This window comes from Mya arenaria, chromosome 14, assembly GCF_026914265.1.
Source record: "Mya arenaria isolate MELC-2E11 chromosome 14, ASM2691426v1".
In the NCBI taxonomy this organism is placed as follows: Eukaryota; Metazoa; Mollusca; class Bivalvia; order Myida; family Myidae; genus Mya; species Mya arenaria.
In genome coordinates, this window is record NC_069135.1 from 52,665,181 (window position 1) to 52,929,850 (window position 264,670).

The 264,670-nt window shown below is 35.3% G+C and overlaps 6 protein-coding genes and 1 long non-coding RNA gene across 11 annotated transcripts; 3 read left to right on the forward strand and 4 right to left on the reverse strand.

Moving 5' to 3' along the window:
* The first annotated feature begins 6,508 nt into the window (after nt 1-6,508).
* On the forward strand, nt 6,509-16,324 carry LOC128216241 (tafazzin-like). Its single transcript, XM_052922810.1, has 6 exons — nt 6,509-6,533; nt 13,063-13,163; nt 13,841-13,945; nt 14,831-14,883; nt 15,341-15,418; nt 16,088-16,324. The coding sequence occupies exons 2-6, from the start codon at nt 13,106-13,108 to the stop codon at nt 16,322-16,324; spliced, it is 531 nt and encodes a 176-aa protein (XP_052778770.1). The 5' UTR covers nt 6,509-6,533; nt 13,063-13,105.
* A 10,016-nt stretch (nt 16,325-26,340) lies between these two features.
* LOC128217734 (cyclin-Q-like) lies at nt 26,341-34,279 on the reverse strand. The gene is made up of 6 exons (XM_052925083.1): nt 34,175-34,279; nt 33,030-33,127; nt 32,264-32,352; nt 30,197-30,329; nt 29,190-29,417; nt 26,341-27,671 (listed from the first exon to the last, which is right to left on the reverse strand). The coding sequence occupies exons 1-6, from the start codon at nt 34,230-34,232 to the stop codon at nt 27,573-27,575; spliced, it is 705 nt and encodes a 234-aa protein (XP_052781043.1). The 5' UTR covers nt 34,233-34,279; the 3' UTR covers nt 26,341-27,572.
* Nucleotides 34,280-38,407: 4,128 nt separating this feature from the next.
* Nucleotides 38,408-54,087, forward strand: LOC128216696 (POC1 centriolar protein homolog A-like). Of its 3 annotated transcripts, XM_052923339.1 has the most exons (13): nt 38,408-38,541; nt 39,569-39,653; nt 40,737-40,816; nt 41,021-41,112; nt 41,523-41,631; nt 42,008-42,078; nt 42,606-42,713; nt 43,679-43,794; nt 46,110-46,312; nt 47,082-47,237; nt 48,097-48,180; nt 49,459-49,632; nt 50,213-51,810. In XM_052923339.1, the coding sequence occupies exons 1-13, from the start codon at nt 38,527-38,529 to the stop codon at nt 50,315-50,317; spliced, it is 1,398 nt and encodes a 465-aa protein (XP_052779299.1). In that variant the 5' UTR covers nt 38,408-38,526; the 3' UTR covers nt 50,318-51,810. The 3 variants fall into 3 exon arrangements, with proteins under 3 accessions (XP_052779299.1, XP_052779301.1, XP_052779300.1); XM_052923341.1 differs by lacking the exons at nt 49,459-49,632; nt 50,213-51,810 and adding an exon at nt 54,025-54,087; XM_052923340.1 differs by lacking the exon at nt 48,097-48,180.
* Nucleotides 54,088-54,315: 228 nt separating this feature from the next.
* LOC128218022 (protein rolling stone-like) lies at nt 54,316-142,525 on the forward strand. 3 transcript variants are annotated; one of them, XM_052925531.1, is made up of 5 exons: nt 54,316-56,346; nt 138,782-138,910; nt 139,174-139,273; nt 139,706-139,834; nt 140,413-142,523. In XM_052925531.1, exons 1-5 carry the CDS (start codon nt 56,254-56,256, stop codon nt 140,871-140,873), a joined length of 912 nt encoding a protein of 303 aa, XP_052781491.1. In that variant the 5' UTR covers nt 54,316-56,253; the 3' UTR covers nt 140,874-142,523. The 3 variants fall into 3 exon arrangements, with proteins under 3 accessions (XP_052781491.1, XP_052781490.1, XP_052781489.1); XM_052925530.1 differs by lacking the exon at nt 54,316-56,346 and adding an exon at nt 97,977-99,285 and having other exon boundaries at nt 140,413-142,525; XM_052925529.1 differs by lacking the exon at nt 54,316-56,346 and adding an exon at nt 102,775-103,985 and having other exon boundaries at nt 140,413-142,522.
* LOC128218023 (uncharacterized) lies at nt 111,958-113,292 on the reverse strand. The gene is made up of 3 exons (XR_008258303.1): nt 113,194-113,292; nt 112,395-112,533; nt 111,958-112,029 (listed from the first exon to the last, which is right to left on the reverse strand). It is a non-coding gene; the product is annotated as an uncharacterized LOC128218023 (long non-coding RNA).
* A 23-nt stretch (nt 142,526-142,548) lies between the features above and the next one.
* Nucleotides 142,549-176,033, reverse strand: LOC128218021 (kelch-like protein 12). Its single transcript, XM_052925528.1, has 11 exons — nt 175,522-176,033; nt 170,515-171,270; nt 151,294-151,405; nt 150,810-150,911; nt 149,999-150,095; nt 148,574-148,760; nt 147,907-148,023; nt 147,402-147,582; nt 145,933-146,136; nt 144,338-144,561; nt 142,549-142,969 (listed from the first exon to the last, which is right to left on the reverse strand). The coding sequence occupies exons 1-11, from the start codon at nt 175,958-175,960 to the stop codon at nt 142,743-142,745; spliced, it is 2,646 nt and encodes an 881-aa protein (XP_052781488.1). The 5' UTR covers nt 175,961-176,033; the 3' UTR covers nt 142,549-142,742.
* Nucleotides 176,034-178,072: 2,039 nt separating this feature from the next.
* Nucleotides 178,073-183,259, reverse strand: LOC128215826 (protein rolling stone-like). The gene is made up of 2 exons (XM_052922436.1): nt 183,148-183,259; nt 178,073-181,965 (listed from the first exon to the last, which is right to left on the reverse strand). The coding sequence occupies exons 1-2, from the start codon at nt 183,244-183,246 to the stop codon at nt 181,150-181,152; spliced, it is 915 nt and encodes a 304-aa protein (XP_052778396.1). The 5' UTR covers nt 183,247-183,259; the 3' UTR covers nt 178,073-181,149.
* Between the last annotated feature and the right edge of the window lie 81,411 nt (nt 183,260-264,670).

The following is a 264,670-nucleotide window of genomic DNA, read 5'->3' on the forward strand; positions in this document are numbered from 1 at the left end:
ATTTATTTATAAAGGCATGTGTATTTTTTTTTTACTTTTTAAATGATAAAACATATTCTAAAGTTATTAAACGTGCTTTAATAGTGAAGTTTTTACGTACCGATGCCGTACACGAAATTTCTGAGCTGATAAATAATCATACTTTACTCAAATATACGTTTAATTTGCTTTTTATTGTCTATACATACATTGTATAATTATATGTATGAGTCAGAGTACTTAAAGTTAGCTATTAAATTTGTTATTCTTCTTTGTCTCCAAGTTGATCATGGCTCCGATTTGGCTCTCAATTGTAATTTGGCTATTTTTAATAACAAACAAAGGCGATGAGCGCTAGCTATTAAAAACGACAAAAAAATCTGATAATTATCCGTGGCGGATCCATGGTCTAGTGGTAGCACACTTGACTGTCAATCCAGGGGTCACAGATTCGATTCCCTGCCACACCACTAAAAATACTAATCGTCTTCCGTGAGGGACGTTAAATGGGGGTCTCGTGTGACGGTTCTATACACTGGTACACGTTAAATGACCAAGGTAGCTCTAACCGGGCCGGTTACAGTCTGTCTGTACACTATGCTCCAAAAAACTATTATAACTTAAATTCTTATCGGAGAACTCGCCGAATGGGCCTTGCCCGAATGCGAATAATTATAAATAAGCTTACATACCTAATAATGACTGATGTTATAAAATAAGTTGAAACTGGCTGACACGTCCGAAACGTCGAATAGGCGTCATGTGAATAAAGATAACAAGTACCCATGCAAATATTAAGACTTCGTAACCATTTTGTCCATGGTGAATTGACATCCTGGACTGAGAAGTTATGGGTTAAATGCTAAGTCAAAACTAAACTTGTCATCTTAGAATAATACTCAGACTGGAATTATATAGTTTCCGTTAAAATAGTCTAAGACTCTTAGTCCGGTTTATAATTTTTACAGCGTGTCTGGCTTGTGTTGATTTAAATTAAAGCATATTGCTTATAGTTAGCCAGGACCTTGAAGAATAAAGGTGATATAAATACATGTAGTGACAACATTTAGCTGTAAGAATTAAGTGTTTACTTGAGAATCAAACATTGAAGAAAAACGGAAAAATACAAAATGTATCAAATATTGTATACAACATCACAGTACAATATTATCATTTATATAAATGATCCACTGTTACCCCCCCCCCCCCCCCCCCCCCCCCCCCCGGCCATAATTTCTATATCAATTATGTCATAATTTAATGAAACTACCAGTGAAGAAAATATAATATTTGTTATTTTGGTTTTTGGTTGGTTCGAATATTGTACAAGGACGGGATTGTTTTCTTACTATATTTATAGATACTTCGAGCTAAAATATAACAAAGGTCATCTTTAATCAACTCAGTGAAGATATAACAATACTAAACTAATATCTAGTGTTTAATAGCAAACATAAACATAAAATTGGACTCGTGTATGCTGTACAGATCTCATTGATGCGCATTTAAACGTTTGTGGCCAATCGGTCGCAATGAACAGCGACACGCTGATCCCGATTCTGAACAGAAACGTTATAACTTCATTTACCGAGCTACAGACGAAGTAAAATCGCGCGCAAGTGATCGTGGGTTACATTCGGAACTCCTCGGCCATTTTATCGAAAACAACCTCGGATGTATTTGGATGGTTTACACACTCAAAAAGTGGTACGTTTAAGTCCGCTGCAAGTAGATCGCGTAGTAATTTTATTTAGCAGTTAAACTTTGAGACTTAACTCTTGGGATTCTTCATTATGTTTGCTATAATACAATTCAATGACAATAAATTTAAACTTAGATCAATAAATACAACTCAAAAACACTACATTTAACTAATGATATAATTCAAAATTTTACGAACTACTTCAACAGATGTACCGGCATACATCCGAGGTTGTTTTCGATAAAATGGCCGAGGAGTTCCGAATGCGTGGGTTACTGCCTGTGTAAAATGGCAATTATAAACTTATTTAATATAGTTTCAGCAAAGAATGCTTCATTGACATGGAAACTAGTTTCGCGGCTGATTACAACATTTTTTGTGTGTATTTGCAAAATTTACCTCGGTGAGTTTATTTCGAAGATCTACTTATATTTTATTTCGAAGATCTACTTATATTTTATTTCATATTATTTACTTATATTTATTGTAAATATCACGGATAAACTATACGATTTAAAGGTATGTGTAAATATCGATATTTGAGTGCATTTAACTTAAGTCAGTATAAAAATGAGCACAATGAAATTGAGTTGCCATTTATTTGGCTTATATGGATTAAAAAAAGCCAGGACTCAAATCCTTTATTGAAAAGGCCCGTTTTATTTGCAATAAAAAAATAAAAAAAATATTGAACGAGTGCAGCTGGGTATTCTACATGGATATACTTTAGCTACAGTAGTACTGCTTGCTGGCTTTAATAGCAACACGGTAAATGGTCCCCCGTAGTTTGACAAAGTTTTAAGCAATCGCCACTGGTATTCTATATGTATATACTGTAGCTGCATTTTTATGCTTGCTGGCTTTAATAGCAACATGGTAGAGGGTCCCCTGCAGTCTGACAAAATTTTAAGCAATTGTCACTGGTATTCTATGTATATACTGTAGCTGCATTTTTATGCTTGCTGGCTTTAATAGCAACATGGAAGAGGGTCCCCTGCAGTCTGACAAAATTTTAAGCAATTGTCACTGATATCCTATTATGTATATATACTTTAGCTGTAGTTTTATGCTCGCTTGCTTGAATAGCAACATGGTAGATGGTCCCCTGTAGTTTGACAAATTCTAAGCAATTGCCCTTGATATTCTACATGTATATACTATAGTTGCCGTTTTATGCTCGCTGGCTTTAATAGCAACATGGTAGAAGGTCCCCAGCAGTGTGAGAGGTTGCTGGTTCAAACCTGTGCAGAGGCATTTACAATGTATTAAGCGGAGATTGTACTTTTGAGGCACAGTGAGTATCTTTGTGAAATCAATAAAGGGAATTGATATTGAGTAAGATCCATATATTTTTTCAGCCATATTCAACAGAACAATTGTATACAACAGGAGAACACTGCTTGATGTACTAAAAACTACGACTCCAGAGAGAGGTGTGATCACTGTCAGTAACCATTATTCCTTCATTGATGACCCACTGATTTGGGGTAAGCATGGTCATATAGATTTGGAAATATTGGTTGCCTCTTGAGATTATTAGCCTTAAATTAAAAAAAAAAAATGAAAATGAGTTGTTGACCTATTATTACTGGTTAACTGATAGTTCAATTAATATCAGCCCTATTTCCAAAACAGTCTAGTCTGCATTTTAAAATCACTAGAAAAAAAATCTCAATCTTTTTTTTTTTCTCCATAGAAAAGATAAAATTTAAATGAATTAACTTGTTTTTTAAAGGAACTCGATCATTTTTTTGGACCCCCCCCCCCCAAAAAAAAAAATTCCCTGTGAATGTACCTGAAATCACTTATTTTAGAATTGTTTTACTCTGTGAAATAGAAATTTCAGAAAAAAATGCAATTATTGTGTGAAAAAAATATTTGGGTTTTAGTGGGGTGCATTTATTTAACCTAGGCGGCGGTAAAGTCAAGAAAGAAATAGAAAACTAAAACCTTAAACACAAGGCCACCAGGAATGATACAATGGTGATGGATATTTTGACCTTCTAACAATATATTGGTAAAATAGCGTGATAGTGTCAATTAACCTATCACGCAACAACAAAGCCGTTTTTAACGCTAAGAAAATTGTGGTATTCAAAGACGATATTTGAGCAAATATTTCGTTATATAAAAAAGAGTGCATTTTACAATACATGAGCGAGTCCCATTAGGGCCTTAAAAAAATACATTTGATTCGGGTTACCCGACCCTACCTACGAAATAGGCGCCGACCCTACTATTTTTATAGTCAGTTTGAAAAATAAAAATAAAAAACTAAACAAAAAAACATTTTTTTTTATTTATTATTTTTCTTTTATTGCTTTTCAATATGTAGTTTAAAACCTTGAATGCCTTATACAGAAGATTACTTTTCCAATGATGAAAATGACATTCTTATATTAAAAAGCCCAATAAAAAAAGAAAAAAAAAGAAGAAAAATATGTAACCCTAACCAAACCTTCTTTTTTAGGCCTTTGCAGTTTTAAACACTCACACTCATTATTTTCTTTTTTAAACCAAATTGTTTTGAGTATAATTATAATATCTAGGGGTCCTTTTCCCAAATTAAGCGGAAAAAAAACCTTAACATGTCTTTTTGTATTATAAAGATTTGGGACTAAGGAAATTATCCAGACTCTTGCTTATTTTGACCACAGCATAATTAAAAAACTATATCATTTTTATATGTCCGTTTATGAAATGTCTAATCATCAACATTTGGTCAGAATGTGTAATTGCATAATGTCTTGGACAATTTCGATAACCAGCCATATCGCTGTTGTCACTCGAGAGTTATAGCCCTCTAATTATAAAAATTGCCTAAAATTGGTCTTGTCAGCTCAATAACTTAAGAAGCCTTTGTCCTGTGAGTCAAAACCAAATTTGGTCAGAATGTATATTGGCATAATATCTCTGACCAGTTTGATAACCAGCCAAATCGCTTTAGAGTTATCGCCCTTTTATTACAGAAGTTACCTAAAATTGGTCTTATCTTTTCAATAACTTTAGAAGCCTTAAAATGTCCAATCATCACCAAATTCAGTATGAATGTGTATTGGTATAATATCTCCGACAAGTTTGATATCTAGCCATATCGCTCTTGTCACTCAAGAGTTATCACCCATTTATTATAGCAAATTCCTTAAATCAGTCTTATCAAATCAAAAACTGAAGAAGCATTTGTAAAATCATTACCAAATGGGGTCAGACTGTGTATGGGAAGAATATCTCAGACAAGTTTAATAAACAGCCATATTGCGTGAGTCACTTGAGAGTTATCACCCTTTAATTATAGAAATGTATAACCTTTGTTCAACCATCACCAAATTTGGTCAGAATGTGTTAGTCGGGGATTGAAAACCAGCCTTTTTGCTTCAGTCACTCCAGAGTTATGACCCTTGACTTGGCAAAAAATGTTCCTACAGTGTCTGCTTTCTAAATTTGGCATAATGTACAACCATTTATCACCAAATTTGGTCTCCTAAAAGGCTCTCTTGATAAACATCATCCCATGCACTGACATGCTTTAGTGAAAAATATGTTTTTCTTCATGGTTTAGGAGTTACACAGTTATGAAACTTGGAAATCAGCAATCTGTAGAAACTTAATTAATCAGTGACATTTTGCTGGAAGGTTTGTGGTTCTCATCTTAAAATTTATTTATTAACTTTTACTTGCAATTTCAAAGTTTATCACTTTTGTTCCCTTTGGCAAATTAAAAGTCATAAATATACTCACAAGATAATTTTATTCATAAGTAAATGTTATCTAGATCAACTAATTAATTGTGACATGTATGTTGTCATTTTGTTAACATAACTTCATAAATCTAATTACTTTGACCTTCAACTTATTCTCATTGGTTTAAATGAGGGTCACATTGCATGTATGTATGTAGTTTTGTCATAACCCTTCTAGAAAATCTATACCGCTTCTTACCAAAATGCACTTAAATGCAGAAAAAAATGTGCTTAAAATGCAGAAAAAATGCGCTTAAAATGCAGAAAAAAATGTGCTTAAAATGCTGAAAAAAATGCGCTTAAAATGCAGAAAAAAATGCGCTTAAAATGCAGAAAAAATGTGACATTAACGCAGAAAAAATCAGCTTAAAGTTAAGAATAATATTAAGCGCTCTTCAGTTATGAAGTTTTCTGTTTTTTACAGTAATTCACTCAGTAAGAAAAATTGCGCTTAAAATAAGGTGCTAAATATCACTGCATAATGGTGTTACATGCACATTTAACACCCTTTTTGAATTTTGGAAAAAAGCTTACAAATGTTTTAAACTTGTTACCTAAAATTGATGAGAACTTGCCAAGGCTTTTAAAAAAAAATGTATCAGTTTTGAGTATGCCTCTTTCCCCAAAATAACTGGATAAAACCATGAACAAGGTTTCTGTAATACTGAAAAACCTTGCAACAACTTATTTTTTTATATAATTTTAGAAAAATTGCGCATGTCCCCCTAAAATTATCCAAAATTACTGTTTATTTAAATATGGGAGAAAACATGTAATAGAATATTCCCAAAATGCACCATTTTGGACCAGAAATTGTTAAAATTTTCTTGGCCAAGTACCCCCAAACCCCCATGCCAACACTTCAAACCAAATGAATTTGGGTGCTGAGAGAGGGGCGCATGTCTAAAGGTACCATCCCTAAGTTACGACCCCTCTAATTTTGAGTCCTGGATCCACCCCTGTTGATGTTATATCTTCTGTTTTCAATTTGAAGGTATTTTACCGTGGAGAAAACACATTTTTGGTGTTGGTATGTGTCACCGATGGATTCCTGCCGCGAGGGAAGTTTGCTTCTATTCGCCACTGACGTCTCTCTTCTTCTATCTTGGACAGTGAGTATTGTGTTCAGGGCCCTGTTAAAGCTGCACTCTCACAGATTGAACGTTTTGACAACTTTTTCATTTTAAACTCGACTATTCAAAGAATAGGTGGGCTTAATACTACTCGCCCCAGCGTCGGCGTCAGCGTCCGGTTAAAGTTTTAGGGCAAGTTGGGATTCTCACTTATAAGTCCAATACCTTTCATTCAATTGAGTTAATACTTCACACAGTTGTTCAGGGCCATCACATGAAGAGGTTAGATAACTCCATATTATTATTTACACAGATTATGGCCCCTGATTGGCTATGAAACTTAGGTTAAAGTTTTAGGGCAGGTTGGGATATTTATAAATAACTTCTATACCCGTTGTTCAATTGACTTAATACTTCACACAGTTGTTCAGGACCATCACACAATGAGGTTACATAACTCCATATTATTCTTAATACAAGTTATGGCCCCTGATTGACTTAGGTTAAAGTTTTAGGCAAGTAAAAGTTAAGGGCAAGTTGGGATTTTCTTTTGACAGGCACATTTTTACATTCTTAACCAGTTTTTTACCAAGGGAAAACAAGGAGGGCTATACTATATGGCCCTTGATTTTTTTTTTATTAATTTTTTTATTTTATTTCTTTTGAAAGGCATATATGAATATTCTTCAAGTTATTTGAATGACCTGCGTCATTTTTCGGGTGGTGGGAGGGCAGCATCAGAGTCACCTTATGTATTGAATAATTTTAGTTAGGTTTGACATAAATAGACCAAACTTGGTAATATTACATTGTTATTGTATTCACTTCTAAGTCTAAGCGGGGAAGTCGAGCGCGCTGTCTTATGACAGCTCTTGTTTGTCTTGGAACGAGCAAATTTTTGCAAAAATCAATGGAAACCAGTAATATAAGACTGCTGGCAAAAAATTGGATTGCAGATTTTAAATTCAAGTTCATAAATTGATATGTTATGCATTTTTTTAAACCCATAAAACATTAATTTTCGAATGGAAATATGAAAATCTGCGATCTGATCTTTTTTCAGCAATCTTTTATCATTGGTTTGTAGATATTTACACAACAATTTGCTCTTTCCAAGACAAAAAATAAAAAAGTTGTAAAAATGCTAACTCTTTAAAATAATGATTTTAATCTTAGCTTTATAATCTTAAGTGATGCTCGTATGTAGAACCGATACATACACATGTATAACAAGCATACATTCTCAGAGTGATAAATCTTTAATTACTTACTAAATAATGCATTTATGGAAAATACTAATTACTGATAACAAGATTGTAACCATGTAAATAATAGCTGAAAACTCACAAATATTAAATGACTGATGAGTGCTTAAAGAGTTATGTAGTGAGAAACTATTTTCTCCCACCTCAGATAAACCATGCTAGAAATTCTTATCTTGCCCACCGATAAAGATAAAACAACCGTATGGAACTCCTTTTTAATGGTCATCACATTGTAATTACCTCCCCTGATAAAGACTGTCGTCTGTAGCATCATAGAAACCTTGTTTTGGTGCAATATTTAGAAAGCTTATTAATTATTTCTCGCTTCAAATGTCAACATATAAAGGTTTTCACAAAATTATGCTTCACTCTTCTCAGAACTATTTAAAGACCGAGTTCACTATTAACATAATCTGGATCACTGCGCGCATATCCATGACAACCACGAATGATCACATATCCATATGCATTTATTTTCACTACGCTTTAAAAACCGCAAAACACCCTACGCTCGGGTCGGAATGAACCTATCTTACACTCTCGGCCATGGAAGATACTTATGGTCTCATAAGGTAGAATAGCGTGTTTTCTGCATGTTTGTTTCAAATGAAACTCGGTATCCTTCATAAGAACCATTGTTTTCGATATTTATTTATCATTTTCGGTTAATTCAAAACAAATGTATTAATCATGGTATATACATCTTATTTGGGAGTATTACTCAGTAAGAGTGCATTTTTAAAACTGTATAAATAAAACAAATGGTAATACATGGATTTTTTTCCTCAAGTCTGTTTTTCATTTCTTAATACTGGCTAAAGTTTAATTCACACAAATAAACAGTAAAATACCTCAAAATATAACAGTCAGATAATTTCAGTTTAAAAGCAAGGTCAACTTCAAAGTTTATTGAAAAGAGCCCCCAAGGCCTAATGTTTCAATGAAGAATTTGGTTGTAAATTGAAATTACATTAGTATTGTTTAATCATTATTTTGCTTAAATATTTGTGCAAATTGAATGATACTGAGTTTAAAATTGAAACCAAGGATGGAGGAATTGGAAAAAAATCACTTCGCCAGGTGTGAACTTCCTAACGAAATAAAGGCGCACATTATAGGATGATGCCCAATTCTATATTTTTTTTATTTTAATGCATTATCATCTTTAACTCATTTGACTTTAATGATCAAATAAACATGTGGTGTCTTTAGAACTATTAGTATGATGTGACCTTTTCTTTAGGTTCTTATATTATCTTGTTGCTGATTAAATGGTTAAACGCATGGCGTAGTTTTCTAGTTGCGTGGTCCTCAAACCTACTTACACGACAAAACACAAAAGCATATGATTGAAGTACAGATAAAAAAATATTAGCGATAGTTTGCACTTTTTTGACTGGAGAATTTTTAGTAAACATAGCTATTAAATTTAAAAAACAACACCAGGCTAATAAAGGCTAATATATTTTTATCTGTACCTACTATTTTATGGAAAAACAGAAGTTTTTGAAAGTTAAAACAATTACATAAGGCGACTTATAAAATTAATTTCTAGATTTTCATCCCTGCCTGCTTCCTCTTTTTCGCTGCATATACCAGCCAGGAATGGATGTCACACTTCAGAGTCTCAAAAAGGTTATTCTATCCCCACACAGGGTTGTACCAGTGGTACACGGGGATGGTGTATACCAGCCAGGAATAGATGTTACGCTTCCAAAACTCAATAACGTATTCTATCCTCACACAGGGTTGTACCAGTGGTAAGCGGGGATGGTGTATACCAGCCAGAAATAGATGACACGCTTCCAAAACTCAATAACGTATTCTATCCTCACACAGGGTTGTACCAGTGGTATGCGGGGATGGTGTATACCAGCCAGGAATAGATGTTACGCTTCCAAAACTCAATAACGTATTCTATCCCCACACAGGGTTGTACCAGTGGTATGCGGGGATGGTGTATACCAGCCAGAAATAGATGACACGCTTCCAAAACTCAATAACGTATTCTATCCTCACACAGGGTTGTACCAGTGGTATGCGGGGATGGTGTATACCAGCCAGGAATAGATGTTATGCTTCCAAAACTCAATAACGTATTCTATCCTCACACAGGGTTGTACCAGTGATACGCGGGGATGGTGTATACCAGCCAGGAATAGATGTTACGCTTCCAAAACTCAATAACGTATTCTATCCTCACACAGGGTTGTACCAGTGGTACACGGGGATGGTGTATACCAGCCAGGAATAGATGTTACGCTTCCAAAACTCAATAACGTATTCTATCCTCACACAGGGTTGTACCGGTGGTACGCGGGGATGGTGTATACCAGCCAGGAATAGATGTTACGCTTCCAAAACTCAATAACGTATTCTATCCTCACACAGGGTTGTACCAGTGGTACGCGGGGATGGTGTATACCAGCCAGGAATAGATGTTACGCTTCCAAAACTCAATAACGTATTCTATCCTCACACAGGGTTGTACCAGTGGTACGCGGGGATGGTGTATACCAGCCAGGAATAGATGTTACGCTTCCAAAACTCAATAACGTATTCTATCCTCACACAGGGTTGTACCAGTGGTACGCGGGGATGGTGTATACCAGCCAGGAATAGATGTTACGCTTCCAAAACTCAATAACGTATTCTATCCTCACACAGGGTTGTACCAGTGGTACGCGGGGATGGTGTATACCAGCCAGGAATAGATGTTACGCTTCCAAAACTCAATAACGTATTCTATCCTCACACAGGGTTGTACCAGTGGTACGCGGGGATGGTGTATGCCAGCCAGGAATAGATGTTACGCTTCCAAAACTCAATATTTACGTATTCTATCCTCACACAGGGTTGTACCAGTGGTACGCGGGGTTGGTGTATGCCAGCCAGGAATAGATGTTACGCTTCCAAAACTCAATAACGTATTCTATCCTCACACAGGGTTGTACCAGTGGTACGCGGGGATGGTGTATGCCAGCCAGGAATAGATGTTACGCTTCCAAAACTCAATATTTACGTATTCTATCCTCACACAGGGTTGTACCAGTGGTATGCGGGGATGGTGTATACCAGCCCGGAATAGATGTTACGCTTCCAAAACTCAATATTTACGTATTCTATCCTCACACAGGGTTGTACCAGTGGTACGCGGGGATGGTGTATGCCAGCCAGGAATAGATGTTACGCTTCCAAAACTCAATAACGTATTCTATCCTCACACAGGGTTGTACCAGTGGTACGCGGGGATGGTGTATGCCAGCCAGGAATATATGTTATGCTTCCAAAACTCAATATTTACGTATTCTATCCTCACACAGGGTTGTACCAGTGGTATGCGGGGATGGTGTATACCAGCCCGGAATAGATGTTACGCTTTCAAAACTCAATATTTACGTATTCTATCCTCACACAGGGTTGTACCAGTGGTACGCGGGGATGGTGTATGCCAGCCAGGAATAGATGTTACGCTTCCAAAACTCAATATTTATGTATTCTATCCTCACACAGGGTTGTACCAGTGGTAAGCGGGGATGGTGTATACCAGCCAGGAATAGATGTTACGCTTCAAAAACTCAATATTTACGTATTCTATCCTCACACAGGGTTGTACCAGTGGTACGCGGGGATGGTGTATACCAGCCAGGAATAGATGTTACGCTTCCAAAACTCAATATTTACGTATTCTATCCTCACACAGGGTTGTACCAGTGGTACGCGGGGATGGTGTATACCAGCCAGGAATAGATGTTACGCTTCCAAAACTCAATATTTACGTATTCTATCCTCACACAGGGTTGTACCAGAGGTACGCGGGGATGGTGTATACCAGCCAGGAATAGATGTTACGCTTCCAAAACTCAATCACGTATTCTATCCTCACACAGGGTTGTACCAGTGGTACGCGGGGATGGTGTATACCAGCCAGGAATAGATGTTACGCTTCCAAAACTCAATATTTACGTATTCTATCCTCACACAGGGTTGTACCAGTGGTACGCGGGGATGGTGTATACCAGCCAGGAATAGATGTTACGCTTCAAAAACTCAATATTTACGTATTCTATCCTCACACAGGGTTGTACCAGTGGTACGCGGGGATGGTGTATACCAGCCAGGAATAGATGTTACGCTTCCAAAACTCAATATTTACGTATTCTATCCTCACACAGGGTTGTACCAGAGGTACGCGGGGATGGTGTATACCAGCCAGGAATAGATGTTACGCTTCCAAAACTCAATAACGTATTCTATCCTCACACAGGGTTGTACCAGTGGTACGCGGGGATGGTGTATACCAGCCAGGAATAGATGTTACGCTTCCAAAACTCAATAACGTATTCTATCCTCACACAGGGTTGTACCAGTGGTATGCGGGGATGGTGTATACCAGCCAGGAATAGATGTTACGCTTCCAAAACTCAATATTTACGTATTCTATCCTCACACAGGGTTGTACCAGAGGTACGCGGGGATGGTGTATACCAGCCAGGAATAGATGTTACGCTTCCAAAACTCAATAACGTATTCTATCCTCACACAGGGTTGTACCAGTGGTACGCGGGGATGGTGTATACCAGCCAGGAATAGATGTTACGCTTCAAAAACTCAATATTTACGTATTCTATCCTCACACAGGGTTGTACCAGTGGTACGCGGGGATGGTGTATACCAGCCAGGAATAGATGTTACGCTTCCAAAACTCAATATTTACGTATTCTATCCTCACACAGGGTTGTACCAGAGGTACGCGGGGATGGTGTATACCAGCCAGGAATAGATGTTACGCTTCCAAAACTCAATATTTACGTATTCTATCCTCACACAGGGTTGTACCAGTGGTACGCGGGGATGGTGTATACCAGCCAGGAATAGATGTTACGCTTCCAAAACTCAATATTTACGTATTCTATCCTCACACAGGGTTGTACCAGTGGTACGCGGGGATGGTGTATACCAGCCAGGAATAGATGTTACGCTTCCAAAACTCAATATTTATGTATTCTATCCTCACACAGGGTTGTACCAGTGGTACGCGGGGATGGTGTATACCAGCCAGGAATAGATGTTACGCTTCCAAAACTCAATATTTACGTATTCTATCCTCACACAGGGTTGTACCAGTGGTACGCGGGGATGGTGTATACCAGCCAGGAATAGATGTTACGCTTCCAAAACTCAATAACGTATTCTATCCTCACACAGGGTTGTACCAGTGGTACGCGGGGATGGTGTATACCAGCCAGGAATAGATGTTACGCTTCCAAAACTCAATATTTACGTATTCTATCCTCACACAGGGTTGTACCAGTGGTACGAGGGGATGGTGTATACCAGCCAGGAATGAATGTCATGCTCCAGAAACTCAACGAGGGAAAGTTGGTCCATATTTTTCCTGAAGGTACTGTAACTAAAGCAGAGATCCGCTTTTTCGGAGCACAGAATTCAGGGGCTTATAGCTTTTCTGTTTTTCGAAGAAATGAAAGTAACCTGGATTCCATGATGAGTGGCGTCTTTGTTGTATAGTGTAAAAAATCTTTAAAGCCTTGATGTTTGATCCATTGTGTTTGTTACTCATAGTTCGGGTAGATATGAACAGAATAAAAAGTAATTGTGCTTGGAAGGTACTGTATAATCTGCGCTGTGAATGAATAAATAATATTTTACTTATTTTCAATTTTATACACACCAAATTATTTGAATCAAAATTATGTAGTTGAAGTGTAAGTGACTAAAATAGACTAATATGCCTCACAAGTGGGGCTTGGAAAGAGTCACGTTTCCATGGATGACCAAATAGACTCTTAGTTTATATATATATATATACCAATTTCTTTTTAGCTCCATTGTGTAGAAAGCTAACGGCTTAATTTTAACACTCTTGTGTCCTCGTTCTTGGTCAACCTCACCAGTACTTTGTGTCCATGTAAAATACCACAAGAACGTTCCCTGAAGGTGGATCAAACCCAGAACCTCTTGGTCAGTAGGCAGACACTCTACCTCTTAGCCATCCCTTATCTTCGTACATTGAAGATAAACTTGCCATATCATGTTGAATATTTATAAATTATTTTGCAGGTAAGGTGAACACAACTAAGGAGCACATGCGTCTCAAGTGGGGCGTGGGAAGACTGGTTGCCGAGGCTGACAACACTCCAGTGGTGCTGCCCTTATTTCATCTAGGTAATATAAATTGTTCTCCATGCTAACAAATTTTGTTTATTGTTGAAGTGCACTTAAAAATGAAGGGTAACCTTTAGTTATCACACTGGCCATCAATGGATATTTGTTTTCAAAACTGTACGCATGGTCAAAATTTCATTGCTGTAGCTTCAAAAATAAGAAAGTAGGTGAAAAGGTCAGTCAAGGTCATTCAAGCACAACATTGATGCGTGTTTGCAAAACTGTACACATGGTCCAAAAGGTATTGCTGTGGCTACAAAATAAGAAAGTATGTCAAAATGTCACAGAATGGGTCATCCAAGGACACAATTGATATTTGGTTTCAAAACTATACACATGGTCCATATTTCATTCCTGTAGCTTCAAAAATAAGAAGGTAGTTCAAAAAGTACATGGTCCAAATTTCATTGCTGTTGCTTAAAAAAAGAAGTTTTTTGAAAAGGTACAACATTTGACAATACTAGATCATAGTTTAATCCCTAGTTTTCATACCTCAATTGAGTGATTCAGGCCATCATTGCCCTCTTGGTAAATAAAGTTGCACAGATGTAGTAAAGTGAGGTCCATAACTTTGGCTTTAATAGTTCTCAAGTTATACATATTGTTTGACAAAATGAAAACATGACAAGAATAGCATTGGCATTTACTCCATGTCCCACTTGTTTGGTGAAATATCTTGGGAAAAGCCCTTGAATTCTATAATGCCTGGTACTTGAGTATGCTTGCACCTCAAACTTAGTAGGTAGGTTGGTCATGACCAGCAGATGACCCCTATTTATTTTGAGGTCGAATATCTCAGATGTGATCTTCAAAAGGCGTGTCAAATTTATAACTAGAGTATTCTTAGTCTTACAGTCCTCAAACTTGTTTTGTGTTCTCTTTCAGGACTTGATTCCATCCTGCCACTGGAAAAACCAAGGATACCTAGAATGGGAAAGGTACATGTATACAAGGCCATACTTGATTCAATGTTTATGATCTGGTTTCATTTTCTAAACCAACCTTCTAGGTAGTAAAAAACAAACATAATGCAACTTATTTCCTGACTGGTATGATTACTGTTTAATCAAATATGCTCTAGAAACATATTTCTTTTTTGAATTTCTAAATAAGATTTTGGTTAATATTTTTTCTTCTATTTTAAAGGCTTAGAATCTACTCGCCTGATGAGGTTAAACAATTAGAAAGTTTGGCTTGACCTTATACTGTTATGTTTTTGGTCATTATTTACAGCTTCTCACAGATAACAACTGTTCCTAATATTTAAACAAGAATGTACATATATGTATGTACAAACACTCTGTTTCTTAAGCCAATAGGCGCTGGCGGGCCTTCATAAACTTAAACAATCACAAATGATTATCAGGACTAACATAAAGAATGTGTATATTTCAGGATGTGACCATTGTTATAGGAGAACCATTAGATTATGCCGATTTTGTATCCAGACTAAAAACACAAAACAAATCTCCGGTACGTTGAATGAAGTTTAAAGGGACTATGAAGTAATACTATTATTAACATGTGTTTGGGTGTTGGGTAAGCGCAGTCAGGTTAAGTCATTCGCTTCTCACCAAGGCGACCCAGATTGGATTCCCGGTCTGGGCGCACGAGAGTTTGGTTGGTAGTCGCCAAGCCTGACAAGTGGGTTTTCTCTGGCTTCTCTGGTTTCCCCCGCAACACAAGACCACACTCTTGCACAACATCATGCCTTTGAGAGTGACTTAGTATAAGCTATCATAGCTTTCTTCACAATCATTGTGAAATAAATAAAGTTCAAACTAAGTGTTTGTGATTGCCTTCTGTCCGGCATCCACACATAATTAGTTTGTTACAGCATCAGCATTTCTAAACCAATCTTATTCAAACTTTAACACAACCCATATGGCCAAAAGATTCTTGGGCCCAATTTCACCAGTACGTCAAGTGTTATTGCCTTGATGTATTGCTAGTTTAAAGAAATATCTTGGAAGTTAAAGACTTTAATATCCCACAAAAAAAATTCTTAATCTTTTAAGACTTTTGTAACTCACTGATAGACAAATGTTGGAATGAAATCTTCGTAACATGTTTGCAAAATGATAGATGCAAGACGTATCAGTTAATGATTATGACTTTTCATGATTCCACATTTATTTACAGATGGAAATTCGGAAAGCAGTGACAGATGATATTCAGGTCAAACTTCGGCAGTTGCGCGCGAAAGCTGAAAAGCTTCATTCCTTGAGGATAAAACAAGATCAAGCTTTCAACACGAATAGTAGAGCTATGACATCTCATGAGGACAGTGATAAAGACCTCAATGTTTGCAACAACAACGAGCCACAGAAGTGTGATGAAAATCAAAAGTTGAATCTCCGAAAATGTATATTTGAATGAAATTTTTATATTGATTGTTTGTCTGTCTTCCAAATTCACTGCATAAAGACTTATCCTTATGGCACCCAATGCGCAAAAAACGTGAAAGCTTGGGGCTGTTGACCAGCCCCATGGGTTTGTAAAAAAAGAATAGTTTTATATAAAAATGTTTAGTTTTTTATATATATATATATATATATATATTCTCTTTTGGCACCAGCTGGGGGCTATAGCCCTATCCAATAGATTGTAAAAACAAGAGGGCCAAATGGCCCTGAATCGCTCACCTGTCATATATTGCACATTCTTCCATTATATACAAATATTGAAAACCTAAGCCTATGAACACGGTGCGTGGCCAATTTTGACCCCAGGGCTAAAGTTTGAACAATCTTAATAGTGGTCCGATAAACGATGCTTCATACCAAATATCTAAGGCCTTCGCCTTTTGGTTTCGGAGAAGAAGATTACTTAAGTTTTCATCATATACATATATAAGGAAACCCATGACCGCCCGGGTGGGGCCATTTTTTGACCCCAGAGCCAAAGATTGAACAATATTGGTACAAGTCAACTAGATGGTATATCATGCCAAATATCTAAGCTCTTGTCACTACTTGATTTTACGTGTGTATCTATATATGTATATTTGTAATTAATTGTTGTATGTGGCCCATATTGAAAATTGGTATGTGTACTAAATATGTTATCCAGTTTAAATTAAGACGTTATTTGTCTTTGTGAGTTCGGAGAAGATTTTTTAAGTTTTCACTATAACCCATATAGAGAAAAACCATTAGCCCCGGGGTGTGGCCAATGTTGACCCCAGGGCCATAATTTGAACAAACTTTGTAGAGGTCCACTAGACGATGAATCATGCCAAATATCTAAGCTCTAAGCCACGTAAGTTCAGAGGAGATGATTTTTGAAGTTTTCACTATAAACATATAGAGAAAACCCATGACCCCCCAAGGGGGCGGGGCCAATTTTGACCCCAAGGCCATAATTTGAACAATCTTTGTAGAGGTCCACTAGATGATGAATCATGCCAAATATCTAAGCTCTAGTCCAAGTAAGTTCAGAGGAGAAGATTTTTGAAGTTTTAACTATAAACATATAGAGAAAACCCATGACCCCCCGGGGCGGGGCCAATTTTGAACAATCTTTGTAGAGGTCCACTAGACGATGAATCATGCCAAATATCTAAGCTCTAAGCAACGTAAGTTCAGAAGAGATTTTTGATTTTATTTACTATAAACATATAGAGAAAACCCATGACCCCCCGGGGCGGGGCCAATTTTGATCCAAAGGCCATAATTTGAACAATCTTTGTAGAGGTCCACTAGACGATGAATCATGCCAAATATCTAAGCTCTAGTCCAAGTAAGTTAAGAGGAGAAGATTTTTGAAGTTTTAACTATAAACATATCAAGTATACCCATGACCCCCCAGGGCGGGGTCAATTTTGACCCCAAGGCCATAATTTGAACAATCTTTGTAGAGGTCAACTAGACGATGAACCATGCCAAATATCTAAGCTCTAGTCCAAGTAAGTTCAAAGGAGAAGATTTTTGAAGTTTTCACTATAAACATATAGAGAAAACCCATTACCCCCGGGGCGGGGCCAATTTTGAATCCAAGGCCATAATTTGAACAATCTTTGTAAAGGTCCACTAGACGATGAATCATGCCAAATATCTAAGCTCTAGTCCAAGTAAGTTCAGAGGAGAAGATTTTTGAAGTTTTAACTATAAACATATAGAGAATACCCATGACCCCCCGGGGCGGGGCCAATTTTGACCCCAGGGCCATAATTTGAACAAACTTTGTAGAGGTCCACTAGACGATGAATCATGCCAAATATCTAAGCTCTAGGCCAAGTAGGTTCAGAGGAGAAGATTTTTTAAGTTTTCACTATAAACATATAGAGAAAATCCATGACCCCCGGGGCGGGGCCAATTTTGACCCAAGGGCCATAATTTGAACAAACTTTGTAGAGGTCCACTAGACGATGAATCATGCCAAATATCTAAGCTCTAGGCCAAGTAAGTTCAGAGGAGAAGATTTTTTAAGGTTTTCACTATAAACATATAGAGAAAACCCATGACCCCTCGGGGCAGCGCCAATTTTGACCCAAAGGCCAAAATTTGAACAAACTTTGTAGAGGTCCACTAGACGATGAATCATGCCAAATATCTAAGCTCTAGTCCAAGTAAGTTAAGAGGAGAAGATTTTTGAAGTTTTAACTATAAACATATCAAGTATACCCATGACCCCCAGGGCGGGGCCAATTTTGACCCCAAGGCCATAATTTGAACAATCTTTGTAAAGGTCCACTAGACAATGAATCATGCCAAATATCTAAGCTCTAGTCCAAGTAAGTTCAGAGGAGAAGATTTTTGAAGTTTTAACTATAAACTTATAGAGAATACCCATGACCCCCCGGGGCGGGGCCAATTTTGACCCCAGGGCCATAATTTGGACAAACTTTGTAGAGGTCCACTAGACGATGAATCATGCCAAATATCTAAGCTCTAGGCCAAGTAAGTTCAGAGGAGAAGATTTTTGAAGTTTTCACTATAAACATATAGAGAAAACCCATGACCCCCCGGGACAGGGCCAACTTTGACCCCAGGGCCATAATTTGAACAAACTTTGTAGAGGTCCACTAGACGATGAACCATGCCAAATATCTAAGCTCTAGGCCAAGTAAGTTCAGAGGAGAAGATTTTTTAAGGTTTTCACTATAAACATATAGAGAAAACCCATGACCCCCCGGGTCGGGGCCAATTTTGACCCCAGGGCCATAATTTGAACACACTTTGTAGAGGTCCACTAGACGATGAACCATGCCAAATATCTAAGCTCTAGGCCAAGTAAGTTCAGAGGAGAAGATTTTTTAAGTTTTCACTATAAACATATAGAGAAAACCCATGACCCCCCAAGGGGCCAATTTTGACCCCAGGGCCATAATTTGAACAAACTTTGTAGAGGTCCACTAGACGATGAATCATGCCAAATATCTAAGCTCTAGGCCAAGTAAGTTCAGAGGAGAAGATTTTTTAAGTTTTCACTATAAACATATAGAGAAAACCCATGACCCCCGGGACGTGGCCAATTTTGACCCCAGGGCCATAATTTGAACAATCTTGGTAGAGGACCATTTGGTGATCCTACCTACCATATATCAACGGCCTAAGCCTTGTGGTTTGGGAGAAGAAGATTTTTAAAGTTTTTCCTTTTGGTTGCCATGGCAACCAGAGTTCTGTATGGAATTGAATTCTTTGAACAACTTTGATAGAAGACAACCCAAGGAACCTATGAAGTTTTATTAATATTGGCCTAGCGGTTAAGGAGGAGATGTCTTTTAAGTAAATTGTTGACGGACGACGCACGCCGCACGACGGACAAAAGGCGATCACAAAAGCTCACCATGTCACAAAGTGACAGGTGAGCTAAAAAGGCAATTTCATAAAAAAAAATCTAAAAAGATATTATCATAAATTGGAAATAAAATTTAGTAGAATTACGTATGGTTATGTAAATCAATAATAAATCCAAAAATATTTATATAATGTGATTGTAAGTCTTAATAAGAACAATTAATATCTGCCATAAATAGAATGATACAAGAAAATCCAAATAGACATTATTTAAGAGTCGGTAGTTGCACTTGCAAAATGATAATCATATTTATCAGATATATGAAACAGCTGAAAGTTCTCAAACATAGACATTTATGTTCAAATATCACCGGTAAATAAAAATAATTGACCTAGTGACCTAGTTTTTGACCTGGGTTGACCCAATATGGAACTTGACCTAGCTTATGTTAAGATGATCATTCTGACCAAGTTTCATTAAGATAAGGCTAAAATTGTGACCTCTATTTTGTTCACAAGGTTTTTCTAATAATTGACCTAGTGACCTAGTTATTGACTGCGGATGACCCAATATCGAACTTGACCCAGATTTTATAGAGATGATCATTCTGACCAAGTTGCATTAAGATTAGCCTAAAATTGTGACCTCTATTGTGTTCACAAGGTTTTTGTACTAATTGACCTAGTGACCTAGTTATTGACCGCGGATGACCCAATATCGAACTTGACCTAGATTTTATAAGGATGATCATTCTGACCAAGTTGCATTGAGATTAGGCTAAAATTGTGACCTCTATTGTGTTCACAAGGTTTTTGTACTAATTGACCTAGTGACCTAGTTATTGACCGTGAATGACCCAATATCAAACTTGACCTACATTTTACAGCGATGATCATTCTGACCAATTTGCATTGAGATTAGGCTAAAATTGTGACCTCTATTGTGTTCACAAGGTTTTTCTACTAATTGACCTAGTGACCTAGTTATTGACCGCGGATGACCCAATATCGAACTTGACCTAGATTTTATAGAGATGATCATTCTGACCAAGTTGCATTGAGATTAGGCTAAAATTGTGACCTCTAATGTGTTCACAAGGTATTTCTACTAATTGACCTACTTACCTAGTTTTTGACCCCAGATGACCCAATATCGAACTTGACCTAGATTTCATAGAGATGATCAGTCTGACCAAGTTTCATAAAGATTAGGTCAAAATTGTGACCTCTGTTGTGTTCACAAGGTTTTTCTAATAATTGACCTAGTGACCTAGTTATTGACTGCGGATGACCCAATATCGAACTTGACCTAGATTTTATAGAGATGATTATTCTGACCAAGTTGCATTGAGATTAGGCTAAAATTGTGACCTCTATTGTGTTCACAAGGTTTTTGTACTAATTGACCTAGTGACCTAGTTGTTGACCGCGGATGACCCAATATCGAACTTGACCTACATTTTATAGAGATGATCATTCTGACCAAGTTGCATTGAGATTAGGCTAAAATTGTGACCTCTATTGTGTTCACAAGGTTTTTCTACTAATTGACCTAGTGACCTAATTATTGACCGCGGATGACCCAATATCGAACTTGACCTAGATTTTATAGAGATGACCATTCTGACCAAGTTGCATTGAGATTAGGCTAAAATTGTGACCTCTATTGTGTTCACAAGGTTTTTCTACTAATTGACCTAGTGACCTAGTTTTTGACCCCAGATGACCCAATATCGAACTTGACCTAGATTTTATAGAGATGATCAGTCTGACCAAGTTTCATAAAGATTAGGTCAAAATTGTGACCTCTATTGTGTTCACAAGCAATTGTGAACGGACGGACGGACGGACGGACGGACGGACGGACGGACGACGGACGAAGAGTGATCACAAAAGCTCACCTTGTCACTACGTGACAGGTGAGCTAAAAAATAAAAAAATACATAATAAGAAATATATTTATATGATATGTAACTATATTTTTTAATGAACCCTTACCGTGCTGTAGTTGCAAAAATGCTGTGCAAAAATGCAACACACTTGCAGTCTCCCAATGTCGCATTATTGCATACTTTTTATTATACGTTTGGCGCCTTAAGGGTTTATTGAGATTTAGATCCCAATGTGTTCATTTCATTTGATGCTGATGTTTTCTGATTTCTTTTGATAAATATTTGTTGATGTCAATTTTTTTTATCAAATATTCCAACAGGCCTTACATTGCAGAAATAAATGTTTTAACATTGTGTAATACTTCAATATATAATTATGATGTTTTTAATACTTTTAAGTCGAGATTTACATTTAAGATGAGGTTTAGTCATAGCCTTTGCTTCGTTGTCGGCATTTGACGCCAAAAAACTCCAACTTTAGCTGTTACCCTAAAAAATCATTCAAGGTATTCAAATGAAACTTGGTACACGTGTTCGCCAGTACAATACACACAAGTACAGCAAGACTGATACACATCATGGTGTATATCATTTACTCCAGATTAATGCCCCTTTTACATTAAAAATGTTATGTTTTTGTTATGTGCAGTGAGACAATACTTTAAGTATTTATTATCCAATCATGATAGAACTTGGTAAGAGGGTTTTATGGAAAAAATGTCCTTGTTAAGTTTGATGGTAAGGCCAATCACATAGGTAACTCGGGAATTCTGGATCTTTTACATTAAAAACTGGTAGAGGTATTTCATGTGAGGACAATAATTCAAGTACCATATTTATTATCCAATCATGATGAAATTTGCTGACATTGTATGCATACTATCTGGTGTTAAATTCTATTTGAAGTTAAATTGTGTGATAAATCACCATAGTAATTCATTTTATATTATGATTTGTATGACTGTGATAGAAGCTCCAAACAGGGATTCCAGTTTTCTGCCAAGTGCTTTTCCAGTGATATTGAGTTAATGCTTACCAACAGAAGTGAAAAGGATTTACAGTTGAATACCCTCAAACTTTGGCATATTATAATTATGATTTATATCAGGGGCATACCCACTCCAGTATGCCCGAGCGTACAAATGAATTAAGGTTTCCTGCGAAATGGCAAATACTTAAAAGTTCGGGAATAAAAATAGAAAACTTAAGTGTTTATGTATTTGTAACTTTGCAATTGTTAAGTGTGCAATCAGAATCATTTAAAATATTTTATTTATAAATGTATTCTTAAAAAATGTCTTAAGGCAGGAGATACTGGTCCCAGTACAACTCCATACAACATAATCAGATACTCCTTAACTTTTTGACACCTACCTCATGTGTTTGGGTGTACAGTTCATAATTCAGGTACATGTATGCAACTGTAAATGTAGCTTATATCAACATTAATCAGTTAAAGCTGCACTCTCACAGATTGAACGTTTTGACAACTTTTTCATTTTTTGTCTTGGAAAGAGCAATTTTTTGCATAAATATCTGCAAACCAATGATAAAGGATTGCTGACAAAAGATCAAATCGCAGATTTTTCATATTTCCGTTCGAAAATGTTGTATGGCTTAAACCGTTACTAATGGATGTCCTTGACTGTGACCATTTGACCTTCTACTGTCCTATTACTGTGATATATAATGAATTTGAAAATAGAGATTTATATTTTGTATAGAATATAATGAACATGAGCATGGCTCATAACAAATGCAATCTGCAAAGCAGTAATCATAACCATAAACTTATATTAAAATGTTTTATTAATTAAAAGTGTTCATACTCGTAATCAGTTTAGATGTATTTGAAAATCTGCTCAAAATTAATAAATTATTTTCATTACGTTTTCAGGCGGTGTTCAACACTGTCTTATATATTTTTACTCGGATGTATTTTTTGGATGTTTATTTGCCTGTTTTTATTCATTAAAGGTTTAAAGATACATATTTGTTCTTTCTCGTTTGTCTAATTTGTTACTCTTTATGATGGTTAAGTATATTTCTTTGGATATTCTGATTGCCAAGAGTGACTAGACATTTTGATTGTCCTGAGTGACTTTAGACATTCAGAATGCCAAGAGTGACTATCGACATTCAGAATGCCAAGTGTGACTTTCGACATTCAGAATGCCAAGTGTGGCTTTAGAAATTTGGATTGGCAAGAGTGGTTTTAGACAGTCTGATTGCCAAGTGTGGCTTTAGACAGAATGTCAAGAGTGATATTAGACAGTCAGAGTGGCTTAAGACAGTCAGAATGCCAAGAGTGGCTTTATACAGTCAGAATGCCAAGAGTGGCTCAAGACAGTCGGAATGCCAAGAGTGGCTTTAGACATTCAGAATGCCAAGAGTGGCTTAAGACAGTGGGATTGCCAAGTGTGGCTTAAGACAGTGGAATTGCCAAGAGTGGCTTAAGACAGTGGGATTGCCAAGATAGGCTTTAGACAGATGGAATGCCAAGAGTGGCTTAAGACAGTGGGATTGCCAAGAGTGTCTTAAGACAGTGGGAATGCCAAGAGTGGCTTAAGACAGTGGAATTGCCAGGATAGGCTTTAGACAGTTGGAATGCCAAAAGTGGCTTAAGACAATGGGATTGCCAAGATAGGCTTTAGACAGTGGGATTGCCAAGAGTGGCTTAAGACAGTGGAATTGCCAGGATAGGCTTTAGACAGTTGGAATGCCAAAAGTGGCTTAAGACAGTGGAATTGCCATGATAGGCTTTAGACAGTGTGATTGCCAACAGTGGCTTAAGACAGTGGGAATGCCAAGAGTGGCTTAAGACAGTGGGATTGCCAAGAGTGGCTTAAGACAGTGGAATTGCCAGGATAGGCTTTAGACAGTGGGATTGCCAAGAGTGGCTTAAGACAGTGGGATTGCCAAGATAAGCTTTAGACAGATGGAATGCCAAGAGTGGCTTAAGACAGTGGGATTGCCAAGAGTGGCTTAAGACACTGGGATTGCCAAGAGTGGCTTAAGACAGTGGGCTTGCCAAGAGTGGTTTTATGACAGTTAGAATGCCAAGAGTGGCTTTAGGCAGATTGATTGCCAAGAGTGGCTTTAGACATTTAGATTGCCATGAACAGCTTTAGATATTCAGAACGCCAACAGTGGCTTTAAAAGTTTGGAATGCCAAGACATCTAAAATTTGAGGTCATCAGGTCAAGGTTAAAGTGACCTTTATAGATTAAATAGTATCCAACTAAACCAACTGACTGGGTCCTCGATTTCTTAGAGAAGTTGGTGTTAACTTAAAATAAAGGTCGAGAGGTCTAGTCAGCATCACAATTGCCTTTAGCAATAAAATTGTTTTTTAATCAAGAAGTTAAACTTCAAAACCCAGAGCCCATTCATTTACAGGAAAGTCCTGTCAAGTAGACGACCCCTATTAAGTTTATGCTTTATGTCACAGTGATGTTAGCAATAAAATAAAAACTCAACCTAGGGTAGTCAAATTTCACAGAAAGGTTTGTTTTATCACAAACTAAGTCAATTGTCAAAATAAAATTCTATAATACAGGGTTAGCGCACTCGCTTCCCGGCCTGGGCACATGTGAGTTTGGTTAGTCGTCAACAAGCCAGACAAGTGGGTTTTCTCAGGGTACTTCGGTTTCCCCCCACAACACAAGACCACACTCTCGTGCAACATAGTACCAACGAGAGTGATTAATTTAAGTCGCAATAGCTTGTTTCACAATCATTGTAAAATTAAATAAGTTGAAACAAATAAATACTGTTTATTCTTTGGTTTGATATAAGTTAAGTAAAATGTTATTATTTTGTGACTTTAATTACTTTTAACTATTCCAGACATATTAGTGTGCAAAGTAGCCATAATCGAACCTGTGGAAAAATTTAACTGCTACATGCCAAATATTCTACCCAGTCTCATCAAACTTAGTCAGTTCAATTAAAGCCACAACATAATACACTCCATATTAGAATCTGAGAATCATGCAGAGTAGGTCATCTTCCTGTCAGCCAATCTGAGTGTTCCTTCCACTATATATATATCAGTGTGTGTATACCACATGATAAATGACGTCATATAATATGCTACGTCGGAAGGCAAAAATTTGCTTAAAATGAAGACTTAAATCAAAGATAACTTTTCATTTACAACACCATTTTAAATGAAACAAAGGGCAGTCTATGCCGCTTAAAGAACCTCGCCTTCGTTTTATTACCAAAGTTGATATGGTGATTAGTTTCATCAAACGCTTTTCCCAAATAATGTGTTGACAGCGCTCCGTGAGACGACTGTATTGTGAAAAGGTTTGTCAAAGTGTTTTCGGAAACTTAACTCGCAATCAAATTCTGGTAAAAGACCGAAGGTGGGGCTCCGTAAGCAGCGTAGACTGCGCTATGTTCCATTTAAAATGGTGAAGAAGTAGTGAAGTTATCTTTGTTTAAAGTATTTTTTCAAATAAAAATATTGCCTTCCGACGTAGCATTTATAACGCAATTTATCACGTGGTATACACACACTTTATATTGAAAGTCAGCAAGGAATTAACATTTATTCAATATTCAACTGGTAATCCAAGATTGTTACCGAGATACAATCTTAGAAGTTTAAACAAGGAAGTATGTGTACTGTAGTCAGATTGTCTCCAGTTAATTTCGTGGACTTGTATGAACATGAAAAGCTTTAGTAGAGGGGCAGGGCCTTCAGTGAAGGCCCTCATGGTGTGTACATATAAAAGCCCAAGCATAACAAGTTTGACATTTTATTTCCTAAATATACCATATATGGATTGAATGTGTAAGTATCGCGGTTCATTGGTGTATGTAAAATTTGGTCATTCCACTATCCGAAGGACTTGACTTTGATCTGTGCAGTGACCAAATGTTTTCATACACAGATGCAATTATAAAATACTAAATGTGTATAATTACACTCATTTGCAAAATTTCACCGGGATAATCCAACTACAACGCTGAATAACAACACTTTCATGACAGTTTAACATAGAATGATTTTGGCTGCTAGAACAACGGCAGTGTCGAGAACATCTCACTTTTCATCAACATCATGTACATTTTACCGTAGTATAATTGTCATGTGACCAATCACAATCATTGTTTTATTAAGATGAAAGGTTTCCGAGCATGTAATATTAACTCAAAGAATGTCTATATCGGAGGAAGTGCAATAGGAATGTAAATATTACTAATTGTAAAAAGATTTGAACAATCAAAAGCAATAATTTTTTTTCCATAACACTCCGACAATTATTTTGCTTCACAATAATTGTAAGTTCCTATCATATCTTAATGGTTTCAAAATTAACTGTGAAAACTGAACTCAACATATATACTATCATTTATCAATTTTGCACCCTAAATCAAATGTATCTTTATTTTCAATTTAGTTTCTTGTCTAAATACCATGCCAGCCTCACAATGATTTATTTACATTTAAAACTCGTATATACAACACAAATACTGGTATGAACACTCTCTAGTATGGACAAATGTTTATGATAGTGCATCCTTCAATATCAGAATTTCAGAGAAAAAAAAGAATTCCAATTCAGTCTCTTGTCTAAATACCACCCAGTCTCCTAATGATTTATTCATTCACATAATTCACATTACAAACTCTTTATTTCAACACAATTATACACATTTTCCCACTTCCACTTCACTAAATGCACCACGTTTGAGTCCACACTTCATACAAGTCATGTGTCAATCTTTTTCTAAGCTCCTCCTTAATGAGCACATTGTAGATTAATAAAGATGAGAAGATTTAATGAATACAAGTAAAAATACAAGTAAAATTATCTTAAAAAAATATTGCTGCGAAACAATGCTGTATATTTAATAGTACTAGCACAGTAGGGCACACAGCTATGTATCGTTAGTCACACCCATATATCTAAGCCCCGCCTCTTCCACCTCACTTCTATGGTTGTAAATTTTAAACGGTATGCATTTAGCGACTCCCTATCATCCTGAGGTCTGCAACATTGCTTCCATATCGAATGTGAAGATGATCTCGTTTATAATGTCTTTGATTTCGTTCAATGTTATGTCCTCCTTAAAGACCTGAAATGGCAACACACACAGTTCATTTTGAGCAATAAAATACAGTTCGAAGCAAACGCAGGCTCTTAGGTCGAGTCCCACAATAAAGTAGGATTAAATAGGAACAGTTACTTTAGTTTAAAACATAAAAAGGACAAAGTAGGATGTTTTTGTGACAAAAAGTAGGAATACCGTAAAGGAATTTTGTACATCAGCTTAAGATCATTAATAACTATTTTCTATCACAACAAACATTTTTATTGTCTACCAGTAATACCTATTTCATCAAACCTGTGATGAAACTAAGCCCGTAACGACAGTTTCAAGATGTTAAAAAATTATGTCATCAGTCCATCAGAGATCAGCAATGTTTAGATTGACTAATACATGCCACTTTGGACTCCCAAAGTAATCAGTTAAAAATACTAACAATTGAAAATAAACACTGATAATCGGTGATTTTTTTAAACATTATTTTTACTGCCTCTGCCTTGCAAATTGGGAATAAAGTTGACTTTGGGAAAAATACAAAATCAGGCCAAAACAGCTAATATAATGGCAAATATACATGTTTTCACTTTTTGGTGCATACACTATGCTGTGAAAGACTAAGTCTTGTCAAGATTTTGTTTATATTTCAAGAAATTCATTGCTTTTTAATTCATTAACATCATCTGCATTTATCAAATTGGGAAAAAATTATAAAATTTTGGGGAAAATGAACAGTTTTTTGCAAGGGGAAACAGCCTTTAAAAGGCAGTGAATTGCACCAAAAAAATCACTGATAGTAAATCAACATTTTTTAAAACAAAGAGTAGGAATAATAGGTTTAAACTAAAGTAGGAGAGAATAGGTTTGTTCTCTGGAGAGTCAGTAAATGTGTGGCACTATGCTTGTCCCCTTGACAATTATGTATATTGTAATTGCTAACACAGTGTTCTCAATAAAAACCGGCTGTCGGCCAAAATGGACGGTTCAAGTGGCAAAAGGGCCGCTTCAAATTTGGAAAACTAAATTTATTTTTTCAGTAGAATAAGTAGAAGCTGGTCAGTTGCTTTACTATTTGAGACGGTTCAACCAAAACTTTTTGAGAACCCTGCTAACACTATTGACCAGGTTTCATGACCATATCTTAAACAATTTTGAGTGACCAATGTATTTACCACATTTCATGTAAACATCTTGAAATATTATTTTTTTAACGGTCAAGTATAATTTCATGGCATTATAAGTATAAAACCAAAGCAATATCCAGATAACAAGGTAGCGCAACCAGTTAACCATTACTATCTCGCTTTATGCACTGGATTATTGGAGACTTAATAATGTTTGTCTGATAATAATTCTATCACAAGGGGCTGTCACATGGGAATAATGGTGAATTAAGAGGGCAGCACGGCGCATTTCTGGCAGACAGAAGGACACAGGCGAAGCCCCATGCTCAAAACGCTTAGGCAATAGCGGAAACACTAAAACTGTGTTTGATTAAAGACACAAACAGATTGTAAGAATTAAGCTTCAAAAGCCATATAAACCTACCTTCCACCAGGGACGATCGGCAGTCCTGTTATGTGGCACCTCTAAGCCGTGACACAATATGGAGAAGTAAAGTACAGCTATTGCGATATGCTGGGGTTTGTAGCGGAGCGCGAGGGGGGAATGGTACGTGTCTCGCAGGATTCCCCAACATGTGCGCGTCAACGGAAATGTGGACCATGTCACAGGATCAAACCAGTCCTCAAGGTATTTGAGATAGTGAAGCAAAAACTGAAATGTTATTTGCAATGATCAATTTAGGGGTGAGATAGGTCTAGTGGTATAGGTGTCCGCCTCTCACCCAAGGGGTACTTTCCTATTGCCTCTCAAAAAGGACACAGTACAGCAGTGAGTTCAGTAAGGCGAGCGTTTAAATCCCTGTTGCAACGCAGTGCATACACTTCAAGCAGTGAACCAAACAGCAAACGTTCGCCGCAAACATATTTACTAAACGCTTGGCTGGTTTCTGCCAAGGAAACGTACTGGTGATTGATTTAAATCAGCTTTCAGCAGTCTTTACAAGCGAGCAAAAATAAATTATGTGTAGTATAAACCAATTCAGGTCCAATATACTAATGGCCATAAGCAACTTGACCACTAATCTCGGCTCAAACTGTGCAATGATGATTAAACTAAATCAGAATTAGAGTATCTGTCCCCTTTTCATCCTAGGACTGTATCACATGCAGCCATTTGAGTTGTATGTTTTACTGTTGTCAATCTATCACAAATGTACTTAAATGTGCCCGACAATGTTTTAAGCGTCAGAAATTTGCTTCAAATTGATATTAAAATCAAATACTCATTATCTTAAATTGAACTTTATGGATAAAACCTCTATACAAACCATACAATAGTCATGTATGGCAAGAAAATATTCCTATATCCAGAAGCATGAAACTACACAATCCTATTGGACTAATGGTACAGGTACTTCAATTAAGACACGCAGGCCAAATTAAAATTGCTCAAAATGTATATATGTTTGAAGCATTCCTAAGCATATGTACCTTGTGTGGATGGTAGACCACAGATTTAAATTGCAGACTGCGTAGTAGGAAGAGCTCACAGTTGACGACGGAGTCCCGATATTGCCAATACTTCTCTCCCATTTCAAGGGGCGGCTTATCACGATTTAACGTCCTAGAAATAAAACATCAAGCCCTACACACATATAGGCATCATCTTATCTAGAATACGACAAAATATCGTAATATAAAGAATTTCAATTAAATAGATTTTTTGAGTGTCACAAATAAAATTGAATATTTTACTTTTAAAATCCAATAAACTTTGCCTAAACTGACCATTTAAAATCTTAAGTTTTGAAATAAACATAATTACCGGTACTACTCAGAAATTTTAATTTGAAACAAGAGCACCGCGAAACGGAGCATTATACGCCCGAAGATGATTCGGCTTGAGGTCTTTAATAAACATTTAGCTGAGAATACAAGTTTAAAAGTAGCAGGACTTTGAAAGTGCTCACAACACATCCTTTTAATGTAGCAATAATTTGTTTAAAGTTATCTAAAAATTGCTTTATTGGTTACAAAGTTGTGGCTAGGAAACGTTTTCTAAAAATTCCTTTATTAGTAGTAACACAAAGTTGTGGCCTGGACACGCAATTACTAACGCCCCCCAGTGAAATTAGCCTTTGAGGTACGGACCTGGAAAGCATGCTTGACAAATCCTTTTAATGCAGAGATTATTTGTATAAAGTTATTTGAAAATTGCTTCAGTAGTAACCCAGTTATGGCCTGGACATGGAATTGCTAACGTCCCCCCCCCCCATGGTGATTCTAGTGTTTGAGGTATGGACCTGGAAATTGCCCGCGACACATCCTTTTAATGTAATGATGCTTTGTATAAAGTTATTTGAAAATGACTTTATTAGTGACCAAGTTGTGGCCCGAACACGGATTTGCTAACGCACCCCCATGGTGATTCTAGTCTTTGAGGTATGGACCTGGAAATTGCGCGCGACACATCCTTTTAATGTAGTGATGATTTGTATAAAGTTATTTGAAAATCGCTTTATTAGTTACCAAGTTATGGCCCGGACACGGAATTACTAACGCCCCCCAGTGAAATTAGCCTTTGAGGTACGGACCTGGAAAGCATGCTTGACAAATCCTTTTAATGTAGAGATTATTTGTATAAAGTTATTTGAAAATTGCTTCAGTAGTAACCCAGTTATGGCCTGGACATGGAATTGCTAACGTCCCCCCCCCCCATGGTGATTCTAGTGTTTGAGGTATGGACCTGGAAATTGCGCGCGACACATCCTTTTAATGTAATGATGCTTTGTATAAAGTTATTTGAAAATGACTTTATTAGTGACCAAATTGTGGCCCGGACACGGATTTGCTAACGCACCCCCATGGTGATTCTAGTCTTTGAGGTATGGACCTGGAAATTGTGCGCGACACATCCTTTTAATGTAGTGATGATTTGTATAAAGTTATTTGAAAATCGCTTTATTAGTTACCAAGTTATGGCCTGGACACGGAATTGCTAACGGACGGACAGACGGACAGACGATGAAGGCCATAACATAATACGACCCTTCGGGCGTATAAAAAGGGATAAGATGGGCCCATAGAGTTTTAACATACATATGTCAAAGACAGTGTAAAAATGTGAGCACTTAAAGGGAATGCAAACCCTTGTGCGCTTTTTTCACTTAATCAAAGAAAATGTCTAAAAAAATCACTACCGGTAATCAATATTGCACTTGTTACAGATGTGGTTATAATATGATAGGTCAGGAAACCAAAAAGAAACTTTTTTCATTTTCCTTAGTTCAGTATCTCACTGGTCACGTTATATTATAACATAACAATATCTTAAAAACAATATTTTCATTAATATTTTAATTATGTTATATAGATACTTTTACACTAAAAGTACTTGTACTTCTCTTTAAATTTAAAATGAAAATGTAGGAAATAAAAGTTAAGAAATGACTTAAGATGTTTTTGAATACCGGTCCTGGTTTTAAATGTATCATAAACATATGGCTGGGATTGATATTCAACTGAAGAAAACTTTATATAACAAAGCAAGAGTCAAACCTGTAAGTGACATTGACAACGTCACGCAGACTGATGTGTTGTTCTTCCTCAACTTTTCCAGCAAGGTACAGGCAAGTGGCAGCTATCAGCTGGGAAATAGATGATCATAAGTAAATATGTAACCAGTTTCAAAATCAACCAAGCAATACATGTAAATGTACTATAAATTAAAAGCTTTGATTAGCTTGAATACTAGGAGCTATGATTCAGAAATATGATATTCATTTCAAGTCAAAATAGTTGTGTGTGTTGGGTACTTCTTTAGACCTTGCGGTTAAGGATAACCCGTGAAAGTGCAAGCACTTATTTCCAATGGGGTCCTTTTTGTTTTTGCTGAAGGACAGCACGCAGAAAAGAAAGTTGTGGGATACAAGGAAGTCTGGGTGCGATACCCTAGTTCTTTTTCAAAGAGACACCTTGGTTCTTTTATGTGCTTGGTGTAAAGCACTGATACACAAAGGTACAACTTTCCTATTTTAAACCAGTACTGAGTGCACCACTTTTCCAAGCACTACCTTTTAAATGCCAAGTGCCAGGCAGCGGAGCTACTTGTACCAACTTTTAACGTCTTTCGGTATGAACTTTACTGTATATTCAACTTACATCTTATGTGTACAATGGATTAAACTTTAATAAAATAAATAAAATATGTTGGCATTTTATTTATATATAAATGTATAAATATTCATGAACTATTTAAGGCGATACTTAAAGCATATGGTTCAGTGACCCAGTAATTCGTAATAGCCATATTTCTATTACTTACATATGGGTCAAAATCATCCAACTTGTTTTCTCTAAAAAATCTGTGATACAGTACACAGGTCGTAGAGAGAGGAATTGTCTTCATGCGCAACTTCATTCCTGAAATATTTATAGCAGTGCATAAAATTGCCTCACTGCTTCTGTTCACAATTAACAAATACATGTAGCAAAGATTATGGAAGCCGTCATGGACCTATAAACCATGGATTGGCAACTCTCATCTGTGTTAATGCCATTCGCTCAAACTCACGCGTACAGCGCGATTTCATTCCAAGATCTTATCGTGTGGTCGTTTTCGAGACGTCAGACATCAGCCGAATATACATGTAGTAAAACATTAATTGAAACTAAATATAACTTTAATCAGGAACATTTAAGGTCCTGATTAATACTTCCATAATTAGAGAAAATGCAATAATGACAAACTACAAACATATTACATGCGACATGTCGATCGGTGTTAAAAATAACTATCAGCAGAGCTGGCAGAAATAACCGAAGATCGCCGTTAATCACCGATCTGAGATTCGTTGGAATTTTCCGATATTTGCTGAGCGCGCTTAGGATTGTGGGTAAATTATTATTTCTTATCGTTTCACCGATATTGGGCAGTTGCCAATCCATGGTTTATAGGTCTGTGAAGCCGCCAATATAAAAAAATCGTAAACATGCAGTTGTGCTAGGTTAGAGCAGGAAGTCAACATGAAAAGGACTCTAAGAACCCCTGCGCCTCCTCTTTGGTATGTGTTATTTACGAACTTTTAATGGTCTACTTGGGACTCAAAAGAGGTTACTCATTATTTGGTATGCAAACTCTCAGAATTTTTAAGTGATATTCGTTACTAGTATTTGGGTAGAAAATTAAGGAAGTATTAGGTGTGAGGGGAATACTGTATTTGTTCAAACAGCGTAACATAAAAACAATTGTACACCATCTAAATTTATTGAAAAAACCTCGTTTAATTGAAGATTTTTTTAGAATTTCCAATGCAACGAAGAGATAGGACATAACCAAAATAGTGGAATGTAGCCTGCATGTACATGTAACCCTTAGTAAACGCGAAAATATGTGACAAATAGAATACACTTCTTTTTAGGGATTATGATCTTATTTCAATTTATGCATCTACAACATTGTTTTCTTACCAGCCTCATAAATGAATCTCACAACACGAAAATGCACAAGACCTTCGTTATCACCCATTTTCGGGAAGTCGGCTAAATTAGGTCAGCTAGTAGGAGAACGGTAACTGGACAATTCGGCACCAAACGAATTCGGCATAGTCAATTTGGCACCAACACATTCGGCACCCAGTCGACTCGGCACCATAAAGCATAGTCAATGCGGCACATAATTCAAATTATCTTTAACTCAACTTTTCTCACTTTCATTCGTTATATGGTTCGTTTATTTCAATTAAACTACCTTTCAAAAAAGATTCGATCATCCAATATCATGTATCGTTTTTTTTCAGTAATAACAGATGGCTCAAGATTATGAACATCTGGGTTTTTTGTTATACAGTGTATTTTGTTGTGTTTTCTATATCTTTCTTTACGTCTAAATTTATTTCTGCGGTTCTTATTTTAAACGCCTACGCATGCATTTGTTTATTGGAGGATATTTTGTTTCTTAATTTTTGAACTATAATTAAAGTCAGTAAAATGCGTGCGCTCTGGGTAAGTAATGATTACAAGACACGTTCATTATCAAAAGTTTTATTCAAAATTTAAAGGCAATTCATAAATTATCATAAATAGTCATTTGTAAATACAATTGCTTCAAGGACTGTTCATGTTGATTTTTTTAACATGATATGTATATACATGTCCTTCCCTTTTGCAAAGGCCTCACAAGACGGCGACACTTTATGCACAAATCGTCGATCATTGTTTAATCCAAATACAGTTTTTCAACACCTAATCGAAACATTTAACAGTTAAATAGAAAAATTCTAAAACTATAACTGAAAATCATTCTGTCTGAATATATACGCACACGAATATCATTCAGAAAGTTGCCACGCGACCCCCGTGTACTCATTTAAACCATATGGTTATCAATTAACAATGGTATGTTAAAGATTATTATTAATTTTCACACGGATAGGATTGATTAACGAGACACATGCCGACACACTATTACATGTGTTTCTACAGCTAATAATCTCATCGCACAACAAATAACTCTGTAATAAATTTAAAGTCGTCAGTTTATTTTCATTATGTTTTTAGTAGTTCATGAAGATATTCGATTTAAGTATTCTATGCATACGGAATAAGAAAGCAATTTGTCAATAAAATGATTTAAGTTTAACTAATAATTATATTCCTTTTCGTGTAAATGAATTTACGTTTAAAATCAACTTTAACGAGTTCATTTTCATAAAAATCACATTAAATTGGGTTTTATATCATAGCATCTTTATTTCATTTTGCAAAATACTTTCATATGTTTTATTTTTTATTTTTTGAACAACGAAAGTTTCAGCATAAAGTTTTTATGTTAACGTTTTTATTATGTCACGTATATTGTTTGTTATCTCGAATATTCCTTTTGAATTCAGTATAACAAAAAAAAAACGGATTTAAATGCTTTTAAAATATTTGTACAAGTACTTAAAATTTATAAAACGGTACGGTATATTAATGACAATGAATACAGAAATAAGAATGGAAAACAGAATAAAAAATAAAGTAGCTCTATAAATATTTCGGGGATTAATTATTTTTCTTGAAAAACATTTAAACCCTTAATGCTTGAATACACGAGCAAAAAATAAAATAAAACGGTGCCGAATTATCTTGGTATCCAGTCGGACGGTGCCGAATTGGCGGTGCCGAATTAACATAGGGCCGAAAAGATATGTATGCCGAATTCATTTGGTGCCGAATTGTCCGGAAACCGGTAAAACAGCACACATTTAATTATCTGTTTATTTTGTGTTCAAAAACGCAAACTGTCCATCATCGGAGGGGCACACCTGGCGCCCAAATATTGTTCAAGTGATTTTTTCTTGTTAATATTGGAGAAAAAAAAAACACATTAGTAGACTACATCAGCAGGTAAACTTTTAGACTAAAAGGAGTCACTTCTCCGGAAGGACTCTAGAACTCCCATTGCCACATTGAACTTATATATATACATGTATATATATATATATTTTTAAATCGTATTCAATACCAAATCGTTTCTATGTTGAGCTACCGCGGACGAATAGGTACTGAGCTTCCCAATCGAATCAACAACAACAACAACAACAACAACAACACAATTTACATGATCAACGATCTTGTCGAATATTTATAATTTCCCTTTACTATAATTTCGACTACTAAACACAAGTGTAAACAACACACTTCACGTGTTCTAGTGTTCTTGGCATTTGATATCAGAAAAGTATGCATTCTGTGTGATTCCCATGGTCAACATACTTGAATGCAAGTTTTATTTGAACTAACTAACTAAAATGGACATCTACATAACAACTTGGAGTGGTCCAGAATGTACTAAGGAGACTCGATCAGATGTCTAAATTAGAATTAGAATTAATTTCAATTTAATTAATATTCGTTTTTTTCCGGTGGTTCGTATTTTTTTCAAGATAACTAGATGGGTTTTCGTACTTAAGGTTGACATTTAACATTTAACCGATTTAGTATGGCCAAATCCTCCACATCAAAGTAAGTAATTAAACAATAGTAATTCGGTAATTTTACCAAGATGAATAAATATTTCGGACATATATTCCTTCATAAATAAACTGTACTTCGTTAAATACTGAAGTAAAGCATACATATTTTATTCAAGGACAGACGCCGCGAGTTCGAAGTTGCGAGCCAAAGTAAAGCGCCAAAGTAATGCCTCCTCTATCACTAAATTCAGTAATCCACCCCCTGTATCAGTTGGCGTAAACAAACTATTACATGAAGTTTTATTCTACCATTTTTTTAGTTTACAACAAACACTAGTGTTGTACATTGCCTGTAACCCAGTCGTTTGAGAAACTTGAATCAAAATGTAAATTTAAATGTTAGTAATGTGAAAACCGCTGCCACACTCGTAAAAATATTGCTTCAACTCAGTGATCACTCGTTCTTATTCATCAGAGGTTTGATAATAAAAAAATCGGGTACGCAAAACATCATCACTCTGGCGTACGAGAATGTGATCACTCGGTGGGAAAAAAAATGATATTACAAATATCCGCTTTTTCAGTCATCATACAGACGTTTTTGTTGCTCGTTATCCTACGTAATTGGAAATGACGTCGTTGTTTTTCGTCAAAATGAATTCAGTTATTGTGCTCGTATTGTACATTTTTAAGCCCATGCTGTGAGCCGATGTCGCTGTTGTTCGAAACCTATCGACAGTACTTCCCCGAAAATCACATTTTTTAGGTACTACGTATTGATCAGCGTTTGTGACTGTGTTTGTTTCTCTTGAATTGTTTTTGCATTATGTACTCCGAATTGTATTCCTCCGTCTGCAGATAGAGATGGGGTTTCTAATCATTGAAGTACTTGGGGTTTATTAGTATTTGTTTCATCATTAAGTTTCCTCAAATTAATGAATACTTTGATACGATTTCCCTTTTACGTTTTTTTCTTTATTCAGGATTGTTGGGATAAGAGTGAGGTTGGGAACGTAAACTGGTTAAACTCCCAGTAAATTTAGGTTTTACTGACCGTTCCAATGTGGTACCTAACCACGTGATAAACATACCTAGTTTTTTTGTTGTTGTTGTTTTTTTGGCGGGGGGGGGCGTTCTGGAGGTTTCGGCTCCCTTTTTGGTTTCACAGTTCTATTTTATATGACTGCTTACTGATACTTTCAGTGTTTTACATTCACTACATAGTGTCGTCATCTTTTGCACAAACTTGTAACACATATCGAGTAGGTTGACATAAGGGTCGGCGGGGAAGGTGATTTTTTAACATAACTTAAAATTAGAGAATGTCACTACACCATTTATTATTCAAAAGGTATAGATTGCTTTTTTATATACGTATAGATTGTGGTCTAAATTCGCTCCCTGCGTATATTCGCTCATTGCATATATACATAGAAGGCCAAAGTTTATCAACGCCTTTTAATAACATATTATTACTTGAAGACGAATAATTACAATTAAATTTGCTGTTGTCCAGACGTCCAGTCCTTATCTTCAATAAAAAACGTTAGCATCCAAATAGTGTTTATGATTTATATTCGTAACGTCATCATTAAATTATTTCATCTGATGACTTGTACAAACTCACTGAACATATGTTTAATTTATCGCATTAAGTTCTGTCCTATATTTTCGGCGGTGACTCGCTGCACGGCAAATTTGTTCCTTCATTTTGTTGTACAAAAGTTCTTGCTATCTGACCTTTATTTACGTCCCCTTGTGAATCTTTCTGTGCGCATGCGTTTTAAGGACCCTACCGCCACTGTTTGAAAACAAACTTGATCAGACTTGTATTTTGACATTTTCCCCAACTGTCAACGAAAAATGACGAGTCCATTGGTATGACATTTTGCTTTTTAATTGCATGAAGTTAAGATAATTTTGCAATAACTCCGATACGTTCTGTTATTTTAGAAGCAGATTCACAAGACTTGTTTATATATTTGTTCTGTCAAAAATTATCATAACGTAATTCTTACTAAATTACAGTATGGTTGTGCAGTTCTTTTCTGTCAAATATGGTAACAATGAAAAGCAACGGCTATCACTAATAGAACTTGCCATCATTTTTTAAAGACACCATCTTAAAGCATTGTGACATGGTTAAGATTGGGTGACACAGGTCATGGCGGACACTAGTCCCCCTAAATTGCTGTCAACGAGTTTTGATGATTTTTTTTACTACAGCAGACTCAAGATGTCATAAGAGAGATACATAAGAAATGTTGAATTTATAGAATAATATCCCTGACGGCTCATTATTGTAACTAGACAATGTCAGATCATTGCCCTTTCCCGTCATTTTGCAAGATAAAGACATGAGCCCAGTCATGAAAACTGATAGTGCATGTGTATGCTAATGTTTGAATGTCATTGGCCAAACTACTGTCAAATCAAAGCAAAATGAAATATTTTGTAATTTTTTGAATGAAAGGAAATTGACTCGATTGACAGCACAACCCACAAATCTGTAAAAATATTAAACTGGGGTCACTCTGTAAGATTCAATGATCAAATTTAGCACTGCACTGGTAAGATGCTCAAAATCTTGATTTTATATAGTGAGGCTTGTTGTTGTTTTTTTACCAAGCATAATAAAATGGGCATTTTCATCGAAATTCTAATTTGAGATAATGAGATATTTAAAAAAGAAAATTAAAAGAAGTAACATACGAATAATAACTTTATTGATGTAATGATTCTTCTTAGATAGATATTTTTAACGGTGTATATTGCACTACAGTACAGTATGTGTAAGGTGATGAACAGTAAATAATTCAGTTACCAAAGTGGTACATGTACACATTTAATGATTTAACATGTACAAAATGTGACACGGGATAATTGTTACATATTTGTTTTGAAGGAGGATCCGTCGCTGGAGCGGCACTTTAAAGGTCACCGTGACACGGTGACGAGTGTCGACTTCAACCCCAACATGAAACAACTTGGTAAGCAAACATGAGCATATTTATAAATGACATTGAAATAATGTTCATTAAGCTGATGAGTAGAGTTAATAAAGGTTTTCGTAACAACTTGTCATCTGATTTCTTAAAACTTGTCCTATGTTTTCTTAACTACACATCCTTTTAATAACAAGTGACAACTAAGTTTTGAACTGAAAGGGTTAAATGCTCGAATATGCCTCTGAACTAATTTAATTTTGTATGGTCAAGGCTTTTTCTATAGTACCCACGGGTCCGACTATCGGACCCATTCCCAAAGCAAAATATAAGATATTTTTCCCAATCAACAGAAAAAAGTCCCAATCCAAAAAAAAAAAAAAAAAAAAAAAATGTTTTTTTTTTTTTTTTTTTTTTTTTTTAAATTCTTTTTACCTGTACTGGTTCATTTTCAACATCCTAATAAATTATGTGATGTGAAGTTTTTTTGGTAATTGAACTCAGAAATCATTGATTTGCATCACATTCAGATATATATGAAATATTATCTGTCATGATTTATTGCAATAGATATTTACACCCCAAGGATTGATATTTCAGCAATTGTGGGTCTTTTAAAGGGAAAATAAACTAATATTAAATCATTTCCTAATTCACAGGAGACTAGACAGCTTTTTCTTTTCACTGTAAAATTTCCCAATTTCTGCATTTTCACGACGCAAAATTTCCCAAAATGTCTAGGGTCTTTTTCCCAAAATGGGCAGAAAAAGCCCTGATGGTGCAAATTTTAACATTTTTTTTTACATAGCTTGTAATGCAAAGAATAAAATTGTTGACTGCAAACTCTAGGTTCTGCTATTGCCAGTCAAGATCTTTTTTGCAGAGACTGGGTTTAGTTAGATTTTTCATCAAAATAGCTCCAAAGACTATCCATATTCAGATGGTTTGAATCCCAATTTACTTCATGGTTATTTTGAATCGGGAGCTGAACAACTCCACTCCAGGTTAAAACCATCCTGTGCAAAATGCAGTATCAGGCACTAGAGTGTTGTCAAATAGGGAGTTGTCTATTGCGATACATGTATCTGGAACGATATGTGTATATAATATAATGGATCTGTATTTCAGCCTCTGGCTCAATGGACAATTGCTTGATGGTCTGGAACTTTAAACCACAGATGAGAGCATACAGATTTGTGGGGCATAAGGTATGTCATAATGATGATATGGATCTCTGCCTGGACTAGTGTTGTTTTTTTCTGACCAATTTGAGGCCAATTTTATTAAGCAATATTGTTAATTTCTAGTCAAAAATGGATTTCCTTATTTTAGTCAAAATAGACTACAAGTATAATTTTATGTTGTTGTTTTTTTAATGACTAATAGAGATGTGATTTGGTATTGTTTTCCAGGATGCCGTTATGAATGTACGATTCTCACCATCAGGACATCTGGTAGCCTCCGCATCTAGAGATAAAACTGTTCGCCTTTGGATCCCTTCTGTGTAAGAGATGATGAGATAGTGTATGAAAACATAAGAAATATTTTCGGTCTGCAAGATAGCAACAATACAATTTATGATAAGGTTTTAGGCGGATTTTTTTTAAAGCTGTACTCTCACACATTGACAGTTTTGATTTGTTTGTCTCAGAAAAAGTTGATTTTGCATCAATATGTTACTTTAGTTATTTAGATAACTCTCTATTGAACAGATCTCAATTCTTAGAAAAGGGCAAATATAGTAATTTTTCTTTGAGCTGTAGTTACATTTTTAGCCAAAAAACATCAATTTTCAACAGAAAGCTCACAATTAATACAATGTAATAATTTAGTTTTGGACTGTTCAAAAATAAAGGGATATCAGCAATTTAACTTAACACTTGAATAATTCTATTTCTTTGGACTCTTCAACAGAAAAGGGGAGTCAACAGTGTTCAAAGCCCACACTGCCACAGTACGATCTGTAGACTTTTCCGGAGATGGACAGACGCTTGTTACTGCATCAGATGACAAAACTATAAAGGTAAAACAGAATTAGGGTTAAAGTTTTAAAGAACTTCCTGATGAAGACTAAATTTATGTAATGAACATGTACATAAGTTGTACAGATGACTTGTACAATTGCAAACTTTTTTCACCATAAATTATAATCCAGCTTTATTTCCACTAATGTTGCTTTTAAAAATATTATTATTTATGCAACTTACTGTATTTGTTGTTCCTGGTATATGTTTGTATATATTTAAAGATATTATTATTTCATCAACAATTTAATTCTATGTTTTAATTTCCAAATATCACCACATATGGTGGCAAGATATGATTGTATGCAGAAATATTTTGTTTGGAATATCTTATACGTATGTATAATGTATTTATGCAAGTTTATGTTATTTCAGTTATGGACAGTACACAGACAGAAGTTTCTCTTTTCACTCAACCAACACATGAACTGGGTCAGGTCGGCAAAGTAAGTCAAACGTTGATTTTTTAAAGTGAGATCATTTTAGCTTGTCTTTTTCCTCATCATGATTGCTTTTGTCTTCCAAAAACTAATACATGACCATTACTGAAAGTTTTTTAAATGAAACTTGGTACACATGTTTCCAGAGACAATAAAATAAAGATTTTCAAGTTATGCCGCTTGTCGCCTGGTTAAAACAGAGAAGCAGTGTTCTTATTAAGAGAAGCAATTTGATTAATTTTTGAAAATTAATTATTAAAACTCATAGACAGCTTTTGGAAATAAGAAGTTGCTTGTAATGAACTGTGTTTTACATCCATAATATTTCATCTGCAAACAATGAGCAAAGAATATCCTATTTACATGAGTGGTCTACCACAAGTAAATATATCAACTTGCTCAAGATGTGCAATATATATGATATCTCACTTTAAAAACAGAAAATTGCTGGTATATTTTGCTTATATTATAAAAGTTTCATTTAGCAACTGGAGAGCATGTGATTAAACTAAATGCCCTTTGCTACATTGCAGGTTTTCCCCGGATGGCCGACTGATTGTGTCAGGTAGTGACGACAAGACAGTTAAACTCTGGGACAGAAATAGCAAAGAGTGTGTCCACACATTCCATGAACATGGAGGGTATGTGTAATTGGACTGATTTTACAATTGATCCTCCAATATTTTTAGCTCGTTTATTTTTTGAAGCCATCTGGCCACAAATTCTCGAAAAATCTTAAGTCTCTTATTACAAGATTAAGCTAAGCTCTCTATTCTTTTGGTATAATTTATGAAGTGTTTTAGGAGGTTTTTTTACTTTAAAAGAAAATTATCTATATGATAATCACAAATTCACAATAAACTAATTTGTATTTAAAAAAATCAAGATTAAGTTTGACATTTGGTTTAATTAAATAAATTAAGTAAACCTGTTATGCTTAAGATTTAAAAAAAAATTGGGGCCTGGCCTTCATAGCTGTGACTTCATTAGCAGCGGCATTGTGATGGAAATACTTGAACCTTGGCTATAACACAAATTTTGTGCAAGATATTAAAAACAAATTAAGTGCAAATGTTGCAAATTCTTTTTTGATTCGGTAATCTCTGGTAGAAATTACATTTATTTTAAAACAAAATGCTTGCTTGGACTTCAGGTTTAAATATTTGAATTTGCAAATTACACTTACCATTCTATTTGCGTAACTAAATTTTGGAGCTCAAGATTTTGTTGTACATTTGCTGATTGAATGGGGCCAGTTTGTATTCGGACAATAGTGAACTCCCCTAAATTCCTATTATTGTCTAATGTCTGTGACAATAAATAAAGAATGAAAACAATTTCAATTGATCAGATATTGAATAATTGATAAAAGAAGACCTGGTATGTTATACAGTAGAAACCTGTTGGCTTGATATTGCTTGGCTTGATTTCCTTGTTGGCTTGAACTGGATATAAAGGATCAATTTGGTTTTACTCTTTGTAAGCATTCTGGCTTGACTCGATATTCGCGAGACTCGAAGTATTTTGGCTGGTCCCTGGGATATCTGGCCAACAGGTTTCGTCTGTTTTCATTAATGTATATATTACATGTATATTTTATTGTCAGGTTTGTAAATCACGTGGAGTTTCACCCGAGTGGCACATGTATAGCTTCAGCTGGCACAGACAGTACAGTTAAAGTGTGGGACATAAGAATGAACAAACTTCTACAGCATTATACAGGTAAGTGTTCTTTTTATGTTGACTGGGAGTAGGATTAAATCCCAGGCCCCAATTTCTCGAAACTTAAGCCTCTTAAAACAGAATTTAGGTAAGCGCAATATTTTTTTTTTTATATGCCCCCCTTCGAAGAAGAGGGGTATATTGCTTTGCACAGGCATGTCGGTCGGTCGGTCCGTCGGTAGACCAAAGCTTGTCCTAGTGATAACTCAACAATTCCTGGACGTATGGTCATCAAACTTCACATGAAGGTTGGGCCTGATCAGTAGATGACCCCTATTGATTTTGGGGGTCATCGGGTCAAACGTCAAGGTCACAGTGACCTTTAATGGTAAAATAATTTTAAAGCTTGTCCGAGTGATAACTCAACAATGCCTGAACCCATGGCCCTAAAACTTGACATGGAGGTTGGGCCTGACCAGTAGATGACCCCTATTGTTTTTGGGACTCATTGGGTCAAAGGTCAAGTTCACAGTGACCTTGAATGGTAAAAGGTTGTCCGAGTGATAACTAAACAATGCCGGCACCAATGGCCCTCATAATTGAATTGGAGGTTGGGCCTGATCAGTAGATGACCCCTATTGTTTTTGGGGGTCATCGGGCCAAAGGTCAAGGTCACAGTGACCTTGAATGGTAAAAGGTTGTCCGAGTGATAATTCGACAATGCCTGCACCCATGGCCCTCATAATTGACATGGAGGTTGGGCCTGACCAGTAGAAGACCCCTATTGTTTTTGGGGGTCATCGGGCCAAAGGTCAAGGTCACAGTCACCTTGAATGGTTAAAGGTTTTCCGTGTGATAACTTGACAATGCCTGCACCCATGGCCCTCAAACTTGACTTGGGAATTGGGCCTGACCAGTACATGACCCCTTTTGTTTTTGGGGGTCATCTGGCCAAAGGTCAAGGTCACAGTCACCTTGAATGGTAAAAGGTTGTCCGAGTGATAACTCGACATTGCCTGCACCCATGGCCCTCAAACTTGACTTGGAGAATTGGCCTGACCAGGAGATGACCCCTATGGTTTTTGGGGGTCATCTGGCCAAAGGTCAAGGTCACAGTGACCTGGAATGGTAAAAGGTTATCGAGTGATAACTCGACAACGCCTGTACCCATGGCCCTCAAATTTGACTTGGAGGTTGGACCTGGCCAGAAGATGGTCCCTATTGATTTTAGGGGTCATTGGGCCAAAGGTCAAGGTCACAGTGACCTTGAATGATAAAAGGTTGTCCGAGTGATAACTCAACAATGCCTGCACCCATGGCCCTCAAACTTGACATGAAGGTTGGGCCTGCCCAGTAGATGACCCCTATCGACTTTGGGGGTCATCAGGCCAAGGTCAATGTCACAGTAACCTTTAATGCAAAAAGTGAACAAATCTTCTCCCACTGATATCTCAACAATGCATTAACCTATGATCATTAATCTTGACATGGATGTTAAGCCTGACCAGTAGATCACCCTTATTGATTTTAGGATTCAAAGAGCCAAAGGTCACAGTGATCTTGAATGGTAAAAGGTTGTCCGAGTGATTACTCAACAATGCCTGAACCCATGGCGTTCAAACTTGACTTGGAGTTGCATCTGACTTGTAGATGACCCCTTATGATTTAAGGGGTCATTGGGTCAAAGGTCAATGTCACAGTGACCTTGAACGAAAAAAAACTTGTCTGTGTGATAACTTGACAATGCCTGCACCCATGGCCCTCGAACTTGACATTTAGGTTTCTGGTGACCAGCTGATGACTCTGGATTTTGAGTTCATAGAGTCAAAGGTCATGGTCATAACACACTCTATCCTCACACTTTAATGGTCATAATCTTAAAACTGCCTTAACGGCAACAAATCAGCTGTCATTTCGGTCCATGCATATTTCATTCAATTGTCCATATAATCATGACAACATGGCGCTCAGGGGGGGCATAATGTTTGACAAACATCACTTGTTATAATTTGTGTTATGTTTACTTCTTTTAGATTTTTTAGGCTTTAACTAGGAAAAATCTTAATGATAATCACAATAAACCATTTTTCATTCATCAAAACTCAATTTAAGTATGTATTTCGGCCAATTAAAATATGCAACTTAAGTAGTTTCGAGAAATTGGGGCTGATGTTGTTGGACATTTCTGTCTTATATTCTGATACAAAAAGATGCTGAGTATAATTATGCTCACGGCAACACATCTTTAGCTGTGAACTGAATTTATATCACCGGTTCATTTTTCATCCCTATTAAAACAGCTAGATTCATAAAAGCTTCATATCTGCTTTTTTCTATTCAGCAGCAGTCAACAGTTTCTTTTCAAATCTTTTCAGCCCATTCCGCAGCAGTCAACAGTTTGTCATTCCACTCAAGTGGTAACTACCTCCTGTCTGGCTCAGATGATGGTCAGCTCAAGGTTTTTGACCTCCTCGAGGGGAGATTGTTTTACACGCTTCATGGACATCAAGGGCCAGTAACTGCGGTGGCATTTTCAAGGTCTGGCGAGTATTTCGGCTCAGGTGGATCAGACGAACAGGTAACTAGTGACAGATGCTATGCAGTGGTTACTTCCCTTATCAGTACAGAACGATTATTAATGTCAAACAAAAAATATGAAGATAATCAAAATCATGTAAAGTTGAAGGTGTTAATCTTTTTCCTTTCTTTTGGAATATATTTTGATTTTTTAAATTTGGAAACATTGAAAACAACATGATTTATTGGAACTTAAACAAATATTCTGTATATACTGCTTTAAAATATTTCTAAGTCAAGCTAATGTGTTGGTAGAGATTTCTTCTGCTCATCAAGGGAGATAACTGCTTTGGAGATTGGTGAAATGGCTATAGAAAGTTGAGGTTTGGAAAATGTATGTTGGTTTTTAGAACTTCGGTCACAAGCCAGAGGTCTCCATGAAAAAAAAATCAAATTGAATGGAATTATAATATTATAATTTATGTAGCTTGATTTTGCAAAAAAAATTGACAAGAAAAAATTATGTTTTGTGACACTTATGTTGCACCCATCCTACAATACTGCTTATTTGGATGAGCTCTGACTGAAATCTAATGTGAGTGTAAATTGCAAATTAAAAAATAAGTTAGTTCTGAAAAATGAAAACAAATGATAAATGATTTTACTTTATCTAGAACAACTGTAGTTAAATGAAATAAATAATAATAGTTATAAATTAGTAAATCTATCTTTGAGATGACATTAAATTCTAATTTTTGTTCTCAACATTTTTACCAAACTTCCCAACTCATTCCAATACAAAGATTCCACAATATTGTTCTTTTCTCTAGGTGTTGGTATGGAAGACAAACTTTGACCAGGTGGACTTTACCGAGTTGTTGCAGTCTCACAAACAGCGAGCTGGGGAGAACGGGGCCCCCACTGTGGCTGATATAGCACCGAAAGTACAGAGGCCTTCATCTGCAGGCGCAGCTAAATCAGCTAAGGTAGGCAATGTTGTAGCATGTTAGAATGAAGATTATTTGAGTATTGAATAAATAACTGACATGTCGAGGGGAATATGGTATTTTTTAATTGATTTTTCATCATTTGCATCAATTTTGTTATATTCGAAATCATATTCATAATTTTTCATGTAAAAAAACACAAAAAACTTTATATTCAAAACTTGCAAGTTTCAGTGTGGTAGGCATTAGTCTTTTCATTGTTTTTTAATGTGTTCTGTACCTATGGCCTAAAAAAAATAGTTTGGTTAGGGTTACATCCTTTTCAAAAATAGGTAGGGTAGGTAGGCTTTTTTTTTTTTTTTTTTTTTTTTTTTTTTATTAGACTTTATATAAGAATGTCATTTTCATCATTGGAGAATGGTGTTAAAGTTATCTTCTATATTATAAGCATTTAAGGTTTTAAACTTCATATTGAAAGGCAAAAAAATAAAAAGCAAAATTTTTTTTTTTTTTTTTTTAAGTTTTTCCTTTTTTTTTTTAAACTGACTATTAAAACGGTAGGGTCGGCGCCTATTCCGTAGGTAGGGTCGGGTAACCCAAACAATGAAACCAAATGTTGTTTTTTTCAAGGCCTAACTGACGATAAAAAGGTAGGGTTGGTGCATATTTTGTAGGTATTGTCAGGTTACCCGAACAAAATGTATTTTCTTTAGACCTTATGCAACTCAAAGATTTTTGTCTGATTTTGAGTCATATTGACCTTATTCGAACAACTAATTTGTAAATAAATTTCTCTGAATTAATGTGTTGCTTCTTCTTTGCTTGGTGTAAATCTCACTGCTACAGTGCTTGAACATGTATTGTGGGAGCATGCTGTACTAACCCATATTTACCTCAGGGTGGAAGGAGTGACATCAAAAGCATGGATGATGCAGCCCCTGAAGTAACAGAAATAGGACCCGCAATGTTCTCATCCAATGAGGTGAGAGCTGATAATTGCTGCATGAATTTAGTATTGGGTGCTTGGTTAAAATACATGTTAAAATGGACCCGCAATCTTTTCATCCAATAAGAATAGAGTTGTTATTTGCTGCATGAATTTAGCATTGGGTGCTTGAATATTATTGGTTGAAATACATATGAGAAATAGGACCCTCAATGTTCTCATCCAATGAGGTGAGAGCTGATATTTGCTGCATGAATGTAGTATAAGGTGCTTGATTTTTATTGGTTAAAAAAACTTGACAGAAGTAGGACCTACAATTTTCTTCTCCAATGAGATGAGGGCTTACATTTACTACATGATTTCAGCTCTATGTACTAGAATATCATTGGTCCAGTTAGATTTCTTAGATTATAAAAGATGTTTCTTCCATTTGTTTTTATATTTTTGAATAATTAGCATGACCTGGCATGAATGTTTGCTTGAAGGATTTCAGGGGTCAAATATAAATTTTCTATAATTTGAAATGATGGGTGGTGAAGTTCACAAGCCAATTGTATAAAAATGGTTAACATTTTGGATTGGTCAAAGTTATCCAAAAATGTTCATTGATTGGTCAAATTTATCCAATTATTACTATAAACCAATGCATTCATTTATATGTGCAAACCGGCCAAAAGATGACCTGTGTTGTTGACTCGTAAACTATTTGTGACACTAAATTGTATTAGCCTGGTTGTCATAACAAAAAAACCAACCTTTTTGTCTGTGCATCCATTAACGCTTGGTAATGCATTTGTCTTGAATTTTGAAAGTATCTTAATCAAACTTGTACAGTAGTAAGATGTCCATGAGAGCTCAGTTCCTTCCAAAACCATCCAGATCTGCTAATGAATGACTGATTTATGGCCCTTGAAATAGTGCAGTTTTACCTCCATATACAAAAATATTCAAAATTACCATACAAGTACTGCCAGTTGAGCATAGGCCCTCGTGGGCCTCTTGTTCATTACAGATTTAAGGAGTTAGGAAGTACTACTGCTTGGCATAGCATTTTTGAACTAGCCCAGCTGTATTAATCCCAGAATTTGAGGAAACCTGGAAAGCATTCTACCAGTGCAGGGCTTGTGGGCTAATGCTAATTTTGACCACTGCAATACACAAAAAATCACCTTCCCATTCACCCCTCAAACTGAAGGACAGGTATGGCTTAACAATATATTTTCTTATTTTTTGGCCCAAAGTATGAATATTTGTCATAAACTTAAAGAATGGTTTCTGTGATGCATTTTAGTTCATTCAAACAAACATTTTCAGCCAGCATCATTTGATGATGTAGAGATGCGGTCGAGTGACTCTCGGCCACGGTCACGGGGCGATGATTTCCAACCCCGGTCCACAACACAGCCCCTAGAGGAGAGAGGGACGATGCCTCCACAGTTGGCGGGGACCCTTGAGCACATTGTTGGGCAGCTTGATATTCTTACACAAGTAAGGGATTGAAGTTACAGTTGAATTTGTGTGGGTTTAAATAATAATTAATGAGTTAATTTCAATAGTTAATGTGCGCTATTTTTAAACGGGAAAACCCAGCTGAGACAGCGACAAAATATTATTTTCGTGTAATCATGTAATTTGATGTATTATTGGCCTAATACTAGGTCATATTGACAATTCTAGGCTTGTTTAGATGAAAAACTGTATTTGATAATTTTCCTATTTTGGGACCATCTTGTGTCTAGTCCCTTAAAGACATCTGTGAATATGGAGCCAGGAATTGGATGATTAATTTTTGTTATATGCTTTCTGGTGATTTAAAGAGATTTATCAGTGAAATAAAAACGATATTTCACTATTTCAAATAGTGAAATAACATTTTGATATTTTTACTGTTTTGAAGTTCTAGGTCGCCTTCAACCAATCAAACATCAGCACACACAATTCCGACACTTGTGGAGCTTTTGGTGGTCACTCAGTGAAATATATTACGATCTTACACTGAAAAAAACACAATTATTTTTTAAGTACTTGATGCATAGATTTTAAACAAAATTAATTGTCCTTTTTGTAGACTGTGTCTTTACTGGAACAACGACTAACAATGACAGAGGACAAGTTACGGGAATGCTTAGACAACCAACATCAACTTTCACAGCAAGTTCGGCAAAAGGACTGATATCTCTTGTGTGTTGCGCATTTATTTATATGAACTTTTTATATCAATTACCTTGGATATCAGTAGTTTTATAACAGTCTATAATGTCTGCTAGAATTAACAGAAAAAATAGCATGAACGGGTCCTCATATTGTATGTTGCCTTAAGTATTAAAGTTAGTGAAGATTGTTTTGATAACTTAATTTAATGTAATGTTTAAGCTGTAAGTTTTTATTTTTTTATTGACAAGACTTAAAATATGTGATGTCTAATTAGTAATAGCAATATTTAACACTTACTGTGAACATTTTGATTTTGAGATAATTTTCTAAATAACAGAACTTGAATTGAGTCTTTCTGAATGTCATGTCGCTACCATTGTCCATAGAAAAGATTCCAAAAACCTTCAGCTGAGTTAGTTTATGGCTGAAGTAAAATATCAATTCTTGTTGCATTACGAGCCATAACATTTTACAACAACAGTTAAATTTATGGAACTTGATATATAGAAATATCTGACAGGTTTTTTTTGTGGAAATACAGTTAGAATATGAACAGAAATGAAACTGCTTTAACTCACTTAACTTCAACAGAGTGCTGAAGAATCGACGCAATGTACAACATTTTTTCCAAGAGAATAAGTTCTGGTTGAATAAAAAACAACAACACAAACTCTCAGGCAATAATAAACCTGTAAGATAATATTTACGGTGAGAATCAATATCTGAATGTTACCATCTGACTGTAAAATTAATTGGCCAGTGCACAGAATGAAATCTTGTCTTTAGTTTGTGGATAAGTATTGTATTAGATATTGGCTTTGTCTCCAAACTTACTTTGCTTTTCCTTTAACAGTTTAATGTTGTTCTTGGCAATTTTTGCCCATTTATATTATATGCAACTTAAGGTTGTCCTGAGAATGCTTAGTTTTCCTTGCAGACTGAGCCCACGATTATGCAAATAAAGTTTTATGAATCCTTGCATAAAATTGATGTCCAAAAAATGACATTCTATGCTTTAATTATGATTTAGTGCAGTTAACTATACTAGTAGTTTAAAGAAAAAAAAGAGACATTTTTATCATAAAGTCTAGTTAGTCTTTTGCATTCTCTTAAAATAGCATTTAATGCTGTCTTATTCCAAAAAAGGATTTTTTTGGTCTTATTTTTTGGAATTAACTCAAACTTTCAATCTTGTTTTTATAAATTATGACTTGCTCTTCAAATAAAACAAAATAATTTTAACTACCATGGTACACTTAGTGGTATATACTGAAAATGTGAAAAAAGATAGCCCTGTTTTTTGTCTCATTTTTTCCTGTTTACTTGTTGATGTACTATTTTGTGAGTTCTGACTGCTTCTCAAAAATCTCATTGTTAATTTTTTAAATCTATTAAATCTTGTTTTGTCTATTTAAGTTGCCATTAATCTCATTTACATGCTATAAAAGTGCCTGTGATATTGTGAATTGTACATACATGTATGTGTACCCTTTGTATTATAGAGATTTAATAAATTTGATCTAAATGTGTATAAAAAGCTTTGTGATTTGCCATACAGTTTTATCTTCAGGGCTCTCGCGAGGGGGCGACTTGGGCGAAGTGGTCGCCTAAAATTCCCAGACTTCGCCTATTTGTATCATCAAAGCGACATTGACTTCGCCGAAAATTTTAGCACATTGTAAATCTGTCAATCAGTGAGTATTTGGCCAATGTCCCATTAGACAAAACATCACAATAAGCCATTCATACAAATTGGTAATCTCCTAATCCGATAATTGGGCCGTGTCATCCAATTACCAAAACATCGCCAGTAGGCGGAGCTATTGAAAGTTAACCAATCAGAATGTACATTCAGAAGACACTGATCAAATGATATAAGTTCGTTAAAATGAGATAGAATTGGAGACATAATTATGAAAAATCGTGTCAAACATTAATTTAAGTTAAAAAGTATTTAATATATGTATTGAACAAACAGATTCTTACAGAAAAATAATTAAATTACTGGACCGAAATTGACTTAAAGGGACCCTATGACAGATTAGTTTTTATGGCAACATTTTTTTTTAATTTGTTGAATTTTTATGTACGAACACCAAACAGCAGCTGGCAGATAATGATTTGAACAGAATTTTGTTGATCAAGCCTAAATAATTCTTCAGTTGAACCCTGTTGGCCTGAACTCCCAGGCACTGGCTAAAATACCTCGAGTCATGGGAAATTTGAGCCAAGGGGTAATGCTTACAATAAGTAGAAAAAAATGGTCCTTTACATCCATTTTAGCCAACAAGGAAATAGATGAAAGTGAGTTCGAGACAACAGAGTTTGACTGTATTTCCAGTATTGTAATGAACTCTTTTTGTCAAAGTAGAGCATTTTTTGTCAGATTTCTAAATAATGCTTGACAATAGAACTCTATCTTATGATATCAAGCATTTTGCTCAAATTTCTTATAATTTAAAATATTTAATTTTCAATGTTTTACCTGATGCAATGTGAACATGTCCCTCTTAAGCACAGCTTGAAACAATAACAAGAATGTAACAGCTGCAGAAGATGAAATAAGCCTTTGGTAATAGTCAGATTTTATTGGAAGAAAACTGCATTTTGTTTATGAAATCTGGCTTTGTAGTGATTGTAAAAAAACAACCTATGCCAAATGTGAGCTGTAAAATTTCTTTGCTTTTTACCTATTTAATCATGATTTGCAAACAGACTGTCCTTAATGACAGATGGATATCCTTTATAACAAACAGATGTCTTTGTGAAAAAACAGAATGTCCTTGATGACAAAACAACTGTCATTGATGACAAACAGAATGTCCTTGATTACAAACAGAATGTCCTTGATGACAAAACAACTGTCATTGATGACAAACAGAATGTCCTTGATGACAAAACAACTGTCATTGATGACAAACAGAATGTCCTTGATGACAAAACCACTGTCATTGATGACAAACAGAATGTCCTTGATGACAAAACCACTGTCATTGATGACAAACAGAATGTCCTTAATTACAAACAGAATGTCCTTGATGACAAAACAACTGTCATTGATGACAAACAGAATGTCCTTGATGACAAACAAAATGGCATTGATGCCAAACAGAATGTCCTTGATGACAAACAAAATGACATTGATGCCAAACAGAATGTCCTTGATTACAAAACAACTGTCATTGATGACAAACAGAATGTCCTTGATTACAAAACAACTGTCATTGATGACAAACAGAATGTCCTTGATGACAAAACAACTGTCATTAATGACAAACAGAATGTCCTTGATTACAAAACAACTGTCATTGATGCCAAACAGAATGTCCTTGATGAGAAGCAGACTGCCTTAATAGCATACATTCATCTTTAATGCCAAACAGAATGTCTTTGATGACAAGCACACTGTCGTTGGAGATTAACAGGCATTTTTGATGACAAACAGGTATCTTTGATGACAAATGATGAACATTTCTTCTTTGATAAAGACATCAGCAGCCAAATGTATTCACCATTGTTGTTAAGTTTTTAAGGAAACCATTCGCCTAGCTGGCACATTGATGCACTGATTTGATTGGATAATAATAACTCTTTGATAAATATTGACCAATCAATGAACATTTTGGCCTACTTTTTGGCCAACTTTTGGCAAAACAAAGAATGAAACAGTTTTACACAATTTACGCAATACTCCTGAAAAATAATCATTTGGCTATTCTTTTCCAGCGTGACTTCATCAAACCTCAAAGAATACTCAAAGTAATTGACACCTGAATAAAATTGAACTGCAAAAGGAAAGCGAGTACGATTTTTTATCATTTGTGAGTAATTGGAGCCAGAACTTCATTATGCAGCAGATCAATGTAGAAAATGAATGCAAAAACCTGTTACCGCATGCTACAAATCAATGAAGATACGACAGTTTCCATTCACCCCTCAATATGCGACATGAATCTATACACGTCCATTAATCCACGTCTTTCTGTGCAACATGTTGCGAACTGTCGACCGGATCCCTCTCTCCTATTAACGAGCCATGAGACTGTTAGACTGTTAGTCACATAGGAAAAGCATTATATAGCATATGCATGTACACTTCATAAAAGTATTGATGATTAGGACTGTTTAGCTTGATAGGAGGGCGAGAATAGAGGATAGTGATTGTTTCTAGGGTTAAAAGTGAATTTATAGAGGACTTTAAGCGAATGAACTATAAATGTGTGGTGGACATGATTTGTGATACGGATATACGTTTAACACGTGACACATACGTTTGACACGTGATAGTGACGTCAGTGACATCACGACGGTGGTGTGGCTACCAACGACTTATTTTCTCTGATGATTATTGACAAAGAAGTTAAATGTTGAATGTTTTTTTTTAAACTAATCATCAGTTAAGTTAAGCAATGAGGCTATAACCATTAGATATTTAATGTTATCAGGCGAAAGTTCATTGTGCCAGGGACGATAATAAAAGGTTTGATAGGCATCTGAGAGGGATTTGGAATTGTCTGGAACCATAAATTTCGTCTGAGAGAACACATAAATCACATAAAAGTAGTTCGAAACAAACAAAATTTGGCGGCGTCGGATTTATATGACTTAATTTGGTTTTTAGGATAATTAGGTTTCCATAGAGACAGTCAGACGGAGTCATTAAATTGACAAATGCACCGAAATCGATGCACTATAAGGAGTTGATAATGCATTGTTGAAGTATTTTCTTAGCTGTAGAATGTAAACTGTCACCACACTGAAGTAAAATAATACGGATCCATGTAAAAAGAAATACTGTTAAATATCTTAAACTATAATAGGAAAACACACCGTATATCAATGTAGAATACTGAGAAACAACGACAAATCATGTCAAAGTTACTAGTATTTTCACGACACTTTTTTTGTCGTTTTTACGAACTTGCTCTGAAATAAGTCCGAGAAAAGTTTTTACAGGTCCAATTATACTTTCCATAAAGAAATCTCTCCTTCTGTTCAAACGAAAGATAAAGGTTGTATAAAGAATAGAACATATAAATCAGCACATCCAGCAGGGTGTATACAGTAAATCAATATAAAAGGCAAATTAACATCAACAAAAAAGTTGTTCACGAAGGTACTAAAACGATGTAGCAAGTTATCGTCAAACTATAGCAAATTGGTCTTTGGGGAATAATTAACAAAGAGACATTTTTGTTTGTCACTTGCTTCTCTTTGGAAAAATTCTTGCTTTGTACAAGATTTAGTTTTTTTTTTGCAATATTTGGGCCTGAAATACCAAACAAACGTACTGTTTGTTAGTCTGATTTGAACGAAATATTTGGATTAAACATATTGACCTAGTCTAGTGGAAATATTAGAAAGAGCATACAGGCCTTAAGTTGTGTACAAGATTTGAACGAAATAATTGCAATATATTGACCAAGTCTCGGAGAAATACCAGAAAGAGCAGACAGACCATAAGTCGTGTACAAGATTTGAACGAAATAAATGCAATCTATAGTGCCAGAACAAAAACAACACATTGATCCTTTAGTAGTATAAACGACTCGAACGGAATATTTGCAATATATTGACCAAGTGTCGTTGAAATACCAGAAAGATAAACTGGCCTTAGGTCGTGTAAAATATTTGAACTGATTTTTTGCAATATTGACCTAGTGTCGTGGAAATACCAAAACCTTAAGTCGTGTACAAGATTTGCACGAAATATTTGCAATATATTGACCTAGTGACGTGGAATTACATGAAAAACATACTGGCCTTAAGTCGTGTCCAAGATTTGCTCGAAATATTTGCAGCATTGACCACTAGGCGTGGAAAAACCTGAAAATATACTGGCCTTAAGCCGTGTACAATATTTGAACGAAATATTTGCATTATATTGACCAAGTGTCGTGGAAATATCTGGAAATAACTCATATTGGCCCTAATTCGTGCACAAAATTTTAGAAGATGCGTTGTTGTTATGAGGACGTTCCAGAAGAGTGCAGAATGGACAGTTTCCTGTTCCAGTATGGCAACCCGTCCGAGTTTGTTACCCCTCAGGTTAGCTTTCTTACCTTTCCTCAACATAACACTGCTTTCATATTTAATATCGCATGGTTTACGATAACCTTTGCCATAAACACAAGTCAAAAAATGGTGGCTATTGATTGGACAATTTTTCACGGCGTCCTTTCTATGGTATTAAGTTTCTTTACCTGATTTTTCTTGTAATTTTCACCTGCGTCCTATCCACCCTATTGTTCTATATACATTGCGATTCGGTATTTATTTTCTTTAAAACAGAACAGCTCTGTAGTACTGGAGATGTTTGAGAGATATTAACCGGTCATGTTACTTGCTAGTATCCTTGATACCTGGGAGTAGGGTTTATTATATTACCCTTCATCATGACCCACTACATAACAGCCAGGTAGTTTCATTGCATGTTAAATTAAGGTCAAATAGCACCCAATAGATACGTGTCCCATAAGAGCAATACAACATTCTAATATATTTTAGTATCACTTAACATAACGTCCATATAACCTAAGTCCTCGCTATAGTGATCATTCAACTTGCATTCTCCTTCATTCCTGCCATTTGCCCTGCTTTGATCTTTCAAGAAGGCCATGACTCGTATATATGCCGAACAGATCACATGGTTTCTTTTAGTTGATACTTAATTGTGTTCAAGTTGATGTTGGCTCTGATAAGACTTTTGTTGAGTCCCCACACACGTTGTTCCTTAATTGTCTTTAAGTTGATGCTATCTCCTTTACAGTTTTCTGTCAGTGACAACTGCTTGTGTAATTGTGACGTCAAGTACCCATACACTATTTTACACCCCCCTTGCACTCCTGTGTCACTGACCGCTCCAAGGCGGACCCCCGACATTAATTATTTATGTCTATGTTGTATTGTGAGGTAATGTGTCTGGCCTTGAGTGTCTGTTAGACATTGATATCTAGGATCATCATTTCGTATTTGACCACTGGATGTGCCGCTGACGTTTTCCATTGTACTGTTATACATATGCCGTCATCGGATGTTTCATAAAAGTATAACTGTAAATTGTAATCAAGGTAAAACATGTCACCATATTTCACATGTTGGTTCATAATGTTTCATATGTTCACTGTATTGGTCATTATCTTAATTGTAATATATAATCGATGAACCTGCTGCAAACGCCATTCGTATTCTCACAAATATCGTGGTCATCGCACCATCTGCTTGTTTGGTCAATTGTTTTGATTATTTATCTGCAGTATACAACTGGTTAATTAAAGTAAGCTGAGTGTTTATTGATTGGTCAATATTTATCGAATACATAATATTGACCAATCAAATGCTTTAAATATGCAAACGACCTTTACGATTAACGTTGGACAATTTATTAAAGTTTCATACAGTTTGCTGCTGTTTTTTTTTGCATCGGAAGGGCATATAGTTAAATGTTATTCTGCTGGTGGTTTTGTCTAATGGTCTCTGTCTGCCCTAGAGTCCACATTTATTCATAGTCATATATGGACCACAGGCGTTACTCAGAGAGCAAAGCACATAGACGTGGACAGATAATTGTTGTGAATATTAACCGAGTGGATATTCCAGGAGATCGTATTTGCTCTGCACGAATATTAATGGACGAAGTCGTCGAAACTATTGTATTAATTATTCTGCTTTGTTGCATATGCTGGCGGCAAGGGAATCTCAAATAATAGTGTCCATGCAACGTTTTATCGGAGGAAAACTCAATAGTTCTTGTCCTATCCCAAACACATGGACTGCGATGAGAATTGTTTCCATCGCGGATGCGATCACGAAAATTTGATATATTTTGTCGCCCTTTTATATCAGTGAATTGGGACTTAACCCTTATATAGGTTGCAAAGTATCTGTCGCTCACTTGAGAGATGTACTGTCTTTCAGAAATGAAGTGATGGAGTGGAGACGCAGAAAATATATTTAATAGGATAATAATAATAATAATAACAAGATCAATCCGCGGCAAATTATTCAATAGACAGATAATGTCTAGCAGACGACAATGTAACAGACCACAACAAACTTGGATCGAAATCAGTACATTGAGCGTTTGGAAAAACGGACTGCCCTAAGACAGAGAAAAAAGGGGAAATAATATTCAAATAACTTGCTAAGACCATGCAACAAAAATGAATTGAAAGTATTTCCATAAAACTCAACTTCAGAATTACAAGAATCTTCTTTTAACCGAGGTAACATTAATTTTGGAACTTGATCTAAGTGCTGTTTACATAACTAAAATATTGCTTCAGCGGCGGATTTGCTGCAATATGGCGGGTATGGCTTTGATAAACTGATTTAGGGAACTCAAGAATTACATTTGGATACCATTCAAACTAGGACAATTGGCATCCTGATATTGCTGGTTCAACGGTGCATTTGGATCTTGGACGGTTTAGTTCATTTGGAACTTACCTTGTTTGAAATTCACCTATAAATATCGTGGAACAGTTTAGGACAAGACAGGGCTTACATTATGACGATCAAGGAAAGTTGTGTTGAGTGCGTAAACTACGAGTTTCGGGCTGAAAGTCTAGCACTGCAACATGATAATCCCAGACTGTTCTTCTTTTCACAGGTATGGCTTTGGTGATGATATGCGAAAATTTCAAAGGCAATTACACTTCAGTATTAGCATTTTACATTCAATTCCTCTTTTGACTCCAGACTTCAGCGGTCTCTGCTGCTCTCTGGTCCAAGCTCTGTAGTCATCATTTCTTGTCCTGTTGCAGATAAACTGTCGGCTTCGTACATGTACATGTACTTACAAATTGCAATAGTTCTTATCTTATATAACGGTTGGCACTATAAGCACTTTCAAAATTCTCCTCGTGATCATTTTTTAGAAAGCGTATGGATAGCAAGTCTCCTTTTTGACTTATGTTTCGTGCATATTGTATGGTGCGTTGCATACTATAATCTTCTTTTGCATCATATAAAACACTTCATATTTGCTATATATCTATTTAAGTTGATATATAGCAAATTCTGTATATACACGAGTATATTGAAAATGCTAAATATACAAAACGTATTAATTTTATTCATGTGTAAATCAAATATTTTCACATTCAAAACCTATACAATGTTTTATAGATATGTTGTTCCATTAACGAAAGTGATGACATTATCATTGTTACATTTCTAAGTTTGGTTTACAATATCTAAATTTGCTCTTGTACAATTTATATTCCCTATAATTGCAATGTACACGCGGTGCATTAATCTAACCACATTACTTGTACAGATGGTACTCGATACTCACAAAACAAACTTGACAACGAGAGCGTCGCAGAGCGAATGCCAACACTCTCTGTTGTTGTTCTGCTAACAGAAGAAGGGGAATAAGTAAACACTAGAGCCATGCGCCTTGCTGTGCGTATTGTCTTTGACAAGATGTGTAGCAAGTTGCGTTGGACTGCCTTGAACAGTTTAGCGAAGTTTTGGCATAACGAAGCCAACAGCGACACCATGGATATGACAATACCTCGACGCCTTTTTAAAAAAAACACATGCGAGATAATAAAGAAAAATACCATATTGTCTGTAACTATAGAACTGTATCAATAAAATATGCTGCCTTCATCCAAGGTACAAAGCTGACTTATAACGACGAAAGTGCATGTGAGGTTTGGATGAGGGCTATGCTATTATTTTATACATAAGTGATAAAGAAAAATACCATATTGTCTGGAACTATAGAACTGTATCAATTAATTATATTACCCTCATCCAAGAAACAAATTTATAATGACAAAAGTGTATATGCGGTTTGAATGAGGGTAATTTTATACAGTTCTACACCTACATACATAGTTTCAGTGCAATAAAATCACAGAGAAGCGTCGACCTGGTCCCCTGTGACTACTTCATTATTTCCCTTGCCTTCGAACGTTACTCCGTCTAGGAGGCCATAAAATGAAGACGATTTGTATTTGTCTAGTGCTCACATTTTATTATGATTGTGTCTTACATTATTTGTTCGGATATGCCCGTCTCTTTTCTGGAACGAGTTTACTATCTGTTTATATAGTGCAATCAGAACAAGTGAACAAAAAAATCTGTTTGATGCAATAAAAAACTTTAAGACAATTATTTGTCTTGACCAGTATTATCAAAATGACATTTTCTCCTTTCGTTCAATTCAAATTTAATTAGTATTAATTCTATAATAACTATTTTAATACAATTCACGTTGTATCATAAAAAATAAAGGATTTCATCATTTAATGATTATCATAAACATGAATTATTGAACTGGATATCTTTCCCGGAAAATAACCCACCACCTTCCCATGTATCATAATTACACAGAATACTTGATTATTATTTTCTTTATTTTGCGTGATCAATGCAATTCCTTAGGGGTAAATGCCTGACACAAGATTTAGGTATTTCATGATGTATTCACACTAATTATCCTCGTAAACAGAAAACAATGAAGGGCATTTAGTGTCATCAAAACATTTTTAAGGATACTCGTCTTGATTTAAGAGCAAACACCTACGGAAGGTTTTCAGCTGTACTGTTTCTAGTCTAGCTTATTCCATAATAGTATACTCGTATACAAACATGGTTGTAGTAATGCTTGTCCTAATAATTCCATAAAAGAATACTCGTACAAAACATGGTTGAAGTACTGCTTCAAGTCAAGCTAATTTCATAATAGTATACTCGTCTACTAAGCATTGTTGTAGTCATGATTCTAACAAAAAATCGTACATTGACCGTCCGATTTAGCTTACAGCTGTTATTGAGACATTGTGCAAAACCTTTATCGTTACTATTAAAGGCCTAGTTTAGTCCTTCTATCAGTGCCCCCCCCCTCCAAAAAAAACAAAAACACAAACAAACAAAACAAAAAACAAAAAAATCAAAACAAAAAACAATTACACCAAAAAAAAAATTACACCAAAAAACAAACAACAACAACAACAAACAAACACACACGCACGCACGCAAGCACGCACGCACACACACACACACACACACACACACACACACACACACACACACAAAACAACAACAACACAACAACCGTGTATTGTACACAACCTTTGGGTATTGATCTTAATCTAATTGCCTAATTGTCTAATCAGATCTCTGATCTGAATATCCTGTTGTGCAGTTTTGGAGGTTTTTATGATAGAAATCGACCCGAAATGGCCCTGAGCCAATAAACAAATAACCAGGAAATTGGCCCCTACTGTGAAATCAGTGCAATTAGCAGGAGATGCACAGCAGGGAACTGTCATGCCAAACATTCCTTAAAATAGGCCTTTAAGTTCAGTGAATGTTTAGTGTTACAATACTTTAAAGAAATCATGTGTGTTTTCGGCATTCTTTTCGTTCTGTTTCTTCTAAAAAGGGATTTGGTTTAGGTTCAAAATATAATAAAGCCCAGCATATTTGGTAATTTTGTGATATTAGTTTAAGTATGATGCAAAAGCTATATAAACTTTATATTGAAAAAAACAACATGGAAGCAAAGAGTAACGAAACTTACACCAATGACAACATGCATTGTGAGTTGTAACATAACGCAATGGACATGTATACAACTGTGTTAAGGTCAAACCATTATAGTGTTAACATATGTACTTAATTTCGTAGCGTTGCTTTTGAAGAAAAGAAATAGGAATGATAATCAATCAAGGGAAACTACAAGGACAAATCCAGTATCCGATGATTTAATCACCATCGTGTTAAAAGGTACAAGGATCGAGGCCAAACAAACACCAACAAGAGACACAAAGCTACAAGTCAAGTCCTCCAATGGCATGAAATGTAACCAAAATCCTGATAAAAGTCATATGGATCGAGGTCAAACAAATACGAAGCAAAACCTTTAGATACCAATTTGACATTTCTATTGCATGATGGATGCAAACCACCCTTTAAATAATACAGGTCTGCAAGAATATATATTGAGAAAGAAATTTTAGAACCTAAAAACCACAACCCATTGTTCTCCATGCCGACAGATAATGCATCGGTAACTACATTTCGATGTCCTTATACAATGACTTTCGAATTTAAGGTTCAGATCAATTTCCGTTATTTAAGCCTAGCATCTTACATTGAACATTAAACATCGGTAAAGAAAATGTCCTGGGAGGAAAAAAAACATCCGATTTACAATTAGATTGCTGAACCACATGATGGTTTAATTAAACGAAGCCTACGATCTGAAGACAAATTCCACTCCAGTATACTTCATTATTGTAGAGCTTCAATATGAAGTACTATTTGCGTAATGTTTTCAGTAGTGAGGATTCATCATCTTTCCCTCTGAATTTCAAATACATGAAGTATTTCTTTTCACCCATATATTACTGTCTTATATGATTAAAAATTGGTATCTCACGTTAGGATTTATCGCCAGCTCTGAGTTTTAAATAAGAAGTATATACACTGAAAGTGCCCGATAATGGCTGATAAAATCTGAATCCCCAACTACCAACTGCATGGTGGTTGGATATTCGCGAATAACTTTCTGGCGAATGTACAACAGTGAAAAAAAAGTGTGTTTAACGAAGACACGTATGTGTTCATTAGTAAAAAATGCGTGATATTTATTCACAGCAACATCTTTAGACTAGAGAACAAGGTTTAACCTTAACTACCAACTGGTTGGTAGTTGGATATTCGCGAAAAAACCACCTGTTACTGGCTGAGAGTCCTGATCTTAAACATGAAAATCCCGTGCATTATTTTTTCCTCAGTTATTGCTTTGATGAGCAGCGTGGTTAAGAAGTTACACTTAACATACACTTCTTCTGCTGACTTAAGCGTTCAGTGTCAGGGGTCAGCCCTGTAGTGAAATACGTAAGATTAAGGTATTTTCTGAAGCATGCGCAAAGTTTATTTCGCGCCGAAGGAAACATGTGGACGTTAAATAGCATTTATAAGGGTTATGCGAGTAGAGTTGAGGAAACATATGTTCAAATTATATCGACAAAGTATTAAAGAGGAGCTATTTAAGTTAGATATAATTTTTTTTTATTGATTATCGATATTTATCCAACAGTTACTGTTGATCGATCAAATTATTTAAATGTGCAAACTAGTATGAACGTTGGAAAATTTATTTAAGTTGCATACAGATGGTTGCTGTGTTGTTGTTTTATGCAAAAGAAGGGCAAGAAGTGAAACGATATTCTCCTGATGGTTTTGTCTTCCTCTGCCATGGAAGTCCACACTATTTCGTCGTCTCATATGGTCCACAGACGTTGCTCAGACAGCATCACATAAAAGATGTGAATATTCTATGAGATCGTATTTATACAGCAAGACTATTAATAAAAGAAATCGTCTAATATATTGTATTAATTATTCTGCTTTGTTCCATACGCTGCCGGCAAGCAAATCTCAAACAATATAATCCATGCAACGTTTTAACGGGGGGAAACTCAATAGCTCTAGACATATGACAAACACATTAATAGCTGCGATAGTTTTTGGCATATTGAATTGTTTTTAACGCGGATTCTTCAAACAAGAGAAAAATAGTAATTTATTTTGTCGTCGTAATATATCAGTGCACCGGGACTTAGGCTTATTTAGGATGCCAATAATATGTCGCTCTATCGAGAGATTTATCTTACAGAAATGAGGTGATGAATAGAAGACGCAGAAAACATATTCAGTAGGATATGAAATAACAAGATCGATGAGCGGCAAACATTTCCAGATGCAGATTTATATCAAGCAGACGACAAATTCAACATTATATAATTTGGAACATAGTTTTTATCAGATTCAATCATCAACAGAGCATCACAACTTGGATCGAAGTCAGAACATTAAACAATTGCAAAACAGATTGTCCTAAGACAAACTATGAACTATATTCTCACATATATGCTAAAACAATGCAACATAAATGAATTGAAATTAACTCCATACAACTTTACTTCCAAATAACGAGTATGTGTTAGTTAGTATAATTTTTAGATTTGCTGCCATTTGGCGGCTTATATTCCGAAGATAAACTTATTTAGGGAACTTAGGAATTGAATTTGGGTACCATTGAAGCATAACTGGAATTAAAGGACAGATACCATTGGCATACTTGCATTCATGATTTAAAGATGCATCTTGGTCTTGGATTGTTTTAGCTCGTTTGAAACTTGATAAGTTTTAAAGTAATTCACTTATAAATATCTCGGAACAGGTAAGGACAGCGCAGGGCCAGTATTATGACGATAAAGGAAAAATGTGTCGAGTGCATCAACTACGAATTTCGAGCTGAAAGTGTAGGACTGGAACATGATAATCCCAGATTATTGTTCTTTTCACATGAATGGCTTTGCTGGCGATATGCTAAAAGTTTTTAGACAGTCGCACAACATCATAAGCATTGTACTTACAATTCCTCTTTTGGCTTCAGGCATCGTTATTTTATACAGTTATACTCCTACATATATATATATATTTCCAGGACAGTACAACAACACAGGGACGTCCACATAGTCCTCTGTGACTACTTCATGATTTACTTTGCCTGCAAAATCAAATACGTCTAGACGATCGTAAAATGGACAGGACTAGTAATTGTCTAGTGCTTACATTTTGTTATGATTGTATCTTACATTATTTTTTCGGATATGCCCGTCTCTTTTCTTGGACGAGTATACTAGTTTTTTGTATAGTACTTCCAGATCTTGTTAAAACAATGTTTAATAATTATGCAATAATAAAATACACCAATTTGACGTGACCAGTATTTTGTCCTTCGTTCAATTCAAATACCATTACTATTTATTGTATAATTATTCACTAAATACACGTCAACCTGTACCATCAAACATAAAGGATTTTATATATTATTATCATACACATGAATTATGGAACTGGATATCGTTCCAAGAAAACGACCCACCACCTTCCCATGATATCATAATTACACAGAATACTTGTTTATTATTTTCTTTATTGTGCGTGATCAATGTAATTTCTTTAGGGCAAATGCCAGACACAAGATTTAGGTATTTCCTGATTTATGCACACTAATTATCTTCGCCAACAGAAAACAATGAAGGGTATTGAGTGTCATCAAAACATTTTTAAGGATACACGTCTTGATTTAAGAGCAAACACTTGCGGAAGGTTTTTAGCTGTACTGTTTCTAGTCTAGTTTATTCCATAATAGTATTCCCGTACAAAAAATGGCTGTAGTATTGCTTCTAGTCAAGCTTATTTCATAAAAGTCTACTCGTATATAAAACATGGTTGTAGTAATGCTTCTTGTCTTTATAATTCCATAAAAGGATACTCGTACAAACCATGGCTGTATAACTGCTTCTATTTAAGCTAATTTCATAATAGTATTTTCGTATACAAAACATGGTTGTAGTGATGATTCTAACAAAAGTTCGTACATTGAACGTCCGATTTAGCTTACAGCTGTTATTGAGACATTGTGCAAAACCTTTATTTTTACTATTAAAGGCCTAGTTTAATCCTTCTATAAGTTAAGTGCCCCCCCCCCAAAAAAAAAAAAAACAGAAAAAACCCAGAAAAAACAAACAAACAACAACAACAAAAACAACAACAATAAACACACACACACACGCACGCACGCACGCACGCACGCACGCACGCACGCACGCACGCACGCACGCACACACACGCACACACACACACCCCACGCACGCACGCACGCACGCACGCACGCACGCACGCACGCACACACACACACACACACAACAACAACCGTGTATTGAACACAACCTTTGTGTATTGATCTTAATCTAATTGCCTAATTGTCTTATCAGATCTCTGATCTGAATATCCTGCTGTGCAGTTTTGGAGGTTTTATGATAGAAATCGACCCGAAATGGCCCTGAGCCAATAAACAAATAACCAGGAAATTGGCCCCTACTGTGACATCAGTTTAATTCGCAGGAGATGCACAGCAGGGGATTGTCATGCCAAACGTCATCACACTAGGCCTTTAAGTTCAGTGAATGTTTAGTGTTGCATTACCTTAAAGAAATCAGGTTTGTTGATGGCAGTCTTTTCGTTTTGTTTCTTATGTATGAGGCAATAACTGTATAAAGTGTATATTGAAAAAACAACATGGAAGCAAAGAGTAACGAAACTTACGCCGACGACAACATGCCTTGTCAGTTGTAACATAAAGCAATGGACATGTATACACCTGTGTTAATGTCAAACCTTTATAGTGTTAACATATGTACTTAATTTCGTAGCGTTGCTTTCGAAGAAAAGAAATAGGAATGATAATCAAACAAAGGAAACTACAAGGGCAAATCCAGTATCCGATGATTTAATCGCAATCGTGTTTAAATGTACAAGGATCGAGGCCAAACAAACACCAACAAGAGACACAAAACTACAATACAAGTCCCATAGCATAAAATATAACCAAAATCCTGATAAAGGTCACATGGATCGAGCCCAAACAAACAGCATGGCATAGTTGGATGTAAACCACCCTTTGAATAATACAGGTCTGCAAGAATATATTGATAACGAAATTTTAGAACCTAAAAAACACAACCCATTTTTCTCCATGCCGACAGATAATTCATCGGTAACTACATTACGACGTCCTTATACAATGACTTTTCGAATTTTGGGCTCAGATCAATTTCCGTTTTTTAAGCCTAGCGTCTTACATTGAACTAAAACATCGGATAAGAAAATGTCTCGGGAGGAAGAAACCATCCTATTTACAATTAGATTGCTGAATCACATGATGGTTTAATGTAACAAAGCTTTCGATCTGAAGACAAATTCAGCTCTTGTATACATTAATATTGTAGAACTTTAGTATGAAATACGATTTGTTTAATGTTTTCAGTATTGAGTATCAAACCTCTTTCCCCGCTAAATTCCAAATACGTGAATCCAGAGTATTTCTTATATTTTCACCCGTATATTACTGTCTTATATGATTAAAAAGAAATGGTATCTCAAGTTGGTATTTAACACCAGGCTCCTTATTAAAGAAGCATCTTAGGAACGTTTTAACACATTTCCACCTTAAGTGTTAACATTGAAAATGGTTTATTTTTTTTGTAAAATCAATTCTTTAAAATGGAGTTTTCATATTCAAAATTAAAGTTTCATTATTTTATTTGCAGAATATACAATAAACATAACACTTTCTATCAGTGGAAAAAAAAACCAGTTATGGAAATTCTTTAATATAACGAAAAGGTAAAATTTCAACTTAAGATGCTTCTGTAATATGGCCCCAGCTCTGAGTCTTAATTAAGTAGTGTATCCTCCGAAAGTGCCTGATAATGGCTGATAAACAAAATCTGAATCACAAGCTACCAACTGCCAGGTGGTTGGATATTCGCGAATACCCGTTTGGCGAATGTACGAAAAACAGTGAAATAAAACACTGTGTTTAACGAAGACACGTATGTGTACATTAAAAAAGGCATGCTATTTATTTACATTAACATTTTTAGACTAGAGAACAAGATATAATCTGAACTACTAAGTGGTTGGTAGTTGGCTATTCGCGAATAACCACCTGAAAATGGTCGGATAACCAACTGGATCATGTAAGAAAAATAGTGATTTTAAATAGCGTTTTTTACAAGGACACATTTGTGTACATAAATAAAATACAATAACTGTTGTATTTCTGTTCATGTGTACATGTTAACCATTAATCACGACAAAATCTGAATCACCAACTACCAACTGTGTTTAAACAATGATTGTATGAATGAATACTTAAAGGACTGCTAGATTGAGAATTCGAAGTGTCGTACTTGCTTCGCAATAATATTTAAAAAAAAACACAGCCTTTTATATGTGTTATTCATTATTCTGCCTTTTGCATACGCTGGCGTCAATCATAACTTGAACAATATTATCCAAGCAGCGTTTTGTCGGAGGAAATTCAATGATTTTCAGTGTGTATGTCACGAATAAAAATAAAACCTCGATAGTAAGTAGTTCTTGAGTTTAGTTTCAATTATGGATGATTAAAACAAGAAAAAAGGCTTCTATTCTGGTCATAATATAAACTATTGCTTGGGGACACAAGTCTGTTTTGAGTGGCAAAGAATCTGTCTCGAGAGAAATCTGTTAAAGATATAAAATGATGGAGAGGATTCGCAGTAGGATAGACAATAACTAGATCAATGCGCAGTACAGTAGACGACATATAATGTATTTCTAGCAGAGGTCGACAATTCAAATAGACCTCGGATTTTTTCATACGAATTGAATGTCAGATTGAATGTCTTTCAAACTGGGTTTTAAACAACAGCCACAAGTACATCAACGACAGAAATTAAATACACATACGGAATTTTACTTATTCGATGTTTGGTTTCGAAATAGATTGCAATGAGTTTGTTGAAAAAAATAACAAATACCGTTTGTACCAAATGAAATAAATCCATGCACAAATAAGTAACATATCAAGATATACGTAGGTGCTCTAAATCGGGCAAGCACTGCCATCAAATTCATTGGTTACCAAGTTTGCTGGGAAATATATATGGAAACATTGAATTCGTCAGGTTTAGTTGACACTCTTGGAATTCGTGTGTTGCTAGGTGGGTTACCTTTAAATTTGGATCTTGGACTTGTTTAGTTGACACCATTTTCATTCAAGTGTTTCTGGGTTCCGGGTGCACTTTTGATCTTGACTGGTTTAGTTAACACAATTGTCATATACATGCTTCTGGGTAAACGTTGTAATTGGATCTTCAACTTGGATTAGTTCAGTTGACACTATTGACGTTCAAGTGTTGTTGGCTTGGTAACGGCTGCATTTTGATTTTGGACTGGTTTAGTTGACTACATTGTCATTCAAGTGCTGCTGGTTTACGGTTGCATTTGGATAGAAGACTGGTTTAGTTGGCACTATCACCATTCAAGCGTTGCAGGTGTTCAGTTGCATTTGGACCTTTGACTGGTTTAGTTGGCACCATTGGCATTCTTTGATTTGCGGTTGCATTTGGATGCTGGGACACCCTGAATACTGAATAAAAATATCTTGGAACAGTTAAGGGCGGAGCATACAGCTGTGTTGAGAGCGTCGGTTACTGGCTGAGAGTCCCGATCTTGAACATGGAAATCCCGTGCGTTCTTTTTTCCTCAGTTATTGCTTTGATAATGAGCGTGTTTAAGAAGTTACACTTAACATACAATTCTTAGGCTGACTTAAGGCTTCAGTGTGATGTGTCAGCCCTCTAGTGAAATACGTAAGATTTAGGTATTTTCTGAAGCATGCACACATATTATTTCGCGCCGAAGGAAACATGTGGAAGTTTAATAGCATTTAAAAGGGTTATACGAGTAGAGTTGAGGGCCTTTTTACCTTGACAGGGTGCAAAAAGGCGTTTCTTGTCCAATTTCATTTGCGATTGTGAACGAAAATACAATCTGCTATCACTTAATCATTATTTTTTCAGTCATTTTTACATTTTTATGAGTAATAGTACACTTTCAAATGGTTCACCAATTACATATGAGCACCAGTCAGCGACATTGAACATTAGTTGCATCGGATACTTGAATAGCACGGTATTGATTAAAGACTATTTTCCTTAAAAATAAGCCTTATATTACCCATCATCATGACTGGCTTACATAACAGACAGGTAGCTTCATGGCAGGTTAAATTAAGGACACGTAACATAGAATTGAATATTTGTCACATAACAGCAATACAACATTCTAATATATATAAGTATCGTTACATAACGCTCCATGCAATATTCTAAATGCTGGCTACATAACGATAACGTCACTTGCTGCAATCGATCATACTGGTCATCTACACTGCTGTCGTCTTTCAAGACGATCATGTCTCCTATATATCCAGATTTGTTGACCTAATTTGTTTATTGTTCAAGTTGATGCTGACTCCGATAGGGTTTTCTGTTTTAGTTTACAAATGCAGAGACAATGGTGACGTCGAGTACCCATACACATGTTTAACAGCTTACTGAATAATTGTGTCGCTGACCACTGCAAGGCGGTCACCCTAACATTTGTTGTTAACGATGTTTATGTATATGTTATATGTCTATGTCAAATTGTGACTGGGTGCGGTCTGTCTCTGAGTGTCTGTTAACTCTTGAAACAGGATCTTCGTTAAAGGCCTTGTTTAATCTATAAATGACCCCCCACCCAAACCGTGTATTGTACACAACCTCTGTGTATTGATCTTAATCTAATTGCCTTATTGTCTTATCAGATCTCCGATCCGGATATCCTGCTGTGCAGTTCTGGAGGTTTTATCATGGAAATGGACCCTAAATGGGCCTGAGCCAATAAACAAATAAACAGAAAATTGCCCCCTACTGTGACATTAGTGCAATAAGCAGGAGATGCACAGCAGGGGATTGTCATGCCAAGCATTCCTTATGCTAGGCCTTTAAATATTTGGCCACTTGACTTGTCCCTTTAGTTCAATTATATAACCATACTTATGCTGATGCGAACGTGTTTGAAAGATCTTCAACGCATAGTTCATGCAGGCATATTTCATACGTTGTGCTTGTTCATTATGTTTGATATGATCACCGTAATGGAGTTTTTCATTCCGATAGTTAATATCTGATAAACCTGTAATAAACGACAAACGTGTTCTGCCAAATATTGTGGTAATAGCTTCCATCCGGTTGGCCATCTTCTTGGTATGCTTTTATATTTACAATATACTACTTTTTAATTTTAAGTTTTTGTCAAAGATATTTTTTATTGATTATCGATATTTATCCAACAATTACTGTTGATCGATCAACTTATTTAAATGTGCAAACTAGTATGAACGTTGGAAATTTTATTAAAGTTGCATACATATGGTTGCTGTTTGTTGTTTTATGCAAAAGAAGGGCAAGAAGTGAAACGATATTCTCCTGATGGTTTTGTCTTCCTCTGCCATGGAAGTCCACACTAATTCGTCGTCTCATATGGTCCACAGACGTTAATTAGACGATGTGACGATAAAAGATGTGAATATTCTATGAGATCGTATTTATACAGCAAGACTATTAATAAAAGAAATAGTCTAATATATTGTATTAATTATTCTGCTTTGTTCCATACGCTGCCGGCAAGCAAATCTCAAACAATATTATCCATGCAACGTTTTAACGGGGGAAAACTCGACAGCTCTAGGCATATGACAAACACATTAATAGCTGCGATAGGTTTTGGCATATTGAATTGTTTCCACCGCGGATTCTTCAAACAAGAAAAAAATAGTAATTTATTTTGTTGTTGTAATATATCAGTGCACCGGGACAAAGGCTTATTTAGGATGCCAATAATCTGTCGCTCACTCGAGAGATTTATCTTACAGAAATGAGGTAATGAATACAAGACGCAGAAAACATATTTAGTAGGATATGAAATAACAAGATCGATGAGCGGCAATCTTTTCCAGATGCAGATTTATATCAAGCAGACGACAAATTCAACATTATATAATTTGGAACACAGTTTTCATCAGATTCAATCATCAACAGAGCATCACAAACTTGGATCAGAGTCAGAACATTAAACAATTGCAAAACAGATTGTCCTAAGACAAACTATGAACTATATTCTCACATACATGCTAAACAATGCAACATAAATGAATTGAAATTAACTCCATACAACTTTACTTCCAAATAACGAGTATGTTTTAGTTAATATAATTTTTAGATTTGCTGCCATTTGGCTTATATTCCGAAGATAAACTTATTTAGGGAACTTAGGAATTGAATTTGGGTACCATTGAAGCATAACTGGAATTAAAGGACAGATACCATTGGCATACTTGCATTCATGATTTAACGATGCATCTGGGTCTTTAATTGTTTATGCTCGTTTGAAACTTGATAAGTTTTAAAGTAATTCACTTATATATATCGCGGAACAGGTAAGGACAGCGCAGGGCCCGTATAATGACGATAAAGGAAAGATGTGTCGAGTGCATCAACTACGAATTTCGGGCTGAAAGTCTAGGGCTGGAACGTGATAATCCCAGACTATTGTTCTTTTCACATGAATGGCTTTGCTGGCGATATGCTAAAAGTTTTTAGACAGTCGCACAACATCATAAGCATTGTACTTACAATTCCTCTTTTGGCTTCAGGCATCGTTATTTTATACAGTTATACTCCTACATATATATTTCCAGGGCAGTACAACGAAACAGCGTCGTCGACCTAGTCCTTTGTGACTACTTCATGATTTACTTTGCTTGCATACTGAATGCGAAATCAACTAAGACTAGATGATCGTAAAATGAACAGGACTAGTAATTGTCTAGTGCTTACATTTTGTGATGATTGTATCTTACATTATTTTTTCTCGGAAATGCCCGTCCCTTTTTTTTGAAGAGTATACTAGTTTTTTGTATAGTACTTCTAGATCTTGTGAACAAAAAAAATATTTGTTAAATAATTATGCAATTAATAAAAATACACCAATTTGACTTGACCGGTATTATCAAAGTTGCGTTTTGTCCTTTCGCTCAAATACCATTATTACTTATTACAGTTATTCTATAATAATTCTTCAAATACGCGTAAAACTTTATCAAGAAAATTTAAGGATTTCTTCGTGTAATGATTATCATAAACATAATTCATGGAACAGGATATCGTTTCGAAGAACGACCCACCACCATTCCATGTATCATACTTACACAAAATAGTTGAATATTCGTTTCCTTGTTGTGCGTAAAATAGTTGAATATTCTTTTCCTTGTTGTGCGTAAAATAGTTGAATATTCTTTTCCTTGTTGTGCGTAAAATAGTTGAATATTCTTTTCCTTGTTGTGCGTAAAATAGTTGAATATTCATTTCCTTGTTGTGCGTAAAATAGTTAAATATTCTTTTCCTTGTTGTGCGTAAAATAGTTGAATATTCTTTTCCTTGTTGTGCGTAAAATAGTTGAATATTCTTTTCCTTGTTGTGCGTAAAATAGTTGAATATTCTTTTCCTTGTTGTGCGTAAAATAGTTGAATATTCTTTTCCTTGTTGTGCGTAAAATAGTTGAATATTCTTTTCCTTGTTGTGCGTAAAATAGTTGAATATTCTTTTCCTTGTTGTGCGTAAAATAGTTGAATATTCTTTTCCTTGTTGTGCGTAAAATAGTTGAATATTCTTTTCCTTGTTGTGCGTAAAATAGTTGAATATTCATTTCCTTGTTGTGCGTAAAATAGTTGAATATTCTTTTCCTTGTTGTGCGTAAAATAGTTGAATATTTTTTTCCTTGTTCTGCGTGATCAATGCAATCTCTTTAGGGCAAATGCCAGACGTATGATTTAGGTATTTCCTGATGTATGCACACTAATAATTCTCGTTAACGAAAAACATGAAGAAGGTCATTTAGTGTCTTTAAAACATTTTTAAAAATAGTCGTCTTGATTTAAGAGCAAAAACTTACGGAAGGTTTTTAGCTGTACTGTTTCTAGTCTAGCTTATTCCATAATAGTATACTCGTATACAAAACGTGGTAGTAATGCTTATTGTCTTAAGAATTCCATAAAAGGATACTCGTACAATCCATGTCAGTAGAACTGTTGCTTGTCGAGCTAATTTCATAATAGTATACTCGTATACAAAACATAGTTGTAGTAATGCGCCTTGTCTTAATAATTCCATAAAAGGATACTCGTACAAAACTTGGCTGTAGTACTCCTTCAAGTCAAGCTAATTTCATAATAGTATAGTCGTATACAAAACATGGTTGTAGTCATGATTCTAACAAAAGTTCGTACATTGAACGTCCGATTTAGCTTACAACTGTTGCGTGTTGTATACAGTCCTTATCGTTTTGTTTTTTAGAAAAAATGGGATTTGGTTTAGGTTCAAAATCCAAGTTGATAAACCCAACATTTTTGGTGATTTTTTATATGAGTTTATGTATGATGCAATAACTGTATAAAGTATATATTGAAAAAAAAACAACAACATGTAAGCAAAGAGTAACGAAACTTACGCCGATGACAACATGCCTTGTCAGATGTAACATAACGCAATGGACATGTATAAACCCGTGTTTAGGTCAACCCATTATAATTTTAACATATGTACTTCATTTCGTATCATTTCTTTCGAAGAAAAGAAAGAGGAATGATAAACAAACAAAGGAAACTACAAGGGCAAATCCAGTATCCGATGATTTAATCACAATCGTGTTTAAGGGAACAAGGATCGAGGCCTAACACACAGTAACAAGCGACACAAAGCTACAATACAAGTCCCATAGCATAGAATGTAACCAAAATCCTGATAAAAGTCACATGGATCGATGCCAAACAAACACCAAGCATAACTATTAGAAACCAATTTTACCTTTCCATAGCATAGTTGGATGCAAACTACCATTTGAATAAGACAGGTCTGCAATAATATATTGAGAAAGAACTTTTAGGACCTAAAAACCCATTTTCTCCATGCCGACAGATAATGCATTACGATATCCTTATTCAATAACTTTTCGAAATGTGGGATTCAGATCAATTATCGTTATTTAAGCCTAGCTACTTACATGGAAGTGAAAATCGGTTAAGAAAATGTCTTGGGATAAAGAAACATCCGATTTACAATTAGATTGCTGAACCACACGATGGTTTAATTAAACGAAGCTTACGATCTGAAGACAAATACAGCTCCAGTATACTTTAATATTGTTGAGTTACAGTATGAAGTACTATTTGTTTAAAAATGCACTCTTACTCCCATATAAGATTTACCACAATTAAAAATATTGTTTTAAAATACCAAAAAGGATGAATAAATGTCGAAAACAATGGTTATTATGAAGGATACCGAGTTTGATTTGAAAGAAATGAGCATAAAACACGGTATTTCTACCTTATAAAACTATAGAACACCACAGTAAATATTTTAGCATTCACCAATCATTTGATTTTTTTTTGCGTTTTCTGCTATTAAATGCACGGTTGCAATCTTGTTATCGGTTATTAATATTTTCCATACATGAATTATAATAAGTGGTTAAAGGTTTATCAGTCAGTTTTTGATTTTGAATAAGAGTGTCACTTTAATGTTTTCAGTATTGAGGATCCAACTTCTTTTCCAGCTGAATTTTAAATACGTGAAGTATTTCTTATCTTTTCACCTGTATATAACTGTCTTATATGCTTAAAAATGGTATCTCACGTTGGGATTTAACGCCAGCTCTGAGTTTTAATCAAGTAGTATATCCACCCAAAGTGCCCGATAATGGCTGATAAACAAAATCTGAATCCCCAACTTCTAACTGTCAGGTAGTTGGATATTCGCGAATAAACATCTGGCGAATGCACGAAAAACAGTGAAATAAAACAGTGTGTTTAAAGAAGACACGTATGTGTACATTAAAAAAAGGCATGATATTTATTTACATTACCATTTTTAGACTAGAGAACAAGGTATAATCTGACCTGGTAACTGGTTGATACTTTGATATTCGCGAATAACTGAAAATGGTCGGATAACCAACTGGCATATGTACGAATAATAGTGATTTTAAATAGTGGTTTTTACGGATAAATTTGTGTACATAAATAAAAATACAATAACTGTTATTGGTATTCTTTATTCTGCCTTTTGCTGGCGTCAAGCATGACTTGAACTATATTATCCAAGCAGCGTTTTATCGGATGAAATTCAATGATTTTCAATGGGTATGTCACGAATAAAAATAAAGCCTCGAAAGTAAGTAGTCCTTGAGTTAAGTTTCAATTATGGATACATAAAACAAGAAAAAATAGTGCTTTTATTCTGGTCGCAATATAAACTATTGCTTGGGGACACAAGTCTGTTTTGAGTGGCAACGAATCTGTCTCGAGAGAAATCTGTCAGAGACATAAGACGATGGAGAGGATACGCTGTAGGTTAGACAACATCGAGATCAATGCGCGAGACAGTAGACGACATGTACTATATTTCTATCAGAGGGCTAAAATTAAATAGACCTCGGACTTTTTTCATCCGAATCGAATGTCAAATTGAATGCCTTTCAAACAGGGTTTGAAACAACAGCCACAAGAACATCAACGACAGAAATTAAATACAGATATGGAATTTTACTTATTCGATGCTTGGTTCCGAAAAAGATTGCAATGAACTTGTTGAAAAAAAGAGCAAATACCGGTAGTACCAATTTAAATAAATCCATGCAAAAATAAGTAACATATCATGATATTTGTAGGTGCTTTAAATCGGGAAAACTTTGCCATCAAATTATGGGGTTACCGATTTTGCTTGGGAACATAATATGGATACATTGCATTCGCCAGGTTTAGTTGACACACTTGGAATTCGAGTGGTGCTTGGTGGGTTACCTTTTAATTTGGTTCTTGGACTTGTTTGCTTGACACCATTTTCATTCAAGTGTTTCTGTGTTACGGGTGCATTTGAGATCTTGACTGGTTTAGGTAACACAATTGTCATTTACTTGCTTGTGGGTAAACGGTGTAATTGGATCTTCAACTTTGACTAGTTCAGTTGACACCATTGACGTTCAAGTGTTGTTGGCTTGGTTACGGGTGCATTTTGATATATGAATGGTTTAGTTGACTACATTGTCATTCCAGTGCTGCTGGTTTACGGGTGCATTTGGATCTTGGACTTGTTAAGTTGGTACTATCACCATTCAAGCGTTGCTGGTGTTCGGTTGCATTTGGATCTTGGACTGGTTTAGTTGACACCATTGGAATTCTGGCATTGTTGTTTTGTGATTGCATTTGGATGCTGGAACTTTGACAAACTGAATACTGAATAAAAATATCTTGGAACAGTTAAGGACGGAGCATCAGGCTGTATTTAGAGCGTCAGTTACTGGCTGAGAGTCCCGATCTTGAACAGTGAAATTCCGGGCTGTTCTTTTTTCCTCAGTTATTGCTTTGATAACGAGCGTGCTTAAGAAGTTACACTTACCACTTCTTTTGCTCACTTAAGGCTTCAGTGTGATTTGTCAGCCCTATAGTGAAATACGTAAGATTTAGGTATTTTCTGAAGCATGCACAACTATTATTTCACGCCGAAGGAAACATGTGGAAGTTTAATAGCATTTTTAAGGGTTATACGAGTAGAGTTGAGGAAACATATATGAATATTATATCGACAAAGTATTAAAGAGGGGCTTTTTACCTTGACAGAGTGCAAAAAGGCGTGTCTTGTCCAATTTTATTTGCAATAGTGAACGAAAATACAATCTGCTATCACTTAATCATTATATTTTTCATTTTTATGAGTAATAGTACTCTTTCAAATGATTCACCAATTACATGTGAGCACCATGCAGCGACATTGAACATTAATTGCGCATCGGATACTTTAATAGCACGGTATTGATTCAAGACTATTTTCATTAAAAATAAGCCTTATATTACCCTTCATCATGACTGGCTTACATAACAGACAGGTAGCTACATGGCAGGTTAAATTAGGGACATGTAACATAGAATTAAATATTTGTCACATAACAGCAATACAACATTCTAATATATATAAGTATCGTTACACAACGCCCAGACAACATTTTAATACATTTGAGAATGACTGTATATCGGTTATATATCGGTAAACGTTGTGCTTGTTCATTATGGTTGGTATGCTCACCGTAATGGACGTTTTCATTAAATATCTGATGAACCTGTAATAAACGACATACGTTTTTCGCCAAATATTGTGGTAATAGCTTCCATCTGGTTGGTCATCTTCTTGATAGGCTTTTGTGAAATCTCATGTATGTTATGGTTATGAAATTTATGACATCAAGCTGTTACCTTAATCAATAAATTTGGATCATATTGGCATAATGACATTTTGTGAAAAAGTTGGTGAACAATTTTATCTAAAAACTGATTCCTAGTTGAGCTTTCATGTTGTATGAACGCGTGTCCGCGATTTTACAAATCTTGCACAATCGCTTCTTGGACAATATACGACTGTTTGATTTCAAGTTTTTGTTTAAAGTTAGATAAAATGTTTATAAATTATCGATATTTATCCAACAATTACTGTTGACCGTTCAAATCATTTAAATGTGAAAAAATAGCCTAACTATAAACTTTTTTATAAACAATTTGTTAAAGTTGCATACAGTTGGTTGCTATGTTGTTGTGTTGTTTTTTTTGCAAAAGAAGGGCAAGAAGTGAAACATTATTCTCCTGATGATTTTGATCCTCTGCCATGGAAGTCCACACTTAATCATCGTCACATACGGTCCACAGCCGTTACTCAGACAGCATCACATAAAAGATGTGAATATTCTATGAGATCGTATTTATTCAGCAAGGCAATTAATAAAAGAAATCGTCAAATATATTGTATATTATTCTGCTTTGTTCCATACGCTGCCGGCAAGCAAATCTCAAACAATATGAGCAATGCAACGTTTTATCGGGGAACTAAATAGCTCTAGGCATATGACAAACACATTAATAACTGCGATAGTTTTCGGCGTATTGAATTGTTTCCATCGCGGATGCTTCAAACAAGAAAAATAAAGTAAATAATTTTTTGGTCGTAATATATCAGTGCATCGGGACTTTTAGGTTTTATTTAGGATGCCAAGAATCTGTCGCCCACTCGAGAGGTTTTATCTTACAGAAATGAGGTAGTGAAAAGAAGACGCAGAAAATATGTTTTGTAAGATATGAAATAACAAGATCGATGAGCAGCAATCTTTTCATGATGCAGATTTATATATAGCAGAAGACAAAATAAACCGAATATGGTTTTTGGAACATAGTTTTCACCAGATTCCATTATCAAAAGAGCATCACATACTTGATCGAAGTCATATCATTAAACATACGTAAAACGAATTGTCCTAAGACAGAGAAATAAAATAGGAATTATACCCTTATACAATTGCTAAAACAATGCAACACAAATGAATTGAAAGTAAATCCATTAAACTCTACTTCCAAAAAAGGAGTATGTACTTTAAGCCGAGAGAACACTGATTTGGGAACCGGACCGAAATGCTGTTTTCATATCTAGAGTATTGCTTATGTGAATCAGATTTTTTTGTAGATTTGCTGCCATAAGGCTTAATTGCCTTAGATAAACTGATTTAGGGAAATCAAGAATTGCACATTGATTCCACTGAAGTTAACTTGCAGATCAAGGACAGACATCACTGATATGCTTGCATTGTTGGTTTACCGAGGTATTTGGATCTTGGGTAGGTTTTAAGCTCGTTTGAAACTTGACAAGTTTGATATGCACTTATAAATTTCTTGGAACAGTAAAAGTCAGGGCACGGATTATGGTGATCAAGGACAGTTGTTTTGAGTGCGTAAACTTCGAGTTTCGGGCAGAATGTCTAGGACTGGAGCATGATAATCCCAGACTATTGTTCTTTTCACAGGTACGGCTTTGCAGATGACATTCAAGCAGCTCTAAGGCAGTAACACTACAGTAATAGCATTTTACATACACTTCCTTTTGACTTTAGGCTTCGTTATTTTATACAGTTCTACTCATACATATATATATTCAAAGAGCAGTAAAACAACACAGTGACGTCGACCTAGTCTTCGGTGACTACTTTATGATTTACTTTGCTTGCATATTGATTGCGAAATCAACTACGTCTAGACGATCATAAAATGGAAAGGACTAGTAATTGTCTAATGCTTATATTTTGTGATGATTTATCTTACATTATTTTTTTCGGATATGCCCGTCTCTTTTCTTTGAAGAGTAAACTAGTTTTTTTGTATAATACTTCTAGATCTTGGGAACAAAAAAAATCAATATTTGTTTAAAAAATATGCAAATAATAAAAAAACACGAATTTGACTTGACCAGTATTATGAAAGTGACATTTTGTTCCTTCGTTTAATTCAAAAACCATTATTACTTATTCTATAATAATTCCTGAAATACGCGTAAAACGTTTTCAAGAAAATTAAAGGATTTCTTTGTGTAATGATTTTCATAAACATATTTCATGGAACAGAATATCGTTTCGAAGAACGACCTCACCACCATTCCATGTATCAAAATTACACCGAACACTTGATTATTCTTTTCTTTATTGTGCGTGATCAATGCAATCTCGTAAAGGCAAATACCAGACGTAAGATTTAGTTATTTCCTAATGTATGCACACTAATTATTTCTCACGAAAGTAAACACTTGCTAAAGGGCATTTAGTGTCTTAAAACATTTGTTAAGGATAGTTGTCTTGATTCAAGAGCAAAAACTTACGGAGGGTTTGTGCCTGCAATAATACTTCTAGTCAAGCTATTCCGTACAAAACTTGCTACAATGAATGTTCGAATGGGTTGACAATTGTCATTGAAACATTGTGCAAAACTTTTGCTTTTAATATAAAGTTCAGTGAATCTTTTATGTAGCATTGCTATAAAGAAATCAGTTGTTAGGTCGACAGTCCTTTTCATTTTTGTTTGTTTGAAAAAAATGGTTTAGTTGATAAGCCCATTATTATTGGTGATGTTGTGATATAAGTGTATGTATAATACAGTTACTGTATAAAGTAACTATAATATAGTAGCAAATAGTAACGATACGAAACATCCTTGTAAATTTACGCCGATGGCAACATGCATTGTCAGTTGTAACATATTGCAATGTACATGTGCACTCGTGTTTAAGTCACACAATTACAATGTTAGTATAATTACTTCATTTCGTTTTGTTGCTTTCGACGAAAATAAAGAGGCATTTTTATAAAACAAGGAAACTACAGGGGCAATTCCTGGCAAGATTTCTTTAAAGGTACACGCATCAAGGTCAAACAAACACCAAACAAGAGACAAAACGAGCCCAAAAATATACGATTTAACCAAGTTTTTGTGGAAAGGAACATATCTCTATGCCTAACAAACACCAAACTAGAGACACATAATGTTACAATACAAGCACCATAGCATAAAATATATCCAAGATCCTGGTAAAAAGCACAATAAACATTGGTCAAACAAAGACGTTGCCGATATCTGGATTCCAAATATCCAAATTAGGTATTGTTCATGTAAACTGGCGTCCACTAGGTCTAGCAGCGAAAGCTGGGAAAACATTCCGGCCGGAAAAAGGCATCCGTTAGGCCCTACAGAAACACTATTACCTTGACAGACGAGCCTCTCTAATCCATTTTACTGAAATAATACATGCTAATTTGGCCTACGACATTACTTCAACTGTCAGAGGCCAACTTTAAGTTTCGATAGCGTTGGGATGCAATCAATCCTCCGAATCATACAGGATAATGGTCTCTTGAAACGTACAAACTAATTAACCGACTAAATATCAATTACATTACGATGTCAATAAACAATGACTGTGACACTTAATCAACATGATCATGTTAAATTCAGGACAATACTTATGTATCAATTTGCCTTTTGTTGCCAGAAATTCATTACCGATAGTTTCTTCAAACTGGTCGACATTAAGGAATTCGAAGAAAGGATCGAACATATGGATACTGTTTTGTTAAATTTGATATTCGATGTGTAAAAGATGACTGCCATGTACTTCTAAATGTCATAATAATAGATATTTGTTTATATCTGTACATGGTATACAGTACACTGGTATACCTGAAAACTTTCTGAAATATTATGCAATGTTTAAACGAAGGTAAAATAAATTTATATATGTACGTCGATTAATATATCACCATTTTGTCTGTCTGTTCAGCTAGGTGTACGGTGGTTAATAAGAATAAGTGGTTAAGCAACGCATGCATTGCGCGTTTGATGTTCTTGTTTATCTATGCTACTTTTCTGTTGTTAGCTCAAGTCTTTACTGCTGTTCATCTATGCATATGAATGAAACACGTTTCTTAGGCAGCATTTATAAGTAGTATTTAAATAATCGTTGTGAATATTTAACGGATTGTCTGAATAAGAATCCGACGTGTCGTATTAGCTTCGCATAGGTATTAATGAACTCAGTCATCCTAGACGAGTTGTTAATTGTTCTTCTTTGTTGCATACGCTGATGACAAGCAGAAGTTGGGCAGTATGGTCCAAGCAGCGTTTTATTGGAAGGCATAAACTATTTTCAGTTTCTATTCAACAAATAAACTTCCGTGATAGTCCTTGAGTTTAGTTTCAACTGTGTATGTTTAAAATAAGATAAGACTTGCATTTTTATGGCCTCAATATAAATTGTTGCTTTAGGACGCAAGTTTGTTTTGAGTGTCAAAGAATCTGTATCGAGCGATAGAGCACATAGACATACGATGATGGAGAGGTTACGCAGTATGATAGAATATAACGATATCACTGCGCGACAAACACTTCAAGAAAGAGTAGACGATATATAATGCATACAGGGCGACAATGTTTATAGACCTAGAAGCATTTTCGTCCGAAGCGAATGTCGGATGGGATGTTTTATCAAATTGGGATTGATTCCACAAGAGCTTGATGTAAATTAAACACACAGATGGAATTTTAGAAATCCGTTCAATGTATCGAAAAAAGATTGCAATGATCTTGTTGAACGAAAGCAAATACCGGTAGTACTAAGTGAAATTAATCCATACAAAAAAGTAACACACGAATTATTTGCAGATGCTTTTAATCAATCGAGAATGGATAAACTGTATAATCATGAAAAAAATGCATTTGAAGCCCATTAACGGTTTACTGCAAAAAAACAACAGAATACATTCCTCTGATGCTGGTTTAGTTGACACCACTAGCATTCAAGTGTTGTTGGCTTGGTTTCGGGTTTATTTGGATTTTGGACTGGTTTAGTTTGCACCATTGACATTTAAGTGTTTCTGGTTTACGGGTGCATTTGAATCTTGGACTGGTTTAGTTTGCACCATTGACATTCAAGTGTTTCTGGTTTACGGGTGCATTTGAATCTTGGACTGGTTTAGTTTGCACCATTGACATTCAAGTGTTTCTGGTTTACGGGTCTTTTGAATCTTGGACTGGTTTAGTTTGCACCATTGACATTCAAGTGTTTCTGGTTTACGGGTGCATTTGAATCTTGGACTGGTTTAGTTTGCACCATTGACATTCAAGTGTTTCTGGTTTACGGGTGCATTTGAATCTTGGACTGGTTTAGTTTGCACCATTGACATTCAAGTGTTGCTGGTTTACGGGTGTATTTGGATCTTGGACTGGTTCAGTTACCATCATTGACCTTTTGGCATTACTGTCATGCGGGTGCATTTCATTTGGAATATTGACGGTTTTGACTCGTTTGCATCTTGTAATTTTGACAAAATGGAATTTCATTTATATATCTCTGAACAGTTAATACTAGGACAGTGCACATATTCCGACCTTCAGTGATAGCTGTGTTGAGTGTTACGGGCTGAGAGTCTTTGGTTGGAACATTATAATCCCCGACTGTATTTCTTTGATGATGACATAGAATTAGGCAGTTAAAATTCACAAACAATTCCTCTTCTGAATTGAGGCTTCATTAGCCGTTGTTGTCAGCTGATTCGCTTTGCATATGAATGCCATTAAATGCGAATAACAAATAATTTATATTCATAAGCACATTACAAATGCGCTTATTACAAAGTCATTTTATGCAAAACGCATTTCTGTGTTTCAAACATGTTAACATTTAATTTTAAAAGATAACAATTATATTTCATTAACAAAAATTGCAGACATTTTTATTGTTACATATTGTCAATATTCTATATTTTGGTTTACAATATCTGGATTTGAAAATGTTCTGTCTATGATTGTAATCAATGCAATACCTGAACAATCGCCCGACGTATTGATCCATCCATATTGCTTGTGCAGATGGTACACGTTTATCACAAAACAAACTTGACAATAAGATTGTCGCAAAATGATTACCCACGTTCGTCTGTAATTTCATACACTTTCATCCTCATGTCCAGATTGTATTTGAGAATAGGGTAATGCAGTTATTTAATAAAGTTCTACACTTACGCAATACAACCTTATGGTACTTTCGGTCTGGTCACATGTGACTATGCGTGTATATTAACTGTTTGTTAAAACTTTCAATGGAGTAATCAGAAGTACATACCATGGACATGATTGGTAATTGTGAAGTGTCCACATCATCAATAATTGTATCGTCCATTACAATAGTATATCTGCTCGGATATGCCTGTCTCTTTTCTGGCACGACTACACTAGCTCGTTATATATTGCATAAAACAAAAAAAACTTACACCATTTATCACCGCGTTTTGTCTTTACCAGTGTTATCAGTGAGACGTTTTCGCCTTTCATTCAATTAAAATAATACTAGTTTTCATTTTAAATTGACTATTTAAAGGGACTAGGCACCAGATGATACAAATGCAATAAAAAAGAAAATCGTCAGAAACTTACATTAAATTTATATTGTTATGTATCACATCGCTAAAGACACATGTATCTTTCGCAGTTTTCTTGTATTTTTCCAATTCGAAATCAATTAAATAGGTTTGTCTACCATATAAATACAGGTTAATTTAAAGATGGCGTCGATATATATATATATATTTGAACTAATCACGTGACTCTCAAATCTTAATTTACACACACTATAACACTGGGAAACCGTTATGCGCTATTTTTAAACGGGTAAACTCAGCTGGGACAGCGACAAAATATTCTTTTAATCATGAAAAAGTGATGTATTATCGGCTCCATACTAGCTCGTATTGACAATTCTAGGCTTGTTTTAAGGAAATAATATATTTGCCGGTGTTAGAGCCATCTCGTTTCTTTAAATATGCGATAAAAGGTATCATTGAACATAAAGGAACACTAAATATTATGAATATTACCATACAATGTATTCTGGGACTAGATAAAGTTCCGCACAACGATCTTTAACCATAACATTTATTATAATTACCTAGATAACTTGATTGATATTGCTTTTGTGCGTGACGAATATGTAAAAGCCAAACGTAAGATTTATGTATGCACACTTATTATTTCTCGCCAAAAGGATAACAAGCGGCAATATGCTTTTAGTGTCTTACTTAAGGTGTCCAATATACATTGATGTGAATTTTGGATGCAAATCAAGTATGCCTAAGAGTACGAAATCATATTACATCTAAAACATACAATAAAGAAGCTTTTTTTTTCTTTAAAGTAGTGCAAAAAAACACTTTCGTGTCCGAGTTTAGTTGAAATTGAGAACAAAAATGCAAACTGCAATCATTTATTTATAATGGTTTTTCGGTTATTTATGTAACATATTCTTTGGAGCAATTGTACACCTTCAAATGGTGCACGACTCATAGTGTAGCATCAGGCATCAACATCGAACACGAATCACACATCGGATATCTTAAAAGCACATTTATTTAAGAAGCGTGTTCTTTTTACAGCATCAAAATCTTGATAAAGGGTAAATTTATATAAATTTATTATTAATTATGTACCATAATCTAAAATATGAAGGCGTGTCTAGTAAAGCAAATTACATAAAAATCTACCAAAACGTTGTACCAAAGTGTCTAGTTGGGCAAATTCCATAATAGTCTACTGATACAAAAACATGGTTAGATTAAGCTTTAGGGTTGCAGTTGAGGAACTATGATGTATCTTCTATGTATGAGATGGTATCTGTACATATTATACATTTTGTATATTGAAAATTAATAATATACAAAAAGAAACACTACATGATCTCCTTAGCCTACTCTAATGGCAATGTGATTGACAGTTATAACACGTGACAATACACGTTAAAACTCGGCTTAAGTAAAACCTTTGTACTCGTTCATAGTTTGTTTCGAAAGAAAAGAAAGAAGAAAAAAAACAGAAGTAAAATAATATTGGTTGGTCTTTTAAACAGAATAAAGAATACTGTTGTTTATATCTCAAATTTGATTGCATATGATTGCACGTAGAAATACAGCTTAAGCCATAATTTAAACGTTAAGATACCATCAAAGCATTTCCAAAGCGTGGGAATGCACACAACCTTAATGCCTATTTGTTTCCGATTTCGGTGCCAAGTTAAATTTTAGGTATTAAGGTCGGGAAGACTTGTGTCATATTATTAGTTAAGCTCTGAAGACTGTCACAGTTTTGTCTGGGTACATTAACGCGTTTTCCTGTGCATAAAACTATCGAAAAGCAATCAAAAATAATAACGGTCAATATGATCTTCTTTTGGCAGTAACAAAAAAGGTTCGGATTCAAAAGGAAAGGTAGGCAAGGCGGTAACACATATTTTTGTTGTACTTTAGAATATAAACAGAACTACTAGTAAACTGATAAAGGAATTCTATACCCAACAAACCATAAAATCCATTTTCCTCCGACCAGACAAATGTATATCAGTTAGCACATTACGATGTCTCTTAATCTAGTTTGGGGTTCAGATAATTTATCGTGATTTTAAGCCAGACAACTTATATGGAACCTTAGGCACCGTTATAGGACATATTTCTTGGGATGAAAAATATATCTTATTTACAATACGATTGCTGAAATACCTGGTGTTGTTTTGTTGGTGTTGTCCATGATCTTTATACAAATTTAGTTAAACTATAGTTCAACATCAAAGCTCTTGAGTTTGAAATATCATTTGTTTAACTTTAGTTATGAAGATTCCAGTGAATTCGCGTTTCACTGACCGTTCCAAGGCAGTTATCTCATTATTTGTCGGCAAAGCTATTTTGATGCGTGTGAGGTCTGTCTGTGGTGTTTGTATTTGTGTGTGTTGTGTTTATACGCTTGTGTCTCTAGTTCATTGTCGGTTGGGCCCTTGCTTTATGACCCTTAACATGGCTTATATTTGAATTTACGACTGCTTTGTTAGTCTCTGCAGTTTTCGTTGTATTATCTAACCATCATCTTTGTTAAGTCCTGGGGTGGTATTCAATATCCAAATTAAGTTAATCTTATGGCCATACATCATTGACTTCATTCTCTCTATTGGTCAGTTATAAATAACAAGTACCCGACTTGGTACATCGTTCTTAGATCCAATTAAGACGAATATTAAATACCAGCCCTGATATCATCTTGGTTTGTCGGCGCGTCCGGAGTATTGATTGACTTTAACCCATTTCCTGGACACCTTCCCACTACATTGTTGATTTATTTTAAAGAAACATATCAAGTAGCTGTTGAAAATCAATATAGTTTTTATAGTGTATCAATGGTAAGAAAATGTTACACTGGCGTCGTATTTTTAAGCATTGTTGTGTTTAATAACTAACCAGGTATTTCGGATATCTCAACTGATCAGAAATTAAGGTATCAGTGAGAGTCTGAGATCTTCTCTTGAACGGGAAATTCGTCCTCAAAATGATTCAAAAACGCTTCTCAGACAGCACCACATGGACCGGTAAAAATTGTGAATATTTGCTAGAATGAGAATCCGACGGGTCGTTTAACAATATTTATTATCAAGCCGCCATATTCATTGCATTAATAATTCTACTTCGTCGCATATGCTGGAGATGGGCAAAACCTTAACGATATGGCCCGACAAGGCTTTTTTTTAAATCTACTCGCACTCGGGCCTTGCCCATTCGGCGAGTGCTCCGATATGAGTATTAGTCATGTTATCTTGGTGGTGTGTAAGCTTATTATACTCGCACTCGGGCCTTGCCCATTCGGCGAGTGCTCCGATATGAGTATTAGTCATGTTATCTTGGTGGTGTGTAAGCTTATTATACTCGCACTCGGGCATTGCCCATTCGGCGAGTGCTCCGATATGAGTATTAGTCATGTTATCTTGGTGTTGTGTAAGCTTATTATACTCGCACTCGGGCATTGCCCATTCGGCGAGTGCTCCGATATGAGATTTAGTCATGTTATCTTGGTGGTGTGTAAGCTTATTATACTCGCACTCGGGCATTGTCCATTCGGCGAGTGCTCCGATATGAGTATTAGTCATGTTATCTTGGTGTTGTGTAAGCTTATTATACTCGCACTCGGGCCTTGCCCATTCGGCGAGTGCTCCGATATGAGTATTAGTCATGTTATCTTGGTGGTGTGTAAGCTTATTATACTCGCACTCGGGCATTGCCCATTCGGCGAGTGCTCCGATATGAGTATTAGTCATGTTATCTTGGTGGTGTGTAAGCTTATTATACTCGCACTCGGGCATTGCTCATCCGGCGAGTGCTCCGATATGAGTATTAGTCATGTTATCTTGGTGGTGTGTAAGCTTATTATACTCGCACTCGGGCATTGCTCATCCGGCGAGTGCTCCGATATGAGTATTAGTCATGTTATCTTGGTGGTGTGTAAGCTTATTATACTCGCACTCGGGCATTGCCCATTCGGCGAGTGCTCCGATATGAGTATTAGTCATGTTATCTTGGTGGTGTGTAAGCTTATTATACTCGCACTCGGGCAAGGCCCATCCGGCGAGTGATCCGATATGAGTATTAGTCATGTTATCTTGGTAGTGTGTAAGCTTATTATACTCGCACTCGGGCCTTGCCCATTCGGCGAGTGCTCCGATATGAGTATTAGTCATGTTATCTTGGTGGTGTGTAAGCTTATTATACTCGCACTCGGGCAAGGCCCATCCGGCGAGTGCTCCGATATGAGTATTAGTCATGTTATCTTGGTAGTGTGTAAGCTTATTATACTCGCACTCGGGCCTTGCCCATTCGGCGAGTGCTCCGATATGAGTATTAGTCATGTTATCTTGGTGGTGTGTAAGCTTATTATACTCGCACTCGGGCCTTGCCCATTCGGCGAGTGATCCGATATGAGTATTAGTCATGTTATCTTGGTGGTGTGTAAGCTTATTATGCTCGCACTCGGGCCTTGCCCATTCGGCGAGTGATCCGATATGAGTATTAGTCATGTTATCTTGGTGGTGTGTAAGCTTATTATACTCGCACTCGGGCCTTGCCCATTCGGCGAGTGCTCCGATATGAGTATTAGTCATGTTATCTTGGTGGTGTGTAAGCTTATTATACTCGCACTCGGGCATTGCCCATTCGGCGAGTGCTCCGATATGAGTATTAGTCATGTTATCTTGGTGGTGTGTAAGCTTATTATACTCGCACTCGGGCATTGCCCATTCGGCGAGTGCTCCGATATGAGTATTAGTCATGTTATCTTGGTGGTGTGTAAGCTTATTATACTCGCACTCGGGCCTTGCCCATTCGGCGAGTGCTCCGATATGAGTATTAGTCATGTTATCTTGGTAGTGTGTAAGCTTATTATACTCGCACTCGGGCCTTGCCCATTCGGCGAGTGCTCCGATATGAGTATTAGTCATGTTATCTTGGTGGTGTGTAAGCTTATTATACTCGCACTCGGGCATTGCCCATTCGGCGAGTGATCCGATATGAGTATTAGTCATGTTATCTTGGTGGTGTGTAAGCTTATTATGCTCGCACTCGGGCCTTGCCCATTCGGCGAGTGATCCGATATGAGTATTAGTCATGTTATCTTGGTAGTGTGTAAGCTTATTATACTCGCACTCGGGCCTTGCCCATTCGGCGAGTGCTCCGATATGAGTATTAGTCATGTTATCTTGGTGGTGTGTAAGCTTATTATACTCGCACTCGGGCCTTGCCCATTCGGCGAGTGCTCCGATATGAGTATTAGTCATGTTATCTTGGTGGTGTGTAAGCTTATTATACTCGCACTCGGGCATTGCCCATTCGGCGAGTGCTCCGATATGAGTATTAGTCATGTTATCTTGGTGGTGTGTAAGCTTATTATACTCGCACTCGGGCCTTGCCCATTCGGCGAGTGCTCCGATATGAGTATTAGTCATGTTATCTTGGTGGTGTGTAAGCTTATTATGCTCGCACTCGGGCCTTGCCCATTCGGCGAGTGATCCGATATGAGTATTAGTCATGTTATCTTGGTGGTGTGTAAGCTTATTATTCTCGCACTCGGGCATTGTCCATTCGGCGAGTGCTCCGATATGAGTATTAGTCATGTTATCTTGGTGGTGTGTAAGCTTATTATACTCGCACTCGGGCATTGCCCATTCGGCGAGTGCTCCGATATGAGTATTAGTCATGAAAGGTTTTTGGAGCTTAGTGCACAGACAGAATGTAACCCTGGGTAGAGCTACCCTGGTTTTTATCGTGCACCAGTGTATAGCACTGTCACACGGGGTCTCTGTTTAACGTCCCTCCTGGAAGACGATTAGTATTTTTTCAGTAGTACGGCGGGGAATCGAACTTACGACCCATATATTGACAGTCAAGTGTGTAGCCACTAGACCACGGATCCGCTAGCTTATCTTTTGGGTTATTGAACTTTTATTTGATTTGGTTAAAATTGATAATTATTAACCAATCAATAAACAATATTGTTAATTCAAATCAAACCAAAGAGTGACCCAGTTTAAAACAACAGCTTGAGTTTAGATTCCACAGTCGTTGCTTCAATCAAACCATGGCGTAAATCGTGATTTATTCTGTTCTCGTTATTTATTGGTACATTGTGACTTAAATCTGATTTACGGTACAAATACCTGACGCCTACTCAAGAGATATATCTTGTAGAATGAGATAATGTAGAGGAGACATAGAAAATACAGTTAGTAGGATAGGAGCTAACGAAATTAATGCGCGGGAATCTTTCCCTGAGGCAGATGACATATATCTAGCAGACGACAATTTAAATAGCGTAATCATATAGATTTAATAGAGCGCTGGGAACTCCCTTTTCATACGAATCAAATCGGATAGGATATGATGGGATGGTAATTTAACAGAATATCAAATAGCTTTGATCGAAGTCAGTAAATAAAATGTATATGTGAAACGGTAGAACTACAATGAAAGTCCTGGGAACACCAAGCTGGGAAGAAGCATGCAATGGAAATGTTGAAATAATGCAATCAATGTGAGAAAAATAAAATACCCATCGAAAAATGAAAATACAAACGCTGGTATAAGTTTGGAATTCGTTCGAATTAGTGGGTCCAGTGCTAACATATTTACTGCAATGAAACTGGGTTAAGTAGGAGGTGGTTATCTGCAGCCAAATATATAGAAACTGTTTAATTCATTGGTCAAAATTGTCAAATGTGCAAACAAGCCAAATGACATTTAGACAACAATAACAATTTGATGCAGTTTTACACAATTGCTGTGGATAAATTACATTTATATATTTACACCTCAACTTCCATTCCTTAAATGAACTGCCTTTCGGCAATTGCGTTTATCAATCGATGAACGCAACATCTTCGGATATGTTCGGATCGTAATTCATCGCATAACAATATACATGAAAATTTGATCTTGTTATTGTTTGTATTGTGTCAGCAGGTCCCATAAAATATAAATCAACATTTTAGAAAGTGCTTTGTTATTATATTTTAAACGTTTTGTTGCCAAAAGTGTTCCAATTTTACGTTTAAAAGTGACTTCAAGTGGTTGATATTTTCCCGCGTTATTGTGACGTCATTTAAAAAATGTTTCCGGTAACAGTCGGATCGTCCTATTTACAGAATGGGTAAGAGAGGATTACTGAAAGGTAATCCGAAATGAAATGAAGTATTTTTTTAACGTTTCTTGAATAAAATAATGAACTATTAGTGTAAATATAAGGAATGAAATGGGGCTTGATGTCATTATCGAGGATATGAACGCAATTGGGTTGGTCAAAGTACGCGTGGAGTCCTTCGGACTCCACACACATTGACCAACATTGACCAACCCAATTGCGTTCATACCCCGATAATGACACCAACCCCGCAATCCATTCCTTAATTAAGGAATGAATTGCGGGAATCCGATGTCAATATCGGGGAATGAACGCAGTTGGGCTTGTGTGTGGAGTCCGAAGTCCACGCGTACATTAACCAGCCCCTCTGCGTTCATATCACCGATGGTGACATCAATACCGCAATTTATTACTTATATTTACACTAATAATTCATTCATCTTTTTCTAACATGTTGATTTAAGTTGTTTTTTTGTCTGCTGACGCAATACAAACAATTACAAGATAAACGATTTTCAATTACCATGTTATGCAATGATTCGCGATCCGAACATATCCGAAGATGTTGCCAATTGCCAAAAGGCAGTTCATTTAAGGAATGGAAGTTAAGGTGTAAATATATACCAATGTGGGTTTACGGCAAGGACAAAGCAGAAGACATTACTTAGAATGAGGGTGACCTAGTGGACACCACTGACATTTAGGTGTTGCTGGGTTACGGTATTGAGTGTTTAAAATAAAGGGCGTTTTATTGGTAATAAACTGGTTTCGGTTTTATATCGGTTTCTCGACTGTTATCTGTTGTTACAGTTTCAGTAAAAAACAAAACCGGGTTTTTCGTTTTTTAGCAAAAACCGAAATCGGTTTTTGAAACTATCGAAGCACCTACCGGAGGCGGTTTCATCGGTTTGTTTATTGAAAAAATAGTTTACTTTGAAAACAACATGGCGGAAAGAGATCAACCACGTTTTATGAAACTCAATCTTTTTGATAATGCTTTTCAATGTGCAAATGAGCTAAAGGAAAAGGGTAATATTAATAGTTAGAAAAATTGCTACTTGCAGTAGCCCCGCCAAGTTGCTGAAACTGTACACAAAACCATGCATTTGTTACTTCAAGCAAAACTATCCAAACCGGTTTCGAAACTGCTGATACCCTTGAAACCAAAAATGAAACTGGTTTGATATCAACAAAAACACACAAAGAGTCCTCATCGCATTATTTTCTCCGGATGTATAACAAAACATGCATTTACATTCAAATGTATTATAAATCAGAAATTGATAAACAAAAACAAGAACAATTTATGAATGGATGGTAGTTTAATGATTGGTTTCTATTTCTATTGAAGAATGTTTTCGAGGATTTTTGCAAATGTATTTTAACACATAAATTGCTGGGATACGGTATTTTGTGTCTTAAATAAAGAGTCCTTATCGCATTAATTTTTGAATAACGAAGCATGCGTTTACATTAAAATAGATCATAAATCAAAAATAAAAACAACAACAACAACAACAACAACAACAAAAACAATTTATGAAAAGAAGGTAGTTTAATGAACGGATTTCAATCTTTATTGAAGACTGTTTTCGATATTTGCATTCTAGACTCAATGCAGCTTTTTTGTTCTTAAAAGAAGAACCGTTAACTAAATTTTTGTGTGTGGCATATCGTTTGTTAGAAAACTTGTAATAATTACTTTTCGTTTGGGACGAAATTTTCATTTAAATCATTTTAAGAACGTTTATTTGTTATAAAAGAGATTATTTCTGCGTCTTTGGAACTAATTATCGAATAATAAAGCGAACTATGAACAATGTTAGAACAATGATCTTTTGCACAAGGTTTTGGTAGACCTTTATTCTTTGCCGAGTTTTAGGAAACTGTAGATGTAAACCTAGCATGGTCTTTGTGTAGCATATATAATTACAGATGCCATTAGGTGTAGGATATCATGTGTTTTATGGCTAATGAAATTTATGACACCAAGCTGTTACCTTAATCAATGAATTTGGATCATATTGCCATAATGACATTTTGTCAAGATGTACAAATTCGCGGCCGAGCATTCATACTGTATGAACACACACACACACACACACACACAAAAAGAATCATTCATTTATATTTAAATTTCCCCTTCTCATTTCTTTATCTGCTGTGATAATAATAATTTTGGTGTTATGATTTTATTTAGAAAAAAAAAATATTGTGATTTTTAGTTCGTGTTTTGTATATGCATTACACAGGTCCTTCTTGCGAAGCTCCGCCTAAAAGGTCATGAAAGGTCGATCGATGCGTCAAATTTATCGTACAAAAAATCAAGTTCGAATGTAAATACATGGATTTGAACATAGGCATTGAGGCTTGCAGAGTTCAGTGACATTGCTGCTAAAATCAAAATTTGGATAATACGCCGGATGATGTGACACTTGATACAAAAAACACATGGGGACAATGAAATATTCAGCTTATTGTTTTATTCTAAGTACACCTCCCACACATGCATGTTCGTAATCACAATCCAGTTTTTTTACTTTGGATCGAATTAAGGTTTAATATAACATACTGTTCTGGGACAATAAAGACAGACGGTAGCGTCAGTTAACGTCGTAAATGGCTAAGAAATTGTCTTGCTTGCATATTAAATGAATGTTAAACAAAAGGACACGCGAGCGAAAAAAACATGATTGATGATTGCATAGCACACATTGTGGCAGGTCCAGGAATTCAAAACTGGGGGTGTGTGGGGGGGGGGGTGCACAACCACCAAACCCCCCTCAAAACTTTTATTTCACTGAGTGATTGCAATAACATGTATACAATCGTTGATGCATTTCATCCCTTCATTTAAGAATACTTTTACACATCTTATCACGGACATATAACCCATATACTAGTATATGCCCGTGACCTTATTAAGCGAACAACAACTATGTATGTATATCAGCATTTTTTTAAGGTATCAATTTAAGGTTAAAATAAGGTCCATTTACCGGCCGTCCGAAGGGGTGGGCATGGTTTTTGAGCCTCCCCCCTCACCTCCGCTAGAACTGCCATCTGTGGTCGTTTTGAATATCGAAGTAATTTCCATTCGACAAAGAACAATATCCCGATTCTTCCTGGAACCAATGCATCTTCCTGCTACATTAATGGGGCCGGATCACATTTCTGTTGTAACATATGGTACAAACACTGGCCATTGTATATAACCTTACAATATATGGATAATACACTCGGTGATAAACTACAACCACATTGCTGATACAAGCAACACTTAATACTCCCATAAAATCATGGAAATAGAGAAAAAGACACAGTGTTGTCTGAGTCTATGTAATAGTTAGTTTGCTTGAATAAAATCTTTATGATTAAGAAAGGAGTGAGCGGAGCGAACGAGCCCTTCTTAATAATTAATATATTACTTCAGTTCATCTAATTGACTTAGAATACGATCTCATTGGCCTACACATTGTAAATAACGGAAGGTGTGTGTATTGTATATGTGAGTGGCAGTGGGCAGACCTTTAAACACCCGCGAAAGTTCAAATTCTAAAATGATTTAGCCTAGTTCTTAATGTTTGCCTATCGGCAATTACATTGGCTGAAGATATAGGTTTTATTCTAAACACGCCACCCACACATGCAAACACACGCCAGTTTTGTATCTTGAATGAGGGCAATGAATAATTTTATACTCCGGTATACTGTACTGGGGAAAGAAGACCAACGCAGACATCAATATAGTCTTATGTGAATAATGTATTTCATTTGCTTGCATATTAAATGTATCTTTAAACATACAACACTTTTCAGGCAACTATAACAAGACACTGACTGATTATTGCTGAGTCCACATATTATGTTTAGGTTTTTAAACAAATACATTGTGCCTTCCCTGGGTCTTGATGTTTACCCTGTGTCTTTAAACGGAGTTTATATTCAAACTTTTGGCTACTGATCTTGTTTCTGTAGTGTTTTATATCAATATTCCATTATTAATGTATGATTTACCCGAATATTAAGGTCACTTAGGCCACGTGGATATAAAAACGGTTCCTCTATTTTACCAAGGCAACACCATAGAAAACACTTTGTTTAGATAATGCCACACTTATTAAATCACCAAAGCGTATTTGTCCCTTCCATACCATAAGTTTTGGTTTGGGTTAGCTAGGTTACTTCTAATAACGAGATGCGTTGGAAAACGCCAAGAACAGACGCCATTCTATCTAGCAGACGACAATTTAAATATATCATGGGTGTTGTTTTTTTCTCCATCAGAATCGAATATCCGATATGAGTTATATTAGATAAGGATTGATTCAACAATCACCAGAGCATCAAATAGCTTGAAACGAAATCAATAAATGAAACATATTTAATGGTTGAAACCCACAGATTTGCTTGTCAACCCGCAAAGAAAGTTAAAATGAAATGAAAACGAAAATGAAATCGCTGAAATAACAAAACTATGGGAAGAAATTTTGTGAATCTAAGAATTACTAATGTTTTACGACGTTAGAGCTGTTTAAAAATTGAATTAAAAGTATTTAGACAATGATGAAATATGTTTGCCTTTCCCAAAGAATGGTTTGGACGAACATGTTTCAGCCTGTTATAATACAAAGAAAAGACCAACGAAATAAAAAACACTCAAATTGACAAGGACATACGTATAATAGTTTGATGAGGTCTCTTCATTTTTGCCTTGTGACTTTCAACGACTAAGATTTGATCGTCTAGAACTCTTACGTATTACTTCGGTTGAACATAAAATCACACAAGTTCAGCTATATGATTTATCAATTGTTGACACATACTTTTGGAACTGAAGCGTAATACAGTTTGCAGGTTATGAACATATTTACGTTATTTCTTTCTCTCACAATTAGAAAAGTTATGCACCAGTCAAATGTAACCAAGCCCCTACCCCCACACCAGGTCCGAGGGTATACCGGGGATAGCCGTGGAAATTGGCCATGTTTTTACCTTCCAGGTGGAACCGCTGTGGCGGGTGAATGCGGTGGTTTTGTCTTCGCGCCAAAAATAGCGGGTAATGGGCCTTAACGAGGGTCCCTGGGGTGCTGGGTCATTTTGCGGGGATTTTACAAGCAGTTCGTTCCCGCAGGGCGGGAATTCTACCCGGGCTTGGCTGGACCGAAAGTCAAAAGTCCCCGGACCTGGGGAAGCCATGGTTACAATTGACTGGTGAATTATCGAGTAGTGTACATTTGTCCTTAATTACCCAAAGTGTAGATGCCAGTCCGCATTGAACCAAGTTCACCCACTCTCGTACACCAGAGTGATGATGCTATGCGAAAAATAAATAGATTTATCATTATCAAACCCTTGATGAATGAGAATGAGTTCGCCATATACCGGTGCATTTATATTCCTAATGGAAAAGCATGTCAAGATAGTAATTGCAAAGTGGAAAGCGTACCGGGTATTAATTACACATCTCCATTGGGACCAATGTTTAATTCTTACCATAATTCCATATATAGGATGTGCCATGGTAAGGCGTAAACAAAAAAAGTAATGTTTGTTTCCGGCATACCCTTATTTTTGCCCCGACCCAAAACCTTTTTATTGTCTTGATATGTTTTTATCATTTGTTTGATTTCTTTCTTTTTAAGATACAAATTAAGTGTTTTATGGCTTTTAACAATACCAGTTATGCTAATATTGACTATATAGATGTTTTCAGCATATAATTGATAGTTTTGGGTAGCACAAACATCTTAAGAAATAATTTTTGCCTAATGAAAAATATAAGATTTTCTGACCTACCTACCTTATTGAAATCGGAAACAAACATTTTATTTTTTAAACCTTATTCAAGATATCCATACATCAGTTGTTATATTCCAAGTGGATTGCTTAATAATATGCAAGGGCAATAAAGTACCATTTTAACTATGCATGTGTAAGGTATGTGTTTCATAAATCCAAGAACTGTTAGGTAGCTCAAGCGAGAAAGAGGATTAGCATCAAAGTAGCATATTCATCACAAATTTAATACTCATCGAATACTCATTTGTTTATGTAGGATGTACCAACGTACAACTGATATATATGCAGTCATTTTGCAATAACTGTTGTCGCAATACACAGCTTTTGGGATATGAAATTAGTGCATATCGATATTGTCCGACTGGAAATTATCCGAAATACTGATACGGCTTCTGTTTACATATGACGTTTTAACCACGTGGTTTATACAACGGGACACTAGATATGGTATTAATTATATTCTTGTGTTGCATTCGCTTGCCGGCAAGCAGAATCTGAACAATATGGAAGCAACGATGTATTGGAGGAAAATCCAATACTTTAGTCCTGTGACAAATAATTTCACTGCGACACTTTCTATAGGGTTTCAGTGATGAAAGCATAGTGATTTATTTCTGGTTTCGTTATATATTAGTGCGTTGCGACGAAATATTTCAGAGACAACGATTTTGTCGCCGACGTAAGTGATATATCTCAGAGAAATAAGTTGATGGAGAGGAAAGGCTGACATGTGAAAACACAAATTTAGTCGGAATTGATGCGCGGGAACTTTTTCCAAAGCAGACGACATATATCTAGCTGAAGACAATTTAAATGGATCTGTTTAATGTGCTGGAAACTTATTTTTCCATCAGATTGGGTTTCATTTCAAGAAATAAACAGAGCATCATATTCCGTGGATCGAATGCAGTATTGAATCGTTGAAGCCCAAGGATTGGCAATGGTAATTACACCGCAAATAACATTATCAAATTACTGAATTTGACTTGGAACAAACAACATTCTTTGTTAGGAAGTTACAATGAACGTTTATGAACAGTTATAGAACTAACATAAGACGTGTCGTCCCATCATAGAGTTTGGACAATACACGTAATTAAGACAGTAATCATTACGTTTTATGACGTACGGACTTACTGCGTTTATCTACTTGATGTAGAAGACATTATTTTAGTGTAGGAATTGTTGGTAAACGGAAACACTTAGATCGAGGACGGGTTTATTTCGCTTCAAAACTAATTCGCGTATGTCTTAGAACCAGCGCAGCATAATTTACTTTCATTTTAGAACAATAACAGGAAACTGACATATACAGTAATGATACCATTGACATTCTACCGCGAAAACAAAGCATAGACTCACGCTTATTGAAGGAACTCGCTCAAGATTTTTAGGGGTCACTAATCGAATAATTCGTATTTCAATGAAACAATATCATCGAAAAAAGACAAAAGAGTTGAGTGCTGCGGAACCTTGACACGTTGGAAGGGCACTTATATCTTAGAACAATTTAAGACAGAGCCTAAATACTGACGATCATATAAAGACGTGTTGAGTGTTCCAGCTACTAGAACAATTTAGGACAAAGCACAAACGGTCATATACAAATGTGTTGAGTGGTTCAGCTACTAGTGTTTCGCAACATTGACACGTTGGAAGAACACTTATATCTCGGAACAGTTTAGGACAGCGGACAAATAATGACGATCAAGGACAGCTGTGTTGAATGCGTCAACTACGAGTTTCGGACGGAGAGTCTAGGGCTGGGAGATGATAATCCAAGACGGTTCATCTCTCCTCAGGTACTGCTGGATAGTTGGCTTAGTTTTCAAGGGTATTTACACTGTACTCTCAGGTATTGCTGGATGATGGCTTAGTTTTCGAGAGTAGAAACTCCGTAATATCAACACTTTTTCTAGTAGAAAAAGTATAACAGTACACTTCTAACATCATATTACTGCAGTACATATTTCGTTTTGCATCATGGTTTCTGATGACAAAGTGTCAGTATAGCAATCTTAAGAATAATTACATTTAGTATATGTACGGTTATATTTGAAATACTATATTATCATATTACTTCGAAAGAATTCAAGGGCTCGTTACGAGTACTGGACATGTTGTTACGGCGCAAATTATAGGCTTTCACTTGATATATGCATTTTTAAATGCAGCGTTATGTAAATCTCTTGACTAATGATAAAAAACAAAATAAATGATTTGATTTGTGTTCAATCAGAGCGGATCACCGGTTCCAGAACTCCAATCGCTGATATCATGTTAAAAAATTAATTGCCGTATGTGGCAAATCGTTCCTTGAAAACCGTAACAATCCTCCTCTCGTTTTGGACTCGTGTTGATTCCTACTTGGGTGTTTCCCTGTATTGTTAACATGCATAATATACAATATTCCATACATGCTTATATGCATTTACATAATCTATTCTTTTTATCGAAACGTATAAATATCTCTGAATAAATGTGCTGAAAACAAAGCAAAATAATCGTACGTTACATACATTTTTTCTTCACATGACGCCATTTACTTCGTAACATATGTTCAATACAATGTAAAAATACCATATAGAATTTAAAATTAGTACAGTTAATAATCTAGGCTGGGAAATCATTGAAGCCCTAAAGTTTTGTTGTACAGGTGTTCAAAAAGCTTCAACATCTCCCCCTTGTTTTCTTGGTCGTTTTTAGAGATTTATTCGTGCTTAATTAAAATTAAAAAAATCGGGGAATAGAGAAACGTTTAAACTTAATTTGATAAACTTGATGCAAATAGCGTGACTTTGTTGACGTAAAACTTGCATATTGTAACATATACATGCATTATTAAATCAGTGTTTAATTATCTTGTTTAATTGCTTGGTGACTAAAATTTCTTGGTATGTAATAGCAAACATCACTGGTCGTGTGTCTTTGGTCAAATTAATTCTTCTTTAAAATGTAAGTTCCTGAGTATTGTTCTCCAGTGCTAGATCTTTTCTAAATTCTTGGAGTTTATTAGAATTATGTCCGGATTACATTATTCTTCCTTTGTGGGAATAATTCTAGAAGATTTGTTGGATTTAAATGACGCTCATATAATGTTTTCAAAATTACATGTGGATTAGATGATGGGAACATTAAAAAAAATACCAGCATCAGTGAAGATATTTTGTGAATATTTGGCCATTATGTTCTTCAATTTACAGATTTAATATTGCTTTTGTAAAACTATTAGTAAATACAAAATATGTACAAAACATGTTGTTCAAGTTTTGCTGGATTTTCTTCCTTTGTAGCGTACTTTGTGAAAAAATCCCTTAATTCACGAAACGAAAATTAACTTAACTGGTTGTCTTTTTATCATTTCTTTCTTTCTTTTATTACGCTCAACACATTATACATTAATGTGAATAGATGTAGACATTATAATATAATATAATTCTAATATAAAAAACAACTAATGAACCAGGTTTTTGAGGTCAGATGTTAAAGCATAATATATTTAAATTTAAAATGACATAAGATAACCTTAACCATAACTAGTTATAGCCGAACTACTCATCTTTAAAATACTAGGTTATATTGCCAAGTGGGTTTCCAATATTTTAAATGCAAAAGATATCAATTTGGTTGAACATAGAATCACACAAGTTCAGCTATATGATTTATCAATTGTTGACACATACTTTTGGAACTGAAGCGTAATACAGTTTGCAGGTTATGAACATATTTACGTTATTTCTTTCTCTCACAATTAGAAAAGTTATGCACCAGTCAAATGTAACCACGCCCCTACCCTCACACCAGGTCCGGGGTATACCGGGGATAGCCGTGGAAATGGGCCATGTTTTAACCTTCCAGGTGGAACCGTTGTGACGGGTGAATGCGATGGTTTTGTCTTCGAGCCAAAAATAGCGGGTAATGGGCCTTAACGAGGGTCCCTGGGGTGCTGGGTCATTTTGCGGGGATTCTACAAGCAGTTCGTTCCCGCAGGGCGGGAATTTTACCCGGGCTTGGCTGGACCGAAAGTCAAAAGTCCCCGGACCTGGGGAAGCCGTGGTTACAAATACTGGTGAATTATCGAGTAGTGTACATTTGTCCTTAATTACCCGAAGTTTAGATGCCAGTCCGCATTGAACCAAGTTCACCCACTCTCGTACACCAGAGTGATGATGCTTTGCGGAAAAAAAAATAGATTTATCATTTTCAAACCCTTGATGAATGAGAATGAGTTCACCATATACCGGTGCATTTATATTCCTAATGGAAAAGCATAGTAATTGCAAAGTGGAAAGCGTACCGGGTATTAATTACACTTCTCCATTGGGACCAATGTTTAATTCTTACCATAATTCCATATATAGGATGTGCCATGGTAAGGCGTAAACAAAAAAAGTAATGTTTGTTTCCGGCATACCCTTATTTTTGCCCCGACCCAAAACTTTTTTATTGTCTTGATAAGTTTTTATCATTTGTTTGATTTCTTTCTTTTTAAGATACAAATTAAGTGTTTTATGGCTTTTAACAATACCAGTTATGCTATTATAGACTATATAGATGTTTTCAGCATATAATTGATAGTTTTGGGTAGCACAAACATCTTAAGAAATAATTTTTGCCTAATGAAAAATATAAGATTTTCTGACCTACCTACCTTATTGTTTTGGAACCCGGAAACAAACATTTTATTTTTTACACCTTATTCAAGATATCCGTACATAAGTTGTTATATTCCAAGTGGATTGCTTAATAATATGCAAGGGCAATAAAGTACCATTTTAACTAGGCATGTGTAAGGTATGTGTTTCACAAATCCAAGAACTGTTAGGTAGCTCAAGCGAGAAAGAGGATTAGCATCAAAGTAGCATATTCATCACATATTTAATACTCATCGAATACTCATTTGTTTATGTAGGATGTACCAACGTACAACTGATATATATGCAGTCATTTTGCAATAACTGTTGTCGCAATACATAGCTTTTGGGATATGAAATTAGTGCATATCGATATTGTCCGACTGGAAATTATCCGAAATACAGATACGGCTTCTGTTTACATATGACGTTTTAACCACGTGGTTTATACAACGGGACACTAGATATGGTATTAATTATATTCTTGTGTTGCATTCGCTTGCCGGCAAGCAGAATCTGAATAATATGGAAGCAACGATGTATTGGAGGAAAATCCAATACTTTAGTCCTGTGTGACAAATAAATTCGCTGCGACACTTTCTATAGGGTTTCAGTGATGAAAGCATAGTGATTTATTTCTGGTTTCGTTATATATTAGTGCGTTGCGACGAAATATTTCAGAGACAACGATTTTGTTGCCGACGTAAGTGATATATCTCAGAGAAATAAGTTGATGGAGAGGAAAGGCTGACATGTGAGAACACAATTTAGTCGGAATGGATGCGCGGGAACTTTTTCCAAAGCAGACGACATATATCTAGCAGAAGACAATTTAAATGGATGTGTTTAATGTGCTGGAAACTTATTTTTCCATCAGATTGGGTTTCATTTCAAGAAATAAACAGAGCATCATATTCCGTGGATCGAATGCAGTATTGAATCGTTGAAGCCCAAGGATTGGCAATGGTAATTACACCGCAAATAACATTATCAAATTACTGAATTTGACTTGGAACAAACAACATTCTTTGTTAGGAAGTTACAATGAACGTTTATGAACAGTTATAGAACTAACCTAAGATGTGTCGTCCCATCATAGAGTTTGGACAATACACGTAATTAAGACAGTAATCATTACGTTTTATGACGTACGGACTTACTGCGTTTATCTACTTGATGTAGAAGACATTATTTTAGTGTAGGAATTGTTGGTAAACGGAAACACTTAGATCGAGGACGGGTTTATTTCGCTTCAAAACTAATTCGCGTATGTCTTAGAACCAGCGCAGCATAATTTACTTTCATTTTAGAACAACAACAGGAAACTGACATATACGGTAATGATACCATTGACATTCTACCGCGAAAACAAAGCATAGACTCACGCTTATTGAAGGAACTCGCTCTAGATTTTTAGGGGTCACTAATCGAATAATTCGTATTTAAATTAAACAATATCATCGAAAAAAGACAAAAGAGTTGAGTGCTGCGGAGCCTTGACACGTTGGAAGGGCACTTATATCTTAGAACAATTTAAGACAGAGCCTAAATAATGACGATCATATAAAGACGTGTTGAGTGGTTCAGCTACTAGTGTTTCCCAACATTGACACGTTGGAAGGGCGCTTATATCTTAGAAGAATTTAGGACAAAGCACAAACGGTCATATACAAATGTGTTGAATGATTCAGCTACTAGTGTTTCGCAACATTGACACGTTGGAAGAACACTTAAATCTCGGAACAGTTTAGGACAGCGTACAAATAATGACGATCAAGGACAGCTGTGTTGAATGCGTCAACTACGAGTTTCGGACAGAGAGTCTAGGGCTGGGAGATGATAATCCAAGACGGTTCATCTCTCCTCAGGTACTGCTGGATGGTTGGCTTAGTTTTCAAGGGTATTTACACTGTAATCTCAGGTATTGCTGGATGATGGCTTAGTTTTCGAGAGTAGCAACTCCGTAATATCAACACTTTTTCTAGTAGAAAAAGTATAACAGTACACTTCTAACATTATATTACTGCAGTATATATTTCGTTTTGCATCATGGTTTCTGATGACAAAGTGTCAGTATAGCAATCTTAAGAATAATTACATTTAGTATATGTACGGTTATATTTGAAATACTATATTATCATATTACTTCGAAAGAATTCAAGGGGTCGTTACGAGTACTGGACATGTTGTTACGGCGCAAATTATAGGCTTTCACTTGATATATGCATTTTTAAATGCAACGTTATGTAAATCTCATGACTAATGATAAAAAACAAAATAACTGATTTGATTTGTGTTCAATCAGAGCGGATCACCGGTTCCAGAACTCCAATCGCTGATATCATGTTAAAAAATTAATTGCCGTACGTGGCAAATCGTTCCTTGAAAACCGTAATAATCATCCTCTCGTTTTGGACTCGTGTTGATTCCTACTTGATTGGGAGATTCCCTGTAATGTTAACATGCATAATATACAATATTCCATACGTGCTTACATGCATTTTCATAATCTATTCTTTTTATCGAAACGTATAAATATCTCTGAATAAATGTGCTGAAAACAAATCAAAATAATCGTACGTTACATACATTTTTTCTTCAAATGACGCCATTTACTTCGTAACATATGTTCAATACAATGTAAAAATACCATATAAAATTTAAAAACAGTACAGTTAATAATCAAGGCTGGAAAATCATTGAAGCCCTAAAGTTTTGTTGTACATGTGTTTAAAAAGCTTCAACATCTCCCCCTTGTTTTCTTGGTCGTTTTTAGAGATTTATTCGTGCTTAATTAAAAAAAAATCGGGGAATAGAGAAATGTTTAAACTTAATTTGATAAACTTGATGCAAATAGCGTGACTTTGTTGACTTAAAACTTGCATATTGTAACATATAAATGCATTATTAAATCAGTGTTTAATTATCTTGTTTAATTGCTTGGTGACTAAAATTTCTTGGTATGTAATAGCAAACATCACTGGTCGTGTGTCTTTGGTCAAATTAATTCTTCTTTAAAATGTAAGTTCCTGAGTATTGTTTTCCAGTGCTAGATCTTTTCTAAATTCTTGGAGTTTATTAGAATTATGTCCGGATTACATTATTCTTCCTTTGTGGGAATAATTCTAGAAGATTTGTTGGATTTAAATGACGCTCATATAATGTTTTCAAAATTACATGTGGATTAGATGATGGGAACATTAAAAAAAATACCAGCATCAGTGAAGATATTTTGTGAATATTTGGCCATTATGTTCTTCAATTTACAGATTTAATATTGCTTTTGTAAAACTATTAGTAAATACAAAATATGTACAAAACATGTTGTTCAAGTTTTGCTGGATTTTCTTCCTTTGTAGCGTACTTTGTGAAAAAATCCCTTAATTCACGAAACGAAAATTAACTTAACTGGTTGTCTTTTTATCATTTCTTTCTTTCTTTTATTACGCTCAACACATTATACATTAATGTGAATAGATGTAGACATTATAATATAATATAATTCTAATATAAAAAACAACTAATGAACCAGGTTTTTGGGGTCAGATGTTAAAGTATAATATATTTGAATTTAAAATGACATAAGATAAACTTAATCATAACTAGTTATAGCCGAACTACTCATCTTTAAAATACTAGGTTATATTGCCAAGTGGGTTTCCGGGAGGTATCCGACAATTATTGGTTAGTTATAATTGTAACATTGCAAATCTTCGACAATACCTCCGTCATACTTTCATACAAGCAAATTGCTGGTTGCAACGGTACTTGAAACAAAACATACGGAACAAGCCTTACATTAAAGGAAAAAACAACATATTTCCCTAGCCAACATATTGCATATAGTTTGAACCTCACATAGAGTTTCGCCATTCTACACCTACAAATACAGTTTCAGGGCAATAAAACCTGACAGTGGCGTCGGCCAGGTCCTATTTGGCTAATTTATTTGCTTTGATTGCAAACTAGATGGCTGTTTAAGCATGCAGTAATAATGATCTGTAGCAAATTGTATCAACCTTCTTGGATATGTTGTCTTAGGCTAAGGTGATTTGTAGGCTAGTTTGCATAATGAAATGATTTCATTTATGAATAATATTTTTTCTATAATTTTTGACCAATCAGTAAACCTTTTGGCTAACTTTGACCAATCCAAAAATTTGGCTTTAGAAGACCATAACATGCTCTTGATTGGTCAAGTGTTTACATTTGTTGCAACTGTATCTTCCATTAAATATACACGATATAGTTTATTTTGCATTTTTTTGTTTATGAAAATTTGACTTTAATGATTAAAACAAAAAAGCATGTGTCTACATATACATGGTTTATATATTGGCGTTTTTTTAACTTGGGAAAAATATTTATAAAAGCTTATGTTTTGATCTGTACACAAATTCTATGCTTTTTTGTTTTGATCATTGTTTTTGCGTGTATTAAGTGAAAGCATATATTGTGCCAGATTGATAGTGTATAGTTGTTCGGATATGCCAGTCTTTTTGCCATGTTAACATTAATATAGTGGATTTCATGATAAAACTTACACTTACATATTAACGTTTTGTCTTGACCAATATAACCAAAGCGAACGTTTCTCCATTCTTTTCTTTGAAATACTATTTTATAAACAAAATATGCCTGAATACAAGGTTACTCGTATCAAAATGCATGCATAAAAACCATCCAATTTTAATACCATATTTCATTAAATCTGTTCAAATTACAAGCATGAGAGAAATTGTTTTTTGAACTGAACATGGCTTCGAACAATAATCGCCCGCTATCACATTCATTGTACATAATCACGCTGAAGTCTTCCTTTTTGTGTGTGTGATACATGTAATCTCTGAGAGGGCATGAGAGCTTTCTAGTTTCTTAGGAGAGAAGGGTTGGTCCTAGTACAGTTGTCTGTGATTTGGACTGCAGTTTTGGCCGGACGAACTATCCAATTGATCAGATTCGAACAATTTGGTCCCTAGGTTTATTTATCTCTTTGACAGATAATCATAAAAAAATGCACAAAATATACAAAAAAGATCATATTTAGTTCGTATTTTTTAATATTTCAAACATTCATGTGAATGTTAAGGATTGTTTGAAATATTAGAAAAATGTAATATGTAAAAATATGCATAAACTATTTAGTTTGAATATATGTTCTTAGACGTGCAATACATAGAAACAAAAGAACTACTCTGCCGGGTGGTATTCAATATTCATCTTAAATGATTCTGATGGTTATACATCATTGACTTCATTCACTCTATTATTCAGCTATTAATAACAAATAATCCGATTTGCTACATCGATCTTAGATCCAGTTAAGACCAATATTTAAAACACGCCCAACACATAAATATCCTAGATGTATTCATTGACATAAATTTGACTGGTCATTACAAAATGTTAACGAAAGGTGCAGAGAATATTGCAATTGACACATGACAAGCAGTCGTGCACCAAAAAGTATTTAATAGAACCGATTGGAGGACAGCAGGGGTGGAGCTTGAGTTGAATAGTAAGTAAGGATAATAGAATAGAAGACTGGTAATTTATAAGAATTTGGTACCTTAGTATTTACGAAAACCTCGTGAAAAAGCACGCGCATTAAAATATTATAATAGTGTACCTTGACATGTTAATCATTGTACATTTTATGGTCATTTAGAATGCCACCTACATTTACAGCCAATGCAATTGCAGATCAATCATAAAGTGCTAGGATAGTTTATTAAGAATTTCAACAATCGCCTGTGTTTAAATGTCCCCCGCTGCCACTCATCCGATACATAATACGTGTTCGCTATGATCACACCGCCTATTCTTAGTCATTAAAATTTTAATTCAAGTCATCTGACTATTACATAGGTAGTAAATATTCACCACAAAGTGCACTATTATTTCACTTGACTATCTGCATTACTTCCCACTTGAGAATATAGGACCTTTGCAATAAACATTAACAAATCTCTTCCCTCCCGTCTGTCACATTATTATCAGTAAGCACAGTGTAATGCCCACAGACAATGTCTTTATTTAATCTGGGTGCCAGACCAATTATCGTCATTAAAGCCAAGCGCCTTTACGACTCGTAAATATTTGTTAAGTACATTTCTTATGGATGCAGAGTCGGAGTGTTCGAATAATGGTTCCATTAGTATTTGTTTAGCCAGGGCTTCTAAGTCAACCTCTAAAGAACCAACAATATGCATACATGTATATGCCTTTGATTGCGTTCATTTAAGGAATGAATTGCGGGGTTGATGTCATTATCGGGGATATGAACGCAATTGGGTCAATGTGTGTGGAGTCCCCGATAATGAAATCAACCCCGCAATTCATTCCTTATATTTACACCAATAGTTCATTATTTCATTCAAGAATTGTTAAAAAATACTTCATTTCATTTAAGAAAACCTTTCAGTAATCCGTTCTTACTCATTCTGTAAACAGAACGACCCGACTATAACAGGAAACATTTTTTTCAAATGACGTCACAATAACGCGGGAAAAGATCAACCACTTGAAATCACTTTAAAACGTAAAATTGAAACACTTCTGGTATCAATATATTTAAAATATGATAAACTAACACTTTTAAAAATGTTGATCTATATTTTAAGGGACCTGCAGACACAATACAACCAATAACAAGATCAATAGCTTTCATGTATATTATTATGCAATGAATTACGATCCGAACATATCCGAAGATGTTGCGTTCATCGATTGATGAACGCAATTGCCGAAAGGCAGTTCATTTAAGGAATGGAAGTTGAGGTGTAAATATTTGTAAATGAATATCTGATAAAGTTGTGAGTTAATCATATATCTACGTATTGTAAACGTAATATTATTTAAGGGGCTTAAACAGCTGCTGCCCCATTTTTTCAAAAAAATAATCTTGGAAAGAGCCAATTTTAGCGTAAAACTATGGAAACCATTGATATAAAAATGCTGACAAAAGATCAGATCGAAGTTTTCATATTAAAAAAATAATGTTTTTTGGCTAAAAGCTTTACTAAGTCATTAAGAAAAATTGGATATTGGCATACAACAGTAAATAAGCAAACCTGCGATCTGATCTTGTGTCAGCAGTCTTATATCGCTGGTTTTAAGACTAACATTTACGCAAAGAATTGACAAATAGTGGTCAAACACTCAATCTGTTGGAGTGCAGCTTTAAGAATACTCATAGAATACTCATAAAACCACTACATTGGCTAAATACAAAGTACGAATAGTGAGGAGCTCGAGTGTTTGATTTATAGTTTTACTAGTATGTGTTTAGTGAGGGCTTTTAATGAGGCCTAAAAATAAATTGTTTGGTTAGGGTAACATCCTTTTCAAAAATAGGTAGGGTAGGTAGGCTTTTCTTTTTATATAAGGCTTTATATAAGAATGTAATTTATGTAATTTTCATCATTGGATAATGGTGTTAAACTTTTTTCTATATAAGCATTTAAGGTTTTAAACTACATATTGAAAAAGCAATTTTTATTTTTAGTTTTTCATTTTCTTTTCAAATTGACTATAAAAACGGTACGGTCGGCGCCTATTCCGTAGGTAGGGTCGGGTTACCCGAACCAAATGTATTTTTTTTTGTAGGCCTGACCACCGTTTACTGACAAAGTCAGTGCTTAAACAGTGAAGAACGCGAGTGTTCCTAGTATAGTTCTGTTAGCATTTTCGTTAAAGTCATGGTTTCTTATGGCCACGTTTTATAAACAGACCTATATGCATTTGAAAGAACTCATTTGTAAAACGAATATTATATATATGATAAAGCTGTGAGTTAATTAGCATATCTAAGTATTGTAAGCTGAATAGCATTCACCACTTCAACAAAGGTAACCCTTCGTAATGAATGCCGATGGTAACATGCCTTAAAGCTGCACTCTCACAGATTTACCATTTTTACAACTTTTTTTTATTTTTTTGTCTTGGAAAGAGCAATTTTTTGCGTAAATATCTGAAAACCAATGATATAAGATTGCTGACAATAAATAAGATCGTAGATTTACATATTTTCGTTCGAAAATTAATGTTTTATGGTTTAAACCGTTACTAACGTTTTAAGAAAAATGCATAAAACATACATTTTTGAACTTAAATATAAAAATCTGCGATCTAATGTTTTGTCAGCCGTCTTATATAACTGGTGTTCATGGATTTTCGCAAAAATTGGCTCGTTCCAAGACAAAAAATAAAAAAAGTTGTCAAAACGTTCAATCTGTGAGAGTGCAGCTTTAAAGAGCTTCGCGCATGTTTTTGTAAAATGCACTTGTTTGTTTAACGAAATTAAGTGTGGCAAATTATAAGGAGTGTTTAAACTAAGATACCAATAGCTGGAACCATCCAGCAAATGTTGATACTAGTATTTGCTCAAATATCGTCGTTGAAGACCACAATTGTCATTAGCGTTAAGGTCTCTTAATTACGGCTTTGTTGTTGCGTGACTGGTTTATTGACATTAACACGTGATGTTATCAATGAATTGTTAAAAGGTCAACATATCCAACACGCTTAATAATAAGTCCTGGTGGCCTAGTGGTGATGGCATCGGTTAACTATTTTTTCTTGACTTTAAGGGCGTGGGTTCGGACCCTATTTAAACCAGAATTCTTCTTTATGCTATACATAAGCCTTATGTATTTTTCTAGCACACCGGATAGGCATTTCCGGTGAATTCAGCCGAGCTGGAAAACTCCATCTGGCATCCCCCCATGCCAGATGAGTCACGCGCTGTGACGTAATACTTTTCATTTCTTTTATTTTACACTCTATGTAACCATAATTATGAGATTTCAATAGATGAGTTCCATAAACATTAACTTTACAAATATATACCTTCAAAACAAAACAAAATAACCCTTTAAGGTATTAGCCGCGTAATACACACTTTTTTAAAAGCTTTAACCGACAACATAGTTATAATCACGGTACACTTTGGGACTTTTATCCAAATTTTGAAGATTTTTAACCGTGAATTAAAAAAGTTATTTATGTTTCATTACACCCACCCCCAAACTCCAAGGGCTACAAAGAGCGACAAGTAAATATTTTGTCTATATTTGAATTTTTTTCACATTATCAGAGATTCTGAAATAAACACAACAGTTTCTGGTAAAATAAACATCAGTTAACAGAAAACTAAAGTTAAAACGAACACATTATTGATACACATGGAAAAAAATCATTTTGATTGATCTTATGATTCTCCGGAAAAGAGCAGTTTTTCGATGTTTGAAAATATATATAGCAGTTTTATAAAATTCATAAAAAATAGTTAACTATAAGGCAAGCTGCTGAAATCATTTTAGATATTATCTATGATGTCTATTAAACAATTTAAAAGACAATTTATGATAGTTTACCGTCCAGTTTTGAAGAAAATATACATAATGTCATGTTACCATACATTTTTATAGCTAATAAAATGCTTAAAAATCAACCTTTTTCTTGTAAAGAAATATAAAGCTTAATTGGACTTATTCATAAAATGTACTCTTTCAAATAAATGAATTTTACTTATGATACTAACTCAGAATACAGGGTTTAAAACAAATGAGTGTACCTTTAAACTAAAATATGTGAAGAAACAAGAACACTAAGTGGGCTTGCCCCTCCAAAAATATCAGAGTGAAAGTTCTCAACTAATGTTTTTTTTTAATATTATAACATGTAAACAATCTCTGTGGGTAATTTGATGTATATCTGTTTTGTTTTGTCATTGTTATTCTAACAATTAGTTTTTTTCACAAGAATTCTTCACTCTTCAACATTTGAAGTTTGGTCTGTTCCCATGCTTTGTACTTGTAGTGTGTGCACAGATGATAACTCAATGCTGAGTCAATGCTGATTTGGTTTTCATGCACCTTCAGGTAATTTACCCATCAAGAATGTTTAGTGCTGTAAAGGAAAAAAGTTGTACTTTAAAGCCTTTCTAACTAATTAGTATAGATAATTATACTGCCATACATATACAAAATAAAATATAAACAGTTTAATATTTCTCGACATTATTTTGAAAAAACAACAACAAGCTGATACATACATGTATATATATAAAGAAAATGATTAAATTTATCAATAAAATTCATCATCATCATCATCATCATCATCATCATCATCATCATCATCACCACCACCACCACCACCACCACCACCACTTGACCACCATCATCACCACCACCACCACCACCACTTGATTATTGAATACAGTAGGTTTATAAAAACAAAAACCAAGTCAAATATGTTTTATATGAAATATTCACATCATCTCGATCAGATGCGACTGCCTTGTGGATGGACGTGGCTGTCAAATCCGCTCTCAAGGATCCAACATAGTATTTAATGCAGGCTGGAATTCTTCATAACCCAGTGTTGTTGACTAAGTAATATTCAGTCATTTTCCTGCCTGGAAGAAATTAGACTTCTGATTATCAACCAGCAGAAACTACCACCGTAAAATACAAATGCACAAGTATTATACATTCTGCACTAAAATCTGTTTTAGCCAAGAGTAAGGTTTGGTAGGCACAAATGTGTAGTTGTTGTGCATATGGTTGATAATGATTCACAACAGTATGGGGTTTTAACGAGACCTACACCAAGCCAATGAATGTCAATAGTGTCCTAGCAGATGCGGCTTCAAGCCCCAAACCACATACAACTTTTTTTCACAGGTTAATTTTGAAAATATGCATTTTGTAAACAAATAACGGGTATGTACATGTATTCACGTACCTATAAACCATATAGGTCCGTGATGTATTGTGATATGTTAGAAATAGGTCACGTACCAAAACACATCATTTTTAAACAAAATTTTAAGTCTAATATTTTTCTAAGATAAAACAATCAATTAAAAGATTACATCATCATATTATATCTTAAACATAAGTTATGTACATAAGTACATATAAAAATATGTAACATGTACATAAGTACATGTAAAATATGAACATGCTGTCTAAACATTTAGCTAATAAAAATGATTTAAGAATTCCAAAGATTAATTAAAAAAAAAAAAAACGTTTTTGAACACAAACGTACAAAACTGCTCAAGGATACTTGCATTCAGAGCCCTTTGATACGAATATCCCAGTTCCATGCCGATTGTTGACAGTTCGTTTTTTCGAGAGAAAATCTTCTCTTACGCGTATATTTCACTTAAAATCCATGTTTAACTGTAATGACTCAATTTGTTAGATGTATCGTAATCAACTGTCAGCGTGTACTTTTAGTGTTTATTTATTTTAAACGTATATTCATGAGAAAAACATCACAATGTTTCCAAACCCAATCCTACGGTCGGTGGAATTACCGAAAACCCGAAAACCCCGTAAATACCGAAAATCCCTTCCATTCTCTGAGGTATATAGCGTTTTCTTTAATACGCCCGGTTTTACTACTTTATTGTGTTCGAATGTTGTATGCCGTAATTGTTGGAGGTTGGAGAGGGGTGGGGAAGCCTAGGGAGGGTGGGGATGGGGGTCGTGGGGACTAAAACCCGGGACCCCCTTTCATTTTCAAAAGTTCGTACAAAAGAAGAGTATGCGAGGAGGTTCTTACGCCGTTCCTTCAAAATTGCATTGTGTTTTAGTGGGTTGTATGCTGTATATCTTGGTGGTTGGAGAGGGGTGGGGGAGTCGGAGTAGTTGGGGTGGGGCAGGGAGTGATTAAACCCCGGGAACCCCATTCATATTTCTAAGTACATACACAAGAGTATGCAGTATGGTTTAAAACTGTATTGTGTTTAAGTGGGTTGTATGTCGTGGTTGAGGTTGGTTGGAGAGTGGTGGGGGAGTCGGAGGAGGGGGTGGTGGCTACGAAGAAGTCTCAAATACTACTTTCACATATCTCATTTCAAATTGTAGAGGTAAGGGAGGGTAGGGTCGTACCTTACCGTATACAAAAAAGTATGCGAGGGTGTGTACGCCGATATTTAATACTTCATTTTGGTCGTCCTGTATGCCAAAGTTGTTGGTGGGTGGAGGGGGGTGTGGAAGTCGGACGAGGGGGATGGCTAAATCCCGGGAAGTCCTTTTAATTTCATATATGTTAATGTTTTAACGACTAGTTCAATATCACATTTCATTGTGTTTGGTTGCTATTCGTATTTTAAGTATATCGTATATTGAATGTTTTAAAGGTGTATTATTTGTTATTGATATTTCCTGTAATAAGTTATCCGTTTATTTCGTTGTAAAGCGCCTTTGAACTTGTGGTTAAAAATGGTGCTGTATAAGTTAATCGATAAATAATAATTGTGTATTGTGAACAAGTTGTGTGTCGAGAAAGGTGAATAACTGGTATCAAGCGGGAGTTGATTATACAATTGTCCTTATGTGTATCATAACGAATTGTATGTGTCTCAACTGTTATGTGGAATCGCTTGGTATGTTTCATTGCACAATCTCGTGAAGAAAGAAATGCAAATTGTACAATTTCACTTAAATACCATCACTGCACCTAAATACGAATCATCAACAGCATATTAACATTGGTCATGATAGGAAAGTGTTATTAATGAATAAAAGCATAATCTAATATTTTATATCGTAAAGCATACCGTTTAAATACTTACATGCAATACTCGTCTCAATATCGATATGGACATGCCATTGTGAGATATTGGTCCATGTCTGTTATCTATCAGTAATGACACCCCGCTGTGACAGATTCTTATCGTGCGGTCAGTACCTGGAACCATGCTGTCACTGATGACTATAATACGATGTGTATTGAACCCCAATCAATGGCGTTCTGGTTCAAAACGGAATGCTCCTGTGAACCAGAATTTAAATCTTGTATTTACACGGAGGTAACAAGTAAGAGTACGCGGTGTATGAAATAAACATCGGAAGTCTGAATATTTATTTCTTAGTGTAATGCAGTTCAAGAGTACGTTGCACGTCAGTGTTTACGATATTAAAGAAATTTAATATAATACACCACTGAGGGCCATATGACATAATAAGGACAGGCCATTTACCCATCGAAGGTGTATATGGACCGAGGCGTAAGCCGAGGTCTGTAAGCCGAGGTCTGTTCACCTTCGGGGGCTGAGTAGGCGGTTATTATAATGCCATATGTCCCGAACTGGTATATTATATGAAAGAGGATGATCTTAAGCGAAGTGATATTGCTAATTTTCGACCATATGAGAGCGTTCAGTTATGGCAGGATAAATGTGGACTTGAATTGAACCAAAGATTTGTATTATATATATATTTTTTTCTAATTTAGATGAAAAACAGATTGTTCATTCACCGTGCTATATTCAGGCCACACCACGAGGAGGCGCTCTCGTCATGGCCCATCCCCCACCCCCACCCAAAACCTACCCTCATTTAGTTGAAGAAGTTTCAACACATTCCTAATTTGTTACGTACTACAGCTTCAGAGAACATTGAAATGCAACAGCATCTTCAAAAAATCATAAAAATTGGTCTAATTGCAAATAACCTCCCTCCCTTATGGACTTTCATTTCGTATTATTTTAAGACGGACTGCTTATGCAATGTTAAAAATATTCATCAATTAATCCCGAAAGAAATCAATACTTATTTTGAAATAATCATCCTATTCTGCGAAAACAGTTAGGTTGCCGAAACATTCACGGGAATGACCGTAAAGTGATATGTTCGAATTAAAGGTAATTAACAACCGTCTTGCCACTATGACAGTACTCGTGAACTGTACCTTGTTTGTTATATAGACCTATCTAGCTCACAAACATTTTTCTATAAACCTTAATATCCCGTTTTAGAACTATTCACATAAAGGCATACCAGCATTTAAATGGGTTAGTAATCATACAGAAATGCAATGTTTTAAGTCCACGTAAGAGAGCTATGTAATGGCTCTCTTCAGCAGCAATGTAGCACTAGTTAACGCGCAAGGGTTGTGGCAAATGTAAAGCATGTATAATAATAGAAGTTAAATACACATATGATAGCCTGAACAGTCAGTGTATAAAACAAAATAAATAAAACATATGTACAAGATGTAAAACTGAGTTGACAAAACAGTTGTATAATGACTGTCAATTATCAAGCAAAGCATACAAAGAACCCATGGCTAGAAAGATAGGTATAATGGTGTGACATTGTTGGCAGTACTGTTGAATGTCACGTCAATGCATATGTCTCAGCTTTCCCTAAAGGGGGACATAAACTGAAAACATAAGCACCCTTTTTTCATTTTTTAAGTACAGTTGTTACTTCATGCGTACCTCAAAGACTCGAAAGCGAAACGCGAGGAAAATATGCCTGTAACATGTCATGTTGTCGAGCAAGTTCGAACTCTTCATGAACTTTTCCTGAACTATTTTTATTTATTTGTTGTTGATGCGATATAGAGAAATATTTCATCATAAAGCGATGATTAAGGAATAATCCATCCCAGTAAATGTAGTCGACATCAGCTAACCGTATTTATTGCTGGCCGTTTACAAAAGGAGTAATTGCATTTGCGACTGAGTTGCGCTGAGATATGCCACCTCAGTGAGACTGAAGTTTCCCTACAATGGGATTCACGGTGGGTCTCTGCAGCAACAAACTCACGCGCTTAAATGGGTTTCACCGATTGTCTAGCTCTGACATAAATGGTACACCCCAAAATTGAATTTACCATGTATATCGTTTGACATAAAAGTGCATGTTGACATCAGCTAGCCGCTATTATTGCTTATTATTGGCGCATGGTTTTCGACGACGACAAAAGGTTAACGCAATTTGGAAAAAGGAGTAGTTGCACTTGCGACGCGAGTTGCGCTGAGAGATATGCCACCTCAGTGAGACTGAAGTTTCCCTACAATGGGATTCACGGCGGGTCTCTGCAGCAACAAACTCACGCGCTTAAATGGGTTTCACTGATTGTCTAGCTCTGACATAAATGGTACACCCCAAAATTGAATGTACCATGTATATCGTTTGACCTAAAAGTGCATGTTGACATCAGCTAGGCGCTATTATTGCTTATTATTGGCGCATGGTTTTCGACGACGACAAAAGGTTAACGCAATTTGGAAAAAGGAGTAGTTGCACTTGCGACGCGAGTTGCGCTGAGAGATATGCCACCTCAGTGCGACTGAAGTTTCCCTACAATGGGATTCACGGCGGGTCTCTGTAGCAACAAACTCACGCGCAAGCACTTCAAAAGGTATGACATGTTTTCCAGAGTAGACACAGCATGGCACGAGCAAAAATGATACAAAATGTTACACAATTCAAAAACACATTTTATGAACAAAAAGACATACAATAAAACACATAACATCTAAAATGACATTTTTTTTTGTACCGGACAATGGCGCACAGTAAATCCACAACAAACAATTGAATGCGCTTATGCATGAATTTGATGTTACTCCATATAATGGGAAATTTTCGTTTGGTAATTTTCAACACGCTTTTTTCGGGTACGTCGGCGTCACATGATCTCCCATATGAGGCGCCCTATCAGATATGGTAAAAAACAGTAAAATTTGGGGTTAGTCCGTAAGTAGCTGGACATGATGAAGGCAACGACATCAGCATTTACGTAGTTTCAATTAATCTAGATGTTCCTGTACATAACGAATGTTCTGGTCTTACCGAGCGCCATATCCGGTGATCTTATATATATATCGAAACAATTAACACACATAATTACAACACAACTGAGAAGCACAATTAAGGCGTTTTCGAAGCACAGCTAGACAAACTGATACATGACATAGGTCTTTAATATATTTAAATGTCCGCTGACTGGATTTAAATGTATGTTTTTTTTAATTTCTTTGCCATTTTGCTTTCATCTATATTTGTTTTAATCGGTGGTAGATGTGTGAATTATTTTGTTGTATTATTTTCATTTTAAAGAAGGATTTTGAAAAGTTATCTGCATTTCATACAGCGCCCTTAACTGACTGTGAACACAAGTGGAGGTTACACAATTTCTACAAACAGTAAAAAAACGGGGACCAAGTGACAGTTGAAAAGATGGAAATAAACTGGGCAAAAGAAACGCGAAATTATACACCAATAGATTAAGTTTGGTAAAATGTGGCAAATATCACAACAACACAAGCATGACAGTAGGTGTTTACAAAAAGTCTACAAGCTGCACTCTCACAGATTGACCATCCTAAAACTTTTTAGTACGAGTATATTGGCATGTCGTTATATGACAACTAGAAACAAACACGTATAAATCGCCGATGTAAGCTAACTAAATAGGAAGTTAGGTTTTACTGTACATAGTGAGTGAACATGAAAAAACAACGCACCTTGAGGTCCTCATTGCAGAATGCGTCTAGTCGCCAGACGTGACTGTCCCCGAAAATTGCAACTTTCTTCATTTTTAATAACAAGAGTGAACATAACATACATGCAATATATTTGAACACACCTTTATATATACTGACAATCTGACGATTGTGCTCAAGCCATGCCAAGGTGTTAATTCTGCTACAAACACTCATTACACGGTTCTAACTTTGATATATCAACAAGCGCTTTCATTAGGTACTGCGAATTCACACCCTTTTACCAAACACGTGAAATTTAACATATCACGTTCTCAAGGTGTTCCGACTTTAATTAGCCAATTTTAAAATCCATATTCGCTTTCAACTATTCCCCAAATATTCCTCGCCTTTCTTTTTAAAAGCAAATGCTTACAACGCTTTTCCTAAAATGTATTCACTAAATCTATATTGTACTATTATTATACCAAGAACAATACGAATATAATTGATAAAACATACATATATATAGAAACACTGACGTGCAATGTACTCTTGAACTGCACTGCATTAAGAAATAAATATTCCGACTTCAGATGTTTCTCTCATACACCGCGTACTCTTACTTGTTACCTTCGTGTAAATAAAACAGAACAGATATTTTATTAAGACTTGTACAACGTACATCATCTTCTTAACCACAAATGAATAATAAATAAACAAACACATGGTATGACATAGGTTATACATAATATGAAATAGAATCATAAATACATTCAAAAAATTATTCACATCAGGTGAGGATGAACAAAACTATTATAATTATAAGTGAATATTTAAAGTTTATCTTCAAATACTCCTTTGTGTAAATACAAGATTTAATTTCTGGTTCACAGGAGCATCCCGTTTTGAACCTGACCGCCATTGGGGTTCAATACACATCGTATTATAGTCATCAGTGACAGCATGGTTCCAAGTACTGACCGCACGATAAGAATCTGTCACAGCGGGGTGTCATTACTGATAGGTATCAGACATGGACCAATATCTCACAATGACATGTCCATATCGATATTGAGACGAATATTTCATGTATGAATTTAAATAGTATGCTTTATGATATTAAATCTTATATTAAGCCTTTATTCATTAAATACACTTTCCTATCATTGTCATGACAAATGTTAAAATATGTTGATGATTCTTATTTAGGTACAGTGATGGTATTTATGTGAAATTGTGCAATTTGCATTTCTTTCTTCGCGAGATTGTGCAATGAAACATACCAAGCGATTCCACATAACAGTTGAGACACATACAAATCGTTATGATACACATAAGAACAATTGTATAAACTAGGCACACAATTGTTAGATATTCTTTTTCTTATGTACAAGTGATTCAAAGGTAATATTTCTACTATTGATACAACCTTATTCATTGTGATTTGACTATAATGTTTTCTGGCTTCATGTAAATGACCGTCCGATACTCGTATTGGGTATCATATGAATTGTAGTTAGAAATTTACATTATATCTGCCGCCATGTATATATGTTTTGTATAGGACCTCATTTGCCATGTTTATGGTATGAGAGAATAAACCGTGTTTGACTTTGACTTTGAATATAATCAACTCCCGCTTGATACCAATTATTCACCTTTCTCGACACACAACTTGTTCACAATACACAATTATTATTTATCGATTAACTTATACAGCACCATTTTTAACCACACGTTCAAAGGCGCTTTACAACGAAATAAACGGATAACTTATTACAGGAAATACCAATAACAAATAATACACCTTTAAAACATTCAATATACGATATACTTAAAATACGAATAGCAACCAAACACAATGAAATGTGATATTGAACTAGTCGTTAAAACATTAACATATATGAAATTAAAAGGACTTCCCGGGATTTAGCCATCCCCCTCGTCCGACTTCCACACCCCCTCCACCCACCAACAACTTTGGCATACAGGACGACCAAAATGAAGTATTAAATATCGGCGTACACACCCTCGCATACTTTTTTGTATACGGTAAGGTACGACCCTACCCTCCCTTACCTCTACAATTTGAAATGAGATATGTGAAAGTAGTATTTGAGACTTCTTCGTAGTCACCACCCCCTCCTCCGACTCCCCCACCACTCTCCAACCAACCTCAACCACGACATACAACCCACTTAAACACAATACAGTTTTAAACCATACTGCATACTCTTGTGTATGTACTTAGAAATATGAATGGGGTTCCCGGGGTTTAATCACTCCCTGCCCCACCCCAACTACTCCGACTCCCCCACCCCTCTCCAACCACCAAGATATACAGCATACAACCCACTAAAACACAATGCAATTTTGAAGGAACGGCGTAAGAACCTCCTCGCATACTCTTCTTTTGTACGAACTTTTGAAAATGAAAGGGGGTCCCGGGTTTTAGTCACCACGACCCCCATCCCCACCCTCCCTAGGCTTCCCCACCCCTCTCCAACCTCCAACAATTACGGCATACAACATTCGAACACAATAAAGTAGTAAATCCGGGCGTATTTAAGAAAACGCTATATACCTCAGAAAATAGAAGGGATTTTCGGTATTTACGGGGTTTTCGGGTTTTCGGTAATTCCACCGACCCCAAATCCTACGATGTAGAAATTCCATTATTGACCTAAGAATAGCCGGGAAATACCTTCTGTTTCTAAAAATAGCAACATCCGGTACAGGCCGAATACGCCCGATGTTCGTCGCGATCTGTTACGGCGAGTGGCGATATATGTCGATGTTACCCGATGTTTCCCGAGTTGTATTAAATGGCTAATACCTTAAAGACGTGATACTGAAGGAACTATATTTTTTTCACAAAAGAATGTAATTTAACGTGTGCTAGAAAAATATCAATCATGTGTTTCCTTTCCGGATAGAAAAATCCGACCCTCGGGCACGCTGCGTGGCCGGTAACTCGGCAAGCCTCGTTACCTGGCAACGCAGGTGCCCTCGGGTCGGATTTTTCTATCCGGAACGGAGACACATGACAAATATTATTAGTATTTTTCCTGCAGTCTCGATATCATCGAGTAAAATAATGATGTAATAATATGTTCAGAGGCATTGCCGGAAAAACTCATTTTTGATAAAAAAACAAACATGAGCGAGTCCCTATTTAAGTTAATTGTAATTGTAAGTTGTAACCTTTTCGAAGTGCATGTGTATAACTGTACAAAATTGTAATTTTTGTTGAGGCCAAACATATGGTTTGGTTAGGGTTACATTCTTTTCAAACAGTCGGATAGGCAGTCTTTATATTTATTTATTTCATTTTTATTAGGCTTTATGTAAAAAAGATATCGTCATTAGTGTAAAATGGTGTTAAAGTAATCTTCTGTATAAAGCTTTAAAGGTTTTAAACTACATTTTAAAATACACTCATATTTATATTTCAAATATTTTCATATCTGTTCTGACCAAAAAAAGTAGTAAGAAATTAACGTCACTTTTTTGTTTACATCGGTTATGACCAGTGGTGACCCATGTGAGAACCCCTTTGATGTCATCATGATTCATCACCCTGTACAAATGTAATTGGCCAAACAGACTTCCAAATCCCTGTCCCCCGGCTGTCACATTTACATCAGTGCCCACAGACAATGTCTTTATTTAACTTGGCCGCCAGATCAATTACCGTTATTTAAGCCAGGCGACTTTCAAGGAATCGTAAGTTCTGATTCAGGACATTTCGTAGAGAGAAATGGTCTTATTTACAAAATAATACAAATAAATACATTTTATTGTCTAGATACAAAGTCGGTTCATGGTAGTTCCCATGTGCCGAAAGTACGGTTTTACCGTATTTGTTTAAGCCAAGGGTGGTATTCATAAAACAAAGTTATTTCCTAACTTAAGTCATGTGGGTAAGTTAAGTATCTCTGGTCATTTTTAAATAACTTTTAATATATGAAATACTTTATTTCCATTAATGTTATTGAATATACAATACTTTATTCTTAAATCACTCCTTTCTTTGATTATGAACTTTTTGAGATATCGACTTAAATAAAGAAATGACTTAGGATGTTTTAATTGACCACTGTTTTGAACAAACAATGTTATACTAAAATAAAGAATTTACACACTTGTTTATGAATTCATAGAATTCAATTTAAGCAAAAACAAAGCCTTACAAGTAGCATTGGTACCAGGTTTTAATACTTTTAACTTTCAAATCTTCATTGTTAGAATTGTCGCTCCCAGATACAATTTAATTTGGAGGTTTTAGATATCTTTCCTTCCTGAAGCATACACTATAGCCGGTAGCGTACTTGATAAGCAATGTTCCCAGCAAATTCATCAATTTTTCAAGCTTTTTTTCCAGATTTTGTCCGTAGTTTAAAACTCCTTTAGGTTACACACCACCATTGTTTTTTTTTTAATAATTTTTAGACAACATTTAAAGGCATTTCGAGCGAATGCAGGCTATGATAACCACATATATTCTTAAAGTACAAGCTTTAAATTACATTTTAAGCCAATAAAAAAGGGGGGTGAAGTTATTCCTAAGAAAAATCACTCCACTTGAAAAACAAACTCTAAAAATTGCACCGTCCGCCATGACAGTTCTGCCAAAATGACCTTTCAACTATAGGGCAGCGGTTTATGCTTTAATCTTTACTCTAAATGATAAATCAAGCAAGAATTGATACTTAAGGTATAAGAGTTTCACGAATAATGATAGTTTTGATTTACAGTGTATTGAGCATGTGAAAACATGTCTATCAATCATAAGAACATTTTTTTTTTATTGAGAATTTTCCACACAACGGAAGTACATATGACGTAATGGTGACGTCATTCCTATAAAATAAAGGATTAATCGACAGCGTAGCTGCTGTGTGCAATTTGCGTGGGCTTGGAAACTACGGTTATCTTACACTGGTATGTAACTTTAAACATTAGCCCAACACTTCTTTGCCTTGATGCCTTTCAAAGACTGATATTAAAATATACAAGTGCACACTTTAAATAGATTTTAAGTTCCTTCGTCATATAAATTATGTTTTTCTACCATTATTGTGCAATAATCTGCTAAATATTTGTAAATGAGAGATTGCAAAAGTTTTCCGGAACAGTCTGATAAGAGAGTAAAGGGACATATGCAAATATCGACATTTAATACATTTTTCACTAAGGGCTGTTATATATTTCTGTTAGCGATTTATAATTATCACTAATTGCCTATATATATTTTACAAATGACGAGAGTTGATGCCTGTATTTAGGATTTATTATATATAAAAAGTGTGAGGGTATGAATCATTTTTGCCATAAGCAAAACTGATAGGGAAAAGGTTGCCACATTCATATATGTTCATTTTTTTACGGTATAGTTCACTCTGAAAATGTTATCTTATAGCTTTGTTTGAATAGCATTGATTCTAGCAACCATTTACATATCTAAGATAAAGGAGTTGCCTTCGATCAAACGATTTCAGATATGGATACACAAGAACTAGCACACAGTCTGTTCAAAATAATGATCATAATGTTATTTAGTCGGTAGAAGTGTACATACATGTTTCCTTTACATTAACTGCTGAAATTAACAAGAAAGCTCTAAATAAGTTGCGTGCAATCATGCAAGATCCTTTTCGTTAATGTTACGTTCCAAAACAAAAAACGTCCAAATGAACTTTTTCCCAAGAGTAAAGTCCTTAAGTTTAACTGCTCAATTGAAATAACTACGTGATCTACTTACAGCGTTGTTTAATGTTAAGATTTTTTTATATTATAAACCGTTCATATACATCAGAAGTTGTCTTCAATCGAGAATTGCCGAGATATTCCAAATGACTCATTATGCATAGATTACACAAGACGCACTAATGTTAGGCAAACATTACACCCCAAGTGCGCACCCTCTAATTCAAATCCTTGGGTCGCTCTTGATCTCTATTCGGCCTTTTCTGCATTAACCGAATTATACAAGAGCAATACGTTTCATGTGCGTGCAGCAAAAAGCATTACAGCATAATGTAATCAAACTGCTCTATTCGAGATTGTTTGCGTGTCTATAATTCACAAATTTCTATGTTTAAAAGAAGTTAGTGAAATCAGCTTAGTAATTGATGATAACTTGTAAAAATATATTAGATTTTGAAATTTAAAAAAATACTGCGTATAAAATAACTAGATCTAGAAACAAAGAAACAAAACACACAGATACAAGAAAAGACGCATACATGCAGAGTACAGTAATGTAGGACACTAGGTCACGCCATGAATGCAAAGTAGTGCAAGAAATATGTCAAGCGATGGATAAACGCAAAGTAAAGTAATCCATTTTTACAAGAAACTAGGTCTCACCACGGATACAAAGTATAGTTTTGTATGAAACAAGGTCACTCCAAGTTTTTACGGAAAGTATGGTTATGTTGGAAACTAGGTTGAGCCATTGATATACGCCAAGCGGACAAAAGCAACGTATAGTAAGATAGGGAACTAGGTCACACCACGGATATTAAGCATTTTTTTTGTATGAAGCTAGGTCACAAAACAAACGTATACTAAAAGTGAGGAAATTTACGCATACCAAGTTTCAAAGTGTACCTTTTTAATGAAACCAACTCAAGCCCCGAACATACACACATAATATCTAGTAGTGGAGGAAGCTAGTTCAAGTCATTGGTGCATTCTAGAATAGTTTTGTATAAAACTAGGCCATGCAACGGTTGCAATTCATATATAATTATACGAAACTTGGTCTCGCCACAGATATACACACAGTTAAGATATATACGGAACTAGGTCAAGCCTGTAGTTTAGTATAATTCTGTACTAACTAGGTTCCGCCATGGATATAAGACATCCAAATTTATTAAGCAAAGTAGGTCGCGCCATGGATGCTTTTAGTATAGTTGTGTATGAAACCCAGGCCTCACCAGGTGTAAAGGCAAACTATTTTGAAGGAGGAACTAGGATTCGCCATGGATATAGTTTTATATTACTAGATCACGCCACAAAAATACGCAAAATATATAAATAGAAGGAACTAGGATTCGCTATGGATACATTTAAGAATAGTATTTAGTTAAACAGGATCACGTCACGGATATACTTATTAAAATGAAAAAACTAGGTCAAGCAACGGATGCATTTTAGAATATGGCAACGTACATATATGAGTACATTCGCTTAGGTGAAACCTTTGCGAAGTACATGCATAACTCTATTATGTTATACTTTTTGCAGACCATCAAGAGGATTTTTAAAAAGTAAATGAAAATGACTTATTTCAAAAACAATTCTGTTATGCCATCATATGACCCGTGTGACACCTAGACTAGGAAAGTAACTTAAATTAGGAAATATCTTACGATGCTTTATGAATACCACACTTACATAAGTTTTGACTAGCAAATAAAGGACATTGGCCATTCAATCTGAACAAATTCATATCTTAATATATACGCTCTGTCATTATTTTACCATATTTTAAATAAGAGCGTGTACATTAGTCAGATAATTGGCCAAACTAAAAAAACCCACATATATTACCATTTTATAATGTTCTCAGACAATGTCTTAATTCAATTTCGCTACCGGTGATGATGTTCAATAATGATATAATATCGATGTAGCTAATCGGATTGCTCAATAAAATTAACGGACACATGCAGTAAATGGAGTCAATGACGAATGACCATTAGATTGACCTAGGTTGCATGTTGAATGCCACCCCTCAAATATTGTGATTTAATAAGTCAGACGACCTACATTGGCTTGTAAAAATTCGTTAGGAACATTATCTGGAAGAAAACAATTTTGCTTACAAATAAAATTAGTTTTCGTTCCTAGAATATTCTTTTCTAAGTCAGATCGTAATTGGTCAAACAAACTACCAAATCTCTTCCCTCCCGTCTGTCACATTTGTATCTGTAAGCACAGTGTATTGTCCACATACAAAGCCTATATTTAACTTGGTCGCCAGATCAATTATCGTCATTTAAGCTAGGCGACTAGAAATCGTAAATTCTGGTTCAGGACATTTTTTGTGGAGAAATGTATGTCATTTACAATGGAAATACAAATAAAAGCATTATATATCGTTTGAATTCAGTCGGGTCATTGTAGATCCAAAGCGCCCAAAGTACGGTTCTACTGTATTTGTTCAAGAAAGGGCCGGTTTTTATAACGCATCTTAAGTTATTTCTTAACCTAAGTCATTTTCCTTAGTTAATTATCTCACTGGTCCTTTTATATCATAACTTTATAATATTTGAAATATTTTTGTATTGATATTGAATATACATTAATTTATTCTAAAATGACTTATAATATTCTTTTAATTTGACTATGGACATTTAAGATATTAACTTAAGTTAAGAGATCATTCAATATGTTTTATGAATACCGGCTCAGGTCATAACTTGCCACCGTTTTTGAACAAACAATATGAATCATAAACAAATAAGTTACACACTTTTACATAACTTTTTCAATTTGAAATTAGGCGCGAATAAAGCATATAGAATTTGCTCTCAGATACATTTTAATTTGAAAGTTTCCAGCTTATTAACCAATTTGTTCAGCTTGCCTTTCTTCATATTTTTCTATAGTTTAAAACTCCTTCAATAGAGAAAAATCGACAACGAAGTTGCTGTGTGCAATATGCGTGGGCTTTGAAATTTAAAAGGTCATTATGCGCACTTTCCGTTACGCTACGGTTATCTTACACTGATATTTAGTTTAGTTTAAACATATTTATTCTACAACGATTGTGAAACAAGTTATTACAACATTATATTAATCACTCTCGTTGGCACGATTTTACGCGAGAGTGTGGTCTTGTGTTGTGGGGGAAACCGGAGAACCCGGAGGAAACCCACTTGTCCGGCTTTGTGACCACAAACCAAACTCACATGCGCCCAAGCCGGGAATCGAACCCGGGTCGCCTAGGTGAGAAGCGAGTGCGCTAACCACTGCGCTAACCGGACACTGATATTTAACTGTAAAATTAGCCTAACGCTGCTTTGCCTCTTTGCCTTTCCATGGCTGATATCAAAATATACAAGTGCATAATATAAATAGATCTATAGTTCCTTCGTCATATAAATTATGTTTTTCTCTGATTATTCTGCAATGATCTGCTAAATATTTTTATATGATAGATTGCAAAAGTTTTCCGGAACAGTCTGATAAGATATTAAAGGGACATATGCAAATATCGACATTTAATACATTTTTCACTCAGGGCTATTATATATTTCTGTTAGCGATTTATAATTATCACTAATTGTCTATATATATTTTACAAATGACGAGAGTTGATGCCTGTATTTAGGATTTATTATATATAAAAAGTGTGAGTGTAAGAATCATTTTTGCCTTAAGCAACGGTTCGTGTAACAGCTTGCCACATTCATATATGTTATGTATACTACACTGTGAAAATGTTCTCTAATAGCTCTGTTTGAATAGCATGGATTATACCAACATTTTCAATATCTAAGATAAAGGAGTTGCCTTCGATATAACTATTTAAAAAATGGATACACAAATACTAGCATACAGTTTGTTCTAAATAATGTTAAAAATTTAATAAAGCCTCTAGAAGTATACATGTATGTTTGTTTTTCATTTACTGCTGAAATTTACAAGAACACTCTAATTTAGTTGCGTGCAATCGTGAGTGATGTGTGATGTGGTCCAAATTTGGTCTGTCGGACAGCGTAAACTGCTTTATTTTAGAAGGGTTGCGTGTGAATAATGTGCACTAATTCAAAAATAATGGCGTTGAAAACTGAGTATTTGAAAATAACTGCACGCAAGTGGCGAAACATAACTTAGCATGTTCAAAAAAGATGTGTCCGCCTCACCACAAGACGACACTCTTTCGTGAAATCGTGGCAACGAGAGCGATTAATATGATATTGTAATGATTACTTTCATTTATTTCTCTGTAAAATATATATGATTGAACTATAATTTTGGTTTTGGTGTAACATAACTGATGATCATAACACATTATACAAGTAAAACATTTACCAACTTTTCTCAATCGGTCTATTGAACTAAACAAAATAGTTTTAATATGGTTTGTCAATTTATGCATATAATGTAAGATAAATACTAGAATATTTTATCTCTAAAAAGCATACAAATTTGCAAGAGCCCTTTCCTAAAATTTGCGTGCAAAAACAAAACTTTTCATGTCAATGTGGAAGAATAAATATGCATTCGGAACTCCTCGGCTATTTTCCTTCTAAAATGACCTCGGATGTATGCCGGTACATCAGTAGAAGTAGTTCGTAAACTTTTAAATAATAGTATCAATTTTCTGTAGAGTTTTAACTTGTTTTGTGTATTACTAAGTCTAAATTGATTGCCATCGAGAAGTATTATTGCACGAATTATTATGATTACCAAGAGTAAGGTCATTTAGTTTAATTGCTAATTGCTTTACAGTAAATTGAATTTACGACGCGATCTACTTGCAGCGTAGTTAAATGTAAAGATTTCTGACATTGTAAACCGTCAATATACATCCGAGGTAATTGTCGATGGAAATGACCGAGGTGTTCCGAATGACTACATATGCACAGATTACACCAGAATGCACTTATGTTAGCCAAAAAATACGCCCCAAGAGCGTAATTAAAATCCTGGAGCCGCCCCTGATCTATGCGGCTTTTTCTGCATTAACCGAATTATACCAGACACTGCGATTCATGTGCGTGCAGATATGAGCCTTACAGGCATAATGTAACCAAATTGCTTTATTCGAGAAGATTTGCGTGCCAATAATGTGCACAATTTCACAAATTTGTGTGTTTAAGAGAACTTAGGGAAACCAGCTTAGAAATTAATGGAAACTTTAAGCAATATATTACATTTTGGAATTTGAAAAAAAAATAAAAATAATACTAACTCTGAGTATAAATTACTCGATCAAAGAACAAAGTATCTAAACACACGGATACCGGAAATATTGAAGCAGAAAAATAAAACGAGCTGCGTGTGACAATGACGTAAAACATTTGCTGGCAAAAAATCAGTGCGAAGTTTTCATATTAAAAAAAATGTTTTATGGCTAAAAAATTACTAGTTAACGCAGAAAAATGAATTTTGGGCATACAAAAGTAAATAAGGAAACCTGCATTCTGATCTTTTGTCAACAGTCATTTACTGGATTCCAGACAGACAAACAAAGATTGACTGATTCTAGGACAAAAAAAAATAAAAAAAAGTGGTCAAAACGGTCGATCTGTGAGAGTTCAGCTTTACAAAGTAAGAATAGTGTAGAGTGTTTGAAGTATAGATTTTCTATGTATGTGATTAGTGAGGGTTTTAAATGGCCACGGTTTAAAGACAAAGTCGGTGTAACTATATGTCATCATTGTAGAGCGCGAATGTTCAATGTATACATTACTGGGGACTTACACATTCCTCAGATACCACAAAAATCACTAATATTCAGAAAAGAGCGATTAAGCTAATAATGAAGTCGGGAACTAGCCACTGTGAAAACATATTCAAACAGTCAGGGTTGCTATCTTTTGAAGACAGGTGCTATTATCATTTTTCATCACTTGTTTTCAAAAGCATGAAATGTTTGACTCCTTCGTACTTCACAGAATTGTTAACATTTGCCAAAAATGAGCACTATAGCTTGCGTTCTTCAGAAAACAAGGATCTTTTTGTTGTAAAACCTAGAACAAACTATATCAAAAATACATTTGCCTATAAAGCAATGAAAATTTGGAATTCTCTTCCTACATACATTAAATGTCAAGATAAGCTACCAGCCTTTAAACATGCATTAAAAGGCTACTTATTTGCAGAATAATTTTGTCACATGAAAAAAAATCTTGACACTTTATTTAATTCACATTATAATAAAAAGTTCATTGTTTACATGAATTGTGAATTGTGTTAATGTACGTATATGATATTCTTGCAACAACTTGTAATGGATACTACCAAATATGTAAATGTTGAAAATATATTGATTGAATGGGGGTTTACTGAATATGTTTACATTATTTACAGTATGAAATTATTGTAATTTATAATCATCATATTAAACTGAGTTGTGTTTGTCAAAGAAATGTATGATAGTGATAGTGTGATTGTATGTTTTGTATGTTGCTTAATATGTAACTAAGTATATGTGTTTTTGTAATACTTTTTGTGTGAAGGCCATGCTGGAAATAAGTAGCATGTCTGTAATGATTGTACACTGAGTATGTAACCTTCGTTAAATAAAGTTATTATTATTATTATTATTATTATTATTATTATTATTACTATAGTTCTACTAATGTGTGGTTAGTGAGGGCTTCTAATGGCCACCGTTTAAAGACAAAGTCGGTCTTTCTTTATGTCATCGGTGTTGAAACCGTTTAAAGACAAAGTCGGTCTTTCTTTATGTCATCGGTGTTGAAACCGTTTAAAGACAAAGTCGGTCTTTCTTTATGTCATCGGTGTTGAAACCGTTTAAAGACAAAGTCGGTCTTTCTTTATGCCATCGGTGTTGAAACCGTTTAAAGACAAAGTCGGTCTTTCTTTATGTCATCGATGTTGAAACCGTTTAAAGACAAAGTCGGTCTTTCTTTATGCCATCGGTGTTGAAACCGTTTAAAGACAAAGTCGGTCTTTCTTTATGCCATCGGTGTTGAAACCGTTTAAAGACAAAGTCGGTCTTTCTTTATGCCATCGGTGTTGAAACCGTTTAAAGACAAAGTCGGTCTTTCTTTATGTCATCGGTGTTGAAACCGTTTAAAGACAAAGTCGGTCTTTCTTTATGTCATCGGTGTTGAAACCGTTTAAAGACAAAGTCGGTCTTTCTTTATGTCATCGGTGTTGAAACCGTTTAAAGACAAAGTCGGTCTTTCTTTATGTCATAGGTGTTGAAACCGTTTAAAGACAAAGTCGGTCTTTCTTTATGGCATCGGTGTTAAAACCGTTTAAAGACAAAGTCGGTCTTTCTTTATGTCATCGGTGTTGAAACCGTTTAAAGACAAAGTCGGTCTTTCTTTATGTCATCGGTGTTGAAACCGTTTAAAGACAAAGTCGGTCTTCCTTTATGCCATCGGTGTTGAAACCGTTTAAAGACAAAGTCGGTCTTTCTTTATGTCATCGGTGTTGAAACCGTTTAAAGACAAAGTCGGTCTTTCTTTATGTCATCGGTGTTGAAACCTTTTAAAGACAAAGTCGGTGTTTCTATATTTCATCAATGTAGAGCCATAGCGTTCGAAGTATACTTCTACTAGTATGTGTTTAGTGAGGGCTTTTATTAATCGACGTTTAGAGCTTAAGTCGGTTTCAATATATTTTTAAGTGAAGAGCCCGGGTGTTTGAAGTATAGTTCTACGAGCATATTTGTTTAAGTCATGGTTTCTTATGGTCACATTTTATGAACAACCCCATATGCATTTGCTAAAACTCATTTGTAAAAAGTGAATATTTTCTAAATGATAAAGCTGTGAGTTAAGTAATTATACAAATAAATATTGAATTAAAATTAGGCGAGAACAAAGCCTTAATATTTTTATATTTTTAGAAATGTCGGTCTCAGATTGTTGTTTCTAGCAAAATCACCATTTTGTTAAGCTTGTTTTTCCTCATATTTTGTCTTTAGTTTAAAACTCCTTTAAGTAGAGATTTCAACGCCCTTTTCTGTTAATTTTCTGCAATAGACTGCGAAACATTTGTATATGAGATATTGTGTTGAGTTTTCCAGAACAGTCTGATAAGAGATAAAATGAAAATATGCAAATACCGACATTAACTATCTTTGATCATTCAGGGCTTTTTTATATTCCTGATAATGATTCATAATTATTACTAATGGTCTTCAAAAAATACAAATGACGAGAGTTAATCTCTGTATTTAGGATTTATGGTATGTATTTTTGGCGAGTGTATGAGTCATTCTTGCCTTAAGCAACTGTTCGTGTAACAGCTTGCCACATTCGTATATGTTCATTCTTTCATTCTCTGATTCTAAGGTTATTTCACTATGAAATTGATGTGTAATAGCTTTGTTTGTAAATCACTGATTCTACCTATTACTTATAATAAAAAAATGTCTAAGAGAAAGGAGTTGCCTTCTATAAAACGAGTTAAAATATGGAGACTCAAAAAAAAGCATACGTAGTCTGTACAAATAATGTTCAAAATCTAATTAAGTCTGTAGAACTATACATGTATGCTTTGCATGTATTGCTGAAATTGACAAGAACACTCTAATTTAGTTGCGTGCAAGCTTGAGTGACGTGTGATGTGGTTAAAATGGGGTCTGTCAGACAGCGTTATCAAACTGCTTTATTTTAGAAGGGTTGCGTGTAAATAATGTGCACTTATTCACAAATAATGGTGTTGAGAACTGATTTTTGTTGGTAACAGCACGCAAGTTGCGATATATAACTTAACATGTCCAAGAAAGATGTTTCCCCTTCAGCGCAAAACCACACTCTCGCGTAAAATCGTGCAAACGAGAGCGATTATGTAATGTTTTAATAACTTGTTTCGTTGTTGCTGTAAAATATAAACGTTTAAACTAAAACATATTTTTGGTTTTAGTATCGCCCTTACCCGATATGGTTTCTTTTGCCCCGTATATCTACATCCGTATATCCCATATCGGGTCACCTACTAACCTATAATATGTTATCTCTAAAAAGCAAACACATTTTGCAAACGCTTTTTCGTTAAAGATGCGCAGAGAAACGAAATACAGAACGACTGCTTTGTTAAAGAATACTTTCTAGAAGGTTTGCGTTAAAACATTATGCACAATTTCTCGAATTCTTGAAAACGGTGTCTCTTTTAGGTTGATATTTCATTTTTGTCCATGTAATGTGCTTAATTATGAAATTGTCATTCATGGAATACTATCATTTTTTATCAGTTTCTCGCTATAATGATAAAATGTTTATATTACAAAAAATGCTGTATCCAGGCTGTTCGAAATAAGTTGACAATATTCTATTTTCACAAATTTAATTATCTCAACTTAAAAAAACATTTCTTTATTCAGTTCAACCTTTTAGGAATACTCTTGCGCTTTATTATCAGACGAAAATAAGTTTATTTGGGATGTTGACAGAATGCTTGTCGCACTTATTGTGTTTTGTTTTTGTTTTCAATATTGAGCAATTGATAAGGTTTTGTAAAAATATGTAGTTGCTATTTGGAGCTTATTTGAACAAATATATTTTATTTTCAATTATTTACTTTTATACGGGTTGTCAAAACGCTGAGTAAACGAGCTAATATTGTCCAAGTGAACTGTTCTTGTCAATATGGTAGAAGAAATATGCACATATTACACCAAAACAATCTAATGTTAGACAAAAATTACGCCCCAAGTGCGCACCCTCTAATTAAAATACCTGGAGCCGCCCCTGATCTATGTGGCTTTTTCTGCATTAACCGAATTATATCAGAGCACTGCGATTCATGTGCGTGCAGAAATGAGCATATTACAGGCATAATGTAACCAAATTGCTCTATTCGAGATTGTTTGCGTGCCAATGATGTGCACACTTTCACAATTTTGTGTGTTTAAGAGAACTAGAAATCAGCTCAGTAATTGGTGGAAACTTGTCAAAATATATTTAGATTTATGAATTAAAATAGTACTGCGTATAAAATACTAAGTCTGTTATCAAAGATACAAAAGACGCATATACTAGAAATATTGAAGAAGAAAAAGAAATGACGTCATGTGACAATGACATAAAATATTTGCACCCTCTTAACTCTAACAACCAATATAGATTGCATGAACATTTTGTCTTTGAATGACATATTTGGAGCGATGAGCTATAAATCTATGTTTGCAACATATTTTGGCCAATGTGGGTCAAAATGGACAAATTGGAATTTATGAAATCATCTTAATGTTTTACAATGTATCAAGTTCTACAAAAGCTCTGATGACTCTCTATTTAACATCTAACAATGAGACACCTCATAAAATATTTACTGATGCAACCTACTTTAAAGCACTCAAAACCTTTCAGCTGACGCAATTACTCTATGTTATCGATATATTAGGACTTTAGTCGTCATTAGGACTATTTCAGGAACCACTTAATTTTGGTGGGGTGTTTTTACTAAAATACAGTCCCGAACATTTTAAAATATCAGGTTTGAGAAACTGTTAACGGTAGGAGAAGGCTTTGATCACAAAACCTCCGTTTCTTTAAAAAAAAATTATTTTATGTACGGATGATCGCATGTCGTTCATTCTTTTAACTAATTGTTAAGTAATAAATTATGATTATTCTTATATAGGAAAGGTTTTTGTTCTAAAATATTTGTGACTGATAAGTCCAGCCCACAATAATGCATTTAGAAAATAAAGAAACTAAGACAAGTCACTTAGGAAACTAGGTCACGTCATGGCAGAGTACAATAATATATGATACTAGGTTACGTCATGATTACTAAGTAATGTAAGAATTAGGGCACGCGATGGATACACGCCATGTAAAGTAATTCATTTGTATAGGAAACTAGGTCACACCATGAAAGCAAAGGATAGTTTTGTTTGAAACAAGGTTACTTCCAAGTTTTTATGCAAATTATAGTAGTGTCGGAAACTAGGTTACGCCATGGATGGATATACGCAACGTATAGTAATATAGGAAACTAGGTCACACCATGGATGTAAAGTATAGTTTTGTTTGAAACAAGGTCACTTCCAAGTTTTTATGCAAATTATAGTAGTGTCGGAAACTAGGTCACACCATGGATGTAAAGTATAGTTTTGTTTGAAACAAGGTCAAATCCAAGTTTTTATGCAAATTATAGTAGTGTCGGAAACTAGGTTACGCCATGGACGGATATACGCAACGTATAGTAATATAGGAAACTAGGTCACACCATGGATGTAAAGTATAGTTTTGTTTGAAACTAGGTCACCTCAGTTTTGTATTCACTAAAATAATGTTAAAAACTAGGTCGCGCAATTGATGATTTAAGCACAATATTGTTTGAAACTAAGCCACACCTGAGGGATTAACGCAATTTATAGTAATGAATGAAACTAGGTCACGCAACGGGTGCATTTTAAAACAGTATTGTATAAACGAGATCAATCCACGGATATATACGCAAAGTATAGTATTGGAGGGAACATACGCCATCGATACATTTTAGCAGAGTATTGTTTAAAACTAGATAATTCATGGGATACACGTAAAGTATGGTTTTATGTGAAAATGGATCATTCCACGGCTTTACGCAAAGTAAAAAAAACTGTAAGAAACTATGTCATGCAACGGTTGCATTTTTGTAGAGTATTGTATGAAACAAACAATGTCATATCACGGATTGAGAGTGTATTTAAGCGTTGTGAATACACGATTTTCTGCAAATATCAAAAGCCGTTTTGAAAATAAACCCAGGGCCCTGGTTTTAATTAGTTGTTCACAATGCGTTTAAAAGCCTTATAGGACTACTTAATAGTCCATTTCGAAAATAAGTATATAATAAATTTTCAAAAGAAACAGTAGTTCAAACATTTATATTTTTGAACTTTTTACGGCTTTGAGCTTTGGAAATAGAGAAACATCGTTTAATTGAAAGAGAAAGATGAAATTTTGTAACATTAAACTGTGAGCTGGTTTTATAAATTTAGCTAAATGGGTTTCCATTTTCTTGTCGTTTTCCAATGAGATCATTAAAGCCAAAAAAAAGATGGTATGATTAGGGTAACATCCTTTTCAGAAACAGGCAAAGTAGGTAGGCTTTTATTTATTTTTATTTTTTTATTAGACTTTATATAAGAACGTTATTTAAAGCATTGGAGAATTGTGTTAAAGTAATATTCTGTATAAAGTGTTAAAGGTTAAAAACTACTTTTTAAAACACACTTATTTTTTAAAACTATTATTTGTTTTAACAACTGACTATAAAAACGGTAGGGTCGGCGCCTACTTCGTAAGTAGGGTCGGGTTACCCGAACCAAATATATTTTTAGGCCTACGCATGTTTTGTCTTGTTAATAAGAGAATGCGAGATAATGTTTCAAGACAAATGAGTTCATCAATAATTTAGGAGCAGTTGATTCAAGGGTGCATCCAGCAATTCGTCATTTTGGCAGGAAATAAAGGTTGCAGAATAAATGAATAAAATTTGCATTATCGTTTAAATGAAAGCGCGGGGAGGATATTCTATAATCAGATTGAATAATTTAAACGAATATCTTGTTTTTAATGTCTTCATTTGTAATCAGTTTTTGTTGCTCTGCGTCATGTTGTGTCCATTCTTTGAGTGTTTATTGAATGATTGAGTGTACAATATTGAGGCCCTTCGGAATTAAATCTCTGTGCACCCAGCAAACGTTTATTTCTACCCCCATAATGTTTACTCTGACAAGAAAGTTTCGTTTCGTTGTCGTTTGTTAATATTCCCATAATGGTCACCCTGACAGCACAGTTTTGTTGTGTTGTCATTTATTTCTACCCCCATAATGTTTACTCTGACAAGAAAGTTTTGTTTTGTTGTCGTTTGTTTCTACTCCCGTAATGTTCACCATGACAACGCAGTTTTGTTTCGTTGTCGTTTGTATCTTCCAGGGCTTTTTCTATAGTACCCACGGGTCCGACTATCGGACCCATTCCCAAAGCAAAATATAAGATATTTTCCCAATCTTCAGAAGAAAATCCCAAAACAAAAAAAAAAATATATATATATATATATATATATATATATATATATATATATATATATATATATATATATATATATATATTATTTTTTTTTGTTAGAAAGTCTTTTTACCTGTACTGTTTCATTTTCAACATCCTAATAAATTATGTGATGTAAAGTTTCTTTGATAATTGAACTCGGAAATCATTGATTTTCATCACATTCAGAGATCAGTATGAAATATTATCTGTCATGATTTATTGGAAAAGATATTTACACCCTAAGCTTTGATATTTGTTGTGTCTTTTAAAGGGAAAATAAACTAATATTAAATCATTTCCTAATTCGCAGGAGACTAGACAGCTTTTTCTTTTAACTGTAAAATTTCCCAATTTCAGCATTTTCATGACGCAAAATTTCCCAAAATGTCTAGGGTCTTTTTCCCAAAATGGGCAGAAACAGCCCCGCCTTCTCCCATAGTGTTCACACAGAGAGCGCAGTTTTGTTTCGTTGTAGCTTGATTCTACTCCCATAGTGTTCACCCTGACAACGCAGTTTTGTTTCGTTGTTGTTTTTTTCTACTCCCATAGTGTGCAACCTGAAAGCGCAGTTTTGTTTCGTTGTCGTTTGTTTCTACTCCCTTATTGTTCACCCTGGCAACGTAGTTTCGTTTCGTTGTCGTTTTGTTTCTACATGTTTAACATGACAACGCAGTTTTGTTTCGTTGTCGTTTGTATCTTCTCCCATAGTGTTCACACCGACAGCGTAGTTTTGTTTCGTTGTAGCTTGATTCTACTCGCATATAGTTCACCCTGGTAACGCAGTTTCTACTCCCATAGTGTGCAACCTGACAGCGCAGTTTTGTTTCGTTGTCGTTTGTTTCTACTCCCTTATTGTTCACCCTGGCAACGTAGTTTCGTTTCGTTGTCGTTTGATTCTTCTCCCATAGTGCTCACTCTGGCAACGCAGTTTTGTTTCGTTGTCGCTTAATTCTACTCCCATAGTGTTCACCCTGGCAACGCAGTTTTGTTTCGTTGTCGTTTGTTTCTACTCCCATAGTGTTCACCCTGGCAACGCAGTTTTGATTCGTTGTCGTTTGTTTCTACTCCCATAGTGTTACAATTTGGCTACGCAGTTTTTTTTTTCGTTGTCGTTTGATACTTCTCCCCATAGTGTTCACCCTGACAACGCAGTTTTGATTCGTTGTCGTTTGTTTCTACTCCCATAGTGTTACAATTTGGCTACGCAGTTTTGTTTTGTTGTCGTTTGATACTTCTCCCCATATTGTTCACCCTGACAACGCAGTTTTGATTCGTTGTCGTTTCTTTTTCACCCTTATTGTTCACCCTGACAACGCAGTTTTTATTCAATGTCGTTTGTTTTTACTCCCTTAATGTTCACTCTGACAAGCCAAATATGTTTCGTTGTCGCTTGTTTTTTCATCTACAGTATTGTTCACTCTGACAAGGCAATTTTGTTTCGTTGTCGTTTGTTTTTTCTACTCTCTTTTTGTTCACCCTGACAAGGCAGTATTGTTTCGTTGTCGATTGAAACTGCGTTGCCATAGTGAAGAGTAAACTCACTACAGAACTACAAAACGCAGTTTTGTTCCGTTGTCGTTGGATGTTACTCCCCTAGGGGACATAACATGCAGCCTGTCTGTTGAATGGAACATTTTATAGCCTGATATTGCCCTGTCGAGACAGGATAAACAGATTTATTTTACAAGGACATGTTTTCGCTATTTTTCAGTGGCCTTTCAACCACAAGCTTTACGTCGTTTACCGAGTTGTCGTCGCCATGGGATTCATAGCATGGCTTATCTCTGACGTCATCTACGAGACGACCACATTCTTCAAGGACCATTCATATACATATTTAGTAAGAATTTAGTCGCCATAATGGTCTCTATACTCCTGACAATTGTTCTTATTGTATTTATATAAACATTTAATCAAATGGTTTGAAACAAAGACTCAAATCATTTTTGATGTTCTTTACACTAAATGTTAATTTCATCGTATAAAGTAGCTCCTTTAACAAACAAAGCAGAGCATTTGAGTTTTACCATTTTCTAACCTTAACCATATACTCTATTAAAGTGGAAACGTTATTGTACAGCTAATACATGGTACCTATTTCAGATTTATGCTACCAACTGGAGCTTTCTACTCCTAACATTGACGGCTCTACTTATGGCTACATGTACTGTGTACTACTCCATCCGCTCTGGCGAGTGTTTAGGTAAGTAGCCGGTAATGCTCAACGTGTATTGTTCGTAATCCATCCGCTCTGGTGAGTGTTTAGGTAAGTAGGCGGGAATGTTTACGAGTTTGCGAGTGCCTAAGTAAGTAGCTAGTTACATACAATGTATATTCCACCATTCGATCTTGCGAATATTTTAGTAAGTACCAGGTAACATACACCGTGTATTATACAATCTGCCCTTGTGGATGTTTTCGTAAGAAGCCATTTAATGGTCTTTAAATGGCTGTAAATAGGAACTAGCTGTGCCCTTAACTAATCTCCAAATATTAACATTAAGTGTTGATAGCATTGATGTTGTTAGTGCTGCTGCTGCTGCTGCACCTGCTCATCTTGCTGCAGCTCATGCTTCCACGTAAACTACTATAAATATGCCTCTACTTCATCTATATTCTCTCCCTGATGTTACAGACCGCCAAACGTTTGAACGAATGCCGAGGGCCTTGAAAGTACAATGGCTTCTACAGAACATTAGTTACAACTCGGCCATGGTTGTAACGGTGTCCTACTGGTCCTACATCGGAGTCTTAGACACGTCTGGTGAGTTGTCTTTATATGCTTTTAGAAAAGTGTCGAAATGCACCTAGGACATGAATATTAACGCAAATCAACATAGGACTAGAATACTAAAAGATAACTCACTCAAATGCACCTCGGATTAGAATATTGACTCAAATGCACCTAGAGCTAGAATATTGACTCAAATGCACCTAGGACTAGAATATTGACTTAAATGCACCTAGGACTAGAATATTAACTCAAATGCACCTAGGACTAGAATATTAACTCAAATGCACCTAGGACTAGAATATTAACTCAAATGCACGTAGGAGTAGAATATTAACTCAAATGCACCTAGGACTAGAGGTCCGATGTTGTACCGTATCTGGTAAAACGACATAAGTAAACATTCGTAACCACTACAAGGTCCTATGTCTCAACTTTTAGCGAGTAAAATAAGTATAACCTAAATCAGTGAGGGCAAAATATAGCAAAACCCTCATTTCTCATTTGAATAACTATGGAGTCCTCTTTCGGGATATATTGGTGGTTTTTGTCGTTCTATTTCGCCTATTTTAAGACCACTTGCGATAACTCGATTTAATTTCATATTGCAGAGGTGTTAAAGAGTCCATCAAGCGAGGTAAAGCATACCCTGAACACAATATACGTTCTGATTGATGTTTTCATCTCCGGTACGCCGTTCCGCATTTTACACCTGCTATATACGGTTTGCCTCGGTTCCATTTACTCACTCTTCAACGCCATCTACTTCCTGAATGACGGGACAATTTTGGAAGGTCGCCATTACGCTTATAATTTACTGGATTGGGGAAAACCAGAAGAAGCGATCGTAACATGTGTTTTGTGTGTTGTTTTGTGTATTTTTGCGCAGATTGTGTTATACGAGCTTTATAAGGTTAGATATTTTCTGTATACAAAACTGTACTTTGGTTCGGATAGTATTACTAAATCGGATTCCGAAATGCAGAGAATTATGGCGGAACTCGACGCCCCCGTTTATCAAACTATTGATGATAGAGGGGACAATATTCTTACTGAAGTTATAGGGGAATAAACAACTTGTTCCAATTACTAGTATCTTTAAATTTACTTTAAGTTTTAAATTATATGCATGCATGTAGTTTTAAATAGTACATGTGTATTTATAAAGCATATGCATGCATACTTACATTGTAATAGTATTTGCGTATGTATTTTAGTATTAAACATTCCATATGTAGGTCGGCATGATATCCTATGGTGGCAAATATCTGCCGGAATATAACCTGATAGCGTTCCCGAACTGTTTCGTGTTCACCGCTTAATGTTGGCAATAATTAGCTAGCTATCTAGTTAATATTCGGGATTTTTGTTCGCTAAGATAAATATCATAATACTAGAAACAGGCTTGAAAGAGCCAAGAACTGCCAACTATTACATTTTCATGCTGTACAACAGTATGTGGTTAACTATTTTCCCTAAAATTTATAATTTGTTTCCCAATTTGATAAATGCAGAAGATTCCAAGGAATAAAAAAGCAATGAATTTCTTCAAAACATTCAAAACCTTGACATATAACTATTTCACAAAATGATGTTTGCACAAAAAAGTGAAAACGTGTATATTTTCCCAATTCGCAAGGCATAGGCGGTGAAAATAATTCCAAAAACACACTGAGTTATGGTCTGATAAATCCAGTTCAAGGCAATTTCAATCCTGTTTTAGTCTTATGATGTTTATCTTGAAAAGGTTTCGCGATATTAACTAGACACCTAGAAACAACTCGCGAACATTATCAGGTTATGTACGGCAGTAATATGCAACCATAGTATCTTTATATTTCTTTATATTTTTTTTGTTATTTATAGATATTCTATCATCTGTCAAAAATAGCATGTGTTCCAGGTATTGTATCTTCGCTATCAGTTACTTGTTTTATTGTTTCATTTCATTGTTCTTTATTTTGATTTTGTTTGTCATTTGATGGGTCTACACATTTGTTTTATTTATAACCCCGGAATAAAAACTACAGTGTCGTGTAAATTACAGACTGTACTTTTTTTTCTAGGATATTCAAGCGTGTAGCAAATTTTTATAGGCAGACCAAGACATTTCAAAGATGGGTTTAGTGGCCCAGCATGTTTGAAAGCAATTGGCAATTTCCATTTTCAATGGGAGATATTTAGGTCCAATGGGAAAATTGCCCACTTTCATTCATTTCCAATGGGCACTTTTATTTAACTGAAAAACAAATTATTTTCTTACTAAGATGATATTAACATTTACAAGTTCATAAAGGTATGTTAAAACATCTGAATTTTGAATGAAAATCATTGCATTTTTATAGATTTAGAGTCACACCAAGTGTTCCTTGAACTGAGTTTAAATGGGGATTTCTTTAATTCAAGTGTCCACTGTCCCCTCTTATTCTTTTTCAGCTTCATGTATATTTAACAATTCTCAACCAATATTCTTAACACGAAGTAAAAAAAAATGTTCTTCGTTACCACAAACATCTTCACAAAAAAAACAGGTTGGTAGTTTTTTCGAGAACTGGGATTCTGTACCAAACTGACCCTTTTTTCGGATTGTAACACTATTGTTGTAACATGTTCACTCAAAACATGCACATTACTTTTAGGAAATTACGATAAAAAAAATCCACACTACGGCAAAATAGTGAATTATGTTAAAAAATCAGTCATTTCAGTTCATAAATATATCAATAAAGAAAACAAAACAATTCGAGTTACTTTTAAAAGGTTTTATTGCGTAAATAATCACAGTGGCTGTGTTGGTTGTGCTCAATATTATTCAGGGAAAAAGCATTTTACGAACAAAATTGACTAAAATGGCGTCCTGTCTAAATAAAGTTGGTTGGTAAGTAAAGTAAGATAATCTTGAAAATTCAGCAAACAAAGCATGGAGGTAACCTTAGAGTGTCTACTTTAATCTGTTCAGAAGTTGTATCTTCTTGGCTGATCTCTTGAAAGTGTTTCTCTTCTTCATCGAGGCTGTCGTTAGTGTCACGCAGCATACCCAGCGGGCCGGGTGCGGCAGGTCCTCCACACCCGGGACCCATGAGCACGTGACCGTGTCGTAGCACTCGACTGACTTCAACACGCGGTCTGCGGTGGTTGAGATGCCTCCGATCATAAAGATTCTAGAGCCTTAAAAAGATATAGTCTTAGTTAATTTGACACTCTTATTCAAAATCAATACATACAAATGTATAACAAACATAAATTTTGAGTGATACACCTCTAGCTACTTACTCAATAAAGCATTTATGGACAATATTACTGATAACAAGATTATAACCGTGTATCTAATAGCTGAAAACGCAAAAATATTAAATGATTGGTGAGTGCTAAAAGATTTACTGTTATCTACTATAGTCTCATAAGATAGAAAAACCATGCTTTCTGCACCTTTCTTCCAAATTAAACTCGGTATCCTTCATAAGAACCATTGTTTTCGACATTAATTCATACGTTTTGGTATGTCAAAAGAATTGTATTAATTGTGGTAAATCTCATTTTGGAGTAAAAGGTCATCTTTAATGTTATTCAGAGTCAATTCAGTTCAACTGTGTTGATGGCTTAAAATGTGATGGTATTTCCATACATAATGGATAATTGTTTGTTTCAGTATAAGATCACAACATATTTCACCGAGTAAACACCAAAAGTTATACTTAACTGTTGGTGTTTACGAGGTAAAATATATTGCGGTCTTACACTGAAACCATCATTTTTCTTACTGATTTCTTATATGCCTAAATTATAGTTAAATGACAGTTAATTAAAGGTTTTCGGAAAACTGCGCCAAACTGTAAGTAAACGGGACGTCATTTCGGAAACGGCGTCGTTGAAATTGGGTCCTAGACCTATGCGCGCTAATTTGAGATTTGGAAATAAGATCTTGCAATAATTTAATTTAATTAAAAGTAACAAAGTTTCATAGTTTCTCGTACTCGATTTCAAAAAAGTACGAGTATATATTCGTACAAAAAAATGCATATTTCATAAACTTAATGAGGATGAAGTATTTTAGATACTATTAGAAGTTATTATACTGTACCGTGCGCCGTCAAACACCAACAGGGAATAGCATGCTCGACTCTGAAGGGTCCACTGGGTTTTATATACACTAACTTCTCTATTCTTACAGATTCCGAGCTTTGCTAATTTGCATATTACCAAGTTAACATACGTACTGCGAACGTACTTCCGTTTTATACGGAATATTATTATGAACGCACATCCGCTTACAGCGGACCGTTACATTACCATACCACCAGCGAGATACTTAACTTAAGAAAATAAAGTTAAGTTAGGAAATTCCTTTAGGATGTTTTATGAATACCAACCAAGGGCTAAAACAATACCTCGCCTGTATTCTAATCGTAAAAATACCCAAAACAAACAGCTAAAATGGTGAGAAAAAATATTTTCGTAAAAAATCTTAGTAAATAAAAATTATGAAAAAAAGAAAATTAGAAAAAGGTAAACATTTCTGATGATCAAAGGAAGTACCTGCAACAGCCACGCCCATGTCGTGCCTAGGAACCACCATATCCGCCACATTGACCCATTCCTTCGTAGTTGAATCGTACCGGTCCAATGACGCTACGCTGCTGAGTACAGAGTTCTTGACGTCATAGGAACGGGTGGCGCCACCGCACAGGAAAAGATGGCCGCCAACATTGACAAGGTTGCTATGGCAACGAGGAAAGCGGAGATCTACGACGTTGAGCCAACTAGAAACCGGAAACAAACTGTTCATACTGAAGATCCGTACAAAAACGTTAAATGTTGTGACAAAACAAGCTATTGTCTGGTCCCAACATTGCAAAAATACTCAAGTCAAATCTTACACTCAGCTTCAACATGTTTTACCACTTAAAAACATAGAATGATACATCTTCTTGTATGTTTTTTTTTACTTTTTTTAAAAACGTATTTACTCATAGAATGTGTTGATAAAATCTTCGTCAATATTTCAAAGAAATCTCAATTTTCGAGCTAAAACTATGCTTGAGTAAGTGTTAAAAGCATTAAGTTAATCTTTTCTTTGGAATCTTGACTTAAGTTTTTGATCAGTATAGTCTATGCGAGCAGGAGTACAAACATATACGATTTTTGAATATCTCTTAATGTTATAAAATTATGTGGTAAAATGAGTTGAGTCTGAGATTGAGATTTGACTTAAGTATTTTTGTGATATTGGCATCTGGTGAGATCTGGTAACTTTGGATACAAAGTTGAATTTTTAAAAGCTACTTTTTTTGGTAAAGTCATGTATAAATAAGAAAAGGGAGGGAACGCAAACTCTCGTCTGTTCCTTTTTTTTCAGTCGGGCAAGGGGAATTACTCGAATACAATTAAAGCCAGAGTTATGCGCCTTGCTATACATGTGCGTATTGTCTCTGGCAACATGTGTACCAAGTTTCATTTGAATGACTTGAACAGTTTAGGTCATTTTGTTTGCAATACGACGATATATATACAAATGCTATTACAAAAGCCCGAATTCATTTCTTGGGAATGAAGACCAGCTAACAATGTTCAACAAGTTTCATTTGAATATTTTGAACGGTTTAGGTGATTGAGTTTAAAATGCGACGATACCAATGTTATTACAAAAGCACGAAATTAGTAGACGAGCTAACAATGTTCAACTTAAGAGCATGTTAGAAGCATGTTCAGTTCAAAGGTACGGCTATATTTAAGCCTATTAAATAAGTTTAATGACATTAATTTTCTGCAAAAGTGAAGGGTCTTTGTTTTACTTATCAGGGATGGGCATAGGAAAAATGATTACTTTAAGCTTGAAATGGTGCATTTGTATCTTATTGGTAACGTGTAACCGACATCGCAATCTTCACGACTTATATTTCACGTCATCTATAATTCGCGAACGCTGTCATTTTCTGAAAATTGTTAATCCGAAATATCGCTATTTCGAAATACATTTTGGGTCCCTACGATTTCGGAATAGTGGTGTTCAACTGAATATTAAATATAATGTCAAATGTGAATATGCAAAAGCAGGCTGGGTCGGCTGTGTGGTGCATATGTTTAGACAATTGCTTTCCAAGAAGATAGAGATTGCCCCATTTGACGCTGACCTGTTTGTTTCCGTGTTGTAGCAGACGACAGTTTTCAGCACGTGCAGAGATGCTGGGACGCCGACGCTCTCACTCAGGCCACCAACGACGTAAATTATTTTTCCAATGGAGGCAGCGGCCGCTGCGAAACGCGGGGTATCCATGGAAGTGACGTAGAACCATCCGTCGGTGACTGGGTCGTAGCATTCCACCGACTCCCGAACACTGAATGAAAAGAGACAATCGATGACAATATACCAATTAAAATATATCGGTTGTTTGAAGTTATTTGAGAAATAGATTAAACTCACAATGACACATTTTGAAAAAATCTGAACTATTGTTCAGGGAATGATTTGAATTTCGAGGAATACTCTTGGAATGCTCGAACTATTACAGTTCTAGCCCTTAATTTCGTATTTCGCATTCATTTTTTTCATTATTTTCAACATGATTTATCTGCAAACGTTTTCCTTTATTACCACGTTGAGCACTTAATCTAAAATGACCTTGATATACAAAAATAGTACAAATTATTTTGAATTTCAATAAGTGCCTTGACAATCAACTGAGTCATATAATATCTCATCACAAATTATACACACAACGTAATTTTCAATGCATAATACAGACAATTATATGCAGCAACATAACATATATTCATAATTCATTAATACATTATAAGATTATATTAATTACTTCTACAAATATTCAACTTATTTTAACTTGATTATATTTCATAGGTTAGAAATATTGTAAAAAATCATAAACACATATACAAAATATATAAAAAATAATCAACGCCTGGTCAGTTTGACTCACCGAAGCTGAATGATCAAATAAACCGAAAAATCAATTTCCTCGTGTTATTTCGAATACGCCTGTACAATCGTAACACCTCAGCCAGTATCCAACAGGAGATGACTATCCCGAACCTTGCCGGAGATGGCCGAGTTGTTACGATTGACGCCTGCTAGCGTTCATTAAATTTAATCAAGGAAACTGTTTGGGAGTTTTTTTAATGATATTCGTAACTCTAAATATGAAAATTATGTTTATGGTGAATTTTCTATATACACTTTGATCAAACCGGTAATCGATTTTTATAAACAATACTATCGGAACAACTTGGCTATTTTCAATCGAAACGACTTCGGATGTAAATGTGCGGTTTACAGTGTCAGAATTCTTAACATTTAACTACGCTGCAAGTAGATCGCGTAGTAATTTAAATTTAGCAGTTAAACCTAAGGACTTTACTCTTAAGAATCTTAATTATTTATGCAAAAATACACTTAACTGGGTATATAAATTGAACTTAGTAATACAATTGACACTTTAAACATTACAATTAATTAATAATAATATTATCAATTTTACGAACTACTTCTACTGATGCACTGGCATACATCTGAGGTTATTTTCGATGAAAAATGGCCGGGGTGCTCCGATAACTAAACAAAAGTATCATTTACGAAACATATCCCAACCTGTCATTGTTCCCTTTGCCGCCAAACACGTATATCCGGCCCCTGACCGCGCATGCGCAGTGTGAATACCGTGCTACGTTCATGAACGACACAGTACTCCACACTTTGATACTAGGGTCCATCCGGTACACAGTCTTGGTTGGCGTCGGCACCTTGCCCGGAATTCGTGGGTCACTTCCGCCTTAAGTTTTGAAATGATTGGATAAGTTTAGTTAATAGTAGTAATTCTTTTTTCTTCGACTTGGAAGACAGCTGTAAACTGATCTAAGCCCCCACCCCACCCCAGCCCCTGAATAGCTAGTGGATCTAGCATATAATGAGAGTTTCTGACAGTGTTAAACTGCAGTACTTTATAGTTATTCTATGCAGGATTGTTGATACAGGTGACCCCGTTTATATATCTGAATTTCTTTTATTTACTTAAGGTAAAATGCCACTATTTTTACAGGTCATATGTCACCTATGACGGAGTTATTTTTCTTCAAAACACAATGTACAACATTACCAATGAGATAGATGTAATTGTCGATTGTAACCACAGCATGATGTCGTCTGGGTTCCTGCATTCGGCAAAAGTGGACCCAGTGGTTGTCGTTTGGTGCGAAGCGCTCCACATATCGGGCTGAAAATATGCACATTGTGAAGCGGGTTCAGTGATGGATTCATGAATCAAATTAAGACAATTGCATCTCCCAACAAAAAAATGTGTTGTTTAGTCAAAATAACAATGCTGTATTTTCTGTCCAAAAAAAGTTAAACCGCATGTTGAATGACTGACTTCAATTTTGAAAGGTATTTCCTCTAGCGGATTTAGGGAGGTTGGGGGAGGGTAACCGGCGTGCGCCACCCTCCCCCTTAAATCGGCCAATTTAATCTTGAATTCATTATAGGGCAAAAAAGTAATACAATACGCCCAAAATACATAATTTTGGACTAGAAATTAATAAAATTTTCGTAGGGGTCAACCCCGCAACCCCCCTGCCAACACTTTAAACCAAATAAATTTTGATTTCGAGGGAGGGGCGCAAGTGAAATGGGTACACCCCTAAGTTACACCCCCTCAAACGACAAATCCTGGAACCGCACCTGATTTCTATGCATTGTTCTGTTCATATTTACGATTTGTTTTATTAAATGACCTAGAAATACTTCCCGCTTTTTCGGATACTCACGGTTCTCATCATTAGCCTCATCAGCTATAAAGCCACCGACGACAAAAATGTCAAGTGGCCCAGGCCCCGCGCTTTCTTCCGTCGAGGTCACACTGCTACGTGGTGTTGACGTCATCACAGGGGGAGGCATTCTGATTGTGACGTCACCATCGAGTTTTGTTTTGATCGTCTGCTCGAAAGGCTTCAACTAAATACAAACAATAATAAATAATTATAATTATTATATACCAATTACATCAAATAAATAATCACAACGTAATGGACCAGTCAATTTTAACTACCATCCCCCCCCGCCCCCCGCCCCGCGCCAGGTCCGGGGAATAGCGGTGACGTTGACTTTCGGTCAAGCCTAGCCCGAGTAAAATCCCCACACTGCGGGGACAAACTGCTGGTAAAATCCCCGCCGAGTGCCCCCACACCCCGGGATACCTAGGTAAGACTCATTACCCGCTATTTTGGCGCGAATACAAAACCAGGTATCCCGGACCAGGGGATGAGGGTGGGGCGTGGTTACAATTGACTCGTGCATAACGAGGTTCAAAAAAAGGATATAGGAGCCTAAACGCTTATTAGCATATTAGATAAAGACATTATTCATTCGGGTAAAAATCGAAATTCATCGAAAATGCGAGCCTAGAAATCAGACATGTATACGTGTAAACTTTGTTAAGGAAACCCAAATTAATTTCCCCGTCTACTTTTTGTCTATATTATACAACAGACTTACAGGTCAATAAAAAATAAATAGTAATCAACACCGGGCAGCAATTTAAACCGTCTCCGCGCTGACCCACTGTCGCACTGTTATCAATGTGTGTATACCACGTGATAAATTGCGTCATAACGCCTGCGTCGGAAGGCAACATTTTGCCTTTTCATTTAAAATAAAACTTAGCGAAGTTTACGCCGCTTACGGAGACCCACCTTCGGTCTTTTACCAGAGTTTGATTGATAGGACAGTTTTTTAAAACACTTCGACAAACCTTTCCATAAAACGTCCGTCTGACGGAGAAATGTCAAAACATTATTTTGGAAACAGGTTTGTCGAAGTGTTTGAGGAAACTAATCACCTAATCAAACTCCGGTAATAAAACGAAGGCGGGGCACTTTAAGCGACATAGACTGCCCTTCTTTCATTGAAAATGGTGTAGTAAAAGAAAGATTATCTTTGATTTAAGACTTCATTTTAAGCAAAATATTGCCTTCCGACGTAACATATATGACGTATTTTATCAAGTGGTATACACACACTGTGTTATGCACTGATGTCATAGGCAGAACGACACGAATTCGGTGTTAACTAACTTCGATTAAATTACTCCGTATCACCTATACCCTTTGGTTAAAGCCTTGATCGACAGAGATCCCTCGGGATGTCAATATGCAGTGTCCGCCCCAAGGGCGTAAGCATGTATACATTAATACCTGGGTTTGGTGAGTGTTGGGCACCTTGTACAGGCGGGGTTTGGACACGTGGAAGTGGAATGGGTCTTCCCGAGCCAAGTTCTTGGTAGTCAGCAACCTGAAAAACATAATACCACACCTGTACACCTGTATCACCCAACTAGAGAGGCGTTGGGACGGGGGGGGGGGGCGTTCAAGAGTTGTAAGCTAAATTAAGTTTTGAATGGCCAATTATAGTGTATAATATGTATATAGAAAAAACACACACAAAAACAACAGAATCAACATATGCAGCAGTACAGCAGCGACAGCAACAACAATAGAACTAACAACATCAAAAGCAGCAGCAGGAATATTACAAAGAGCACCAACAGTGCCAGCAGCAGCAAGATTTATAATGTACTCAGTAAAATCCATTGAAATTGCAGTGAGCTAAAACAATAATTCGCACACTTTAGAAAATATAATAATATAATAAAATAAATGTTCGCAACTGACATTTCGCTGAGTGATAAAAAATCGATAATTCCCCAGCTGGAAGCAAAATATAACGCAACCTGGTGCAATTTCAGTATTGCTTATAATTCATTTTCAGAGAAAATTAAAGTTTTCATTTTCGATTCATTCCAACGCACACTATCAATTGTATTAACACACTAATAATATCATTTTTAAATATGGATTTTAAAGGGTATGCGATTAAATCAATACGGGCCAAATAGTGGCCCCTAAATAGAAGGATTCTTTACAATGTAGATATACTTGTGCACCGATGCTTCAAAACTAAAACATTTAATACTTATTAATAAATAAGACATAGACGCTGCCATACCAGTTAGCGATGAGGACCAATTCCCGGAACTTGTCGTATCCACGGAGAAGGCTCGTGGTCTCCACACACGTGCACAGCTCGTGTGACGTCATCTGGTCGAATCTTGGAAAACAGGTTATGAGGAATTTTATTATACCGGATAATAGATAACTAGGCTAGTTAAAGCTGTACTATCACAAATTAACTATATTTATAAAACAAAAAGTTATTGTCTCAAAGCCAGCTAATTTTCAGCCTTCAAAACAGTTATATAAGATGACTCACAATAAAACCGATCTCATTTATTTAGAAAACTGCCTTAAAATTCAGTTTTAATTTTTCTTAAAGCGTTTATAGTAATGCTTTTAGCTGTAAAATATCAAATTTCGAAAAAACTGATTGTTTTCATAACAATATCATTTTAGGAGCTTCGTTGTCCTAAACCTAACTTGTTCGTTCCAAGACCATTAAAGAAATCTAACACCGCCGAATCCTGTAAGCTTACCTGATGAGATTCATGATTCTAACGGTGTGTTTCACTCGATTATCACTGTCGTGAAGAATCCAGCGTATCACGATCGTGAACAACTCATACTCGCTACCGACTACCAGGTTGTCTGAAATATACAAACGGTGTCAAAATTGGAATACTCTCTTTCACTTAGGAGATATTAAACTATCAGGTTGTCTGAAATATACAAACAGTGTCAAATTGTATTAATCTAACAACTCAGTCGCTACAGACTACCAGGTTGTCTGAAATATACAAACAGTGTCAAATTGTATTAATCCAACAACTCATTCGCTACCGACTACCAGCTAGTCTGAAATATACAAACAGTGTCAAATTGTATTATTCTAACAACTCAGTCGCTACAGACTACCAGGTTGTCTTAAATATACAAACAGTGTCAAATTGTATTAATTCAACAACTCATTCGCTACCGACTACCAGGTTGTCTTAAATATACAAAACAGTGTCAAATTGTATTAACCCAACAACTCATTCGCTACAGACTACCAGGTTGTCTGAAATATACAAAACAGTGTCAAATTGTATTAATCCAACAACTCATTCGCTACAGACTACCAGGTTGTCTGAAATATACAAAACAGTGTCAAATTGTATTAACCCAACAACTCATTCGCTACAGACTACCAGGTTGTCTGAAATATACAAAATAGTGTCAAATTGTATTAACCCAACAACTCATTCGCTACCGACTACCAGGTTGTCTGAAATATACAAAACAGTGTCAAATTGTATTAATCCAACAACTCATTCGCTACAGACTACCAGGTTGTCTGAAATATACAAAACAGTGTCAAATTGTATTAATCCAACAACTCATTCGCTACCGACTACCAGGTTGTCTGAATTATACAAACAGTGTCAAATTGTATTAACCCAACAACTCATTCGCTACAGACTACCAGGTTGTCTGAAATATACAAACAGTGTCAAATTGTATTAACCCAACAACTCATTCGCTACAGACTACCAGGTTGTCTGAAATATACAAACAGTGTCAAATTGTATTAATCCAACAACTCAGTCGCTACAGACTACCAGGTTGTCTGAAATATACAAACAATGTCAACTTGTATTAACCCAACAACTCAGTCGCTACAGACTACCAGGTTGTCTTAAATATACAAAACAGTATCAAATTGTATTAATTCAACAACTCAGTCGCTACAGACTACCAGGTTGTCTTAAATATACAAAACAGTGTCAAATTGTATTAACCCAACAACTCATTCGCTACCGACTACCAGGTTGTCTGAAATATACAAAACAGTGTCAAATTGTATTAATCTAACAACTCATTCGCTACCGACTACCAGGTTGTCTGAAATATACAAACAGTGTCAAATTGTATCAACCCAACAACTCATTCGCTACAGACTACCAGGTTGTCTTAAATATACAAAACAGTGTCAAATTGTATTAACCCAACAACTCATTCGCTACCGACTACCAGGTTGTCTTAAATATACAAAACAGTGTCAAATTGTATTAATTCAACAACTCAGTCGCTACAGACTACCAGGTTGTCTGAAATATACAAACAGTGTCAAATTGTATTAACCCAACAACTCATTCGATACAGACTACCAGGTTGTCTGAAATATACAAACAGTGTCAAATTGTATTAATCCAACAACTCATTCGCTACAGACTACCAGGTTGTCTGAAATATACAAACAGTGTCAAATTGTATTAACCCAAAAACTCATTCGATACAGACTACCAGCTAGTCTGAAATATACAAAACAGTGTCAAATTGTATTAACCCAACAACTCATTCGCTACAGACTACCAGGTTGTCTGAAATATACAAACAGTGTCAAATTGTATTAATCCAACAACTCATTCGCTACAGACTACCAGGTTGTCTGAAATATACAAACAGTGTCAAATTGTATTAACCCAACAACTCATTCGCTACAGACTACCAGGTTGTCTGAAATATACAAACAGTGTCAAATTGTATTAATCCAACAACTCATTCGCTACCGAGTACCAGCTAGTCTGAAATGTACAAAACAGTGTCAAATTGTATTAATTCAACAACTCATTCGCTACCGACTACCAGGTTGTCTGAAATATACAAAACAGTGTCAAATTGTATTAATTCAACAATTCATTCGCTACCGACTACCAGGTTGTCTGAAATATACAAAACAGTGTCAAATTGTATTAATCTAACAACTCATTCGCTACAGACTACCAGGTTGTCTGAAATATACAAACAGGGTCAAATTGTATTAATCCAACAACTCATTCGCTACCGACTACCAGGTTGTCTGAAATATACAAAACAGTGTCAAATTGTATTAATTCAACAATTCATTCGCTACCGACTACCAGGTTGTCTGAAATATACAAAACAGTGTCAAATTGTATTAATCCAACAACTCATTCGCTACCGACTACCAGCTAGTCTGAAATATACAAAACAGTGTCAAATTGTATTAATTCAACAATTCATTCGCTACCGACTACCAGGTTGTCTGAAATATACAAAACAGTGTCAAATTGTATTAATCCAACAACTCATTCGCTACCGACTACCAGCTAGTCTGAAATATACAAAACAGTGTCAAATTGTATTAATTCAACAATTCATTCGCTACCGACTACCAGGTTGTCTGAAATATACAAAACAGTGTCAAATTCTATTAATTCAACAACTCATTCGCTACCGACTACCAGGTTGTCTTAAATATACAAAACAGTGTCAAATTGTATTAACCCCACAACTCATTCGCTAACGACTACCAGGTTGTCTGAAATATACAAAACAGTGTCAAATTGTATTAATCTAACAACTCATTCGCTACCGACTACCAGCTAGTCTTAGATATACAAACAGTGTCAAATTGTATTAATTCAACAACTCATTCGCTACAGACTACCAGGTTGTCTGAAATATACAAAACAGTGTCAAATTGTATTAATCCAACAACTCATTCGCTACAGACTACCAGGTTGTCTTAAATATACAAAACAGTGTCAAATTGTATTAATTCAACAACTCATTCGCTACAGACTACCAGGTTGTCTGAAATATACAAAACAGTGTCAAATTGTATTAACCTAACAACTCATTCGCTACAGACTACCAGGTTGTCTGAAATATACAAAACAGTGTCAAATTGTATTAATCCAACAACTCATTCGCTACCGACTACCAGGTTGTCTTAAATATACAAACAGTGTCAAATTGTATTAATTCAACAACTCATTCGCTACCGACTACCAGGTTGTCTGAAATATACAAAACAGTGTCAAATTGTATTAATCCAACAACTCATTCGCTACAGACTACCAGGTTGTCTGAAATATACAAAACAGTGTCAAATTGTATTAACCCAACAACTCATTCGCTACAGACTACCAGGTTGTCTTAAATATACAAAACAGTGTCAAATTGTATTAATCTAACAACTCATTCGCTACCGACTACCAGGTTGTCTGAAATATACAAAACAGTGTCAAATTGTATTAATCCAATAACTCATTCGCTACCGACTACCAGCTAGTCTTAAATATACAAACAGTGTCAAATTGTATTAATTCAACAACTCATTCGCTACAGACTACCAGGTTGTCTGAAATATACAAAACAGTGTCAAATTGTATTAATCCAACAACTCATTCGCTACCGACTACCAGGTTGTCTGAAATATACAAAACAGTGTCAAATTGTATTAATTCAACAACTCATTCGATACAGACTACCAGCTAGTCTTAAATATACAAACAGTGTCAAATTGTATTAATTCAACAACTCATTCGCTACCGACTACCAGCTAGTCTTAAATATACAAACAGTGTCAAATTGTATTAATTCAACAACTCATTCGATACAGACTACTAGCTAGTCTTAAATATACAAACAGTGTCAAATTGTATTAATTCAACAACTCATTCGCTACCGACGACCAGCTAGTCTTAAATATACAAACAGTGTCAAATTGTATTAATTCAACAACTCATTCGATACAGACTACCAGCTAGTCTTAAACATACAAACAGTGTCAAATTGTATTAATCCAACAACTCATTCGCTACCGATTACTAGCTAGTCTTAAATATACAAACAGTGTCAAATTGTATTAATTCAACAACTCATTCGATACAGACTACCAGCTAGTCTTAAATATACAAACAGTGTCAAATTGTATTAATTCAACAACTCATTCGCTACCGACTACCAGCTAGTCTTAAATATACAAACAGTGTCAAATTGTATTAATCCAACAACTCATTCGCTACCGACTACCAGGTAGTCTTAAATATACAAACAGTGTCAAATTGTATTAACCCAACAACTCATTCGCTACCGACTACCAGCTAGTCTTAAATATACAAACAGTGTCAAATTGTATTAATTCAACAACTCATTCGCTACAGACTACCAGGTTGTCTTAAATATACAAAACAGTTTCAACTTGTATTAACCCAACAACTCATTCGCTACAGACTACCAGGTTGTCTGAAATATACAAAACAGTGTCAAATTGTATTAATTCAACAACTCATTCCCTACAGACTACCAGGTTGTCTTAAATATACAAAACAGTGTCAACTTGTATTAACCCAACAACTCATTCGATACCGACTACCAGGTTGTCTGAAATATACAAAACAGTGTCAAATTGTATTAATCTAACAACTCATTCGCTACAGACTACCAGGTTGTCTGAAATATACAAACAGGGTCAAATTGTATTAATCCAACAACTCATTCGCTACCGACTACCAGGTTGTCTGAAATATACAAACAGTGTCAAATTGTATTAACCCAACAACTCAGTCGCTACAGACTACCAGGTTGTCTTAAATATACAAACAGTGTCAAATTGTATTAATCCAACAACTCATTCGCTACCGACTACCAGGTTGTCTTAAATATACAAACAGTGTCAAATTGTATTAACCCAACAACTCATTCGCTACAGACTACCAGGTTGTCTTAAATATACAAAACAGTGTCAAATTGTATTAATCTAACAACTCAGTCGCTACAGGCTACCAGGTTGTCTTAAATATACAAACAGTGTCAAATTGTATCAACCCAGCAACTCATTCGCTACAGACTACCAGGTTGTCTGAAATATACAAAACAGTGTCAAATTGTATTAATCCAACAACTCATTCGCTACCGACTACCAGGTTGTCTGAAATATACAAACAGTGTCAAATTGTAATAACCCAACAACTCAGTCGCTACAGACTACCAGGTTGTCTTAAATATACAAACAGGGTCAAATTGTATTAATTCAACAACTCATTCGCTACAGACTACCAGGTTGTCTGTAATATACAAAACAGTGTCAAATTGTATTAACCCAACAACTCATTCGCTACAGACTACCAGGTTGTCTGAAATTTACAAAACAGTGTCAAATTGTATTAATCCAACAACTCATTCGCTGCAGACTACCAGGTTGTCTTAAATATACAAACAGTGTCAAATTGTATTAACCCAACAACTCAGTCGCTACAGACTACCAGGTGGTCTGAAATATACAAAACAGTGTCAAATTGTATAAATTCAACAACTCATTCGCTATCGACTACCAGGTTGTCTGAAATATACAAAACAGTGTCAAATTGTTTTAACCCAACAACTCATTCGCTACAGACTACCAGGTTGTCTGAAATATACAAACAGTGTCAAATTGTATTAACCCAACAACTCATTCGCTACCGACAACCAGGTTGTCTTAAATATACAAAACAGTGTCAAATTGTATTAACCCAACAACTCATTCGCTACAGACTACCAGGTTGTCTGAAATATACAAACAGTGTCAAATTGTATTAATCCAACAACTCATTCGCTACAGACTACCAGGTTGTCTTAAATATACAAACAGTGTCAAATTGTATTAACCCAACAACTCATTCGCTACAGACTACCAGGTTGTCTTAAATATACAAAACAGTGTCAAATTGTATTAATCCAACAACTCATTCGCTACACACTACCAGGTTGTCTGAAATATACAAAACAGTGTCAAATTGTATTAACCCAACAACTCATTCGCTACAGACTACCAGGTTGTCTTAAATATACAAACAGTGTCAAATTGTATTAACCCAACAACTCATTCGCTACAGACTACCAGGTTGTCTTAAATATACAAAACAGTGTCAAATTGTATTAATCCAACAACTCATTCGCTACACACTACCAGGTTGTCTGAAATATACAAAACAGTGTCAAATTGTATTAACCCAACAACTCATTCGCTACAGACTACCAGGTTGTCTGAATTATACAAACAGTGTCAAATTGTATCAACCCAACAACTCATTCGCTACAGACTACCAGGTTGTCTGAAATATACAAAACAGTGTCAAATTGTATTAACCCAACAACTCATTCGCTACACACTACCAGGTTGTCTGAAATATACAAAACAGTGTCAAATTGTATTAATCCAACAACTCATTCGCTACAGACTACCAGGTTGTCTTAAATATACAAACAGTGTCAAATTGTATTAATTCAACAACTCAGTCGCTACAGACTACCAGGTTGTCTTAAATATACAAAACAGTGTCAAATTGTATTAACCCAACAACTCATTCGCTACAGACTACCAGCTAGTCTTAAATATACAAACAGTGTCAAATTGTCTTAATTCAACAACTCAGTCGCTACAGACTACCAGGTTGTCTTAAATATACAAACAGTGTCAAATTGTATTAGCCCAACAACTCATTCGCTACAGACTACCAGGTTGTCTGAAATATACAAAACAGTGTCAAATTGTATTAACCCAACAACTCAGTCGCTACAGACTACCAGGTTGTCTTAAATATACAAAACAGTGTCAAATTGTATTAACCCAACAACTCATTCGATACCGACTACCAGGTTGTCTGAAATATACAAACAGTGTCAAATTGTATTTATCCAACAACTCATTTGCTACAGACTACCAGGTTGTCTGAAATATACAAACCAGTGTCAAATTGTATTAACCCAACAACTCATTCGCTACAGACTACCAGGTTGTCTGAAATATACAAAACAGAGTCAAATTGTATTAATCTAACAACTCATTCGCTACAGACTACCAGGTTGTCTGAAATATACAAACAGTGTCAAATTGTATTAATCTAACAACTCAGTCGCTACAGACTACCAGGTTGTCTGAAATATACAAAACAGTGTCAAATTGTATTAACCCAACAACTCATTCGCTACAGACTACCAGGTTGTCTGAAATATACAAAACAGTGTCAAATTGTATTAATCTAACAACTCAGTCGCTACAGACTACCAGGTTGTCTGAAATATACAAAACAGTGTCAACTTGTATTAACCCAACAACTCATTCGCTACAGACTACCAGGTTGTCTGAAATATACAAACAGTGTCAAATTGTATTAATCCAACAACTCATTCGCTACAGACTACCAGGTTGTCTGAAATATACAAAACAGTGTCAAATTGTATTAATCTAACAACTCATTCGCTACCGACTACCAGGTTGTCTTAAATATACAAACAGTGTCAAATTGTATTAATTCAACAACTCATTCGCTACAGACTACCAGGTTGTCTGAAATATACAAAACAGTGTCAAATTGTATTAATATAACAACTCATTCGCTACCGACAACCAGGTTTTCTGAAATATACAAACAGTGTCAAATTGTATTAACCCAACAACTCATTCGCTACAGACTACCAGGTTGTCTGAAATATACAAACAGTGTCAAATTGTATTAATCTAACAACTCATTCGCTACACACTACCAGGTTGTCTGAAATATACAAACAGTGTCAAATTGTATTAACTCAACAACTCATTCGATACAGACTACCAGGTTGTCTTAAATATACAAAACAGTGTCAAATTGTATTAACCCAACAACTCATTCGCTACAGACTACTAGTTTGTCTGAAATATACAAACAGTGTCAAATTGTATTAATTCAACAACTCATTCGCTACAGACTACCAGGTTGTCTTAAATATACAAACAGTGTCAAATTGTATTAACCCAACAACTCATTCGCTACAGACTACCAGGTTGTCTTAAATATACAAAACAGTGTCAAATTGTATTAATCCAACAACTCATTCGCTACACACTACCAGGTTGTCTGAAATATACAAAACAGTGTCAAATTGTATTAACCCAACAACTCATTCGCTACAGACTACCAGGTTGTCTTAAATATACAAACAGTGTCAAATTGTATCAACCCAACAACTCATTCGCTACAGACTACCAGGTTGTCTGAAATATACAAAACAGTGTCAAATTGTATTAACCCAACAACTCATTCGCTACACACTACCAGGTTGTCTGAAATATACAAAACAGTGTCAAATTGTATTAATCCAACAACTCATTCGCTACAGACTACCAGGTTGTCTTAAATATACAAACAGTGTCAAATTGTATTAATTCAACAACTCAGTCGCTACAGACTACCAGGTTGTCTTAAATATACAAAACAGTGTCAAATTGTATTAACCCAACAACTCATTCGCTACAGACTACCAGCTAGTCTTAAATATACAAACAGTGTCAAATTGTCTTAATTCAACAACTCAGTCGCTACAGACTACCAGGTTGTCTTAAATATACAAACAGTGTCAAATTGTATTAGCCCAACAACTCATTCGCTACAGACTACCAGGTTGTCTGAAATATACAAAACAGTGTCAAATTGTATTAACCCAACAACTCAGTCGCTACAGACTACCAGGTTGTCTTAAATATACAAAACAGTGTCAAATTGTATTAACCCAACAACTCATTCGATACCGACTACCAGGTTGTCTGAAATATACAAACAGTGTCAAATTGTATTTATCCAACAACTCATTTGCTACAGACTACCAGGTTGTCTGAAATATACAAACCAGTGTCAAATTGTATTAACCCAACAACTCATTCGCTACAGACTACCAGGTTGTCTGAAATATACAAAACAGAGTCAAATTGTATTAATCTAACAACTCATTCGCTACAGACTACCAGGTTGTCTGAAATATACAAACAGTGTCAAATTGTATTAATCTAACAACTCAGTCGCTACAGACTACCAGGTTGTCTGAAATATACAAAACAGTGTCAAATTGTATTAACCCAACAACTCATTCGCTACAGACTACCAGGTTGTCTGAAATATACAAAACAGTGTCAAATTGTATTAATCTAACAACTCAGTCGCTACAGACTACCAGGTTGTCTGAAATATACAAAACAGTGTCAACTTGTATTAACCCAACAACTCATTCGCTACAGACTACCAGGTTGTCTGAAATATACAAACAGTGTCAAATTGTATTAATCCAACAACTCATTCGCTACCGACTACCAGGTTGTCTGAAATATACAAAACAGTGTCAAATTGTATTAATCTAACAACTCATTCGCTACCGACTACCAGGTTGTCTTAAATATACAAACAGTGTCAAATTGTATTAATTCAACAACTCATTCGCTACAGACTACCAGGTTGTCTGAAATATACAAAACAGTGTCAAATTGTATTAATCTAACAACTCATTCGCTACCGACAACCAGGTTTTCTGAAATATACAAACAGTGTCAAATTGTATTAACCCAACAACTCATTCGCTACAGACTACCAGGTTGTCTGAAATATACAAACAGTGTCAAATTGTATTAATCTAACAACTCATTCGCTACCGACTACCAGGTTGTCTGAAATATACAAACAGTGTCAAATTGTATTAACTCAACAACTCATTCGATACAGACTACCAGGTTGTCTGAAATATACAAACAGTGTCAAATTGTATTAATCCAACAACTCATTCGCTACAGACTACCAGCTTGTCTGAAATATACAAAACAGTGTCAAATTGTATTAATCCAACAACTCAGTCGCTACAGACTACCAGGTTGTCTGAAATATACAAAACAGTGTCAAATTGTATTAATCTAACAACTCATTCGCTACCGACTACCAGGTTGTCTTAAATATACAAACAGTGTCAAATTGTATTAATTCAACAACTCATTCGCTACAGACTACCAGGTTGTCTGAAATATACAAAACAGTGTCAAATTGTATTAATCTAACAACTCATTCGCTACCGACTACCAGGTTGTCTTAAATATACAAACAATGTCAAATTGTATTAATTCAACAACTCATTCGATACCGACTACCAGGTTGTCTGAAATATACAAAACAGTGTCAACTTGTATTAACCCAACAACTCAATCGCTACAGACTACCAGGTTGTCTGAAATATACAAACAGTGTCAAATTGTATTAATCCAACAACTCATTCGATACCGACTACCAGGTTGTCTGAAATATACAAAACAGTGTCAAATTGTATTAATCTAACAACTCATTCGCTACCGACTACCAGGTTGTCTTAAATATACAAACAGTGTCATATTGTATTAATTCAACAACTCATTCGCTACAGACTACCAGGTTGTCTGAAATATACAAAACAGTGTCAAATTGAATTAATCTAACAACTCATTCGCTACCGACTACCAGGTTGTCTTAAATATACAAACAGTGTCAAATTGTATTAACCCAACAACTCAGTCGCTACAGACTACCAGGTTGTCTTAAATATACAAACAGTGTCAAATTGTATTGACCCAACAACTCATTCGCTACAGACTACCAGGTTGTCTGTAATATACAAAACAGTGTCAAATTGTATTAATCCAACAACTCATTCGCTATCGACTACCAGGTTGTCTGAAATATACAAACAGTGTCAAATTGTATTAATCTAACAACTTATTCGCTACCGACTACCAGGTTGTCTGAAATATACAAAACAGTGTCAAATTGTATTAATCTAACAACTCATTCGCTACCGACTACCAGGTTGTCTGAATTATACAAACAATGTCAAATTGTATTAATCTAACAACTCATTCGCTACCGACTACCAGGTTGTCTGAAATATACAAACAATGTCAAATTGTATTAATCTAACAACTCATTCGCTACCGACTACCAGGTTGTCTGAAATATACAAACAATGTCAAATTGTATTAATCTAACAACTCGTTCGCTACAGACTACCAGGTTGTCTTAAATATACAAAACAGTGTCAAATTGTATTAATTCAACAACTCATTCGCTACCGACTACCAGCTAGTCTTAAATATACAAACAGTGTCAAATTGTATTAATCTAACAACTCATTCGCTACCGACTACCAGGTTGTCTGAAATATACAAAACAGTGTCAAATTGTATTAATCCAACAACTCATTCGATACCGACTACCAGGTTGTCTTAAATATACAAACAGTGTCAAATTGTATTAATCCAACAACTCATTCGAAACAGACTACCAGGTTGTCTTAAATATACAAAACAGTGTCAAATTGTATTAACCCAACAATTCATTCGCTACCGACTACCAGGTTGTCTGAAATATACAAAACAGTGTCAAATTGTATTAATTCAACAACTCATTCGCTACAGACTACCAGGTTGTCTTAAATATACAAAACAGTGTCAAATTGTATTAATCCAACAACTCATTCGCTACAGACTACCAGGTTGTCTGAAATATACAAAACAGTGTCAAATTGTATTAATTCAACAACTCATTCGATACCGACTACCAGGTTGTCTTAAATATACAAACAGTGTCAAATTGTATTAATCCAACAACTCATTCGCTACAGACTACCAGGTTGTCTGAAATATACAAAACAGTGTCAAATTGTATTAATTCAACAACTCATTCGATACCGACTACCAGGATGGCTTAAATATACAAACAGTGTCAAATTGTATTAACCCAACAACTCATTCGATACCGACTACCAGATTGTCTGAAATATACAAACAGTGTCAAATTGTATTAATTCAACAACTCATTCGCTACCGACTACCAGGTTGTCTTAAATATACAAACAGTGTCAAATTGTATTAATCCAACAACTCATTCGATACCGACTACCAGGTTGTCTTAAATATACAAACAGTGTCAAATTGTATTAACCCAACAACTCATTCGATACAGACTACCAGGTTGTCTGAAATATACAAAACAGTGTCAAATTGTATTAATTCAACAACTCATTCGCTACCGACTACCAGGTTGTCTTAAATATACAAACCAGTGTCAAATTGTATTAATCCAACAACTCATTCGCTACAGACTACCAGGTTGTCTTAAATATACAAACAGTGTCAAATTGTATTAATCCAACAACTCTTACGATACAGACTACCAGGTTGTCTTAAATATACAAACAGTGTCAAATTGTATTAATCTAACAACTCATTCGCTACAGACAACCAGGTTGTCTCAAATATACAAAACAGTGTCAAATTGTATTAATCCAACAACTCATTCGCTACCGACTACCAGGTTGTCTGAAATATACAAAACAGTGTAAACTTGTATTAATCTAACAACTCATTCGCTACCGACTACCAGGTTGTCTGAAATATACAAAACAGTGTCAAATTGTTTTAATCCAACAACTCATTCGATACCAACTACCAGGTTGTCTTAAATATACAAACAGTGTCAAATTGTATTAATCCAACAACTCATTCGATACCGACTACCAGGTTGTCTTAAATATACAAACAGTGTCAAATTGTATTAATCCAACAACTCATTCGATACCGACTACCAGGTTGTCTTAAAAATACAAACAGTGTCAAATTGTATTAATCCAACAACTCATTCGCTACCGACTACCAGGTTGTCTGAAATATACAAAACAGTGTCAACTTGTATTAATCCAACAACTCAGTCGCTACAGACTACCAGGTTGTCTGAAATATACAAACAGTGTCAAACTGTATTAATCCAACAACTCATTCGCTACCGACTACTAGGTTGTCTGAAATATACAAACAGTGTCAAACTGTATTAATCCAACAACTCATTCGCTACCGACTACCAGATTGTCTGAAATATACAAACCAGTGTCAAATTGTATTAATCCAACAACTCATTCGCTACAGACTACCAGGTTGTCTGAAATATACAAAACAGTGTCAACTTGTATTAACCCAACAACTCATTCGCTACAGACTACCAGGTTGTCTGAAATATACAAAACAGTGTCAAATTGTATTAATCCAACAACTCATTCGATACAGACTACCAGGTTGTCTTAAATATACAAACAGTGTCAAATTGTATTAATCCAACAACTCATTCGCTACCGACTACCAGGTTGTCTTAAATATACAAAACAGTGTCAAATTGTATTAACCCAACAACTCATTCGCTACAGACTACTAGGTTGTCTGAAACATACAAACAGTGTCAAATTGTATTAATTCAACAACTCATTCGCTACAGACTACCAGGTTGTCTGAAATATACAAAACAGTGTCAAATTGTATTAATCCAACAACTCATTCGATACAGACTACCAGGTTGTCTTAAATATACAAACAGTGTCAAATTGTATTAATCTAACAACTCATTCGCTACCGACTACCAGGTTGTCTTAAATATACAAACAGTGTCAAATTGTATTAATCCAACAACTCATTCGCTACAGACTACCAGGTTGTCTGAAATATACAAAACAGTGTCAAATTGTATTAACCCAACAACTCATTCACTACAGATTACCAGGTTGTCTTAAATATACAAACAGTGTCAAATTGTATTAACCCAACAACTCATTCGCTACCGACTACCAGGTTGTCTTAAATATACAAACAGTGTCAAATTGTATTAATCTAACAACTCATTCGCTACCGACTACCAGGTTGTCTGAAATATACAAACAGTGTCAAATTGTATTAACCCAACAACTCATTCGCTACAGACTACCAGGTTGTCTTAAATATACAAACAGTGTCAAATTGTATTAATCCAACAACTCATTCGCTACCGACTACCAGGTTGTCTGAAATATACAAAACGGTGTCAAATTGTATTAATCCAACAACTCATTCGCTACCGACTACCAGGTTGTCTGAAATATACAAACAGTGTCAAATTGTATTAGTCCAACAACTCATTCGCTACCGACTACCAGGTTGTCTGAAATATACAAACAGTGTCAAATTGTATTAATCCAACAACTCATTCGCTACCGACTACCAGGTTGTCTGAAATATACAAAACAGTGTCAACTTGTATTAACCCAACAACTCATTCGCTACAGACTACCAGGTTGTCTGAAATATACAAACAGTGTCAAATTGTATTAATCCAACAACTCATTCGCTACCGACTACCAGGTTGTCTGAAATATACAAAACAGTGTCAACTTGTATTAACCCAACAACTCATTCGCTACAGACTACCAGGTTGTCTGAAATATACAAACAGTGTCAAACTGTATTAATCCAACAACTCATTCGCTACCGACTACCAGGTTGTCTGAAATATACAAACAGTGTCAAACTGTATTAATCCAACAACTCATTCGCTACCGACTACCAGGTTGTCTGAAATATACAAACAGTGTCAAATTGTATTAATCCAACAACTCATTCGCTACAGACTACCAGGTTGTCTGAAATATACAAAACAGTGTCAACTTGTATTAACCCAACAACTCATTCGCTACAGACTACCAGGTTGTCTGAAATATACAAAACAGTGTCAAATTGTATTAATCCAACAACTCATTCGATACAGACTACCAGGTTGTCTTAAATATACAAACAGTGTCAAATTGTATTAATCCAACAACTCATTCGCTACCGACTACCAGGTTGTCTTAAATATACAAAACAGTGTCAAATTGTATTAATCCAACAACTCATTCGCTACCGACTACCTGGTTGTCTGAAATATACAAACAGTGTCAAATTGTATTAATCCAACAACTCATTCGCTACCGACTACCAGGTTGTCTGAAATATAAAAAACAGTGTCAACTTGTATTAATCCAACAACTCATTCGCTACCGACTACCAGGTTGTCTGAAATATACAAACAGTGTCAAATTGTATTAATCCAACAACTCATTCGCTACCGACTACCTGGTTGTCTGAAATATACAAACAGTGTCAAATTGTATTAATCCAACATCTCATTCGCTACCGACTACCAGGTTGTCTGAAATATAAAAAACAGTGTCAACTTGTATTAATCCAACAACTCATTCGCTACCGACTACCAGGTTGTCTGAAATATACAAACAGTGTCAAATTGTATTAATCCAACAACTCATTCGCTACCGACTACCAGGTTGTTTGAAATATACAAAACAGTGTCAACTTGTATTAACCCAACAACTCAGTCGCTACAGACTACCAGGTTGTTTGAAATATACAAACAGTGTCAAACTGTATTAATCCAACAACTCATTCGCTACCGACTACTAGGTTGTCTGAAATATACAAACAGTGTCAAACTGTATTAATCCAACAACTCATTCGCTACCGACTACCAGGTTGTCTGAAATATACAAACAGTGTCAAATTGTATTAATCCAACAACTCATTCGCTACAGACTACCAGGTTGTCTGAAATATACAAAACAGTGTCAACTTGTATTAACCCAACAACTCATTCGCTACAGACTACCAGGTTGTCTGAAATATACAAAACAGTGTCAAATTGTATTAATCCAACAACTCATTCGATACAGACTACCAGGTTGTCTTAAATATACAAACAGTGTCAAATTGTATTAATCCAACACCTCATTCGCTACCGACTACCAGGTTGTCTTAAATATACAAAACAGTGTCAAATTGTATTAACCCAACAACTCATTCGCTACAGACTACTAGTTTGTCTGAAATATACAAACAGTGTCAAATTGTATTAATTCAACAACTCATTCGCTACAGACTACCAGGTTGTCTGAAATATACAAAACAGTGTCAAATTGTATTAATCCAACAACTCATTCGATACAGACTACCAGGTTGTCTTAAATATACAAACAGTGTCAAATTGTATTAATCTAACAACTCATTCGCTACCGACTACCAGGTTGTCTTAAATATACAAACAGTGTCAAATTGTATTAATCCAACAACTCATTCGCTACAGACTACCAGGTTGTCTGAAATATACAAAACAGTGTCAAATTGTATTAACCCAACAACTCATTCACTACAGATTACCAGGTTGTCTTAAATATACAAACAGTGTCAAATTGTATTAATCCAACAACTCAGTCGCTACAGACTACCAGGTTGTCTTAAATATACAAACAGTGTCAAATTGTATTAATCTAACAACTCATTCGCTACCGACTACCAGGTTGTCTGAAATATACAAACAGTGTCAAATTGTATTAACCCAACAACTCATTCGCTACAGACTACCAGGTTGTCTTAAATATACAAACAGTGTCAAATTGTATTAATCCAACAACTCATTCGCTACCGACTACCAGGTTGTCTGAAATATACAAAACGGTGTCAAATTGTATTAATCCAACAACTCATTCGCTACAGACTACCAGGTTGTCTTAAATATACAAACAGTGTCAAATTGTATTAATTCAACAACTCATTCGCTACCGACTACCAGGTTGTCTTAAATATACAAACAGTGTCAAATTGTATTAATCCAACAACTCATTCGCTACCGACTACCAGGTTTTCTTAAATATACAAACAGTGTCAAATTGTATTAATCCAACAACTCATTCGCTACCGACTACCAGGTTGTCTGAAATATACAAAACAGTGTCAAATTGTATTAATTCAACAACTCATTCGATACAGACTACATACTGTCTGAAATTTACAAACGTTGTCAAAATTGCAACAATCCCTTTCAACAACTCATTCGCTACAGACTACCAGGTTTTCTGAAATATACAAAACAGTGTCAAATTGTATTAATTCAACAACTCATTCGCTACCGACTGCCAGGTTGTCTGAAATATACAAACAGTGTCAAATTGTATTAATCCAACAACTCATTCGCTACCGACTACCAGGTTGTCTGAAATATACAAACAGTGTCAAATTGTATTAATCCAACAACTCATTCGCTACCGACTACCAGGTTGTCTGAAATATACAAAACAGTGTCAAATTGTATTAATTCAACAACTCATTCGATACAGACTACATACTGTCTGAAATTTACAAACGTTGTCAAAATTGCAACAATCCCTTTCAACAACTCATTCGCTACAGACTACCAGGTTTTCTGAAGTATACAAAACAGTGTCAAATTGTATTAATTCAACAACTCATTCGCTACCGACTGCCAGGTTGTCTGAAATATACAAACAGTGTCAAATTGTATTAATCCAACAACTCATTCGCTACCGACTACCAGGTTGTCTGAAATATACAAACAGTGTCAAATTGTATTAATCCAACAACTCATTCGCTACCGACTACCAGGTTGTCTGAAATATACAAAACAGTGTCGACTTGTATTAACCCAACAACTCATTCGCTACAGACTACCAGGTTGTCTGAAATATACAAAACAGTGTCAAATTGTATTAATCCAACAACTCATTCGATACCGACTACCAGGTTGTCTTATATATACAAACAGTGTCAAATTGTATTAATCTAACAACTCATTCGCTACCGACTACCAGGTTGTCTGAAATATTCAAACAGTGTCAAATTGTATTAATCTAACAACTCAGTCGCTACAGACTACCAGGTTGTCTGAAATATACAAACAGTGTCAAATTGTATTAATCCAACAACTCATTCGATACCGACTACCAGGTTGTCTGAAATATACAAACCAGTGTCAAATTGTATTAATCCAACAACTCATTCGATACCGACTACCAGGTTGTCTTAAATATACAAAACAGTGTCAAATTGTATTAATTCATCAACTCATTCGCTACAGACTACCAGGTTTTCTGAAATATACAAACAGTGTCAAATTGTATTAATCCAACAACTCATTCGCTACCGACTACCAGGTTGTCTTAAATATACAAAACAGTGTCAAATTGTATTAATTCAACAACTCATTCGCTACAGACTACCAGGTTGTCTGAAATATACAAAACAGTGTCAAATTGTATTAATTCAACAACTCATTCGATACAGACTACATACTGTCTGAAATTTACAAACGTTGTCAAAATTGCAACAATCCCTTTCACTTCGGAGATATTAGACTGTCGTAAATAAACAAACAATGTCAAATTGCCTAACACCCTTTCATAATTAAGAGACGGGACATTAGATGTTGTCAATATTTCAAAAAAAAATATATTCTAGAGCAAAAAATATACCTAAGTAATTGGTAAAAGGCAGTGAATTGTACTCAAGTATATTTCTGGCTGTAGAATATTTCAACTTGGAATCCAAAACCAAATGTTTTAATCAACATATTCAATGATAGAATGCGGTTTTAAAGTGTGTAATATCATATATTGTTTTCAATAATTGTTGATGTTATATGGTAAAATGAGTTGAGATTGAGTTTGAGATTTGACTTAAGTATTTTCGAGATATTGGGGGCAGGTTGTCTTAAATGAACAAAATTGCAAGAATACCAGACACTCACAAAACATTATAGACTAATAGAAGTGACTTTTCCACATATCAAGCACCTTACACTGTATGTCTATTAAAGTGATACTCGTATTTAAAATCAAAACATACACATGTATAACAAACATACATTTTCAGTGATACATCTTTAAGTTCTTACTAAATAATGCATTTATCGAAAATAGTAATTACTGATAACAATATTATAACTGTGTATTTAATGCAAAAATATTAAATGATTGGTGAGTGCTAAAAGATTTACCGTGATCGTCTATAGTCTCATAAGGTAGAATTACCATGTTTTCTGCACCTTTCGTTCAAATTAAACTCGGTATCCTTCTTAAGAACCTTTGTTTTCGACATTAATTAATCCTTTTTGTTATAACAAAACGATTGTATTAATTGTGGTAAATCTTATTTGGGAGTAAGAGCGCATCTTTAATGTATACCTTAAAAGTATTTTGAAATAAAAGTTACAATAACTTTCATAACGAAAGCTTTTAAATTCGACAACAGGCGTCCTACTTCTTTCGCGTAGTAATGCGGAAGGAGATGACGCATGCGCACTAGGCTACTGTGTGATCTGACGCAATCAGAAAACACAGTGTGTAATACGGATATTATTTTTCTCCCGTTTCCATAGTTTATGTTTAAGTCGTGCAATACTTTAGACGGAAACTAAACAGGTATGAAATAAAACCTATTATTCGGGTTTTATGAAATCCATGTTGTTAGCACTGTGTAAGAAAACAACATTATAACAATGGGATCGCGAACAACTTACCGCATTCCAAGAACCGACAAAGTAGCTCAACGTCCATGCTCAGAAACAGGTTGAAATCGGACATGCCGCTAAAATTCTCCACCATCCGTTTGTAGAGTACTTCGTAGATCTTGCCTTTCGAATTCGGATCACACTTGACCACCATCTTAACTGTTTGGTCCAGTGGCAGGGATTCTGCTATTTCACCGCAGTTCCGCTTCAGCGCGCGCACCTTCAGGAAGTCCGCCATTAACAACATGTCGGATGCAATCTCTTTGGCAACGATAAGTTCACCCGTGTAACAATACTCCAAGAAGCACGCAAACGCATCGGTGCTGATGCCTTTAATCTTTATCTCAAACGGAATTTTGTGAGCTTTGTTCGATTTGAACATGTCAGAGAAGTAGTCGCTATGGCAACAGAGAGCGATGCGATGGGCTCCAAATAGCGTTCCTTTGACGTCAATAACGACGTCAATCAGGTGATCCTTTTCATACAAGTTTCTCAGAAACACTCCTACAGTGGAAAAGTGTTCCAGTGTCCTTATTGGAAGTTTCAGCAACTTACGAAACTGGGATTTGAATTCTTCGCTGTTTGCTGGATTTTCCTTCAGAGCGGCACTGACAAGCCATTCCGAAAGTTGGTCAAATGTTTCGAACCGCTGGAGGACGGATTTCTCATTTAAGTAGAAAATGTCGCATGGAATCTGCATGGTCGGGTCCTTGAAAATCTCAGGCTTTCCATGTGCACTCGTTGGTTTGTCATCGAACACAAGAGCTGAAAAAGAATAACAGACGTAAGTCAACTTTGTTCCCTCTCCTGTCAAAATTAATTTGATAAGACTGAACCCTACTCCCCACTTTTCATACGCGGTATTCTGATTCAAATACATTGGTATCGACATAGAATAACAGACATTGAGGTAGAAATTTATATCACAATATATGTAATGCTTATCCTTAGTTAAGAGACCACCTGTCTTAAGGGACCAGTGTTTCTTTCTCCCCAATGTGGTCGCTTAGGATAGGTTTTACTGTACCATTAAAGAAGTACTTGGAACTCAAAAGGTTGGTACGCCATAATAATAGTATGCCTTTAAGACAAAGCAGTACACCGCAAGTGGATTCCAACGATCGTCTGGAATTATATTTAGACGAAAAAACATAACTGGATAAGTAAGAAACCAGAGTTATGGGCCTTGCTACACGTGAGAGTATGGTCTCCGGCAGCAACATGTGTTGTACGTTTAACTTAATTAACTTAACATTTTTGAATTATGGCCAGGGTTACAGCTTTTGTGTGAAGCCGAACACAACGTGGCGCCGAAGACAAAGTTATGCCGGAGGTAACGTGACGCCGTAGACAACGTGACGCCGACACTAAGGCTATTACAACTCATCGACCTATTTCTTGAAAACAGACAAAACAAACAGACACACAAGAATTATGCATGTCTGTACAGACATCTTAAACTGAAATACAATAATTCTAAGAGTACTGTCAGCGGTATAGAGCATTTACAACACACATGCTGCTGGACTAGTCGTTGGCGCACCGGTTGTGCCGTCCGCCTGCGGAGCGAAAGGATCCGCGCTGAATTTCGGTTCGTTTCAGTTGTTTGGTCATATTCCGAAACATAGTAGTCTATCAGGAACGAACAAGGACAAATAATAAGTATGCCAAGCTGTTTGCCAAATTTTCCGAGCATAAGCTAAAGGTATTGATACAATCCGTGTAAGTTGGATTTGACCTGTGATTCGAACTTTGGGCGAGTATCTTTCAAAATTTCAGTTTGTTCACCTTTCAGAAGGTGTATTTGACCTTTGGGCGAATGTATTTCACTTTTGAGCAAGTATCTTTGATCTTCGGGCAAGTGTCTTTTACTTTTGAACCAGTGTCTTTGACCTTTGTGAAAGTGTCGTTGATTTGGGCAAATGTCTTTGGCATAAGGGCACGTGTATTTGACCTTTGAGCAAATGTCTTTCACCTTTGAGCAATTGTCAATCACCATTGAGCATGTGTCTTTGCAATTGAGAAAGTAAATTTCACTTTTAAGCAAGTGTTTTTTCCCTTCAGGCAAGTGTATTTTGCTGTTTAGCAAGTGTCATGATCTTTGGGCAAATATCTTTGACATTTGGGTACGTGTATGTGACCGTTTGGCAAATGTCTTCCACCTTTGAGCAAGTATCTTTCACCTTTGAGCAAGTGTTTTTATCTTTGAACATGTGCCTTTCACCCTTGAGCAAGTGTCTTTGACATACGCAAGTGTCTTTCACCTTTGAGCAAGTGTCTTAGACCTTTGAACAAGTGTCTTTGACCTAGCAAGTGTCTTTGACATTTCAGCAAGTGTCTTTGACCTATCAGCAAGTTTAACCTTTGAGCAAGTGTATTTGACCTTTGAGCAGATGTCTTTGACCTAGCAAGTGTCTTTGACCTTTGGGCAAGTGTATTTGACCTTTGGACAAGTGACTTTGACTTTTAAGCACGTGTCTTAGACCAAGCAATGTCTTTGACCTTTACACAAGTGACTTTGACCTTTGAGCAACTGTCTTTGACCTTTGGGCAAGTTCATTTGACCTTTGAGAAAGTGTCTTTGACCTTTGAGCAAGTGTCTTTGACCTAGCAAGTGTCTTTGACCTTTGGGCAAGTGTATTTGACCTTTGAGCAAGTGTCTTTGACTAAGCAAGTCTTTTTAACCTAGCAAGTTTCTTTGACCTTTGTGCAAGTGTCTTTGACCTTTAAGCAAATGTATTTGACCTTTGAGCAAGTGTCTTTGACCTAGCAAGTGTTTTTGACTTTTGGGCAAGTGTATTTGACCTTTGAGCAAGTGTCTTTGACTTAGCAAGTCTTTTTAATCTAGCATGTTTCTTTGACCTTCGTGCAAGTGTCGTTGACCTTTAAACAAGTGATTTAGACCTTTGAACAAGTGTCTTTGACCTAGCAAGTGTCTTTGACATTTCAGCAAGTGTCTTTGACCTATCAGCAAGTTTAACCTTTGAGCAAGTGTATTTGACCTTTGAGCAGATGTCTTTGACCTAGCAAGTGTCTTTGACCTTTGAGCAAGTGTATTTGCCCAAGCAAGTGCCTTTGGCCTTTGGGCAAGTGCTTTTGACCTTTGAGCAAGTGTCTTTGACCTTTGAGCAAGTGTATTTGACCTTTAAACAAGTGTCTTAGACCTTTGAACTAGTGTCTTTGACCAAGCAATGTCTTTGGTGCAGCAAGTGTCTTTGACCTTTGAGCAAGTGTCTTTGACCTAGCAAGTGTCTTTGACCTTTGAGCAAGTGCCTTTCAACTCTGAACAAGTGTCTCAACTCTGAGCAAGTGGTTGAGCGTTAACGTTTGAAACCGGTTTCGGTTACATAGCTGTTTCGAATATTTAAAATGTAAAAACAGTCCCTAATTGGGCGTATGCTGTTTAATTTGTATACCAATTTTGAGACATTAATTCAAAAATTCGCTAAGGGTCGCGTTCCAACTTAACTTTTTTGACATAAAATGGTTTATAAACAAACAAGATCCGGTATCTGATGTACATAATGTAAAATGCCAGTGGCCATATTCATTAAAAAAAATATTATTTTTTTTAAAGTTCGTGAATTTTTTTCTTAATTTTTAATAACAAACATTTAATACCCTATATATTTTTATCAAATTTATTCATATTCCTTCATTATTTGGAACTTTTCTTGTTTATTTTCATACTTTTGGTGTAAAAAAATAATATTAGTTTTCTTTCAATTCAACAAAAAACGCGTTTTTTCCCAAATTGAGTTTTTTTTTCTTTAAGATGCTTTAAAGTGCTAGCTTAAGGAATGTTTGGTATGATAATCCTCTGCAGTGCATCTTCTGCTAATTGCACTGGTGTCACAGTAGGGGCCAAATTGTGTATTCGTTTATTGACCCAGAGCCATTTAGGGTCCATTTTAATAACAAAACCTTCGAAACTGCATAGCAGGTTATTCAGATCGGAGATCTGATCATACGTAGATTTAAATCAATGCACAGCGGTTTTGTACTGTACAAAGATTTGAGGGGGGTCAAGTATAGAAGGCTTAAACAAGGCCTTTAAAAAAACGGCCTCATATGTTAGTTCCATTTAAACGGGTATACAGACAGGATATGTAAAATATATACCGAAACACTAGCGGATCCAAGGGGAGGGGCGCACCTGGCACGCGCCCCTCCTCTAAAATCGTCAAACATTATAATCGCCATCCCCCCAACCCCCACGCCAACACTTTACACCACATCAACAACCGTATTGATGCATCTTACGTCAGATTTCCTTTGAACTAAATACAAAATAATGAAATAATTATAACTGAAATAACTTAATGTGTTGTTCTTTTTTTCCGTCATTTATTTTACATATCAAAGTAAATCTGGAAGGAAAAGTCAGTCCGATGTTGGGCTTAAACACACGTCCGCCGTAACACTTGCACGACGCTCTTACCATAATAGGCTAACCTACTCACATCCTACACCCCATTCCCCCATTAACCTTTTAGTCCGATCCAAGCACTCCTGCCTTTTACTTCTGATACCAGTAAAGATGAGAGGAAAAGTGAACCCGATGTGGGGATTGAACCCACAACCGCTGGAACACTTGCACTAACCATCTGAGCTAACCGAGCTCAGTCAATTGAAACCTCCCGCCCCCAGGTCCCGAGAATAGTGGGGACTTTGATTTCGGTCCAGCCAAGCCCGGGTAAAATCCCCGCCCTGCGGAGACGAACTGCTAGTAAATTCCCCACCAAATGCACCCACACCCCAGGGACCCTAGGTAATGCTCAAAGACAAAACCATCGCATTCACCCGGAACTTCGGGCCACGTGGAAGGTAAAAACACGGCCCATTTCCCCGGCTATCCCCATAATACCCCGGACCTGGGTGGCCGTGGTTACAATTGACTGGTGCATAAGCAATATCCATTCAAATAATGCCTAAAGTATAGTATCATCAGGCACATGCACATTTTTTCATATTAATATACCTAACTAATGTAATAAAGTATGACAAAACTCTTACCTTTCAGATTGTCAAAGTCAACATCGGTGATATGGTCAGTTTCCTCATCCGATTCGGAAATCCTGTCAGCAAACATGGTATGAAATCTCCCGTCATCGGATTCAGTAGTAGTCTCTTTAAGATCTCGTGGTATATTGTTCATCTTAATCTCTTCAAAAACACCCAACATTCCACCAACCGCATAGGGGATATTAGACGCATCATTCCGCTCATCGCTGATTTCAAGGTGTTCATTTACATCTGCGGCTAATCCATCGGTTGTTTTAACAGCAGATAGCCCTGACGCAGCGCCATGATGTTTCGTAGGGCGAGCTTCAATCTCTTTACCATTTGATTCGTTGGAAGTATTAGCTTCGGCTTCGGTGTCTGAAATTGGTACGTCAGCGTAAGCCCGCTTGCTTTTAATCCGATCAATCAGAGATGGCTCCACGTCCGACATCGTATATGACGTCAATAGACGGGAATTTAAGGTTTTGAGTTTAAGAATCCAGAAATTGAAACAATTTTGGCGCTGCTTTCAAAACCGTGCTGACTCTGATATGTCAATAAACACTGTTTCCTAACAACGACGTCGTTTCACCCCGCTACTAGTGACGTCATAGTATATGCGCGCGCATTTCTGACGTCATATAAAATAGAGTTTTAACGTTATCTTGCTTTTCAGTCGGACCGATTTAAGATATCCTTTGTTTTGTAAAAGTATGACTATTTGCAATGCGGACATTTTAAAGTGAAAAAGTATATACATTTGTATTCCCTCCAGTCATGAAAGGAGAACATATTTACAACACAGATATAATATCAAACTTTTATTAAAGTGACACTCTAATTCAAAATCTAAACATACATATGTATGACAAACATCCATTTTGACTGATAAACCTTGAACTATTTACTAAATAATGCGTTTTTGGAAAATATTAAGTACTTATAACAAGATTGTAACCGTGTATTCAATAGCAGAAATCACAAAAATATTAAATAATTGGTGAATGCTAAAATATTTACTGTGGTCTACTATAGTCTCATTAGGTGGAAATACCGTGTTTTATGCTCTTTTCTTTCAAATTAAACTCGGTATCCTTCATAAGAACCATTGCTTTCGACATGTTTTAATCTTTTTTTGAATATCAAAAAACAATATTATTAATTGTGTTAAATCTTATCTGGGAGTAAGAGTGCATCTTTAAGTATTTTCTTCGGCAAGCGTCTTATTTAAAGGGACTGTGTCACAGATTGGCACCAAAAAAGTTTGTTTCTGTAACGAATCTCAGGACCATTATCTAATAGAATGTGTTACGCTTTGATATCATAATTGTAAAAAAGTACCAAAATGTAAAAAAAAAATTGTGTCGGAGACCGGGTTCGAACCCGCGTCGCCAAAATTGAGCCAGCGTCTTACTCACTGAGCTACAAAGACTTATTATAATCGGGTGACATAATTAAGCTATACACTTACCTCGGTAATATCACGTGATACACCGACTAGCCAATCACGAATAAGGAATGAATTATACCTGGTAGACATACCCAGTAATCTTTTTTAATGGAAAAATACGAAATAACTGCTAAACTTAAATAAATTGTAAACTATGTGGTACTTCAGTTAGTAAGTTTCAATGCATTGTACACATCGATGCCAAGTTTATGCCAGTTTTCGACATTTTTTTTTCTTTTTTTTCCGCTATTTTATCATACGTGAGACAGCACCTTTAAAGGTTCAACTCATTTGACTTTAATGATTAAAAAAAAACATACGATTTGTGAACATTAGCCTTAATAAATGATGTTTTAATTAATAGCCACGTGGCCATATATTATCAAGAAAAAACGCCAAAATATTGCAAGTCCTGTTTTTACATGTACACAAATCATGTTTCCTTTTGTTTTGTTTTTTTATCATTACCAGGGTTGAGTCAAAATGAGTTGAACATGAAAATGCATAAAAATTAAACATTATTCTGCCTGCGCCCATTGCCTGCATAATGGCTTGACCCCGCCGGGACACCATCACGACTTAAATTGTGTGTATGTGTATGTGTGTGCGCGCGCGCGTGCGTACGTGCGTGCATGCGTGTATGATTATAAAGTGACAGCTACTCGCAGTCATTTCCAGACATTGGAATACTTACAGAAGCAAAAAAAGATACAAGAGATCCGGGTGCGATACCCTAGCTCTTTGCGAAGAGACCTCTTGGTTCGTTAACGTGCTCTGTGTAAAGCACCGATACATGGGAAACAACTTTCCTGGGTCAAACCAGTACTTGGTACACAATTTTCCCAGTACTACCCTTTAAATTAATTTGAATGATCAAGTGGTGAGTTAAGATATAATTCCAAGTGCACCCAGCATATGCTGATTCTCAATTTTCAGTCGATGGAGAAAAAAAAATAAGACCACAAGGGCATGAGAAATATTTACTGTTTATTAAGCATTAACAAACGTGCTTATATGGCCGCCATACATAAACCACTACCAAGGTAATCAGTATATATATATATATATATATATATATATATATATATATATATATATATAAATAACAAAATATTAAACATAAATACTACATGTAATAACAGACTGCCATAAAAACACTGACCCAGTATCTTCACAATGGAACAGCTTTTGTCGATCTTGTAATTTGTCACAAATAATTGGATTTTATATATTTTACAAAAAGGAAGTTTGAAAGAAACAAAGCAATCTGACATTAAATTACAGATAAAAGTTTAAACACATCAACAATTCAATTAAAACAATGTTAAAATAACCTTAAATTTTCTGAGTTACGGTTGTTGAAAAGAGTTTTGTTAAAAATACAGGGTCTGGTATTGTGCATATTCCATCTCACCTATGTACATGTATATGTCTAAGTACTATACATAAATAGCTACATGTATACCATCCCAAAAATGCAACGAATTTAGACGAACACTTGATATAACATTTGCCAGGAAATTAAAATTTATATATAGACACATTTATAATTAATTTGTAACGATTTGTGATAAAAATCAATACATTTTCAATAAAAATAGTTTGTACATTCTTGCAATAGTTCACATGTACAGTAAAGCGTTGGGCCCGACTTGGAAGAAATTACATAAGAACTTTAAACAACAGAAAAGCAAATGTCACTCACATGAAACTGTTTTAAAGATCAAAAATGTTTACAGATCAATGGTATTTACTGATAAATAGTGGTGACACATCAATGATGTTGACAGATCAATAATATATAGTGATCACTGATGTTTACAGAGAATTGAGGTTTTCTTTTCAGTGTTGTTTACAGATAAATTATGTTTACAGACCAATGATGTTTACAGATCAGTGATGTTTACAGATCAGTGTTGTTTACAGATCAGTGATGTTTACAGACCAATCATGTTTACAGATCAGTGATGTTTACAGATCAGTGATGTTTACAGACCAATGATGTTTACAGATCAGTGATGTTTACAGATCAATGATGTTTACAGACAAATGATGTTTACAGATCAATGATGTTTACAGATCAATGATGTTTACAGACAAATGATGTTTACAGATCAATGATGTTTATAGACAAATGATGTTTACAGATCAATGATGTTTACAGACAAATGATGTTTACAGATCAATGGTGTTTACAGATCAGTGATGTTTACAGATCAATGATGTTTACAGACAAATGATGTTTACAGATCAATGATGTTTACAGACAAATGATGTTTACAGATCAGTGTTGTTTACAGATCAATGATGTTTACCGACAAATTATGTTTACAGATCAGTGATGTTTACAGATCAATGATGTTTACAGATTAATGATGTTTACAGATCAGTGATGTTTACAGATCAGTATTGTTAACAGATCAGTGATGTTTACAGATCAGATCAGTGATATTTACAGACCAATAATGTTTACAGATCAGTGATGTTTACAAATATTTCAACAGATCAGATATTTTTACAGATCAGTGATGTACAGAGATTTAAAATATCAAGGAAGTTTACAGATAAGTTATGTTTAAAGACCATTAATGTTTAAAGATTAGTAAATGTTAACAGATCAAAAATGTTTACAGATCAAAAATGTTTACAGATCAGTGATGTTTACAGATCAAAAATGCTTACAAAACAGTGGTGTTTACAGATCAAAAATGTTTACAGGTTAAAAAATTTAACATATCAGTTATGTTTTTACTGATAAAATATAATTATAGCCCAAAGACATTTAAAGATTAGATATATTTACAGAACAGTGATGTTTACAGATCAATCATTGATCTTTACAGATCAGTGATGTTTACTGATTTCGAATTTAAAAGACAAAACAGAACTGCAAATTGGATGAAAAATGCTACACATTTATAGTATAACATTTCTGCTTTACTCTTTCAAATCATAACAATAAAACAGTATAGCCTCTCTATAAAATATACACTTTCTTATTTTACTACAAAATTTACAAAATAGAATGCTAGTATTCTAATTCAAATTTGAGTATTTCATAGTTCATAATTTCTCACACAAAAATGCATGCTCCTTTTACAGCATTCTAAAAATTAAGAGTAATTGTTGAACTGTTAAAGGCATCGAATGTACAATAAAGCATGTCATTCCATCGTGCTATTGATAATAATGTTTATTTTTAACGCATTGTGACGTCAGATTAGTTTGATATCATTTGAAAGGCTGTTATTTGCTAATAGCTTATATATAAAATAGATAACCGAAAATAACTTAATAAGACAAAATTATTGCAATTTGATTCTTTCCTTGTTACTTAACTGAAATCCAGCGTGGAATTACCTAATTTTAAGTCCAGGAAAAAATATTTGTAATTTTTGCTCATATTTTTCAGTATATTTTTTTTTTTTACATATATTCTTTCTCTAATTAAAAACCCCTTTCAAAATAATATGGGGTCAAAAGGCATCTGAAATTCACATCCAGTAAAACTGTACTCATTATTCATTAGTGTTGGGAATCCGTTCCAATTTTACAATCGATAATCGGTTCCACTCAAGTAACCGATTATCGATAGTACAATCGTTTTTTTAAAATACTAGATAAAACCTAAAGTGAAGTTTTATTCATGCACATTATTAAACTCTTAATCATTATATGCACATATATATACGTTATGTCTATGATTGAAGTAATTAAGTGTTATATCAAAAATAGTTCATTTTTACTTGCTCATTGTGGCTTTCATCTACCATTTTGTTAAAGATAACGTCTAAACACTTACTAATATTTTTTTCAATTTTTTTTTTTGATGATCGATTTTAACCAAATACAATCGATTGTCGCAGATTTCAGGCCCAACCAATCGATTTTCGATTATAATTGATCATTGGAACATCACTATTATTCATTCTACTTTTCATATAAAATATACTGTTGATGGATCATAACCTAAATCAGTTGAGGACTCGAGCACCATTGCCAGTCCCAAATACACAAATCATATTGCAAAACCCTTACAATTACCTCCAGGTCATAATTTCACACATTTTCCTGAAAGCTTTGTCCAAAATTAAACGAACAATTGCCAGGTTTTAAAGGTGTTAAAATTTTCCCAACTGGTAAAAATTGCTATGACCGATGAAAGGGAATTCGAAAATTGTATATCGTGATTACAATTCTTCAGGACAGCATTTATCAAAAATCCATGTTCTCAACTTATACAGACAGAATAAAAACAACTGAATCAAGGGTAGAATTACCAAAACAGTAACAGTAACAACAATGGCTGTAGATTTTGGATCACTGAAATCGAGGACATGTGGGTACAATATGTGCCTATGATCAACAGCATAATATACGCCGGCAAAGATCAGATAGGCAACCCCGTATAAGACTGTATAGAACATGTGTGGTAGTCTTATGGGAACGGCCGAGATGACATTCTCAATCAGAACAATTACTGAGGTTATTGCGTGTAACTGGACATTAAGCATCAATTCAAATCCATCTAATTTCATATACGGAAAAAGAAGTGACCAAAATATTATTGTCACCAAAATTGATGCACATGAAGCTATGTTGTATAAAATCCAGACGATCTTGGCGAAGAATCCTGGTGTAACGTTATTGATAAATTCAACGTCTTGGCTCTCTTCAGCTCCCGGAACGTAGTCATATTCTTGACTTGACGTCCACAGGCTCGGTTGGACGTGAAGCTCATGAAACAATCTTCTGTGATTCTCACTGGATAGTCTGCTGCACAGTCTACGAGGGTGTTTGCAAATATAGAATAGAGACAACAAAAAGTGTAGCACCAAGTACACTGTCAGAACAAGGTATGTCCATGTTGTCAAGAATGCATACATGGAGACCTTCACATCGTTAATGACAATGCTGCCAAACGAGCTGCTGTAGATAATCCAAAACACTGTGTAGGCTGCCAAAATAAATCTGTACACGAGGACCGCAAGGGGGGGTACTCTCCACTGGAGCAGAAAAATAAATACTCTTTGAACATGAAATGAATTTATGTCATTCATTGGAGGTGATTATAAACTTTACTTCGTAAGATTTTTCTATGATTTTGTATAACAGTTGGTAAATTGTTCACAGTTATATTCAGGAGCTATGAATACGAACAGTTTCAAGCCCAAGTCTAGACTCAGACTCAAAGAAGCATTTTTATAAAGCAACAAAAAAATCATATTTACTCCATTTCTTTTACAAAAAAAATTGTAAATAATAGAAAAACATTCAAATAGTAATAGTAAATTTCAGGAAATTTTACCAGAAATGCTCGGATAGAAGAAAAAAAACAATGAAATGAAGATTTGCCATACTGAGTCTTGAGTCTGAACTCAGACTTGAGTCTGTTCGTACTCACTGCCCCCAGGTTATCTTTGTGTTAATTTGCACCTTTAAATGATTTGATTGATGAATAATAATTATTGGATAAATATTGACCAATCGATAAACTTTTCAGTCAACTTTGACCACACCAAAGAATTAACCACTTTTATGCTACTGGCTGCTGATGTGTATGTAAAACCTATGATATGGGATACAATGTATTATGGTTGTAGCTAAAGAGTTATGAGCGTTGAGCATCTTTTCTGTTTTGCTAGCATCCTTCTGCCCTCAATGGAGACCAGCATTAGAACTATTCTGCCTTCTCATATTTAAAAGCTTAAAATAAGGTGAGTATAAATTAATTGCGGGATATCCAACAGAGAAATGCGTAATTCATCATAATCAAGCGTTAAAGCTGCATTCCCATAGATTGTCAGTTTTGACACTTTTTTTCATCTTAGATTCGTCTTATTTTGGCATCAATGGCTTCAATTTAGTTAAATTATATAATTCACAATAAAACAGAACTTGTATTGCAAACAGCCGAAATTTTATTTTTCTTAAAGCTTTTAAACACTTTTAGCCACAAAACATCAATTTTCGGACGTAAATAGAATAAACCTTCTGTCAGCAGTTTTATACCACTGGTTTCAAGACATTTAGGCAAATATTGCCTTATTCCAAGACAAAACATAAAAAGTTGTCAAAACGATTAAGCTGTGCGAGTGAAGCTTAAAGAAATAATTATGAACAGTCTAACTCTTAGGTACATGATACCAGATATTAGGATAATACCGTAATCAACCCAAACATTTTACCTGCCAGAAACAAAACCTATGTGGATGGACATCGGCAAACCCCAAGTACTTCAGCTGGAACTCACGCCGCACATATGCGCAGCACGGGCTGTTTGACATCTCTTCGTTTTGTGCCTATGAATGAAATAAATTGTTAACACAATTTTGTATGTTAACAATTTTGTATCAACTTAAGATTTTTTTTAACCCAAAATCATTTTTACGGAACTGGGCCAGTATTCATAAAACATCTGATCTAAACATTTACATGATACACATATATAATATTTACAAATGAATTACTTAACATGGCGTGTATCCATCGCGTGCCCTATTTCTTACATTACTTAGTAATCGTGACGTAACCTAGTATCAAATATTATTGTACTCTGCCATGACGTGACCTAGTTTCCTAAGTGACTTGTCTTAGTTTCTTTATTTTCTAAATGCATTATTGTGGGCTGGACTTATCAGTCACAAATATTTTAGAACAAAAACCTTTCCTATATAAGAATAATCATCATTTATTACTTAATAATTAGTTAAATGAATGAACGACATGCGATCATCCGTACATAAAATAAAAAAAATAAAGAAACGGAGGTTTTGTGATCAAAGCCTTCTCCTACCGTTAACAGTTTCTCAAACCTGATATTTTAAAATGTTCGGGACTGTATTTTAGTAAAAACACCCCACCAAAATTAAGTGGTTCCTGAAATAGTCCTAATGACGACTAAAGTCCTAATATATCGATAGCATAGAGTAATTGCGTCAGCTGAAAGGTTTTGAGTGCTTTAAAGTAGGTTGCATCAGTAAATATTTTATGAGGTGTCTCATTGTTAGATGTTAAATGGAGAGTCATCAGAGCTTTTGTAGAACTTGATACATTGTTAAACATTAAGATGATTTCATAAATTCCAATTTGTCCATTTTTGACCTACATTGGCCAAAATATGTTGCAAACATAGATTTATAGCTCATCGCTCCAAATCTGTCATTCAAAGACAAAATGTTCATGCAATCTATATTGGTTGTTAGAGTTAAGAGGGTGCAAATATTTTATGTCATTGTCACATGACGTCATTTCTTTTTCTTCTTCAATATTTCTAGTATATGCGTCTTTTGAATCTTTGATAACAGACTTAGTATTTTATACGCAGTACTATTTTAATTCATAAATCTCATATACTTTGACAAGTTTCCATCAATTACTGAGCTGATTTCTAGTTCTCTTAAACACACAAAATTGTGAAAGTGTGCACATCATTGGCACGCAAACAATCTCGAATAGAGCAATTTGGTTACATTATGCCTGTAATATGCTCATTTCTGCACGCACATAAATCGCAGTGCTCTGATTTAATTCGGTTAATGCAGAAAAAGCCACATAAATCAGGGGCGGCTCCAGGTATTTTAATTAGAGGCTGCGCACTTGGGGCGTAATTTTTGTCTAACATTAGATTGTTTTGGTGTAATATGTGCATATTTCTTCTACCATATTGACAAGAACAGTTCACTTGGACAATATTAGCTCGTTTACTCAGCGTTTTGACAACCCGTATAAAAGTAAATAATTGAAAATAAAATATATTTGTTCAAATAAGCTCCAAAGAGCAACTACTTATTTTTACAAAACCTTATCAATTGCTCAATATTTGAAAACAAAAACAAAACACAATAAGTGCGACAAGCATTCTGTCAACATCCCAAATAAATTTATTTTCGTCTGATAATAAAGCGCAAGAGTGTTCCTAAAAGGTTTAACTGAATAAAGAAATAAGTTTTTTTAAGTTGAGATTATTAAATTTGTGAAAACTTATTTCGAACAGCCTGGATACAGCATTTTTTGTAATATAAACATTTTATCATTATAGCGAGAAACTGATAAAAAATGATAGTATTCCATGAATGACTATTTCATAATTAAGCACATTACATGGACAAAAATGAAATATATCAACCTAAAAGAGACACCGCTTTCAAGAATTCGAGAAATTGTGCATAATGTTTTAACGCAAACCTTCTAGAAAGTATTCTTTAACAAAGCAGTCGTTCTGTATTTCGTTTCTGCGCGCATCTTTAACGAAAAAGCGTTTGCAAAATTTGTTTGCTTTTTAGAGATAACATATAATAGGTTAGTAGGTGACCCGATATGGGATATACGGATGTAGATATACGGGGCAAAAGAAACCATATCGGGTAAGGGCGATACTAAAACCAAAAATATGTTTTAGTTTAAACGTTTATATTTTACAGCAACAACGAAACAAGTTATTAAAACATTACAAAATCGCTCTCGTTTGCACGATTTTACGCGAGAGTGTGGTTTTGCGCTGAAGGGGAAACATCTTTTTTGGACATGTTAAGTTATATATCGCAACTTGCGTGCAGTTACCATAAAAAATCAGTACTCAACACCATTATTTGTGAATAAGCGCACATTATTTACACGCAACCCTTCTAAAATAAAGCAGTTTGATAACGCTGTCTGACAGACCCCATTTTAACTACATCACACGTCACTCAAGCTTGCACGCAATTAAATTAGAGTGTTCTTGTCAATTTCAGCAATACATGCAAAGCATATATGTATAGTTCTACAGACTTAATTAGATTTTGAACATTATTTGTACAGACTACGTATGCTTGTTTTTGAGTTTCCATATTTTAACTCGTTTTATAGAAGGCAACTCCTTTCTCTTAGACATTTTTAAACTATAAGTAATAGGTAGAATCAGTGATTTACAAACAAAGCTATAACACATCAATTGCATAGTGAAATAACATTAGAATCAGAGAATGAAAGAATGAACATATACGAATGTGGCAAGCTGTTACACGAACAGTTGCTTAAGGCAAAAATGACTCATACACTCGCCAAAAATACATACCATAAATCCTAAATACAGAAATTAACTCTCGTCATTTGTATTTTTTGAAGACCATTAGTAATAATTATGAATCATTATCAGGAATATAAAAAAGCCCTGAATGATCAAAGATAGCTAATGTCGGTATTTGCATATTTTCATTTTATCTCTTATCAGAATGTTCTGGAAAACTCAACACAATATCTCATATACAAATGTTTCGCAGTCTACTGCAGAAAATTAACAGAAAAGGGCGTTGAAATCTCTACTTAAAGGAGTTTTAAACTAAAGACAAAATATGAGAAAAACAAGCTTAACAAAATGCTGATTTTGCTAAAAACAACAATCTGAGACCGACATTTCTAAAAATAAAGGATTGAAAGTTCAAAATATAAAAATATCAAGGCTTTGTTCTCGCCTAATTTTAATTCAATATTTATTTGTATAATTACTTAACTCACAGCTTTATCATATAGAAAATATTCACTTTTTACAAATGAGTACTAGCAAATGCATATGGGGTTCTTCATAAAAGGTGGCCATAAGAAACCATGACTTAAATAAATATGCTCGTAGAACTATACTTCAAATACCCGGGCTCTTCACTTAAAAATATATTGAAACCGACTTAAGCTTTAAACGTCGATTAATAAAAGCCCTCACTAAACACATACTAATAGAACCATACTTCGAACGCTATGGCTCTACATTGATGAAATATAGAAACACCGACTTTGTCTTTAAAAGGTTTCAACACCGATGACATAAAGAAAGACCGACTTTGTCTTTAAAAGGTTTCAACACCGATGACATAAAGAAAGACCGACTTTGTCTTTAAACTGTGGCCATTAGAAGCCCTCACTAACCAGACATTAGTAGAACTATAATAATAATAATAATAATAATAATAATAATAACTTTATTTAACGAAGGTTACATACTAAGTGTACCATCATTACAGACATACTACTTATTTCCAGCATGGTCTTCACACAAAAAGTATTACAAAAACACATATACTAAGTTACATATTTTAAGCAACATACAAAACATACAATCACACTATCACTATCATACATTTCTTTGACAAACACAACTCAGTTTAATACGATGATTATAAATTACAATAATTTCATACTGTTAATAATGTAAATATATTCAGTAAAACCACATTCAATCAATATATTTTCAACATTTACATATTTGGTAGTATCCATTACAAGTTGTTGCAAGAATGTCATATACGTACATAACACAATTCACAATTCATGTAAACAATGAACTTTTTATTATAATATGAATTAAATAAAGTGTCAAGATTGTTTTTCATGTGATAAAATTATTCTGCCAATAAGTAGCCTTTTAATGCATGTTTAAAGGCTGGTAGCTTATCTTGACATTTAATGTATGTAGGAAGAGAATTCCAAATTTTCATTGCTTTATAGGCAAATGTATTTTTGATATAGTTTGTTCTAGGTTTTACAACAAAAAGATCCTTGTTTTCTGAAGAACGCAAGCTATAGTGCTCATTTTTGGCAAATGTTAACAATTCTGTAAAGTACGAAGGAATAAAACATTTCATGCATTTGAAAACAAGTGATGAAAGATGATAAGAGCACCTGTCTTCAAAAGATAGCAACCCTGACTGTTTGAATATGTTTTCACAGTGGCTAGTTCCCGACTTCATTATTAGCTTAATCGCTCTTTTCTGAATATTAGTGATTTTTGTGGTATCTGAGGAATGTGTAAGTCCCCAGTAATGTATACATTGAACATTCGCGCTCTACAATGATGACATATAGTTACACCGACTTTGTCTTTAAACTGTGGCCATTTCAAAACCTCACTAATCACATACATAGAAAAAACTATACTTCAAACACTCTACACTATTCTTACTTTATATAGCTGAACTCTCACAGATCGACCGTTTTGACCACTTTTTTTTATTTTTTTGTCCTAGAATCAGTCAATCTTTGTCTGTCTGTCTGGAAACCAGTGATATATGACTGTTGACAAAAGATCAGAATGCAGGTTTCCTTATTTACTTTTGTATGCCCAAAATTCATTTTTCTGCGTTAACTAGTAATTTTTTAGCCATAAAACATTTTTTTAATATGAAAACTTCGCTCTGATTTTTTGCCAGCAAATGTTTTACGTCATTGTCACACGCAGCTCGTTTTATTTTTCTGCTTCAATATTTCCGGTATCCGTGTGTTTAGATACTTTGTTCTTTGATCGAGTAATTTATACTCAGAGTTATTATTATTTTTATTTATTTCAAATTCCAAAATGTAATATATTGCTTAAAGTTTCCATTAATTTCTAAGCTGGTTTCCCTAAGTTCTCTTAAACACACAAATTTGTGAAATTGTGCACATTATTGGCACGCAAATCTTCTCGAATAAAGCAATTTGGTTACATTATGCCTGTAAGGCTCATATCTGCACGCACATGAATCGCAGTGTCTGGTATAACTCGGTTAATGCAGAAAAAGTCGCTTAGATCAGGATTTTAATTACGCTCTTGGGGCGTAATATTTGGCTTACATAAGTGCATTCTGGTGTAATCTGTGCATATTTAGTCATTCGGAACACCTCGGTCATTTCCATCGACAATTACCTCGGATGTATATTGACAGTTTACAATGTCAGAAATCTTTACATTTAACTACGCTGCAAGTAGTAATTTCAATTTACTGTAAAGCAATAAGCAATTAAACTAAATGACCTAACTCTTGGTAATCATAATATTTCGTGCAATAATACTTCTCGATGGCAATCAATTTAGACTTAGTAATACACAAAACACGTTAAAACTCTACAAACAATTAATACTATTATCTAACAGTTTACGAACTACTTCTACTGATGTACCGGCATACATCCGAGGTCGTTTTTGAAGGAAAATAGCCGAGGTGTTCCGAATGCATATTTATTCTTCCATATTGACATGAAAAGTTTTGTTTTTGCACGCAGATTTAAGGAAAGGGCTCTTGCAAATTTGTATGCTTTTTAGAGATAAAATATACTAGTATTTATCTCACATTATATGCATAAATTGACAACCATATTAAAACTATTTTGTTTAGTTCAATAGACCGATTGAGAAAAGTTGGTAATGTTTTACTTGTATAATGTGTTATGATCATCAGTTATGTTACACCAAAACCAAAACTATAGTTATAGTTCAATCATATATATTTTACAGAGATATAAATGAAAGTAATCATTACAATATCATATTAATCGCTCTCGTTGCCACGATTTCACGAAAGAGTGTCGTCTTGTGTTGAGGGGGACACATCTTTTTAGAACATGCTAAGTTATGTTTCGCCACTTGCGTGCAGTTATTATCAAATACTCAGTTTTCAAAGCCATTATTTTTGAATTAGTGCACATTATTCGCACGCAACCCTTCTAAAATAAAGCAGTTTACGCTGTCCGACAGACCAAATTTGGACCACATCACACATCACTCACGATTGCACGCAACTAAATTAGAGTGTTCTTGTAAATTTCAGCAGTAAATGAAAAACAAACATACATGTATACTTCTAGAGGCTTTATTAAATTTTAACATTATTTAGAACAAACTGTATGCTAGTATTTGTGTATCCATTTTTTAAATAGTTATATCGAAGGCAACTCCTTTATCTTAGATATTGAAAATGTTGGTATAATCCATGCTATTCAAACAGAGCTATTAGATAACATTTTCACAATGTAGTATACATAACATATATGAATGTAGCAAGCTGTTACACGAACCGTTGCTTAAGACAAAAATGATTCATACACTCACACTTTTTATATATAATAAATCCTAAATACAGGCATCAACTCTCGTCATTTGTAATATATATATATATATATATATAGGCAATTAGTGATAATTATAAATCGCTAACAGAAATATATAAAAGCCCTGAGTGAAAAATGTATTAAATGTCGATATTTGCATATGTCCCTTTAATATCTTATCAGACTGTTCCGGAAAACTTTTGCAATCTCTCATATAAAAATATTTAGCAGATTATTGCCGAATAATCAGAGAAAAACATAATTTATATGACGAAGGAACTATAGATCTATTTATATTGTGCACTTGTATATTTTGATATCAGCCATGGAAAGGCAAACAGGCAAAGCATCGTTAGGCTAATTTTACAGTTAAATATCAGTGTCCGGTTAGCGCAGTGGTTAGCGCACTCGCTTCTCACCTAGGCGACCCGGTTTCGATTCCCGGCTTGGGCTCATGTGAGTTTAGTTTGTGGTCACCAAGCCGGACAAGTGGGTTTCCTGCGGGTTCTCCGGTTTCCCCCACAACACAAGACCACACTCTCGCGTAAAATCGTGCCAACGAGAGTGATTAATATAATGTTGTAATAACTTGTTTTACAATCGTTGTAAAATAAATATGTTTAAACTAAACTAAATATCAGTGTAAGATAACCGTAGCGTAACGGAAAGTGCGCATAATGACCTTTTAACTTTCAAAGCCCACGCATATTGCACACAGCAACTTCGTTGTCGATTTTTCTCTATTGAAGGAGTTTTAAACTACAGAAAAATATGAAGAAAGGCAAGCTGAACAAATTGGTTAATAAGCTGGAAACTTTCAAATTAAAATGTATCTGAGAGCAAAATTTCTATAAACGAAGATTTGGAAGTTCAAAACATTAAACCCAATTGTACGTTCAATGCTTTATTCGCGCCTAATTTCAAATTGAAACATTTATGTAAAAGTGTGTAACTTCTTTGTTTATGATTCATATTGTTTGTTCAAAAACGGTGGCAAGTTATGACCTGAGCCGATATTCATAAAACATATTGAGTGATCTCTTAACTTAAGTTAATATCTTAAATGTCCATAGTCAAATTAAAAGAATATTATAAGTCATTTTAGAATAAATTAATGTATATTAAATATCAATACAAAAATATTTCAAATATTATAAAGTTATGATATAAAAGGACCAGTGAGATAATTAAATAAGGAAAATGACTTAGGTTAGGAAATAACTTAAGATGCGTTATAAAAACCGGCCCTTTCTTGAACAAATACAGTAGAACCGTACTTTGGCCGCTTTGTATCTACAATGACTCGACTGAATTCAAACAATATATAATGCTTTTATTTGTATTTCCATTGTAAATGACATTCATTTCTCCACAAAAAATGTCCTGAACCAGAATTTACGATTTCTAGTCGCGTAGCTTAAATGACGATAATTGATCTGGCGACCAAGTTAAATATAGGCTTTGTATGTGGACAATACACTGTGCTTACAGATACAAATGTGACAGACGGGAGGGATGAGATTTGGTAGTTTGTTTGACCAATTACGATCTGACCTAGAAAAGAATATTCCAGGAACGAAAACTAATTCTATTTGTAAGCAAAATTGTTTTCTTCCAGATAATGTTCCTAACGAATTTTTACAAGCCAATGTAGGTCGTCTGACTTATTAAATCACAATATTTGAGGGGTGGCATTCAACATGCAACCTAGGTCAATCTAATGGTCATTCGTCATTGACTCCATTTACTGCATATGTCCGTTAATTTTATTGAGCAATCCGATTAGCTACATCGATATTATATCATTATTGAACATCATCACCGGTAGCGAAATTGAATTAAGACATTGTCTGAGAACATTATAAAATGGTAATATATGTGTGTTTTTTTAGTTTGGTAAATATGGTAAAATAATGACAGAGCGTATATATTAAGATATGAATTTGTTCAGATTGTATGGCCAATGGCCTTTATTTGCTAGTCAAAACTGTAAGTGTGGTATTCATAAAGCATCGTAAGACATTTCCTAATTTAAGTAACTTTCCTAGTCTAGGTGTCACACGGGTCAGATGATGGCATAACAGAATTGTTTTTGAAATAAGTCATTTTCAATTACTTTTTAAAAATCCTCTTTATGGTCTGCAAAAAGTATAACATAATAGAGTTATGCATGTACTTCGCAAAGGTTTCACCTAAGCGAGTGTTCTCATATATGTACGTTGTCATATTCTAAAATGCATCCGTTGCTTGACCTAGTTTTTTTCATTTTAATAAGTATATCCATGTGATCCTGTTTTATTAAATACTATTCTTAAATGTATCCATAGCGAATCCTAGTTCCTTCTATTTATATATTTTGCGTATTTTTGTGGCGTGATCTAGTAATATAAAACTATATCCATGGCGAATCCTAGTTCCTCCTTCAAAATATTTTGCCTTTACCCCTGGTGTGGCCTAGGTTTCATACACAACTATACTAAAAGCATCCATGGCGCGACCTACTTTGCTTAATAAATTTGGATGTCTTATATCCATGGCGGAACCTAGTTAGTACAGAATTATACTAAACTGCAGGCTTGACCTAGTTCCGTATATATCTTAAATGTGTGTATATCTGTGGCGAGACCAATTTTCGTATAATTATATATGAATTGCAACCGTTGCATGACCTAGTTTTATACAAAACTATTCTAGAATGCACCAATGACTTGAACTAGCTTCCTCCACTACTAGATATTATGTGTGTATGTTCGGGGCGTGAGTTGGTTTCATAAAAAAGGTACACTTTGAAACTTGGTATGCGTAAATTTCCTCACTTTTAGTATACGTTTGTTTTGTGACCTAGCTTCATACAAAAAAATACTTAATATCCGTGGTGTGACCTAGTTCCCTATCTTACTATACGTTGCTTTTGTCCGCTTGGCGTATATCCATGGCTCAACCTAGTTTCCAACATTACCATACTTTCCGTAAAAACTTGGAGTGACCTTGTTTCATACAAAACTATACTTTGTATCCGTGGTGAGACCTAGTTTCTTGTAAAAATGGATTACTTTACTTTGCGTTTATCCATCGCTTGACATATTTCTTGCATTACTTTGCATTCATGGCGTGACCTAGTGTCCTACATTACTGTACTCTGCATGTATGCGTCTTTTCTTGTATCTTTGTATTTTTTTTCTTTGTTACTAGATCTAATTATTTTATACGCAGTATTTTTTTTAATTTCAAAATCTAATATATTTTTACAAGTTACCATCAATTACTAAGCTGATTTCTCTAAATTCTTTTAAACATAGAAATTTGTGAATTATTGCACATTATAGACACGCAAACAATCTCGAATAGAGCAGTTTGATTACATTATGCTGTAATGCTTTTTGCTGCACGCACATGAAACGTATTGCCCTTGTATAATTCGGTTAATGCAGAAAAGGCCGCAAGATCAAGAGCGACCCAAGGATTTTAATTAGAGGGTGCGCACTTGGAGTGTAATGTTTGCCTAACATAAGTGCGTCTTGTGTAATCTATACATAATGAGTCATTTGGAATACCTCGGCAATTCCCGATTGAAGACAACTTCTGATGGATATGAACGGTTTATAATATAAAAAATCTTTACATTAAACAACGCTGGAAGCAGATCGCGTAGTTATTTCAATTGAGCAGTTAAACTTAAGGACTTTACTCGTAGAAAAAAGTTCATTTGGACGTTTTTTGTTTTGGAACGTAACATTAACGAAAAGGATCTTGCATGATTGCACGCAACTTATTTAGAGCTTTCTTGTTAATTTCAGCAGTTAATGTAAAGCAAACATGTATGTACACTTCTACCGACTAAATAACATTATGAACATTATTTTGAACAGACTGTGTGCTAGTTCTTGTGTATCCATATCTGAAATCGTTTCATCGAAGGCAACTCTTTTATCTTAGATATGTAAATGGTTGCTAGAATCAATGCTATTCAAACAAAGCTATAAGATAACATTTTCAGAGTGAACTATGCGGTAAAAAAATGAACATATATGAATGTGGCAACCTTTTCCCCTTTCAGTTTTGCTTATGGCAAAACTGATTTATACACTCACACTTTATATATATAATTAATCCTTAATACAGGCATCAACTCTCGTCATTTGTTAAATATAATAGGCAATTAATGATAATTATAAATCGCTAACAGAAATATAAAATAGCCTTGAGTGAAAAATGTAGTTAATGTCGGTATTTGCATATTATCCTTTTATCTCTTATCAGACTGTTCCGGAAAACATCCGCAATCTCTCATTTACAAATATTTAGCAGATTATTGCAGAATAATTGTAGAAAAACATAATTTATATAACGAAGGAACTTAAAATCTATTTAAAGTGTACACTTGTATATTTTAATATCAGTCCTTGAAAGGCATCAAGGCAAAGAAGTGTTGGGCTAATGTTTAAAGTTACATATCAGTGTAAGATAACCGTAGTTTCCAAGCCCACGCATATTGCACACAGCAGCTACGCTGTCGATTACTCCTCTATTTTATAGGAATGACGTCACCATTACGTCATATGTACTTCCGTTGTGTGGAAAATTCTCAATAAAAAAAAAAGTTCTTATGATTGATAGACATGTTTTCACATGCTCAATACACTGTAAATCACAAGTATCATTATTCGTGAAACTTTTATACCTTAAGTATCAATTCTTGCTTGATTTATCATTTAGAGTAGAGATTAAAGCATAAACCGCTGCCCTATAGTTGAAAGGTCATTTTGGAAGAACTGTCATGGCGGACGGTGCAATTTTTAGAGTTTGTTTTTCAAGTGGAGTGATTTTTCTTAGGAATAACTTGACCCCCCTTTTTTATTGGCTTAAAATGTAATTCAAAGCTTGTACTTTAAGAATATATGTGGTTATCATAGCCTGCATTCGCTCGAAATGCCTTTAAATGTTGTCTAAAAATTATAATTTTACATTGAATTATATAGGGAAAAACAATGGTGGTGTGTAACCTAAAGGAGTTTTAAACAACGGACAAAATCTGGAAAAAAAGCTTGAAAAATTGGTGAATTTGCTGGGAACAGCGCTTATCAAGTACGCTACCGGCTATAGTGTATGTTTCAGGAAGGAATGATATCTAAAACCTCCAAATTAAAATGTATTAGAGAGCGACTTTTTTCACAATGAAGATTTGAAAGTTCAAAGTATTAAAACCTGGTACCAATGTTACTTGTAAGGCTTTGTTTTTGCCTAAATTGAGTTCTATGAATTCATAAACAAGTGTGTAAATTCTTTATTTTAGTATCACATTGTTTGTTCAAAACAGTGGTCTATTAAAACATCCTAAGTCATTTCTTTATTTAAGTCGATATCTCAAAAAGTTCATAATCAAAGAAAGGAGTGATTTAAAAATAAATTATTGTATATTCAATAACATCAATGGAAATAAAGTATTTCATATATTAAAAGTTATTTAAAAATGACCAGAGATACTTAAATTACCCAAATGACTTAAGTTAGGAAATAACTTTGTTTTATGAATACCACCCTTGGCTTAAACAAATACGGTAAAACCGTACTTTCGGCACATGGGAACTACCATGAACCGACTTTGTATCTAGACAATAAAATGTATTTATTTGTATTATTTTGTAAATAAGACCATTTCTCTCTACGAAATGTCCTGAATCAGAACTTACGATTCCTTGAAAGTCGCCTGGCTTAAATAACGGTAATTGATCTGGCGGCCAAGTTAAATAAAGACATTGTCTGTGGGCACTGATGTAAATGTGACAGCCGGGGGACAGGGATTTGGAAGTCTGTTTGGCCAATTACATTTGTGCAGGGTGATGAATCATGATGACATCAAAGGGGTTCTCACATGGGTCACCACTGGTCATAACCGGTCTCGTTAAAACCCCATACTGTTGTGAATCATTATCAACCATATGCACAACAACTACACATTTGTGCCTACCAAACCTTACTCTTGGCTAAAACAGATTTTAGTGCAGAATGTATAATACTTGTGCATTTGTATTTTACGGTGGTAGTTTCTGCTGGTTGATAATCAGAAGTCTAATTTCTTCCAGGCAGGAAAATGACTGAATATTACTTAGTCAACAACACTGGGTTATGAAGAATTCCAGCCTGCATTAAATACTATGTTGGATCCTTGAGAGCGGATTTGACAGCCACGTCCATCCACAAGGCAGTCGCATCTGATCGAGATGATGTGAATATTTCATATAAAACATATTTGACTTGGTTTTTGTTTTTATAAACCTACTGTATTCAATAATCAAGTGGTGGTGGTGGTGGTGGTGGTGATGGTGGTCAAGTGGTGGTGGTGGTGGTGGTGGTGGTGGTGATGATGATGATGATGATGATGATGATGATGATGATGATGAATTTTATTGATAAATTTAATCATTTTCTTTATATATATACATGTATGTATCAGCTTGTTGTTGTTTTTTCAAAATAATGTCGAGAAATATTAAACTGTTTATATTTTATTTTGTATATGTATGGCAGTATAATTATCTATACTAATTAGTTAGAAAGGCTTTAAAGTACAACTTTTTTCCTTTACAGCACTAAACATTCTTGATGGGTAAATTACCTGAAGGTGCATGAAAACCAAATCAGCATTGACTCAGCATTGAGTTATCATCTGTGCACACACTACAAGTACAAAGCATGGGAACAGACCAAACTTCAAATGTTGAAGAGTGAAGAATTCTTGTGAAAAAAACTAATTGTTAGAATAACAATGACAAAACAAAACAGATATACATCAAATTACCCACAGAGATTGTTTACATGTTATAATATTAAAAAAAACATAAGTTGAGAACTTTCACTCTGATATTTTTGGAGGGGCAAGCCCACTTAGTGTTCTTGTTTCTTCACATATTTTAGTTTAAAAGTACACTCATTTGTTTTAAACCCTGTATTCTGAGTTAGTATCATAAGTAAAATTCATTTATTTGAAAGAGTACATTTTATGAATAAGTCCAATTAAGCTTTATATTTCTTTACAAGAAAAAGGTTGATTTTTAAGCATTTTATTAGCTATAAAAATGTATGGTAACATGACATTATGTATATTTTCTTCAAAACTGGACGGTAAACTATCATAAATTGTCTTTTAAATTGTTTAATAGACATCATAGATAATATCTAAAATGATTTCAGCAGCTTGCCTTATAGTTAACTATTTTTTATGAATTTTATAAAACTGCTATATATATTTTCAAACATCGAAAAACTGCTCTTTTCCGGAGAATCATAAGATCAATCAAAATGATTTTTTTCCATGTGTATCAATAATGTGTTCGTTTTAACTTTAGTTTTCTGTTATCTGATGTTTATTTTACCAGAAACTGTTGTGTTTATTTCAGAATCTCTGATAATGTGAAAAAAATTCAAATATAGACAAAATATTTACTTGTCGCTCTTTGTAGCCCTTGGAGTTTGGGGGTGGGTGTAATGAAACATAAATAACTTTTTTAATTCACGGTTAAAAATCTTCAAAATTTGGATAAAAGTCCCAAAGTGTACCGTGATTATAACTATGTTGTCGGTTAAAGCTTTTAAAAAAGTGTGTATTACGCGGCTAATACCTTAAAGGGTTATTTTGTTTTGTTTTGAAGGTATATATTTGTAAAGTTAATGTTTATGGAACTCATCTATTGAAATCTCATAATTATGGTTACATAGAGTGTAAAATAAAAGAAATGAAAAGTATTACGTCACAGCGCGTGACTCATCTGGCATGGGGGGGGTGCCAGATGGAGTTTTCCAGCTCGGCTGAATTCACCGGAAATGCCTATCCGGTGTGCTAGAAAAATACATAAGGCTTATGTATAGCATAAAGAAGAATTCTGGTTTAAATAGGGTCCGAACCCACGCCCTTAAAGTCAAGAAAAAATAGTTAACCGATGCCATCACCACTAGGCCACCAGGACTTATTATTAAGCGTGTTGGATATGTTGACCTTTTAACAATTCATTGATAACATCACGTGTTAATGTCAATAAACCAGTCACGCAACAACAAAGCCGTAATTAAGAGACCTTAACGCTAATGACAATTGTGGTCTTCAACGACGATATTTGAGCAAATACTAGTATCAACATTTGCTGGATGGTTCCAGCTATTGGTATCTTAGTTTAAACACTCCTTATAATTTGCCACACTTAATTTCGTTAAACAAACAAGTGCATTTTACAAAAACATGCGCGAAGCTCTTTAAAGCTGCACTCTCACAGATTGAACGTTTTGACAACTTTTTTTTATTTTTTGTCTTGGAACGAGCCAATTTTTGCGAAAATCCATGAACACCAGTTATATAAGACGGCTGACAAAACATTAGATCGCAGATTTTTATATTTAAGTTCAAAAATGTATGTTTTATGCATTTTTCTTAAAACGTTAGTAACGGTTTAAACCATAAAACATTAATTTTCGAACGAAAATATGTAAATCTACGATCTTATTTATTGTCAGCAATCTTATATCATTGGTTTTCAGATATTTACGCAAAAAATTGCTCTTTCCAAGACAAAAAAATAAAAAAAAGTTGTAAAAATGGTAAATCTGTGAGAGTGCAGCTTTAAGGCATGTTACCATCGGCATTCATTACGAAGGGTTACCTTTGTTGAAGTGGTGAATGCTATTCAGCTTACAATACTTAGATATGCTAATTAACTCACAGCTTTATCATATATATAATATTCGTTTTACAAATGAGTTCTTTCAAATGCATATAGGTCTGTTTATAAAACGTGGCCATAAGAAACCATGACTTTAACGAAAATGCTAACAGAACTATACTAGGAACACTCGCGTTCTTCACTGTTTAAGCACTGACTTTGTCAGTAAACGGTGGTCAGGCCTACAAAAAAAATACATTTGGTTCGGGTAACCCGACCCTACCTACGGAATAGGCGCCGACCGTACCGTTTTTATAGTCAATTTGAAAAGAAAATGAAAAACTAAAAATAAAAATAAAAATAAATGCTTTTTCAATATGTAGTTTAAAACCTTAAATGCTTATATAGAAAAAAGTTTAACACCATTATCCAATGATGAAAATTACATAAATTACATTCTTATATAAAGCCTTATATAAAAAGAAAAGCCTACCTACCCTACCTATTTTTGAAAAGGATATTACCCTAACCAAACAAATTATTTTTAGGCCTCATTAAAAGCCCTCACTAAACACATACTAGTAAAACTATAATTCAAACACTCGAGCTCCTCACTATTCGTACTTTGTTTTTAGCCAATGTAGTGGTTTTATGAGTATTCTATGAGTATTCTTAAAGCTGCACTCCAACAGATTGAGTGTTTGACCACTATTTGTCAATTCTTTGCGTAAATGTTAGTCTTAAAACCAGCGATATAAGACTGCTGACACAAGATCAGATCGCAGGTTTGCTTATTTACTGTTGTATGCCAAAAGTCTTACTAAGTCTTAATGACTTAGTAAAGCTTTTAGCCATAAAACATTTTTTTTAATATGAAAACTTCGATCTGATCTTTTGTCAGCATTTTTATATCAATGGTTTCCATAGTTTTACGCTAAAATTGGCTCTTTCCAAGATTATTTTTTTGAAAAAATGGTGCAGCAGCTGTTTAAGCCCCTTAAATAATAGTACGTTTACAATACGTAGATATATGATTAACTCACAACTTTATCAGATATTCATTTACAAATATTTACACCTCAACTTCCATTCCTTAAATGAACTGCCTTTCGGCAATTGCGTTCATCAATCGATGAACGCAACATCTTCGGATATGTTCGGATCGTAATGCATTGCATAACAATATACATGAAAGCTATTGATCTTGTTATTGGTTGTATTGTGTCTGCAGGTCCCGTAAAATATAGATCAACATTTTAAAAAGTGTTAGTTTATCATATTTTAAACATATTGATACCAGAAGTGTTTCAATTTTACGTTTTAAAGTGATTTCAAGTGGTTGATCTTTTCCCGCGTTATTATGACGTCATTTGAAAAAAATGTTTCCGGTTATAGTCGGGTCGTTCTATTTACAGAATGAGTAAGAACGGACTACTGAAAGGTTTTCTTAAATGAAATGAAGTATTCTTTTAACAATTCTTGAATGAAATAATGAACTATTGGTGTAAATATAAGGAATGAATTGCGGGGTTGATGTCATTATCGGGGACTCCACACACATTGACCAACCCAATTGCGTTCATATCCCCGATAATGACATCAACCCCGCTATTCATTCCTTAAATGAACGCAATCAAATGCATATACATGTATGCATATTGTTGGTTCTTTAGAGGTTGCCTTAGAAGCCCTGGCTATACAAATACTAATGGAACCATTATTCGAACACTCCGAATCTGCATCCATAAGAAATGTACTTAACAAATATTTACGAATCGTAAAGGCGCTTGGCTTTAATGACGATAATTGGTCTGGCACCCAGATTAAATAAAGACATTGTCTGTGGGCATTACACTGTGCTTACTGATAATAATGTGACAGACGGGAGGGAAGAGATTTGTTAATGTCTATTGCAAAGGTCCTATATTCTCAAGTGGGAAGTAATGCAGATAGTCAAGTGAAATAATAGTGCACTTTGTGGTGAATATTTACTACCTATGTAATAGTCAGATGACTTGAATTAAAATTTTAATGACTAAGAATAGGCGGAGTGATCATAGCGAACACGTATTATGTATCGGATGAGTGGCAGCGGGACACATTTAAACACAGGCGATTGTTGAAATTCTTAATAAACTATCCTAGCACTTTATGATTGATCTGCATTTGCATTGGCTGTAAATGTAGGTGGCATTCTAAATGACCATAACATGTACAATGATTAACATGTCAAGGTACACTATTATAATATTTTAATGCGCGTGCTTTTTCACGAGGTTTTCGTAAATACTAAGGTACCAAATTCTTATAAATTACCAGTCTTCTATTCTATTATCCTTACTAACTATTCAACTCAAGGTCACTCCTGCTGTCCTCCAATCTGTTCTATCAAATACTTTTTGGTGCACGACTGCTTGTCATGTGTCAATTGCAATATTCTCTGCACCTTTCGTTTACATTTTGTGATGACCAGTCAAATTTATGTCAATGAATACATCTAGGATATTTATGTGCTGGGCGTGTTTTAAATATTGGTTTTAACTGGATCTAAGAACGATGTAGCTAATCGGATTACATGTTATTAATAGCTGAATAATAGAGTGAATGAAGTCAATGATGTATAACCATCAGAATCATTTAAGATGAATATTGAATACCACCCGGCAGAGTAGTTCTTTTGTTTCTATGTATTGCACGTCTAAGAACATATATTCAAACTAAATAGTTTATGCATATTTTTACATCTTTCATTTTTCTAATATTTCAAAAAATCCTTTACATTCACATGAATGTTTGAAATATTAAAAAATACGAACTAAATATGATCTTTTTTTTTGTATATTTTGTGCATTTTTTATGATTATCTGTCAAAGAGATAAACCTATGGACCGAATTGTTCGAATCTGATCAATTGGATAGCTCGTCCGGCCAAAACTGCAGTCCATATCACAGACAATTGTGCTAGGACCAACCCTTCTCTCCTAAGAAACTAGAAAGCTCTCATGCCCTCTCAGAGATTACATGTATCACACACACAAAAAGGAAGACTTCAGCGTGATTATGTACACTGAATGTGATAGCGGGCGATTATTGTTCGAAGCCATGTTCAGTTCAAAAACAATTTCTCTCATGCTTGTAATTTGAACAGATTTAATGAAATATGGCATTAAAATTGGATGGTTTTTATGCATGCATTTTGATACGAGTAACCTTGTATTCAGGCATATTTTGTTTATAAAATAGTATTTCAAAGAGAAGAATGGAGAAACGTTCGCTTTGGTTATATTGGTCAAGACAAAACGTTAATATGTAAGTGTAAGTTTTATCGTGACGATTTACATGAAATCCACTATATTAATGTTTACATGGCAAAAAGACTGGCATATCCGAACAACTATACACTATCAATGTGGCACAATATATGCTTTCACTTAATACACGCAAAAACCATGATCAAAACAAAAAAGCATAGAATTTGTGTACAGATCAAAACATAAGCTTTTATAAATATTTTTCCCAAGTTAAAAAACGCCAATATATAAACCATGTATATGTAGACACATGCTTTTTTGTTTTAATCATTTAAGTCAAATTTTCATAAACAAAAAATGCAAAAAAAAACTATATCGTGTATATTTAATGGAAGATACAGTTGCAACAAATGTAAACACTTGACCAATCAAGAGCATGTTATGGTCTTCAAAAGCCAAATTTTTGGATTGGTCAAAGTTAGCCAAAAGGTTTACTGATTGGTCAAATATTATAGAAAAAATATTATTCATAAATGAAATCATTTCATTATGCAAACTAGCCTACAAATCACCTTAGCCTAAGACAACATATCCAAGAGGTTTGATACAATTTGCTACAGATCATTAATACTGCATGCTTAAACAACCATCTAGTTTGCAATCAAAGCAAATAAATTAGCCAAATAGGACCTGGCCGACGCCACTGTCGGGTTTTATTGCCCTGAAACTGTATTTGTAGGTGTAGAATGGCGAAACTCTGTGAGGTTCAAACTATATGCAATATGTTGGCTAGGGAAATATGTTGTTGTTTTTTTCCTTTAATGTAAGGCTTGTTCCGTATGTTTTGTTTCAAGTACCGTTGCAACCAGCAATTTGGTTGTATGGAATTATGACGGAGGTATTGTCGAAGATTTGCAATGTTACAATTATAACTAACCAATAATTGTCGGATACCTCCCGTACACTACTACGCTATATTTTGGTTTGTACCATTGGAGATTTTGTTATGAAAATCTCGTAATTATGAACAATTAATGAGTCAGATTCATTGCTACCACAAGTTACCAGATCCTTTCCCGTAGAAAATTATAATGGCGCAAGCCGGTATTTAACCGGGTTTTGCCATATTAGTATAATTATTTTAAATAGCAGTCAACTGACACTGCAGAACTATTGCAGAAAAGTTAATTGTAACATAGGAAATCATTGGAATAAGAGTTTTCTCCCCTATCTCACGCACATTCAATAAAACGAGACTTTTAGGTCAATTGTTCCACGGTGTTTATGAAGTACTAAGTATAACGGAATTAAGTACCGTGAATGCCGACGATCTTGACCAAATCTCTTTGAAATATTTATCATTTGATTCCTTGAACTTGTATATACAACAATTAAAACAGAGGTAGAGATGCTGGTTGTTTAACTTTGATAATTTATGTGGGTTTGAACCATGTTAAACATATAAGAATAATGGCCGATGAGCGATATGATTGGCAGTGAAGCGTCACGTGAGAATGATTTTGAAAAGCTTATACTCACAAGCAAATTCATATCTTTTGCATTTAAATTATTGCGAAACCCGCCTGGCAATATAACCTAGTATTTTAAAGATGAGTAGTTCGGCTATAACTAGTTATGATTAAGTTTATTTTATGTCATTTTAAATTCAAATATATTATGCTTTAACATCTGACCCCAAAAACCTGGTTCATTAGTTGTTTTTTATATTAGAATTATATTATATTATAATATAATGTCTACCTCCATTCACATTAATGTATAATGTGTTGAGCGTAATAAAAGAAAGAAAGAAATGATAAAAAGACAACCAGTTAAGTTAATTTTCGTTTCGTGAATTAAGGGATTTTTTCACAAAGTACGCTACAAAGGAAGAAAATCCAGCAAAACTTGAACAACATGTTTTGTACATATTTTGTATTTACTAATAGTTTTACAAAAGCAATATTAAATCTGTAAATTGAAGAACATAATGGCCAAATATTCACAAAATATCTTCACTGATGCTGGTATTTTTTTTAATGTTCCCATCATCTAATCCACATGTAATTTTGAAAACCTTATATGAGCGTCATTTAAATCCAACAAATCTTCTAGAATTTTTCCCACAAAGGAAGAATAATGTAATCCGGACATAATTCTAATAAACTCCAAGAATTTAGAAAAGATCTAGCACTGGAGAACAATACTCAGGAACTTACATTTTAAAGAAGAATTAATTTGACCAAAGACACACGACCAGTGATTAAACAAGATAGTTAAACACTGATTTAATAATGCATGTATATGTTACAATATCGAGGGGTGAAAGCGAAAAGGTTCTATCTGCTTCTTTATTTAATGTCACTTAGAACCTTTTCGCTTTCACCCCTCGATATGCAAATTTTACGTCAACAAAGTCACGCTATTTGCATCAAGTTTATCAAATTAAGTTTAAAAGTTTCTCTATTCCCCGATTTTTTTTAATTAAGCACGAATAAATCTCTAAAAACGACCAAGAAAACAAGGGGGAGATGTTGAAGCTTTTTGAACACATGTACAACAAAACTTTAGGGCTTCAATGATTTCCCAGCCTGGATTATTAACTGTACTGTTTTTAAATTCTATATGGTATTTTTACATTGTATTGAACATATGTTACGAAGTAAATAGCGTCATGTGAAGAAAAAATGTATGTAACGTACGATTATTTTGATTTGTTTTCAGCACATTTATTCAGAGATATTTATACGTTTCGATAAAAAGAATAGATTATGTAAATGCATATAAGCATGTATGGAATATTGTATAGTATGCATTTTAACATTACAAGGAAACACCCAATCAAGTAGGAATCAACACGAGTCCAAAACGAGAGGAGGATTATTACGGTTTTCAAGGAACGATTTGCCACATACGGCAATTCATTTTTTAACATGATATCAGCGATTGGAGTTCTGGAACCGGTGATCCGCTCTGATTGAACACAAATCAAATCATTTATTTTGTTTTTATCATTAGTCAAGAGATTTACATACCGTTGCATTTATAAATGCATATATCAAGTGAAAGCCTATAACTTGCGCCGTAACAACATGTCCAGTACTCGTAACGAGCCCTTGAATTCTTTCGAAGTAATATGATAATATAGTATTTCAAATATAACCGTACATATACTAAATGTAATTATTCTTAAGATTGCTATACTGACACTTTGTCATCAGAAACCATGATGCAAAACGAAATATGTACTGCAGTAATATAATATTAGAAGTGTACTGTTATACATTTTCTACTAGAAAAAGTGTTGATATTACGGAGTTGCTACTCTCGAAAACTAAGCCATCATCCAGCAATACCTGAGATTACAGTGTAAATACCCTTGAAAACTAAGCCAACCATCCAGCAGTACCTGAGGAGAGATGAACCGTCTTGGATTATCATCTCCCAGCCCTAGACTCTCCGTCCGAAACTCGTAGTTGACGCATTCAACACAGCTGTCCTTGATCGTCATTATTTGTACACTGTCCTAAACTGTTCCGAGAAATAAGTGTTCTTCCAACGTGTAAATGTTGCGAAACACTAGTAGCTGAACCACTCAACACATTTGTATATGACCGTTTGTGCTTTGTCCTAAATTGTTCTAAGATATAAGCGTCCTTCCAACGTGTCAATGTTGCGAAAACACTAGTAGCTGAACCACTCAACACATTTGTATATGACCGTTTGTGCTTTGTCCTAAATTGTTCTAAGATATAAGCGTCCTTCCAACGTGTCAATGTTGCGAAAACACTAGTAGCTGAACCACTCAACACATTTGTATATGACCGTTTGTGCTTTGTCCTAAATTGTTCTAAGATATAAGCGTCCTTCCAACGTGTCAATGTTGCGAAACACTAGTAGCTGAACCACTCAACACATTTGTATATGACCGTTTGTGCTTTGTCCTAAATTGTTCTAAGATATAAGCGTCCTTCCAACGTGTCAATGTTGCGAAAACACTAGTAGCTGAACCACTCAACACATTTGTATATGACCGTTTGTGCTTTGTCCTAAATTGTTCTAAGATATAAGCGCCCTTCCAACGTGTCAATGTTGGGAAACACTAGTAGCTGAACCACTCAACACATTTGTATATGACCGTTTGTGCTTTGTCCTAAATTGTTCTAAGATATAAGCGCCCTTCCAACGTGTCAATGTTGCGAAACACTAGTAGCTGAACCACTCAACACATTTGTATATGACCGTTTGTGCTTTGTCCTAAATTGTTCTAAGATATAAGCGCCCTTCCAACGTGTCAATGTTGCGAAAACACTAGTAGCTGAACCACTCAACACATTTGTATATGACCGTTTGTGCTTTGTCCTAAATTGTTCTAAGATATAAGCGCCCTTCCAACGTGTCAATGTTGGGAAACACTAGTAGCTGGACCACTCAACACATTTGTATATGACCGTTTGTGCTTTGTCCTAAATTGTTCAAAGATATAAGCGTCCTTCCAACGTGTCAATGTTGCGAAAACACTAGTAGCTGAACCACTCAACACATTTGTATATGACCGTTTGTGCTTTGTCCTAAATTGTTCTAAGATATAAGCGCCCTTCCAACGTGTCAATGTTGGGAAACACTAGTAGCTGGAACACTCAACACATTTGTATATGACCGTTTGTGCTTTGTCCTAAATTGTTCTAAGATATAAGCGTCCTTCCAACGTGTCAATGTTGGGAAACACTAGTAGCTGAACCACTCAACACATTTGTATATGACCGTTTGTGCTTTGTCCTAAATTGTTCTAAGATATAAGCGTCCTTCCAACGTGTCAATGTTGGGAAACACTAGTAGCTGGACCACTCAACACATTTGTATATGACCGTTTGTGCTTTGTCCTAAATTGTTCTAAGATATAAGCGTCCTTCCAACGTGTCAATGTTGGGAAACACTAGTAGCTGGACCACTCAACACATTTGTATATGACCGTTTGTGCTTTGTCCTAAATTGTTCTAAGATATAAGCGTCCTTCCAACGTGTCAATGTTGGGAAACACTAGTAGCTGAACCACTCAACACATTTGTATATGACCGTTTGTGCTTTGTCCTAAATTGTTCTAAGATATAAGCGCCCTTCCAACGTGTCAATGTTGCGAAAACACTAGTAGCTGGACCACTCAACACATTTGTATATGACCGTTTGTGCTTTGTCCTAAATTGTTCTAAGATATAAGCGTCCTTCCAACGTGTCAATGTTGCGAAAACACTAGTAGCTGAACCACTCAACACATTTGTATATGACCGTTTGTGCTTTGTCCTAAATTGTTCTAAGATATAAGCGTCCTTCCAACGTGTCAATGTTGCGAAAACACTAGTAGCTGAACCACTCAACACATTTGTATATGACCGTTTGTGCTTTGTCCTAAATTGTTCTAAGATATAAGCGTCCTTCCAACGTGTCAATGTTGCGAAAACACTAGTAGCTGAACCACTCAACACATTTGTATATGACCGTTTGTGCTTTGTCCTAAATTGTTCTAAGATATAAGCGCCCTTCCAACGTGTAAATGTTGCGAAAACACTAGTAGCTGAACCACTCAACACATTTGTATATGACCGTTTGTGCTTTGTCCTAAATTGTTCTAAGATATAAGCGTCCTTCCAACGTGTCAATGTTGCGAAAACACTAGTAGCTGAACCACTCAACACATTTGTATATGACCGTTTGTGCTTTGTCCTAAATTGTTCTAAGATATAAGTGTTCTTCCAACGTGTCAATGTTGCGAAACACTAGTAGCTGAACCACTCAACACATTTGTATATGACCGTTTGTGCTTTGTCCTAAATTGTTCTAAGATATAAGCGTCCTTCCAACGTGTCAATGTTGCGAAAACACTAGTAGCTGGACCACTCAACACATTTGTATATGACCGTTTGTGCTTTGTCCTAAATTGTTCTAAGATATAAGCGCCCTTCCAACGTGTCAATGTTGCGAAAACACTAGTAGCTGAACCACTCAACACATTTGTATATGACCGTTTGTGCTTTGTCCTAAATTGTTCTAAGATATAAGCGTCCTTCCAACGTGTCAATGTTGCGAAAACACTAGTAGCTGAACCACTCAACACATTTGTATATGACCGTTTGTGCTTTGTCCTAAATTGTTCTAAGATATAAGCGTCCTTCCAACGTGTCAATGTTGCGAAAACACTAGTAGCTGAACCACTCAACACATTTGTATATGACCGTTTGTGCTTTGTCCTAAATTGTTCTAAGATATAAGCGTCCTTCCAACGTGTCAATGTTGCGAAAACACTAGTAGCTGAACCACTCAACACATTTGTATATGACCGTTTGTGCTTTGTCCTAAATTGTTCTAAGATATAAGCGTCCTTCCAACGTGTCAATGTTGCGAAAACACTAGTAGCTGAACCACTCAACACATTTGTATATGACCGTTTGTGCTTTGTCCTAAATTGTTCTAAGATATAAGCGTCCTTCCAACGTGTCAATGTTGGGAAACACTAGTAGCTGAACCACTCAACACATTTGTATATGACCGTTTGTGCTTTGTCCTAAATTGTTCTAAGATATAAGCGTCCTTCCAACGTGTCAATGTTGCGAAAACACTAGTAGCTGAACCACTCAACACATTTGTATATCACCGTTTGTGCTTTGTCCTAAATTGTTCTAAGATATAAGCGTCCTTCCAACGTGTCAATGTTGCGAAAACACTAGTAGCTGAACCACTCAACACATTTGTATATGACCGTTTGTGCTTTGTCCTAAATTGTTCTAAGATATAAGCGTCCTTCCAACGTGTCAATGTTGCGAAAACACTAGTAGCTGGACCACTCAACACATTTGTATATGACCGTTTGTGCTTTGTCCTAAATTGTTCTAAGATATAAGCGCCCTTCCAACGTGTCAATGTTGGGAAACACTAGTAGCTGAACCACTCAACACATTTGTATATGACCGTTTGTGCTTTGTCCTAAATTGTTCTAAGATATAAGCGTCCTTCCAACGTGTCAATGTTGCGAAACACTAGTAGCTGAACCACTCAACACATTTGTATATGACCGTTTGTGCTTTGTCCTAAATTGTTCTAAGATATAAGCGCCCTTCCAACGTGTCAATGTTGGGAAACACTAGTAGCTGGACCACTCAACACATTTGTATATGACCGTTTGTGCTTTGTCCTAAATTGTTCTAAGATATAAGCGCCCTTCCAACGTGTCAATGTTGGGAAACACTAGTAGCTGAACCACTCAACACATTTGTATATGACCGTTTGTGCTTTGTCCTAAATTGTTCTAAGATATAAGCGTCCTTCCAACGTGTCAATGTTGCGAAACACTAGTAGCTGGAACACTCAACACGTCTTTATATGATCGTCATTATTTAGGCTCTGTCTTAAATTGTTCTAAGATATAAGTGCCCTTCCAACGTGTCAAGGTTCCGCAGCACTCAACTCTTTTGTCTTTTTTCGATGATATTGTTTCATTGAAATACGAATTATTCGATTAGTGACCCCTAAAAATCTTGAGCGAGTTCCTTCAATAAGCGTGAGTCTATGCTTTGTTTTCGCGGTAGAATGTCAATGGTATCATTACTGTATATGTCAGTTTCCTGTTGTTGTTCTAAAATGAAAGTAAATTATGCTGCGCTGGTTCTAAGACATACGCGAATTAGTTTTGAAGCGAAATAAACCCGTCCTCGATCTAAGTGTTTCCGTTAACCAACAATTCCTACACTAAAATAATGTCTTCTAGACTACATCAAGAAGATAAACGCAGTAAGTCCGTACGTCATAAAACGTAATGATTACTGTCTTAATTACGTGTATTGTCCAAACTCTATGATGGGACGACACGTCTTAGGTTAGTTCTATAACTGTTCATAAACGTTCATTGTAACTTCCTAACAAAGAATGTTGTTTGTTCCAAGTCAAATTCAGTAATTTGATAATGTTATTTGCGGTGTAATTACCATTGCCAATCCTTGGGCTTCAACGATTCAATACTGCATTCGATCCACGGAATATGATGCTCTGTTTATTTCTTGAAATGAAACCCAATCTGATGGGAAAATAAGTTTCCAGCACATTAAACACATCCATTTAAATTGTCTTCTGCTAGATATATGTCGTCTGCTTTGGAAAAAGTCCCCGCGCATCCATTCCGACTAAATTTGTGTTCTCACATGTCAGCCTTTCCTCTCCATCAACTTATTTCTCTGAGATATATCACTTACGTCGGCGACAAAATCGTTGTCTCTGAAATATTTCGTCGCAACGCACTAATATATAACGAAACCAGAAATAAATCACTATGCTTTCATCACTGAAACCCTATAGAAAGTGTCGCAGCGAATTTATTTGTCACAGGACTAAAGTATTGGATTTTCCTCCAATACATCGTTGCTTCCATATTGTTCAGATTCTGCTTGCCGGCAAGCGAATGCAACACAAGAATATAATTAATACCATATCTAGTGTCCCGTTGTATAAACCACGTGGTTAAAACGTCATATGTAAACAGAAGCCGTATCAGTATTTCGGATAATTTCCAGTCGGACAATATCGATATGCACTAATTTCATATCCCAAAAGCTGTGTATTGCGACAACAGTTATTGCAAAATGACTGCATATATATCAGTTGTACGTTGGTACATCCTACATAAACAAATGAGTATTCGATGAGTATTAAATATGTGATGAATATGCTACTTTGATGCTAATCCTCTTTCTCGCTTGAGCTATCTAACAGTTCTTGGATTTATGAAACACATACCTTACACATGCCTAGTTAAAATGGTACTTTATTGCCCTTGCATATTATTAAGCAATCCACTTGGAATATAACAACTGATGTACGGATATCTTGAATAAGGTTTAAAAAATAAAATGTTTGTTTCCGATGTCCAAAACAATAAGGTGGGTAGGTCAGAAAATCTTATATTTTTCATTAGGCAAAAAATATTTCTTAAGATGTTTGTGCTACCCAAAACTATTAATTATATGCTGAAAACATCTATATAGTCAATAATAGCATAACTGGTATTGTTAAAAGCCATAAAACACTTAATTTGTATCTTAAAAAGAAAGAAATCAAACAAATGATAAAAAAAATATCAAGACAATAAAAAGGTTTTGGGTCGGGGCAAAAATAAGGGTATGCCGGAAACAAACATTACTTTTTTTGTTTACGCCTTACCATGGCACATCCTATATATGGAATTATGGTAAGAATTAAACATTGGTCCCAATGGAGATGTGTAATTAATACCCGGTACGCTTTCCACAATTACTATCTTGACATGCTTTTCCATTAGGAATATAAATGCACCGGTATATGGCGAACTCATTCTCATTCATCAAGGGTTTGATAATGATAAATCTTTTTTTTTTCGCATAGCATCATCACTCTGGTGTACGAGAGTGGGTGAACTTGATTCAATGCGGACTGGCATCTACACTTTGGATAATTAAGGACAAATGTACACTACTCGATAATTCACCAGTCAATTGTAACCACGGCTTCCCCAGGTCCGGGGACTTTTGACTTTCGGTCCAGCCAAGCCCGGGTAAAATTCCCGCCCTGCGGGAACGAACTGCTTGTAAAATCCCCGCAAAATGACCCAGCACCCCAGGGACCCTCGTTAAGGCCCATTACCCGCTATTTTTGACGCGAAGACAAAACCACCGCATTCACCCGCCACAGCGGTTCCACCTGGAAGGTAAAAACATGGCCCATTTCCACGGCTATCCCCGGTATACCCCCGGACCTGGTGTGGGGGTAGGGGCGTGGTTACATTTGACTGGTGCATAACTTTTCTAATTGTGAGAGAAAGAAATAACGTAAATATGTTCATAACCTGCAAACTGTATTACGCTTCAGTTCCAAAAGTATGTGTCAACAACTGATAAATCATATAGCTGAACTTGTGTGATTCTATGTTCAACCGAAGTAATACGTAAGAGTTCTAGACGATCAAATCTTAGTCGTTGAAAGTCACAAGGCAAAAATGAAGAGACCTCATCAAACTATCATACGTATGTCCTTGTCAATTTGAGTGTTTTTGATTTCGTTGGTCTTTTCTTTGTATTATAACAGGCTGAAACATGATCATCCAAACCATTCCTTGGGAAAGGCAAACAGATTGCATCATTGTCCAAATACTTTTAATTCAATTTTTAAACAGCTCTAACGTCGTAAAACATTAGTAATTCTTAGATTCACAAAATTTCTTCCCATACTTTTGTTATTTCAGCGATTTCATTTTCGTTTTCATTTCATTTTAACTTTCTTTGCGGGTTGACAAGCAAATCTGTGGGTTTCAACCATTAAATATGTTTCATTTATTGATTTCGTTTCAAGCTATTTGATGCTCTGGTGATTGTTGAATCAATCCTTATCTAATATAACTCATATCGGATATTCGATTCTGATGGAGAAAAAAACAACACCCATGATATATTTAAATTGTCGTCTGCTAGATAGAATGGCGTCTGTTCTTGGCGTTTTCCAACGCATCTCGTTATTAGAAGTAACCTAGCTAACCCAAACCAAAACTTATGGTATGGAAGGGACAAATACGCTTAAGTGATTTAATAAGTGTGGCATTATCTGCACAAAGTGTTTTCTATGGTGTTGCCTTGGTAAAATAGAGGAACCGTTTTTATATCCACGTGGCCTAAGTGACCTTAATATTCGGGTAAATCATACATTAATAATGGAATATTTATATAAAACACTACATAAACAAGCTCAGTAACCAAAAGTTTGAACATAAACTCCGTTTAAAGACACAGGGTAAACGTCAAGACCCAGGGAAGGCACAATGTATTTGTTTAAAAACCTAAACATAATATGTGGACTCGGCAATAATCAGTCAGTGTCTTGTTATAGTCGCCTGAAAAGTGTTGTATGTTTAAAGATACATTTAATATGCAAGCAAATGAAATACATTATTCACATAAGACTATATTGATGCCTGCGTTGGTCTTCTTCCCCCAGTACAGTATACCAGAGTATATAATTATTCATTGCCCTCATTCAAGATACAAAACTGGCGTGTGTTTGCATGTGTGGGTGGCGTGTTTAGAATAAAACCTATATCTTCAGCCAATGTAATTGCCGATAGACAAACATTAAGAACTAGGCTAAATCATTTTAGAATTTCAACTTTCGCGGGTGTTTAAAGGTCTGCCCACTGCCACTCACACATACAATACACACACCCTCCATTATTTACAATGTGTCAGCCAATGAGATCGTATTCTAAGTCAATTAGATGAACTGAAGTAATATATTAATAATTCAGAAGGGCTCGTTCGCTCCGCTCACTCCTAACTTTCTTAATCATAACGATTTTACTTCAAGTAAACTACAGACAGCACTGTGTCTTTTTCTCTATTTCCATGATTTTATGGGAGTATTAAGTGTTGCTTGTATCAGCAATGTGGTTGTAGTTTATCACCGAGTGTATTATCCATATATTGCAATGTCATATACAATGGCCAGTGTATGTACCATATGTTACAACGGAAATGTGATCCGGCCCCATTAATGTAGCAGGAAGATGCATTGGTTCCAGGAAGTATCGGGTTATTGTTCTTTGTCGAATGGAAATTACTTCGATATTCAAAACGACCACAGATGGCAGTTCTAGCGGGGGTGAAGGGGGGGGGGCTCAAAAACTGTGCCCCTACCCTTCGGACGGCCGGCAAATGGACCTTATTTTAACCTTAAATTGATACCTTAAAAAATGCTGATATACTTACATAGTTGTTGTTCGCTTAATAAGGTCACGGGCATATACTAGTACATGTATATGGGTTATATGTCCGTGATAAGATGTGTAAAAGTATTCTTTAATGAAGGGATGAAATGCATCAACGATTGTATACGTGTTATTGCAATCACTCAGTGAAATAAAAGTTTTGAGGGGGGTTTGGTGGTTGTGCACCCCCCCCCCCCCCACACACACCACCAGTTTTGAATTCCTGGACCTGCCACAATGTGTGCTATGCAATCATCAATCATGTTTTTTTCGCTCGCGTGTCCTTTTGTTTAACATTCATTTAATATGCAAGCAAGACAATTTCTTAGCCATTTACGACGTTAACTGACGCTACCGTCTGTCTTTATTGTCCCAGAACAGTATGTTATATTAAACCTTAATTCGATCCAAAGTAAAAAAAACTGGATTGTGATTACGAACATGCATGTGTGGGAGGTGTACTTAGAATAAAACAATAAGCTGAATATTTCATTGTCCCCATGTGTTTTTTGTATCAAGTGTCACATCATCCGGCGTATTATCCAAATTTTGATTTTAGCAGCAATGTCACTGAACTCTGCAGGCCTCAATGCCTATGTTCAAATCCATGTATTTACATTCGAACTTGATTTTTTGTACGATAAATTTGACGCATCGATCGACCTTTCATGACCTTTTAGGCGGAGCTTCGCAAGAAGGACCTGTGTAATGCATATACAAAACACGAACTAAAAATCACAATATTTTTTTTTTACTAAATAAAATCATAACACCAAAATTATTATTATCACAGCAGATAAAGTAATGAGAAGGGGAAATTTAAATATAAATGAATGATTCTTTTTGTGTGTGTGTGTTCATACAGTATGAATGCTCGGCCGCGAATTTGTACATCTTGACAAAATGTCATTATGGCAATATGATCCAAATTCATTGCTTAAGGTAACAGCTTGGTGTCATAAATTTCATTAGCCATAAAACACATGATATCCTACACCTAATGGCATCTGTAATTATATATGCTACACAAAGACCATGCTAGGTTTACATCTACAGTTTCCTAGAACTCGGCAAAGAATAAAGGTCTACCAAAACCTTGTGCAAAAGATCATTGTTCTAACATTGTTCATAGTTCGCTTTATTATTCGATAATTAGTTCCAAAGACGCAGAAATAATCTCTTTTATAACAAATAAACGTTCTAAAAATGATTTAAATGAAAATTTCGTCCCAAACGAAAAGTAATTATTACAAGTTTTCCAACAAACGATATGCCACACACAAAAATTTAGTTAACGGTTCTTCTTTTAAGAACAAAAAAGCTGCATTGAGTCTAGAATGCAAATATCGAAAACAGTCTTCAATAAAGATTGAAATCCGTTCATTAAACTACCTTCTTTTCATAAATTATTTTTGTTGTTGTTGTTGTTGTTTTTATTTCTGATTTATGATCTATTTTAATGTAAACGCATGCTTCGTTATTCAAAAATTAATGCGATAAGGACTCTTTATTTAAGACACAAAATACCGTATCCCAGCAATTTATGTGTTAAAATACATTTGCAAAAATCCTCGAAAACATTCTTCAATAAAAATAGAAACCAATCATTAAACTACCTTCCATTCATAAATTGTTCTTGTTTTTGTTTATCAATTTCTGATTTATAATACATTTGAATGTAAATGCATGTTTCGTTATACATCCGGAAAAATATTGCGACGATCGAGGACTCTTTGGGTGTTTTTATTGATATCAAACCAGTTTCAGTTTTGGTTTCAAGGGTATCAGCAGTTTCGAAACCGGTTTTGATAGTCTTGCTTAAAGTAACAATGCATGGTTTTGTGTACAGTTTCAACAACTTGGCGGGGCTACTGCAAGTAGCAATTTTCCTAACTATTAATATTACCCTTTTCCTTTAGCTCATTTGCACATTGAAAAGCATTATCAAAAAGATTGAGTTTCATAAAACGTGGTTGATCTCTTTCCGCCATGTTGTTTTCAAAGTAAACTATTTTTTCAATAAACAAACCGATGAAACCGCCTCCGGTAGGTGCTTCAATAGTTTCAAAAACCGATTTCGGTTTTCGTTAAAAAAACGAAAAACCCGGTTTTGTTTTTATTTGAAACTGTAACAACAGATACACAGTTCGTGAAACCGTTGGTTTATTACCAACAAACACGCCCTTTATTTTAAACACTCAATATCATATCCCAGCAACACCTAAATGCCAGTGGTGCCCACTAGGTCAGACTCATTCTAAGTAATGTCTTCTGCTCTGTCCTTGACGTAAACCCACATTAATATATATTAATACCTCAACTTCCATTCCTTAAATGAACTGCCTTTTGGCAATTGGCAACATCTTCGGATATGTTCGGATCGCGAATCATTGCATAACATTATAATTGAAAATCGTTTATCTTTTTATTGTTTGTATTGCGTCAGCAGACCAAAAACACCTTAAATCAACATGTCATAAAAAGATGAATGAATTATTGGTGTAAATATAAGTAATACATTGCAGTATTGATGTCATCATCGGTGATATGAACGCAGAGGGGCTGGTTACTGTACGCGTGGACTTCGGACTCCACACACAAGCCCAACTGCGTTCATTCCCCGATAGTGACATCGGAATCCCGCAATTCATTCCTTAAATAAATGTAATTTATCCACAGCAATTGTGTAAAACTGAATCAAATTGTTATTGTTGTCTAAATGTCATTTGGCTTGTTTGCACATTTGACAATTTTGACCAATGAATTAAACAGTTTCTATATATTTGGCTGTAGATAACCGCCTCCCACTTAACCCAGATTCATTGCATTAGATATGTTAGCACTGGACCCACTAATTCGAACGAATTCCAATCTTATACCAGCGTTTGTATTTTCATTTTTCGATGGGTATTTTATTTTTCTCACATTGATTGCATTATTTCAACATTTCCATTGCATGGTTCTTCCCAGCTTGGTGTTCCCAGGACTTTCATTGTAGTTCTACCGTTTCACATTTATATTTTATTTACTGACTTCGATCAAAGCTATTTGATATTCTGTTAAATTACCATCCCATCATATCCTATCCGATTTGATTCGTATGAAAAGGGAGTTCCCAGCGCTCTATTACATCTATATGATTACGCTATTTAAATTGTCGTCTGCTAGATATATGTCATCTGCCTCGGGAAAAGATTCCCGCGCATTAATTTCGTTAGCTCCTATCCTACTAACTGTATTTTCTATGTCTCCTCTACATTATCTCATTCTACAAGATATATCTCTTGAGTAGGCGTCAGGTATTTGTACCGTAAATCAGATTTAAGTCACAATGTACCGACAAATAACGAGAACAGAATAAATCACGATTTACGCCATGGTTTGATTGAAGCAACGACTGTGGAATCTAAGCTCAAGCTGTTGTTTTAAACTGGGTCACTCTTTGGTTTGATTTGAATTAACAATAATGTTTATTGATTGGTTAATAATTATCAATTTTAACCAAATCAAATAAAAGTGCAATAACCCAAAATATAAGCTAGCGGATCCGTGGTCTAGTGGCTATACACTTGACTGTCAATATAAGGGTCGTAAGTTCGATTCCCCGCCGTACTACTGAAAAATACTAATCGTCTTCCAGGAGGGACGTTAAACAGAGACCCCGTGTGACAGTGCTATACACTGGTGCACGTTAAAAACCAGGGTAGCTCTACCCAGGGTTACATTCTGTCTGTGCACTAAGCTCCAAAAACCTTACATGACTAATACTCATATCGGAGCACTCGCCGAATGGGCAATGCCCGAGTGCGAGCATAATAAGCTTACACACCACCAAGATAACATGACTAATACTCATATCGGAGCACTCGCCGAATGGGCAATGCCCGAGTGCGAGTATAATAAGCTTACACACCACCAAGATAACATGACTAATACTCATATCGGAGCACTCGCCGAATGGGCAATGCCCGAGTGCGAGTATAATAAGCTTACACACCACCAAGATAACATGACTAATACTCATATCGGAGCACTCGCCGAATGGGCAATGCCCGAGTGCGAGTATAATAAGCTTACACACCACCAAGATAACATGACTAATACTCATATCGGAGCACTCGCCGAATGGGCAATGCCCGAGTGCGAGTATAGTAAGCTTACACACCACCAAGATAACATGACTAATACCGGAGCACTCGCCGAATGGGCAAGGCCCGAGTGCGAGTATAATAAGCTTACACACCACCAAGATAACATGACTCATACTCATATCGGAGCACTCGCCGAATGGGCAATGCCCGAGTGCGAGTATAATAAGCTTACACACCATCAAGATAACATGACTAATATCGGAGCACTCGCCGAATGGGCAAGGCCCGAGTGCGAGTATAATAAGCTTACACACCACCAAGATAACATGACTAATACTCATATCGGAGCACTCGCCGAATGGGCAATACCCGAGTGCGAGTATAATAAGCTTACACACCACCAAGATAACATGACTAATACTCATATCGGAGCACTCGCCGAATGGGCAATGCCCGAGTGCGAGTATAATAAGCTTACACGCCACCAAGATAACATGACTAATACCGGAGCACTCGCCGAATGGGCAAGGCCCGAGTGCGAGTATAATAAGCTTACACACCACCAAGATAACATGACTAATACCGGAGCACTCGCCGAATGGGCAAGGCCCGAGTGCGAGTATAATAAGCTTACACACCACCAAGATAACATGACTAATACTCATATCGGAGCACTCGCCGAATGGGCAATGCCCGAGTGCGAGTATAATAAGCTTACACACCACCAAGATAACATGACTAATACTCATATCTGAGCACTCGCCGAATGGGCAAGGCCCGAGTGCGAGTATAATAAGCTTACACACCACCAAGATAACATGACTAATACTTATATCGGAGCACTCGCCGAATGGGCAATGCCCGAGTGCGAGTATAATAAGCTTACACACCACCAAGATAACATGACTAATACTCATATCGGAGCACTCGCCGAATGGGCAATGCCCGAGTGCGAGTATAATAAGCTTACACACCACCAAGATAACATGACTAATACCGGAGCACTCGCCGAATGGGCAATGCCCGAGTGCGAGTATAATAAGCTTACACACCACCAAGATAACATGACTAATACCGGAGCAGTCGCCGAATGGGCAAGGCCCGCGTGCGAGTATAATAAGCTTACACACCACCAAGATAACATGACTAATACTCATATCGGAGCACTCGCCGAATGGGCAATGCCCGAGTGCGAGTATAATAAGCTTACACACCACCAAGATAACATGACTAATACTCATATCTGAGCACTCGCCGAATGGGCAAGGCCCGAGTGCGAGTATAATAACCTTACACACCACCAAGATAACATGACTAATACTCATACCGGAGCACTCGCCGAATGGGCAATGCCCGAGTGCGAGTATAATAAGCTTATACACCACCAAGATAACATGACTAATACTCATATCGGAGCACTCGCCGAATGGGTAATGCCCGAGTGCGAGTATAATAAGCTTACACACCACCAAGATAACATGACTAATACCGGTGCACTCGCCGAATGGGCAAGGCCCGAGTGCGAGTATAATAAGCTTACACACCACCAAGATAACATGACTAATACTCATATCGGAGCACTCGCCGAATGGGCAAGGCCCGAGTGCGAGTATAATAAGCTTACACACCACCAAGATAACATGACTAATACTCATATCGGAGCACTCGCCGAATGGGCAATGCCCGAGTGCGAGCATAATAAGCTTACACACCACCAAGATAACATGACTAATACCGGAGCACTCGCCGAATGGGCAATGCCCGAGTGCGAGTATAATAACCTTACACACCACCAAGATAACATGACTAATACTCATACCGGAGCACTCGCCGAATGGGCAATGCCCGAGTGCGAGTATAATAAGCTTACACACCACCAAGATAACATGACTAATACTCATATCGGAGCACTCGCCGAATGGGCAAGGCCCGAGTGCGAGTATAATAAGCTTACACACCACCAAGATAACATGACTAATACTCATACCGGAGCACTCGCCGAATGGGCAATGCCCGAGTGCGAGTATAATAAGCTTACACACCACCAAGATAACATGACTAATACTCATATCGGAGCACTCGCCGAATGGGCAATGCCCGAGTGCGAGTATAATAAGCTTACACACCACCAAGATAACATGACTAATACTCATATCGGAGCACTCGCCGAATGGGCAATGCCCGAGTGCGAGTATAATAAGCTTACACACCACCAAGATAACATGACTAATACTCATATCGGAGCACTCGCCGAATGGGCAATGCCCGAGTGCGAGTATAATAAGCTTACACACCACCAAGATAACATGACTTATACTCATATCGGAGCACTCGCCGAATGGGCAATGCCCGAGTGCGAGTATAATAAGCTTACACACCACCAAGATAACATGACTAATACTCATATCGGAGCACTCGCCGAATGGGCAATGCCCGAGTGCGAGCATAATAAGCTTACACACCACCAAGATAACATGACTTATACTCATACCGGAGCACTCGCCGAATGGGCAATGCCCGAGTGCGAGTATAATAAGCTTACACACCACCAAGATAACATGACTAATACTCATATCGGAGCACTCGCCGAATGGGCAATGCCCGAGTGCGAGTATAATAAGCTTACACACCACCAAGATAACATGACTTATACTGATATCGGAGTACTCGCCGAATGGGCAATGCCCGAGTGCGAGTATAATAAGCTTACACACCACCAAGATAACATGACTAATACTCATATCGGAGCACTCGCCGAATGGGCAATGCCCGAGTGCGAGCATAATAAGCTTACACACCACCAAGATAACATGACTTATACTCATACCGGAGCACTCGCCGAATGGGCAATGCCCGAGTGCGAGTATAATAAGCTTACACACCACCAAGATAACATGACTCATACTCATATCGGAGCACTCGCCGAATGGGCAATGCCCGAGTGCGAGTATAATAAGCTTACACACCACCAAGATAACATGACTCATACTCATATCGGAGCACTCGCCGAATGGGCAATGCCCGAGTGCGAGTATAATAAGCTTACACACCACCAAGATAACATGACTAATACTCATATCGGAGCACTCGCCGAATGGGCAATGCCCGAGTGCGAGTATAATAAGCTTACACACCACCAAGATAACATGACTAATACTCATATCGGAGCACTCGCCGAATGGGCAATGCCCGAGTGCGAGTATAATAAGCTTACACACCACCAAGATAACATGACTAATACTCATATCAGAGCACTCGCCGAATGGGCAATGCCCGAGTGCGAGTATAATAAGCTTACACACCACCAAGATAACATGACTTATACTCATATCGGAGCACTCGCCGAATGGGCAATGCCCGAGTGCGAGTATAATAAGCTTACACACCACCAAGATAACATGACTAATACTCATATCGGAGCACTCGCCGAATGGGCAATGCCCGAGTGCGAGTATAATAAGCTTACACACCACCAAGATAACATGACTAATACTCATACCGGAGCACTCGCCGAATGGGCAATGCCCGAGTGCGAGTATAATAAGCTTACACACCACTAAGATAACATGACTAATACTCATACCGGAGCACTCGCCGAATGGGCAATGCCCGAGTGCGAGCATAATAAGCTTACACACCACCAAGATAACCTATGGACTACTTTTACAAGTTCTTTACATTTGGCTTAAGGACTGCTAACTATCACAGCGAATAAATTTTAAAAAAAACCTTGTTGGGCCATATCGTTAAGGTTTTGCCCATCTCCAGCATATGCGACGAAGTAGAATAATTAATGCAATGAATATGGCGGCTTGTTAATAAATATTGTTAAACGACCCGTCGGATTCTCATTCTAGCAAATATTCACAATTTTTACCGGTCCATGTGGTGCTGTCTGAGAAGCGTTTTTGAATCATTTTGAGGACGAATTTCCCGTTCAAGAGAAGATCTCAGACTCTCACTGATACCTTAATTCCTGATCAGTTGAGATATCCGAAATACCTGGTTAGTTATTAATCACAACAATGCTTACAAATACGACGCCAGTTTTCTTACCATTGATACACTATAAAAAAAAACTATATTGATTTTCAACAGCTACTTGATATGTTTCTTTAAAATAAATCAACAATGTAGTGGGAAGGTGTCCAGGAAATGGGTTAAAAGTCAATCAGTACTCCGGACGCGCCGACAAACCAAGATGATATCAGGGCTGGTATTTAATATTCGTCTTAATTGGATCTAAGAACGATGTACCAAGTCGGGTACTTGTTATTTATAACTGACCAATAGAGAGAATGAAGTCAATGATGTATGGCCATAAGATTAACTTAATTTGGATATTGAATACCACCCCAGGACTTAACAAAGATGATGGTTAGATAATACAACGAAAACTGCAGAGACTAACAAAGCAGTCGTAAATTCAAATATAAGCCATGTTAAGGGTCATAAAGCAAGGGCCCAACCGACAATGAACTAGAGACACAAGCGTATAAACACAACACACACAAATACAAACACCACAGACAGACCGCACACGCATCAAAATAGCTTTGCCGACAAATAATGAGATAACCGCCTTGGAACGGTCAGTGAAACGCGAATTCACTGGAATCTTCATAACTAAAGTTAAACAAATGATATTTCAAACTCAAGAGCTTTGATGTTGAACTATAGTTTAACTAAATTTGTATAAAGATCATGGACAACACCAACAAAACAACACCAGGTATTTCAGCAATCGTATTGTAAATAAGATATATTTTTCATCCCAAGAAATATGTCCTATAACGGTGCTTACGGTTCCATATAAGTTGTCTGGCTTAAAATCACGATAAATTATCTGAACCCCAAATTAGATTAAGAGACATCGTAATGTGCTAACTGATATACATTTGTCTGGTCGGAGGAAAATGGATTTTGTGGTTTGTTGGGTATAGAATTCCTTTATCAGTTTACTAGTAGTTCTGTTTATATTCTAAAGTACAACAAAAAATATGTGTTACCGCCTTGCCTACCTTTCCTTTTGAATCCGAACCCTTTTTGTTACTGCCAAAAGAAAATCATATTGACCGTTATTATTTTGGATTGCTTTTCGATAGTTTGGACAGGAAAACGCGTTAATGTACCCAGACAAGTTTGCAGTTTGCATTTCTGTTCTCAATTTCAACTCGGACACGAAAGTGTTTTTTTTTGCACTCCTTTATGGAAAAAAAGCTTCTTTGTTGTATGTTTTAGATGTAATATGATTTCCTACTCTTCCCATAAAATCCTTTCAAAAAGTTTAAAACAGCATAGGGATACTTAATTTGCATCCAAAATTCACATCAATGTATATTGGACACCTTATGTAAGACACTAAAAGCATATAACCGCTTGTATTCCTTTTGGCGAGAAATAATTAGTGTGCATACATAAATCTTACGTTTGGCTTTTACATATTCATCACGCACAAAAACAATATCAATCAAGTTATCTAGGTAATTATAATAAATGTTATGGTTGAAGATCGTTGTGCGGAACTTTATCTAGTCCCAGAATACATTGTATGGTAATATTCATAATATTTAGTGTTCCTTTATGTTCAATGATACCTTTTATCGCATATTTAAAGAAACGTGATGGCTCTTACACCGGCAAATATATTATTTCCTTAAAACAAGCCTAGAACTGTCAATACGAGCTAGTATGGGGCCGATAATACATCACTTTTTCATGATTTAAAGAATATTTTGTCGCTGTCTCAGCTGAGTTTACCCGTTTAAAAATAGCGCATAACGGTTTCCCAGTGTTATAGTGTGTGTAAATTAAGATTTGAGAGTCACGTGATTAGTTCAAATATATATATATCGACGCCATCTTTAAATTAACCTGTATTTATATGGTAGACAAACCTATTTAGTAGATTTCGAATTGGAAAAATACAAGAAAACTGCGAAAGATACATGTGTCTTTAGCGATGTGATACATAACAATATAAATTTAATGTAAGTTTCTGACGATTTTCTTTTTTATTGCATTTGTATCATCTGGTGCCTAGTCCCTTTAAATAGTCAATTTAAAATGAAAACTAGTATTATTTTAATTGAATGAAAGGCGAAAACGTCTCACTGATAACACTGGTAAAGACAAAACGCGGTGATAAATGGTGTAAGTTTTTTTTGTTTTATGCAAAATATAACGAGCTAGTGTAGTCGTGCCAGAAAAGAGACAGGCATATCCGAGCAGATATACTATTGTAATGGACGATACAATTATTGATGATGTGGACACTTCACAATTACCAATCATGTCCATGGTATGTACTTCTGATTACTCCATTGAAAGTTTTAACAAACAGTTAATATACACGCATAGTCACATGTGTATTGTAAAGTTGTATTGCGTAGGTGTAGAACTTTATTAAATAACTGCATTACCCTATTCTCAAATACAATCTGGACATGAGGATGAAAGTGTATGAAATTACAGACGAACGTGGGTAATCACTTTGCGACAATCTTATTGTCAAGTTTGTTTTGTGATAAACGTGTACCATCTGCACAAGCAATATGGATGGATCAATACGTCGGGCGATTGTTCAGGTATTGCATTGATTACAATCATAGACAGAACATTTTCAAATCCAGATATTGTAAACCAAAATATAGAATATTGACAATATGTAACAATAAAAATGTCTGCAATTTTTGTTAATGAAACATAATTGTTATCTTTTAAAATTAAATGTTAACATGTTTGAAACACAGAAATGAGCTTTGCATAAAATGACTTTGTAATAAGCGCATTTGTAATGTGCATATAAATATAAATTATTTGTTATTCGTATTTAATGGCATTCATATGCATAGCGAATCAGCTGACAACAACGGCTAATGAAGCTTCAATTCAGATGAGGAATCGTTTGTGAATTTTAACTGCCTAATTCTATGTCATCATCAAAGAAATACAGTCGGGGATTATAATGTTCCAGCCAAAGACTCTCAGCCCGTAACACTCAACACAGCTATCACTGAAGGTCGGAATGTGTGCACTGTCCTAGCATTAACTGTTCAGAGATATATAAATGAAATTCCATTTTGTCAAAATTACAAGATGCAAACGAGTCAAAACCGTCAATATTCCAAATGAAATGCACTCGCATGACAGCAATGCCAAAAGGTCAATGATGTCAACTGAACCAGTCCAAGATCCAAATACACCCGTAAACCAGCAACACTTGAATATCAATGGTGCAAACTAAACCAGCCCAAGATTCAAATGCACCCGTAAACCAGAAACACTTGAATGTCAATGGTGCAAACTAAACCAGTCCAAAATCCAAATAAACCCGAAACCAAGCCAGCAACACTTGAATGCTAGTGGTGTCAACTAAACCAGCATCAGAGGAATGTATTCTGTTTTTTTCTTGCAGTAAACCGTTAATGGACTTCAAATGCAATTTTTTCATGATTATACAGTTTATCCATTCTCGATTGATTAAAAGCATCTGCAAATAATTCGTGTGTTACTTTTTTGCATGGATTAATTTCACTTAGTACTACCGGTATTTGCTTTCGTTCAACAAGATCATTGCAATCTTCTTTCGATACAATGAACGGATTTCTAAAATTCCATCTGTGTGTTTAATTTACATCAAGCTCTTGTGGAATCAATCCCAATTTGATAAAACATCCCATCCGAAATTCGCTTCGGACGAAAATGCTTCTAGGTCTATAAACATTGTCGCCCTGTATGCATTATATATCGTCTACTCTTTCTTGAAGTGTTTGTCGCGCAGTGATATCGTTATATTCTATCATACTGCGTAACCTCTCCATCATCGTATGTCTCTGTGCTCTATCGCTTGATACAGAGTCTTTGGCACTCAAAACAAACTTGCGTCCTAAAGCAACAATTTATATTGAGGCCATAAAAATGCAAGTTTTATCTTATTTTAAACATACACAGTTGAAACTAAACTCAAGGACTATCACGGAAGTTTATTTGTTGAATAGAAACTGAGAATAGTTTATGCCTTCGAATAAAACGCTGCTTGGACCATACTGCCCAACTTCTGCTTGTCATCACCGTATGCAACAAAGAAGAACAATTAACTAGGATGACTGAGTTCATTAATACCTATGCGAAGCTAATACGACACGTCGGATTCTTATTCAGACAATCCGTTAAATATTCACAACGATTATCTAAATACTACTTATAAATGCTGCCTAAGAGACGTGTTTCATTCATATGCATAGATGAACAGCAGTAAAGACTTGAGCTAACAACAGAAAAGTAGCATAGATAAACAAGAACATCAAACGCGCAATGCATGCGTTGCTTAACCACTTATTCTTATTAACCACCGTCTTAATATAAATGTACACCTAGCTGAACAGACAGACAAAATGGTGATATATTAATCGACGTACATATATAAATTGATTTTACCTTCGTTTAAACATTGCACAATATTTCAGAAAGTTTTCAGGTATACCAGTGTACTGTATACCATGAACAGATATAAACAAATATCTATTATTATGACATTTAGAAGTACATGGCAGTCATCTTTTACACATCGAATATCAAATTTAACAAAACAATATCCATATGTTCGATCCTTTCTTCGAATTCCTTAATGTCGACCAGTTTGAAGAAACTATCAGTAATGAATTTCTGGCAACAAAAGGCAAATTGATACATAAGTACTGTCCTGAATTTAACATGATCATGTTGATTAAGTGTCACAGTCATTGTTTATGGACATCGTTAGGTAATTGATATTTAGTCGGTTAGTTAGTTTTTACGTTTCAAGAGACCATTATCCTGTATGGTTCGGAGGATTGATTGCATCCCAACGCTATCGAAACTTAAAGTTGGCCTCTGACAGTTGAAGTAATGTCGTAAGCCAAATTAGTATGTATTATTTCAGTAAAATGGATCAGAGAGGCTCGTCTGTCAAGGTAATAGTGTTTCTGTAGGGCCTTACGGATGCCTTTTTCCAGCCGGAAAGTTTTCCCAGCTTTCGCTGCTAGACCTAGTGGACGCCAGTTTACATGAACAATACCTAATAAATATTTGGAATCCAGATATCGGCAACGTCTTTGTTTGACCAATGTTTATTGTTCTTTTTACCAGGATCTTGAATATATTTTATACTATGGTGCTTGTATTGTAACATTATGTGTCCCTAGTTTGGTGTTTGTTAGGCATTTAGTTATGTTCCTTTCCACAGGACCTTGGTTATATCGTTTATTGTGGGGCTCGTTCTGCAGCAGATATGTTCCTTTCCACAAAAACTTGGTTACATCGTATATTTTTTGGGCTCGTTTTGTCTCTTGTTTGGTGTTTGTTTGACCTTGATGCGTGTACCTTTAAAGAAATTTTGCCAGGAATTGCCCCTGTAGTTTCCTTGTTTTATAAATATGCCTCTTTATTTTCGTCGAAAGCAACAAAACGAAATGAAGTAATTATATTAACATTGTAAGTGTGTGACTTAAACCCATCGGCGTAAATTTACAAGGATGTTTCGTATCGTTACTATTTGCTATTATATTATACTAACTTAATACAGTTACTGTATTATACATACACTTATATCACAACATCACCAATAATAATGGGCTTATCAACTAAACCATTTTTTTCAAACAAAAAAATGAAAAGGACTGTCGACCTAACAACTGATTTCTTTATAGTGATGTTACATTAAAGATTCACTGAACTTTATATTAAACGCAAAAGTTTTGCACAATGTTTCAATGACAATTGTTAACCCATTCGAACATTCATTGTAGCAAGTTTTGTACGGAATAGCTTGACTAGAAGTATTATTGCAGGCACAAACCCTCCGTAAGTTTTTGCTCTTGAATCAAGACGACTATCCTTAACAAATGTATTAAGACACTAAATGCCCTTTAGCAAGTGTTTACTTTCGTGAGAAATAATTAGTGTGCATACATTAGGAAATACCTAAATCTTACGTCTGGTATTTGCCTTTACGAGATTGCATTGATCACGCACAATAAAGAAAAGAATAATCAAGTGTTCGGTGTAATTTTGATACATGGAATGGTGGTGGGGTCGTTCTTCGAAACGATATTCTGTTCCATGAAATATGTTTATGATAATCATTACACAAAGAAATCCTTTAATTTTCTTGAAAACGTTTTACGCTTATTTCAGGAATTATTATAGAATAAGTAATAATGGTTTTTGAATTAAACGAAGGGACAAAATGCCACTTTCATAATACTGGTCAAGTCAAATTCGTGTTTTTTATTATTTGCATATTTTTTAAACAAATATTGATTTTGTTCCCAAGATCTAGAAGTATTATACAAAAAAACTAGTTTACTCTTCAAAGAAAAGAGACGGGCATATCCGAAAAAAATAATGTAAGATAAATCATCACAAAATATAAGCATTAGACAATTACTAGTCCTTTCCATTTTATGATCGTCTAGACGTAGTTGATTTCGCAATCAATATGCAAGCAAAGTAAATCATAAAGTAGTCACCGAAGACTAGGTCGACGTCACTGTGTTGTTTTACTGCTCTTTGAATATATATGTATGAGTAGAACTGTATAAAATAACGAAGCCTAAAGTCAAAAGGAAGTGCATGTAAAATGCTATTACTGTAGTGTTACTGCCTTAGAGCTGCTCGAATGTCATCTGCAACCGTACCTGTGAAAAGAACAATAGTCTGGGATTATCATGCTCCAGTCCTAGACATTCTGCCCGAAACTCGAAGTTTACGCACTCAAAACAACTGTCCTTGATCACCATAATCCGTGTCCTGACTTTTATTGTTCCAAGATATTTATAAGTGCATATCAAACTTGTCAAGTTTCAAACGAGCTTAAAACCTACCCAAGATCCAAATACCTCGGTAAACCAACAATGCAAGCATATCAGTGATGTCTGTCCTTGATCTGCAAGTTAACTTCAGTGGAATCAATGTGCAATTCTTGATTTCCCTAAATCAGTTTATCTAAGGCAATTAAGCCTTATGGCAGCAAATCTACAAGAAAATCTGATTCACATAAGCAATACTCTAGATATGAAAACAGCAGTTCGGTCCGGTGCCCATATCAGTGTTCTCTCGGCTTAAAGTACATACTCCTTTTTTGGAAGTAGAGTTTAATGGATTTACTTTCAATTCATTTGTGTTGCATTGTTTTAGCAATTGTATAAGGGTATAATTCCTAGTTTATTTCTCTGTCTTAGGACAATTCGTTTTACGTATGTTTAATGATGTGACTTCGATCAAGTATGTGATGCTCTTTTGATAATGGAATCTGGTGAAAACTATGTTCCAAAAACCATATTCGGTTTATTTTGTCGTCTGCTATATATAAATCTGCATCATGAAAAGATTGCTGCTCATCGATCTTGTTATTTCATATCTTACTAAACATATTTTCTGCGTCTTCTTTTCACTACCTCATTTCTGTAAGATAAAACCTCTCGAGTGGGCGACGGATTCTTGGCATCCTAAATAAAACCTAAAAGTCCCGATGCACTGATATATTACGACCACAAAATTAATTACTTTTTTTTCTTGTTTGAAGCATCCGCGGTGGATACAATTCAATACGCCGAAAACTATCGCAGTTATTAATGTGTTTGTCATATGCCTAGAGCTATTGAGTTCCCCGATAAAACGTTGCATTGCTCATATTGTTTGAGATTTGCTTGCCGGCAGCGTATGGAACAAAGCAGAATAATATACAATATATTTGACGATTTCTTTTATTAATTGCCTTGCTGAATAAATACGATCTCATAGAATATTCACATCTTTTATGTGATGCTGTCTGAGTAACGGCTGTAGACCGTATGTGACGATGATTAAGTGTGGACTTCCATGGCAGAGGATCAAAATCATCAGGAGAATAATGTTTCACTTCTTGCCCTTCTTTTGCAAAAAAAACAACAACAACATAGCAACCAACTGTATGCAACTTTAACAAATTGTTTATAAAAAAGTTTATAGTTAGGCTATTTTTCACATTTAAATGATTTGAACGGTCAACAGTAATTGTTGGATAAATATCGATAATCTATAAACATTTTATCTAACTTTAAACAAAAACTTGAAATCAAACAGTCGTATATTGTCCAAGAAGCGATTGTGCAAGATTTGTAAAATCGCGGACACGCGTTCATACAACATGAAAGCACAACTAGGAATCAGTTTTTAGATAAAATTGTTCACCAACTTTTTCACAAAATGTCATTATGGCAATATGATCCAAATTTATTGATTAAGGTAACAGCTTGATGTCATAAATTTCATAACCATAACATACATGAGATTTCACAAAAGCCTATCAAGAAGATGACCAACCAGATGGAAGCTATTACCACAATATTTGGCGAAAAACGTATGTCGTTTATTACAGGTTCATCAGATATTTACTTAAAGAATGAAAACGTCCATTACGGTGAGCATACCAACCATAATGAACAAGCACAACGTTTGCCGATATATAACCGATATACAGTCATTCTCAAATGTATTAAAATGTTGTCTGGGCGTTATGTAACGATACTTATATATATTAGAATGTTGTATTGTTGTTATGTGACAAATATTTAATTCTATGTTACATGTCCTTAATTTAACCTGCCATGAAGCTACCTGTCTGTTATGTAAGCCAGTCATGATGAAGGGTAATATAAGGCTTACTTTTAATGAAAATAGTCTTGAATCAATACCGTGCTATTAAAGTATCCGATGCGCAATTAATGTTCAATGTCGCTGCATGGTGCTCACATGTAATTGGTGAATCATTTGAAAGTGTTCTATTACTCATAAAAATAAAAACATAATGATTAAGTGATAGCAGATTGTATTTTCGTTCACTATTGCAAATAAAATTGGACAAGACACGCCTTTTTGCACTCTGTCAAGGTAAAAAGCCCCTCTTTAATACTTTGTCGATATAATATTAATATATGTTTCCTCAACTCTACTCGTATAACCCTTATTAATGCTATTAAACTTCCACATGTTTCCTTCGGCGTGAAATAATAGTTGTGCATGCTTCAGAAAATACCTAAATCTTACGTATTTCACTATAGGGCTGCCAAATCACACTGAAGCCTTAAGTGAGCAAAAGAAGTGGTAAGTGTAACTTCTTAAGAACGCTCGTTATCAAAGCAATAACTGAGGAAAAAAGAACAGCCCGGAATTTCACTGTTCAAGATCGGGACTCTCAGCCAGTAACTGACGCTCTCAATACAGCTGTATGCTCCGTCCTTAACTGTTCCAAGATATTTTTATTCAGTATTCAGTTTGTCAAAGTTCCAACATCCAAATGCAACCACAAAACAACAATGCCAGAATGCTAATGGTGTCAACTAAACCAGTCCAAGATCCAAATGCAACCGAACACCAGCAACGCTTGAATGGTGATAGTACCAACTTAACCAGTCCAAGATCCAAATGCACCCGTAAACCAGCAGCACTGGAATGACAATGTAGTCAACTAAACCATTCATATATCAAAATGCACCCGTAACCAAGCCAACAACACTTGAACGTCAATGGTGTCAACTGAACTAGTCCAAGTTGAAGATCCAATTACAACGTTTACTCACAAGCACGTAAATGACAATTGTGTTACCTAAACCAGTCAAGATCTAAAATGCACCCGTAACCCAGAAACACTTGAATGAAAATGGTGTCAAGCAAACAAGTCCAAGAACCAAATTAAAAGGTAACTCACCAAGCACCACTCGAATTCCAAGTGTGTCAACTAAACCTGGCGAATGCAATGTATCCATATTATGTTCCCAAGCAAAATCGGTAACCCCATAATTTGATGGCAAAGTTTTCCCGATTTAAAGCACCTACAAATATCATGATATGTTACTTATCTTTGCATGGATTTATTTAAATTGGTACTACCGGTATTTGCTTTTTTTCAACAAGTTCATTGCAATCTATTTCGGAACCAAGCATCGAATAAGTAAAATTTCATATGTGTATTTAATTTCTGTCGTTGATGCTCTTGTGGCTGTTGTTTCAAACCCAGTTTGAAAGGCATTCAATTTGACATTCGATTCGGATGAAAAAAGTCCGAGGTCTATTTAATTTTAGCCCTCTGATAGAAATATAGTACATGTCGTCTACTGTCTCGCACATTGATCTCGATGTTGTCTAACCTACAGCGTATCCTCTCCATCGTCTTATGTCTCTGACAGATTTCTCTGGAGACAAATTCGTTGCCACTCAAAACAGACTTGTGTCCCCAAGCAATAGTTTATATTGCGACCAGAATAAAAGCACTATTTTTTCTTGTTTTATGTATCCATAATTGAAACTTAACTCAAGGACTACTTACTTTCGAGGCTTCATTTTTATTCGTGACATACTCATTGAATATCATTGAATTTCCTGCTTGGATAATATAGTTCAAGTTATGCTTGACGCCAGCAAAAGGCAGAATAATGAATACCAATAACAGTTATTGTATTTTTATTTATGCACACAAATTTATCAGTAAAAACCACTATTTAAAATCACTATTATTCGTACATATGCCAGTTGGTTATCCGACCATTTTCAGTTGATTATTCGCGAATATCAAAGTATCAACCAGTTACTAGGTCAGATTATACCTTGTTCTCTAGTCTAAAAATTGTAATGTAAATAAAGATCATGCCTTTTTTTAATGTACACATACGTGTCTTCGTTAAACGCACTGTTTTATTTCACTGTTTTTCGTGCATTCGCCAGATGGTTATTCGCGAATATCCAACTACCTGACAGTTAGTAGTTGGGGATTCAGATTTTGTTTATCAGCCATTATCGGGCACTTTGGGTGGATATACTACTTAATTAAGACTCAGAGCTGGCGTTAAATCCCAACGTGAGATATCATTTTTAAACATATAAGACAGTTATATACAGGTGAAAAGATAAGAAATACTTCACGTATTTAAAATTCAGCTGGAAAAGAAGTTGGATCCTCAATACTGAAAACATTAAAGTGACACTCTTATTCAAAATCAAAAACTGACTGATAAACCTTTAACCACTTATTATAATGCATGTATGGAAAATATTAATAACCGATAACAAGATTGCAACCGTGTATTTAATAGCAGAAAACGCAAAAAAATCAAATGATTGGTGAATGCTTAAATATTTACTGTGGTGTTCTATGGTTTTATAAGGTAGAAATACCGTGTTTTATGCTCATTTCTTTCAAATCAAACTCGGTATCCTTCATAATAACCATTGTTTTCCACTAGCGGATCCAGGGGGGGCGCACCCGGCGCACGCCCCCCCCCCCCTAAAATTCCCGGAGCTTACATGTTCTTTGGTATGGAAACAATAAAATATACTATATTTTCCTATTTTTTCTTCGCTCGCTTCGCTCGCGTATCTTTATACAACATTGCCTTTTGAGATGTACTCGTACACAACACAGAGTACACGCAATTTAAACGTTCCCGCCTTCCCTTACTGTAATAATTCGGCACTATATAACATGATCATGTTGATGCGCCGTGAAACCCATACAAACAAACACATCAGTCAATTAATTTCCTTTGGGTACATTTATGCGACAACAAATATGGCTGCGCCGTCAAGTCCCAAACGCCCCAAGAAACAGAAGAGTTTGCACAGTTTCTTTAGCAACAAAGAAAAAGAAAGAAGGTAAGCAATTTTAACAATTATACATGTATCTTCCCTCGTTTTTCCCGCTTAACGAAAATATACAAATTATATAAGCCACTTAGTCGTCTTAATAGAAACCTTGTTATGATATTAGAACTATAGGTATGCCCCTGGATCTGCTAGTGCAACCTTTAGAGTGATTAAAAGTTACGCCCCCCCTAACCCAAAATCCTGGTGCCGCCCCTGTTTTCGACATTTATTCATCCTTTTTGGTATTTTAAAACAATATTTTTAATTGTGGTAAATCTTATCTGGGAGTAAGAGTGCATCTTTAAACAAATAGTACTTCCTACTGAAACTCTACAATATTGAAGCATACTGGAGCTGTATTTGTCTTCAGATCGTAAGCTTCTTTTAATTAAACCATCGTGTGGTTCAGCAATCTAATTGTAAATCGGATGTTTCTTTATCCCAAGACATTTTCTTAACCGATGTTTCACTTCCATGTAAGTAGCTAGGCTTAAATAACGATAATTGATCTGAATCCCACATTTCGAAAAGTTATTGAATAAGGATATCGTAATGCATTATCTGTCGGCATGGAGAAAATGGGGTTTTAGGTCCTAAAAGTTCTTTCTCAATATATTATTGCAGACCTGTCTTATTCAAATGGTAGTTTGCATCCAACTATGCTATGGAAAGGTAAAATTGGTTTCTAATACTTATGCTTGGTGTTTGTTTGGCATCGATCCATGTGACTTTTATCAGGATTTTGGTTACATTCTATGCTATGGGACTTGTATTGTAGCTTTGTGTCGCTTGTTACTGTGTGTTAGGCCTCGATCCTTGTTCCTTTAAACACGATTGTGATTAATTCATCGGATACTGGATTTGCCCTTGTAGTTTCCTTTGTTTGTTTATCATTCCTATTTCTTTTCTTCGAAAGAAATGATACGAAATGAAGTACATATGTTAAAATTATAATGGGTTGACCTAAACACGGGTTTATACATGTCCATTGCGTTATGTTACATCTGACAAGGCATGTTGTCATCGGCGTAAGTTTCGTTACTCTTTGCTTACATGTTGTTGTTGTTTTTTTCAATATACACTTTATACAGTTAATGCATCATACATAAACTCATATAAAAAATCACCAAAAATGTTGGGTTTATCAACTTGGATTTTGAACCTAAACCAAATCCATTTTTTTCTAAAAAACAAAACGATAAGGACTGTATACAACACGCAACAGTTGTAAGCTAAATCGGACGTTCAATGTACGAACTTTTGTTAGAATCATGACTACAACCATGGTTTGTATACGACTATACTATTATGAAATTAGCTTGACTTGAAGGAGTACTACAGCCAAGTTTTGTACGAGTATCCTTTTATGGAATTATTAAGACAAGGCGCATTACTACAACTATGTTTTGTATACGAGTATACTATTATGAAATTAGCTCGACAAGCAACAGTTCTACTGACATGGATTGTACGAGTATCCTTTTATTGAATTCTTAAGACAATAAGCATTACTACAACCACGTTTTGTATACGAGTATACTATTATGGAATAAGCTAGACTAGAAACAGTACTACAGCCATTTTTGTACGGAAATACTATTATGGAATAAGCTAGACTAGAAACAGTACAGCTAAAAACCTTCCGTAAGTTTTTGCTCTTAAATCAAGACGACTATTTTTAAAAATGTTTTAAAGACACTAAATGACCTTCTTCATGTTTTTCGTTAAAGAGAATTATTAGTGTGCATACATCAGGAAATACCTAAATCATACGTCTGGCATTTGCCCTAAAGAGATTGCATTGATCACGCAGAACAAGGAAAAAAATATTCAACTATTTTACGCACAACAATGAAAAGAATATTCAACTATTTTACGCACAACAAGGAAATGAATATTCAACTATTTTACGCACAACAAGGAAAAGAATATTCAACTATTTTACGCACAACAAGGAAAAGAATATTCAACTATTTTACGCACAACAAGGAAAAGAATATTCAACTATTTTGTGTAAGTATGATACATGGAATGGTGGTGGGTCGTTCTTCGAAACGATATCCTGTTCCATGAATTATGTTTATGATAATCATTACACGAAGAAATCCTTAAATTTTCTTGATAAAGTTTTACGCGTATTTGAAGAATTATTATAGAATAACTGTAATAAGTAATAATGGTATTTGAGCGAAAGGACAAAACGCAACTTTGATAATACCGGTCAAGTCAAATTGGTGTATTTTTATTAATTGCATAATTATTTAACAAATATTTTTTTTGTTCACAAGATCTAGAAGTACTATACAAAAAACTAGTATACTCTTCAAAAAAAAGAGACGGGCATTTCCGAGAAAAAATAATGTAAGATACAATCATCACAAAATGTAAGCACTAGACAATTACTAGTCCTGTCCATTTTACGATCATCTAGTCTTAGTTGATTTCGCATTCATTATGCAAGCAAAGTAAATCATGAAGTAGTCACAAAGGACTAGGTCGACGACACTGTTTTGTTGTACTGCCCTGGAAATATATATATGTAGGAGTAGAACTGTATAAAATAACTATGCCTGAAGCCAAAACATGAATTGTAAGTACAATGCTAATACTGTTGTGCAACTGCCTTAGAGCTTTTAGTATATCGCCAGCAAAGCCATTCATGTGAAAAGAACAATAGTCTGGGATTATCACGTTCCAGCCCTAGACTTTCAGCCCGAAATTCGTAGTTGATGCACTCGACACATCTTTTCTTTATCGTCATTATACGGGCCCTGCGCTGTCCTTACCTGTTCCGCGATATATATAAGTGAATTACTTTAAAACTTATCAAGTTTCAAACGAGCATAAACAATTAAAGACCCAGATGCATCGTTAAATCATGAATGCAAGTATGCCAATGGTATCTGTCCTTTAATTCCAGTTATGCTTCAATGGTACCCAAATTCAATTCCTAAGTTCCCTAAATAAGTTTATCTTCGGAATATAAGCCAAATGGCAGCAAATCTAAAAATTATACTAACTAAAACATACTCGTTATTTGGAAGTAAAGTTGTATGGAGTTAATTTCAATTCATTTATGTTGCATTGTTTAGCATGTATGTGAGAATATAGTTCATAGTTTGTCCTAGGACAATCTGTTTTGCAATTGTTTAATGTTCTGACTCTGATCCAAGTTTGTGATGCTCTGTTGATGATTGAATCTGATGAAAACTGTGTTCCAAATTATATAATGTTGAATTTGTCGTCTGCTTGATATAAATCTGCATCTGGAAAAGATTGCCGCTCATCGATCTTGTTATTTCATATCCTACTGAATATGTTTTCTGCGTCTTGTATTCATTACCTCATTTCTGTAAGATAAATCTCTCGAGTGAGCGACAGATTATTGGCATCCTAAATAAGCCTTTGTCCCGGTGCACTGATATATTACAACAACAAAATAAATTACTATTTTTTTCTTGTTTGAAGAATCCGCGGTGGAAACAATTCAATACGCCAAAACCTATCGCAGCTATTTATGTGTTTGTCATATGCCTAGAGCTGTCGAGTTTTCCCCCGTTAAAACGTTGCATGGATAATATTGTTTGAGATTTGCTTGCCGGCAGCGTATGGAACAAAGCAGAATAATTAATACAATATATTAGACGATTTCTTTTATTAATAGTCTTGCTGTATAAATACGATCTCATAGAATATTCACATCTTTTATCGTCACATCGTCTAAGTAACGTCTGTGGACCATATGAGACGACGAATTAGTGTGGACTTCCATGGCAGAGGAAGGCAAAACCATCAGGAGAATAACATTTCACTGCTTGCCCTTCTTTTGCAAAAAAACAACAAACAGCAACCAACTGTATGCAGCTTTAATAAAATTTCCAACGTTCATACTAGTTTGCACATTTAAATAAGTTGATCGATCAACAGTAATTGTTGGATAAATATCGATAATCAATAAAAAATATCTTTGACAAAAACTTAAAATTAAAAAGTAGTATATTGTAAATATAAAAGCATACCAAGAAGATGGCCAACCGGATGGAAGCTATTACCACAATATTTGGCAGAACACGTTTGTCGTTTATTACAGGTTTATCAAATATTAACTATCGGAATGAAAAACTCCATTACGGTGATCATATCAAACATAATGAACAAGCACAACGTATGAAATATGCCTGCATGAACTATGCGTTGAAGATCTTTCAAACACGTTCGCATCAGCATAAGTATGGTTATATAATTGAACTAAAGGGACAAGTCAAGTGGCCAAATATTTAAAGGCCTAGCATAAGGAATGCTTGGCATGACAATCCCCTGCTGTGCATCTCCTGCTTATTGCACTAATTTCACAATAGGGGGCAATTTTCTGTTTATTTGTTTATTGGCTCAGGCCCATTTAGGGTCCATTTCCATGATAAAACCTCCAGAACTGCACAGCAGGATATCCGGATCTGAGATCTGATAAGACAATAAGGCAATAAGATTAAGATCAATACACAGAGGTTGTGTACAATACACGGTTTGGGTGGGGGTCACTTATAGATTAAACAAGGCCTTTAACGAAGATCCTGTTTCAAGAGTTAACAGACACTCAGAGACAGACCGCACCCAGTCACAATTTGACATAGACATATAACATATACATAAACATCGTTCACAACAAATGTTAGGGTTACCGCCTTGCAGTGGTCAGCGACACAAGTATTCAGTAAGCTGTTAAACATGTGTATGGGTACTCGACGTCACCATTGTCTCTGCATTTGTAAACTAAAACAGAAAACCCTATCGGAGTCAGCATCAACTTGAACAATAAACAAATTAGGTCAACGAATCTGGATATATAGGAGACATGATCGTCTTGAAAGACGACAGCAGTGTAGATGACCGGTATGATCGATTGCAGCAAGTGACGTTATCGTTATGTAGCCAGCATTTAGAATATTGCATGGAGCGTTATGTAACGATACTTATATATATTAGAATGTTGTATTGCTGTTATGTGACAAATATTCAATTCTATGTTACGTGTCCTTAATTTAACCTGCCATGAAGCTACCTGTCTGTTATGTAAGCCAGTCATGATGATGGGTAATATAAGGCTTATTTTTAAGGAAAATAGTCTTTAATCAATACCGTGCTATTCAAGTATCCGATGCAACTAATGTTCAATGTCGCTGACTGGTGCTCATATGTAATTGGTGAACCATTTGAAAGTGTACTATTACTCATAAAAATGTAAAAATGACTGAAAAAATAATGATTAAGTGATAGCAGATTGTATTTTCGTTCACAATCGCAAATGAAATTGGACAAGAAACGCCTTATTGCACCCTGTCAAGGTAAAAAGGCCCTCAACTCTACTCGTATAACCCTTTTAAATGCTATTAAACTTCCACATGTTTCCTTCGGCGCGAAATAATATGTGTGCATACTTCAGAAAATACCTAAATCTTACGTATTTCACTAGAGGGCTGACACATCACACTGAAGCCTTAAGTAAGCCTAAGAATTGTATGTTAAGTGTAACTTCTTAAACACGCTCATTATCAAAGCAATAACTGAGGAAAAAAGAACGCACGGGATTTCCATGTTCAAAATCGGGACTCTCAGCCAGTAACCGACGCTCTCAACACAGCTGTATGCTCCGCCCTTAACTGTTCCAAGATATTTTTTATTCAGTATTCAGTTTGTCCCAGCATCCAAATGCAACCGCAAATCAAAGAATGCCAATGGTGCCAACTAAACCAGTCAAAGGTCCAAATGCAACTGAACACCTGTAACGCTTGAATGGTGATAGTGCCAACTAAACCAAAAGTGCACCCGGAACCCAGAAACACTTGAATGAAAATGGTGTCAACTAAACAAGTCCAAGATCCAAATTTAAAGGTAATCCAACTAGCAAAACTCGAATTCCAAGGGTGTCAACTAAACCTGACGAATTCAATGTTTCCATATATATTTCCCAGCAAACTTGGTAACCAATGAATTTGATGGCAGTGCTTGCCCGATTTAGAGCACCTACGTATATCTTGATATGTTACTTATTTTTGCATGGATTTATTTCATTTGGTACAAACGGTATTTGTTATTTTTTTCAACAAACTCATTGCAATCTATTTCGAAACCAAACATCGAATAAGTAAAATTCCATATGCGTATTTAATATCTGTCGTTGATGTACTTGTGGCTGTTGTTTAAAACCCAGTTTGAAAGACATTCAATCTGACATTCAATTCGGATGAAAAAGTCCGAGGTCTATTTGAATTGTCGACCTCTGCTAGAAATACATTATATGTCGTCTACTGTACTGCGCATTGATCTAGTTATTGTCTATCCTACTGCGAATCCTCTCCATCATTTTATGTCTTTAACAGATTTCCCTCGAGACAGATTCTTTGCCACTCAAAACAGACTTGTGTCCCCAAGCAATAGTTTATACTATGACCAGAATAGAAGCCTTTTTTCTTGTTTTAATCATCCATAATTGAAACTAAACTCAAGAACTACTTACTATCGAGGTTTTATTTTTATTCGTGACATACACACTGAAAATCATTGAATTTCCTCCGACAAAACGCTGCTTGGATAATATTGTTCAAGTTATGCTTGACGCCAGCGTATGCAAAAGGCAGAATAATGAATAACACATATAAAAGGCTGTGTTTTTTTAAATATTATTGCGAAGCAAGTACGACACGTCGAATTCTCAATCTGGCAGTCCTTTAAGTATTCATTCATACAATCATTGTTTAAACACAGTTGGTAGTTGGTGATTCAGATTTTGTCGTGTTTAATGGTTAACATGTACACATGAACAGAAATACAACAGTTATTGTATTTTATTTATGTACACAAATGTATCCTTGTAAAAATCACTATTTTTCTTACATGATCCAGTTGGTTATCCGACCATTTTCAGGTGGTTATTCGCGAATAGCCAACTACCAACCAGTTAGTAGTTCAGATTATATCTTGTTCTCTAGTCTAAAAATGTTAATGTAAATAAATAGCATGCCTTTTTTAATGTACACATACGTGTCTTCGTTAAACACAGTGTTTTATTTCACTGTTTTTCGTACATTCGCCACACGGGTATTCGCGAATATCCAACCACCTGGCAGTTGGTAGCTTGTGATTCAGATTTTGTTTATCAGCCATTATCAGGCACTTTCGGAGGATACACTACTTAATTAAGACTCAGAACTGGGGCCATATTACAGAAGCATCTTAAGTTGAAATTTTACCTTTTCGTTATATTAAAGAATTTCCATAACTGGTTTTTTTTCCACTGATAGAAAGTGTTATGTTTATTGTATATTCTGCAAATAAAATAATGAAACTTTAATTTTGAATATGAAAACTCCATTTTAAAGAATTGATTTTACAAAAAAATAAACCATTTTCAATGTTAACACTTAAGGTGGAAATGTGTTAAAACGTTCCTAAGATGCTTCTTTAATAAGGAGCCTGGTGTTAAATACCAACTTGAGATACCATTTCTTTTTAATCATATAAGACAGTAATATACGGGTGAAAATATAAGAAATACTCTGGATTCACATATTTGGAATTTAGCGGGGAAAGAGGTTTGATACTCAATACTGAAAACATTAAACAAATCGTATTTCATACTAAAGCTCTACAATATTAATGTATACAAGAGCTGAATTTGTCTTCAGATCGAAAGCTTTGTTACATTAAACCATCATGTGATTCAGCAATCTAATTGTAAATAGGATGGTTTCTTCCTCCCGAGACATTTTCTTATCCGATGTTTTAGTTCAATGTAAGACGCTAGGCTTAAATAACGGAAATTGATCTGAGCCCAAAATTCGAAAAGTCATTGTATAAGGACGTCGTAATGTAGTTATCGATGAATTATCTGTCGGCATGGAGAAAAATGGGTTGTGTTTTTTAGGTTCTAAAATTTCTTTCTCAATATATTCTTGCAGACCTGTATTTTTCAAAGGGTGGTTTACATCCAACTATGCCATGCTGTTTGTTTGGGCTCGATCCATGTGACCTTTATCAGGATTTTGGTTACATTTTATGCTATGGGACTGGTATTGTAGTTTTGTGTCTCTTGTTGGTGTTTGTTTGGCCTCGATCCTTTTACATTTAAACACGATTGTGATTAAATCATCGGATACTGGATTTGCCCTTGTAGTTTCCTTTGTTTGATTATCATTCCTATTTCTTTTCTTCGAAAGCAACGCTACGAAATTAAGTACATATGTTAACACTATAATGGTTTGACATTAACACAGGTGTATACATGTCCATTGCGTTATGTTACAACTGGCAAGGCATGTTGTCGTCGGCGTAAGTTTCGTTACTCTTTGCTTCCATGTTGTTTTTTCAATATAAAGTTTATACAGTTATTGCCTCATACATAAGAAACAAAACGAAAAGAATGCCATCAACAAACCTGATTTCTTTAAGGTAATGCAACACTAAACATTCACTGAACTTAAAGGCCTCGTGTGATGACGTTTGGCATGACAATCCCCTGCTGTGCATCTCCTGCGAATTAAACTGATGTCACAGTAGGGGTCAATTTCCTGGTTATTTGTTTATTGGCTCAGGGCCATTTAGGGTCCATTTCTATCATAAAACCTCCAAAACTGCACAGCAGGATATTCAGATCAGAGATCTGATAAGACAATTAGGCAATTAGATTAAGATAAACACACAAAGGTTGTGTTCAATACACGGTTGTTGTTCTCTGTGTGTGTGTGTGTGTGTGTGTGTGTGTGTGTGCGTGCGTGCGTGCGTGCGTGCGTGCGTGCGTACGAGTGTGTGTGTGTGTGTGTGCGTGTGTGTGTGTGTGTGTGTGTTTATTGTTGTTGTTTTTTGTTGTGGTTGTTTGTTTGTTTTTTCTGGGGGGGGGGGTTCTGGGGGGTTTTTTTGGGGGGGGGGGGGGCACTTTACTTATAGAAGGATTAAACTAGGCCTTTAAAAGTAAAAATAAAGGTTTTGCACAATGTCTCAATAACAGCTGTACGCTAAATCGGACGTTCAATGTACGAACTTTTGTTAAAATCATGACTACAACCATGTCTTGTATACGAAAATACTATTATGAAATTAGCTTAAATAGAAGCAGTTATACAGCCATGGTTTGTACGAGTAGACTTTTATGAAATAAGCTTGACTAGAAGCAGTACTACAGCCATTTTTTGTACGGGAATACTATTATGGAATAAACTAGACTAGAAACAGTACAGCTAAAAACCTTCCGCAAGTGTTTGCTCTTAAATCAAGACGTGTAACCTTAAAAATGTTTTGATGACACTCAATACCCTTCATTGTTTTCTGTTGGCGAGGATAATTAGTGTGCATAAATCAGGAAATACCTAAATCTTGTGTCTGGCATTTGCCCTAAAGAGATTACATTGATCACGCACAATAAAGAAAATAATAAACAAGTATTCTGTGTAAGTATGATACATGGGAAGGTGGTGGGTTATTTTCTGGGAACGATATCCAGTTCCATAATTCATGTGTATGATAATTATATATAAAATTATTTATGTTTGATGGTACAGGTTGACGTGTATTTAATGAATTATTATACAATAAATAGTAATGGTATTTGAATTGAACGAAAGGACAAAATGCCACTTTGATAATACTGGTCACGTCAAATTGGTGTATTTTATTATTGCATAATTATTAAACATTGTTTTAACAAGATCTGGAAGTACTATACAAAAAACTAGTATACTCGTCCAAGAAAAGAGACGGGCATATCCGAAAAAATAATGTAAGATACAATCATCACAAAATGTAAGCACTAGACAATTACTAGTCCTGTCCATTTTACGATCGTCTAGACGTAGTTGATTTTGCATTCAATATGCAGGCAAAGTAAATCATGAAGTAGTCACAGAGGACTAGGTCGACGTCCCTGTGTTGTTGTACAGTCCTGGAAATATATATATGTAGGAGTATAACTGTATAAAATAACGATGCCTGAAGCCAAAAGAGGAATTGTAAGTACAATGCTTATGATGTTGTGCGACTGTCTAAAAACTTTTAGCATATCGCCAGCAAAGCCATACATGTGAAAAGAGCAATAGTCTTGGATTATCATGTTCCAGTCCTAGACTTTCAGCCCGAAGTTCGTAGTTGATGCACTCGACATATCTTTCCTTTATCGTCATTATACGGACCCTGCGCTGTCCTTACCTGTTCCGAGATATTTATAAGTGAATAACTTTAAAACTTATCAAGTTCCAAACGAGCTAAAACAATCCAAGACCCAGATGCATCGTTAAATCATGAATGCAAGTATGTCAATGGTATCTTTCCTTTAATAGTTATGCTTAAATGGTACTCAAATGCAATTCTTAAGTTCCCTAATTAAGTTTATCTTAGGAAAATAAGCCATAATTTTATGACAGCAAATCTATTCAAAACAATCCGATTAACTAAAGCAATATTCTAACACATACTCGTAATTTGGAAGTAAAGTTGTATGCAGTTAATTTCAATTCATTTATGTTGCATTGTTTTAGCATATATGTGTGAATATAGTTCATAGTTTGTCTTAGGACAATCTGTTTTGCAATTGTTTAATGTTCTGACTTTGATCAAAGTTGTGATGCTCTGTTGATGATTGAATCTGATGAAAACTGTGTTCCAAATTATATAATGTTGAATTTGTCGTCTGCTTGATATAAATCTGCATCTGGAAATGTTTGCCGCTCATCGATCTTGTTATTTCATATCATATTGAATATGTTATCTGCGTCTTCTTTTCATTACCTCATTTCTGTAAGATAAATCTCTCGAGTTGGCAACAGGTTCTTGGCATCCTAAATAAAGCCTAGAAGTACCGATGCACTGATATATTACGAGACGACAAAATAAATTACTATTTTTTTCTTGTTTGAAGCATCCGCGGTGGAAACAATTCAATACGCCAAAAACTATCGCAGCTATTATTGTGTTTGTCTATACCTAGAGCTATTGAGTTTCCGTTAAAACGTTGCATGGATTATATTGTTTGAGATTTGCTTGCCGGCAGCGTATGGAACAAAGCAGCATAATTAATACAATATATTAGACGATTGTTTTCATTAATAGCCTTGCTGAATAAATACGACCTCATAGAATATTCACATCTTTTATGTGATGCTGTCTGAGTAACGTCTATGGACCATATGAGACGACGAATAAGTGTGGACTTCCATGGCAGAGGATGGAAACCATCAGGAGAATAACATTTCACTTCTTTTCCTTCTATTGCAAAAAACAACAACAACACAGCAACCAACTGTATGCAACTTTAATAAATTTTCCATAGTTTATACTAGTTTTCACATTTAAATGATTTGATCGGTCAACAACAATTGTTGGATAAATATCGATAATAAATAAACATTTTATCTAACTTTGACAAAAACTTGAAATAAAACACTCGTATATTGAAGATATAAAAACCTATCAAGAAGATGGCCAACCGGATGGAAGCTATTACCACAATATTTGGCGAAACACGTTTGTCGTTTATTACAGGTTTATCAGATATTAACTATAACAATGAAAAAGTCCATTACGGTGAGCTAATGGAACATAATAAACAAGCACGACGTGTGAAATATGCTGACAGTATACCACTACGCTATGTGCATGCTGTCTGCACTCAGCCACAATTCAACATAGACATACAGTCGATCCCCGTTGGCTAGAAGTTCCAGGGACCAGCGAAAATATTTCGAGCCTCGAGGAATTCGAGCTAAGCGGGAATGCTTACCTTTAGTTTTAAGAAATCGGTCTTTAACACCCAATTCGAGCCAAGGAGGAAATCGAGTCAAACGAGTTCTAGCCAACGGGGTACGACTGTATAGCATATACATTGCCATCGTTTACAACAAATGGTAGAGTTACCGCGATGGACTGGTCAGCGACACAATCATTTAGTAAGCTGTTAAACAAGTGTATGGGTTCTCGACGTCACCATTGTCTCCGCATTTGTAAAATAAAACAGAAAACCTTATCATCATTAACTTGAACAAAAAACAAAACAGGCCAATGGATCTTGATATATAGGAGACATGACCGTCTTGAAAGACGACAGCAGTGTAGATGACCGGTATGATCGATTGAAGCAAGTGACGTTATCGTTATGTAGCCAGCATTTAGGATAGTGCATGGAACTTGAAAGATATTGGCGGTTATAATATAACCGATATACAGTCATTCTCAAATGTATTAAAATGTTGTCTGGGCGTTATATAACGATACTTTGGTATTGTAGTTTTGTGTCTCTTGTTGGTGTTTGTTTGGCCTCGATCCTTGTACATTTAAACACGATTGTGATTAAATCATCGGATACTGGATTTGCCCTTGTAGTTTCCTTTGTTTGATTATCATTCCTATTTCTTTTCTTCGAAAGCAACGCTACGAAATTAAGTACATATGTTAACACTATAACGGTTTGACATTAACACAGGTGTATACATGTCCATTGCGTTATGTTACAACTGACAAGGCATGTTGTCGTCGGCGTAAGTTTCGTTACTCTTTGCTTCCATGTTGTTTTTTCAATATAATATATATATATATATTAGAATGTTGTATTGCTGTTATGTGACAAATATTCATTTCTATGTTACATTTTCTTAATTTAACCTGCCATGAAGCTACCTGTCTGTTATGTGAGTTAGTCATGATGAAGGGTAATATAAGGAAAAGAGTCTTGAATCAATACCGTGCTGTTAAAGTATCCGATGCGCAATTAATGTTCAATGTTGTTGCCTGGTGCTCCCATATCATTGGTGAATTATTTGAATATGTACTATTACTCATAAAAAAATGTAAAAATGACTGAAATAAATAATGATTAAGTGATAGCAGATTGTACTTGAGTTCACAGTCGCAAATGAAATTGGACAAGAAACGCCTTTTTTGCACTCTGTCAAGGTAAAAGGGCCCTCAACTCTACTCGTATAACCCTTATAAATGCTATTAAACTTCCACATGTTTCCTTCGGCGCGAAATAATATTTGTGCATGCTCCAGAAAATACCTTAATCTTACGTAGGGCTGACACATCACACTGAAGCCTTAAGTCAGCAATAGAAGTGTTAAGATAGAAGTCTTAGATCCAAATGAATCCGTAAACCAACAGCACTTGAATGACAATGTAGTCAACTTAACCAGTCCAAAATTAAAATACACCCGTAACAAAGCACACATCACTTGAACGTCAATAGTGTCAACTGAACTAGTCCAAGTTGAAGATCCAATTACATCGTTTACCCAGAAGGATGTCAATGACAATGGTTTTAACTAAACCAGTCAAGATCAAAAGTGCACCCGTAACCCAGAAACACTTGAATGAAAATGGTGTCAAGTAAACAAGTCCAAGATCCAAATTAAAAGGTAATCCACCAAGCAACACTTGAATTCCAAGTGTGTCAACTAAACCTGACTAATGCAATGTATCCATATTATATTCCCCAGCAAAATCGGTAAAAAAATTGATATGTTACTTATTTTTGCATGGATTAATTTCATTTGGTACTACCGGTATTTGCTTTTTTTCAACAACTTCATTGCAATCTATTTCGAAACCAAGCATCAAGTAAGTAAAATTCGATATTTGTATTTAATTTCTGTCGTTGATGCTCGTTTGGTTGTTGTTTCAAACCAAGTTTGAAAGACATTCAATCTGACATTCGATTCGGATGAAAAAAGTCCGAGGTCTATTATAATTGTAGCCCTCTGATAGAAATATATTACATGCCGTCTACTGTCTCGCGCATTGATCTCGTTGTTGTCTAACCTACTGCGTATCCCCTCCATCATCTTATGTCTCTGACAGATTTCTCTCGAGACAGATTCTTTGTCACTCAAAACAGACTTGTGTCCCCAAGCCATAGTTTATATTGAGACCAGAATAAAAGCCATATTTTTCTTGTTTTAACCTCCATAATGAAACTAAAGTCTAGAACTACTTATTATCAAGGCTTTATTTTTATTCGTGATATACACATTGAAAATCATTTAATTTTCTCCGATAAAATGCTGCTTGGATAAATTAGTTAAAGTTATGCTTGACGCCAGCGTATGCAAAAGGCAGAATAATGAAAGTCGAATATAGGACGACTGTTTTTTTTTTATATTATTGAGAAGCAAAAACGACACGTCGAATACTCAATGTGGCAGTCCTTTAAATATTCACATTGTTTAAACAAAGTTGGTATTTGGGATTCATATTTTGTCGTGTTTAATGGTTAATATGTACACATGTAAAGAAATCCAACAGTATATGTATTTTATTTATGTACACAAATTTATCCTTGTAAAAAAAACAATTTTTAAAATCACTATTATTCGTACATGTTCAAGTTGGTTATCCGACCATTTTCAGGTGGTTATTCGCGAATATCAAAGTACCAACCAGTTAGTAGTTTATACCTTGTTCTCCAGTCAAAAGATGTTGATGAAATACATATCATACATTTTTTTATTAATGTACACATACTTGTCTTCGTTAAACACAGGGTTTTATTTCACTGTTTTTCGTACATTCGCCACACGGTTATTCGCGAATATCCAACCACCAGGCAGTTAGTAGTTGGGGATTCAGATTTCGTTTAAAAACCATTATCGGGCACTTTCGGAGGATGTACTATTTAATTAAGACTCAGAGCTGGGGCCATATTACATGAAGCATCTTAAGTTGAAATTTTACCTTTTCCTTAAATTCAAGAATTTCCATAACTGTTTTATTTCACTGGTAGAGAGTATTATGTTGATTGTATATTCTGCAAATAAGATAATGAAACTTAAATTTTAAATATGAAAAATCCATTTTAAAGAATTGATTTTACAAAAATATAAAACCATTTTCAAATTTTACACTTACGGTGGAAATGTGTTAAAACTTTCCTAAGATGCTTCTGTAATACGGAGCCTGGCGTTAAATCCCAACGTGAGATACCATTTCTTTCCATAATATAATACATTAATATACGAGTGAAAATATAAGAAATACTCTGGATTCATGTATTTGGAATTCAGGTTGGATCCTCAATACTGAAAACATTGGACACTCTTATTCAAAATCGAAAACTGACTGATGAATCTTTAACCACTAACTAAATAATGCATTTATGGAAAATATTAATAACTGATAACAAGATTGTAACCGTGTATTTTATAGCAAAAAGCGCGAAGATATTAAATGATTAGTGAATGCTAAAATATTTACTGTGGTGTTCTATAGTGTTATAAGGTAGAAATACGTGTTTTATGCTCATTTCTTTTAAACCAGACTCGGTATCCTTCATAATAACCATTGTTTTCGACATTCATTCTTCATTTTTGGAATTTTAAAACAATATTTTTAATTGTGGTAAATCGTATCTGGGAGTAAGAGTGCATTTTTAAACAAATAGTACTTCATACTGAAGCTCTACAATATTGAAGTATACAGGAGCTGAACTTGTCTTCAGATCGTAAGCTCCATTTAATTAAACCATCATGTGGTTCAGCAATCTAATTGTAAATCGGATGTTTTTCCTCCCAAGATATTTTCTTTACCGCTTTTCTTTAAAGTTGTAATGTAAGACGCTATGCTTAAATAACGGAAATTGACCTGAACCACAAATTCGAAAAGTCATTGTATAAGGACATCGTAATGTAGTTACCGATGCATTATCTGTCGGCATGGAGAAAACTGGGTTGTGGTTTTAAGGTTCTAAAGGTTCTTTCTCAATATATTCTTGCAGACCTGTATTATTCAAAAGGTGGTTTGCATCCAACTATGCTGTGGAAAAGTAAAACTGGTATCGGAAACTTTTGCTTGGTGTTTGTTTGGCCTCGATCTATGTGACTTTTATCACAATTTTGGTTACATTTTATGCTATGGGACTTGTATTGTAGCTTTGTGTCTCTTGTTGGTGTTTGTTTGGCCTCGATCCTTTTACATTTAAACACGATTGTGATTAAATCATCGGATACTGGATTTGCCCTTGTAGTTTCCTTTGTTTGATTATCATTCCTATTTCTTTTCTTCGAAAGTAACTATACGAAATTGCAATATGTTGCAACTAACAAGGCTTCTTGTCATCGGCGTAAGTTTTTATGGAGGTTTGTATCGTTCCTCTCTGCTACTTTATTATTGTATTTATTATACTATTTATATATATAGTTATTGTATCTGTAATGTTGTGAACATAGAAGCTCCGCCCTCTTTATGCAAATCAGTAACCGCCCTGCTAAGTCACCAAGGTTGAACCCCTAGAAGTTTCAGAGTTGAGTATGATTCAGACTTTTGATGTACTCACATGTAATACACTCACAATATCATACTTAAATTTATATTAAAAAATCACCAAAAATGCTGGGCTTATCAACTTTGATTTTGAACCTAAACCAAATCCCTTTTTCGAAGAAACAAAACGAAAAGAACTGCCGACAACATAACTGACTTCTTTAAAGTAATGTAACACTAAACATTCACTGTACTTAATACTAATAGTAAAATCAAAGGTTTTGCAGTGTTTCAATAACAGTTATAAGCTACATCGGACGTTCAATGCACCAAGTTTTGTGTCAAGTATACTATTATGAAATTAGTTTGACTAGAAGCAGTACTACAGCCATGTTTTGTACGAGTATTGTTTTTGTGCAGTTGTAAAGACAAGAAGCATTACTACAACCATGTTTTGTAAAAGAGAGTACTATTATGAATATAGTTTGACTAGAAGCATTACTACAACCAAGTTTTGCACGAGTATCTTTTATGGAATTATTAAGACAAGAAGCATTACTACAACCATGTTTTATATACGAGTATACCATTATGAAATAACCTTGACTAGAAGCAGTAATAGAGCCATTTTTGTTCGGGAATACTATTATGGAATAAGCTAGACAAGAAAAAGTACTACAGTTATTAACCTTCAGTAAGTCTTTGCTCTTAAATCAAGACGAGTTTCCTTAGAAACTGTTTGGAAGACACTTAATGTCCTTCTTCATGTTTTTTGTTGGCCGGAATTATTAGTGTGCATACATCAGGAAATACTTTTATCTTACGTCTGGTATTTTGTATTTTACGAGATTCCATTGATCACGCACAATAAAGATAAGAATAATCAAGTATTCTGTGTAATTTTGATACATGGGAAGGTGGTGGGTCTTTTTCTGGGAACGATATCCAGTTCCATAATTCATGTTTTTGATAATAATATATAAAATCCTTTATGTTTGATGGTACAGGTTGACGTGTATTTAATGAATTGTTATACAATAAATAGTAATGGTATTTGAATTGAACGAAAGGACAAAATGCCACTTTGATAATACTAGTCACGTAAAATTGGTGTATTTTATAAAATGCATAATTATTATACATCTTTTTCACAAGATCTGGAAGCATTTTGCAAAAAAAACTAGTATAGTCGTCCAAGAAAAGAGACGGGCATATCCGAAAAAAATAATGTAAGATAAATCATCACAAAATGTAAGCACTAGACAATTACTAGTCCTGTCCATTTTGCGATCGTCTAGACGTAGTTGATTTCACATTCAATATGCAGGCAAAGTAAATCATGAAGTAGTCGCAGAGGACTAGGTCGACGTCACTGTTTAGTTGTACTGCCCTGGAAATATATATGTAGGAGTAGAACTGTATAAAATAACGATGCCTGAAGTAAAAACATGAATTGTAAGTACAATGCTAATACTGTTATGCAACTGTTTTAGAGCTTTTAGTATATCGCCAGCAAAGCCATTCATGTGAAAAGAATAATAGTCTGGGATTATCATGTTCCAGTCCTACACTTTCAGCTCGAAATTCGTAGTTGATGCAATCGACACATTTTTCCTTTATCGTCATAATACTGGCCCTGCGCTGTCCTTACCTGTTCCGAGATATTTATAAGTGAATTACTTTAAAAATTTATCAAGTTTCAAACGAGCTAAAACAATCCAAGACCAAGATGCATCTTTAAATCCTGAATGCAAGTATGCCAATGGTATCTGTCCTTTAATTCCAGTTATGCTTCAATGGTACCCAAATTCAATTCCTAAGTTCCCTAAATAAGTTTATCTTCGGAATATAAGCCAAATGGCAGCAAATCTAAAAATTATACTAACTAACACATACTCGTTATTTGGAAGTAAAGTTGTATGGAGTTAATTTCAATTCATTTATGTTGCATTGTTTTAGCATATATGTGAGAATATAGTTCATAGTTTGTCTTAGGACAATCTGTTTTGCAATTGTTTAATGTTTTGACTTCGATGCAAGTTGTGATGCTCTGTTGATGATTGAATCTGATAAAAACTATGTTCCAAATTATATAATGTTGAATTTGTCGTCTGCTAAATATAAATCTGCATCTGGAAAAGTTTGCCGCTTATCGATCTTGTTATTTCATATCCTACTGAATATGTTTTCTGCGTCTTCTATTCATTACCTCATTTCTGTAAGATAAATCTCTCGATAGAGCGACATATTATTGGCATCCTAAATAAGCCTAAGTCCCGATGCACTGATATATTACGACGACAAAATAAATTACTATTTTTCTCTTGTTTGAAGAATCCGCGTTAAAAACAATTCAATATGCCAAAAACTATCGCAGCTATTAATGTGTTTGTCATATGTCTAGAGCTATTGAGTTCCCCCGTTAAAACGTTGCATGGATTATATTGTTTGAGTTTTGCTTGCCGGCAGCGTATGGAACAAAGCAGAATAATTAATACAATATATTAGACGATTTCTTTTATTAATAGTCTTGCTGTATAAATACGATCTCATAGAATATTCACATCTTTTATGTGATGCTGTCTGAGCAACGTCTGTGGACCATATGAGACGACGAATTAGTGTGGACTTCCATGGCAGAGGAAGACAAAACCATCAGGAGAATATCGTTTCACTTCTTGCCCTTCTTTTGCATAAAACAACAACACAGCAACCATCTGTATGCAACTTAAATAAATTTTCCAACGTTCATACTAGTTTGCACATTTAAATAATTTGATCGATCAACAGTAACTGTTGGATAAATATCGATAATCAATAAAAAAAATATATATCTAACTTAAATAGCTCCTCTTTAATACTTTGTCGATATAATTTGAATATATGTTTCCTCAATCTACTCGCATAACCCTTATAAATGCTATTTAACGTCCACATGTTTCCTTCGGCGCGAAATAAACTTTGCGCATGCTTCAGAAAATACCTTAATCTTACGTATTTCACTACAGGGCTGACCCCTGACACTGAACGCTTAAGTCAGCAGAAGAAGTGTATGTTAAGTGCAACTTCTTAACCACGCTGCTCATCAAAGCAATAACTGAGGAAAAAAGAATGCACGGGATTTTCATGTTTAAAATCAGGACTCTCAGCCAGTAACTGACGCTCTCAACACAGCTATTTGCTCCGTCCTTAACTGTTCCAAGATATTTTTTATTGAGAATTCAGTTTGTCAGAGTTCAAGCATCCAAATGCAACCGCAAATCAACAACGCCAGAATGCCAACTTAACCAGTCAAAGATCCAAATGCAACCAAACACCAGCAATGCTTGAATGGTGATAGTGCCAACTTAACAAGTCCAAGATCCAAATGCACCCGTAAACCAGCAGCACTTGAATGATAATGTAATCAACTAACCCAGTCCAAAGTCAAAATGCACCGTAACTAATCCAACAATACTTGAACGTCAATGGTGTCAACTGAACTAGTCCAAGTTGAAGATCCAATTACATCGTTTACCCACAAGCACGTAAATGACAGTGGTTTTAACTAAACCAGTCAAGATCAAAAGTGCACCCTTAACCCAGAAACACTTTAATTAAAATGGTGTCAACTAAACAAGTCCAAGATCCAAATTTAAAGGTAACCCACCCAACAACACTTGAATTCCAAGAGTGTCAACTAAACCTGGCGAATGCAATGTATCCAAATGATAATTATGTTCCCCAGTAAAATAGGTAACCACAGAATTTGATGGCAATGGTTGCCCGATTTAAAGCACCTACAAATATCTTGATATGTTACTTATTTGTGCATGGATTTATTTCAATTGGTACTACCGGGATTTCCCTTTTGTTCAACAAGTTCATTGCAATGTATTTCGATACCAAGCATCGGGTATTTTCATTTTTCATGCGTGTATTTATTTATTGCGGTTGTTGAATCAATTCCAATTTGATATGAATCCAAATCTGTCATTCGATTCGGATAATAAGTTCCGAGATCTATTTGAATTGTCGACCTCTGCTAGAAATATATAACATGTCGTCTACTGTCCCGCGCATTGATCTCGTTATTGTCTATCCTGCTGTGTATCCTCTCCATCATCTTATGTCTCTGACAGATTTCTCTCGAGACAGATTCTTTGCCACTCAAAACAGACTTGTGTCCCCAAGCAAAATTTTATATTGATACCAGAACAAAAGCCCTTTTTTTCTTGTTTTATGCATCCATAATTGAAACTAAACTCAAGGACTACTTACTATCGAGGCTTTATTTTTATTCGTGACATATATACACACTGAAAATAATTGAATTTCCTCAGATGAAACGCTGTTTGGATAATATAGTTCATGTTATGCTGGACGCTAGCGTATGCAAAGGGCAGAATGATAAATACCACATATAGGACGACTGTGTTGTTTTTAAATATTATTGCGCAGAAAATACGACACGTCGAATTCTCAATCTGGCAGTCCTTTAAATATTCACAATCATTGTTTGAACACAGTTGGTAGCTGGGGATTCAGATTGTGTCGTGTTGAATGGTTTACATGTACACATGTAAAGAAATACAACAGTTTTAATTGTTTATTCATGTACTTAAATTTATCCTTGTAAAAACACTATTTAATATCACTTTTATTCGTACGTGTGCCAGCTGGTTATCCGACCATTTTCAGGTGCGAATATCCAACTATCAACCAGTTGGTAGTTAAGATTATACCTTGTTCTCTAGTCTAAAGATGTTGCTGTGAATAAATATCACGCACTTTTTACTAATGAACACATACGTGTCTTCGTTAAACACACTTTTTTTCACTGTTGTACATTCGCCAGAAAGTTATTCGCGAATATCCAACCACCAGGCAGTTGGTAGTTGGGGATTCAGATTTTATCAGCTATTATCGGGCACTTTTAGTGTATATACTTCTTATTTAAAACTCAGAGCTGGCGATAAATCCTAACGTGAGATACCAATTTTTAATCATATAAGACAGTAATATATGGGTGAAAAGAAATACTTCATGTATTTGAAATTCAGAGGGAAAGATGATGAATCCTCACTACTGAAAACATTACGCAAATAGTACTTCATATTGAAGCTCTACAATATTGAAGTATACTGGAGTGGAATTTGTCTTCAGATCGTAAGCTTCGTTTAATTAAACCATCATGTGGTTCAGCAATCTAATTGTAAATCGGATGTTTTTTTCCTCCCAGGACATTTTCTTTACCGATGTTTAATGTTCAATGTAAGATGCTAGGCTTAAATAACGGAAATTGATCTGAACCCTAAATTCGAAAGTCATTGTATAAGGACATCGAAATGTAGTTACCGATGCATTATCTGTCGGCATGGAGAAAAACGGGTTGTGGTTTTTAGGTTCTAAAATTTCTTTCTCAATATATATTCTTGCAGACCTGTATTATTTAAAGGGTGGTTTGCATCCATCATGCAATAGAAATGTCAAATTGGTATCTAAAGGTTTTGCTTCGTATTTGTTTGACCTCGATCCATATGACTTTTATCAGGATTTTGGTTACATTTCATGCCATTGGAGGACTTGACTTGTAGCTTTGTGTCTCTTGTTGGTGTTTGTTTGGCCTCGATCCTTGTACCTTTTAACACGATGGTGATTAAATCATCGGATACTGGATTTGTCCTTGTAGTTTCCCTTGATTGATTATCATTCCTATTTCTTTTCTTCGAAAGCAACGCTACGAAATTAAGTACATATGTTAACACTATAATGGTTTGACCTTAACACAGTTGTATACATGTCCATTGCGTTATGTTACAACTCACAATGCATGTTGTCATTGGTGTAAGTTTCGTTACTCTTTGCTTCCATGTTGTTGTTTTCAATATAAAGTTTATATAGCTTTTGCATCATACTTAAACTAATATCACAAAATTACCAAAAATGCTGGGCTTATCAAATTATCTTTTGAACCTAAACCAAATCCCTTTTTAGAAGAAACAGAACGAAAAGAATGCCGAAAACACACATGATTTCTTTAAAGTATTGTAACACTAAACATTCACTGAACTTAAAGGCCTATTTTAAGGAATGTTTGGCATGACAGTTCCCTGCTGTGCATCTCCTGCTAATTGCACTGATTTCACAGTAGGGGCCAATTTCCTGGTTATTTGTTTATTGGCTCAGGGCCATTTCGGGTCGATTTCTATCATAAAAACCTCCAAAACTGCACAACAGGATATTCAGATCAGAGATCTGATTAGACAATTAGGCAATTAGATTAAGATCAATACCCAAAGGTTGTGTACAGTACACGGTTGTTGTGTTGTTGTTGTTTTGTGTGTGTGTGTGTGTGTGCGTGCGTGCGTGCGTGCGTGCGTGCGTGCGTGCGTGCGTGCGTGCGTGCGTGCGTGCGTGTTTGTTTGTTGTTGTTGTTGTTTGTTTTTTGGTGTAATTGTTTTTTGGTGTAATTGTTTTTTGTTTTGATTTTTTTGTTTTTTGTTTTGTTTGTTTGTTTTTTTGTGTTTTTGTTTTTTTTGGAGGGGGGGGGGGGGGCACTGATAGAAGGACTAAACTAGGCCTTTAATAGTAACGATAAAGGTTTTGCACAATGTCTCAATAACAGCTGTAAGCTAAATCGGACGGTCAATGTACGATTTTTTGTTAGAATCATGACTACAACAATGCTTAGTAGACGAGTATACTATTATGAAATTAGCTTGACTTGAAGCAGTACTTCAACCATGTTTGTATACGAGTATACTATTATGGAATAAGCTAGACTAGAAACAGTACAGCTGAAAACCTTCCGTAGGTGTTTGCTCTTAAATCAAGACGAGTATCCTTAAAAATGTTTTGATGACACTAAATACCCTTCATTGTTTTCTGTTTACGAGGATAATTAGTGTGAATACATCATGAAATACCTAAATCTTGTGTCAGGCATTTACCCCTAAGGAATTACATTGATCACGCAAAATAAAGAAAATAATAATCAAGTATTCTGTGTAATTATGATACATGGGAAGGTGGTGGGTTATTTTCCGGGAAAGATATCCAGTTCCATAATTCATGTTTATGATAATCATTAAATGATGAAATCCTTTATTTTTTATGATACAACGTGAATTGTATTAAAATAGTTATTATAGAATTAATACTAATTAAATTTGAATTGAACGAAAGGAGAAAATGTCATTTTGATAATACTGGTCAAGACAAATAATTGTATTTAAGTTTTTAAATTGCATCAAACAGATTTTTTTGTTCACTTGTTCTGATTGCACTATATAAACAGATAGTAAACTCGTTCCAGAAAAGAGACGGGCATATCCGAACAAATGATGTAAGACACAATCATAATAAAATGTGAGCAATAGACAAATACAAATCGTCTTCATTTTATGGCCTCCTAGACGGAGTAACGTTCGAAGGCAAGGGAAATCATGAAGTAGTCACAGGGGACCAGGTCGACGCTTCTCTGTGATTTTATTGCACTGAAACTATGTATGTAGGTGTAGAACTGTATAAAATTACCCTCATTCAAACCGCATATACACTTTTGTCATTATAAATCAGTTTTGTTTCTTGGATGAGGGTAATATAATTATTTGATACAGTTCTATAGTTCCAGACAATATGGTATTTTTCTTTATCACTTATGTATAAAATAATAGCATAGCCCTCATCCAAACCTCACATGCACTTTCGTCGTTATAAGTCAGCTTTGTATCTTGGATGAAGGCAGCATATTTTATTGATACAGTTCTATAGTTACAGACAATATGGTATTTTTCTTTATTATCTCGCGTGTGTTTTTTTTTAAAAGGCGTCGAGGTATTGTCATATCCATAGTGTCGCTGTTGGCTTCGTTATGCCAAAACTTCGCTAAACTGTTCAAGGCAGTCCAACGCAACTTGCTACACATCTTGTCAAAGACAATACGCACAGCAAGGCGCATGGCTCTAGTGTTTAGTTATTCCCCTTCTTCTGTTAGCAGAACAACAACAGAGAGTGTTGGCATTCGCTCTGCGACGCTCTCGTTGTCGAGTTTGTTTTGTGAGTATCGAGTACCATCTGTACAAGTAATGTGGTTGGATTAATGCACCGCGTGTACATTGCAATTATAGGGATTATAAATTGTACAAGAGCAAATTTAGATATTGTAAACCAAACTTAGAAATGTAACAATGATAATGTCATCACTTTCGTTAATGGAACAACATATCTATAAAACATTGTATAGGTTTTGAATGTGAAAATATTTGATTTACACATGAATAAAATTAATACGTTTTGTATATTTAGCATTTTCAATATACTCGTGTATATACAGAATTTGCTATATATCAACTTAAATAGATATATAGCAAATATGAAGTGTTTTATATGATGCAAAAGAAGATTATAGTATGCAACGCACCATACAATATGCACGAAACATAAGTCAAAAAGGAGACTTGCTATCCATACGCTTTCTAAAAAATGATCACGAGGAGAATTTTGAAAGTGCTTATAGTGCCAACCGTTATATAAGATAAGAACTATTGCAATTTGTAAGTACATGTACATGTACGAAGCCGACAGTTTATCTGCAACAGGACAAGAAATGATGACTACAGAGCTTGGACCAGAGAGCAGCAGAGACCGCTGAAGTCTGGAGTCAAAAGAGGAATTGAATGTAAAATGCTAATACTGAAGTGTAATTGCCTTTGAAATTTTCGCATATCATCACCAAAGCCATACCTGTGAAAAGAAGAACAGTCTGGGATTATCATGTTGCAGTGCTAGACTTTCAGCCCGAAACTCGTAGTTTACGCACTCAACACAACTTTCCTTGATCGTCATAATGTAAGCCCTGTCTTGTCCTAAACTGTTCCACGATATTTATAGGTGAATTTCAAACAAGGTAAGTTCCAAATGAACTAAACCGGCCAAGATCCAAATGCACCGTTGAACCAGCAATATCAGGATGCCAATTGTCCTAGTTTGAATGGTATCCAAATGTAATTTTTGAGTTCCCTAAATCAGTTTATCAAAGCCATACCCGCCATATTGCAGCAAATCCGCCGCTGAAGCAATATTTTAGTTATGTAAACAGCACTTAGATCAAGTTCCAAAATTAATGTTACCTCGGTTAAAAGAAGATTCTTGTAATTCTGAAGTTGAGTTTTATGGAAATACTTTCAATTCATTTTTGTTGCATGGTCTTAGCAAGTTATTTGAATATTATTTCCCCTTTTTTCTCTGTCTTAGGGCAGTCCGTTTTTCCAAACGCTCAATGTACTGATTTCGATCCAAGTTTGTTGTGGTCTGTTACATTGTCGTCTGCTAGACATTATCTGTCTATTGAATAATTTGCCGCGGATTGATCTTGTTATTATTATTATTATCCTATTAAATATATTTTCTGCGTCTCCACTCCATCACTTCATTTCTGAAAGACAGTACATCTCTCAAGTGAGCGACAGATACTTTGCAACCTATATAAGGGTTAAGTCCCAATTTACTGATATAAAAGGGCGACAAAATATATCAAATTTTCGTGATTGCATCCGCGATGGAAACAATTCTCATCGCAGTCCATGTGTTTGGGATAGGACAAGAACTATTGAGTTTTCCTCCGATAAAACGTTGCATGGACACTATTATTTGAGATTCCCTTGCCGCCAGCATATGCAACAAAGCAGAATAATTAATACAATAGTTTCGACGACTTCGTCCATTAATATTCGTGCAGAGCAAATACGATCTCCTGGAATATCCACTCGGTTAATATTCACAACAATTATCTGTCCACGTCTATGTGCTTTGCTCTCTGAGTAACGCCTGTGGTCCATATATGACTATGAATAAATGTGGACTCTAGGGCAGACAGAGACCATTAGACAAAACCACCAGCAGAATAACATTTAACTATATGCCCTTCCGATGCAAAAAACAGCAGCAAACTGTATGAAACTTTAATAAATTGTCCAACGTTAATCGTAAAGGTCGTTTGCATATTTAAAGCATTTGATTGGTCAATATTATGTATTCGATAAATATTGACCAATCAATAAACACTCAGCTTACTTTAATTAACCAGTTGTATACTGCAGATAAATAATCAAAACAATTGACCAAACAAGCAGATGGTGCGATGACCACGATATTTGTGAGAATACGAATGGCGTTTGCAGCAGGTTCATCGATTATATATTACAATTAAGATAATGACCAATACAGTGAACATATGAAACATTATGAACCAACATGTGAAATATGGTGACATGTTTTACCTTGATTACAATTTACAGTTATACTTTTATGAAACATCCGATGACGGCATATGTATAACAGTACAATGGAAAACGTCAGCGGCACATCCAGTGGTCAAATACGAAATGATGATCCTAGATATCAATGTCTAACAGACACTCAAGGCCAGACACATTACCTCACAATACAACATAGACATAAATAATTAATGTCGGGGGTCCGCCTTGGAGCGGTCAGTGACACAGGAGTGCAAGGGGGGTGTAAAATAGTGTATGGGTACTTGACGTCACAATTACACAAGCAGTTGTCACTGACAGAAAACTGTAAAGGAGATAGCATCAACTTAAAGACAATTAAGGAACAACGTGTGTGGGGACTCAACAAAAGTCTTATCAGAGCCAACATCAACTTGAACACAATTAAGTATCAACTAAAAGAAACCATGTGATCGGTTCGGCATATATACGAGTCATGGCCTTCTTGAAAGATCAAAGCAGGGCAAACGGCAGGAATGAAGGAGAATGCAAGTTGAATGATCACTATAGCGAGGACTTAGGTTATATGGACGTTATGTTAAGTGATACTAAAATATATTAGAATGTTGTATTGCTCTTATGGGACACGTATCTATTGGGTGCTACTTGACCTTAATTTAACATGCAATGAAACTACCTGGCTGTTATGTAGTGGGTCATGATGAAGGGTAATATAATAAACCCTACTCCCAGGTATCAAGGATATTAGCAAGTAACATGACCGGTTAATATCTCTCAAACATCTCCAGTACTACAGAGCTGTTCTGTTTTAAAGAAAATAAATACCGAATCGCAATGTATATAGAACAATAGGGTGGATAGGACGCAGGTGAAAATTACAAGAAAAATCAGGTAAAGAAACTTAATACCATAGAAAGGACGCCGTGAAAAATGGTCCAATCAATAGCCACCATTTTTTGACTTGTGTTTATGGCAAAGGTTATCGTAAACCATGCGATATTAAATATGAAAGCAGTGTTATGTTGAGGAAAGGTAAGAAAGCTAACCTGAGGGGTAACAAACTCGGACGGGTTGCCATACTGGAACAGGAAACTGTCCATTCTGCACTCTTCTGGAACGTCCTCATAACAACAACGCATCTTCTAAAATTTTGTGCACGAATTAGGGCCAATATGAGTTATTTCCAGATATTTCCACGACACTTGGTCAATATAATGCAAATATTTCGTTCAAATATTGTACACGGCTTAAGGCCAGTATATTTTCAGGTTTTTCCACGCCTAGTGGTCAATGCTGCAAATATTTCGAGCAAATCTTGGACACGACTTAAGGCCAGTATGTTTTTCATGTAATTCCACGTCACTAGGTCAATATATTGCAAATATTTCGTGCAAATCTTGTACACGACTTAAGGTTTTGGTATTTCCACGACACTAGGTCAATATTGCAAAAAATCAGTTCAAATATTTTACACGACCTAAGGCCAGTTTATCTTTCTGGTATTTCAACGACACTTGGTCAATATATTGCAAATATTCCGTTCGAGTCGTTTATACTACTAAAGGATCAATGTGTTGTTTTTGTTCGGCACTATAGATTGCATTTATTTCGTTCAAATCTTGTACACGACTTATGGTCTGTCTGCTCTTTCTGGTATTTCTCCGAGACTTGGTCAATATATTGCAATTATTTCGTTCAAATCTTGTACACAACTTAAGGCCTGTATGCTCTTTCTAATATTTCCACTAGACTAGGTCAATATGTTTAATCCAAATATTTCGTTCAAATCAGACTAAAAAACAGTATGTTTGTTTGGTATTTCAGGCCCATATATTGCAAAAAAAAACACTTAATCTTGTACAAAGCAAGAATTTTTCCAAAGAGAAGCAAGTAACAAACAAAAATGTCTCTTTGTTAATTATTCCCCAAAGACCAATTTGCTATAGTTCGACGATAACTTGCTACATCGTTTTAGTACCTTCGTGAACAACTTTTTTGTTGATGTTAATTTGCCTTTTATATTGATTTACTGTATACACCCTGCTGGGTGTGCTGATTTATATGTTCTATTCTTTATACAACCTTCATCTTTCGTTTGAACAGAAGGAAAGATTTCTTTATGGGAAGTATAATTGGACCTGTAAAAACTTTTCTCGGACTTATTTCAGAGCAAGTTCGTAAAAACGACAAAAAAGCGTCGTGAAAATACTAGTAACTTTGACATGATTTGTCGTTGTTCCTCAATATTCTACATTGATATACGGTGTGTTTTCCTATTATAGTTTAAGATATTTAACAGTATTTCTTTTTACATGGATCCGTATTATTTTTCTTCAGTGTGGTGACAGTTTACATTCTACAGCTAAGAAAATACTTCAACAATGCATTATCAACTCCTTATGGTGCATCGATTTCGGTGCATTTGTCAATTTAATGACTCCGTCTGACTGTCTCTATGGAAACCTAATTATCCTAAAAACCAAATTAAGTCATATAAATCCGACGCCGCCAAATTTTGTTTGTTTCGAACTACTTTTATGTGATTTATGTTTTCTCTCAGACGAAATTTATGGTTCCAGACAATTCCAAATCACTCTCAGATGCCTATCAAACCTTTTATTAATCGTCCCTGGCACAATGAACTTTCGCCTGATAACATTAAATATCTAATGGTTATAGCCTCATTGCTTAACTTAACTGATGATTAATTTAAAAAAAACATTCAACATTTAACTTCTTTGTCAATAATCATCAGAGAAAATAAGTCGTTGGTAGCCACACCACCGTCGTGATGTCACTGACGTCACTATCACGTGTCAAACGTATGTGTCACGTGTTAAACGTATATCCGTATCACAAATCATGTCCACCACACATTTATAGTTCATTCGCTTAAAGTCCTCTATAAATTCACTTTTAACCCTAGAAACAATCACTATCCTCTATTCTCGCCCTCCTATCGAGCTAAACAGTCCTAATCATCAATACTTTTATGAAGTGTACATGCATATGTTACATAATGCTTTTCCTATGTGACTAACAGTCGCATGGCTCGTTAATAGGAGAGAGAGGGATCCGGTCGACAGTTCGCAACATGTTGCACAGAAAGACGTGGATTAATGGACGTGTATAGATTCATGTCGCATATTGAGGGGTGAATGGAAACTGTCGTATCTTCATTGATTTGTAGAATGCGGTAACAGGTTTTTGCATTCATTCTCTACACTGATCTGCTGTATAATGAAGCTCTGGCTCCAATTAATCACAAATGATGAAAATTCGTACTCGCTTTCCTTTTGCAGTTCAATTTTATTCAGGTGTCAAATACTTTGAGTTTTCTTTGAGGTTGAATGAAGTCACGCTGGAAAAGAATAGCCAAATGATTATTTTTCAGGAGTATTGTGTAAATTGTGTAAAACTGTTTCATTCTTTGTTTTGCCAAAAGTTGGCCAAAAAGTAGGCCAAAATGTTCATTGATTGGTCAATATTTATCAAAGAGTTATTATTATCCAATCAAATCATTGCATCAATGTGCCAGCTAGGCGAATGGTTTCCTGAAAAACTTAACAACAAAGGTGAATACATTTGGCTGCTGATGTCTTTATCAAAGAAGAAATGTTCATCATTTGTCATCAAAGATACCTGTTTGTCATCAAAAATGCCTGTTAATCTCCAACGACAGTGTGCTTGTCATCAAAGACATTCTGTTTGGCATTAAAGATGAATGTATGCTATCAAGGCAGTCTGCTTCTCGTCAAGGACATTCTGTTTGGCATCAATGACAGTTGTTTTGTAATCAAGGCTTTCTGTTTGTCATTAATGACATTTGTTTTGTCATCAAGGTCATTCTGTTTGTCATCAAGGACATTCTGTTTGGCATCAATGACAGTGGTTTTGTCATCAAGGTCATTCTGTTTGTCATCAAGGACATTCTGTTTGGCATCAATGACAGTTGTTTTGTCATCAAGGACATTCTGTTTGTCATTAATGACAGTTGTTTTGTAATCAAGGACATTCTGTTTGTCATCAATGGCATTTGTTTTGTCATCAAGAACATTTTGTTTGTCATAAATGACACTTTGTTTGCCATCAATGGCATTATGTTTGTCCCCAAGGACATACTGTCTGTCTTTAAGGACATTCTGTTTTTTTCACAAAGACATCTGTTTGTTATAAAGGATATCCGTCTGTCATTAAGGACAATCTGTTTGCAAATCATGATTAAATAGGTAAAAAGCAAAGAAATTTTACAGCTCACATTTGGCATAGGTTGTTTTTTTACAATCACTACAAAGCCAGATTTCATAAACAAAATGCAGTTTTCTTCCAATAAAATCTGACTATTACCCAAGGCTTATTTCATCTTCTGCAGCTGTTACATTCTTGTTATTGTTTCAAGCTGTGCTTAAAAGGGACATGTTCACATTGTATAAGGTAAACCATTGGAAATTAAATATTCATAAGAAATGTGAGCAAAATGCTTAATATCTTAAGATAGAGCTCTATTATCAAGCATTATTTAGAAATTTGACAAAAAATGCTCTACTTTGACGAAAAGAGTTAGTTACACTATTGGAAAGACATCGAATCTTGTTAGCCCGAACTCGCTTGGCTTGATTTCCTTGTTGGGTAGAACTGGATGTAAAAGACCTATTTTTTCTACTAAATGTAAGCATTACCCCATGGCTCAAATTTCCCATGGGTCGAGGTATTTTAGCCAGTGCCTGGGAGTTCAGGCCAACAGGATTCAACTGAAGAATTATTTAGGCTTGATCAACAAAATTCTGTTCAAATCATTATCTGCCAGCTGCTGTTTGGTGTTCGTACATAAAAGTTCAACAAATTAAAAAAAAAATGTTGCCATAAAAACTAATCTGTCATAGGGTCCCTTTAAGTCAATTTCGGTCCAGTAATTTAATTATTTTTCTGTAAGAATCTGTTTGTTCAATACATATATTAATTACTTTTTAACTT

Bases quoted from the DNA above. Each gene is read 5' to 3' on its own strand.
- LOC128218022 (XM_052925530.1), top strand. From the start codon at position 99,184: ATGACGATCAAGGACAGCTGTGTTGAATGCGTCAACTACGAGTTTCGG. The intron at 138,911-139,173 runs GTAAGAATTTAG...TACCTATTTCAG, and splicing joins ACCATTCATATACATATTTA to ATTTATGCTACCAACTGGAG. The intron at 139,835-140,412 runs GTGAGTTGTCTT...TTCATATTGCAG, and splicing joins CGGAGTCTTAGACACGTCTG to AGGTGTTAAAGAGTCCATCA.
- LOC128218021 (XM_052925528.1), bottom strand. From the start codon at position 175,960: ATGTCGGACGTGGAGCCATCTCTGATTGATCGGATTAAAAGCAAGCGG. The intron at 171,271-175,521 runs GTAAGAGTTTTG...ATTCTTTTTCAG, and splicing joins TGACTTTGACAATCTGAAAG to CTCTTGTGTTCGATGACAAA. The intron at 150,912-151,293 runs GTAAGCTTACAG...CTGTTTTCCAAG, and splicing joins AGAATCATGAATCTCATCAG to ATTCGACCAGATGACGTCAC.
- LOC128215826 (XM_052922436.1), bottom strand. From the start codon at position 183,246: ATGTCAAACAGCCCGTGCTGCGCATATGTGCGGCGTGAGTTCCAGCTG. The intron at 181,966-183,147 runs GTAAAATGTTTG...TTTCTGCTCCAG, and splicing joins ATAGGTTTTGTTTCTGGCAG to TGGAGAGTACCCCCCCTTGC.
- LOC128216241 (XM_052922810.1), top strand. From the start codon at position 13,106: ATGAATGTCATGCTCCAGAAACTCAACGAGGGAAAGTTGGTCCATATT. The intron at 13,164-13,840 runs GTACTGTAACTA...ATTATTTTGCAG, and splicing joins GGTCCATATTTTTCCTGAAG to GTAAGGTGAACACAACTAAG. The intron at 15,419-16,087 runs GTACGTTGAATG...ATTTATTTACAG, and splicing joins AAACACAAAACAAATCTCCG to ATGGAAATTCGGAAAGCAGT.
- LOC128216696 (XM_052923339.1), top strand. The intron at 42,079-42,605 runs GTAAGTCAAACG...GCTACATTGCAG, and splicing joins AACTGGGTCAGGTCGGCAAA to GTTTTCCCCGGATGGCCGAC. The intron at 43,795-46,109 runs GTAAGTGTTCTT...AAATCTTTTCAG, and splicing joins ACTTCTACAGCATTATACAG to CCCATTCCGCAGCAGTCAAC.
- LOC128217734 (XM_052925083.1), bottom strand. From the start codon at position 34,232: ATGGGTGATAACGAAGGTCTTGTGCATTTTCGTGTTGTGAGATTCATT. The intron at 29,418-30,196 runs GTACATATGCTT...ATAACATTTCAG, and splicing joins TGGTCTACCATCCACACAAG to TTTTTGCTTCACTATCTCAA. The intron at 27,672-29,189 runs GTAGGTTTATAT...TTGCCATTTCAG, and splicing joins CCGATCGTCCCTGGTGGAAG to GTCTTTAAGGAGGACATAAC.